This window comes from Notolepis coatsorum (genome assembly GCF_963971535.1).
Source record: "Notolepis coatsorum genome assembly, chromosome: 13".
Classification (NCBI taxonomy): Eukaryota; Metazoa; Chordata; class Actinopteri; order Aulopiformes; family Paralepididae; genus Notolepis; species Notolepis coatsorum.
In genome coordinates this window covers 59,808,779-60,097,136 of record NC_140177.1, presented here as the reverse complement: position 1 = coordinate 60,097,136, position 288,358 = coordinate 59,808,779, and the positions used below count along the sequence as shown (strand labels likewise).

The 288,358-nt window shown below is 42.6% G+C and overlaps 2 protein-coding genes across 3 annotated transcripts; both read left to right on the top strand.

Annotated features, from left to right (window-relative positions):
- Positions 1–45,931: 45,931 nt before the first annotated feature.
- kmt2cb (lysine (K)-specific methyltransferase 2Cb) lies at positions 45,932–236,800 on the top strand (the record flags this gene model as incomplete). Its single annotated transcript, XM_084326982.1, has 59 exons — positions 45,932–46,128; positions 72,900–72,988; positions 80,167–80,320; positions 81,481–81,696; positions 85,330–85,439; positions 89,523–89,632; positions 93,191–93,353; positions 93,995–94,166; positions 97,686–97,800; positions 102,596–102,771; positions 110,754–111,100; positions 138,579–139,306; positions 141,007–141,129; positions 144,990–145,106; positions 145,533–145,637; positions 149,097–149,201; positions 150,409–150,590; positions 150,801–150,965; positions 153,105–153,211; positions 153,386–153,454; positions 154,403–154,615; positions 155,502–155,621; positions 156,010–156,135; positions 157,559–157,692; positions 161,207–161,396; positions 162,232–162,324; positions 162,640–162,687; positions 164,433–164,567; positions 164,685–164,717; positions 165,372–165,515; positions 167,277–167,418; positions 170,988–171,223; positions 171,454–171,527; positions 174,850–175,050; positions 175,718–177,691; positions 185,429–185,727; positions 186,055–187,613; positions 187,878–187,989; positions 188,773–188,839; positions 188,953–189,019; positions 189,127–189,359; positions 189,819–191,603; positions 191,891–192,082; positions 213,622–213,786; positions 214,071–214,200; positions 215,456–215,603; positions 218,440–218,624; positions 219,565–219,701; positions 219,980–220,262; positions 220,991–221,133; positions 223,451–223,573; positions 223,698–224,817; positions 225,232–225,368; positions 225,640–225,782; positions 226,089–226,263; positions 227,664–227,780; positions 229,215–229,288; positions 229,857–229,965; positions 235,439–236,800. 59 exons carry the CDS (start codon positions 45,932–45,934, stop codon positions 235,529–235,531), a joined length of 15,009 nt encoding a protein of 5,002 aa, XP_084183108.1. The 3' UTR covers positions 235,532–236,800.
- Positions 236,801–239,323: 2,523 nt separating this feature from the next.
- Positions 239,324–280,838, top strand: LOC311238645 (5'-AMP-activated protein kinase subunit gamma-1-like). Of its 2 annotated transcripts, XM_084326777.1 has the most exons (16): positions 239,324–239,513; positions 241,232–241,306; positions 243,826–244,087; positions 262,279–262,517; positions 266,030–266,081; positions 267,026–267,132; positions 269,508–269,589; positions 273,679–273,737; positions 274,491–274,536; positions 274,642–274,696; positions 274,856–274,982; positions 275,680–275,845; positions 277,834–277,871; positions 277,994–278,140; positions 278,481–278,574; positions 280,660–280,838. In XM_084326777.1, exons 1-16 carry the CDS (start codon positions 239,430–239,432, stop codon positions 280,689–280,691), a joined length of 1,665 nt encoding a protein of 554 aa, XP_084182903.1. In that variant the 5' UTR covers positions 239,324–239,429; the 3' UTR covers positions 280,692–280,838. The 2 variants fall into 2 exon arrangements, with proteins under 2 accessions (XP_084182903.1, XP_084182904.1); XM_084326778.1 differs by lacking the exon at positions 241,232–241,306.
- Positions 280,839–288,358: the final 7,520 nt, after the last annotated feature.

The window sequence follows — 288,358 nt, the reverse complement described above, 5'->3', positions numbered from 1 at the left end:
AGGAGAGAGGAAGCAGTTTTGCTACCTTTGTGGCACCCGTTGAGCTTGACAATCAAGAGGAGAGAGACAAACCAATAAGAGAATCCTGCCTGCTATGTGAAGAGGGTCACAGTGTGGAAACATGTTCTAAAATGGAGAAGAAGCGGCATGGTGAAAAAATAGACTTTCTAAAAAGAAAGGGCGCTTGCTTTGGATGCTTACATGTCGGGCACATAAGTTCACAGTGCCATAGTAGGTTGTTTTGTAAAATATGTAACCTAAGACATCCTACCATTCTCCATATTCATGAAAGGGAATGGAAAGAACTAAGATCACGACAAGATGGCACACGAGATGAAAACAGAATGAGTCAAGTCACCACTCCCAAAACTTGTGGCCACATAGGGGCCGGAGCACAAAATTGCGTCTTGTCTATTGTACCTGTCAAGATCAAGGCAAAGAAAGGCAACACAGTCTTAGAAACCTATGCATTCTTAGACCCCTGCAGTTCATCCACTTTCTGCTCTGAGCAACTCATGAGGAAGCTCAACTTGACAGGAAGGAGCACTAGATTCCTGATGAAAACAATGAACCAAGAAAACTTCGTCAACAGTCAAGTCATTTCTGGACTAGAGGTTGCAGCACTAAACAGTGACACCTACATTGAATTGCCTGATGTGTACACCCTAGTTGTTGATAGGAACTAACACTCCAGACGCAATGGAGCCATGGGAAGTGATAAACAGCAGGGGTAAAGGACCTTACGCTGTTAAAACCCTGTTGGGATAGGTTGTTAACGGACCGTTGAGAGAAGGCGGTGACAGTGGGATCGGCTGCCCCACGGTCACAGCCAACCGCATTTCCATTGCTCAGATAGAGGAATTGTTGGTTGAACAATACAACCATGACTTCAATGAGAAATCAACAGCAGACAAGCCAGAAATGTCCATAGAAGACCTCAAGTTCATGCAGATTGTCAATACTTCAGCCAAACTAAAGAATGGACATTACTGCTTGCCATTGCCTTTTAGAGAGGACAACGTTGTCATGCCCAACAACCGCCACCTTGCTGAGCAAAGAATCCACGGCCCGGAGTTCCTTTCCAAAAGTGAGGAAGAGTGGCCTGTTAACATTATGGATACAAGTTTCATCAACAGTGATGACCCAGAGGTCAGAGGAGAGGCCTCAGTTAATGCTGTCATCATCAACGACGCACCACAAGCAACAAATCAGCTGATAACTTACTTCTCCTCATGGAACAGACTTAAGACCTCAGTTGCGTGGTTTCTTCAGCTAAGGAAGACGCTGCAGGTGCTGCTTCAAAGGAGGAAAGAACTACAAGCTGCTCTGTGCAGCACCGAGTTTGACATAACTCACAAGAACAAAGTGGAAGAGGACATGAAGAGTTTCAGAGCCACAATGGGTGGTCACACCTTATGTCCTGAAGACATCGACACTGCGGAAAGAGCCATCATTCAATACTGTCAAATGGACAAGTTTAGTGATGAAATCACTGCTTTAAAAGAAGGAACATCTGGAGTGAAGAAAGGCAGCCACATTTGCAGACTTGATCCAGTACTGGATCACAGACTTTTGAGAGTGGGAGGAAGACTTAGCAAAGGAGCAATGCCCGATGATATAAAACATCCAGTCATTCTTGCTAAAGGTCAACACATCACCACTCTCATCTTACGCCACATGCATGAACAGCTGGGACACTGTGGAAGGAACCACCTGCTTTCGGGACTTCGCAGACGGTACTGGATCACCAAAGCAAATGCGGCTGCCAGAAAAGTACTCAACTCCTGCGTTGTCTGTCGACGAAACAGAGGAAAGCTGGGCGAGCAAAAGATGGCAGATTTACCAAAGGAAAGGTTGCAAGCTGACTTTCCACCGTTCACAAATGTCGGCATAGACTATTTTGGACCATTTGAGGTGAAGAGAGGCCGTAGCCTCATCAAACGATACAGAGTTATTTTCACATGTATGGCCAGCCGGGCAGTCCATTTGGAAATGGCCTACTCATTGGACACCAGGTCTTGCATTAACGCCATACGCAGATTCGTTTCTAGAAGAGGCCAAGTGTCACACATTAAGTCCGACAACGGCACCAATTTTGTTGGGGCAGAACGTGAGCTGAGAGAAGCTTTAACTCACCTAAACCAAGAGAAAATATCAAACTCACTACTTCATCTTGGAGTAAAGTGGAGTTTCAACACTCCAGCTGCATCTCATCATGGAGGAGTGTGGGAAAGGGTCATTCGCATGGTCAGGAAGGTGCTGACTTCTGTTCTTCATCAACAACATCTAGACGACGAAGGATTACAAACATTCCTGTGTGAAGTAGAGGCCATATTGAACGGCCGTCCCATTACGGACTCTAATGCCCCTCGTGGATCCTGGCTGTTGGGCAAGGTACTGCAGACCTTTCCTGACAGACATGGACTTGTGCGATCCGTGAAAGTTCAAACCAAATATAACATTCTGGAGCGACCGATCACCAAGATCTGTCTTCTTTTGGAAGCTGATTAGATTAATAACCATTTTTTCCCTTTGGACATAGGAGAAGTTTCCATGATCATAAAGATCTACTTTCTATTGGACACTGAGTAGACTGAAGCCAATTTTCTATTACTGGGGTTACTAACCCTACTGGAGTACACGAACTTTATGAACTACATGACTTTTGAACTATCGCCAAGATCTGTCTTCTTTTGGAAGCTAATTATATTATTATCTGTTTTTTCCTTCGGACTGCATGAACTTTGAGCACTACGAGTTAAATATCAATGCGGACTACGCACTTGGCTACAACCACTTGCATGCATTGAATTGTTACATGTTTATAGTATCAATTGGGGCCCGGAGTGTTGTAGCCAATTTAATGATTTTCTGCCTTTATATTACTGTATGAAGGCACCGTGTCATCATGAAAGTGTTGACCAATTAGCAGGCAGTGGGCTCAGGAGGCGGGGCTCATGTGCACTTAGGTGCAGTCTATATGTATGGGTTCACAGGTGTGCAGCGGCAGGGAATTTGGGTAATTATCACAGGGAAGCCACACTATCTTTTTACCGTGCTCGTTTGTTTGTTTTCAGTTACATTGAGTCACTTTTTGAGTTTATTTTGTATGCTTATATTTGTCCACACCGCAAGTAGTAATAAAAAACTCTCAACAGTAACCAAGGAGAAGACATCATTTTATTATCAACAAGCATCACGCATAGGAAAGAGCTTCACCCAGTATTCCCTCACTGGCAACATTTCTTGTTAGGTTGCCCTTACACATATGAAACGTGTGTTTCATATGGTAACAAAATGTAGTTTTTATAAATTAGTGTATGGTTTTGACAAGTGTTTAATTTAGCAAAGGATCTGAGGTGTTCTGATAATTGTGTGTGGTTGTGCTAATTGTGTGTTTTGAAACACCGGGCCCCGTTTTCAAAATCATGCTTAAGCAATCGAAAAAAAACTGTATTGTGTGTTTCATTATATACATATGTAATGGCCTTTGGATTGAGGAACATACTACCAGCCAAAGGAGGAAGCAGAAAAGGATGGACGAGTATGTAGTTGAGTCATCTTGTGGCACAAGCTCAGACCTCAGCTCAGAAGATCAGCTGAGACAGAGACTGTTCTATCCAGTCGTCGACAGAATGCTGCAAGAGCTTGAGAGCAGGGCCCTATTCCCCGTACCTGGTTCAACTAAGTCGATCAAGAGTCCCATTATCCAGATTCAATTAACCCGATGTTTGAATCCGGGATTTTCCTGTTCCTCGAACGCTGATTCAGTCTCGTTCATTTGAACCAGACTTGAGACTCAGGATAATTGCGCGCGGCCGCTTCAGCTGGAAAGACAGCAGATGTCGATCGCAGAAATCCTGATTTTCTAACGGCATTGATTGTGTTGTAGCCAATTTAATGATTTTCTGCCTTTATGTTACTGTATGAAGGCACCGTGTCATCATGAAAGTGTTGACCAATTAGCAGGCAGTGGGCTCAGGAGGCGGGGCTCATGTGCGCTTAGGTGCAGTCTATATGTATGGGTTCACAGGTGTGCAGCGGCAGGGAATTTGGGTAATTATCACAGGGAAGCCACACTATCTTTTTACCGTGCTCGTTTGTTTGTTTTCAGTTACATTGAGTCACTTTTTGAGTTTATTTTGTATGCTTATATTTGTCCACACCGCAAGTAGTAATAAAACACTCTCAACAGTAACCAAGGAGAAGACATCATTTTATTATCAACAAGCATCACGCGTAGGAAAGAGCTTCACCCAGTATTCCCTCACTGGCAACATTTCTTGTTAGGTTGCCCTTACACAAGTAAAAAGATAAGCTTCTAAACAAGATTGTTTTCGAAGACGGACAGATACGGAAGGAGTCAAGGAACAGCGCCCCTTTTCATTGACGTTTCTGCCGATTCAACCACGATATCAACAACGTGGAACAGCACATCAAAGAAGTTACGGTGAGACGGATTCATGAATGAATGGAATAAAGTTGTGGAAGGAGTGGCCTCGCGCAAATGGACAAAGGCAAATCCTACCAAGAATTCTATATAAAACCTCCGCCTATTGCTTGACATTGTAGATATGAGTAGCGTGGGGAATCAGGAAATTAACGTTGAAATGGAGGCAGCTGTCAATCAAGATGAAACAGACAATGAACTTGGCAAAAGGCTTTCTAAGCCCACAATTAAAGCTTTGGAAACAAAGATCATGTTGTTGCATAAAGAAAGGAACTTTGGACTGAAACAATTGTGTAAAATAGCTAAAGAGTTGGATCAAATGATGTGCTCAAATGAAAATATTTCCGTCATGCAAATTAAGCACGACACACTGTGGAAGTTGGTTGGTGAAACTACACGGGTACATGAATCACTAAAACCTCTATTACCCGACGACGAAATGTCTAAACAAACAGAATGGTTTCAAGGTCACCTGCACAATGTTAATCAAATCATTGACAAAACGGAGAAATGGGTGTGTGCTAATAGGGAGCAGTGCATGCTCACACAAGTTGATGACAATGATTACGAATTCAATGATGTGCCCAATGCAACTGAGGGTGTGGTTGACACAAAGAACAATGCTGTTTCGAGTACAAATGAGGTTCTGAATAACAACGGTTCAAATAACAATGCTGTGTCCTATACAAACGAGGGTCTTGATAATGATGGTTCAAATTTCAACTTTGTGTCAAATGAAAACGAGGAGGTGAATAGTATTGGGCCAGATGACAGTGTTTCCAATACGGGTAAATCAAGGGTGTCACGTGGTAGTTCTACCCGACACTCAATGTCATGCATCCATCTTGGCACAGGCCGAGGTGGCGGCACTCGTGGTATTGGAAATGGCGTTAAAAGAAAGTCATGAAATGGAAGCTCAGGAGGTACAATTAAAAGCACAAATGGAAGCCCAGGAGGCACAAATAAGAAAAAAAAGACAATTGCTTCAAATACAAAGTCAAATTGCTGCTCAGACAGCTAAGGTAAATGTTCTCAGGAACAGAGGGTCTGACATTGAAAGCAGAGTTACAGATGGAATGAACTCTTATGCATCAAAAGAAAAGGCTGTTCTCAACCCCTCTGCTGTACAATTCATTCCATCAATGTCGGATTGTCATGTCAGCTATCCACCAACAGGAGGGAGTGGCCCTGCAATGGCAATTGATGCACAGCCAATGGATTCAACACAGCAATACAGATTTCCACCAACAGGAGGCAGCAAACCTGCAAGACCAACTCAATCACACCAAAAGCTATACAAGCAGCCCAGTACTGTAGCCACTCGGCACAAGGAAATCAGTTCTCACGGAACCAAAACAAAACCAAGTGCCTTCACTGCAAGCATGCCACAACGATCTCAACACCTACCTCCTGCTGTATGTTCACCGCAGCAACCCATTCAAAGCAGTGAGGATCAAGGCAATATCTTCACGATCATGCAGAAGCAAAATGACATTACAGCATTACTTGTGCAACATCAAGTTTCCTTATCACTACCCCCCAGGGATATACCAATCTTTGATGGAAAGTTGGAAACCCTTTTGAATACAACACATTCATTAGAGCCTTTGAACATGGAGTGGAAGGAAAGGCTGTTAATAGCGTGGACTGCTTGTATTACCTGGAGCAGTACACTAGAGGGCAACCTAAAGAGCTGGTAAAGAGCTGTCAACATATGCCATCCGACAGGGGGTATCACAAGGCAAGAACTCTTCTGCATGAACGTTTTGGAAATGAGCAGAAAATAGCCACTGCATATATGGAGAGAGCGTTTGGATGGGTACCTATAAAATCAGAGGATATCAAGGCTTTGCAAGCATTTTCGTTGTTTCTACGCATCTGCTGTAATGCCATGGAAGACATCAGCTATATGTCTGAGATGAACATGCCATCAAACCTACGGGCAATAATTATGAAGCTACCTTACAAACTCAGGGACAGATGGAGAAACATTGCTTTTGAATACCAGGAGAAACACCATCGTCAAGCAGGTTTCAGTGAAATTGTCACCTTCATTGAAAGACAAGTGTCTATCGCATCTGACCCACTGTACGGGGACATTCTAGACACTGTTGTCTCAATGTCAAAGTTAAAGATTGGAAACAAATCTTCACAAGGACGCCTGCAGGAGAGAGGAAGCAGTTTTGCTACCTTTGTGGCACCCGTTGAGCTTGACAATCAAGAGGAGAGAGACAAACCAATAAGAGAATCCTGCCTGCTATGTGAAGAGGGTCACAGTGTGGAAACATGTTCTAAAATGGAGAAGAAGCGGCATGGTGAAAAAATAGACTTTCTAAAAAGAAAGGGCGCTTGCTTTGGATGCTTACATGTCGGGCACATAAGTTCACAGTGCCATAGTAGGTTGTTTTGTAAAATATGTAACCTAAGACATCCTACTATTCTCCATATTCATGAAAGGGAATGGAAAGAACTAAGATCACGACAAGATGGCACACGAGATGAAAACAGAATGAGTCAAGTCACCACTCCCAAAACTTGTGGCCACATAGGGGCCGGAGCACAAAATTGCGTCTTGTCTATTGTACCTGTCAAGATCAAGGCAAAGAAAGGCAACACAGTCTTAGAAACCTATGCATTCTTAGACCCCGGCAGTTCATCCACTTTCTGCTCTGAGCAACTCATGAGGAAGCTCAACTTGACAGGAAGGAGCACTAGATTCCTGATGAAAACAATGAACCAAGAAAACTTCGTCAACAGTCAAGTCATTTCAGGACTAGAGGTTGCAGCACTAAACAGTGACACCTACATTGAATTGCCTGATGTGTACACCCAACACAAGATGCCTGTGACTCGATATAACATCCCGCGACAGAAGGACTTGTATGCTTGGCCATATTTAAACACTGTGGAAATTCCTGCTATTGACGCTGACGTGGAGTTGTTGATAGGAACTAACACTCCAGACGCAATGGAGCCATGGGAAGTGATAAACAGCAGGGGTAAAGGACCTTACGCTGTTAAAACCCTGTTGGGATGGGTTGTTAACGGACCGTTGAGAGAAGGCGGTGACAGTGGGATCGGCTGCCCCACGGTCACAGCCAACCGCATTTCCATTGCTCAGATAGAGGAATTGTTGGTTGAACAATACAACCATGACTTCAATGAGAAATCAACAGCAGACAAGCCAGAAATGTCCATAGAAGACCTCAAGTTCATGCAGATTGTCAATACTTCAGCCGAACTAAAGAATGGACATTACTGCTTGCCATTGCCTTTTAGAGAGGACAACGTTGTCATGCCCAACAACCGCCACCTTGCTGAGCAAAGAATCCACGGCCCGGAGTTCCTTTCCAAAAGTGAGGAAGAGTGGCCTGTTAACATTATGGATACAAGTTCCATCAACAGTGATGACCCAGAGGTCAGAGGAGAGGCCTCAGTTAATGCTGTCATCATCAACGACGCACCACAAGCAACAAATCAGCTGATAACTTATTTCTCCTCATGGAACAGACTTAAGACCTCAGTTGCGTGGTTTCTTCAGCTAAGGAAGACGCTGCAGGTGCTGCTTCAAAGGAGAAAAGAACTACAAGCTGCTCTGTGCAGCACCGAGTTTGACATAACTCACAAGAACAAAGTGGAAGAGGACATGAAGAGTTTCAGAGCCACAATGGGTGGTCACACCTTATGTCCTGAAGACATTGACACTGCGGAAAGAGCCATCATTCAATACTGTCAAATGGACAAGTTTAGTGATGAAATCACTGCTTTAAAAGAAGGAACATCTGGAGTAAAGAAAGGCAGCCACATTTGCAGACTTGATCCAGTACTGGATCACGGACTTTTGAGAGTGGGAGGAAGACTTAGCAAAGGAGCAATGTCCGATGATATAAAACATCCAGTCATTCTTGCTAAAGGTCAACACATCACCACTCTCATCTTACGCCACATGCATGAACAGCTGGGACACTGTGGAAGGAACCACCTGTTTTCGGGACTTCGCAGACGGTACTGGATCACCAAAGCAAATGCGGCTGCCAGAAAAGTACTCAACTCCTGCGTTGTCTGTCGACGAAACAGAGGAAAGCTGGGCGAGCAAAAGATGGCAGATTTACCAAAGGAAAGGTTGCAAGCCGACTTTCCACCGTTCACAAATGTCGGCATAGAATATTTTGGACCATTTGAGGTGAAGAGAGGCCGTAGCCTCATCAAACGATACGGAGTTATTTTCACATGTATGGCCAGCCGGGCAGTCCATTTGGAAATGGCCTACTCATTGGACACCAGTTCTTGCATTAACGCCATACGCAGATTCGTTTTTAGAAGAGGCCAAGTGTCACACATTAAGTCCGACAACGGCACCAATTTTGTTGGGGCAGAACGTGAGCTGAGAGAAGCTTTAACTCACCTAAACCAAGGGAAAATATCAAACTCACTACTTCATCTTGGAGTAAAGTGGAGTTTCAACACTCCAGCTGCATCTCATCATGGAGGAGTGTGGGAAAGGGTCATTTGCATGGTCAGGAAGGTGCTGACTTCTGTTCTTCATCACCAACATCTAGACGACGAAGGATTACAAACATTCCTGTGTGAAGTAGAGGCCATATTGAACGACCGTCCCATTACGAACGCCTCAGAGGATCCAAATGACCTTGAACCTTTGACCCCGAATCACATTCTTCTGTTAAAGGGCAAACCTTCCCTACCACCAGGGCTCTTCAGCAAAATTGACTCTTATTCTAAACGTCGATGGAGGCAAGTTCAATTCCTCTCCAACCTCTTTTGGCACAGGTGCGTTCGAGAATATGTACCACTGTTGCAGGAGAGACAACGATGGACAAAGGACAAGAGGAACTTTGCCACAGGGGACATCATCATGATTGCGGACTCTAATGCCCCTCGTGGATCCTGGCTGTTGGGGTCTGCTACTGCAGACCTTTCCTGACAGACATGGACTTGTGCGATCCGTGAAAGTTCAAACCAAATATAACATTCTGGAGTGACCGATCGCCAAGATCTGTCTTCTTTTGGAAGCTGATTAGATTAATAACCATTTTTTCCCTTTGGACAAGGAGAAGTTTCCATGATCATAAAGATCTACTTTCTATTAGACACTGAGTAGACTGAAGCCAATTTTCTATTACTGGGGTTACTAACCCTACTGGAGTACACAAACTTTATGAACTACATGACTTTTGAACTATCGCCAAGATCTGTCTTCTTTTGGAAGCTAATTATATTATTATCTGTTTTTTCCTTCGGACTGCATGAACTTTGAGCACTACGAGTTAAATATCAACGCGGACTACGCACTTGGCTACAACCACTTGCATGCATTGAATTGTTACATGTTTATATAGTATCAATTGGGGCCCGGAGTGTTGTAGCCAATTTAATGATTTTCTGCCTTTATGTTACTGTATGAAGGCACCGTGTCATCATGAAAGTGTTGACCAATTAGCAGGCAGTGGGCTCAGGAGGCGGGGCTCATGTGCGCTTAGGTGCAGTCTATATGTATGGGTTCACAGGTGTGCAGCGGCAGGGAATTTGGGTAATTATCACAGGGAAGCCACACTATCTTTTTACCGTGCTCGTTTGTTTGTTTTCAGTTACATTGAGTCACTTTTTGAGTTTATTTTGTATGCTTATATTTGTCCACACCGCAAGTAGTAATAAAACACTCTCAACAGTAACCAAGGAGAAGACATCATTTTATTATCAACAAGCATCACGCGTAGGAAAGAGCTTCACCCAGTATTCCCTCGCTGGCAACATTTCTTGTTAGGTTGCCCTTACAGATCGATTGATTGATTTAAAACTTTATTAACAGATTGCAGAATGGGTACAATACAGTACGGCTCAATAGCCTCGCCGACAAGTTAAATGCATAATCTATAGGCTAATTTTATTACCCCAATCAATCAGATTATATTTCTTTAAATGTGCCTGCTGGCAGTAGGTTTATGGATTGAATAATCAAATGAGATCTTGCTAGCGAAAATAATTAGTTCAACTATTTCAGAATAAGGATACGGCTCTCTTATCCATTTATGGATGTATGGTGGATGTTTTATTTGTCTGGCACCGTGGTCTGATGGTTTGTACTTATGTCTTTCACGCGGACGACCCGTGTTCGAATCCCCGTCTTTTCTAATTTATTTTCTTCTTTTTGCAATGTAAATACTCCAATTTGGTGCACTTTGAGAGCTATATAAAGAATGACATCCTCAATGCATGTAGATTTATAATATTTTAACTTAAAACTAGGCTACGTTTGCGTATATTCATTAATATTATAATCCAAAAAAAGTATATTGGAAACGCGGGGTCTCGAACTAGGGTCGTCCGCTTGACAGGAGTGAGCACTAGCCGTTGCACCACTGTGCCAGACGGGATATATCCATTGTGTATCCATCAATACAAGAGTCACGTGTTTCGAATACTTTTCTTTTTTTTTTTTTTTTTTTTTTTTAATTTTTTTTATTATTGCAAAACAAAACTTATTAAAAGTCAGTACTCAACACACAATGTATAATGAAACTTTCAGTAAAGGTGGTTAAAATATATGCAAGTACAGAAACAGGATAAAACAAAAATAGTCAATAATAACATTTTAACCGTATACCGTGTATATCCAGCGAAGTTACAATTATATAAATGTTAGTATATAATATACCCCTAATACCTATTTTCTAAAACCCTACACACATATGCTCCAGCTCAAATCCCCCCCTCCCGGACCCCCTCTTGGATAGTACCTCCATTATCCCTCACTCCTAACCAGACATCACCATTATAGGCTAGCTTTTATTCTCTCCACCACTTCTAACCACATTAACATTTTGGATTCATTGAGCCCCAGAATTCTTGCTGTTGATATTTCTTGATATATCACATCAAGATATGTAAGAAACCACACTTTCCGGCACATTTTTTCCGGTTGAAACCAACGTGATGCAATCAGTTTTTTAGCTACTGTGATACCCGATAAAACCAATCTTTTTAGTTGTGGGTTCACTGCAAACTCAAAAACATCATTCAATAGCAATACCGCGGGGTGTACAGGTATATTCCAAAATACGAGTATTGATAATTGTTGGGACACATCTTTCCAGAATGCCTTAACTGGTGGGCAGTCCCAATACATGTGCATAAATGTTCCTTCGTCCCCATTTGTACATTGGGAGCATTTGGAGTCTTGTATAAGCCCCATTTTGCACAGCCTTATAGGAGTCAAGTATGTCCTGTGAATATAGTTCAGATTGATTTGTTGATGATCCGGGTTCCTTGATGTAAGTCGGACATTTGCCCAGGCTCCTTGCCAATCAAAGTCATTTTCCAGGTCTGGTATATCCCTCCTCCAGACATTGTCTAGTTGAAGGGTTTCGTACGAGGACGTTAGTAATTGATAATAAAAACCTGATACAAAACCTCCCAATGTATCTCTTTCATAGAAAAATTTGTGGTATCTGTGGTGTTCAATTGGTATGTGTAATGGAACACCGTGAGATCTCATACAAAGTCGTAACTGTATGTAAAAAAGCCATGTGGACTCGGTGAGGTTAAACTTTATGCATATTTCGACATAACTACAGAGGCCCTTGTTATTAAAAATATCCCCTAATGAGTGTATGCCTCTTTCTTCCCATACAGGGAATCTTATAGGTCGTTTTCCCATTAAGAGAGCATTGTTATTGAATATGGGAGTGTGATTATGCCATACTTGATGGTTAGGAAATTTCCTTTGTGTTTCCCGCCATGTCCTGATTGCATGGGTTATTATTGGGCCAAATTCTCGCTCACAATGCTTGATTGAAAGTTTAGTGTATGCTATGTCTTTCAATCTCTGTGGGGCTACTATGTTTTCTTCTAATTTTCTCCAAGATACCAAAGCCTCGGGGTCAAACCATATCTTCTTCAATGGTCTTAATGTGAAGGCATTAAAATATTGTAAAAAATCTGGGACTGCCATGCCACCGTCTGCTTTACTTCTCTGTGCGGTGGATCTTTTTATGCGAGGTGGTTTGTTATTCCAAATAAATTTGTATGTGGAGGTTTGTAATCTTTTCCAGTAGCCCTCTGGAGGAGGTAACGGAAGCATTGAGCTGAAGAAATTGATTCTTGGTAATACATCCATCTTAACTATTGATACCCTTGCCTGTACTGAGTTTTTAAGTTTTGCCCACCTGTCCAGGTCGTCCTTGATTTTGTTCTGTATTTTTGTGTAATTGTGCTTCACCGTTTGTCTTATGGTGGGAAATATTTCCACACCCAAGCATCTGAAATGTTTGACCATGGGTATCGCTCCTGGGAGGGTTGTCTCTTTTTTTGCACTGGTGTTAAGAGGAAGAAAAGCCGACTTAGGCCAATTTATTTTAAATCCCGATAAATCACCAAAGTTCTCTATCAACTTGAGTATAAGCGGCAATGTGTTGTTGGGGTTTTGCATGAACAATATTACGTCGTCCGCATATAAACTAATTTTATGATGTGTGCCCTTGATTACTATTGGTTCTATGTGTTGGGATTGTCTTATAAATTGTGCTAAAGGTTCTAATGATAGATCGAATAGTCCGGGACTAAGAGGGCAACCTTGTCTGGCTGAGCGCGATACCGGAAAGATATCGGAGATGAATGTGCCTGTTGTAATCCTGGCCGATGGGTCCTTGTATAGTACTTTAATCATATCAATGAAACCTTTTCCTAACCCCATCCTTTCCAATACTGCCCATAGAAACGACCATTCCAACCTGTCAAATGCTTTCATAGCATCCAGGGATAGTATCGCCTTAGGTGTGATGTCCTCTTTGTCTGTATCTAGTACGTGCAGTATTCGCCTTATGTTATCATTGATCAGGCGCCCTTTTATGAAGCCTGTTTGGTCCGTATGAACTAAAGACGTCATATGTTTTTGCAATCTGATGGCTAATATCTTAGAGTACAGTTTGACATCGGTTCCGAGGAGGCTTAAAGGACGGTAACTACCGCATTCAGTGGGGTCTTTGTCTTTTTTGTGAAGAACTGAAATGAGTGCGGTATTTTGGTGTTCAATGAAGCTTCCCTCTTTGACTGAGTATAAGATCATATTTAGTAATAAGGGTCCAAATATGTCCCAGCAAGAAATGTACATTTCTGATGGGATACCGTCAATTCCCGGAGCTTTGCCGTTTTTCATTCCGGATATGGCCTTCTTGAGTTCTTCTAATGTGATCGGTACTTCTAACTGTTTAGCGTCTTCATCCGTAAGTTTAGGGAGAGTAATTTGATTAAGATATGTGTCTAATTTGTCTTGATCAAAGGTCGTTTCTGAGTTATATAAATCGGAGTAGAATTCTTTGAATGTATCGTTTATTATTTTGGGTTCTGTTACTAGAGCTTGTTGTTTCCTAATGCGAATACTTTTCTTTTGAATGAAGTTTTATCTCTTTATTCTCAAATGCATTAATGTGACGTCAACGGCTCATTCAATTGCTCAAATCCGTCAAACAGCGCATCTCATTCTCATCAGACATTTTAATCCCAGTTACAATATCACAATAACGTGTGAGTGATGATACAATTCAACAATCCTCAGATTCCTCGTAATTCATAATCCACAAAAACCACAATCCACGCATAGACACTTTATGCTTGAATGAAACACAATCCGGGCGCTCCGTTAAGCAAATCTACAGCGGAGAATATATGAAACTAATCAGAGCCAAACGGCCGATAGGTTTCATTCATTAAAAATATCCCTGCGGGATTCACATTTGCAATGCGCCGTTATTAAAATAACCACATGCAGCGTGTATCGCGACTCCGAGCGCCGTATATGACGTGCATTATTTTATTTAGGACAAAGTAAATCTATAGGCTGAATATGATTTATTATCAGCATTTAGTTCTATTATTATACATTTCAAAAGCCCCCTCTAGGAAAACGAAGCACAAAAACATAATTCAGAATGGTATAATGGGATCTAGACTGTGAGGAATATTTCAGGAAGCGAGCTGGCATTTCTTTGCGAGGGCGTGGCTATGGTTCATCCAGCTAACTGAACTTAACCCTGCTCCGGACCAGGTTCAAACTTTCTGATCTGTTACCATGGTGATTTAGAAAATCCGACTTCGGGGAACAGAAAGGTCCGGCTTAAGTCAAGCTATACTGGAAATTATCCGGCTAACTCAGTTAGCCAGGTACGGGGAACGGGGCCCAGGTTCTCATGAGTTGGATAACAACTTATGAGAGGCATACAGGCATGTTATCTAGCCTCATTCCATTTTCTCTCAGTGGAATTGCTGCAACCCCTCGCCACACATTACAATATCCAACTATTGCCAGAGGAGATCACAGTTGCAAAGTGTTTCCTGGTCAGGACGCCTATTGCTTATTAACAGCGGAGCAGTGCTGCCGTTGCTTCCGCGTTTTCCCTGATTGGCTGCGACACGCCCCGCGGCAGGCGCGGCAACCGCAGAGCGGAGCGGCAGAGCTTGCGGCATTATGTAGCCCTAATCCGCCATGATTTTCATTCGAAGCTCAGCTCACCTGGCAGCGCAGCGGTCCTGCGGTCCGTTGTTGACAAGTTCGAAACCCATCAAATTCTTTTTTTTTAACGTGTATTCTTTCGCCGGTTAAGGTTAGGCATGGTTAAGGTTAAGGTTAGGCATTGTTTCGGAGTTGGTTAAGGTTAGAACGGTTAAGTTTAGGCGCTGTTAAGGAGCTGGTTAAGGTTAGAGTTTGTCTTAGAGAATGGCAATATTCTTTCTATGGTTAAGGTTAAGGTTAGGCATGGTTAAGGTTAAGGTTAAGGTTAGGCATTGTTTCGGAGTTGGTTAAGGTTAGAACGGTTAAGTTTAGGCGCTGTTAAGGAGCTGGTTAAGGTTAGCATTTGTCTTAGAGAATGGCAATAGACAGCCTATTTCCGCACTGCCGCTCTCTCGCGCTGCCGCTGTCACATGGTCAAATTGTCACATTCTTGCACTCCTCCGCTGTTAGAAAGCAACACGCGGTCAGGACAGGCAGAGATGCAGTCCCTACTATCCTACTAAGTGTCTTTTCCCTCCTGGATGATAATAATAATAATAATAATAATAATAATAATAATAATAATAATAATAATAATAATAATAATAATAATAATAATAATAATAATAATAGTAATAATAATAATAATAATAATAATAATAATAATAATAATAATAATAATAATAATAATAATAATAATAATAATAATAATTAATAATAATAATAATAATAATAATAATAATAATAATAATAATAATAATAATAATAATAATAATAATAATAATAATAATGCATTTGATTTATAAGGCGCCTTTCAGGACACTAAAAAAAAAGTCCACAAATCGGTGAATGAAAAAATTATAGGATCAAATGAAAACTACTTACTAAAAATGGATGTTTAAAAGTACTAAAAACCAACAAAAAATACCAAACACTAACAAACATTCAACACAGACAATGGGGATGCTGACATCTTTAAAGAAAAAACAATTTAAACAATTTTTTTTAGGTCCGGGGCTAGGAGAAAAACATCCGGGGCTAACGACGCCACTGATGCGCACAACAACCAGGTAGGGGAGGGGGGGAATTGGCATAACTGTCATGGTTCCGGCCAGGGATCCTGTCCGAACAATATGAACAGTGGTTTTCTGCCGCCCTCTGGTGGCCAAACGCAGCAGCTCCAGATATTGGACCTTATCAGGCCTTTAGTCCTAGGTCTTCTGGATATCTTTAATGCTGTGTTTCCTCTGTTCATGTTGTGTGGTGCGTTTTAGCTTGTGTTTAAAAGGTTTTTATCTTTTCATATGTTTCCGTTTAAAGGTTCATCTCTTTTACATGTTTTCTGTAAGTGTTAATACTTTACATGTGTTTCCTTTAAGGCTCATCCCTTTACACATGTTTTTTTTTATTAGTGTTAACATCTTTACATATATTTCCTTTAACACATCCTGCGCCAAAAACGTCGTACAACGTGATTCAAGTTCATGCTAATTCTGCCATTCCACGGCGTACGACGTTATTGAGATCATATTTCATTTTTTCGCCATGGTATTCATTATTCCCTCACGGAGCCTGGTCTGATACATTGGGATCCTGCACAACTCTGCAATGCTTCAATACTGCCGCCTGGTGGATGATCGGCGAGTTGCAACCGGAAATGGATCTCTGGAGATCTCCGTGCATCTGGCAAATGCGTCCGCCACTCACATATTGTTGCAGGACTCTAGACAGACGTCCGTGTGTAGCGATCGCTGCCATAACGCAATAATCTATATGATTTAGGCGTTTATTATGATTATACAAACCGGAAAAGGATCTAGGAGATCACCGTCAAATAAGTGGGATCTTTTTCCTCCAGTCTCATCGGCGGTAAGAGGACGCTGACGTCATTTTCAGCAAGTTTGTTTATTATTATTCATGCAAACTGCTCTGATCAATATATCACCCATGCTACATAAAGCATTTACTGACGATCACAGAATTATAAACGACCCCCCCCCCCATTCATCCGCGCATGATAAGTCATAACGTTTAGGATCATGTATAGTTGAAATTTTTAATATAGCGTGTATCACCAACAAACGGCAGTTGATAATCTATATATGCGTTTATGCCTATAACTAGCGTTCTAGGAATTACTGCAGAAAACGATAAAAACATATTTATATTCTAGACGGTATTTTCGTATGAATCTATGAATGAAAAAGTAAAACGTTCCTACATCCTGAATGATAGATAATCGATGTTGAATGGGCCATAGTAATGTCAATTTAGCAATACAATTTAAAAAGTTATAGCCCTGCAAAGAAGGTAAACATCTCCATAGGCTTAGACTGGTGGCAGTGATCATACATTGATGGATATAAGCGTGGCAGTTCATGTGTTAAGGGTTGTTCTTTTACATATGTTTTCCTTTTAGATATTCCTTTACACATGCTTTTATTAATGATGTGAGTTTTGTTTTACTATGCCTTGTGTTCTCTAGCCTTGGCTATGCCTGACCTTATACCAGCTGGCACTTATTAGTAATCACGGGCAGTATATAGAGCTGCCCGTTCCTCACATTCATTGTCGTGCATTGTATTGTTTTTCATTAATTGTGTTCCTTACCCTTAGTCCATTTTTGCCAGCTCTGCTGTGTATTGTTTGTTTTCGGGTTTTGCAGTTCGCTTTTGTTTGTAACAGTTTTCAACGTTTATCCTTGTTTGCAACTGCTCAGTAAAAGCCTGTTCACTTCATCCCGTCGCCTCAGCCTTTTCTCTCTCTGCTTGTGTCCTGCACTTGGGGTCTCCTCTCCTATCCCACACCGGACCCTCACAGAATGGCAAGACCAGTTCTGATCCCAGCAGTCATGAAGACAGTAAGGGCGAGCGCGGAGCAGGCGCGTCAGCTGGAGGCGCACGGCCGTGTGATCCGTTGGCTGATTCGGGAGCTCTTGTCCCTTGCCCCCGAAGCTCCGGTTACCAGCACGCCTTCCTCCGCAGGTACTGCTAGCCCCCGCTCTGTTAACACTGCCCAGGCTGTTAGCCCAGCCGTTAGCCATGCTAGCCCCCGCTCTGATTACACTGCCCAGGGTGTTAGCCCGGCCGTTAGCCTAGCTTCCAGAGCTAGTCCTGCTAACCCCCGCTCTGTTAAAACAGTCCAGGCTACTAGCATAGCAGTTAGCCTAGCTTCCCCAGCTAGTACTGCTAACCCCCGCTCTGTTAAGACAGTCCAGGCTACTAGCATAGTCGCTAGCATAGCTACCGTAGCTAACGCAGCTAGCAGAACCTCTGCCCCCACAACCAAGTCAATGGTTTCTTCTGTTAGGAGATTCACTGTGGGCTCGGTCTGTATCTCTAGCTTAGCTCCTTCTGCTACAGCTAGTAAGTCTAGGGAGGCTAGCAAAGCACCTTCAGCTAGCCAGGCTTTCTCAACTAGTCCAGCCCTGTCTGCTAGTTTAGCTTCTTCAGCTAGCCAGGCTTTCTCAACTAGTCCAGCCCTGTCTGCTAGTTTAGCCTCTTCAGCTAGCCAGGCTTTTACAACTAGTCCAGCCCTGTCTGCTAGTTTAGCCTATTCAGCTAGCCAGGCTTTCTCAACTAGTCCAGCCCTGTCTGCAAGTTTAGCCTCTTCAGCTAGCCAGGCTTTCTCAACTAGTCCAGCCCTGTCTGCTAGTTTAGCTTATTCGGCTAGCCAGGCTTTTACAACTAGTCCAGCGCTGTCTGCTAGTTTAGCTTCTGCAGCTAGCACCTTAGCTCTTCCTGCTAACTCAGCTCTCCCTGCTAGCACAGGTCCTGTAGCCCCTGTAGCCAATATAGCTTTGTCAGCTACTTCCTTAGCATCCCCTGCTAGGACAGCCACTGCTAGTTATACAGGCCCTACAGCTAAACCTATGGCTTCCTCAGTTAGGAGACTCAGTGTGGTTCCGGCCCTTAGTACTGGCTTAGCTCCCCCTGCTACTGCTAGCAAGTCTAGAAAGGCTAGTAAAGCCCTTACAGCTAGCAGGGCTTCTTCAGCTAACCCAGCCTCTACTGCCAGCCTAGCCCCTGTTAGTTTAGCCCCAGGTGCTACGCCCGGTCCGGCCTCCACGCCCAGTCCGGCTCCCACGCCTGACCCAGCCGCTACGCCCAGCCCGGCCTCCTCGACTGGTCCCGGCTCCTCGTCTGGTCCCGACTCCTCGACTGGTTCCGGCTCCTCGTCTGGTCCCGGCTCCTCGTCTGGTCCCGGCTCCTTGTCTGGTCCCGGCTCCTCGTCTGGTCCCGGCTCCCCGACTGGTCCCGGCTCCTCGTCTGGTCCCGGCTCTTCGTCTGGTCCAGCCCTACGCCGTGGTCTTCGGCGTGGTCTTCGTCCGCAGAGACCCCCGTCCGGGGTTCTGCACCCGGTCCCGAGGTCTGCACATGGAGTGGTCCCCGTCCGGGGTCCTGCTCCGGGGTTGTCGTCTTCGCGCCTCTGCTCCGGCCCTTCTGGTCCGGCCCCGAGTCCTGCGCCTGGAGGATCCCTTATCCAGGGTCCTGCTCCAGGTCTGTCGCCCACGCCCCTTTGCTCCAGGCCCCCTGACCGGTCCTCCGTCCCCGTTTCCAGTCCCCCTCATCGGCCCTCCGTCCCTGTGTTGTCCAGTCCCCCTCACCGGGCCTCTGTCCACGTTTCCGGCCCTTGTCGTCGGGCCTTTGTCCCCGTCTCCGGCCGCCGTGGCCCTGTGCCCCGCCCGCCCTTCCCCGGGCTCCCCTCTGGTCCTGTTCCTCGGGTTCCCTGCTGCTTTGCCCCTCCTGGGTTCTTTTCGCGGCCTCCCGGCCCCGGTTCTCCGGGTCATCGCCCCCAGTTTTTTCCGGGGTCTCGGCCCCCCGCCTCGCCCGTTCCCGAACGGTCTTGCCGGTCGTCTAGAAGCCGACCTTTTGGGGGGGGGGGGGTACTGTCATGGTTCCGGCCAGGGATCCTGTCCGAACAATATGAACAGTGGTTTTCTGTCGCCCTCTGGTGGCCAAACGCAGCAGCTCCAGATATTGGACCTTATCAGGCCTTTAGTCCTAGGTCTTCTGGATATCTTTAATGCTGTGTTTCCTCTGTTCATGTTGTGTGGTGCGTTTTAGCTTGTGTTTAAAAGGTTTTTATCTTTTCATATGTTTCCGTTTAAAGGTTCATCTCTTTTACATATGTTTTCTGTAAGTGTTAATACTTTACATGTGTTTCCTTTAAGGCTCATCCCTTTACACATGTTTTTATTAGTGTTAACATCTTTACATCTTTTCATTGATATGATTAAAGTAGTATACAAAGACCCATCGGCCATGATTACAACAGGTATAATCACCTCCGGAATCTTTCCGGTATCACGCTCAGCTAGACAGGGTTGCCCTCTTAGTCCCGGACTATTCGATCTATCATTAGAGCCTTTAGCACAATATATAAGACAATCCCAATCCATAGAACCAATCGTAATCAAGGGCACACAACATAAAATTAGTTTATATGCGGACGACGTAATACTGTTCATGCAAAACCCCAACACCACATTGCCTCATCTGCTCGAGTTGATTGAGGACTTTGGAGATTTATCGGGATTTAAGATAAATTGGCCGAAGTCGGCTTTCCTTCCACTTAACGCCCCTGCAAAAAAAAATATAACCCTCCCAGTAGAGATACCTATGGTAAAACACTTTAGATGCTTGGGAGTGGAAATATTCCCCACCATAAGAGAAACGGTGAAGCACAATTACATACAAATCTAAAACAAAATCAAAGACGACCTTGATAGGTGGTCAAAACTTAAAAACTCAGTACAGGCACGGATATCAATAGTTAAGATGGACGTACTACCTAGAATCAACTTCTTCAGCTAAATGCTACTGTTACCCCCTCCAGAGGGTTACTGGAAAAAATTACACAAATTTATTTGGAATAACAAACCACCACGTATAAAAAGATCCACCGCACAGAGAAACAAAGCAGACGGTGGTATGGCATTTCCAGATTTTTTCCACTATTTTAAGGCGTACACTTTAAGACCATTGACAACATGGTTTGATCCACAAGCATTAGTATCCTGGAGAAAATTAGAAGAAAATATAGTAGCCCCACATAGACTGAAGGACATAGCATACACTAAATTATCAATTAAGCAATGCGAACGGAGATTTGGCCCCATAATTACTCATGCGATCCGGATATGGCGTGAAACACAAAAAAAACATTCTAATCCACATAAATGGCATAATCATACTCCCTTATTCAATAACAATGCACTCTTGATTGGAAAACGACCTATAAGATTCCCTATATGGGAAAAGCAAGGCATACACTCATTAGGTGATGTTTTTAACAAACAGGGTTTCTGTAGCTATGAAGAAATACGCAAAAAAATGTATCTCACCGAGTCCACACATTTTTTTTACACACAGTTATTGTTAAGTTTGAAGTCTCACGGTTTTCCATTAAAGATACCAATTAAACACCACAGATACCACAAATTCTTCTATGAAAGAGAGACATCGAGAGGTTTTGTTTCAGATTTTTATCATCAATTACTAACGTCCTCATATGAAACCCTCCACCTAGACTCCGTCTGGAGGAGGGATATACCAGACCTGGAAAGTGATTTTGATTGGCAAGAAGCCTGGGCAAATATTCGATTTACATTTACTTACATTAAAAAGGTGTTGCCGAATTTCTATCAGCATGTGACCTGTCCCACCAGAGGCGAGAACATATTAGACCATGTATACTCGCAATTTAAGAATGGGTATAAGTCACAGGCTCTTAGTCCATTCGGTAAGTCCGATCACGCCGCCATATTCCTTTTGCCAAAGTATAAACAAAGTCTCAAGCGAACACCGGTGGTCTCGCGAGAGGTTAAGCGTTGGGCCGTGACGTCAGAGGAGTCACTCCAAGCTGCACTTGAATGCACAGACTGGAGTGTATTCCGTGATAACACAGCCAATATTAACGAATACACTGAAACGGTGCTTGACTATGTCTGTACTCTGGTAGAAGAAACAATCCCCTCCACCACAATTAAAATCTACCCAAATCAAAAGCCCTGGGTAGACAAATCCGTCCGTGAGGCTCTGAAAGTGCGCACATCAGCATACAACACCGGGCTGGAGACAGGCAACATGGAAGAACACAAGATGGCAAGATACAACGTCAGGAGAGCAGTAAAAGAGGCAAAACGGCGTTACAGGGATAAAGTTGAACTTCAGTTCGAACAGGCTGACTCTAGAGGCATGTGGCAGGGCCTCAGAACAATGACAGATTACAAAGGCACCTCCCTCAAACTGAATAATGACATCTCCTTAGCAAATGATCTCAATTCCTTCTATGCGAGGTTTGAGGCTGTGAATAAAAACACCAGCCTACAAACCACGGCAATGGGGGGGGGGGGGGTCTGCTGATGGAGACTCAGTGTTCAGGGTAACAGAGCATGAGGTGAGACGGATCTTTAAAAAAGTGAATATCAGGAAGGCAGCAGGACTGGACGGCATCTCCGGCCGCGTCCTAAAAGTCTGTGCCGACCAACTCGCCCCGGTATTCACTGACATCTTCAACCTGTCCTTGGAACAGGCTGTCATCCCCACCTGTCTGAAGAAGTCCACCATCATCCCTGTACCCAAAAAATCTACGCCCGCTTGCCTCAACGACTACCGCCCTGTAGCCCTCACCTCCATAGCCATGAAGTGCTTTGAGAAGCTAGTGAAGGGCTACATCTGTTCCTCCCTCCCCATCAACCTGGACCCTCTGCAATTTGCATATCGCCCCAACAGGTCCACGGAGGACGCCATAGCCCATGTGCTGCACACAGCAGCATCACACCTGGACAAGAGGCAGGGGAACTATGTGAGAATGCTGTCATCGACTACAGCTCAGCATTCAATACCATAGTCCCCTCCAAACTCATAGCCAAGCTCAGGGACCTGGGCTTGAACTATGACCTCTGCCAGTGGGTCTTGTGCAGTGCTATTCCCAAACCAGGAGGTGATGTTGCCAGTCAGGATGCTCTCTATTGTACATGAGTAGAAGTTCCTAAGGATCTTCTGACTGACTGATTGATCCCAAGGGGATCAATAAAGGAATATCTTATCTTATCTTATCTTATCTTGGACTTCCTGACGGGCAGACCCCAGGTGGTAAGAGCAGGCAACTGCACCTCCTCATCCATCACGCTCAACATAGGGGCCCCCCAGGGCTGTGTTCTGAGCCCCCTCCTCTACTCCCTGTACACACATGACTGCGTAGCACAGCGGAACAACAACACCATCATCAAATTTGCTGATGACACAGTAGTGGTGGGCCTGATCTCTGCCAACGACGAAAGGGCCTACCTGGAAGAGGTAGAGAACCTGTCACAGTGGTGTCAGGAGAACTGCCTCTCCCTGAACGTCAGCAAAACAAAAGAGATGATTGTGGACTTCAGGAGGTCGGGGGTCAAGGACTACAGCCCCCTCAGCATCGACGGGGCACCGGTTGAGAGAGTGAACAGTTTCAAGTACCTCGGAGCCCACATATCCGAGGATTTGACATGGACCACACACATTGACAGTGTTGTGAAGAAGGCACGACAACGCCTCTACTTCCTCAGGCGCCTAAGGAAGTTCCAAGTCAGTCAGAAGATCCTTAGGAACTTCTACTCATGTACAATAGAGAGCATCCTGACTGGCAACATCACCTCCTGGTTTGGGAATAGCACTGCACAAGACCGTAGCAGACTACAAAGAGTGACACGTTCAGCCGAACGCACAATTGGAGGGGGGCTTCCCACCCTCCAGAACATTTACAACAAGCGGTGCAAGGGGAAGGCTAAGAGAATTATTAAGGACTCGAGCCACCCGAACAACTGCCTCTTTGAACTGCTGCGGTCAGGCAAGCGATACCGGAGTCTTAAGGCGAGCACAGAAAGACTCAGAAGAAGCTTCTATCCCCAGGCCATCAGGCTGCTAAACGAACAATAAACACTATGCAACAACCATCAAATGCACACAGCACACACACCCACACGCACACACTCACTTAAACAAACAACACACTGCAGCACCCACTCTCCACACTTTAGATCACACAAACACACTTTATATTTATTAATAAAGGATTTGCACTACAACTCGTACACCTACTGTAAATTGTACCTAAATTGCACCTCATCCTATTTCTGCCTTGCACTATATAGTATTGTATATTAGTACACTACACAGTATTGTATATTATATGGTAACTCAGTTACATCTACTCTGCATCGAACATTGTACATATGTCTATACTGAACACTGTGACCTCATTTTTTTACTTCTAATTTACATGCTATACTATGTTATTTTATTTCATACTTATCTTGTCTTGCACAGTCTCTGGAGCGTAACAGTAAGAAGCATTTTGTATAAAAGTATTCTGTACTTCTGTATGACAACTATTAAAGAAACTTGAAACTTGATACGTGGATAGACTGCACCTTGATACATGAATAGACTGTACCTGTTATGGAATTTATTAAAGGACAAAAGATGAGCCATTTGTATAATAATTCTGAGTCGTTATTAAAATAGAACATAGTTTATTTCACTGTGGCCACAATGAAGTTCAGTTTACAATCAGAGACAATGTGTTCACACACGAGCGTCTGACCAGAAAGTGACAAAGAGGTCTGGTCAGATGTAACATTAATACACAGTTTCAAGACGCAACATTAGACATTCAGATATGACTGAAAGTATAAACAAAATGGGTTCAGTTAGGGAATCAATAACAAGACCTTGTGATGGCCTGGCCAGGGAGAGAGAATATAACCTTGGCACTTTGGAGTCTTTTAAAGAGACACACACATTATACTAGTTGGTCATATTGAACCAGTCAAGCTGTACAGAGATAAAATGATATCTCAACACAGATCTATAATGACATGATAATATTTCTACGACAACCTTGATACATGGATAAGACTATACCTTGATACATGTATAGATTGTCCCTTGAGATAGACTGTCCCTTAATATGTAGATAGACTGTCCCTTTACACATATATAGACTATACCTTGATACATGGATAGACTGTCCCTTGATATGTAGATAGATCCCTTGATACATACAGTAGATAGACTATACCTTGATACATGGATAGACTTTCCCTTGATATTGTCATTATTGTGGAATAATGATCCCCTCCCCCCTCAAACAATCCAACCCCCCTCCCATTACCCTCCCCCATCCATTCACCTTTTGTCGCTCACCTAACACCCCCCCCTCCCTCCTTGACTCCTCCAATCCAATCGTCCCTATCACCTGGGAACAGCCCATCTTCTCTGACTATAGATCACATCCCTTGTTATGAGACCCCCCGGCCAGGGGTTTCGCAGGGCCTCTCAAGCCAATTCTCCTGGGTTGTAAGCTAAATAAACCTTGTTAACTACGTCTACATTTTGTCTGAGTACATCCGGTATATTCCAGTCTACAATAATGTAGAATAGACTGTCCCTTGATACATGGATAAGACTGTACCTTGATACATGGATAAGACTGTACCTTGATATGTGGATATGGCCATTTATTATGTATAGACTGTCCCTTGATACATATAGACTTCCCCTTGATACATGGATAATACTGTACCTTGATACATGGATAAGACTGTACCTTGATACATAGATAGACTGTACCTTAATACATAAATAAACTGTCCCTTGATAAATAGATAGACTGAAACTTTCTCCACAGTGCACACAAAGTAGATTTCAGTGAGCCTCAGTCAGCCTGTACAGACAGGAGTTTGACTCCATTGACTTTGTATTGGTTTGTTGCTAACTATAGCTGGAGCTAGAATGAGGAACAGCATGGATTGTTCTGAGAAAGGACGACAGTGGCTCAGGAGGTTGGCAGCTTGCATGGTTGCCTCCGCCATCGGTGTGTGAATGTGTGAGTGAATGGGTGAATGTGAGGCATAAGTTGTAAAGCGCTTTGGATAAAAGCGTTATATAAATGCCGCCCAAAGGACTCTACCGATCAACAAAATCGGTGTACACTGATTAGTAGCAAATAGGGCTAGGGTTACAAAAATCAGAGCTAGTCCTGTAAGATAGGCTGTGGAAACTGACATACTTTTACCCCCTCCATTTTCAAAAAGATCCCTGTCCACCATCCCTGACTTTTTACGACTTTATACATTAGGAGCATAATTCTTGGCAATTAGCTCATTCTTGAGTGGTGTGTTAATAATACACACAACAAATATATTTATACGCCTCTGCACGGCGGTCTAATGATGAAGAAAAGCTAGGTTGCCTTGTAAACATGTAATTAATGGTACTGTAAACAAACTAGTAGCCTGCCATTGCTCTTAGGTTCCTAGCGCATGTATATGTATGTGTAGCTCAATACATATCAAACAACAATTGACATGTGCAAGTTGAGGTCCTGATGTCAGGGTTTCTGAAAATCTCCAGCCTGTAAGGCGTTTTCCAAAAGCTCTATTTCCGGTGACTTAAAACATGTTTGTGTGTGGACGGGAGGCCAGAACACAGAATAAAATACTATGTTTTCAAAAATATCCATATACATGTGGACAGGCACTGCGTGTGCATGGTGATACGAACATGCCTGGTCCATTGGTGGCTGACTCCTCTCTATCACAGCAGAGGCAACCTATTTACATTTCCCTCCATTCCTCTCTCCTCTCTTTCTCTCCCTTTCCCTCCTTCCTCCCAGTCAGCCTAGAACAATAAGAAGCGGATGGGTCACACAGCCACAACCTTCTCATGGACGTTATTCAGTACTGGGCGACAACACTACTTACAATGCGATGGTAATGAAGGAAGCCATTTTTTTTATGTTGCTATGGTAACACTGACCCATCCTCTTCTTACAATTCTAGCTCCTCCCTCACCTAGAAGCAAAACAGAGAAGCAGCTACTGGATGGTTCCTAATTATCCAATTATTTTCATTTATTTACTTCTTTTCTTTCACACAAATGCACACATTGACATGACCCCTCAGCCCTTCACAAACTGATCAGTATTGAACCTTCAATTACCTCTCTCCAAAGACTCTTCTCTATGTAAATAGCCCCACACCCCCAGAACACAATGTTTTTCACTGTCTGTATGTTAATATTATGTTGTTTGTTTTTTTGTCTCTCTTCATACATGTATGAATGTCATAATGTCCATCTTTATAAAGAAAATACAGATGTTTCTTTATATATAAAAAAGAGATTATATATGCCAAATGAACATTTTATATTTTATTTATTTATTTTGCATTTGGATGTATTTTTTTTTTTACACTTGTGGAACTTAGATAGCACAGGGCCTATGAAACTCCTTATAACTTTGGATATGATGTACGGTTTGCAACCATTTACTCTGATTATACTGTACGCTTCCTGTTTTGGAGAACGCCATGAAGGCTAAAAGATTTCCCCCACTGGATTATATTGGAGCCTGGTGAGAGGCTGTAGCAGTGATTGGTGAAATGATGGCCTGTATTAGTAAACATCATGCCAGACAATGTTTAAATAGGGCCTGGGTTAAACAATTATAATCATAAAAAAAAAAAAAACTTTAAAGGAACAGGATTGATTAACCCTAGAATGCATTTAGGTCAAATATTTGTGGAATAAACATGCATGGACAGTATCACATGAAAAGTAGTCTTACCGAGTCTTGATGTGCAGACAGATGACAGTTGCTGAGTAATGATTTGACAACTTCTGTCCATAATAAATATAATCCTGACAGTGAAGGATGTGGGTCAATGGCTCAGCTTCAACTCCCATATGAAATGCATAGGAGGGTCACACACACACACACACACACACACACACACACACACACACACACACACACACACACACACACACACACACACACACACACACACACACACACACACACACACACACACGCACACACACACACACACACACACACACACACACACACACACACACACTCTAAAGTAAATCAAGGCAATTGTCTCTGGTGGACATAGCTACATTATATTGTACATATGCTCCAAGTTATTTTTGTGCCTTCCATGTTTCTTTTGGACTCAAAGCCTGTAAAGTTCCCTAATAAACCTTTTGTTTTTGGCATGCAGTGGCGGCTCACTTTCACCTTTCCTGTAGCTGTTTGCCCCTGAACGTCTCTGTCTGTATTTTCCACGCTGCTGTTTTGTACTACTCCAACGTTTCACACCATACTCTATACATACAGTAACTACTGTAAGGTGGATAGAGTAAATGCTGTAGCCTAGGTAGGGCCTATAGGTGGTGCTAGAGGCTCCAACAATGTTTTAAGAAATTGAAGGCAATCATACTCAAGTTTCAAGTTTCTTTATTAGTTGTCATACAGAAGTACAGAATACTTTTATACAAAATGCTTCTTTCTGTTACGCTCCAGAAACTGTGCTAGACAAAAATAGATAAGTATAAAATAAAATAAGTATAGCAAGTAAAAAATAGAAGTCACGTACGTGGACACAAGTGTTCAGTATGTATATGTACAATGTTCAATGCAGAGTAGGAGTAACTGAGTTACCATACAATATACTATACAATATACTAATATACTATATAGTGCAAAGCAGAAATGGGATGAGGTACAATTTAGGTACAATTTACAGTAAGGTGTAATGAGGTATGGGTTGTAGTACTGGATTATGTTCAGCACATAAAACCATGTAAATATTAGCTTTTTGGGGGTTCTACTCAAATTTGATCTATTGTTCATCTACTGTAATGATTCTGCTGAAAATCCCAGTGTAAATGAATGTGGGTCACTTTGCTCCTTGTTATGTATAAGTGAGTGTAGATGTATTAGTCACGTGTTCTAGGGTTAACATTATTGATTTAAATGTTGGTATGTTTTGTTTCAAAAGACCCAGATAAGCTGTGTACCCAAACAGACAAAAAACGATATTGACACATCTCTGGTGAAATTCAAGATGTAAATGTTTTATTATGTTATGTATTACAGTATATGCTCCGCATCGACTCTCTAGACACATGAATGAATGAATGAATGAATGAATGAATGAATGAATGAATGAATGAATGAATGAATGAATGAATGAATGAATGAATGAATGAAAACTTTATTTAACAGATTGCAGAATGGGTACAATACAGTACGGCTCAATACATACAATTGTTAAGGGGATGCAGACCTGAGAAAGACGTTAGTCTTGTTTCCATCAGGGTCCCCTCTGTTTGTCTGACTGTCTGTCTGTTACGGGTTTAGCTCTATGATTCCCATTCTTTTGCAGATCAGAGCTCAGTGGCATCTGGTTTCATGTTTATTCTCTCCTATAATATTATATTACTCACCATCATCCATCTGTTCATCTGGCAGAAGTCTGTCCACTTATTACACTGTCACAAGCAAATGCCTCTTGTCCCAGTGTTTAGCCATTGTTATATTGCATACTGTAATATTAGTGCACAAACTACTAAATGTAATATTATCAACATTGGATGGGGGGAAAAGATGCTTGTTGGTAACCAGGAACTTTCATATTACCAGTTTATGTATAAAAATCTGTCATCTGTTTAGTAGTTTTGGTTTGTTTATCTTACAGCCATTCTCGCTTATATTCTTTAATTGGCCTATCTCAAATCACAACGGTTTCTTCCCTCTGACATTGAGATAGGTAAATTGGTCATTTTGTGGGCATGCCTTAAAATGTATGTTAATGTATAACCATGGAAAAGGTATGCCAGTGGCAGATGTCACGTGTTGTGCCTCCCTGGTTATTATGAAGACTGCTTATCAAATGAAGGAGTGATGGATAAGAGGTTGCTGGTCTTGATAAGAAGGCACTCACCTTGAAGTCACTAGCCAAAGATGTCAAGGAACGTTTAGCAATTGGTTGCAGAGGAGGATGCATCAACTCCTCGGTTCTAGTGGTAAACAACATGTAATCAACCAAACACCACTCCTAGGGGCCCTATAACAGCTTTGATTAGTTGTAGAATCAATTGTCCTTCATTCCATACCCTAATAAGCTGCATGTGTTCTGGATGACATGTAATGAACAACAATAACCCCATGAAACACCTAACTGGTGATATTTAAATGGTAATATAGTCTTCTAGGAGCCCCTTCTAATGGAGCGAAGGAGGGACAGACAGACAACAGATAGGCAGGCAGGCAGGCAGACAGACACACAGTCAATTTGTATTGTGAGATAAAAATAGATAGATAGATAGATAGATAGATAGATAGATAGATAGATAGATAGATAGATAGATAGATAGATAGATAGATAGATAGATAGATAGATAGATAGATAGATAGATAGATAGATAGATAGATAGATAGATAGATAGATAGATAGATAGATAGATAGATAGATAGATAGATAGATAGATAGATAGATAATAAGTGAAAGATTGAGGAAGAAAGGCAAGAGGAAGACAGACAGAAAAGGGGGAGACAAACTCACAATTTAATTTTCCCCACACTGTGAATACAAATACAGTAAATAAGAGACTGATTTAACATGTATAGTGTTGTACATGAGACAGTGTTATACTGCCCCCTGTCTGGAACACTGCAAACCATGTTTCTCCTTTTTAAACACAAAGTAAACCAGTAGCCTACATTGACTGTGAATGACTGTGAGTCAGTATTTTTACTTGTATGAGTTAGAATGGTTTCTTAATATGGGTAGGAACCCAAAAATGTGTCTGGTGGGTCCCCAGATCACAACAGTAGTATAGCCTAATATTCAACCCTTGTTTTATAACACATGGCGGGTGGACTCTCATTTTCAATTATGCATTAATCAATGTAACATGATTAAAAAATTGCACATCTAGTGGCTGTCTGGCTGAATGTTATCTATAGCACCGTTAAAAGTAGATTTGTGATATGTTTAAATTAGCCTGGGTCCCACGGTGACACAAAAAAGTCTAATTTGGGTCCCTGATTTGAAAGGGTTTAATGTGTAATTTCACTTTAGTAGTACTTGTCAAGATTCAGCAGACTTACCTCTATCTAAGCCTAAGGTGATCTACAAGTAAGTTAGCAACCACTGCCGTCCCTGTTGTCTGCTGTCAACACCACTATTCCTACCAGGCTCTTCATTCACTTCCATTCATTTTGGGGACCAAGTCTAGTAAATACCATACTTCTGAAGCATAAACAAACAAACAATATAGCAATAATACAGTATTATGTGTAATATACACATATATACAGGAAAATAAAAAAATAATCAATTGAGGTGTATTTTGACCAACAGTCAACTTTTCACAGAAAATCTTTCTTCCAGCAAGGCAGCACACAACAATGGTAACCACTCACCCAACATCTGGTACAAGGCAAAGATGCACAGCACACTCAAACATATAACACATTTACCGAATCTGCTTTTATTGGCCATAGGTAATACATCTGTAAAGACACATCAAATGCCAAAACACACAGGTACCTTTGACTCAGACTTGTCTCTTCAGTTGAAATCTGCACAGAAGTATTTTGTTTATAGTTCAGAAGTTAGACTAGGTCCCCAAAATGAATGGAAGTGAATGAGGAGCATGACACCTGGGAGGAATGGTGGTGACGTTGACAGTGGACGACAGGGACAGCAGTGGTCACTACTCACTTACTTGTAGATTACTTACATAAAGGTAAGACTGCTGAAACTTGACCAGTTCTACTAAAGTGAAACACCCATTTAAGAAACTATGGGTTAAAATAAAAAAATATGGTATTGAATTGTATATTATTGTATATATATATACAATATATATATATACTATTATATTTCAACTGGTGGCAGGCTACCACAAAACACTAATGGACTGTATTAAGGTGCACTCCCAGTCTATAGTGAATACAAAGGCAGGGACTCAATGCCCCAAGGACGGTCCTTTGACCCTAATGTCGGTTTATTTCCACAAAGGTAAAGAAGCAAAGAGGTGTGCTTGGGTATTCTTCCATTGTTCAAGATTCATTGTAACATGAAACACAAAGCATTAGTTAATCCATTTCAATGGACATTCGTTTAGCATTCGGGTTTACGAGGATATTCCTCCTGGTACACAACAACAGCCCAATAGTATCATATGTTTGAAAGTAATTAGGGCAATGGTACTCGGCGGTGTAAGTGTACACCAAGTCAAAGGCTGCATTTGAGAAAGTGACACCTGGGCCACAGGTGTCTCACTTGACTAATGTCAGGCAACACTGTAGGCCAAGACATTTCTCTACAGGAGAGGAATTAAAAAACATTATCCTGACACAGACACTAAAAACGTGTTTACAGAATGGCCTGATGGCACAAGACAAAAATATCAACACGGGTTTGGGTGGAACTACTCATTAAAATCGAATTGTGTGTATGTGTTGGGGTCAGGTATTACTTCATAATCAGTGGAGCAGCTCTAGTAATGTCTCTGGTTTTTGGCTTTACGAAAGCATTGCTCATGTTCACAAATATTGATTGAGCTCCTTAATAAATATAGTAATAATAGTCTGACATCATGTGAATTCTGTTTTAGGGGTGAATTTTCCCTTTTGTCAACCATTTTGAGTAGGTCTCTATCAAATTGGTATAATCCATTTTAGGGAAAAACTAAAATTTGTATTGCTAAATTCAATTTACAATAAGAGAAAAAAAATGCTTTGCGTTAGAATGGAAAAGTACGTCTATGTATCCTCTGGTCCAGCAGAGGGTGCTCATAGTCTAGGAGAGAGGTACCTTGGTTTGACAGTCCTTAATGGCACGGGGCTCCGAATCCTCTGCCTGGTTGGTGGACCATTGAAGCCCGGTGAGTGGGGCGTGGGGAGCCTCTTTGGAGTCCAACTAAAAACGGCAAAGGCATAGATATTGATATTTCGGACTGTCCGGCTTTCACTAGCTCGCCTCCAGCAGCAACAGTCCTACTCCAGGGGGCTCAGCTCTCCCAAGTTTAACCCCTACATCATGCACAGTATGCCCGCTGCTCTGCTGGCTTCATGTCACGTGAGGTTGAAGGGTCTGTTAGTACAGGCCGGGGGGGGCATGGTGGGTGTATTGTGTGCTACTTATGGGCCAGGGTGACCAATGGAAATCATTTTCTGTAAGAAAGGAAAAACAACGGAAACGTAGAAGACAGCATATACTGCAGATTGAGATTCAGTACTTGTGCACACGGGAAGGCTGACAACACGCACGAGGATGGGCATGGACTGGAGAAGAAAACACAACCCCAATGACAATCCACTCCATTCCAGTGCTGACTCGAAACGCCACATTTTTGTGCTCTCCTTGGCCATTATTTTATTTACTAAATGCCCATATTCCTCCGCAGGGTCAGAGTATTTTTAAGAAATTGTTTATAAGGCTTGCATATTCTTTTCCCTATCTATACTTACACTGCGTTCTTCAAAAAACACGCGCGGAAGAGTCCAAACATTGACATCGTATAGACAATATAATTTCTAACATCCATGTTCAACACTTTGGGTTAAGAGAGTCGGATCTATATTCTTGGGAATCTGTGGAGAGGGTTGTGCTTCGGTGCCACTTAACGTTAGCTATGGCCACCGTTGTTGGAGAATACGCCGAAGCGTTATCTTCAACTTAATGTTTTATTTTTTCACAGGTATTTCCACCATTTAGCCATTGTGCGAACACTAAGCATTGTTTTTAAAGCATGCTCGTGTTTTCGTTGAGCAGTATTTTGGGTGGCGATCCTCGGTTGCGTGGCAGGCAGCAGTGTGAGAGAGTCTGGTAGAGCAGCTCGTCGCAGCAGCTGAAGAGAAAACAGAACCAGTTGGCATCAGAGCAGAGCTAGCAGCTCCCAGCATCTCTGTGATCTCTGTCTAGTCTTGCGGAAGATCACATAGCGACAGCGTTTCCCTGCAAGATCGTGGAGTTTTGTTGCTTTGGATTGTATTACTTCATCACTTACCGATGCTACCATCCCGGACCACGGACCGTGTGGCTAACAGCAGCTAAACTGGCTGAAACTATAACATTAGTGCGACGACAGCTGTCACTGGAGAAAGGAGAGTGATCCATCAAATGCGCGTTGTTGCCAATGAAGCTGTTTTCCGCTGGATGTACACGGTCCGTCTTTCCGTCAAATGGGCGAAGTTGGGAATAACGTTACAACAACATTGGATTACCGTGTTATGCGTGGTTCTGCATTTGTGAGAACTGCGGTGTTCCTTCACTGGAGAGAGAGGCTAGCTGTAGCTCCGTTAGCTCGCTAGCTAGCTAGGTGATAAAAAAAAAGTGTGACGTTTTTTTTTTGATCCCTCAGTGTTTTGGACATGAAGAAAATAAATCGCTATTCATAGGGTTGGAAGGTAAGAGACGCGTCGTTAATTCAATATACATATAATGTTATTGTAAGTTAGATATTTCCTTCTCCGGGTTTGGAGTGAGCCTGAGCTCAACACCATCGAGCTGTTAGTCTGATGTTGGGGTTTTGTGTCGCCGCCTTGTTTTTCATGACTCAGACTATTCCACGGAACGGAACACTACATACAAGAAGTGATCATGTGTAGAAAACTGTGCACCGTGTGAGTCTTAAAAGATCGCTTGAGAAAACTTGATCATATCTAAACAAATGCGTTCGCAAACCACAAGTGTGGAAAGAAAATCAAAACACCGACATTATTACAGTTGACCTCAATGTGCATCATTTCCACTCGGTGTTTACAGTTCCACGGAATAGTTCCTCGTCAGTAAATAGACCGAGCCGTCCTGTATGTGTTGTGGCCCGAGTGTTTCTCTTTTCGCTGCCCTGTCGCGTAATAACGTTAACCCTTCGGGTTGCCATCATGTTAATAAAGTTTCTCTCGTTAACACCGACTGTCTGGTATTAAGAAGAGTAGTGATCACAGTGACTGTTTGTTCCCCTCTCACTGTAGGCGTAACGTTAGCTAACAGACATAACAAACTAGGTTGTAACTAACTAACCTGTTTGCTATCTGATCCAGTTTCAAAGTTGCCTGGCACGCTAAAATGGCACACCCGAATTAATTTAACTAACTCAAGCCAGTCATACCATAATGTAATATCACCTTTATACATATTAGGCTAGGTGGATCTGCCCACACTGTCTGTTGGTTGAAGACGCCTCTCTTCTAAACAACAGGCTAGCTATAGCTAATGTTAGCTGCTTTATGCAATTGCTTTGTGCTCAAGCTGGAGTTAACAAAAGCGAACGTTAGCTATCTGTTCAGTCGCTGCCTAGTTAGTCATGTCTGGGTCAGTTTGCCCCCAAAGTAAACACAACGACTGTACTGTCGTTAGATTGTAATTGAGGTGTAATTACACAACTCAGAATTCACTAAGTATTCTTCTAACAACGTTACGTTAGCTATTGTTTCTTGATGGTGTGGTATTCGTGGGACAAGAATATTGCAACTCAAAGTTGAATTATTTCCGAATTCAAACACAATTGATGTACAAACAGCCTTATCTGTATGATCACTTGACCACTGCTTTCCCTGTGATATTATGTGCTTTCGTTTGAGTTCCACCTGTTAGGCCAAACACTAAGGCAGATGAAATATAGAAAAGAGGGGGATCCCACACAACGCATCAGGAAAAGGTGGTGTCAGCATCTACATCTGATGACAGGACAGGTTCAGGCGCAGCCAAGAATACTGATATAGAATGGTATTGATTAATGTAATTTTCATGTTCAGGGTGGAAATAGTCTTAGGCCACCGTAACTCTGCACCACTGCAGTAGAAAATATAAAACATTTCACAAAATCAATTAGGACAGCCAAGTAATGAAAAGTAGCATGTTGTCTGTCACTACTACACGCGAATATGGTGTAGAATAGATCGTACTCTTGTGATTTGTTATAGTTCCTAATAATATGGTGCAATTCCATCAACACAACTCACTTAATGATCACCTGTTATTTGATTACACTCGTGTCTGCAATGATGATGTAATCAAATAGTATGAATAGGGCCCAGGTACCAAATAAATTAAGAAGCAAGGGTTTTAATTGATATTATAGGCTATATGTTGAAATTGCTGTTCTTCTACTAGTAATGGCCAAATTGAATAAAAAGCTAAACAGCAGGCAAATAAATTGTTAATGCTAATTTGAATATGAGGTCCAAGTATTGTCACAGAGGTATGGGTGCCTCTGCCACTTAAAAATGTATGTCAGTGTGTGCTTGTCATTAGTCTAACTTTGTATCCACCAAATGTGGCTAAAATACCATCTAACTAGAAAGGAAGTGTGTGTGACGTGCATGTCTTGTCATTCGCATATCTCATCCGATCGGCTTCATGTTTTTGCAGGTGTATTGCTGAGGACCCAAGGGAGTCCAATCTGGTGCCATTTGGCCATATGGTAGCGCTATAACAACATACATTAAGTTTAGGCCTGTAACCGTTGAACCTTAACTCTCAGAAAAAAGTTACTTTTTCAGAATTTTTATATTCCAATTCATATAGTTTTGCTATAGCTGGCACCGGCCCAAACATTTGCTCAAATGCTGTGGGCACGGCTTATATTACAAAATAAATATCTCCTGAACTCTTATTACAATCACATTTGGTGGACACATGTAGAAAGGATGTCTTGAGTGACCATGATACATTTGGTGTCATTTGGACAATAGGTGGTGGGGATGAATTAATGAATGAAAACTTTATTTAACAGATTGTAGAATGGGTACAATACAGTACGGCTCAATACACACAATTGTTAAGGGGATGCAGACCAGAGAAAGACGTTTGTCTTGTTTACATCAGGGTCCCCCATTTTCAATTCATAGGGGTAGCAGCAGTATTATAAGTTTAAATAGCCATAATGCTCCTCCTTGGCATATCTTAAGAATTGTTGATCCAATCGACTTCACACTTTGTGGGTGTATTTCTAAGGGCCCAAGTAAGCACAGTGTTGACATCGATTGGATGCGCAGTTCTTGAGAGTGCTGCAAGCGGCAACACAGCGGTTCTCAGCCACACTGCAAGCAGCACTTCCGGGGGTCAAATTATCTGCACAAACACATTTAAATGGGCACTGTCAGGGCTGTACAGTGCGACATATATCTTGCACGTGCTATAAAATAATCAGTTGTGAGTTGTAGTCTATCATGCAATTAAAAACCATGTCCCTGTCTGTCTAGAGTCCCAGCACCAAATCCTACAATTCCTAGCGATCAATCCAATTGTTGAGCAGAGTGAGTGAGCTAGCTATCTATCTGGGACACCAGGATGTAGGGATGGGCAAAACTCACTAAATTCCTATTCGATAGTCACTAGGAACTATTCAACTACTTTCAAAGACCTGCCCCCCATGTTAACATATGATTTAGTTTTTACTTAATAGCGAAAGTCAGATAATCAAACAAACGAGATGGCTGGCTGCTGTCATTGCTAACAGCTAGCAGTAGATATTTGGAAGTCTGACTGTAAATCGGAGTTGGGCTGTAATGTTATTTTTGGAACAAAAGCATTAGTTTAGAAAGTTGCACCACAGATGCTTGAAATGTGTGAGCTTAGTTTAACACTTTAACTGCCGGAAGACGCTTTTAGGCGTTCTTCCCCGCCATGCTCAAGTTGCCGAAGACGCCGTAACTCGTCTTTGATATCAATATTTCAAAAATCTGTGATCGGAATCATATTTCCTTTCCGGGGCCCTGAGACACAAGTGTGATCTCCTCTCAATCCTCTAGCGGTTCAAGACCGCCATCTGGTGGCCGATCGGCAGATCGAAAAAACGGATGTTACCTTTAACCCGGTAGGACTCACTCCATATGGGGTCCGGGCACTCGCTAGTGTTAGAGAGACTCAGTCTTCACACAGTGAACATCGATCGCTGCAAATAACTCGAAAAAACAACATGATTTGGACGTATATATTATTATACAACCTGGAAATGGACCGGATATTTCTATATCCCATAATAGGAAAATGTCTGTTCCACGCTCATCGCCCAACGGCGCGAGGAAGATACAGTAAGATTCAGCGTTATTTTTCAATGTGTACGATACTAACTGCTATGATGAACATTTGACCCACATTAGATGAATGGTATAACGCTGCCCACGGAATTATAAACGCCCCCTCGGCCATCCGGTCAACATCAGATTACGTGTAGTAACTTCCAGAAGTCCGTCCAGTTGGATTTTTTTATATCGCGCCGATTGCTATCAACTGTATTTGATCATCAATATAATGCATTTGGGGCTATAAATCACGTTCTGGAGAAAGCTGCAGAAAGAGATGAAAACATACTTATACTTTAGATCATATTTTAGTATGAATATGTGAATGAAAAAGTTTAACGTTCATACACCCTGAACAATACATATAGGACATTGAATGGGCCCTAATAATGGCAATTTAGCAATAGAATTTAAAAAGTTATAGCCCTGCAAAGAAGGGGAACTTCTACATAGACAAATAGAGCTGGCAACCTATGGTATATCATGAATTTAGCCTTAGGCAATCAAAGTGTTAACAAAGTGTAACATCTACGGTCTCTTTCTTTTCTGTTCTTGAATGTACTGTAGCGATGGGGCCTCTTCCAGCTGTTATCCTACCTGGCTAGCTAGCGAGCTGTACCCAGCATGCCAATTCAGTGGTGTATGAGTTAGGGGGTCCCCTCTCAATAGACTACACTACACAGTGTAAGTGCTGGTAAAAACAAGGGACAAAAGAGACAAAACGATAGTCACCTAAACTATTTGATTTTTTATAATTGAAGGAATATATGAAAATCGATGCCCATCGCCCCTTCAAATTAAGCGCTATTTCAAGTCTTAAATCAAAGTAAAGAAACAAGCCAAATGAAGTGTAACATATTACATACTTGTATACAGTTATGTCTCTGCAATCGACCATTATGGGCAAATAAAGAAAACACGTTTCTTGTTAAGGTTTGGATCTTGTGTGCCCTGTATGTAACATTAATGTCCTTTGCCAGTCACATACCTGTTTAAGTGATGAACTGCATGACTTTTGGTTGTTTTTAGAGATTTTAGAGACGTTTTATACTTGTGCTACAAGTATAACAAGTATTTGGCCTGTGCTACAAAACTATCAACCTCTGTAGCACCAGTGCTATGCAATGCAGTGCAAAGTGAACGTACAGCCCTGACTGTACTAGTGATATAAATGGCTGGTTAACTTTCAGCAGGTTCTCTTAAGGATGTCCCAGTGGCTCAGTGGACCGTAGGCACTTGACATGTATTTGTACCATTGTGGGCCTAAATCTTTGTTCCATGCGATTCACTCTCTCTACCATCTTTCACTCCACTGTAATGACACTATTTTATAAAGATATAATACCAAACCACACGGCAGCTGAAGAGCTTTTTGGTTGCACATTTGGTTCCATGCTTCTACATGGAAAATGTAACCGATAACGTATCTTCAAATATCAGTAAAGAACCATTAAATGGTTCAAATGGTTCTCCAAATAACAATGGTTCCATTAGACCCATCATGCCTAGAAATAACCTTGAAGAACCATCTTTTTTCAGTATATAGCATTGGTATACGGACATTGATGCCGGACACATAAGCCTGCGAGGAAAGATGAACAGGATGCAGTTTCATGGACCTCTCACTAGATTTGAGTATCATTACCTCTAAGGTAATGCTACTCAAAACCAGGGCAAAGGTTATGTAATGGACCTATCTCAAACCATTACATAACCTATCTCAAACAAAGTTCATCAGAGGGAAGTAACAATTATGTTTGGAGGATCAAGAAAAGAGGGCAGGGTTTGAGTTTGTAAATGCGATATGTCAAAATGTAATGGGCGCATTCACGCATTGCCATTAGTGGTTGACCGATAGGGGATTTTCAATGGCCGATACCGATATTTAGAGAGTGGGGTGGCCTGTTTCTGTCATCTACCCAGTAAAATGATGCATGTGAAAGTAGGGCTGGGCGATATAACGATAACGATAAATATCGCGATATATTTTAATAATCGATATCGAATATCGAAATAAAAAAAAAATCGAAAAATCGTTTTTTTTTTTTTTTAATTTTTTTTTTTTTACCTGCAACAGGGCAGTTTTAAAACCAGAGACAGTGGACAGACTTGTCTTTCTTGCCTGCAACTTAAAGTAATGGCTTTGCTTGTCCAAATGACAATACTGACCAAATTCAGATTTCTTTTTCTCTTGTCCATTTATTTTGTTTGCTTTCTAATTTAAAATACATTTTGAAACCGTCTGTACACAGTAGGCTATGTGTGCTAGCAGAACTAGACTCCAGTCACGAGTCACAGTGCACATGTGCGGTGGTTTGTGCACCAAAAAAGCGCCAAAAGATCGAAAATAAACTAGCAGAGCCAGAACTGTTCAACTCCTCTGGAGCCACAGCCAGCAGAGAAGCCGGTTTACTTTAGCTTTTAAACCAGCTGCAGCCTGAGAACTGGAGTGTGAGGGGATGTAACACTAAAGATGGCGGCAATGACAAAGAATTGCTGCAAAATAAACATACATCTGTTGTTAAAAAAAAAAAAAATGTTTTTTTTTTTTTTTTTTTTTATACTTATAACAATTCGATAATTATCGATATCGAGAAATAAAATAAAATTATCATATCGTTATCGCGATATGATTTTTTTCCATATCGCCCAGCCCTATGTGAAAGTAAGTGCAAAGTGGGGAGATTGTTAGGCCTTGGCAGAGGTCTGCACTGTACTGACTGCATTCTTCTAGTTCAGAGAGACTTCCTTACAGAAGATGTGCCACTATAATTTTGCAAAATAGGGCTGATTTAATATATGGCAATGTGAAAGAACACTAGTATCCATATTGCAAAGTCTGCAATATGGGCATATTTTAAATAACTTCGAATACTCATGATAAATGAGAGAATGTATGATTCAGAAGATTCTGGATGACAGACCTCACAAAGAAAATACTAGGTCCATATTCTAAAAACAGATTGGTTATCACTGAAATCCAATAGGAGGTGGTGACATGTACTGCCGGTGTTTTCCCTGCCATTATAAGAGTTGGACGCAGCGCCTAAGAGTTTTGAATGGGACATTTTTGATATGCAGCGCTCAAGCAAAAAAATTATCTAGCTAAAAACCTTTTGCCTTTCAGTCTATGGATGTGCAGCCTCCTAGGTGGTAAATATGTCATTAATTAAGGATTACAGCAAGTTAGAATAAAGTACATAACAGCACCTAAGCCCTCCAAATAGCCAGGGAAAACTGAATGCCATATGATAGGGCTGGGCAATATCGAAGAAATCAATATTATGATAATCATCACAAGGACTTTTTCTCTATCAATATAGGCTAGAGTAGACTATATCATGATATCTGATCACATAAATCACAGGTTATGTAATTCAGTTGATCTTAATCTCATTGAACTACAAAACGACATAAAACCAAAACTGCAATTTTCAAACGACATTCCCTCAAATATTTCAGATACAATTTTGTGAGTCACTTAAGTTAATATGTGCTTGTTGTGTGATTTCATGATAGTACGATCCCATTGACTGAACTACATGAAAAGAAAATGTAGATTGTAAACTTGACCTTAACTGTTTGAGTGCCACCAACTTTCCCCATCTGTACTGGCTAGCGCCAGCGTTATTATTATCTTGCAGACCCATCTTGTTATTTTGCAGACTCATCGTGTGTTCTGTATTATAGCTATGGAGACAATAGTATGGCTCATTTTACAGGCATTGTTCATAGTCCATTACTGACTATTCAGTTCATTTCTACACACTGTAGTTTGTTACATGCTAAACATCGCCCCTTTCCAAAATAATCCAGTATTTTTCCATAGATCGCGAGATATGACGCGTTATATGCAATAAGCCCAAATCGTTCTGGTTGATCGCCTGAACCCCCAAATACTCCCAAATCAAAGGTATATACCATGTACATATGTGCCTTCACAAAATCATCAAGGGTGGGGGTAGTCTTACCCCGAAAATGCGATCGTTACAAAAAGCTTGGTTTAGGTCCGGTAAAATACGACACTGATTGTTACAGAAACATGTTTCAGGTTCGGTGAAATAGACATATAATATACCTTACCTTAAACGAAAGTTTGGTTTCTTACATATCTCGATGTGATTTATCAAGAAATATCTACAGCAAGAATTCTGGGTCTCAATGAATCCAAAATGTCAATGTGGTTAGAAGTGGTGGAGAGAATAAAAGCTAGCTTATAATGGTAGTGTCTGGTTAGGAGCGAGGGATAATGGAGGTACTATCCAAAGAGGGGTCCGGGAGGGGGGGGGTTCGAGCTGGAGCATATGTGTGTAGGTTTTTAGATAACAGGTATTAGGGGTATATCCTGTATAAGACATTGGTATAAATGGTAATTTCGTTGGATATACACTGTATATTAATGCTGTGTATCTTATCGTGTGTTGTCATGTTTGTTTATATGTGTTTAAAAAAAAAAGAAAAAAAAAATATATACCTTACCTTAGCCAGAAGGTACTCCAAAAAGAATAATTCCAATGATCCCATCGGCGATCGCGATTACTCATTCATATGTAATTACTCGTGTATACGGGAAACTATAGGTTTTGAGGCGAGAAGATCTCCTAGCGATTGCTCTGCAAGAGCTCCTCCACCTCGGAGTGAGTCAGGACAGAAAGGGATCAGGACAGACACTGTCTGAACTAGACTATCAGAGTTAAAAAGGTAGGCGATACTGCCACCAGGTGAGATTCCAACGTAGGCAGATGAATCAGGGACAACCAGAGGGCTCCGGCTGACCGTATAGAACGGGGATCAAAGGAAAATATCAAAGGATCAAAACCCCGAGAAATCTCGGGTTTTGGCACTCAACGCATGGCGAGATAACCCGACTTTTCTCGGGTATGGCACAGAAAGAGTTAAAGAAGCAGTTCACCCAAAATAAAAAATGTCCCCCTTACCCAGAGTGCTATCCATCTAACCAGATTGTTTCAGTGTGGTTTGCCTCATTTTGGAGATATCTGTCTGAGAGATATCTACCGTCACTCGGATACAATGGAGCTGAATGGCACTCGATTTGTTGCACTCAAAGCACCAAATAAATACATTTGAAGATCTCAAAAGCAACGTCTCTTTCCAGAAATCATGACGGTTACTCAAGCTAATCCACAGATAATTGTCCTGAGCAGTTTCACATAGGAACTATTTTCTACCAAAGTACACCATCATAATAGTACTCAGGCTCGTAACTAACTTGTTTCACCGCCATCCCAAAATATTTGAATCATCCCAAGATGTATTGACCATCCCAAAATATACATGTACTTAAATGATCAAGACACAAATAGACACAATCTGTGATCATATTCTGAAATTGAGATAAATCTGACTAAAGATCTATGCACAGGCAATTAATTAGGCATAATGAAGAAATATACTGATGCCTTCTGAAATAGCAAAGTTGAAATATGCAAATAGTTTGGGCCACTGGGCCAGTCCTAAGTTAACTTGACCATGTACTTGGTGACCAAATTTCCAATAGTACTGGAGCCAGCTGTGTTTGTTGACAGACTCTGTTACAAGCTAAATAGCCAATCTAAGCGATCAAACACAATAAACCGAATAACGTTGTTTGTGTAAGGCCATCTCTATCACTGGACACTCTCTCTCTCTCGCTCTCTCTCTCTCTCTCTCTCTCTCTCTCTCTCTCTCGCACTCTCTCTCTCCCCCCCCTCCCCCTCTCGCTTGTTCTCTTTCTCTCTAGTTCTTTCTCTCCCTCTCTCTTTCTCTCCCTCTCTCTCACTCGTCTCTCTCGCCTTCCAATCAGAGTGCGGATGAGCACTCCCCTGCCCGGTGCCCACACTGACTCACTCTCAAAAACTCTGCAACAAGGACTTTATGATTAAACATTTATAATACCGGTACTTAGTTTTCAATTGTTGTGAGTGAACGGACAACATAACAGCTCAATACACACAATTGTTAAGGGGATGCAGACCAGAGAAAGACTTTCGTCTTGTTTACATCAGGGTCCCCCATTTCAATTAATCAGGAAAGTGTACAGTAGGAAAGTGTACAGTATTTCAATAGGCAACCCTGAAAGGATTATTTTTCTAGAAGAGCAACACAGCCAAAACAGACAGTGGAGCTGTTTGCAGATAGCAAGCATTTTGACTTATTGCGTGGTGGCGATGTCTCGCAGATAATACAACTACAAGTATGATTATATAATATATATTTTATTTAAAAAAAAAATTGTATATATAAAATATATATTGGCAGGTAAGAAATATGCTTGGCGGGTAGACTCTTCCCATCTACCCGCCACTGGCCGGTGAGTCAAAAAGTTAATTTCGCTCCCTGAACATAAGTAAACTTCATGCTTACTGTGGGAGCTCATCTTACATGCTTTTCTCTTATGATCTATCAGTAAAGTGGCAAAATGTGTTAGTGGAGATTCAGACCCTCAAATCCACTATATCTAACATTATCTCTATCTTAGTTTGATGGATGGAAACATAGACATGCACACAAGTGCAGCAACTTATTGTTAGAAGAACCTTAAAGGTTCTTCCCTGTTTGTAGCCTTATTGCTAGCTTTTGGAATCCTGTTAACATAAACCAACTTAAAGGACCACACTAGTCTAATTTTGACTTCTCACCATTACCAGAGATTGTTGGTCCCCGTCTTTGACAAATTACATGTGCATAGGTGTATAAAGTGTATGTTTTGGTAGATCAGGCTTTCACACTGCCATTGATGTTGAAAATATGCTCCATGAAAATTGAAACTCATATCATGCCTATAGCTACTTTCATGGCTGCCGTGTGAATATGGTTGATTGTTTTTCAAATGTATTCTCTTGGTGCTTTGAACGCCACAAACCGAGTGCCATTCAGCTCCATTGTATTGGAGTGATGGCAGACATCTCCACAGCAGAATATTTCCAAAACAAGGCAAAGCATACTGAAACTAACTGTATAGATAGTAGATAGGAATCGGATGGATGGCATTGATAAATATATACATTTGTTTTATTTGGGATGAACTGCCCCTATAAAAAGGATATAGTTAACATATATCACAATCTCAATAGCTGCAAAAAGAATTGCCATGGCTATTTTTCCCATGTCATTCAGGGCAAAAAACCAGGCTGATTTATTTTGCACACAATCTCACACACATCCAAAAACATTCATTTAGTTTGACATTGAGAGTAAATAAATTTGAATATGGCCAGTGGCCACTAATGATATCATTGTGATAACATTGAATGCTTGTGTTAATTACAGCACCATTAAATAATAGCAATACCTTGTCTTATAGGGACTGCTACCTTATCATTTCATTGAGCTGTAATTAACACAACACAATGATTAAATGTCCCCGATCACATCACTGGTGGACATATTCAAACTAATTTACTCTCAATAACTAAATTAATGTCTGCAAAACTATTTTGAGTTTTTGGATGTGTGTGTGAGATTATGTGCAAAATAAATTGGCATTGTTTTTTGGGTGAAGTGCCCCTTTAATGCAGACATGCTTAAAAAAAATGAACAGCAGGAAAATGAACCATTATTCCCCCCAGAGCTCCCCTAAAGTGGATTATTCCCAGGTGAGATGTTGGTAAGACAAATGACGGGTTCTTCTTGTGGCGTGATTTTATTTAATTTAATTATTTGTTTATTTAGACGGGACAGAGCATATTGATGGACACTACAAATAAATGCAGTGTAAATACACAGGATTTAGCAAGGATGCTAGTTTCCATCCGCAGTCCCCACACAAAACATAAAAACGAAACAGGCAGGCAGTGAATAACAATAATAATAATAATAATGCAGGACCTCTTTAGGGGGTCTTTATTCGGCATGCAACAAACTGGACATGCAATTGGAGCGGCACACACACACCGGGATACACACACACACATGCATTGTCTTTTTCTCAGTCGCCGATGCGATTGAGTCTCTGCGCATATCATGCTACGAGACGAAGCATAAAAAGATGCATACAAAAAACAAAGTACAAGGTATAAAGTTGTAGGATGTTGTCAGGGTGCACTACTATACTATTTGACTATATGGTCTGTGTTTCCCCCCTCTCCCCTTGTCCCAGAATGTCATCAGAGGATAAGACTGTGGAGCCCTCTGACCAGGGTCCCTCGCCGCCCTCGGGCAGTGCAGGGGCCGCGTCCACAGGAAGCCCTGCCCACACGGACAGACGTCCTCGGGGCAGGCCACGCAAGGATGCTGCCACCATCCCGTCCCAGGCAGCTCCACCACCCTCCTCCACCACATCCAAGACCAGGAAGAAGTATGTTTACACCTCAATCCATTCATGCATCGAAACCAGCGTAGATTCTGTAAATAATCAAGCCGTCAGTGTTTGACATGTTGACACTCTTTCCTCTTTTCTAACTGGAGAAAGATTTATTGCTTGAATATACTGATGGATTTTCCATTCAGGTTTTCTTTTGCTCCCATCTTCTTGATGCTGGAAGTGTACTTGTGGGATGTTTTACTTTGTGGTGTTACTTACAGGGGTGGTTCACTGGTGTTCTCTTTCATGCTTTCATCATGTTGAGGCTCACAGGGAAGAATCTGTCTTTTATTTTTTTTTCATAATCTGTTCATCCAAGCCAGAGATATAGACCCCTTTACTGTGTAAACAATGATGACGTTTTGGGGTGTGTGCACGCAATTTGGCTTCAGAAGGCTCCAGGGACAGAGTTTTGCCAACAAGATGACATTGACGAAAAAAAGGGTATTGCACTTTTCGTTAACACAGAGCTCCCCATGAAAAAAAGAACAATAACTAACAACAATACCCAGAGTGCTTCACTCTATTCTCTCCTTCAATAAGATTGGCTGTCATTTGGAATGAGGATTGCATAGACTCTACCGTGAACAATTATGTCAAATAAGTAATTTAGTGGTTGAGTTGACGTCCTCATTTCATTGGAATTGCTACTACTAAATGATGTCCTTATTCAACGTATTTCTGCGTGGTCTTATCTATATGGTCCTTATTCCAAATGGTTGAAAACCTCCCTTGTAAATTTTCAAATATCACAAGGTCAACCTGACGCTACGACGCAGGTTTTTCTCCTTGTGAGCAGACTGTGCTGTCTTTGACCACAGCATGCGGTTTAAAGCCCAACTTGCAGGTTAAACCCTACTGATCAATTATGGGTAGTTTACATCATTGGTATATAATTTCATTATTTATTTTTTTCCATTTGACGCCGGAAATGCCACTCAGAAATGGTTAAAAAGGTCCATGCACGAATAACATGCACAAGCAAATTAAAAAGCTTATCAGAGCTATCAGGGCCATGACGTCACGTGGGGTATCTTTCCCCTACTTCTGATCCACTACAAGGAGTTTTGACGAGTGCAGAAAGCCATTTCCTTGATCCAAATGGACGCCTTACAAGACACAAATGGGTTTAATCGTCGGAGACTTTGATGGACCAGCTACAACTGGTTGAAACAAGGTAGTTATAATGTTTTTAATGTCGTAAAAAAATAACTACATTTACCACTAGGCAGCCTGTTGTTCAGTACAGCAGCGCTACTGGTCTGTGAGCTGTCGCCTTATCCCCGGGTCATAGTATCAAGCTGGCTATATGGCTCTGGCTAACGTTACCCCGCTAACGTTAGCATTGTCTACTGTCGTGCATGTAAAAGAGTTTTGGGAACGAGTAAAATGTGTAGGTCCTCTTCTGAGACCTGTGGGGCAAAGCACTGCTGCACACACCATTTTAAATCGGGTGATGTTAGGAGTTTCGAGAATGCTGGCTAGCAAGCTATGCGCCCCGGCATGTTGATACGATAGTAGCCCCTTTAGCTCCACTCGGTGCATCAGTGACGATAGCTATGAGCTAACTAACGCTACAAGCTCAAACACCTTATAACTACTACTATTGTCGTGTCCATAAGTTCCCTGGCATAATACTTGTGAGGACAAAGGTATACAAAGAGGAGAGAACCATTTTAAATCGGGTGATGTTAGGAGTTTCGAGAATGCTGGCTGCTAAGCTAAGCTACGTTAGCTAACTTAGCTAGCTTCTAACGGTGTATACACTGTACAACGACACAATTATTTTCATTATTACAAATATGGTAACGTGGTTGTGGCTTTTACAAATAGTGGTTAGCTTTAGAGATGGATGCTATGATCACGGAGCAATATTGTTGTTAGGTGACCGTGAAACAGATACATTTTCATTCATTACTCCTCGGCTAGTAGTAGCAAGGCTCTCTGCCTGCCACTAGCTGTGTGTGACTCTCAGAGCCCCCTGGTGCCCTGCACCTCACGTGACGTCAGCATTTCGATTACACGCGCACGTTATGAATCATTGATTAAAATATCCACGTGCGTGGCGATTGTGTTGGGCAGACAAAATGTTTGATAAAAACGCTAAAACTGGGTCAATTTCAATCTCCTTCTTCATGAAAGTTACCGTTGGCCTAGTCCACATTGTTTATTGAACAAAAATACAACCTGCAAGTTGGCCTTTAATGATTGTTTCTCATGCCCGTACTTTTCCTTGTGACAAAGATAATGATTTTTATGTGTAAAATGCTCAAATCTGAGAAACTTATTTTGATTTAGGCTGATTTGCTCTGAGAGCTGGTGCCAGCTCAGTTGTACCCCTCCTCTCGATTAACCTGATGTTTTTCATTTCACATACATAGCAGTAGCCACTAGCCAGTCAAATGACTAATGTAGCTGACCAGTGTTAAGGACGTGTTAATAGACCTTTTCAGTGGAAGTGTGTCGCTAGAGAAACAGCTTGGGTCACAGTTTATTAGCAAACACTGCAACAGGAAATAAACAATTTAGAATGTTTATGTTTTAAAAAGTCTATAGTAAGGGGTCCTCGAAATGTTTCTTTGAAATCTTTAATAATAATTAAAAACAAAAGAAAAATAAATGTACTACTGGGAGAGGAATATAGAAATCCTAAACCTAATCTAGTAAAGCCCAATTAGGCTACAGTATACATGGCATTGTTTTTTATCTGACAGAGATAAATGTTTGTCTCCTTAACCCCTTAAGCCCGACGGGCCCGGTACCGGGCCGATATTTATTTAACTTCACACAAATAGATCAATACAGTCCGTATTAACACTTTGGCTGCCGGAAAACGCCTAAACACGTCATTCCCGGCCATGCTCAAGTTGCCGAAGACGCCTTACAGCGCCTTTAATATCAATATTTCAAAAATCTGGGATCGGATTCATATTTCCCCTCCGCTGGCCTGAGATCCACCAGGAGGACCCACTGAGCTCTCTGGCGGTTCAGGAGCGCCATCTGGTGGCCGATCGGCGCAATCGCTTAACAGGAAGTGCTACGGAGATTGTGCTGGTCGGCCGTATTACTTCCGGGCACTAGCTATAGGTTCCGGGACTCGATCTCGACACACTATATAGCGATCGATTGCCAATAACTCGATAAACAACATGATTTGGACGTATATACCATTATACAAGCTGGAGATGGACCGGGTAAATCTACATCCCATAATGATACAATTTCTACTCTACGATGATCGCCCAACGGCGCGCGGAGACTGGGGTGAGTTTTAGCGTGTAAAGTTACCGTCTTCGATACTAACTGCTATTATCAACATTTGACCCACATTAGATGATTGGTATAACGCTGCCCACGGAATTATAAACGCCCCCTAGCCCATCCGGTCAACATCAGATGACGTGTAGTAACTTCTAGAAGTACGTCTAGTTGGAATTTTTTATATCGCGCTGATTGCCATAAAACTGTATTGCATCATCAATGTATTTGGGGCTATAGATTACGTTCTGGAGAAAGCTGCAGAAAGAGATGAAAACATACTTATACATTAGACCATACTTTACTATGAATATGTGAATGAAAAAGTTTAACGTTGCTACACAATGAACAATACATATAGGACTTTGAATGGGCCCTAATAATGGCAATGTAGCAATAGAATTTAAAAAGTTATAGCCCTGCAAAGAAGGGGACTTTCTCTATAGACAAATAGAGCTGGCAACCTACGGTTGATAATGAATTTAACCCATGGCAGCCAAAGTGTTAACCTGTTAGCCTCTTCCACCCGTCCGGTACCGGACCGCAAATGACATCACGTCATAAATCATTCTCTCTAGACTGTCTGACATAATTATCATTTTTTGTTTTCAAACGTATTCAAGAGTAAACATCCTAACCATGTCACAACAGCAGTCATAGTTATATTTTCAGCAATACAAGTTTCAAGTTTCTTTATTAGTTGTCATACAGAAGTACAGAATACTTTTATACAAAATGCTTCTTTCTGTTACGCTCCAGAGACTGTGCTAGACAAAAATAGATGAGTATAAAATAAAATAAGTATAGCAAGTAAAAAATAGAAGTCACGTACGTGGACACAAGTGTTCAGTATGTACATATGTACAATGTTCAATGCAGAGTAGAAGTAACTGAGTTACCATACAATATACTATACAATATACTTTATAGTGCAAAGCAGAAATGGGATGAGGTACGATTTAGGTACAATTTACACTAAGGTGTAATGAGGTATGGGTTGTAGTGCAAATTCTTTACCAATAAATATAAAGTGTGTTTAGGTGTTCTAAAGTGTGTAAAGTGGGTGCTGCAGTGAGTTGTTTGTTTAAAGTGAGTGTGTGGATGTGTGTGCTGTGAGTGCATTTGATGGTTGTTACATAGTAGTGTTGTCACGATACTGGAATTTCGACTTCGATACGATACCTTGAAAAGTATCGATACTTCGATACCATTTCGATACCAAAAAAAAATAAAATAAAAATAACAATAATAATTTTTCTTTTTCTTTTTCTTTTTTTTAATAAATTTTGCTTTTTTTGCTGGTTGATTCTCCTCAGCTTCTCTCTGGTACTATACGAGAAGATAAATACACTTTTAAAACCCTTTGTTTTAAAAAGTGAGAGAGAAGAAATGTGTGACTGCCACCTACTGAGCGCACCTTTCTAGATTTGTACTGGTGTAGTATGGATGGGCTCGGCTGACGTTACTCCGTTTCCATGAAGTAATTATAAAGGTGGCCAGCTAGCTAACATAAGCTAACGGAGCTAACGGACGGAGCTAACGGACTAGCTAACGTTAGCTAATAGCTTTGTTTACAAACTGAAGACAGTTCTGACGCGTCTGTGAGGGGGAGGAGGCTGCATGCGTGTAGTGTGGGTGGGCTCGGCTTGACGTTACTCCGTTTCCATGAAGTAATTATAAAGGTGGCCAGCTAGCTAGCATAAGCTAACGGAGCTAACGGACGGAGCTAACGGACTAGCTAACGTTAGCTAATAGCTTTGTTTACAAACTGAAGACAGGTCTGACGCGTCTGTGAGGGGGAGGAGGCTGCATGCTTGTACTGGTGTAGTGTGGGTGGGCTCGGCTTGACGTTACTCCGTTTCCATGAAGTAATTATAAAGGTGGCCAGCTAGCTAGCATAAGCTAACGGAGCTAACGGTCGGCGCTAACGGACTAGCTAACGTTAGCTAATAGCTTTGTTTACAAACTGAAGACAGGTCTGACGCGTCTGTGAGGGGGAGGAGGCTGCAGCAGCTTGTGTCTGTTGGTCTCTGAGGAGGAGGAGGACAGCAGCGTGTATGTCTGTCAACAACTTGCGGGAGCAAGCCAGCTGGTATCGATACTGCAGAAAGTATCGGTATTTCGGGAAATGAGTATCGAAACCGTTTTAAATATTCAGTATCGGTATGTATCGATACTTCGATATTTTTGACAACACTATTACATAGTGTTATTGTTCGTTGAGCATCCTGATGGCCTGGGGATAGAAGCTTCTTCTGAGTCTTTCTGTGCTTGCCATGAGACTCCGGTATCGCTTGCCTGACCGCAGCAGTTCAAAGAGGCAGTTGTTTGGGTGGCTGGAGTCTTTGATAATTCTCTTAGCCTTACCCATGCACCGCTTGTTGTAAATGTTCTGGAGAGTGGGAAGCCCCCCTCCAATTGTGCGTTCGGCTGAACGGGCCACTCTCTGTAGTCTGCTACGGTCTTGTGCGGTGCTATTCCCAAACCAGGAGGTGATATTGCCAGTCAGGATGCTCTCTATTGTGCATGAGTAGAAGTTCTTAAGGATCTTCTGACTGACTTGGAACTTCCTTAGGCGCCTGAGGAAGTAGAGGCGTGTGGTCCATGTCAAGTCCTCGGATATGTGGACTCCGAGGTACTTGAAACTGTTCACTCTCTCAACCGGTGCCCCGTCGATGCTGAGGGGGCTGTAGTCCCTGACCCCCGACCTCCTGAAGTCCACAATCATCTCTTTTGTTTTGCTGACGTTCAGGGAGAGGCAGTTCTCCTGACACCACTGCGACAGATTCTCTACCTCTTCCAGGTAGGCCCTCTCGTCATTGGCAGAGATCAGGCCCACCACTACTGTGTCATCAGCAAATCTGATGATTGTGTTGTTGTTCCGCTGTGCCACACAGTCATGTGTGTACAGGGAGTAGAGGAGGGGACTCAGAACACAGCCCTGGGGGGCCCCTATGTTGAGCGTGATGGATGAGGAGGTGCAGTTGCCTGCTCTTACCACCGTTTGTTTGCTCTTACAATACGTTTGTTTACCAATAGGTTTAAGTGTTATTAGTGATATTTTAGTTTTTGAAATGTGTTGTTTTGATCGCAGAGGTTGGCCATTTTGAATTAGTGGCCGTCGCTGAATGATGACGATTGTAGTCATTTTGAGAAGAGGATGTCCAGAGCTCTCAATGAGCGTTGGAATTTCTAAAAAAAGAAAAACGGATTCTAGCTGCCTTCAAGCAAATGACTTGTGTATGAATTTTTTTTATTACTCTGGATTATATACCACAAAACTGAATGTTATTGGCATATTGGAGCGCAGTTAGTTTGTCTCCCCTATTGTGAACATTTAGCAAGCATCCCATTTGAAATCATTTTCAAAATGGCGGAGCTGTCGCATGAATAAACAACCTACTGTACATACAGTAGATTTCATTCTGTTTCTCTGCATGCCTGGTGATACTAAATCCATCTATGGCTATAATAAGGTAATTTATAGGCCTCATATTCTATATTCTATAATAATATTTCAAATTGCATGGGTCCGGATGGCAGAATTCAGTACTGTATCTACAAAACCTTCTGTTTAACCATCTTCCCTTTATTAATTTCCTTAGATCTTTTGTACACGTGATCTCAAGAAGGTACTGAGTGAGCTCAGTGGCAGTTTTTTTTTCTTTTTTTTTATATGTCTGGTCATTTTTAGCATGGTGTTATTCACTGTCAAAGATGCAAAGAAAAATCATAATTCATATTCTCCTTTGTTTCATCACAATTTAAGCAAGCCTAGTAATAGACACAATATTTCTGACACTGGAAAATATGGGACACTGGGAATACATTCACTGAGGTCCATCGATGTCCCTAGATACTAAGAACATGTAAATGGACCTTGTAGAAGTGGAGCAATCTTCCATTTCAGGGAATGTATTCCCAGTGTCGGAAATATTGTGTCTATGCTTGAGTAAATTGTAATGAACCAAAGGAGAATATCAATTATTATTATTTATTTTATTTTATTTTCCATCTTTGACAGTGAATAACACCATGCTAACATTGACCAGATGTGAAAAATTTAGCTTAATCAGCACCTTGAGATCACGTGAGATCTAAGCAAATGAATAAAGGGCAGATGATTTACAGTTTTTTTTTTGTAGATTCAGTACTGAATTCTGCCATCCGGATACATGCAATTTGAAATATGAATATAGAATGTAGAACATCCGGTAACAAATGGCGGAGCTATGGACATTATACAAAAGTAACTGTACTTACAGTAGATTTCATTCACAGCCTTTGCTGCCCTTTACCGGGCGCCTCGTGGTACTAAATCCAGATTTATCTCTGCCATTGGAAAGAGGAGATGTGGGCCGATCCATAGATTTATGACTTGGCCATAATAAGGTCATTTATAGGCCTGATATTCTATATTCATATTTCATATGGCATGTGTCCGGATGGCAAAATACAGTACTGTATCTACAAAAAATCCTGTAAAACATCTGCCCTTTGTTCATTTGCTTAGATTCCTTGTACACTTGATCTCAAGAAGGTGCTGAATGAGCTCAGTGGCATCTCTTCACTTCTGGTCAATGTTAGCATGGTGTTATTCACTGTCAAAGATTAAAAGAAAAATATATATATTATATAATAATTTATATTGTCCTTTGGTTCATTACAATTTACTCAAGCATAGTAACAGACACTCTTAAAAATAATTTTTTTTTAGATTTTTCTTTTGCGTTTATCGCTTTTCATGGTCAGACATGACCGACAGATGAGGAGAGGATGAACGGGAGAAGAGGCGGGGAAGACATGCGACAAATGGAAGTCACCGGGAGTGGGAAGCGAACCCGGGACGGCTGCTTCACGACGCAGCGTGATACATGGTGTGCTACTAGGGCTGCACGATTTTGGGAAATACGGTAATCTAATTGTGATTTTTCTGACAGATATTGCAATTGCGATTAAATTTGCGATTATAATAAAAAAAATTAAGCAGCCCCACAGAGGTTTATTGTAAAATGCGGCTTGCATCTGGCCTACGCAGTGGCTCTGTTCGGGACACCGAGCCTGACATTTTTTCTTTTTACCTGGGAATCGAAACCGGTACCCAACGGTACCTTTTTTTCTATACTTTACTCTCCCTCTCTGAAGTCTAAACTTCACAACACACAATCTAAAACCCCTTACCTCCCTCTCCCAAACCGTTCCTACAACAATAACAACAACTTGCAAAGGAGATCTTGTATCTCAATGGGACTTCCTGGTTAAATAAATGTTAAAAAAAAAGAGATTTGCTATTTTTTTCTTTTTTGCGATTAGCTAATTGCATCATTTCAAATTTCGATTTAAAATCGATTAATTGTTCAGCCCTATGTGCTACTAGAGCGTCCAGTAACAGACACTATTTTTTACATTGGGAATACATTCCCTGAGGTCCATATATGTCTCTAGATACCAAGAACATGTAAATGCCCCTTGTAGAAGTGGAGCAATCTTCCATTTACTTGGGTATGTACTTTTAGGAGAATTTTTGGAAAATATGGCTAGGGGTTAAGAGGTTAACACACACTAACTTTGACAGCTCTAGATGGATTCTATTGGTTATTTTTGTAAACACTGAAGTAAAACAGACATATTTTCAGTAGGTTAAGAAAGTTCCATAAGCTTATTTTCCATGTGCAAATCAAACTCGTCAAAATGCATGTAAATATTCCCCACATTTTATTCAGTTAAAAATCTAGATCAGGGTTTTAAACATTGGAAATTGTGTCCCCCCTTGTCACCCTTTTGCATGAAGTACAAATATGTTATTTTCGCCTATTCTAAAAATATATTTAAATTAAATTATATATAAATTGGGTATGACTGGAAAGCTGAGACTCATCCAATGAGCCCAACTGTATTCATGTGTGATTATGTTAGACCATTTTTATGCCCTTTCCTTTTATAGATAAATGTTAAATATGTATATAGTGCTTTTTCTGCAGTTCAGCTGTGACAAGAACCCTCCCTCTTGAAACGAGCTATTCAATATTGCACCCACAATCGGCATAGTTAATAAAGTGTGTGTGAAGAGATCATGGAAAAATGTGCATATACAAAATGGTGACTCAGAATCTTCTCTTTCTACCTAAAGTTGAACCTAAAATATGTTTTCGACAATATTTTTAATGGTAAGTTTGATATGCTATTGCTGGATCTTGAGTCATATTTGATCTGCAACGTCTAGTTTGATCAAAATTTTGTTCGATGGTACAGGCTCATGCTCAATGGCTAGATGTACGATAATTATCGCATTTGTACGATAAAAGCAGCTCGCTACAGGCACAGAAACAGCCAATTGAGAACAGGACTGAAACAGAGGGGTATAGGGGCTGCAATAAGAAAGACTAAAAAGCTAAAAACTTCAAAAACATGTTTAGGGAACCTCAAAGACTTATATTAATTAAAATATGTCACCTTTTAAGATTTGGCCCAAACATCCCCATGGCCTCTCGGATGAACTAAAAAGACTTTGACTGTGACCTTATGTCTGTCTCATTCTCTCGTTAACACGATATCTCAGGAATGCCTGGAGAGAATTTCTTCTGAAATTTGGCACAAACGTCTTTCTGGCTAGTTCTAGTTCATAGAGTAACATATTTGGAATAATAAGGTGCAAGGTAAGGTTTCGCCAATGCTATCTTCCATTGAATATGTGTGACAGCTAGGGCTGACCTTCAAAGCTTTTTTTGGCAATCAAAGCTTCGGGGCCGAGCTTCGATTTTAATTGATTTTAATTTAATCTTTTATTTTTTTATCATGTTGTGGGACTTGTACAGCACTTTGGTAAACTTTGTTGTCTTTAAATGTGCTCTATAAATAAAGTGGATTGGATTAATTAATTAAGTAGCCCCTTTCGTGACTGTGACGCAGCCAATAAGGTTTCACTCGGCTGCCCTGCCTGGGTGCAGTGGGGCTGCTCTCACAGCCAACGACATGACATTACATAATTATGTTGCAACCTTCGTCTATCAAGCAAACAATTATATAAATATTTATATGTAGTTGATAGAGACAAAGGCAGAATTTGACTTAATTAAGCACGTTTTATTAAGACATATTTTTATATGGGTCGGGACACTTTAAAAAAAACAGCACAATGAACACAAATCTGTCCGACATAGTCTTAAATAACAAATGGCATTGCTTCGCTTCTTTGTCGACATGTCCACATGTCCTTGTTGTTTTCAACACAGATAATCTCCACATGCTTGTTGTAGAGAGGTGGAGTCGAGGCGCCGCTTACTTTCATTTAATTGGAATGGAGGCGGGAAGGCGCCGCTTACTTTCGTTTCATTGGAATGGAGGCGCAAGATCTTGGAGAGATTTTTTTTTTACGTTTTCTTTTTCTTCTTTTTTTTTTATTATACTTCGATTTTTTTTTAATGTTCGAAGCTTGTGCCATCGAACGAAGCTTCGAAGTATTTAAGACAGCCCTAGTGACAGCCATTGGTGATGTTTGAGCATGGTGAAACAATAATTTATATCAATTTAACATCTATAGCAAGCGGGGACACTGTTCCGGCTACGCCTGACCGTCGCTGAATAGTGTAGCGGGTGTCATTTAAACATTTAAAGACTAATTTCAGTTAAAATCTGTGCTCTCAAATTTATATGAGGCACTTATTTAACTGCAACACACCTCTGCCGGTTATTCACGTTGCTTAAGCTCTGGAGTTAATGTTACTTAAAGGAACATGCCAACATTTTGGGAAATTAGCTTACCGTCTTCTCCAGAGAGAGACAAGAAGATAGATACCAGTTTCCTCTCTGTGTGTTCAGTAGAAACGCACAGAGAGTTCACCTCTCCCGAAGGCTAACCGGTCCGCTTCCATTCATTGTGCTAAGCTAGGCTAACATGCAGCCAGATAGCTTTCTACTGAACGCACAGAGAGGAAACTGGTATCTATCCTCATATCTCTCTTTGGAGAAGACGGTAAGCAAATTTCCCAAAATGTTGGCGTGTTCCTTTATGGTTTATCTTTTTTTTATTGGAAGAATCTATGCAGATTTATACATTTCAGTTATATTTTCAAATTATACATCTTCCATTTCCTTCCCCATTCCTATCCCCTAACCCCACCCCATCCCACCCAGGGAGGGCGATGACAAACATACATATAATTCACATAAATAAAATATTTTTAATAATTAAACATAAATACAGAAAAAAATACGCAAAAAGAAATTAAGTAAAATTAAAAGAAATACAAAAAAATATAAATAAAAAACAGTAATAATAATATATAATATAAGTAATACTCTCCATTTTAGTAGCATAATTTCCAGATTTAATAAAATGTTCATTCAATCAATCACCGTGCAGATTGATTGATTGAATACAAGTTTTATTAACAGATTGCAGAATGGGTACAATACAGTACAGCTCAATACACACAATTGTTAAGGGGATGCAGACCAGAGAAAGACTTTCGTCTTGTTTACATCAGCGTCCCCCATTTTCAATTCATAATGAATAGTAAGTAAGGGTGCAACTTGCTCCGTGCAATCCATTCTTTGTGGATCTAGGCCTCAGTGGCGGAGTAAATTATATTCATAAGGCGCCGCAGGTAAAAAAAAAAAAGCCATTCTATCCTTCACAAAACCAGACTGATTTGAATGGATAATACTAGGTGTAACAGATTCCAGACGCAGAGCGTGTTCCTTTAAAACGTTTGTGCTGTTGTTGATTGAATTGCCAACGCTATGAAGCAAATTGCATTCTGTTGCAAAACTGTACTAATATTGGGACTAGAAGGCTGGTTTAGACACTCCAAATCAGCATTTGGCTAAGATCCATTGTAGGGCTGGGCGATATGGCCAAAAACGTTATCGCGATAAAATTATAAAATTATTTTCATATAACTCTATATCGATAATTATCATCGATATAATGTCTGTCAAGTTTAATTAACTTCTTATGCCCGGCGCCGATGGACGGGCTATTAATAGACTTGTTTTTCTGCTGCGAATGTCTCGAGTTGATGTCGTCATCAGTCCGCGCACGTTAGCAGTTAGCCAGAGCGAGCAGTGTATCCCATGACAATGTACTAAATATCCCTAAAATACTCTATTCCGCCCCAATACATTGCAACGACGTCCACCGTATACCACACACTACTATAACCGTGGCATCAGAATTCACGCCACACACATACTCGGCACGTAAATATATAAAATAGCGCCGTGCAAGCTAATTATCCTAGCCAGCCAAACTATAAAATTGCGCCGTGCAAGCTAATTATCCTAGCCAGCCATATTTGCAATGTACTAAATATCCCTAAAATACTCTGTTCCGCCCCAATACATTGCAACGACATCCACCGTATACCACACACTACTATAACCGTGGCATCAGAATTCACGCCACACACACACTCGGCACGTAAATATATAAAATAGCGCCGTGCAAGCTAATTATCCTAGCCAGCCAAACTATACAATTGCGCCGTGCAAGCTAATTATCCTAGCCAGCCATATTTCCAATGTACTAAATATCCCTAAAATACTCTGTTCCGCCCCAATACATTGCAACAACGTCCACCGTATACCACACACTACTATAACCGTGGCATCAGAATTCACGCCACACACATACTCGGCACGTAAATATATAAAATAGCGCCGTGCAAGCTAATTATCCTAGCCAGCCTTGAGTCCTACCTCTCTACCCAGAGGTGCAGCGCGGGTCTCCTTCGCTCTCGGCCATCTCCTTCACTGATTGGTTGTTAGTGCGTGTGCTCATATCCAAGCTTGGAAAATCGATATATCGAAACTTTGCGACCACGTTTCATGTTTATTTCGAGGAAATAATTTATCGCGATAGTTATCGTTATCGTTTTATCGCCAAGCCCTAATCCATTGTTCATCGCAGAGTTCAGATAGCATTATGTTATATCTGAATTAGGGATGCCCCGATCCATCAGCCAGCGATCGGTATCGGCCGATATTCACTAAAATAGCTGGATCGGGTATTGGTAAAAAAAATATATCTATATTTTTTTAATATAATAAGAAATAAAATAAGAAATAACAATTCAGTACATTTATATCTGTGTTAATTTGTTACATTTAGTTTCACTAAGTTAGGAAAGTAATTTTTTAAGTTAAGCCTGATGTTGCCTTGCACAAAATAATGATCTCTTCCACACAGTGAGGCATACAGTTTATTAATTGAACAATGGGTATATTTACATTACATTTAGTCATTTTGCTGACTCTTTTATCCAAAGCGACTTGCAAGTTCTGTACGACAAGTCATCAGGAAGGGCACAACTCTTATCAGCTGAGTAACAATGTTGGTTACAATGTTGGTGCTACAGTGTAGTAGGGCTGTCTTAAATACTTCAAAGCTTCGTTCGATGGGCATGGGATTAGAATATGAAAATAAAATTCGATTATTAAGAAATATATATATTTGTGTTCATTGTGCTGCTTTTATAAAGCCTCAAATGACGGCTTACAATATTTCATGAAAGCAAAGTGTCTGATTTAAAAAGGTATAAACTTTACAGAACTGACAAAGTTGAACAAATTGCTGTACAAGTCCCACAACATTAAAAAAAATAAAATATGTATTATAATTTTTAATTTCGAAGCTTCGAATTAAAATCGAATCTCGGCCCCGAAGCTTCGAATTCCAAAAAAAATATTCGAAGGTCAGCCTTAGTATATTAGGACAAGTGCATGACAGTAAGGTTAGTTAGGGATAGATTATTATTTTTTTTTTTTCTTCATTTCAGATAATGGTATCGGATCGGTACTCGGTATCGGCCGATACCCAAAGCCAGGTATCGGTATCGGGACTGAAAAAGTCGGAAGATTAGATTAGATAATTTAGTCCGGAGACTGGACTTTGAGAATGCCTGTGTTAGACCTACAGTATAATACTGCCAGCTGCTATAACGAAACCAAAAATTATCGGTATCGCCAGTGTATTGGCCGATATGGCTCATAGAAGATCGGTGATCAGTATTGGTGGCAAAAAACGTGAACGTGGCATCCCTAATCTGAATCCACTTTACCTGGAGAAGTTGGCCAGCTAGCACGAGAGGGTTTTATGTTAAAAATATAAATACTGAGGGGGGGTTAGGTGGCGTAGCGGAGATTGCGTTCGTCACCAACCCCGGAGCTGTGAGCTGGATTCGCCTGTTCGAATCCAGCTCACAGCTCCGGGGTTGTCACCAGCTTGGCTGGCCGCTCACACTAATACAATGGACCTGTCTCAAAACCCTGCCCTCTTTTCTTGATCCTCCAATCACAGCTGTCGCTTACCTCTGACTTCCTCGTACAAACTTTGTTTGTACGAGGAAGTCAGAGGTAAGCGACAGCTGTGATTGGAGGATCAAGAAAAGGGGCAGGGTTTGAGATAGGTCTATTGGCTGTATTAGAGGGTGGGAGAAGCTGGCGGGGTGGGTCCGGGTCGTTGTAAACAGCGACTCCTACAGTTCGGTCGGGGCGCCTGCTAAGCGCGGATAGGACCTGAGTGGGATAGTGTGATCCTTCCACACGCTACGCCCTCTCAGGGAGGATCCGCGCTGCCAGGTGAAAAGAAGTGGTTGATTGGCTGGACGTGTGTCGGAGGAAGCACGTGATAGCCTCCACTCTCCCAGATGATCTGACTGGGGGGGGTAAGTGCGCAGCGACCAGGAAGGGGACTGGGAATTGGCATACGACTAACATTGGGATGGGAGAAAAAAATCGGAGGAAAATGGAGGGGAAAAAATATCAATAAAAAAAAAATATATATATATATATATAAATACTGAGTGATTTTTAGCCAGCCTGTTAGTCAACTTTACCTGCCAATAATAATGAGATTATCTCTTATCACAGCCATACGCTCAGATATAGGTTGAATGCAAACTGTTGAGATGTCACAGAACTTTGAGTTTTGGTGTCAGTTGCTGCCCCCAGTAAGCTTTCTGCGTAGCGAGTGGGTATAATAGTGATATTTACGCGCACAATCCCTAGTGGTCGGAGTGCCACATTGCACCTCAAAAAGGGAACTGAAATTCTACTGAAAATCACTTCAAATAGGACTTTTTCACCTCCACCCGGCCACCCCCGATAATTGACGTGGTATCACTATCATCCATCACTGACCTTTGACATGTCCACATTGTCAGATGCACTGAGCAGACAATGACATTGCCTAACCCTAGCGCAAGGTCCTCCTTGCATGGAGTTGGATAATCATAATCCGAGATCACTTTTACTAATGTAGGTTTATACCACAATTTTACTTGTTATTTGAGCATAAAATGCTCACGAAATGCACAAAACGGAACATTCTAACCGGACAACACACTCCTCAATAAGAAAAAAAGATATAATTTAATCACAAACATTAATGACAAATTCTTCAATAAAATATAAAAGTATTGGCTGTTCTGCCATACTTTGTTCATAAGAAAGATAACTCTTGTTGATTGTATCTCACAAAGCCAACATCAATGTCTGACAATATGATAAAATAAAGGTACTGTCCAAACATCTCAAGAAGACCATCCTGAACTATCAAACTATTATCCCAAATTTACCATAAGATTAACAGATTACCATAAGAAGCAGTTGTGTAACCTTGTCAACCATGATATACTGTATACCTATGTCGGCTCAGAATGCGTAGTTGGCCCTTTACCCGGCAGCGGGCACATGTGGAGAACCTTGTGAGCCCTTTTGTTGTGGGAAGAGCTTGTCCTTAGGTTGTACTCTTGACTTAGCTTTTCTGCAATAATTGTTATGTGGCTGAACAACAGCATGAATTCAGGTAACACTATAGCACGAAAACCTTTCCAGCCTTTTTATTGTACAGTGCCTGGTGTCTTTGTTATTTCCATAGCAACACATAATGCAGCTTTGGGCTGCAAGATTCTTAACTCTCTCCTTACTCCTCAATCGATTTTAATATACCCTGTTTGCAATGGATCGCACAAACTTTAAGCATCCAGATGTGTGTTAATGCCACAGTCTTAAGACAACCTGGGACAGACTGGTCAGTGTTGTTATGATTAGGACTCGACAACAAACGACATATTTGTTTACATTATGTTTTCTAGGACACAGCTCTTTTCCGACATGCACTTGGGACAATGCACAGAGTATTTGGTGCGGGCATTACCCGGAGTTGTTTTTTTGGACATGTAGCACACAGCATGCAATTCTCCATGGGAGACGTATTTGGACATATCGAAATACTGCACTTGGTTTAGGTGAGGGGTGGTGCCTAGGTAGAGCGAGGGCATGACGAGCAAACATTTCTCATCCATCCATCTCTCCTCCATCCTCAGTCAGACAGCGGAGCAAAGTGGCCAGTATAAACCTTATATAAACCTTATTTGTATAGCACCTTTCATACAAAAATTGCAACTCAAAGTGCTTCACAGCAGTAAAAAAGACAAAATGAGCAATGCATGAAGTGCAGACATATAAAACTGTGATAAACTAGCATAAATAGATACCAGCAAAGTGGACAAGGTAAGGCAAATCACATTAGGATCTAACATCCATTTAACAAATTATAACCACTTAATATTTTTTCCATACAGGCTAAAACACTGAGAAGCGCACATTTAATATAAATGTCTGACTTTGCTGCAGTCTCCGAGGCACGCACCTCCACACCGTCACTTTTTGGAACATATTGGGCGCACCTCGCAAACTCACTCAAATCTTAATGAGACAAATGCCTTGTGTGTCTTGTCCTTGGTTAGGTATGAAGTTTAAGAGAATGAAGATACATTTTATCCTCAACCCATGCATTTTCATTTAACTATCAGCGGAAAATGGCCATCTGTATGCAAAATTGTTGTGTATGAAACATGGTTAGTCTATATTATTCAATAAGCTCTCTGCTCGTGTGAATACTGCGAACAATAATCTGCTTGTGTTTGGACATGGGGCCAGGTTGTAATTACGCAGATTTAGGACTAGGGGGATGAGAGGGTAAACTCGATGTGGAATTATTTGCATGTTTGAGTTCGGACACACAGCCCCTCCGATTAATGTGCAGTTAAGACCAGGAGTCCAGTGCATGTCTGAAAGGGGCTTTAGACACTGATCATGATTATCTCTTGGGACGAGTTGGAGGTTTGCATTTCTTGTTTTTAAAATTCCAGAGAGTTAATAAGAGCAAAGTTGCCTAGATGATTAATTAGCATTAGACTATACCAAAATTTGGTCATCCGAGAGATCGGACCGGATGTTGAGTCCGGACAACATTGCATACATTGAGAAATTGCAATTTTTGAATTGTAAATGGTCATAAAGCTTATTGAAAGGTACTGAGAAAGGTACTGAGATCAAAATGCTGCAGTAAATAATTGGTCATTCTTGTTTGACATTCAGAGTAGTTATGAAGAGAAATCTCAGCCTTAAATTGTATAATTATTTTCCATGAATTAATGTGTAACAAGTTTGCTGAATAATTTAATCAATTATTTAATTAGACTTAAATTTTCTTCAAATGAACATGAAACATTTTGGATTATATCAAAAGAAATCGCATTGGGACAAAGTGGTGACAAAGGCTGGCTATAGTTGGAATTCACTGGATTTGTCTAACCTCAGCCTGCCAGTCACTCCATTCCTCAGCAGCATAATCCATGACAGTTTTTCTAGTTTGCTCCCTCAGAGCTGGGACTGGCTGGGACTACTTACCACAGCATTATTTTCACCCTCTTTCTCCCCCCCCCCCCCTCTCTCCCTGTGGTGGGATTGTGGGGGATAAGTTCCGCAGGGTATTGGGGGTTGGACGTTGGACGTTAGTCTTGATGGTTTGTCACTGAAATAAAAGGCTCAATGCTGAAACTTAATGCTTTTGTTATATGTAATTACTTTGTGTGTTCTGTGTAGTAACCTATATGAACATGTCACCACAGAGTGTTTTGTGCGTTGTTCACACTGGATGGTGCTTGTAGGTGAAAACGTCTTGCTGGCCCATTGTCTGCATTTGTGTTTGGTCTGGAGAACCACCTTTTAGTTAAAGAAAGAAGCATACGTTCAGCACCAGGTCTGTTGATGGAACACCAGACAGCAGCTTTAATCTAATAAGGTCTACTTTAATCTAAGGACACTCAACAAAGGCTCTTTCCCAGAGTTCTATGAACTAAGATGCATTTATAATCCAAATGTCTCCAGTACCCTTTCGTTGTTTCGGGGTGTATTTTAGTTCTGGGAAGAGATTTCCTGTAGCTCAGCACAAGCTAGAATCCCTTGATTCATAGTTATTCATAGAAATTCTAGCTACATTGCTGCCATTATACACATTTCTAGTTGGCCCCAGGGGGTGTTACAGTAGATAGTATTTTTTTATGGTAGTTTTAGCTTACCGGTGATGTCATTGTCTCCAACCTGATGGGGTGATCCGTCTCAGACTCCTGCTTCCCACTCTAGTTGCAGATAGATATCGGTCCTCCTGATAATTTCAAACCACTCGCACAGGCTTCTTTCATATGAAGTGGTCAGTGACAAGTGAGTGTGACAGGTGACAGGTTCCAAGAATGAGATCTGCACTCGCCATTACAATACCCCAGTCAGTGGTTTCCAAAGTGGGGTTTGTTGGACCCTCAGGGATTCTTGAGGGGGATCCAGGGGATCTCAACTAAAATGAGGAATAATTTAATTTCACTATCTTTAATTTACTAGACATTAGCCCAATGATGGTGTAATAACAGCTATTGTGCTTATAGGTTTCACCCTCTCCCCTGGTGTCACCCCATCTGAAATATAGATGGATTTAAATCATATCTTAACAAAAAAAATCTGCAGTTCACCTTATACGCCCCACCCTCTTTTGCCATTGTATTTCCATTTCCTGTAGCTGAACTTTGTGACAAAGATGCTAGTTGGTGTGGATATTCACAAATTGTATATAATAATTAATCTATAAGCACACAACTGTGTAGCTCATTATCCTTATATTATACATGTAAAGCAACTAGGGCTGACCTGAAAGCTTCAATGGTATTTAATGCCAACATCATGATTTGGATGTTTTGTTTTTTTGCTTTGTTTCTTTGCTTTTTTACTGCAGAAAAATATTGCCGGGTGAAACTAGAATGCATGTGGTAGTCACTCACTACACAAATTTACGCAACATTTGTGACTGCTCTTGGTCATTTCTACACAAACTTACGCAACATTTGTGACTGCTCTTGGTCATTTCTACACAAACTTACGCAACATTTGTGACTGCTCTTGGTCATTTCTACACAAACTTACGCAACATTTGTGACTGCTCTTGGTAATCACTACACAAACTTAAGCAACATTTGTGACTGCTCTTAATAATTTCTACACAAAATTAAGCAACATTTGTGACTGCTCTTGGTCATTGGTCATTTCTACACAAACTTACGCAACATTTGTGACTGCTCTTGGTAATCACTACACAAACTTAAGCAACATTTGTGACTGCTCTTGGTAATCACTACACAAACTTAAGCAACATTTGTGACTGCTCTTGGTCATTTCTACACAAACTTAAGCAACATTTGTGACTGCTCTTGGTTATTTCTACACAAACTTATGCAACATTTGTGACTGCTCTTGGTCATTTCTACACAAACTTACGCAACATTTGTGACTGCTCTTGGTAATCACTACACAAACTTAAGCAACATTTGTGACTGCTCTTAATAATTTCTACACAAAATTAAGCAATATTTGTGACTGCTCTTGGTCATTTCTACACAAACTTACGCAACATTTGTGACTGCTCTTGGTAATCACTACACAAACTTAAGCAACATTTGTGACTGCTCTTGGTAATCACTACACAAACTTAAGCAACATTTGTGACCGCTCTTTTTAATCACTACACAAACTTAAGCAACATTTGTGACCGCTCTTTTTAATCACTACACAAACTTAAGCAACATTTGTGACTGCTCTTGGTAATCACTACACAAACTTAAGCAACATTTGTGACCGCTCTTGGTAATCACTACACAAACTTAAGCAACATTTGTGACCGCTCTTTGTAATCACTACACAAACTTAAGCAACATTTGTGACTGCTCTTAATAATTTCTACACAAAATTAAGCAACATTTGTGACCGCTCTTGGTAATCACTACACAAACATCAGCACCATTTTGCGACTGCTCTTGCTAACTGAATGGGAATCATAGTCGTTGGCATGGCATGTTGTATATCTCATCTATTTCTTAAAATCGAATTGAAGAAACTATTTTAAATGGCAATAGATGCCTCTGGCATCTATTGCATCCTCACAAAACAAAACTAAATGTTTTATTTGGGCATTCAATCAGCTTTGGAAAACATTGCTTTTGAGGTTTGTTAGCGGCGTTCTCACCTTCTAGCAATCTTCGGAAAACACAAGTGCGTGCCATCAAGTATGGGGCCTGGGGAAGATAACTGGGGAAAGTTCCTCTATTGTTAGGCTCCATGACTGGTTTGAAGACATATTGTATAGGAGAAGTACCGGTATGTTTTCCAGTTTATGTAGCTGTTGGGCTATATATTCATATTCATAGGTGTAGCTAATCTTAGCCAACTGACGCAATGTTACTACAACTGGCTGGAGAAGTTGTGATAACTGACTGCTGGTCACTTATTGCTCCGTCTTCTTTGATGCCTGGACAATGCAGTGATTTGTTGAGATGTTTTTGGTGAGTGAGATTAGGGCTGCACAATTTGGTGAAAGATTGTGATTATTGTGCGATTGTGATATATAATATATAAATTGTGTCTACTCTGATAAATTAGTCTACTTGCTTGGTTATCAAGTAAAATGCAGAGTTTACAGATAGTTTTGAAATGTTTATTTATCAACTCAAACATACAAACTTAACCACATTTTTTATATTTAAAAATAAATAAATAAAAATAGGGCTGTCAATATTAACAGGCTCATTTTTGTGTGTGGATGAGTCTACACAGTCATTTGGTTTGGTTCTCCGGTAATTCCCCACAAATGTAACGCTGTGCCAAATGTAACCACTAAAGCAGTGCTTATTCCACAAAGTCTACAAAGTCCTCACTTCAAATAGTAAAAATCTTAGTTTGTTCCATTATAGCACTAGAGACGGTTAAAGTTGGCCTAGCGTTACGTTTGTGGGAATTACCGGAGGACCCAACCAACCATGCATTCCAGTTCCACCAGGTTCTGTTTTCAGGCCAAAGAAACATCTGAATATTACATGAACAAAACACGAATTACCCATTTTTATTCATCCATTTTTAAGTATTTATGTTTGATTTCCTCTTTCAATCTATTGTTTTTCTTTTAACTTCAGTTTTCTTGTGCATATATCCCCTGTCATTCTAGGTTTGTGGGCTTGTCTGCTATCTAGAGGTGGAAGTCATTTAGAGGGAGGGGTTGATTTGGCATCCAGCCAATTGTGATTTTACTCTCCAGTGGCACTGAAAATTACCCCCCCTCCTCGTTACCCACCCCCTGCATCCTCCTTGCTACCCCTGAGACATGCTGCTCTCATTTGGGCTCTGTTTGCACTCCCCACTTAGCATGCCCACGATGGAGGTTGCCGTTTAATTTGTATCCATGACAATTATCCCCTCCACACGGCGCTTCCAAGATTGGGTTAACAGAGCTCCCATTGGAGGGTGTCGACAGTGACGGATCTTTCCATGTGTGGAGGAGCCGGTGTGCGCACGTGCGTGTGCATGTGTATGAGTGTGCACACCCGCGTCTGGGTGCATCGGGCCTTGATGTGCTTGTTTGCTCTGCTGACAGAGTGGTTTCCATAAGACAGGGGAGTGATATTTTCTTCTTTTTTGGGGGGATTTTCTTTTTGTAGATCGTTCCCAATGGAGATCCCTGCTCTCCTGCCCCATTTCCTGCTTTTTTTGTGTTGCCCCAACACATCCCCATAGAAATGAATGGGCTTCAGTAATGACTAGGACGTTTTCTTTTTTGGGCTTTAGTACCAGCTAGGGATGCCATCTTCAAAAGGATGCAGAAACTAGGGAAGGGTGAAGAAAAGGCCAAGATGGCGTTTGAGACCAAACTGCTCGGGGAAAATCTCGAGATGGAAATGTAGCAGGGGGGTGGGGGGGTTTGGAGCCACTCAACAGGAGGCAGAGATGTGAGCTGGGTCAAAGTCTCCTCCTGGCAGTGGGATCACAAATCAAAGAAAATAAAGTTGATCTTTGCTGAATCTCATCTCGGCATCAAACAGCTGGGTGTAGAGCTGACATTGGCTGCTCATGGTAATGAGAGATGAAAGCCGTAGTTGTTCTGTTATAGGCTAGCTTGTCCAAACGTGTTCAGCCCATTTGTCGTATGAAGTACAGAGAACCTTGCTAAATCAATCCCCTTGGGAGTCTAGTTTGTTTGAGCTATAGTAAAACCTCATTAGTTTGAACCCCAGACTTCATAACTCGTCAGTGTACAGATCAGGCATAACGAGCAAGAAATGCTGCAATGTGAACATACAGTTTGTTGCTATCAGCTTGGCTGGTCGTTCATACTAACACAATTGGCAGTGTTAGGGGTGGGAAAGCTGATGGGTGGGTCCTGGGCGTTGTGGACAGCGACCCCTACAGTTCGGTCGGGGCGCCTGTACAGCGGGGGTAGGATCTGGAGGGAGGTAGTGTGACCTTCCACACGTTACACTCTCCCGGTGAGAATCTGCGCTGCCAGGCTGGCTGCCGGCTGGCTGCACATGCGTCGGAGGAAAGCATGTGACAGTCTCCGGCCTCCCGGACCAACAGTAGGGGGGAGTGCGCAACAACCAGGAAGGGGTTTGGGAATTGGCATAACGACTAACAGTGGGATGGGAGAAAAATCAAGAAAAGGAGGGGGGGGGGATTAAAAAAAATAAAAATAAAAACAGTTTATCTCTTAATTTAACAAATTCATTCTAAAACTTTTACCTCAATCAGCAGCGCCAATCTTTGACCGACCTGAAGAGAATTCACGAGCGCAGGTCCTTGGCTGACTGCCTACCTATTCACCAAGTTTGAGCCAAATTGGACAAGAAATGTTGCCTGATATCAGACCGAATTGTCAACTCGTTACACTCCATTTTCCATCTTCAGTCTGACATTGCCTCCACTCAAACCGATGTCAGAGGGGGTGGGGGAGTCGACTTTCCCTAACCAATCACTAGAGACCAACGTATCCTCCCCAGTCCCCACACAGCACTCACCTGGCTCACTCAATTCAGATCAAACTCTCAAACTAGGCTCTGCAGATCAAATGAATTAAGATCCAGCAATTGTATTTCCTATTTCTTGCCTAAAATGTTGTCAGAAACATATTTTTGTGAACTGTTTAGGTGGGAACAAATTTAAGTTTAGGAGCTGCCATATTTTTCCTGCTCCCCATGCTTGACGACAGCTTGACGATGGCGATCGTCCTGCCCGTGGCACTGATTGGCTAGTCATTAGTACCACCCTGACATTCATTGGATAATCAAAATGTTCACAGAGAAACGAATGTTTCATGTTAAATTGGTGGTGAATGCAATACAAGTAAAACAAAGTTTTAGTGCGATAAATATTGAGTTTAGTGGTTTGCATGTATCCATGTATATGTGAGTGGTTCTAGCATTGAGAGAGTCACTGAGTATAAATATCTTGGCATCTAGCTCGATGAGAAATTTACATTTAAATACCATATAGACAACCTTGCCAGCAAGCCGTGACAGAAAATTGGCTTCTTGTACAGAAACGGAACCAGCTTTCCTTTTGATTAGTAGGAAGAAGTTGAAGCAGTTTTCTTATCAGTTTTAGACTAAGGTAATTTATAGACATGCTGCTGCTTCCGCTCTTAAACCACTTGATTTGGTCAATCAGTCTGCCCTCAAGATTCATTCATGATACCCACCATTGTCTCCTGTATGATACGGTTGGTTGGACTTCTCTTGCAGAGAGACGCAGTAATCATTTGTTACCACCTTACATCTCAAATGACTGACTTGTGCTTCAGGATCCTTGAGCTTCTTCTGAGCTTGGAAGGTCTACCTGACTCCTGGAACATCCATCCTAAAGATCAATACCCTTCCAACCTACATGTATGCACAGTTCAAAGCCATGGTCACTAACTACTGTGTTTTTATGTTGTATTTTTTGTGTGTGCAGATTTCCCCTGTTTTTATCTTTGTTACTACTTTTAATTTTGTCTTTATTTATTTTAACTGTTCCTCGTCATCATTGGAAATTAATGCAACCTCAATGATTTTACAAGTTTTAAATAAAGCTTTGATGATGATGATGATGATGTCATGATGCTAGATCAGAATCCGATGATGCAGATTTAAAGATCTGGACCCAGGCAACGAGAAATGCTAAATTTATCTCTGTTACAATCAGACGCACAGTTACAACAGACAGACGCACAGATACAAGTGATAACAATATAGCTTACACTTGCGTGTTATTATTCTGCAAAGATGCATACAATGCATCTTATTTTCGAAAATAATTTGGAACAGAAATGCAATGCAATTAATTTCTTTGTCACAAACATTACATTTTCGAAAACATTAATCATGGATCAACACGGTTCTCATGTAGTGAAATCTGTGGATGACCACAACAGGCAGATATTGAAATGCCTGGCCAAAACATATTCATAAGGCCTAACAAAATTAATAGTTGGTTTCAGGTTGCCGACCGACCCTGCCGATTTAGGTGCGACCCAATATATTTTATGAGTTTTTAGAAAAAATTATAAAAAAAAAAGAAAATCATTTTTTTTTTTTTTTTTTTTTTTTAAATAAAGTTTCATAGAAATCTTAGTCAAACATTTAGTATTATGGATATTAAACATGCTGGCAGAGTACATGCATCCATGTTGTTGTGAACATTTTAATTAAATAAAGAAATTCCCTATCCATAGTCGCCGTGGGAAAGAATAAAATAAAAAAATAAAATAAAATAAATTCCCTACCTACCCATGGCCAAACTGACAACCAACCTGAAACCAACTATTAATTTTGTTAGGCCTAATATGAAACGTGCATACTCTCATCCCGCACTGTAGCGATTAAATACATTTTTGGATTGTCCATACCAATAAGGGAGTGCCCAATCAATCGTTCTTAGTTTACTTGTGGGGATTTCAGGCCAGGACGGGTAGCATCCACGTAATAAAGATCTGAAAACTCAAAAGAAAACAACACAAGGTGCAGCTAATATTTTATTGTGTAAATTTGGAAAAAAATATATTTGTATACTGCATTTGTCTGGTATTGTAGTCGTGGGAAATCGGGAAACGTCTGAACGTTCAGAATAACAAACCACGAGAATCAATCTTCTGCACACTTGAATGGAACTCCTTTGAAGGGTGGGCACATCAGAGAAAAAAACACTTGGGACAAAGAGAGAAGAACAGAACACGAGCTGTGCAGACTTTTCTTTATTAGATAGTCAATGTTTCAATCCCAAAGGATCTTCCTCAGATCTATGAACCAAATGACTGATGTATCTTTATAAAGTATAGGGTTACAATTAAGTAGGACACCTGGTTAGCCTATTAGGGCATCAAAAATATTGCATACAATAGAAATGCAACAATACAGAATGATTTATCTCATGCAATAGATAAAATCCTGAACATTACATAGCATAATTAATGCACAGACGATCCTATGGTCTTTTTGGTCCACGTATTAGTCCATTCATGATTAGATGTTTGTTTATGGTAGCTTGGATTACTCACTTGTTCTCATTTAATAAGCTAGGCCTGTATTCCATCTTGAAATCGGGCTAGCACGTGCACTTCAATTAATCTGTTATGAGTCGTCATCCCACTGGCAACAGAAAATGATGAGCCTGACATTGGTTTCCATGTTGCACTGAGGACAAACACGCACATCTTCATTTTTATATACAAGCAAGGATAGATTTTTGAATTTAGATATCCATGTGACCGAAAGAATACAGTGTATTGGTCATATTAACCAAACATTCTACATATTTATGCAGTAATTTATTTATTTATTTTCAGTTCTGGTTACTTGAGTGTCATGATTTGTTTTATTTGTATTGTGATTCTCAAAAAAATAAAAGTAATCTAATCTGAGATATCCAGATGTATCAGGCTTCATCTCTGGAGTCTGAGACAACATGCCCACAGCTACCACCAGTCTGCATCATCCACCCCCACTACTAGCTACCCCCCTCCACCCTGCTACCTTGCCCAGTGGCCTGAGCCTACAAGCTACCCCCCTCCACCCTGCCACTGTTCCCAGTGGCCTGAGCCTACTAGCTAACCCCCTCCACCCTGCCACCGTTCCCAGTGACCTGAGCCTACTAGCTAACCCCCTCCACCCTGCCACCGTTCCCAGTGGCCTGAGCCTACCAGCTACCCCCCTCCACCTTGCCCAGCGGCCTGAGTGCCTCCATTAAAAATCAGCGACATCTGTGACTATATTTAACTAATTCATGAACCCCCCCCCCCCATCCCCTCCTCCTGAGGCGAACCAAGGCACTAACCCCCCATCTCTGTCGCCCCCCCCCCCCCCCCCCCCACCCAGGTGTCGCACCAGAGGCAGGGTTGTCGTGGACGAGGAGGACAGCATGGATGGGACTGATACGACAGACTCCGTAGGCCCTCAAGACACAGGTGAGCATCATCCTCTCTTCTAATTCTAAGATCCCTCGTACAGATGCTGACTCGTGGAGAGTGAGCGGTAGGAAAAGTTGAACTTCCCACATCCAGGCATGTGGAAGGGAGCGTTTCAGTGGATATTTCAGGAGGGATGCAGAGGACTCTCCTCTTCCAGGAGCGGGATGGATGAGAGCTTTTTCTTGGCACTCTGTGCTTCTACTTCTGGGCTATAATTGAAAGGGTTTAGCTTGAGCTGTGAAGCTGCAGCTGGGTGTTTCCCCCCCCCCCCCCCTTCACTCCCCTCTCTCAGCCTCCCTCTCTCCTCTCCGCTCCTCTCCTGCACCGAGATTGGCATTGAGGTGCAGCGGGAAAGAGCCCAAGGCTAATGCCCTCTAAAAGCTTTTTAAAACCCCATCCCTCTCCCCAGACCCATTTATGTGCTTTTTTTATGTGTGTACATCGCATCACATGACCGCGCCTCCCATTCCCATAGATCTCAGGGCTGTCATGGTGCTGTGGTGAGGATACTGAGGAAAGGGGATTCTGCTGGTAGCTAGCTTTTGTTTTTCTAAGCCCCACTTTACCTTACAGCAACACGAGGTGATTTTCTTTGAGGGTTAAAAAAAAATTCTAACAATATGGTATTTTGTTAGTTTGTTCATGGTTGTCAAGTTTCTATTTCTAAAGCACAGGTCACACAAATGGCCTTTTTTTGTACTCTCTTGTCAACCAAAGCCTCAATGGATGGATTCACACTGATTCTTTACAATCTTGCCCCTAAAGTGCTGTGTGTGCACTGCAGCTGAGGTCAAGAATAGAGGATTGGTCTATAGAAAGGTCAGCGCAGGGGTTTCAAAATGGCCATTGTATTTACTATTTAGCTAACTCATGTTTACTGACAATTGTCTCACCTGACGCACAACCACCCTAACAACCTTCACATTTCTTTTCCTATTCATCTGACATGAGCTACCTTAACATTTGAGCTTCGAAATCTAACTGAGCCTGAAACTGGTGGCATGGTGGCAATCATAATGGCATGGTGACATGTAGGGATGTTCGGTTTTGGCAAAAATCACAATGACGTTTATTTTGTTAAATATTGAGGTCACAATTATTTAACACCATTACTCATTGACTTTGGAAACATTATGTGTTTATTGCACTTGAAAAAGGTATCTTTTTAACATTGGATTTCCTAGACATTTTTATTTAATTCAACTGCAAAACATGACCTGGCTTAAAAACATGACCTGGCTCAAAAATACGACCTGGCTAAAAGTCGATTATCGTGTTTTCATAATCGTTGGAAGCCTAAATCGTAAGTGAAAATAAAATGTGATTAATTGCCTAGACCAGTGGCCACCAACCTTTTTAAGCCCAAGATCACTTTTTTTTGGTGAAGGCAAGATCTACCTATTGAAGCGTTGAGAGAAAAAGACAGCCAAGATTGTACTTTAAACTAAATGACTTTTATTTGCATGTATTATTATTATTATTATTTTTTTTAATCTTTTCCCCCCTCCTTTTTCCTCCGATTTTCTCCCATCCAAATGTTAGTCGTTATGCCAATTCCCAATCCCCTTCCTGGTCGCTGCGCACTTACCCCCCACAGTCGGTCTGGGAGAGTGGAGGCTATCACGTGCTTCCTCCGACACACGTCTAGCCAATCAACCGCTTCTTTTCACCTGGCAGCGCGGACTCTCACTGAGAGGGTGTAACGACAAACGTGTGGAAGGATCATACTACCCCCCTTAGATCCTATCCGCGCTGAGCAGGCGCCCCGACCGAACTGTAGGAGTCGCTGTTTACAACGACCCGGACCCACCCCGCCAGCTTTCCCACCCTCTAATACTGCCAATTGTATTAGTGTGAACGGCCAGCCAAGCTGGTGACAACGCCGAGAGCTGGATTCGAACAGGCGAACGCAATCTCCGCTACGCCACCTGACCGCCTTATTTGCCTGTATTCTAATTACATGCAATGCTTTGGTCCAACATTAAAACGTCAAAGTAGAACTGTATATATGTACTTTCTCAGTCAGTGCTAAGTGCAGTCATCTTATGCAGCATCACTTTTCACATCAAAACAAAAGTACCGGTAGAACTGTAATGTGGACTTTCTCATATTATTAACATTGACAAACATATTTACAATTAGCATTTTATAAAGTAGAACTGTAATGTGTACTTTCTCAGTCAGTGCGAAGTGCAGTCAGTGCTAAGTGCAGCATCACTTTTCACATCAAAACAAAAGTAGAACTGTAATGTGGACTTTCTCATATTAACATTGACAAACATATTTACAATTAACATTTTATAAAGTAGAACTGTAATGTGTACTTTCTCAGTCAGTGCAGTCAGTGCTAAGTGCAGTCAGTGCTAAGTGCAGCATCACTTTTCACATCAAAACAAAAGTAGAACTGTAATGTGGATTCTCAGGCCATGTTTAGACGGAGAGAGTGAACAGAAACCGCAAAAGTCGTCTTGCGGTCTCACTTTTAATGTTGCGTTAGACTAGTGTTTTGGGATGGAATTCTGCGTGCAGACGAGGCTGTGTCAACTCGAGACGACGGAGCCTCGCTGTCACACGATTGGCGCAGATGTCACATGACCAGAAACGTCGGTGGCCAATCAGATCGCGCAAACCGAACGCGGAAGTGCATCTCCGTTAGGGAAAATATTCACGCAACCCATACACTGCCTCAGGTGCGTGTATACCAAACCAAGCCGCATTTCTCGGAGACGCTCTCTGATTGGCACTGACTGACGCTCTCTGATTGGCCACTGACGCGTTTGCCCAATCCGTGACGAGCTGTGTCTTTGCCCATTTCCACGTCAAACAGCCTGCAAACTACCTGACGTTCTATCGCCATGCTCTAAGACAAACTCTAACCTTAACCAACTTCGAAGAGTGCCTAAGCTTAACCAGTGTAGAAACAGGCGTCGGCCAATCAGAGAGCGTCTCCGAGAAATGCGGCTTGGTTTGGTATTCACGCGCCTCAGGTCATTGAGACAACCAGGCATGTTGTGAAGACCCGCCCTACTCTGCCTCTGATTCGCAGACTGTGGGTGGGGGAATGTGATTGGACCAAAGCAGAGTCACAGACAGACAGTGGCTCCAGTCACTAGTTGTGATAGCCGCTGGACTGATTCTTGTGTATTTAAAAGTACTGCCAATGTAGCCTTCAGGTGATCTCCGTGGATATAATCAGACATGCTGGTTTGCTTCGTTTACGCTTCTAGGCTACTGGCGCATGCCTGTGACGTAAGCAGTACGCGACGAGAGCCTTGACAACCCTTTCGTCATAGTTTTATGCGGTCATCTGATCAGATGATAGCGCGAAGGTGTATCGTTTCTAGGATTTCCACCCAGGAAGGTGGTCTCACTTTTTTGCGGATTCTCTCCGCAAAAACGCTGTTGCCGTATAAACAAAAGGCTCATCCGAAAAGATATTTTTCCAGATTCACCTCCTAGCGTTTCCGTCTAAACATGGCCTCAGGGAAAGATCTAAAAAAAAATTTATAAAAATCAGGGAAAGATCTACAGGGAAAGTCTCAAAGATCGACGGGTTGGTGACCACTGGCCTAGACCTATGTTAAATGTTCATCAAACTAGCTAATGGCAGGTAGAGGGAATGCAGGCCAGCCACAGACATGTTATATAATATTATTATATTTGTTAACCCAAACCACACAGATGTTACTGAGAAAGGCCACTTCACAAAGAATAAAAACTATTCTGAATCAGACTTTAAATTGTCTTACACAGTTTAATTTGGTTTGAGAGATATTGAGAGCTCATTAGTTAGAATTTGTCCTCCAGTTATGCTATGCGATGACATTGAATCATTGTGTTTCAAATAAAAATAACAGCATGGCCCAAAGTGCCACTAAATCTTGGGAACAATTCTAAGTTAAGTTGTTTTATATATCTATCAGAATATATAAAAGTTATTTATTTATTTTGTATTATATATATTCTATTGTCATTATTAATTAATTAAACTCAACAGCAAAAAGACACAGCTCATGGTTGTGGCCCCCAAGGCACTGCTCGGGAAGGTTGGAGATCTCCTCCTCCACGTTGACAGCTGTTCCATCTCCCCGTCTCTCGAAGTCCGTAACCTGGGCGTCACCCTTGACTCCACACTTTCATTTCACTCCCACATCAAATCCGTCACCAAGTCTGCCTTCTACCACCTCAGGAACATCTCCCGTCTCCGACCCTCACTCTCAGACTCTGTGGCTGAGACCCTGATCCACTCATTTGTCACCTCCCGGTTGGACTACTGTAAAGGAGTCCTGTTCGGGGTACCCAGCAAAGCCCTGGACAGGCTCCAGTATGTTCAGAACTCAGCTGCCAGGGTTCTCACTCACACCAAGCCCTGGCAGCACATCACCCCCACCCTCATCCATCTCCACTGGCTTCCAGTCAAGTTCCGCATCACCTTCAAACTCCTGCTCCTCACCTACAAATCCATCCATGCCCTCGCCCCCCGGTACCTGTCTGATCTCCTCCACCAGTACACTCCATCCCGGAACCTACGATCCTCTGATCTAGGTCTCCTCCACCAGGTTACGGACTTTTGGGGACAGAGCCTTCAGCGTGGCGTCCCCTACCCTCTGGAACTAACTCCCCCCCGAAGTCCGCAACGCCCCAACCCTGGACACCTTCAAATCCGCTCTAAAAACACACCTCTTCACCAAGGCTTTTCCCCATCAGTTAGTTTAGATTAGGTCCATTATCCCTTACCTTCCCTCATCCCCTCTTCCCCCCCCCCCCCTATTTTCCTTTCCTTTCCTATTTTTTGTCCTGATTGTGAAGCGACCTTGGGTTCTATGAAAGGCGCTATATAAATTTGATCTATTATTATTATTATTATTATTATTATTATTATTATTATTATTATTATTAATTATTATTATTATTATTATTATTATTATTATTATTATTATTATTATTATTATTATTATTATTATTATTATTATTATTATTATTATTATTATTATTATTATTATTATTATTATTATTATTATTATTATCTAATTTTTATTAATATATAAAAAATTATGAATTAATAGAAATCAATTAAACATAGCCCCATAGATTGGATTGGAAGTGCCAATTTCACAACGTTTTGAGGTCTATGGTGGAGGCCTGTGTGTGAATATGAAACGAGTAATATTTTTGCGTATAGGGCTGGGCGATATGGCCAAAAATGATATTGCGATAACAATATCATATCACGCGATATCGATAATTATCGCTAATCGCTATTGTTATAAGTATTCATTTTTTATTTATTTTTTTAACAACAGATGTATGTTTATTTTGCAGCAATTCTTTGTCGTTGCCGCCATCTTTAGTGTTACATCGGCATCCCCTCACACACTCCAGTTCTCAGGCTGCAGCTGGTTTGAAAGTGAAAGTAAACAGGCTTCTCTGCTGGCTGTGGCTCCAGGGGAGTTGAACAGTTCTGGCTCTGCTAGTTTCTTTTCTATCTTTTGGCGCTTTTTTGGTGGACAAACCACCGCACATGTGCACCGTGACTCGTGACTGGAGACTAGCTCTGCTAGCACACATAGCCTACTGGGTACAGACGGTTTCAAACTGTATTTTAAATTAGAAAGCAAACAAAATAAATGGACAAGAGGAAAATAAATCTCAATTTGGTCAGTATTTTCATTTGGACAAGCAAAGCCATTACTTTAAGTTGCACTTGCAGGCAAGAAAGACAAGTCTGTCCACTGTCTCTGGGTTTAAAAAAATATATCGATTATTAAAATATATTGCGATAATTATCGTTATCGTTATATCGCCCAGCCCTAGTATGTCTCCATTGTTATTGCTGTTGTGTGTGTGAGAGAGAGCCTCCGGGTTCCCCGTGGGTTAACAGTAATCAGTGCATGAGCATATGGTACACCCCCCCCCCCCCCCCCCTATTTCTGTATCCATCTCACTAACGAAGGCTGTGTTTTTGACCTGGAGCAAACTGCCTGGAACACAATCAACCTGCCCCCTATGACAGCTTGTATCTGTCAGAAGCTCCACTCCGCCTTTACCGTCATAAGCTGACGTCAAGTCAACAAGCACCTAAGGGCATATGCTGTTATTCAAAGGGCAACCCAGCCTCAGAAATGCCCTGGTGGGATTTTTATGCTTAGTCATTTTTAGGGGATGTACCTACCGTTACTGGTATCGGGCTGATGGACACCAAGGCTAAAACGTGGCTATATCGGCATCATAGAATTTCCCCCAATACTCAAATCCTGTATTAAGACTCATGTAACATGCAGCATTGTGGAGACCCGCGGTATGGCTGCTTGCAGCGTTCTTGATAACCGCTAATCTGATCGACTTCATACTTGACACAGCACTCCCCTGGGTCCTCTGCAATACCCCCGCTAAACATGAAGCCAATGGGATGGACGGTTCTCGAGATGTGCGAAGGACAGACCGATAGACACGCATACGCACAGATTCCGTCCTTTTCTAGTTGGATACTAAAATAAATCCTATATCGACACTTGTATGTAAAATTACTTTGATTTCCTAAATATTTGACACCATAAAATCATGTTTGATCCTTCTAATGGAGAAAAATGGATTACATCTTAAATCTTTTTTGTACAATGACCCCAAATGAATGATCTTTGTCTATACTGTTAGAAGTAACGGATTGGGTCGGTGCTCTATATTGGATGATACTTAGAAGAGCACTACGGAGCCTTCATCCAGGGCAGCCCCCAAGCTCTGGAACTCACTGCCCAAGACATTAGGGACTCAAGAGTGTCTCCCTTTTTGAATGCCGGCTAAAGACCCGACTCTTCACCACTGCCTTCTCCCCCCCCCCCCCCCCTCCATCCTTGTGTGCCTGTGTTAGGTCTGTATGTTGTTTGTTGCACTACCAGTACCACTGCACCTTATTTTAGAAAAAGTGCTGTATTAACCCCATGTGTTATTTATTTATTGTATTATTATTATTATTATTATTATTATTATTATTATTATTATTATTATTATTATTATTATTATTATTATTATTATTATTATTATTATTATTATTATTATTATTATTATTATTCATAAGTACCAAGGATGGGCATCAGCAGTGGAAACATATGTAGCACTACACCCACCGTGTCATTTCTCATGGGCTAATAAACTGTAATGCTGTGTGTCTGTATCAGAGACAAAAAGCCAGCTGGTGGAGACTCAGAGTGTGGAAGTGGTGACCAGTGAAGAGCCAGAGGAGGAGAAGCCCACTTCCCCTCCAGTCCCCAGCCCTCCAACCAGGGAGCCAGCAGGACCATCTGCCCCGGCCAGCAGAGAAGTCAAAAGCAGGTGGGTCACACACGTGACGGACCCTGAGCCAGAAATGCTAGAGGAATCGTGATGCCTGTGTGGTGGAAATTGTGTGTGTGTGTACTTGTGCATGGACATGAGCATGTGTGGATGCGTGCCTTAGTGCATTACTTTGTCTGTGTGTGTGTGTCTGTCTGTGTCTGTGTGTGTGTGTCTGTGTGTGTGTCCCATGGTATAAGAGGTGCTGTCTGCTTGCCTGCCGGCTGCCTTTTTGCTCATGCATGGTGCAGCGTGTTTGTGTCAACAAAATGGAGTCATCAGCTGGTAGCGGCCGCACTCCCTTCCTAGGTGCCACTCTGTTAAAGGTTGTAATCAATCTCCCGGCCGGACTGACTGACTGCGCTATCGATGGTGGTGATGGAGGCCAGGCCGGCAGCATCTCCTGGGATCTTATTAACAGGCCCATCTCCTCCCTTAGAAACCTGATAAATATTTACTGCCTGCTTTATTTTCCTCTCTCCGCTTCTCACTCACTCATTCACACTCACTGCTCCACACTAAGCTGAGCTGGGGCTGTTGAATGGGTGCAGGCTGATTGATGAGGTAGGCGCTGATCAAAAGCAGCTACCTTGTGTATCATCATTAGTCCGGCAGGTGATTGCAGATAGCTGTACGGCAGCAAAAACAATAGTTTGTGTGCCTACTTTATGTGTATATGTGTGTGCCTACTTTATGTATATATGTGTGCCTAGTTTATGTATATATGTGTGTGCCTACTTTTATGTATACTGTATGTGTGTGCCTATTTTATGTATGTATATGTGTGCCTACTTTATATGTATATGTGTGTGCCTACTGCCTACTTTATGTATGTATATGTGTGCCTACTTTATATGTATATGTGTGTGCCTACTTTATGAATATGTGTGCCTACTTTATGTATATATATGTGTGCCTACTTTATGTATATATATGTGTGCCTACTTTATGTATATATATGTGTGCCTACTTTTATGTATATATATGTGTGCCTACTTTTATGTATATATGTGTGGTTGCACAGGCAGCCCCACTGCAATGGGAAGTAGGCCTTAATTCACAGTGACATGCATGGCACTGTAACAAGTCACAGTAGGTATGTATAATTAAACACCCCCTTTTCTCTCTCTCTTCCTCTCCCTCTCTCTCGTTTGTTTCAGCGAGTGTCTCTGTGCCTTCTGTTACTGCGGCGGCCGCAGTCTACTGGGTCAGGGGGACCTGCAAGTGTTCAACACCACACCTGAGCTCGACCCGCTACTCGGCCACAAGGGCAGAGGAGTCTCACCCGGCGAAGACGAGGACAGCGGCGACGGTGACAAAACCACTCATCCAAATGTGGCCGCAGAGGCCACCTCAGGACAGAGGAGCAAGCTGAAGTAAGTGGGCCTGGCTGATAGAATAGAATAGAAATATAAAAAATTAGAATAAAATATAATAAAGAATTAAATACGGTCCGGGATTCTGGTATGTATATACATTCTAAAATCTTAAATATACAACTATCAAGCTAAAAATATACAGTAAAATGTACAGAAATAAGTGTGAAAATGTATAGTGAAAAGTGTCCAGGAGGATTGTGAGAGGTGTAAAATGAATGCTGCTGCCGCTAAGTGTTTGGTCGTCACCGAGGCCCTGGGGCCAGTGAAGTCACCTGCGATGGCCTCTGTAGTTGGTTGATGCACTATATGGAGTCTGATGTCACTCAGGCCCCACTTTGATGTGACAGCCTGTTGTGCTGGTCTGCCTCCCTGCTTGGGCTGGATGCAGTTGAGAAGTGGAACAATGTGATGCTGAAGGATGGATGACAAAGTGGTAGCCTGGTCTTGGCAGAATTATTATTATTATTATTTGGGGTGGATGCGTGGGATATATGATATATGAATTTATTGCAAGACTTATTTTACATTGGAGAAGATGCTTGATTGTGAGTTTTGAGAGCACTGTCTGCAACACTTCCGGTATTCTGAAATCATGGGAGAGAGAGCGGGGGGAGAAAATGAATGAATGTGGATGAGAGCCTTGACATTAAGTGGTTGCAGATACGGCTGTGGAGGTTCTGGAGACATGATCCAATAGACTTTTATACGCCTGAGTCTCCTGAACACGGAGAGACCAATCCCAAGTCGATCGGCCCTTTCTCGGCCGAGCTATAGTCACTTTTCCACACCTACTCCCGAACTAACTAATAAAAGTCTATTGGATCATGTCTCCAGCACCCCCACAGCCGTAGCTACAAACACTTAGGGGCCTTTCTCACTCACGTTTGGGGATCGAATCACTGCTCCCGGGAACGGGGGGAGTGTTCTCACTCACCCCTTTTGGGATGCGAAACGGCGCTGATTCGTTTTACCCCCTGCTGAACGGGATCAGTTGGATTAGGTGGTCTCGGAATCGGGCCGTGCGGGTGCCACACACAACGTCGTTACTGTCATGCTTGCTTGAATTTTGGGCAGATAATGTCAAGGCTCTCATCCACATTCATTCATTTTCTCCCCCCGCTCTCTCTCCCATGAGCTCAATGTAACGCGGAAGTGCAGTGGTCTATAGGCCTACCTCAAACCCTTCCCTCTTTTCTTGATCCTCCAATCACAACTGTCTCTTCCCTTGTCTGAGGGAAGCAACCGTTGTGATTGGAGGATCAAGAAAAGAAGGTGGGACTTTAGCTTGGTCCAATAGAATTGCAGAGCATTCTATATTCAGACCTATGTGGAGTTTGATATTTGATATTTTATTTCTGTGAAGGGACAACATTCGCTTTTCTATGGCCAGTGTTGGGGGCATCTTATGTAACAAGGTTACAAAATAAAGTAATACTTAAATCCAGGATACCTAAACCAATATGTGATTATAGCTACTTGTTTTGGGATTACGGTTACATTTCAGATGATTTGATATGAGTTTTCAAAAATGAAAATTATGAAAGGTGAAAATCGCTATTGTTGTGTTGTTATAAGTAGTGGTTTGGCCGATATTGTTTTTTCAATGGCTGAATAGTGATATTTGGAGAGCAGAGTGGTCGGTGGCGAATATATAACGACAATATGTTTGGTTTTTTGCTGATAAAATACAGCAATAAGGACAAATGAGACTCAAAATCTCTGAACTTAAATGAACATTTATTTAATACTAACGTTACTGTCTGTTTGCATCGTCTCTGTTCACTTAAGTAGATCTGCACTCTGCAGTGCACTTGTTTTACATTATTCACTCTCATTACACAGCCTGCTCATATAATCTACCAAGTGACTAACGTAATAGAGGTGGCAGCAATGTGATAGTGTGGAGATCTGTCCTGTGAATCCACTACTATCTCTCATTAAACACTGTGCCCTAGTAAAGCTAGCAAGCTAAACTTTGACAAAACAACATTTCTCCTTGACCCTATTTTGCAAACTGCGTTTCCATCTTAGCACTGCCCTAGACGATTGTGATTTGATTTGAGAAATGCAAACAACCCAGAACGTATCCCTAGTGTGCAATAATGACTGAATGCATGGACGGGTTCTGCCAGATGTTTCTCCCGCGCTGGCACACTGTGATCTTCTGATTGTAATCTAAAAAGTAATAAACAATGGATTACTTTCAAGTTTCAGTAATCTGTAACTAATTACTTTACATAGACATATTTAATCAACCCAGATTACATTTACTGAGCAATCTGTCCAATCTGTCTACAAGTCCTCACATAACCTCCAGGATTGGTTTGTTGCACAAGCGTCATTCTGACGGCATCAATCCATTAATTCTCTGCTCTCTGGGGCTGAATTGGCACTATTTTTTTTTCTCACACAGGTTGATATAACACACACACACACACATGCGCAAGACTTAATTTACACTCTTCACAGGCTAAATGGCTGTCCTGAGTTAGCAGGTCACATTAGCACTTTGCACATTGAAGGCTAAATTAGCTTTCCGCCTTAGCAGCCTTTATGCCTGCTGTGGTCCCCAGGCCCAAGGATGCCACGTAGGGCAGAGGGTACACGTGAGCCCTGTGCATGTGTGCGGCTGTGCGTGTGTGTGCGTGTGCTTGCATGCGTGCGTGTGCCAACAAAAGACCCTCCCTGAACTCCTTTGGACAGCTGCCTAATTTGTTTCGGTTCTTTGGAGCCAATAGAGCGTCACCCTGGGGTCTCGGTGACGTAATGTGCTGTGAGAGAGCAGTACAGGCCTGGCAGCGAGCCAACCCCAACCAATCATTGTTGTGTTGGAGCTGCGTGATTGGTCGGCCGTCGGGACCAGCTCTAGATTGTGTGCCACGCCGAGAAAGAGAAAGGAGCACAGAGAGAGAGAGAGGAGGGTGCGGGAGAGGAGGAGCGAGATGATATCGATTTTGGGAAAAGAATGGAGAGGAGGAGGTAGAGGATGTGGAGAGGGAATTAGAAGAGTAAGGAAAGGTGGTCGTGGTGGTGGGGGGGGGGGGGGGGGATTACATAATAATGCCGCTGAAGATTAGGCTTTAAACCGCGACCATGACGAGGCTGTATGTCACCAGTATGCCGTCATGGCCCCAAACACCAGTCTCTTGGTTTTGGCTATTGGTTTGTTTACTGGATCTGGGCTCCTTTTTAAATGCTAATTCTCTCTTTCCACATTTTCTGCATGCTCTGCAGCGCAGTAGTGCAAGCCAGGGACTCAAAGAAACACTTCCTTTTCAGCAGATTTTATGAGAGCGAACAGCCAGCCTCTTGTGTGCATGCCAAATAAGATGGCCCTCTTCCTCCTCCTCCTCCTCCTCTTCCTCCTCCCCCTCCCCCTCCGAAACTCTTTCTTTGCCCTCTAACATTTTTCTTCTCCCTGCTCATTCTCTCTGTCCTCATCTCTCTGCTTTATAAAAACTGGATCATGTCCTTTAAAACAACTGGTCTTGATTTACACCCGACTCGTTGCACACTTTATTCACTATCTCGTGCTTTTCCAAATCTTCCTTGATATACTGTGTATCTTCTCCTCTTTGTTTTTCCACTGACCCCTCTCTTAATCGTCATTCCCCTCTTCCTTTGTTCTAGTGGGTCTCAAAGCCACGGGGAAGAGCCAGACCAAGCCAATCGATTCTGGGATGAGCTTTCCCATGTCGGCCTCCCTCAAGACCTTGACGTCCAGTCTCTCTTTGAGTCAGGTAAGACCATTGCTTTTTAAAATTTCAAATTGATTATTATCTTGTACTCTTGGAGAATATTCCCTATTGTTAATATTTTGTTATGAAATATTCTTTAAAAAAAAGTATATTCTTAAAATATTTCATTATTTTCAGAATTTGAGATGAACTCAATCAGCGTCAGAGGGCGCTGTGTACTGTGTGGTAAGAAGGCCACCGCTTTAAAGTATAGGAATACATGGCGGTGTTTGCAGGGCTCAAACTATATTATATATAATAATAATAATAATAATAATAATAATAATAATAATAATAATAATAATAATAATAATAATAATAATAATAATAATAATAATGCAGGACCTGTCGCAGATGTCTTTAATTGGCGAGCACGGGGAGATCATGCAAACTCCACACAGAAAGACCCGGGAGATACCCTACCTGGGTAACTGGCATCGCGGCAACCTGGTCCCCAAGCGGGAATCGAACCCTGGACCTTCTTGCTGTGAGGCGACAGTGTTAACCACTACACCACGTGCCACACTATATTATATATCATAGCTATGGATATAATACTATTGCCCATTTGACATCGAGTATCTATCGTTCAATTTGTGAAAAAGAAATAATTTTTTCATCCATACATTCCCGTTTTATACCGTGGTGAATATGAGTATAGTTTTAAGAGTAATCCTGTCTAATCCCAGAAAACTACGCTATGCAGCAATACGCGCATTTCACTAAAAACCGTGCCGTTTCTCGCCTGTATCAACAATCAATCTGAAATCAACGCTATATTATCGGTATTATGTTTCATCATGAATGCATGAAAGGGTGGGGGTCATTTTTCTATGCTTTGATCGTCACCAACGGAATACGTTACACACACACACATTACACACATACGCTCGGATTGCAGTGAAGGGATTCTTGGATCAACGCAAGATTGATACGATATAGCCCTTACCTTGACTAGGATGTACTCTAAAAAGAATATTCCAATTATCTGATCGCCATTCCAAGTATTGATGTCGATCGTGTTGCCAACATAATCCACCAAAGAACATGAACCGGGAGTGCTTGATTCTCCTCAATCCATGTGTTATAAACGCTTGTCCTGCCCGACAAGGAAAACCCCGCCCGGACACTTTAGATCGACGCACAGCTCAAGACAGAGAGTTTCAAAGGATGTGCAATACCGACCACAAGGCGGCAGCATAGCTGTCAACCCTCCCGTTTTTCCCGGGATTCTCCTGTTTTTTCAACCTTCTTCACGCCCTGTTCACGGTTCACGGAATTGGCACGTATTTTGTACTTATTAATTTTTACAAAATGGCTGCAATTCCCCTCCGTGACGACAGGTGGCAGCAGTGTAGATTAGAACGTTATCACAGGAAGTCAGACCGTTGCGACCCGAAGAAGAATAAGAACAGCGACCGGATAAAGCTCAGAGCTCAGGGGAGAGACTGATGCACCGAGGGTGTCAAATCAACTTAGCCAGTGTCTCTTGATTGCCCACTCTGTGGCTTTTGTCTCTGGAACAAACGGTTTGCAAATCTTCTGTGGATAAAACAATACAAAGTTACTGTATGTGATGCAGGAATGTGTAAATGTGTTGGTGAACAGCCGTTTGCTCTGCGCCTCCCCTGTCGTCCCCTAAGGTTCACGCGTCCCCTCCTCCCATTCCTCCACGGAGAGCATGCCTTCACTGACGCCCAATTTCCTGAATGCGATTTATAAATATAAATTGATCCGTTTTAAAAGTTGTCGTGAATTGTCATGGTATGACAAATACAGTTACTGGTAACTCGCAGGCATTGCAGAGATATTGAGGAAAAACACAAAATCACATTGGCTTTTTTTTCTATCTCACTTTTCTCTGTAGACACACACACTGTTCCAAAAATGATATTCCCACTGCTAAATTAATGACCATAGGTATTTTTTATAGCTTTAACAAGTTGTAGTATTAATATGTAGCCTACAGTGATGAAGGTATAAAGGCACTATGGTAATACATTGATTGATTGCTAAATTTAACAGATTGCAGAATGGGTACAATACAGTATTGCGCAATACACAATTGTTATGGGGATGCAGACCAGAGAAGGACTTCCCCCATTTTCAATTCATAACATTTACAGTCAAATCAAATACATTTACAGATTACAACCTTTATTTGGTTAATATTTTGATAAAATGTAATTTACTGTATTTTTATAGCATTTACACTTTATAATATTTTATTTTCAGCTTTTATAGTTTCACAAACACACATCAAGACAAATCACAAACTCAAAGAAAAAAGAAATAAAAAGAACACAAACAGTATGTTGCCAGACACTGTCACATCAATGAACAAACATACACCATGTCATATGCTATACACTAAGGACGCAAGGGGCTGATTCTCTGACATATATACACACATTACATATATACACATACACATATATATATATATATAATATATACACCAGCGCCGCCAATAGATAAAAAAAAATTAACTAATCAATCTCACAATTTTCTGTAATCAATCTAGATTAATCTAGATTAAAAACAGCATTTTTCTACATAAAACCGAAGCTTGTAACAGATATTTACTTGAGTAAAATCATGGAATTAATGTAAAATCAACACAAAGAAAGTATATTTAGATTCAAAGACTATTTTAATAGCTTTCTTTGAATACAGTTTCTCTCCTGTGAAATACAAATGTTCAACAAAACCATCATTTACATAGCATTTACACTTAAAGTAGGAAAAGTTTACCCTACAACGAATGGCTGGGTACATACAGGTTTTGACCAGCAGATGGCAGCGACGAGGCAGCTCCATTGGGAGGGGGCGGGGCCGGGTGGGAGGGGGTGGGGCCGAGGGGGCGGGGAAGGGGCGGGGCTAAAATTTACACGTTTTGTCTCCTGCCAATGTTGACAGCTATGGGCGGCAGGCGGCGGTATTGGACATTTGCGATCTCAGACTCATTCCCAATGATAACACAGGCTCCCTCGATGGATTATGATTGGGAATATCGAATAAAAGAAATAACGATAGAAAACCCGACTTTTCTCGGGTGTGGCGCTCAAGCGTCGGCAAGTTAACCCGACTTTATTCGTGAGTGGTGTCCAATGAGTTAACCATAAATGCACCACACGCTGATCGTGTATATTAAAGATCCAGTACAGTGTTTAAAAGAAATTCTGTCAGAAAAAGCTTATTGTGGAATGTTAATGTTTTTTCAGCCTCAGATGTACATTTGATGTGTTTTGGTGCACTCTCTCAGAGCACAGCCAACTCTCAGTAGGCTGAGGGGGTGTGGCCTTGTTAACACATTGACCGCCAGCAGCAGGGGGCGCTGATCCCCCTTCAGGCCATTCAATGGATATAGTTTTAGACTGCGACATTTGCGAGTGCTTAAAATATATCTTATATTATATCTATGGGTCTAATAACGCCGTCGACTGTCAGTGAGTTGCTTCCAGTCAACATGCTCAAAACAGATTGTTTTTTCATCTGTACATTTCCGTTTTATACCGTTTTGAATAGAGTATGGTTTGGGTGCTTTTGAGTAATTCCAGGAAAAAGATGAGAAAAAGGCATTTTAGTGTAATCCAGTCATCACGTTGTAATTTTTTGGCTGATTATCTAATCATCCTGAAATCAACGCTAGATTATCATTATTATATCTCGTCATGCATACATGAAATGACCGTCGTAGCGGGGCGCTCGTTAACTCGTTTTTGGCGCAGATTGTGTTAAGAGTGTTGTCCTTACACCAATCAACTAGATGTGACTGATGGGCCAATCAGAGTAACCAGAGTATATTATGCAATGTTTTAGTCATTTAGCAATATCTCCAAGGAAGCAGAGTGGATATCTGAAATGGGTTGATATTGTTTATATCCAGGGGGATAGAGATCAGAGCTTTAGTCATCATTTTCACAATAACAATAACAACAACTGTTCTAAGATTTTGGGTAATTTTACATCAGCACACCTTCTGTAAAATGCAACAAGATTGAAAAACACTTTTAATTGTACTGAATCTTAATATATATAATGCATCATCCTCACACTTGCCTCTCTCTTGTCTTGGACTTGCAGGGCAGTGCTGGGCACATCAGAGTTGTGCGTTGTGGTCGGAGGGCGTGTGCGGAGGCGAGGGACAATCTCTGCTTAACGTGGACAGAGCTATTGACTCAGGGAGCACAAAGGTGAGACCAGGGAGCACGCATGTGGGCTTTACCGATCAGGGCTGACCCGAATGCTTCAAAGCTTCAATCGCTGCCATGGTATTTGATGCCAAAATCAAGATTTGACTGCTTTGTTTGAATTTTTATTATTTATCCACCACAATCCTATGTCTATATCAGCATCAGAAATAGATTATAGAAATAATAATCCAACATCTATCTTGAAAATCTGTTCTTCTCAGCCAAGGAATTTAGTCATGAGAGCTCTCATTTACCCACTGTGTTGAAACTCTGCGCATGGGAAGAATGAAGCTTCGATTATCCGCTAATAATTACTACTGAAGCTTCAAAGCCCAGAAAATGGTAATCGGGACGGCCTTAGTACTGATACTGGTAAATGGACTGCATTTATATAGCACTTTTTATCCAAATCGCTTTACAGCTTATGCCTCACATTCACTCACACATTCATTCACACACCGATGGCGGAGGCAACCATGCAAGGTGCCAACCTGCTCATCGGGAGAAGTTAGGGGTTAAGTGTCTTGCTCAAGGACACTTCGACACACTGCCGGGAGGAGCCGGAATCGAACCTTCTGATTACCAAATTACTCCACCTCCTGAGCCACTGTCCTCCCCTGGTATTGGATATCGGGGCCCAAATCAGGGTGAAACTCTGTATTTGTGTCAGTGAATTTGTCCAATAAGATAATTCACCCTCAAGAGCCATGCGTAACATGTCAGGAATATTAGCAAAGATCATCACGATATCATGTTGATAGAAGTAATCGGCATGGAGACAATAGATGTAGAATATATAGATATTTCTTACCCAGTGACTTGAAACGAATAACCTAAGTCTATCCTATTTAATAAATGTAATGGATTGGATCTGTACTCTACCTTACGATACTTTACTGCTCAGAATAGGTATCGGCGTTCCCACAGTTACTGTGCCATTAGAGACTAATTCAGAAAACTCCCACCTGTCTTCTGCCCAGAAGACAACACTGCTTCTTCCTCATTTGAGATTCAGTGGTGGCTGGAACACAGAATTTTTCTACGTTAGTGCCACTTAGTGGAAAGAGTGATCCGTAACCTCATTTACAGAATAAATCGGAGCCTCTAGGTGGCGGTATACACACGAGAACAGTCAATCGTCACCCTACACATATTGTGGGAGAAGATCATCCGACTTGCATTGGAACAGGTTTACACTCTTCACAGGCTAAATGGCTGTCCTGAGTTAGCGGGTCACATTAGCACTTTGCACATTGAAGGCAAAATTTGCTTTCCGCCTTAGCAGCCTTTATGCCTGCTGTGGTCCCCAGCCCCAAGGTTGCCACTTAGGGCAGAGGGTACACGTGAGCCCTGTGCGTGTGTGCGGCTGTGTGTGTGTGTGCTTGCGTGCGTGCGTGCACGTGCCAACAAAAGACCCTCCCTGAACTCCTTTGGACAGCTGCCTAATTTGTTTCGGTTCTTTGGAGCCAATCGAGCCACTTAGGGGAAAGAGTGATCTGTATCCTCATTTACAGAATAAATCGGATCCTCTAGGTGGCGGTATACACATGAGAACAGTCAATCGCCACCCTACACATATTGTGGGAGAAGATCATCCGACTTGCATTGGAACAGGTTTTCTCAAAAGTGCTCACTCTGTGCATCTCTTATGGTATCGGCAGGCATTAGTGCATCCCTAGTCGGTGCTGTGGATAATGAGTCGGGCAGTAGGGAGGGTTCTACTCCAGCGAGGCAGAGGGAGAGAGGGGGCTGATGGATCAGGCTAGTTGGTAAAGGTCGTCCCTGGCAGCGTGGTTCTCCTTGGCTGTGAAATGGAAAAGGTCATGCCACTCAATGGGGCTGCGCTCTCATGGCGGCTTAGCCCCCAGCGCTAGCAGCGGCTCAACTCACAACTCCTTGATTGTGTTTTGCACCCCCTGGTCCGGTAAACCATCAGCAAGTCTTCCCACTTAATCTCCAGAGTGACTATTAGCGCACGCTTGTAGAACTGAGAGAATTTAAAGAGAAAGGTGCCTCACAAGGCCATGGGAAGAAGAGTGTTCTCTCCCAACAGGGCTAAAAAACATGTTGCGATGATGGGAGCTGAATTTTAAAGGGGCTTTTGATCATGAACTGTGTGAACATTGATGAATAGTTTCCAGAAGGATGCAGGAAATGACTGACCTTGCGTGAGTAGTGTTTGCCTTGGTACTGGACTTACTTTAGAGTTCATCCTTGCTTTAGCTTTTTTGCCTTGTAGGTATTAATTTCCATTTCCTCTATGGAAAAACACTGTTCTTTAGGGGTTTGCACAATTTATGATTAGATACTAATGTTATTTTAGCTATTTTATTTTAAGATTTTCAATGTGTTAAAGAGACTCATGATTGGAGCCCCCACCACCAGAGGAAGTAAATAAATAATAATAATCTTGCGACTCCCAACTTGTTGAGACTACTGGTTTAGACAGCAGATGAGGGGAAAATGAGAGACAGAGAGAATCAAGTAAAACATTTCTTTACACTATATCAAGATCGTTACACGTGTTTATGTCCGACGTAGGGCTGGGCGATATATCGAGTATACTCGATATATCGGGGCTTGTTCTACATGAGATGTAGTCGATTACTATATCGTGAACATCGAGTATAATGTTGTCAGGTCAGTTTCAACGAGCAACAGGCTAACGTTAGCCGCTAAGCTAACGTGACTCCGCGGCACCAGTTCCATTAGTGAGGGGGGGGGGGGGGTATATTGACGAGGCTTGACAACAGAGGTTCAAAGAAAACTTCACATTTATTGGCTATTCGTTTCTTTATATCGCTTTATCCATCGGGCTGTTCCAGGTTCCAACTCTGTGTGTTGACAATGACATCCTGGTGTGACATCATCAACTACGGCAACTTAGGACGCTCAAACTCAAACCTAATACATCACGCTCTCTCGCTCTCTCTCTCTACATTCAATTATTTAAAGTAGCCAACTATACACTATAAATATTAACTGGATAGTTGATGATAAACATTTAATTTTATTATCTGAAATATTCTAAAATCATTAAGTCTGCTATAAGCCATTATCCCTTTGTATGTGATTATTATTTTCTCACAGTAGTGTGTATATATAAAGTGTGTGTGTGTTTTTGGCTAAAGTAGATAGAAAACACAGTACTGTGCAAAAGTCTTAGGCACCCAAGAGTTTTTATATAAATTGTCTTACAGTATATCTTTTTATATTTTTGTTATTAATTTATTTTTATATATGTTTGTGTCAGTAGACTACTCTTAGTACATTTTTAGAAAATGTTCATTTAATTATTTTTGAAAGCATATTCATGGTTTAATGCAAACATATGTTACAGGGACTATTATAATCATCATTGGCATGATTATGCATTAAAGGGTTAAATCAAGCATTTTTAAGTGCTTTAGAGGAAATGTCAAAATATCGCGATATGTATCGTGATCTAGCAAAAAAAAATCACGATATCATTTAGGGGCCATATCGCCCAGCCCTAGTCCGATGTCCATTTTTCCTGTCTCATTGTCTCTTTCTTTCCTTCTGCCTGTCTTTCTTTAGCACTGTGCATACTGTAAGCGCCTTGGAGCATCCATTAAGTGCTGTGCTGAAGGATGTGCTCATCTCTACCATTACCCGTGTGCGGGGGCGGCTGGGACTTTTCAGGATATCAGGAGTCTCTCCCTCCTCTGTCCAGATCATATTGAATTGGCTATTCACAGATGTAAGTCCAGGAGTACCGGATACAACTCACTCCAACACCTTTTTGAATACTACAATTGAAAAGTTATTTAATTAAAATAATCAAGTGTCACAAAATCAGTATGAGTACGGTAGTATTAACTAGCTACTGTATATATAAATATAAAAAAATGAAGAAGGAAGCCACTGCATAATGCAAAAAACATTTAATTAATGCCTTCAAACATGCACTATTTACAGCATTGTATAGGCCTTTATAGGCAACACACGCATGCTGGACATACATGCAGAACACTTTGCAGCGCGTTTCGAGTATCAACTCTTCCTGTACCCCACTGTCTAGGATGTAATAATCATGATGTGAACCCTCCCCCTTCCTATATATTTGACAGGATTCCACACGCTTACCATTGCTGCCTGAGGAAGAGTTTGATACTTTAAACACGTTGCAAAGTGTTGTGCATGTTTGTCAAGCCTATAAAATGCCTAAAGTGTGAATATATTTTAGCATTTATACAGTGGCTTCCTTCTAAATAATTTTTTTTTAATATATTGGATTCTTGCCTTTTTTAGGAACCCTGTATTAGCTAGCTAAAATGTGCAATGAATTTGAATTGTTTTTCTGATCCGTGATCCTTCTCTCTCTCATCTCCCTCTTCATAGTTGCGGACGATGCTAATTGTACACTGTGTGACAGCCCGGGGGACCTCGCCGACCAGCTCTTCTGCACCAGCTGCGGCCAGCACTACCATGGGATGTGCCTGGACATGGCTGTGACCCCTCTAAGGAGGGCAGGTTGGCAATGCCCCGAGTGCAAGGTCTGCCAGACGTGCAAGTGAGTCACCTCGCTGCCCACTTACATGACCTGCCCCATGATCTGCCCCCCCCCCCACACACTGAAAGTTCCACTCCCACCCTTTCTTTTTGCCTTTCTTTTTTTACTACTTTTCTCCATGGCCGCCAGGCATGGTGCAAACTTATTGGTTTGTTTACCTCCTCTGTGGTTTGTGGGTCTGAGATGGATGTGATGCCCTGAAGCTTGGCTCACTGACCCCTGACCTCTCTTAAGAAGCACATGTTCACTGTTAGCAACCAGGCCTGTATCTGCCTTGAGGCATACATTAGCCTGGTTGCAACTCCAAGGCCAAATAGCACCAGTGAAGGCTTAGTTATTATTCACATTATGCATTTTCCCCCTAAAACTTTTATAATAATTACATATACATTTGTGTGTATATATATAGTGTTCCAGAATTCCGAGCCATTCGTGGTGGTAGATGACGGGGGGTGCTCAAGCTAATTAAGAGAAAATGCTTGTATAATCTTTTTAGTTTATTTATGTGTCCATTGATTTCTGCGCGGCGACCACTCGAGAGAAGTTAGGGCATCAGTGCAGACAGGACGTGGCTTGATAAATGTTGCACTTAACTCTCAATGTTTGTTGTCTGATAAAAAATTATAGGGACATATATTTTACAAATACATAGGCCTACAGATAAAAACACACGTATCAAATTTACTAATTTGCATTGACTGAGGTAGTATAATATCTGAGGTATTTGTAATAGAGCTGTGCAAATGACATTGTAAACATGTCAGTAAATAAATTAAGAGTCATTAAAGTGCAGGGTCGGGTGAGGACAGGGGAGAAATCAGAGTGTGAATGTTGGCACGGCTCAGGGGCTTGCATGGTGGAGGAGGGGGCAGCTTGGGGGCTGTTTCTGAGCCTGGTAGTGCGGGTACTGACGCTCCCCCAGAGGGCAGGGGGGAAGAACGGGCCAACACAAGCATAATAGTTTTTCCCAACATTAATTTATGAGGTGACAGCTCTTATATAGTTCTATGGGTGACAGCGTTCGCCTCAGGGGTAGTTCATGCAAACTCGATGCATTACTTTATACAGTAATTCGGTAAAGTACAGCTCGTTACTCGTTTCCTTCTGGAAATAAAATCACCGGCCTTATCCTTTAAATGTGATGTGATTTTATGTTGTAACATTATCATTTCCTGCATTTTGAGCAGGGCTCTAGACTAACTTTCCCACGGGTGGCACTGGTGCGTCCAACTTTCTCAGTAGGTGGCACCAACACCAGTGTTTGGTTGTTTTTTTATTTGCTGTGCAATAGCTTTTTCAGGGCTAGTAAAATGGTATCATATGCAACCTTTTTTGGGGGGGGGGTTTGTGTTAATATTTGACTTTGTGGCACTAGTGAGAGTGGGGGAGAAATTGCATGGCGACCCAACTGTAATTTGACGATGTTGGATCTAGAATTCTAATTGTCAACATAGCCTATGAAAAGATCCAAAACCTACAATGGATTTTCTTCTGCTCTTGATACTCTTCCATCTCTCTCCTACCCTTAGGAGCTCTCAACCATGCCATAAATTATGTTCCTATTGTATGCAGAAATCCTTAAATACAGCGCTTAAAGGTTAAATGGTTAATTCTTTTATTTTTAAAAGAGTAAATGATTTCCGTCTAAACAAGCATTTTTATCGACCGCCCCAGAAAATATTTTGTCTAGCTCCTGAAAACTCATATCTCTCAAGATCTTTCATTACACTGGGCATGCGCGTGCCTCTGTGTAGTACTTGAGTTGAGTTCGAACAGCACATGCCTGTGTATTAAACTGTCAATGGGGAATATTAATTGAGCGCACATGAAGTAACGTTAGCCTACTGTAAACTGCGTGAGATGATTATCAGACTGGTCATGGATGATCAAAGGACACACAATACTGCCCAAGCAAGACCCCGGAAAGAACGTTATGAAACAGAATGAAAGAGGCAGACGGCTCCATGGCTGTTTTGTAGGCTGTTTCGGACAAATTAACAGAAAAGTATGCAATGCTTTTTATTGCCATTCTATGAGTAGTGTGTTGATGATCAATAAGGGTGATTGACGACGAGCATCACTGTAAGGCATTTGTGCTGTGTGTGTGTGGTGAAATGAGTTTGGTCGATATAAGTCCCATCGTTGTGGGCATGTAGAGTTTACTTGGCTCTATTATCGGCGAGCTGCACATGGCGTTTGTTTTGGAAGCCAGAGTGTCGTCGTCATCATTTTCACAATCTCCGTCTCTGCCCTGGAGTCTGTACTGTACTGTGGACACGAGTTTCAGTCACTTTTACAAGTGTCGCTACTAATGATGAGTCATCATGCAGGCGCGCTGTATTGCTATAGTTAGCAAACATTATTAGCAAGCATTGTTGCTACGTTGTACAGATGTCGTCTGGTAACGTTAGATATATTTGTATTGTCGTGTTGAAAGAGAGAGAGCGAGAGATGATTAGAATGTGAAATGGGCAGATGGTGGTGCAGCAGACCACTTGGAGGGAGAAAAAAACATGGATATCCGGTTTTCATCTGGTTAATGATGGCAGATAGCCGGCTATCAAAATATCATTATGCACATCCCTATTCATTTTGATACAAATAGCAATGATTCTGCTCTGACACAGAAGCACAAAGGCAGCTCTGCGTCACATGGAGCTACACTGCACATTGTGCTTGTATAACACAGTAGGGCTGACCTTCGATTTTCTTTTGGAATTCGAAGCTTCGGGGCCGAGGTTCGATTTTAATTCGAAGCTTCGAGATAAAAAATAAAATACAAATGATAAATTATTTTTAATTTTTTTATGTTGTGGGACGTGTACAGCACTTTGTTCAACTTTGTCAGTGCTGTAAAGTTTAAACCTTTTAAAATTTTAGACAAACGAAACACTTTGCTTTCATGAAATATTGTAAGCCGTCATTTGAGGCTTTATAAAAGCAGCACAATGAACACAAATCTGTCAGTGCCGAGTCCAACCTCATCTTAAATAACAAACCGCATTGATTGTTGTAATTAACAAAGAGAGGCAGAGTTTATTTTGCAAAAAAAAATAAAGATTATGAATTTATTTTCATATTCGAATTCCATGCCCATCGAACGAAGCTTCGAAGTATTTAAGACAGCCCTATAACAGTTAATTATTTGTTACATTCCTGTATTTGAATGAATTCATTATTTATATGTAATACCCTGTACCGTCTGTGTTGTTAAAGGGGCACTTCACCAAAAAACAATGCTGATTTTATTTTGCACATAATCTCACACACACCTCCTAAAACGAATGATAAGGTAGCAGTCCCTATAAGACAAGATATTGCAATTATTTCATCTACATCATTCCATGTACTGTAACTGTACTGTACTCGACACAACACAAGGATCCAATGTCCCTGATGACATCACTGGTGGCCATATTCAAACTCATTGACTCTCAATAACCATCAAACTAAATGAATGTCTGCAAAACGGTTAGCTTTTGGATGTGTTTAACACTTTACTTTCTCCTCCTCTCGTAGGAACCCAGGGGAGGACACTAAGATGTTGGTGTGTGACATGTGTGACAAAGGCTGCCATACCTTCTGCATGCAACCTGCCATGGACTCCATCCCCACCAACGGCTGGAGATGCAAGGTAGGCAGCTTGGCTTCATATCGGCTTCCTGTGGTCTGTACGGCGCAATGTGGTCTCTGTGAACGTTGGGTTGTTTCATAGTTGTCGTGGTCAGAGAGCAGCTCGATGGAGTGCGTGAGGGATGGGGGTTGTACTACAACAGTTGCAAGTCCATGAACCCTCTACGGGGGAGGAGAACGCCTGCTGCTGTATCTGGTTGAACGGGAGACGGGAGTCGAGCAAGTCAGAGGACTGAGCGCTTGTATTTTCTTAGGGAGATGACCAGCTCTGTTTTTTAAATGTCAACAAATGACCTGGGTGGGTGAGAAACACTGTAGGCTGATCCAATCATTTCCGATGTCATCTGTAGTGGAATAGTTAAAACAACTGATCATTGCTTTCAGTGGTTGGTGTGATGTGAAATATTGTGTTTGAGGTAAATGTTTGGGGAATGGGTGATCTGTCGCTGGCTGAAGAAAACACTAATCCTTAGAAAACACTAATCCTTGAAACAGGGGTATTTTTTTCAGAACATTTGCATCTAGACCAGAAAATAAAAACGCTCTATCACCCATGCGAAATATGACCTTTTTCTGTGGTTTGTGTCTGCGTTTCCTGTGGTTAAGAAGTGACTCACATTGGCTGATCTTTTAAAGGCTACAGTTTAGACTGTGTGTGTGTGTGTGTGTGTGTGTGTGTGTGTGTGTGTGTGTGTGTGTGTGTGTGTGTGTGTGTGTGTGTGTGTGTGTGTGTGTGTGTGTGTGCGTGTGTGTGTGTGGGGGGGGGGGGGGGGGGCTTCTGGCTACAGCGCGGGTGGCAGCCAGGCCCATCACCCAGGCGTCTGGCTAGCAGCTCCCTATCAGCTGCAGCGGTCAGGCTGCGCCGCAGAGCAAACCACAGCAGCAGAGGCGCCAGGTGGTGGAACATCTTCACACTTAGCTTCTCTATCTGACTCAGCACGGCAGGAACACAGCCTACACGCAGCCCTGCCCCCTCCCCCCTCTCTCTCTCTCGCTCTCTCTCTCTGCCACTCACTCTCTCTCTCTGCCACTCGCTCTCTCCTCATCCCCACCCCCACCCCCCTGTGGTGCTTTCGTTCTGAGTTCAGCCATCTCAATGACTTGGAAATGAATGAAAAATGAATCACTGCTCCAGTTTCAATGCTCTCGCCGTGTGCCTCCAGCCGTCTGGATTTCCGGCTCTTCTCTCGCGCAGACTTTTCGGTGTTTGTTTACCGTGTCTGTGGGTGGAGTTAGAGAGAGGCTGTGTCTCCGAGTGCTCCTTGGTGGATTTTTAATAGCCGTGTTTTGTGGTAACGTCTGGAAAGGGGGAAAGGCCTGCACGCCCGTGACATTCTCTACCACACCTGAACGTCGACATATTACAGTCTATCATGAAAAACAACAAAACATAACTGTCTCGTTAGCTAGCTGACCTGCAAGGTCACCATACTGCTCGTTAGTGAGGAAGTGTTAACGGAACCCATTGACCTTTGCTATCATTGCTAACAAATGCTAACAATTTCTACTTCCCATATCTCAAAAACACCTGTGCTTTTTCTGTTGTTTGATGGATTGAAATGACTCCTAGTTTGTGACAAATCAGATAGGCTTCTTAAGCAGAAGTAAACCGTTCCTTTAACACTTGATATTTGTGGCAGAAAAACCCAGCGAGGACATTATTGAGGTTAAATCAGGATTGTGTTGCACAGCTTAGCTGTCTGCCTTGTTGAGCAGCTCTGCATCTTCCCCTGCTCGGCTACCAGCTAGACGGCTACCGCTGTCTGCACCACTGCTCTGGTAACTCACTGCACCAGTAGGCTGGCTGACGCCCCCTCACCAGCGCTGTCTCATAGAGGAATGAGAGAGAGAGCTTTCACAATGCATTAATCATAGAACATTCTGAAATTCCACTGGAGCAGTAGTTTAATTTCGCCATGGCACCTAAGCCTCTACTGGATGTACGACACGTTGTGACTCACTATTCCCCACAGGTTCCCAGTTTACTGGTGGTGGCCAACAATAGGTGGGGGTTGCGAGTTCTTGAAGCCTCAGAGGGTGAGAAGCAGAACTGCTGCTGTCTGTCTGTTTGTGAATGATGAGGGATGGTAGTCCAGCAGGTGGGAAGCAGGACTGCTGCTGCTGTCCGTCTGTCTGTCTGTCTGTCTGTCTGTCTGTCTGTCTGTCTGTCTGTCTGTCTGTCTGTCTGTCTGTCTGTCTGTCTGTCTGTCTGTCTGTCTGTCTGTCTGTCTGTCTGTGTGAATCATGAGGGATGGTAGTCAAGCAGGTGAGAAGCAGGACTGCTGCTGTCTGTCTGTGTGAATGATGAGGGATGGCAGGAGAGAGCGAGCTGCCTCTCAATCACCAATCAGGCTGGTGGTTCACACTCCACCTGCAACACAGGCCCGCTCTGGAACACACGGCACAGACAGATACACAGGAGAAAATACCAGGATGGTTGGGGATGTAGCCCTAGAATATTTGATATGCCATACATTGCATGCATTATTCCATATAGAACTCTCTATGCAGGGATTCACACCAGCAGCATTCTAATTCGTTGCTCTTTATATGTACTCGCTCAATAATTCATTGCTGCGACATGGGGTCAGCTCTTGGCATATACTCTCGAATCCCTCTGGAGGTTTTGCCCCAAAATGTACCTATATTTAATGAAATATCTAAACATTTCCACGAGATTCACGCAGAGAACGTTCCGCGAACGTGCCAGGGATGGCAACCACAGCAGGACACAAAACCTCCGTTGATGAGCCGGGTGCATTTACGTATTTGCCCAATTGCCCCGCACCATACGCACCATGATCCGTGTAGGACTGTCGCGAATACCATTTTCTTGGGGCTTTGAAGTGTCTGTAGTAATTATCATCGAATAGTTAAAGCTTCGTTCTTCCCGTGCGGCGGTCTCAGTCCGGTGGGTAAATGAGAGCAATGTGCTAGTAGAGGTTTTCTGAAAGTTCCTATTATGTCCTTGTCGGAGAAGAACTACTTTTCAGAATGAATGGTTGGATTATTATTTCTTATGCTGATGTAGGCACATTTTTGCAGTGGTTAATTTTTTTTTATAATATTAAATAAGCATTTATATAGTGATTTTGACCTGCTCAATGAATGTGCTCTGTGTGAATCTCGTGGACAAGTTGAGTTATCTGTGGCAGTCATTCATTGTACACAGTCTGTCAAATCAGAATAACTTTATTTGCCAGATACAGTAAATGTACAGTAGTGTTGCACTATATACCGATACTAGAAAGGTATCCCAATACCCTGCCATTAATAAGAACTGTACTATACCCCTTTTTCTATTTTTTATTTGACCACAAACGTACCAGATGAAAATGGTACAAACACATCACTCAACAACACATACTAAAGAAAAGCACTCGTACATATTCAAGCTGAAGATCAAGTCGGGGACTCTGTGCACAACAACAACAACCATACATACACAATATATATATATATATATGTCACCACATTGACCTATTAACTCATACATCTCTCCCCTTAGTTTAGTAGCTAGGTATATATCCACCAGTCCCTATACACACACACACACACACACACACACACACACACACACACACACACACACACACACACACACACACGTGGTTGGGCACCGAAAACCGGTTCTAATAGGAACCGGTTCCTAACTTCCGATTCTGGAACCGGAAGTAACATATTTGCATTTCTATTCTTAATTTCGATTCTCAAAAAAAAGGAAAAAAAAACATATTTTTTTTTACTTTGTTAATTAATACCCTAGTTACAGTACAGCAACCAAATTTAACTGTATCAAGTCAACTGACAATGTGAATAGTATGAAAAAAATATTAGATTTTTCACACACACAAAAAACTCCTGCGAAATAAGCTGTGACCTGTTTTGACCTGCACCTCAAAGAATCGAAATCGAGAATCGTTTAGAACAGGAATCGATCAAATCCAAACGATGCCCAACCCTACACACACACACACGCACACACACACACACACACCACATACACACAATCACCCTCCAACAACCTCCACACACACAACTCACCCACACTGTCCTACAGGCAAGTAGCATCATCCCCAATACTATACCCCATTTTATTACTTTTAAGAAAGACTTAATAAGAACCGTATTTCCTATGAGTTGTGTGTGTGTGTGCACAGCGCTCTGCTTCCACTCCCTGCAGGCATAGTGGGCGTGTCAACAGTACAACAAGTGCTGTCCATGACTTGTTGACAAAGCAGACACACGGAGGGAAATATGGCATTTATTGCACTTACACACATAGCTGACAGTCGGGGCAAGCCCATCACAAAGCCCGTCCATAAAACATGTTTTAAACCCACACAGACCAAGGGAGCCGACTTGGCAAAGCATTCCACTGACAAACATGCCGACCTGTTCGAGGAGTTCAAAAAGAGCGGCAGGTTAGCGAGTGTGATAGAAAACACATATAGATTCCTGCAAATATAAATGAGTGTGTGTCAAGCGAACCCTAACCCTACCAGCTGTATTTGAACAATGTATGATGCAAACTCAAGAAACTGAACAGGGCCCCATGCTATCCAGAATGGTATAGAATATCAGTATTTTTCAAGGTATTGTATCAAAGTGAGAGATTCCAGTATTGTAATAGTAGTGTACAGGAATCCGTCTCGGTGGTGTTAGTGCACACATGCCGACACATACGGCACTAGGACAATACCACTTTTTAATCACTATTACTCTCTTTGAGTTATAGCGGATTGCATGAGCAAGGCCTTTGCGTCTCTTACTAACACAACCCTCCTCCCCCCCAGAACTGCAGAGTGTGTGTCCAGTGTGGAACGCGAACCAGTGGGCAGTGGCACCACACCAGCCTGCTGTGTGAGAACTGTGTCCAACATCAGGACCCCGCTCTCTGCTGTCCGCTGTGTGCCTGCGTCCTGGACCCTGAGCACCAGAAAGACCTGCTCTCCTGCCATGGCTGTAAACGGTAAGAGATATATCTTTGCGTGGATGGCAAACGTTTGACGTAAACCCCTTGAATGCAGAACCCTAAAGGCTCCCACATAGTCGGGCGTACTGTGAGCGGACCGGACTCTGCGCAGCATGTCCGCAGTCGTTTGAGGTTTCATAGTCGAGCGTAGCCACCGCGTACCAATTTTTAGAGACTAAACTACCGAAAAAAGGTACCGTTGGGTACCGGTATCGATTCACAGGTACCGGTACCGGTCATGTCCACTTCTATTAATTATGCTAAGCTAGGCTAACATGCAGCCAGATAGCTTTCTACTGAACGCACAGAGAGGAAACTGAAACGGTTAAAAAAAAAAAAAACATTTGAATAGTGATTTAGGCATTAATTATCATGGCAGCGGTTGAAGCTTGAAATTTGTTCAGCCCTATAGGGAGGTGTAGTGGTTATGTCATTTTTGTTTTTTCCTGTTCCACCCTCTGTTCCACTTAATGTATTTCTCCATTGACCATTTCTAAATCGGCTCGTTTTAGATAAATAAAGCATTAACGTTGGCATGGTGTACCTTTCTGTGCGTATTTATCCACAATCTATAGCTCAACATGAAAATATTCGCAATTAATCGTAAAGGTAGCAAAATAATAACGTTTATGTTTTCGTTCGCTGCTACACTGCTATTTGGCGCTGCTGACTGACGTCACCACAGAGTAGATGCCTGGCTTTAGTCGCAGACCTAGGATCAGATTGCCCTTACATTCCATAAGCTTAACAATTCGTACAATCGGAAAATAACTGACCCTGAATCTATGGCTAGTATCTCTCTGGTGACCATATTTGTATTTATATTTTAAATCGTATAACGTTATTTCGCTGCATATTAAATCACTGTAAATACTAATGTAAATCATTGTTTCGTTGTACATATTGTGTATAGTTTATAACGTTATTGTTTTTTACATGACGTTAGTAGCTAGCTAGCTTGCTAGCCGGCATTCCCGTAACTCCTAACATGCCCCGATTTAAAATGGTTCTCTCCTCTTTGTATACTTTTGTCCTCACAAACAAAGTATTCTGCCAGGGAACTTATGGACACGACCAGGGGTGCAGTCGTGCACACACGCGGTTACACGCCGTGTTATTAGATCACTGAGGCAGAACTAAGTACGCGCGATCGCGCACGGATGTGTACTCGCGTGTACGCGCACACAAAAATGCGCTGTATCCATTCGTTGTGAATAAGTACCCGGCCGGCGGCCACCGTTTTACATAACAAAAAGCGCAAGTAGACTAGGTGTCGGCTATCTGAATGCATCTCCCCCTTCATTCTGTGTGACGGCAGTGGAGGTGAATACTAATGTGGCTCGGAATTCGTGATGGGGGTCTACCTGCTTATGATTGAATCAAGCGTCTGCCGTGCTGCGCGCCAGCTTTCCAATTGCTCTCGCGCGCGCACATTCACACAAATAGAGAGCAAGAAGAGCGTGTATGATAGAAAGATTGCACTTGCATATATCGTACGGATGTGTACTCGCGTGTACGCGCACACAAAAATGCGCTGTATCCATTCGTTGTGAATAAGTACCCGGCCGGCGGCCACCGTTTTACATAACAAAAAGCGCAAGTAGACTAGGTGTCGGCTATCTGAATGCATCTCCCCCTTCATTCTGTGTGACGGCAGTGGAGGTGAATACTAATGTGGCTCGGAATTCGTGATGGGGGTCTACCTGCTTATGATTGAATCAAGCGTCTGCCGTGCTGCGCGCCAGCTTTCCAATTGCTCTCGCGCGCGCACATTCACACAAATAGAGAGCAAGAAGAGCGTGTATGATAGAAAGATTGCACTTGCATATATGCGCTTGTGTGTGTGTGTGTGCGCTTGTGTGTGTGTGTATAACTGCGCGCGCGAGTGGGTGTGAGCGCACCACAAGGTTCATCACCAAACCTCCCTTGCTGTGCACTAGGAGTCATGCACACACAAACTTCAAGTAAACACAAAGTTGTCTGATTATTTTAAGTTTGCTTTTGTGTTTGTGTGTAAAACAATTTCTTAAAAGTAAATACAAACTAAATGAACAATGTAACTTACATTGTTAATTTAGTTTGTATTTACTTTTCTTTAAGTTGATTCAATTAAAGAAATTGTAACTATTACATTTAAAACATTGTTTGTTTTTCAACCATATCTGTTGACAATATAATTTCTTTATATATTGAAGGCTACATCCTGCTACCTTTTTCAGCTTCTCTATTTAAAATAAATAAATAAATATAATCTGTTCTGTGCGCATGCACGTACCCGCGTGCGCGTGGCGTGTTACCAGTTCTCATATTACGACTGCACCACTGGACACAACAGTAGTAGTAGTTATAAGGTTTTTGAGCTTGTAACGTTAACGTTAGCTATCGTGGTATCAACGAGCCGTGTAGCTAGCTAGCTTGCTAGCCGGCATGATGCGTGTGCAGTGCTTGCCCCACAGGTCTGAGAAGAGGACCTGCACATTTTACTCGTTCCCCAAACTCCTCTACATGCCCCGATTTTAAATTGTTCACGACAGTAGACATAATGCTAACGTCTAGTACGTTTAGCGGGTTAGCGTTAGCTAGCTAGCTAATATGTATCAGCTTGCCGTGACGTGAGGTAGGCGACGGCTGCCTACTTAACAGGCTGCCTACTAGTAAATGCAGTGTTTCCCCTATATGCAGCGCCGCTGCTGAATTAGGACCGCCGCTGCTACGAACTAGACTATTTAAAGAAATATATATATATATATTTTTTTATCATTTCATTTGGGCTGTGGGGGGTGCTTAATGTAAAAGACTGACCTGAGGAAAAGGCTGCAGGGAGAAAGCACTGCAGTCTAGTCGATTTTGTGTTTTGAGCACAAAGTTCATCATAGATCTAGCCTCTTTATTTTGCTCTCCCCGGACCCCCCTAGAGGCACAGCACCGCTGCTGAAATATTTTTCAGGGGAAACACTGAAATGTAGTTCTTTTTTTACGACAAATTAAAAACCTTATAAGTTGTAACTACCTTTATTTCGGGCGGCTACGTGGCGTAGTGGGCAAGGCGCTCGCCACGAATGCAGAGACGCTGGGATCGCCTGTTCGATCCCAGCGTTCCACATTGCTTTCAGTTTAGCTGGTCGTCCACAGTAATACACATTGGCCGTATTACGGGGAGGGAAACTGAAGGGTGGGGATCGAGCGTTGTGGACAGCGACTCCTACAGGTCGGTTGGTGTGCCTGCGCAGTAGAATCAGGAAGTGTCGGGGGCAGCGTGAGCCTCCCACGCGTTACTCCTCGCCACTGAGAGATCGAGCTGCGCAGGTGAAAAGATGCGACTGCTGTTACCTCAAGTACCGGAGGGGACTTGTGCTATGTATGACTTAGTCCACATTGCAGCCGGCTTGTGGGAGGCAAGAAACAGCGTTCGTGACAGGGGAGGGTTGAATTGGATGATACGAAATTGGGATGGGAGAAAATATAGAAAATGGGAGAAAAAGTTGATAAAAAAAAAACTACCTTTATTTCAACCAAAAATGCTTAAACAATAATGTTAGTGGTAGAAGGGAACTCATTTTGTGCACAAATGGAAAGCTTGCCAATGTTCATGCGGCAGAATTGTTACAATAGCCGATAATCCATTTTCCCAATGATAAATCCCTATACGGGTGGAACAACCCGCCTGGTCTCCAATCGACCAAAGTCAGCCACAGTTACCCCACTTCTTAGAGAGCTGCACTGGCTTCCCATTGCCGTGCAAATCTGCTTCAAGGTTCTTGACTTGGCATATCATGCAGCGAGCTGAACGGCTCCCTCCTACCTCTGGTCAAAAGTCTCTAACTACACACCCTCAAGACCCTTATGCTCTGATTCTTCTGTCCGCCTGAGACCCGCTCCTATTTGGGCTCCTGGGGGGTCATCACAGCGAAGCAGACTATTCTCTGTCCTCGTTCCACAATGGTGGAACAAACTTCCCACCACAGTCAGGACAGCCAAAACAACATATAATAATAATGCAGGACCTGTTGCATTATTATATACCAAGCTATAGCTATATTAGTATATGTGCTATAGCATCCTCCCGCTCATTGGTATATGTGTAGCACTCATGTTTGACCCTGTTTGAAAAACAATATCACTTACCCTTAGCTGCCAGAGTTGTACCCTTCCTCCTGACATGTTGTACAGAACCTGTAAGTCACTTTTGATAAAAGCATCAGCTAAATGACTAAAATGTAAATGTGTCCAAACTGCCCACGGCTTTGTTGAAATCATAGAATTTGCTCTCAAAACGTGAAATAGGCCCATTATTTAGTGTTGTCTCCACGGCTCTCGTTCTCTGCTGCAGTGAGCGTCAGAGCTGTGCTTATTGCAACCCGCTGTTCTGCAAGAAAAAACTCAAGGGACGTTCTAGTCTAGATGAACCAGGCGAAGGTAACGGATAGAAGGATGTTCCATAGTTTCATCCAGACTGTCGGTGGAGACTTTCGGACAGACCTTAGGAAAAATCACAAACATATTCGATGATCACAAACGTATTCCTTTGTATCTCTAGTGTGAGGTTTCCCCCGAGGTCAAGGACGCGAGAAGGGGGGGTGCGGCAGGGGCTGCAGCACCCCCTGCTGGATGGGAGTGTAACTGCAACTGCAAGGTTGTTTTGGATTTTATTCCAAATTTGTAACCGAGGCTACTCATGTCACAGAGCGGAACGGCACTGCAGATTTACCCTACTCTTGGAATTCATTCAGATCGTCATAGGGGCGCTGTCTCGATAATGCGGTGTTATTATCAGCGTGTAGCCGACGCATGAACCGGTTGGGATTCGAATAGACGCGGCCTGGAAGCGTCAACGCGGAACTGGAAATTCGTTGGTAAAAAAAATAGACACAGCCCTGCGCCCTGCCTGGGATAGTTAACTTTTGGGACGCTGAATTCGCAGTAAAGGAATATATGAACAAGCCAGCAGAACTATCCGAGCCCCCGGGAGGGTGATCGAAGACCGTTTGCATGCCGGCGATCATGTATGCGGGGAACGAATTGCAGAGGGAGGGCGCAACAGCCAGGTGGGGTAAGCTGGGCTGTGATGTGTGCATCAGAACACTCAGAGCGCGGAGTTGGGCAGTGGTTTTGATTGAAAAGTTTATTAACAGATTGCAGAATGGGTACAGTACAGCTCAATACATACAATTGTTAAGGGGATGCAGACCAGAGAAAGACTTTCGTCTTGTTTACATCAGGGTCCCCCATTTTCAATTCATAATAGTATCCTCTAGTGAACGAGAGTGTTGGTTATGACGTGACAGTGGAGCTGTTTGCAGATAGCGAGCATTTTGACGTGTTGCGTGGTGGCGATGTCTCGCAGACAATACAACTACAAGTATAATTATAATAATATATATATTTTATATAAAAATAAAATTATATAAAAAAAAAAAATTATCAAAAACGATCGATATCTCAGCCCCCCCCCCCCCCCCCCCCCCGCGGACTTCTCGCGTCCCTGCCCGAGGTTAGGGTTAGGTTTATAGACAACATTTTAGGTGAAGAGTATGATGAGATCTGGTGTTGTGGACTGAAAATACCCTTTAACTCTTTCAGTGCCAGCAGGGGGCGCATGATTTAGTGCTTGAATGCCCACCATCCACTTCAATGTTAGCGTTAATATCGCCTAATCCAGGGGTGGCCAACCCGCGACTCGCGAGCCACATGCGGCTCTTTGCCCGTCAATGTGCGGCTCTTCCACCCATAATTTTTTTTTTTTTTTTTTTTTTTTTATAACGTCACTCATTCCATAAGGACGTAGAATAAACATTGATTTTTTTTAAATGGTCCATTTGCATGTTCTTGGTATCTGAATCTAGGGACATATATGGATCAGTGTCAGAAATAGTGTGTCTGTTACTAGGCTTGAGTAAATTGTAATGAACCAAAGGAGAATATCAATTCTATTTAAAAAAAAAATTATCTTTGACTGTGAATAACACCATGCTAAAATTTACCAGACCTCAGTACTGTTTTGTAGATACAGTACTGAATTCTGCCATTTTTTTTATAATGTAAATTTCTCCACCATTTTTCATCATATTGCAATACCGTTTTTTGCAAGACGTTCACAGAAAGGTAGAGAAACTAACTGCGTTCTGTTTTATGGCAATAACGTTCAGGTTTGTGGGAGATAATCCCAAAAAATAAGAGAAATAAAAAAGTAAATCCAGAAGTCAGATGATTGACAGGGGCTGGTGTGCCCCGAGTCTCTTCCTTCAAAAGACTACACTCACTTTTGGATGTGCCACTTCCTCCTGTCAATATGCGCCGGTTTCCGACTCAATGCCCTGAGATTTCTATAATCTTATATTTCACTAATAACAGTTAAAATAATTGGTAAACAAAAGTAATGCTGAAAATATACACTTTTACTGTATATCTTGGGCTTAAGAGGTTAACCCTGTGAGGCCCAAATTAAAAATACATTAGCAACTTCAGAGGCCAGAGGGTGGGACATATAAACACATTTACTATCAAATAGCATTGTGAGGCTGAACAACAGGACCAATTGACTATACATGTGCTTAAAGGGGAACTATCTTATAAATGGCCTTTTTCAGTGTTTACCATTGTTTCTTAGCTATGTGGACTTATATTAATAGGATCTATGTCTCTAATTCTCATATTGGCGCATTCTTTCAATTCTCCTCTCACAATATTCACCCTCACTGAACTGAGTCATCTGAAAATGTGCATATGTGTGATGTCAGAGATTTCTCAGCTGCATAATAATGTGGCAGTTGATGTGGCAGTTGGCACCAGGCCACACAGTGGTTGGAGCCCAGCCTCAAAATGGCTTAAGATCTTGAGGTAGAAAAATGCGGTTTTTGAGTACTTGATTAGAAATACAAAACAATGCATTTTAATTTTTTTGAAAAAAACCTAGGTGTTCCATAGACTCACAGGAATTGTGTAAAAGTGCCCAAATAGTGAAAGAAATAGTAAAATAGTTCCCCTTTACATTTTTTTAAATAAACATTATTTTTTTAAATGGCTAGAAGTGATTTTGTAATTTTGCAACCGTGGGTCTCACAGGGTACTTTTAACCCTGTGAGGCCCAAATAAAAAAGACATTAGCAACTTCAGAGGCCAGAGGGTGAGACCTATAAACACATGAAGGGTGCCGTGACTGAAGAAAAAGGTTGAGAAACGCTGGTATATAGTGTGGCTCTTTGTGATACCACAGTATTTTTTGTGGCTCTTAGTCTCTGACTGGTTGGCCACCCCTGGCCTAATCTATGTTTTAAATTATGGCTATGTATAAAAAGATTCCATAATAAACAGAATATTCTAGAATACACAAACGTTCTAATTTTTCGGCCTATTTATGAATCGTTTTCAAATAAATAAAGATTATCGATAGTATATGTGTACGTATGCACGCTATATAGGCGATCTGATATCTGATCTGATATATTTCCTGATTGCTCGCACAGCCAAACAGCCACATCACACATAGGGGAAAAGCTTATATCTCCGTGAAAACAGGTCTGATTATCCTAAGACTGGTCAAATAGATTCCTTACCTGAGACCAGATGTTATCCAAAAAGATTATTCCAATTCCTGATCGCCATTCCAAAAATCGATCGCTTTTATTGATCTAATGCTACATACTGTAAACACATAGTACACGCTGTTCTGATGGTCCACAATGACTGGGATCATCTCTGGTTAAATGCGTGAGAAGTAAAATGTGGATTCCGGATTTCATTGAGTCCATTTCAAAAGGGTGCATTACCATCTGGGAGACGATAGGGGGCGCTTTTTCACATCTGAGCTCCTGATGGGGCTGGTTTCCCAACGGTAGACTCGGTTGATGAAATATGAATTCAGATCGCTAATAAAAAAAAATCGCGCTAATTGGCGTGGTGGGCATTCAGGGGGCGGGCTGATAACACGTGTTATGTCGTTTTGGGCATTCAAAGTGTTAATCTTTCCCCTCTCCCCTCAGATGGCTACACCTGGAGTGCGAGCGTCAGAACTCAGGCCAAGCAGACATCCAGCCCAGGGAGCACTATGTTTGTTCCAACTGCAGGCCAGCCGCTTCAGAGCAGGCCCTACAGCCAGAAGACATGGACACAGGCCCAGAGCTCAGCCCGCAGCCGGCCTCAACGCACACAGACTCTGAAGCAGGCCTACAGCTGGCTCAAACGCACACGGACCTAGAGCCTGGCACTCAGCTGCCTCCCGAAATGCACAATGACCCAGAACCGGAATTACTCCCACTTCCATTGCACACGGATTCTGAGCCCGTCCAGGAGGAGGAGGAGAGACTGGCCACGTCAGCTGAGAATCCTGGTGAGCCTTTGTTCCAAGAGGGCTAGATTACACTAAGGGAGATAACTTGCTTGCTCTGTGTGTGTGTGTGTGTGTGTGCGTTTCTTGAAATCTCCTGTTTCTCTGCATAGTGTCCCTACTGAATGTCTGGCAGGTGGACTCGTCAGAGCGTGAGTGATTTGTTTGTCGACTGGCTTATTATTTCTCAGTATTACAAGATTGTACACAAGCCAGGGAGTCCAGCTAAGCATCCAAGATCACACACACACACACACACACACACCCACACCCACACCCACACGCACGCAGGCACGCACGCACGCACGCACGCACACACCAGCCTTTGTGGTAGGTAATCAGAAACCGAGCAAATTAGGATGATTCTTTTGTATTTTATTTCTTTATTATTTTTTAAACAAACACATAAACAAACATGACAACACACAATAAGATATACAAGCATTAGTTGACAGTGCACATCCAATGAAATCACATTTTAATTAATTGTCTTATACAGGATATACCCTTAATACCTGTTATCTAAAAACCTACTGTCATGTACAAAGGTCTGATGACCACACAGAATAGTAACTGGAGCCGGCTGCACATGAACAAGAAACAGCCTCTCTCAGTAAATGCTCTTAAAACATTGTCCCAGGTAGGTAAGAAAGACACAACACCAGACGTTTTCCAAATAGTAAATCATATATTTAATGGAGGTAGGGCTTTAAACCTCCTCCATGGTGATCAGGGAAAAAGGTAGGGGAGAACAAACAAGGTATACATACAAACAAACACAAAATATCAACGTGTCCATCATAGGACACCACAACTAGGAGGATTAATCCACACCAAGTGGTAAATGGCACCAAGCCACACAGTATCGCTCCACAATACAGCTAGGCGAGAAGGCAACCTCCTCACTCCACTCTGGAACGTGGCAGTGATTCAAATGAGGCGCCCAGACGTGTGTGTGCTGTCAGGTATTTGTTCACCCGTCCCTCTCGAGGTGATTGCCATCAGCTGTCATTCATTAGGCAATCAGCACTCTTCAGTGTAGGGACGGGCGGCACCTGACGGGAAGAGAAAAAGAGACAGCATTAGCTATCATGCACACACACACACATCACATACAAAACATAACATATTTACATATACTAACCTGATGTTCAGATGGTGTCATAAATACAGTAATAATGGTAATGACCAACCCACGTACCCATGTACGTCACACCTACACACATATGCTCTAGCTCGTACCCCCCCCTCCCGGACCCCCCATTGGATAATCCATCCATTTTCCCTCGCTCCTAACCAGACATTACCATTATATGCTAGCTTTTATTTTCTCCACCACTTCTAACCACAATGTCATTTTGGATTCGTTGAGACCCAAAATTCTTGCTGTAGATATTTCTTGATAGATCACATCGAGATATGTAATAATCCTGACCTTTCGGCACATTTTTTCCGGTTGGAACCATTGTGATGCTATCAGCTTTTTAGCCACTGTGATACCCGATAAAACCAATCTCTTTAGCTGTGGATGTACTGCACACTCAAAAACATCATTCAGCAGTAATACAGAGGGGTGTACAGGTATATTCCAAGTTAAGAGATTTGATAATTGCTGGGTCACCTCTTTCCAGAATATCTTAACTGGTGGGCAGTCCCAGTACATGTTTTAGTACACAATTAGGATGATTCTGTATTTTAGTCTGCAGCCACGTAGATGCACGTATGAATTTTGGCCAGGCAGCTCAAGGTTGAGCAGTATCCCCGAAGAAGCTTTACATCCCCAGTTGTGGCAGATAAAGAGGGTGGGGTGAGGGCGGGGGGGGGCTGGTTATTGCCTGGACGAAGACCAGAGAGAACCACTCTCTCATTCTCTGCAGTACCACACATTAGAAATACAAGCATTCATTATGAGGCTTTCTGAGGCCCACACCAATAACCAGATGGTGTTCTAGTAGCAGTAGATTAAAGCAACTCCATTGTCTTTGTGATTCTTCACTTTGAAAATTAAAAGCACTTTGTTTTCCCCTCCTGTCGCCCGGGGACATAGATCGCATGTTGGCAGTCTGTGTGATGAGAATTGATCCTCTGTTTAACCTGCGAGGAGGGTCGAGCTCAACTTCAGATCCTTGTGGTTGATTGTTCTGAAGTTGTTATTACAGAGTAATCGATTATTCTGTCATTGTTGACCTCTTATTAGTTTGCGCGTTGCATTATAGCACTCTGAGGCATAAGCAAGAGAGTTGCTTACGGAAATTTCAATACTCAAAAAACAATATTCTGGCATGAAAATGGATTTGTAATTTGTTTTCTGAATGTTTTGATACTTTAACCTGAATTCCTCCTGGGCTTCACAGACATATGGCGTGCACGTGCAGTGAAATCTCCATTCCTACTGTTCAACAATTTCACATAAAATGCTGAGTCTGACTTTTTGCCAGTATAATGCCTTGCTATGCAGAGCGAAGTATAACCTCTGTTAAGTACAGTATGTTTGTACCACTCTGGATAATTCTATTTCTTTTTTTTCTTATATCAGCTATTCCATGTTGCTATGCTTCTTTGTGTTTTGTGTGGGCAGCCCCAGCCCGGGCACAATCAATACTGTTCATCTTACACATTCCGTGGTGCCGATTTCTTGTCTCGACCGGACAGGGATATGCTGAGGGTGCGTTAGGTAACACCAAAGTGATACTAAACCTGACATCGTATCGAATAAAAAAAAATCTGGTATCTCTTGAGAACACATATAAGCAGTGTTCATGATCAATGCTTAGATTGAATACTTTAGTTGATTTTGTCGGCTAATCAGTTTGCATTTATAATTGTGAAACGTGGGAATGATATTTCTTTCTTTCCATAAAAACACCATTGTAACGGTCCCGATTTAAACGTCTTTGATTATTCTGAGTGGGACACATTCCTACCTGAGGGAGCATTTGTCTGGTGGGTTTCTCTGTAGAAAAAAAACAATATACTGCAGTTCCAGACCATCTGGTAGCATCCCCATCCCCTAGTGTAACTTCAAACCTTCATCCAGACGTACCCCTCTCCTTGGTTTCCCTAGGCAACAGACCTTCCTTGCCTCACAGGCTGCGGGGCCCTGTTGTTGGCCTGTATGCGGCTTAGGCCTGTGCATCTCCATTCTGGCCCATGGCAGGACATGGAACTCCCTCATCCACTGGCCACCTGGGGTCAGTGGATACATGGACACTTTTAATTCCTCAACCAGCCATAATGTATTTTAGAATAGGAGCGAGCGAGTGTGGTTGTTGTTTACCTGCCATAGTGTCTAATACGATTTACTGTCAGCGTTTGGCTGGTGTTAATATGCCTGTGATGGTCTGGCTGCCAGCAGTGTAATGGTAGAGCTGGGAAATGACTGGAGACCTAGGGCAGATATCTGCCTGCCAACATGACCAGTTTAGCAGGCTCACTTTTAATGCTAAAGTGAGAATTATTAGTGATGCACCGATGTGAAAATTGTGTCCGATACCGATAACCGATATTAATATTGCTGTTCTGGCCGATACCGATATTTACTGATGTCGATATCTCTGTATAGAAAACACTTTTTTATGATAATCAAATAAAGAGCTATTTTCCAAAACGCTTATTTAAAAAAAAATTTAATAAAAATTATACTTATTTTCAGAAATTAGATATTTTGAAACTATTTACGGCCACTTTTCTTTTTTTATATCGGCCCTATCTTGATATCGGACCGATACCGATGTGTAAAAAAAAACTTGCCTCTAGCTTGCCTTAGAGGAAAATCATCATAACAGCCTGCTTTCTAATTATCTGCATCAGCCTTTGAAAAACCCATATTCAACATATTGGTTGAACGGCAAACTTCCGCACTCAGTTCCGTGCACTTGTTATTAATTCCCGGGTGTTCCCAATTGATGCACAAATTTGATTGGCTTGTAGTAGAGTAATACAGTAACACTAGCGAAAGTTGACGTTTTCACAAGGGTGAATTACCTGTTCCTAGCTACTTTCAAGTTTCAAGAGTATTTTTCCCACCCATCAGTGGCAGTATGAGAGGTAGGCTGAGATCTACCAAAACGTACATTACACGTTATACACCTATGCACATGGAAATGTGTTTAACACAGGGACAACCTCTGGTAATGACAAAGTCAAAATGACCCTCTTAACACTATCAGTGCCTTTGATTAACGTTGATTTACCCTGTTGAATGCCACCATCCACTTCAATGTTAGCGTTAAAAACGCCTAATCTATGTTTTAAATTATGGCTATGTGTCTAATCTGCCCGTCGCTTATCAATGACTCGTTTGCAGTCAACATTGTCGAAGCGGATTGTTTTTTTATCGGTTCATTTTCGTTTTATAGCATTTTGAAAAGCCCTCGTTTTCAAGGAAAATATAAAGATTCCATGATGAAAGACATTTACTGGAATATTCTAGAATACACAAAAACGTTGTCATTTTTCGGCCTATTTATGAATCGTTTTCAAATAAACGCTAGATTATCGATAGTATATGTGTACGTATGCACGCTATAGACGCGAGCTGAAAAATCGATTCTCTTATTTCCTCATCAGCGATCGATCACAGCCAAACAGCCACATCACACATAGGGGACACGTTGATATCTCAGCGAATACAACTCTGATTATCCCAAGACTGGTAAAATAGATTCCTTACCTCAGATCAGATGTTCTCCAAAAAGATTATTCCAATTCCTGATTGCCATTCCAAATATCGATCACGCTCATTGATTGATTATTGGCTGCTGTAAATATATATTCCAGGCTGATTCCCGTCCCGCGAGCAGATCGTTCTTGAGCAAACTGCTCGCCAGCACAAGGAGCGAGATCTACAGATCCCAGGTCAGTCTAAGCGACTGACCTGCAGTTACACAGGGATAGACGATAGGGGGCGCTTTTTTTCCAATCTGAGCTCCTGTAGGGGCTGGTGTACCAACGGGAGACTCGGTTGATGAAATATGAATTCAGATCGCTAATAAAACGATATTTGTCATCTTCGGCACTCAACGGGGGGGCTGATAAAACGAGTTATGTCGTCCGTGGCACTGAAAGTGTTAACACGCAACGCCCCGTATATACGGGCCCTCTTGAGGACCGGCGGGCAAATCGACTCGGGTGTGCATATTTTTTAATACAATATATATATCGAATTAAAGCCCTATTTGTTGCCTGTCGATTGCCGTTTTAGGCAACAAAATCCGTTCAGCGGTTCTCGAGTTACATGCCGATATGTGAGGCGTGCACCAAAGTCTTTAGCAGACTTTAGCTCAGTCACTCATTTGGCCAGGCTGTTTTTTCAGCCATACCAATTTTTTGGGAAATTGCTTTTGGATATTTCTTTTTTTTGTGAACACATATTTTTTATTATTATTTTTTGACATGACATACAAACATTTACAGTAGAACTTTTGGATATTTCAACTACTACAGAAAAACGTGAGTAACAAGTTTTTCTACAACTCAAGTTCAGACCTATGTTACTCTATTTCATTAGCACTAAATGTGAATTTTCTTTATTGTATCAGAAACTTAAGAATGTTATCTTTCAAAAGAGACCAGGCTCATGCATGTGCATAAGTATAAAGTATAGTATTTTGTTTTGCAAAAAATGTATGCAGTCCTCAAGTTCAAGTAAAAAAAAATGCCACTTTTGGCGTATTTTTTCAGTGCTAACTTCTAGTGAATGAAATACCGTAAGTCTAATTTTGCTGGGGCCTCTTGGAATCCCCTCAAGGACCCCCCATGCAAACAAACACACACGCGCATACACACACACACACACATACACATACACATACACATACACACAGGGGTGTAAAAAGTACCCAGAAATTATACTTAAGTGAAAGTATGGGTACCGTCTCAAAATCTGACTCAAGTAAAAGTCAAAGTATCTGGCTAAAAACACACTTGAGTAAAAGTCAAAAAGTCCTACTTTTAAATGTACTTAAGTACTAAAAAGTAAAAGTAAATTTTTTTTTGAAAGGGATAGACCAGGGGTCTCAAATTCATTCCATCGTGGGCCAAGTTTTCATTTTAACTATACATTGCACCAGGTGAGTTAGTTGAAGAGGTGAGCCAATTAGTGAAATCATCAGCTGGTGTTTAGGCAAGGCTGGAATGAAACCAAGCATACACTCTGCCCACAATGGAATGTGTTCTGCGATAGACAATGCTGAAGACAGACAGAAGACAAAATACTGGAGTACCCTGAATAATATCACAATATTAACCACAGCATAATGCGGATCTGACTGTCTATTCTTCTGATAGCAGGTGTTTAATCAAAGATCCCTGCTTTCTAGTGTTGCACAAGGACCAATCAGCATGGGTATGGGCGGGTTCATTTTCCATTGATGGGGATTTGATTGGCTGTTTACCTGCGGTCGCAGGATTAATAACGTTAACGTTAGTTCGGCCAGATAAACAATTAAAATATACTAATTAAATGGTTGGACCTGTGAGATTTGTACTTTGTACTTTGTAGGTCTGCATTTTAAATGTAAGGAGTAAAAAGTATGTATTTTTTCTCTGAAATGTAATGGAGTAAAAGTACAAAGTATACAAACCTAATAATACTCGAGTAAAGTACAAATCCCCCAAAACAGTACTTAAGTATTGTAACGAAGTACAATTACTCAAGTACTTTACACCCCGATACACATACACATACACATACACTCATACTCATACTCACCATACATTTTCACTCTTAGGCTAGCGTTGCACAGACAACTATTCATGTAATGCAGTTGCAGTTGCGGGTTAGACTGATGCTGTCATTTTCAAATTACACACGTTTCTTGTAAATAAGCGCCGGGCGGTGGGCTCTCTTTGATTTCTATTGATCTGAGGGAATCCATAGGAGGTTTAACTTTATACTGAGCACCGAAAAGCTTCAGCTGAACATTCTTTCTTATTCTGCCAAATGTGCCAGTGGATTATGAGTTATGAGTACTCTCCCTCCACTCTGCCCTTTAAAGAAAATTTGAATGTAATGTTCTTGAATCTTAACAGGGTTGACTTTTCGTATTCTACAATAAATGAAAGGTCCCCAAAACATGTCTTTGAAGACCTGAAAATACCACTCAGATTATGCATTCTAGCATGCCTATATAATACTCAGTCCTGTTTCAGTCCTGATTCCAGACGGGCTGTTTCTGTGCCTGTAGCTTTAAATGCAAATGAGCCGCGGCTTCCCACGCTTGAGCACGCACGCATCGGGCTCACGGAATTCAGATCAAACTCCAGCAACTGCATATCCTATTTCTCCCCTAAAATGTTGTCAGAAACACATTTTTATTGAACCGTTTTGGTGAACCGTTTGAAAAATGGAGACACAGAAGTCAAGGACCACCCATATGCAATGAAAATATTGTGATTGGTCTGTGATTGGTCAGTCATTATGTCAATGTTGGCTGCAATTCTGAATGGCTTGTTTATTTGTATTCTTGTATTCTTCTTATTTAACATTAGAGGACCTTTAAGTTATATAGAGAACAAAATTAGTTTTAGTTGGCCCTGATCTTTGATTTCTGTGTGGTTAATCTTCTTCTTCTTCTTCTTCTTCTTCTTCTTCTTCTTCTTCTTCTTCTTCTTCTTCTTCTTCTTCTTCTTCTTCTTCTTCTTCTTCTTCTTCTTCTTCTTCTTCTTCTTCTTCTTCTTCTTCTTCTTCTTCTTCTTCTTCTTCTTCTTCTTCTTCTTCTTCTTCTTCTTCTTCTTCTTCTTCTTCTTCTTCTTCTTCTTCTTCTTCTTCTTCTTCTTCTTCTTCTTCTTCTTCTTCTTCTTCTTCTTCTTCTTCTTCTTCTTCTTCTTCTTCTTCTTCTTCTTCTTCTTCTTCTTCTTCTTCTTCTTCTTCTCATCAGAGTACCCTATAGGTGTACACCAGGGTGTCAGCTATTCTGCCAGGGAACAGACATAAAAGCACAGAATACAGCAAAAATATGCAAAAGAGGTGCTTAAAAATTGAAATAGAAAATTGGACTGTAAAGAATATTTTTAATTAGGCCTGTGTGAATATTTGATCATTCGATCGACACATTCATAATCTATTTTCATATTTGGAATTTGATTTGACCTAAAAACCTCAAGCTGCACTGTTAAAAATGTATTTGTGCTGAAAGAAAAACTATTCCCATATATAACAATTAATAAATTATAGCATAAATGCAAATGGGTCAGCCTGCAAATAAATTCTCTATTTGTTTTAAACAATTATAAAGAATTAGGCCTGTGCCTAATTATACCTATAGTACACTGCAAACTAATAATAAAACAATCAAGAAGACACAATCTAACACGTGTCATTATAGCAATAGCAGAATAATCAACCACAGGCATCTGAAGTTGTGTGTATCGCTGCGTTGCCTCGGAGGCTTGGCTCTGTGATATCACAACACTGCTGCCACTCAGCCACTGACCGCCTGCCTGTGTAATGTAATTACATGTCATTAAACAGAGCTGTCGTCACCTGCTCGGATCCTCCTCTCCTCTGGGCTTAACAGCAAGCTTATCATGACTCCACTGACAGGACACTGTTAGATCCATCCTGAGAGCACAAATTAGAACCGACATTAGGCCTCAGCTGCATTAATTGGAGCCCTCTGTTTGTCTTTTACCCATTGCCTCTTCCAGCGAGGATGATTATAGGGAGCTGGGCTTTTATGTGAATGAGGACGTGTGTTTGTCTTGGTCAATAGTTGAAGGTTGGAAATGGTTTGAACCCCCATCTCCTAATTGACTTTCTGGCATCGGCGCCGGATGTGCACCTGCGAGCTACACAGTCATGAGCCCACAGCGCACAGACCCTGAGATATTGGTTGTCATGGTTACTCCCGTCCCTGGCAGAGATGCTTAGCAGGTGCATGCGTGTGTTGGGATCAGGGTGACATGGGAACTCGTGGATTGAAATGGTGGCTGCATCGTTAAGACTAGGCTATCTGTACTGTCAAGAGGCTGCCTGGCAGAATTCTGGCTCAATGTGAGGGTGCCTGGTAGCCAGGAATGAGTAGTTCTATTCATACCAGATCAATGTAATGTATAGATGGCTTTGATACAGCACCAAACGGGGAAGGTCGCAAAAAAGCATTAGATTAATTCCAAAATGTAACCCATGATGTAGGCTAGGCTGGACTTACTTGTCATGCAGTTGTGATTGCTTCCGTTGCCTGAGTGCCAGCTCCTTCCATTCCTGTCACCGTTCGACATCCATTTACTTTTTGTAGCCTAGGCTATGTAACCGCTCATCGAAGTGGACAGAGAAAATTGACTGCATCTATGACATTCCAGGCTAGGTTTGTTAACCTAAGCTAATATTGACCCATAAAATCCCCTTTTCCACTTTTGGCTTTAATAGATGGATGCTTAATGGATCTCTGACATAAGGAATTTAAGGATTTATATGATAGATTAATGAGTAAATAATGGATGACTGGCTATTTGGGCCATTTGGCTTGAAAAATCCCAAGCGGTTTTATGGGGGGGGGGGACAATCACAGGTCTGCCAATATTCTGTGTTTCATATCAAAGCTGTGTTTCTTTTGCCGTTAGGTTTGAGTTGGTTGTGGAATTAAGTCCAATTGTGGCAAATAGTCTTTCCTCTCTGCCAGTTGGGTCGCAAGTAATTTAAGTTTAAAATCTCCACCTAATTTGTTTCCCTTTTCTCGTAATATTCGTATAGTGTTTTTTATGGACTCAGTAAAAATGGCCTACACAAATATCCATTGTCTCTTAAAGGGGAACTATCTTATAAATGGCCTTTTTGAGTGTTTAGCATTGTTTCCTAGCTATGTGAACTTATATTAATATGATCTATGTCTCAAAATTCTCATATTGGCGCATTCTTCCAATTCTCCTCTCACAATATTCACCCTCACTGAACTGAGTCGTTTGAAAATGTGCATATATGTGATGTCATATAGTCACTGCTGCATGTTAATGTTCAAGAGGCGGCGCAGCCACACAGTGGTTTAGGAGCCCAGGCTCAAAACAGCTCGAGATCTTGAGGTAGAAAAATGCTGTTTTTGAGGACTTGATTAGAAATACAAAACAATGAATAAAAAAAATATATATATTACAGAGGTGTTCCATAGACTCACAGGAATTGTGTAAAAGTGCCCAAATAGTGAAAGAAATAGTAAAATAGTTCCCCTTTAATAAATATACAATTATCCTAATTATTTATTTGGATAGGGTAATGGTTTTAGATCAGATACGAGTGTTCTCTCTTAACACTTTCAGCGCCACGCTTAATCCCCATCTCTGCCGCTAGAAGGCCATTTTAAAATAGTCATTTCCGCAGTGTTTCACAATGTTTGCAGAACTGTGTGTGTGTGTTCTGTATTATAGCTGTGGAGACAATGGTGTGGCTCATTTGGCAGACACTACTTTTTGGTCCAACATGGAAAAAATAGTTTGTTTCTAGTTTCTACACACTGTAGTTTGTAGTTTTTCCATAGATATAATAATTCCAAGTGATTGCATCGCCATCGCGATTACCAGTGTATATGTCTATAAACGTTTCGATGGTAAAATATGCTTAGGCAACGGAATTTCGAGACGATCAATGTGAATCTCTGTTCAAGCAGGAGGAGGAGCCCCTACCAAAAAGGAAGACGTGTATCCACGCCAATGCAATTCCAGTTAAGACACAGACGATACTGCCACCTGGTGATATTCGATCGGCATTGCAATTCCAATGTATACAAACGAGCCAGGCAGGGATGGCTAGAATGATCCGGATGATGATTTAGAAGGGGGATCAGAGGAAAAAGATCAAAGGATCTAAAAACTAGTTCACTTGTTATTGGCGCTCAACGCTTGTCGGCCAGTATACTCGTGATTGGTGCTGAAAGTGTTAAAGGGGACATGCATTGCTATTCCTTTCACTATTCGGGCAACTTTACACAATTCCTGTGAGTCTATGGAACACATCTGTAAAGTTTTTGTCAAAGAAATTCATTGTTTTATATTTTTAATCAAGTACTCAAAAGCAAAGATTTTCGACTTCAAGATTCCAAGCTGTTTTGGCTGGGCTCCACCCATACTCGCTTTGAATGACAGTCACCCAGTCTGCGACTGGCAGACAGAGAGAGAGATAGAAAGATTGAGGGCGATACTAATTAATTTCGCCGCGGGGGGGCATAATCCCACGGGACAATGCATTGGTAACTTGTTTCAAATGACAATATATACCCCTGTGATTATTATTGCACGGATCGCAATATGGGCATGCGCGTGGGAGTCAAAGATATTTTGACAGTGATATCCCAGACCCACACTAGCCCTGCGCGCACACGCATGTACACACACTCCTGCGAGCGGTCTCTCTCTCTCTCTCTCTCTCTCTCTCTCTCTCTCTCTCTCTCTCTCTCTCTCTCTCCCTCTCTATCTCTATCTCTCTCTATCTCTATCTCTCTCTCTGTCCCTCTATCTCTCTCTCCCTCTCTCTCGCTGCTCGTTCTCTGCTGTCTCTCGGCACCCTCTGTTTGAGGAAGTAATTCCACTCGCTCTGTTGTTGAGCGAATTGTTGATTGTGGGCGGTGACTACAACCACAGGGCCAATCAGATCACAATCAGCTCAATCAGCTCCTTGCTACATCGCATTGCGAGTCAAATCAGAATGACCTAATTCACTCTGGGAGGAGATTGTCTCAACTGAATTAGAGCAATCCGCCAAAATGGTAAAAGGAGACACAGACCCATTGATACTAACCCCCATTGCTATAAAACAATTCTAAACACTGGAAAGGGCCATTTATAAGACCTATAAGATATATTTTTTATTTTTAGAAGTCTCAGTGGGAGCAGCTGACGTGGAGCAGCAGGTTACTGAACCGTCTGCCAACCAAAACCTGACCGGTTCAGAACCAGGTTGGTCCCCACAGCTTACTAATGACATGTTCACTGTGTTTAGTTTTCTAGTCGTTTTCAAATTCAAGTATGAACATGCATAACACTTCTTTAAGAATCCATTTCCAATAGTTGTATTAGGTTTTAAATTTGTTTTTACCAAAATAATGCCTCCTCGCAGTGTTAACAAGCAATGTCATTCTGTCATCATAAGTAAAGTTTATTTCTAGAGCACATCAAAACACAGCTTAAGCTAATCCGAGTGCCATACAAAGGAACAGCACCAAAGTACTAAAAGAAAAACACAAAGAGAAACATACTAACGACAACAGTAAACGACAAGGTACAAATACAGTATTGTAGACATGACAACCGATTGAGAGATTAGTAGGCCAAAAAGGCCAGTGAATAAAATGTAGTCTAGATTTAAAAACGGAGGTGGAGGGTGCACATCTAATACTAATACAACTGGTTCCACAATCATGGAGCAGAAACTGCAAAGGCGCTGTCAGATTTGGCTTTTAGTCTTAGTTGTGACCATTGGGACATACAAGAGAGATTTGTTGTCGGATCTAACAGACCTAGGAGCTGAGTGCCAATGAATAATGTCTGTGATAGAAGATGGGGCCTGACCATTGAAAATTATTAGCAAGGTCTTTAACCTCTTAACCTGCCCATTTTAGTTTTAGTTTGAGGACTGCATACTTTTTTTGCAAACCAAAACAACATACTTTATACTTATAGCACATGCTATAAAAGAAAAGTCACTTTTAGTGCTAATGTAATAGAGTAACATAGGTTTGAACTTGAGTTGTAGAAAAACTTGTTACTCAAGTTTTTCTGTAGTAGTTAGTAGTCCAGAGGTAGTATTTCCCCAGAAGGTGGTATGGCTTACAAATCCAGACGGAGCCATAGCCTGATGCGTTATGTAGTACATATCCAAATTTCATAAAGATCCATTTAGAAATGAGTGATTAGGAGTGATTTTGGTAAACTGTGTACAAAGAAAAACTCAGTTTTTTCATAGACTTCAATTCATTTGGCTGTTTTTATCTTCCTCTTAACACTTTGGTTGCCACTTGTTAAACATGGTAAAACGTGGTTGAATGCCACCACCCACTTCAATGATAACGCTCTAAACGCATAATCTCTGTCTTAAATTATGGCTATGTGTCTAATCTGCCAGTCGTTTATCAATGACTTGTTTGCAGTCAACATTGTCGAAACGGATTGTTTTTTAATCGGTTCATTTCCGTTTTACAGCATTTTGAAAAGCCCTCGTTTTTCTGAAAAATATATAGATTCCGTGATAAACGGCATTTACTGGAATATTCTGGCATACGCAAAAAACTGTCATTTTTCGGCCTATTTATGAATCGTTTTCAAATAAACGCTAGATTATCGATAGTATATGTGTACTTATGCACGCTATATAAGCGATCTGAAAAATATATTCTCATTTCCTGATCAGCGCGCACACACACACACATAGGGCACACGCTGATATATAGGTCAAAACAGATCCGATTACCCCAAGACTGGTAAAATAAATTGCTTACCTCAGATCAGATGTTCTCCAAAAAGATTATTCCAATTCCTGATCGCCATTCCAAATATCGATCGTGTTTATTGATTCAGCGTTGGGTACTGTAAATATGTATTCCACGTTGTTTTGCGGCTCGACGATCACTTGGATCCTTCAGTTGGCTTGACGGAAAAGTAAAATGAGGAAACTGCCCCCCCCCCCCCCCCTTCATCAGTCTAATCTAATGGGGTGCAGTTACACAGGGAGAGACGATAGGGAGCGGTATTTTCCCAATGGAGCTCAGAGAGTCTGCAACACTAGCGTGAGGCTCGATTGATGAAATATGAATTCAAATCGCTAATAAAAAAATACAACAAACGCTATATAGCGTTGCTGGCATTCAACTGGCGGCATGAACTAACGACAACGCGTCTGTGGCACTCAAGTGTTAAAGAATTTAGTTTGTCACCTAGATTCATACATCCCCACTGGGGGTATCATTGGAAGCCACACTCATTGGCTACAACGATCCACAATCATTTCAAGATCGGATCTAGATTGACGGAACTACTGCAGCCTGAGTCGGGAGTGGTATTTTGCGCAATACCGTGGTACTTTGCACAAGCCTCAAATGCCGGCATGTAACTCGAGAACCGCTGAACAGATTTTGTCGGATTTTATCGCTATCGACAGGCAACAAAAAAGCCTTCAATTCGATATATATATATTGTATTACAAAATATGCACACCTGAGCCACTAGGGGTCGCCAAAGTGCCGGTTGCAAAAAGTCAGAAAAACTTCCCATATCACAGAATGACGGAGGTGGCTTGAGTTTCTAAAAGGTTCTTAACTGAACTATTTTAACAACAGAACGGATTTGCTTGTCAAGACGAGGTTCAGGTTTTTTGCATGTGACTTCACATGTGGGGTGAGGGGGCCTAGCTTACTGGTGAGATGGTCTCTGGACTTAGAGCAACCAAAGATAATTACTTTTAGTGCGAGGTACAGCTGTGAATCGGCATGAAAGTGGCAGGAGATGTTATACTTTCTAATAATGTTTCCAAGAGGGAGCAGCATGTACAGGCAGAATAGAACTGGCATCAGAATGGATCCCAGAGGGACCCATAGGCAGGGCCGCCTGGGAGAAATGCGAGGCCCTGTGCGAGATTTAACGCGAGCCCCCCCCCCCCAAAAGGTTGAAAAAAATAAAATACAAAAATTATATATATCTTTTTTTTTTTTTTTTTTTTTTTTTTCTCAATACAGTCAACATATTCTTAAATAATAGCGCTGCCCGAGGCGGGGCATGATACAGTCAACATATAGCAAAAGAGAGAGCGAGAGAGAGCTCCTGTTCTACAGTCAATATACAGTGTAGAGAGAGAGAGAGAGAGAGAGAGAGAGAGAGAGAGAGAGAGAGAGAGAGAGAGAGAGAGAGAGAGAGAGAGAAGAGGGAGAGAGAGAGAGAGAGAGAGAGAGAGAGAGAGAGAGAGAGAGAGAGAGAGGAGAGAGAGAGGAGAGAGAGAGAGAGAGAGAGAGAGAGAGAGAGAGAGAGAGAGAGAGAGAGAGAGAGAGAGGAGAGAGAGAGAGAGAGAGAGAGAGAGAGAGAGAGAGAGAGAGAGAGAGAGAGAGAGATATATATGGCCCTAAACAGAGAGTACACAGTGGCAGAATACCTGAGCACTGTGACTGAAGATCCTTGACTATACAGACTCAGCGAGCACAGCCTAGCCATCGAGAAAGGCCGCCATAGGCAGACTGTGTGTGTTAGAAAGAGAGAGAGAGAGAGAGAACATGTGTGTGTTAGAGAGAGAGCATGTATGAGAGATCCAAAAGGACAAAGATCAACACTTAAATCCAAGAGAGAGAGAGAGAGAGAGAGAGAGAGACACATTGGAAAGAAATTGAAATGCTATTTGGCCCTAAACAGAGAGTAAACAGTGGCAGAATACCTGAGCACTGTGACTGAAGATCCTTGACGATACAGACTCAGCGAGCACAGCCTAGCCATCGAGAAAGGCCGCCATAGGCAGACTGTGTGTGTTAGAAAGAGAGAGAGAGAGAGAGCATGTGTGTTAGAGAGAGAGCATGTATGAGAGAGAGAGAGAGCATGTGTGTGTGTTAGAGAGAGAGCATGTATGAGAGATCCAAAAGGACAAAGATCAACACTTAAATCCAAAGAGAAGAGGGTCTATACCAGAGAAACCAAAGCAGCAAGGAGCCAATGGCCGACATCAGCTAAATAGGCTAGCCAGGTACTGTGACACCAGGCCACACACAGCTTTGGCCAACGGTCCAACGCTACCCAAGCTACACAAACGACCAAGACATTCACACACAGCACATGTCGTATCTCCAAATGTTGTGAAGTAGCATATGTTTTGCCTGGAAAAAAACATCGTTATTAACAAAACATTCGGGAGGGGAAGGAAGGAAGAGTGGGGTAATGTCATGACATTTTCATTAATCTTACCTGCACCAAGGAACGCAGGGCGAAAGGCCGTAACACAGGTCTCCACGTTGACGAAAGGCCTCTCGCTGTCGGGACAAAAATAAGCTGCCAGTGCCAGAGCCTTGTCATGGTGCAGGCCCGACTACATCTTCTGTCAAAGATGATGTCGTAGTCAGAGTGCCAGAACCCCCTGCTATTCTCACGGCTAATGTCAATGGTCGTAGCACAAGCTAACAGCTAACTCAAGGCTAACTGATAGCATCAAACGAACGTTCCCAGCCGAGCGCAGCCGGCAGTTAACGTCGAAGCTAAACAGCTAACTGGCTAACAGTTAGCTCAACCAGGCTATCGCTAACCATTAGCTAACGCAGAAGCAAGCTATGCGGCTACATACAGCCAGGTGCTGACACCAGGCACACACCGTTAGCTACTAGTAGTACTATTAGCTAGTCGGCCAGTTTGGCTCCAGAGAGAGAGAGAGAGAGATAGGTCCACGGCGGGAATATAATAATAGGTTGACTCACCATAACGCAGTATCAATGCCAATGGTAAAGTTGGAAGGAGACTTTCTTGGCCCAGCGCTGAATTAGATCATCCCTCTACCTCGTGTGTCTTCTTCTTCTTCTTCTATTTGGTGTATTACGGCGGACGGGAGAAGAGCCCGGAAACACTATCCTAAAATCTGTAGAGCAGCAAAGCCGCAGAAACCGGAAAACTGCAGTCTGCAGAGCCGCAGAGGCAGGAACAAGTCAGACACATTCTACAAATGTGTCTAATGTGAAATATATAAGCATATAAGCAAAACTAGATTTTAGGTCTGTGATGAAAAAGGGCCTCGCGGGAAGGGGGGCCTCGCAAAAAAAATAAATAAAAAATATATTTTTTTTTTATTTTTTTTTTTGCGAGGCCCCCCTTCCCGCGAGGCCCTGTGCGACCGCACTGCTCGCACACCCCCTGAGGCGGCCCTGCCCATAGGTGACATAGAAAAACTGATCTATGAATGTCCTATATTTTAGATAGGATTTAAACCAGTTTAGTGCTGTACCCTTAATATCAACCCACTGTTTGAGGCGTGTCAAAAGGATATCATGCTCCACACTGTTGAAGGCAGCACTAAGATCTAGTAAAACCAAGATGGCATTTTCTGCAGAATCAAGAGAGTAACAGATCATGTGTTACCTTTAACAGAGTTGCAGTGCTGTGGAGGGCTTGGAACCGTGATTGAAACGGATCAATGATTTTGTTGGTATTCAGGAATTGTTGTAATTGTGACAGGACAATTTTCTCTTATTTCTTAGAGGTTATGGTTATGTTTTTGAGGTTTGAGGTTGGACGACTGTGTTTAAAGCATGGCGGGGACAGTGCCAGAGGCTAAGCTAGAATTAAGAAGAACTTGACCTTATTATGGCCAAATCATAAATCTATGGATAGGAGTGGCAGTGTTAAATCTGGATTTAGTCATTTCCTCACGGTTTTACGATAAAAGAGATATAATTCGCATTTTTCCGATACATTTTTATTTTCGGTAAATCTTAAAAACATTGGTAAAAATGAAAATATACACTTTGATAGGGTTTTGATAGGGTTAAGGTTAGGGCTGGGCGATATGGCCAAAAACGTTATTGCGATAAAATTATAAAATTATTTTCATATAATTCGATATCGATAATTATCGTCGAAATAATTTCTGTCAAGTTTAATTAACTTCTTATGCCCGGCGCCGATGGACGGGCTATTAATAGACTTGTTTTGCTGCTGCGAATGTCTCGAGTTGATGTCGTCATCAGTCCGCGCACGTTAGCAGTTAGCCAGAGCAAGCGGTGTATCCCATGACAATGTACTAACTTTCACCATAAAATACTCCGTTCCGCCCCAATACATTGCAACGACGTCCACCGCATACCCCACATTACTCTAACCGCGGCCTCAGAATTCACGCCACACACCCACTCGGCACGTAAACTATAAAATAGCTGCGTGCAAGCTAATTATCCTAGCCAGCCTTGTTTACTACCCAGAGGTAGCGGGTCTCCTTCGCTGTCGGCCATCTCCTTCACCGATTGGTTGTTAGTGCGTGTGCTCATATCCAAGCTTGGAAAATCGATATATCGAAACTTTGCGACCACGTTTCATGTTTATTTCGAGGAAATAATTTATCGCGATAGTTATCGTTATCGTTTTATCGCCCAGCCCTAGTTAACACTTTGGGTGCCGGAGGTTAAATTCATTATATACCATGGGTTGCCAGCTCTATTTGTCTATGGAGAAGTTCCCCTTCTTTGCAGGGCTATAACTTTTTAAATCCTATTGCTAGATTGCCATTATTAGGGCCCATTCAAAGTCCTATATGTATTGTTCAGGGTGAAGCAACGTTAAACTTTTTCATTCACATATTCATACTAAAATATGGTCTACTCTAATGTATAAGTATGTTTTCATCTCTTTCTGCAGCTTTCTCCAGAACGTGATTTATAGCTCCAAATGCATTATATTGATGATGAAATACAGTTTGATAGCGATCTGTGCCAGATAATAAATTTCAACGGCACGTACTTCTGGAAGTTACTACACGTCATCTGATGTTGACCGGATGGCCGAGGGGGCGTTTATAATTCCGTGGGCAGCGTTATACCATTCATCTAATGTGGGTCAAATGTTCATCATAGCAGTTAGTATCGTACACATTGAAAAATAACGCTGAATCTTACCGTATCTTCCTCGCGCCGTTGGGCGATGAGTGTGGAACAGACATTTTCCTATTATGGGATGTAGAAATATCCGGTCCATTTCCAGGTTGTATAATAATATATACGTCCAAATCATGTTGTTTTTTCGAGTTATTTGCAGCGATCGATGTTCACTGTGTGAAGACTGAGTCTCTCTAACATTAGCGAGTGCCCGGACCACATATGGAGTGAGTCCTGCCGGGTTAAAGGTAACATCCGTTTTTTTCGATCTGCCGATTGGCTACCAGATGGCGGTCTTGAACCGCTAGAGGATTGAGAGGAGATCACACTTGTGTCTCAGGACCCCGGAAAGGAAATATGATTCCGATCACAGATTTTTGAAATATTGATATCAAAGACGAGTTACGCCGTCTTCGGCAACTTGAGCATGGTGGGGAAGGACGCCTAAACTCGTCCTTTGGCAACTAAAGTGTTAAGGTCTTTACTCTTGGCTATATTTGAAAAAGAAACACAACATTAACCAACCTCTTAACACTTTGGCTGCCATGGGTTAAATTCATTATCAACCGTAGGTTGCCGGCTCTATTTGTCTATAGAGAAAGTCCCCTTCTTTGCAGGGCTATACATTTTTAAATTCTATTGCTACATTGCCATTATTAGGGCCCATTCAAAGTCCTATATGTATTGTTCATTGTGTAGCAACGTTAAACTTTTTCATTCACATATTCATAGTAAAGTATGGTCTAATGCAGTGGTTCCCAACCTTTTTCCCCCCAGGGACCCCCAAACATCTCTGATGAAATTCGCGGACCCCCTCCTAATAAGATACCATAAAATACTTTTTTTTTTTTCATTTTAATAACAAACTGCTTATACACAGGCATATGCATCACAATTAGACCCACTATGCTTCTTTAACTTGTGCCTTCAATCAACAAATCTCATCTTGCACCATATGCATTTCAAAATGTTTGGCCAATATTCAAATCCTGTATTCATCCTCTAAAATCAGTCCCTAATGGTGAACGGTTTGCATTTATGGAACAAATCAATGCAACAAATTAAACTAAATATGAGACAGGAAATTCCAATCAGTAGCAGAGAGAATCTGTCCTAGCTGGGTTTAATACCTTTTTTTTGTCATTTTAATAACAAACTGCTTATACACAGGCATATGCATCACAATTAGACCCACTATGCTTCTTTAACTTGTGCCTTCAATCAACAAATCTCATCTTGCACCATATGCATTTCAAAATGTTTGGCCAATATTCAAATCCTGTATTCATCCTCTCAAATCAGTCCCTAATGGTGAACGGTTTGCATTTATGGAACAAATCAATGCAACAAATTAAACTAAATATGAGACAGGAAATTCCAATCAGTAGCAGAGAGAATCTGTCCTAGCTGGGTTTAATACCTTTTTTTTGTCATTTTAATAACAAACTGCTTATACACAGGCATATGCATCATAATTAGACCCACTATGCTTCTTTGACTTGTGCCTTCAATCAACAAATCTAATCTTGCACCATATGTATTTAAAAATGTTGGCCAATATTCAAATCCTGTATTCATCCTCTCAAATCAGGCCCTAATGGTGAACGGTTTGCATTTATGTTGAATGAAGTAAGAATCCACTGCAGTAAAAATATCCTCACCTCGAGTGGTGGTAGTAAGGTTGACTGACATGAGAATGTCCTGCTTCAGATCCTCATTTTCAATATATTGCACATAAACGATGAGCACAGCCTCGTCTGCGACAGTTGTAGTTTCATCAAGTTGTATGGCAAATGGACCCTTTCTAAGCTTTTCTGACAGCTGCTGCTCGCAATCACTTGACATCTTATCAATTCGGTCTTTCACTACATTGTTCATTGAGTGGTACTGATTTTAGTTTATCCGCCACCTGTGGGCCGCACAGTTTCTAAACCATTTTGATGCAGGCTGGTTTGATGAGCTGCTCGCCAATATTGTGCGGTTTCTTTGCTTTTGCAATTAAAAGCGAACACTCAAAGGAGGCTTCGGTAGCCTTCTGTAAAAGCGAACACTCAAAGGAGGCTTCGGTAGCCTTCTGTAAATCACTGCCACCCCTGCTCCACGCTACTCTAACATCAACAGGCTTGTTCGCCTTGAGAGACTGTTCTTTCCTCCGAAAAAAGTCTGGATCCTTCCCAACGGTTTCTGGGTGCTTAGACGCCTGATGTCTCTTCAGCTTGCTGGGCTTCAGGCTCGAGTTTGCCAACTTTTCTCCACAAATCACACACTCAGGTCGTTTGTCTGGTCCCTCAGTGAAGCCCATGGTGATGTAATTTTCGCGATTGCTGTAGGTCCTAACTTTTTTTGCAGATGAGCTGCCGTCATCTCCTTTTCGTTTGTCACACATTTTCGCCTCTGGCGGCTGACTGCAGACGAGCCGAGAAAGTTAACTAGCGTGCTAGGCTAGCTACAGAAAGTGATACAGTCAACTGATTCGCGTTTTAGCGGCTACCCGGTAGCCTACTGTTAACGTTCAAAAATCATGTCTAGATGTTTATTTATCTTTATTTTTTATTGTAGTGGAGAGACTATTCATGCTTCTGATGAAAAAAAATATATATAAAAAAAAAAAAATCAAAAAAAAATCAAAAAAAAAAGACCTCAAATCATCTGTGGTCTGGCGGACCCCCTGCGCCCCCTGGCGGACCCCAGGGGGTCCGCGGACCCCAGGTTGGGAATCACTGGTCTAATGTATAAGTATGTTTTCATCTCTTTCTGTAGCTTTCTCCAGAACGTGATCTATAGCCCCAAATACATTATATTGATGATGCAATACAGTTTTATGGCAATCAGCGCGATATAAAAAATTCCAACTAGACGTACTTCTAGAAGTTACTACACGTCATCTGATGTTGACCGGATGGGCTAGGGGGCGTTTATAATTCCGTGGGCAGCGTTATACCAATCATCTAATGTGGGTCAAATGTTGATAATAGCAGTTAGTATCGAAGACGGTAACTTTACACGCTAAAACTCACCCCAGTCTCCGCGCGCCGTTGGGCGATCATCGTAGAGTAGAAATGTTATCATTATGGGATGTAGATTTACCCGGTCCATCTCCAGCTTGTATAATGGTATATACGTCCAAATCATGTTGTTTATCGAGTTATTGGCAATCGATCGCTATGTAGTGTGACGAGCCAGAGTCCCGGGACATGTACCGAGTGCCCGGAAGTAATACGGCCGTCCAGCACAACCTCTACGGCACTTCCTGTTAAGCGATTGCGCCGATCGGCCACCAGATGGCGCTCCTGAACCGCCAGAGAGCTCAGTGGGTCCTCCTGGTGGATCTCAGGCCAGCGGAGGGGACATATAAATCCGATCCCAGATTTTTGAAATATTGATATTAAAGACGCTGTAAAGCGTCTTCGGCAACTTGAGCATGGCCGGGAATGACGTGTTTAAGCGTTTCCCGGCACCCAAAGTGTTAACGTGCAAGGGCCCACATGTGGGCCCTCTTGAGGACGATTTGCAACGTGCCACTTTGCTGACCTCTAGTGGCTCTGGTCTGCATTTCCTTTAATACAATATATATATAGAATTAAAGCCCTATTTGTTGCCTGTCGATTGCCATTTCAGGCGACAAAATCCGCTCAGTGGTTGTTCTCGAGTTACATGCCGATATTTGAGGAGTGTGACAAAGTGAATATTGTGTTTAGCGTTTCTCTGATTGGCCACTACGCCCATGTGACCGCGGCAGCGCGAGAGAGCTGCAGCGCGGAAATAGGCTGTCTATTGCCATTCTCTAAGACAAACTCTAACCTTAACCAGCTCCTTAACAGCGTCTAAACTTAACCCTTCTAACCTTAACCAACTCCGAAACAATGCCTAACCTTAAAGGATAACTCCACTATTTTGGGAAATTAGCTTATTTAACATCTTCCCTGGAGTTAGACAAGAAGATGCATACCTTTTTTGTCTCTGTGCGTGCATTTTAGCTTTGGGAATAGATGCTCCGTTAGCATAGCTTAGCTTCATCACTGGAAGTGAGGCAGGACAGTAGCCTTACAGTGCCTTACAGTGTATTGCAAGGTCTGACATTGACCAAACTTGATATGCATGACCTTGGTGGGCTCTAGGTCAACTCCTGAAAAGGGGGTCAATGTCAGACTTTGCAATCAAAAGTTAGGGGGCTAATAACCCTTGCCATAATTTCAGTGCGCCCCTAACTTTTGATTGCAAGGTCTGACATTGACCCCCTTTTCAGGAGTTGACCTAGAGCCCACCAAGGTCATGCATATCAAGTTTGGTCAATGTCAGACCTTGCAATACACTGTAAGGCACTGTAAGGCTACTGTCCTGCCTCACTTCCAGTGATGAAGCTAAGCTATGCTAACGGAGCATCTATTCCCAAAGCTAAAATGCACGCACAGAGACAAAAAAGGTATGCATCTTCTTGTCTAACTCCAGGGAAGATGTTAAATAAGCTAATTTCCCAAAATAGTGGAGTTATCCTTTAACCTTAACCTTAACCAACTCCGAAACAATGCCTAACCTTAACCTTAACCATAACCAACTCCGAAAGAATATTGCCATTCTCTAAGACAAACTCTAACCTTAACCAGCTCCTTAACAGCGCCTAAACTTAACCCTTCTAACCTTAACCAACTCCGAAACAATGCCTAACCTTAACCTTAACCAACTCCGAAACAATGCTTAAAGTTAACATGCCTAAACTTAACCGGCGAAAGAATGCACGTTAAAAAAAAAAAAAAATTGAAGGGAATCGAACGTGTCACCAACGGACGGCAGGATCCGCAGCAAGGCGGCGCTACCAGTTGAGCTAGTTGTCGATGTTAAAAGAGGGGGGATTACTGCTACATAATGCTGCCGCGACAGAGCTCCGCGGCAGAGCGGAGCTACCGCTCCGCTCTGCTGCTGCCGTGTCGCCGCGGGGGCGTGGCTAGACACAAGTTGGGCGTGGCTAGACACAAGTTGGTTGCCTTTAATATTTAGGCCCCCCGACTCCCGAGGCTCTAGCTCCGTCAATCATTTGGCGATCTTGAAAATAGCCAATGAGTGTGGCTTTCCAATGATACCCCAAGTGGGGATCTAATACGGTCTGTATTGATCGATTTATGATAAAAACAGCAGGCAAACAGGTTTTAAGGCCAGGGACACACCGCCTGCCTGATGAGCTTGTGTGTGCTGTGGAACCGCTTGCTTTTTATTTCAGCACAGTGTTAACAGGTTAGAGCAGCCTGCAGCAGCGTGTCATCTAGAGTTTGTGGAGCCAAATTTTTTCGCAATACGCACATGGTTCTCAGCAACGATAGACAGAGAAGTTATCTGTTGATAGTCATATTGACATCATACCACCAATATTACATAACTGACACCTTAGTGTCTATATCTGTAGAATATGTCATAGACGTGAAAAAAGGTTTTACCATTTTAGCAATTGTATGTTATTAAAGGAGAAAGTGGAGGCTACATGTGTACTATGTAGTCACAGTAGCAACCCTTGTAGGCTATAATTATATTATGTTAACAGAACATCAGGTGAAGGCCAGTAGTTCTCTCTCTCTCTCTCTCTCTCTCTCTCTCTCTCTCTCTCTCTGTCTTTCTCTCTCATTGTGTCTTTCTCTCTCTGTCTTTCTCCCTCTCTGCCTCGTATTCATTATCTCTCTCACACACAGTTTTACTGTCCTTCCCAACTCTTTACCTTCTCTCTTCTCTCATTTGTGCTGTCCTTTCATGTCTACCCCTTACCTTTTCCTCTCTCTCTCTCTCCTCTCTCTCTCTCTCTCTCTCTCTCTCTCTCTCTCTCTCTCTCTCTCTCTCTCTCTCTCTCTCTCTCTCTCTCTCTCTCTCTCTCTCTCTCTCTCTCTCTCTCTCTCTCTCTCTCTCTCTCTCTCTCTCTCTCTCTCTCTCTCTCTCTCTCTCTCTCTCTCTCACCCTCTCTCACCCTCTCTCACCCTCTCTCACCCACCAGAACTTTAGTTTGGCACCTATAATGTAAAAAGTCCCACCTAGTTCTCGATAAGCCCATGTTGAAGTTTAATTTGAGACCAGCCAGGGGTTTGTGCAACTGGCACCAACACTGTCAATGGTGAACCCCGAGTTGTGTTTCAGCACCTTGGACAGTGCCGTGCTGATATTTAATTAGGAGAGATTGTGCTCACTTGCTGTGCATGGCCTAGCAGACGAGGAAGCCTGCTTCAAGCGACTTCTTTGCCAGGAATTCTATTGTTCCACCTCCCCTTTCCCCTCAACATTAGAATTGTGAAATTAGAGAAAATAAACCGTTTTTAAATTGCTACATCTTGATTGGGGATGGGTACAGAATCCGGTACTTTTTTTTTTTTTTTTTTTTTTTGTCTTTTTTCCCCCTCCATTTTCCGCCGATTTTCTCCCATCCCAATGTTAGTCGTATGCCAATTCCCAGTCCCTTCCTGGTCGCTGCGCACTTACCCCCCACAGTCAGATCATCTGGGAGAGTGGAGGCTACTACGTGCTTCCTCCGACACACGTCCAGCCAATCACCGCTTCTTTTCACCTGGCAGCGCGGATTCTCATTGAGAGGGCGTAGCGTGTGGGAGGACCACACTATCCCCCTCACGTCCAATCCGCGCTTAGCAGGCGCCCCGACCGAACTGTAGGAGTCGCTGTTTACAACGACCCGGACCCACCCCGCCAGCTTCTCCCACCCTCTGATACAGCCAATTGTATCAGTGCAGACGGCCAGCCAAGCTGGTGACAACCCCGGAGCTGTGAGCTGGATTCGAACAGGCAAATCCAGCTCAGCTCCGGGGCTGGTGACGAACGCAATCTCCGCTCGGCCACCTAACCGCCAGAATCCGGTACTTTTAAGGGTATCGACGAATCACGGCCAATGAGCAACCTTTCGTTTAGCGCAAAACGAAACCTATGAAGTGTGCCGCACGTCAACGTTCACGCGCACAATACACGCTTACTGTACCTAGGATTTGACTTGACAAACAACAACAAAGCAGTCGGGGCAATGGCAAGCCGAAAACGCTTGCAAGTGTGGTTACACTTTACAAAGCTAGATGCAGACAACGCTCGCTGCAATATTATATATATATTAACAAATTGTTCTAAATAAATAATAATGCTAATAAATAAGTAGAAGTTTGGACAAATTTTTTACAGCTGAGGTAGGTATATACAATTTTGAGACTAACGTACCGAAAAAGGTACCGTTGGGTACCGGTATCGATTCACAGGTACCAGTATCAGTTCAAATGTGAACGGTACCCAACCCTAATCTTGATGTCCAACTACTGGTATTCACACCACAGCCCACTCCTGGGAACCTGTAGAACAGACACCCGAAACCCCCCATGGAAACAGTTTTTAAACTGAGTCAGGCCAAGTGAAGAGGGATGGCTGTATATATATATATATATATATATGTTTTTTTTTACAATTGAGCACACGCTTCTTAACCTTTTTCTGTCTACACAAAATATAAATAAAATGTATAATGAAATTAAATGAAACATCCTATTATTGATGGCCATTATCAAAGGCAAACTCACTTCAGACAGACGGGGCCGGCAGTAGCAGTGCAGCACGCTTGCGAGCCGCAGCGGTTCAGGGAGGCAGCTGTCATGCACAGGTAGAGGTGAGCGGTGGGGTCACAGCGTAGAGGTGTGAGCAGGAGGGGTGGGGCGTCGGAGAGAGAGGGGGACGACATGACGACATCTAATGGTTTTGATTTTCTCAGCGGAAAACCTCAAAAACCTCTCACAGACGTCCGTGGATGCTTCAACAGCGTGTGAGATAACAAGGACAGAATTTATAGTGCTGAACATAGTTTTAGGTCTGGGAGAATGTTTACTGATTATCTCAAAGAAATATTTAGCCCATTTAGCCAGACTCTTTTGGCTGCAGTTTGGAAATGAGCCGATGGATTTAAAAATATTTCAAATTAAACTGAGGGGTGATCTTTTTTCCATCTCAGCCTTCCACTGGATCGCTCAACCACTGATGGGATTTACGTTTGGGATGTCTATATTTGAGGGGGGGGGGGCTACAGTCCAAGATGGTTGAGCAAGAGGAATGGAATAGGGAAATAAATTTCTTTGGGCTGGAAAGAAGCTCTGCAGCAGAAGGAATAGAGGTTGCGATGGCGTTTCTTTGATGGGCTTCAGCAAACCGGGATTGCAGTGAGAGAATGTCTGTAATGGGAATAGTGACCAGGGCTTTTAGCAGTACAGAGAGGATTAGATAAATTGGCATTGAATACAAATAGGCAGACTAGAGGGTTAGTCGTAAACATTTACAATCTGTGATTCAAATGTAGAATAACTCCAAAAAACGTGTCGGTAATTGAAACCGAAAACTGCAGCCAGTCCACCTCCTCTGCCAACACACCCAGGGGTGCTAATGAAGAAGCAGTTCGCCGGACACAGTTCACCGAAACTCACCATCACCAGTATTTTTAGAAATAGAAAATCCAAATCATGGGAGGTGAAAAAGTGACCATGACTGTTGAGCGTATTCCAGTGGGAAACTGTACTGAGGATAATTATTTTTAACCTGCTTAGGGGTGTGAGGTGGACGAGTAATGAGTGAAGAATCAATAAATCGCAAAACTGAAAAGAATAAAACGAAAGTCTCATGTTTGACCTATACAGCCTCTGTCGGCATCATGACAATAATATGCACAATGCGCATTAAAATACGTATGTCTGTCACCTTGTTTGATTTAATTAATCTGCAACATCTGTTCCACAGTCCATTGCGCATAGTGGGATAGCCAGCTAGTTAGTAGCATTAAAGATGTTCTATTCAGTGAAAACATCTGCCACAAAATATCTGCCGAAATGAAAGTTGATCCAAAACAATAGCAATTGTGAACTTAGTTATACAATTATTTGCATTATATCTGCTCATGACCATGATGAATATGTGTTACTGACTCTTATGTCTGTCTGTCATAGAAATGAAACCAGCGGTGAGGACCCCTGTGACCAAGCTCCCATCTACAGAGAGCCCCGAGTCTTCAGGGATTACCAAGCAGGAGTCTGAGCAATCTCTCCCAGCCCAGCTGTCTATGGAGGTAGAACAGGCACAGGACACTACATCACCCACCAAGCCAGCAAAGCCAGAGTCCTGCCCCAAACAGGGCTCAGTCAAACCCAGCACAAAGGATGTCAAGGCCATCATCTCAGCCACCAAAGAACCAAGTCCTGTATCAATAACCATCAAGGACGAACCTATGGAAGTCTCAACCTCTGAGCCTCTGGGTAGGGATGAAGTGGGGGCCGGTGCTCTGGAAACTGCCCCGAAAGAACTTGGTAAGGAGACGAGGGAGGGGGCGGAGGCAAGTGAGTCTCCAGGATCTAGCGCTTTGGAGGACATGGACACCACCCCGGAGAGCAAGTCTAACCTGTCGTTCCTTAGTCCCTCTCCTGAGGAGAAGCCCCGAAAGGCCTCCTTGGACAGACTGGCTGAGATGGCTGCCTCCCCGACACACTCATCCCCTCTGGCTAGGGGGACCTCCCCCAAGGACCTTCCCCAGTCACACACCATCTCTCCCCTGGGTGATCACAGCAATGTGGTGCCCACCACCACCACCACCCTCATACCACTCACCCCTAAGATAGGCATGGGAAAGCCAGCCATCTCCAAGAGGAAGTTTTCTCCTGGGAGGCCCAGAGTGAAGCAGGTAGGGGCCTGAGCATCGCATAAAGTGTAACACGGAACACCAGTGTTGCATCCCTTGAGCGCAGGCTAATATTTGCTGATCACTTGTAGTGGTGTACTATTATTTGAAACGTGGATTATTGTTCTGTGGGTCCTGGTCTAGCTAGATGGATTAGGTTTTCTGGTGCCAGTGGGTTGTTTCAAGCGGCTTGAAGGGTTCAGGATCTGGTGCGTCCATAATTTAGTCGTGCTGCAACTTGCAGCAGACAATATGAGTGTAAGTGGAAGAAAGCTTGCTCTCCCACTCCCCTCCCCCTCAGTTCACGTTTGCCTTCGCTGTGACTAGTTTGTTTTAGTCATATAAGCCCAGTGGAAGAATGAGTTATATTTCTTTGCAGTGAATACCTTTTTTTACAAGGACCCCTAACCATACCTCACCTCAGCAGCATTCACCCATACCATCAATCACTGTTTGCTCATTCCACACTGTCCTCACTGCAGACACTCAACACCGTACAGCGCTGTATAAACATTCACTGATCAACCGACTCACTAATACCACGTCTCCGAGTTCTCGTCCTGCTGTCTGACGAGCCGTAGTGTCTTTTGACTGCCGTTACAGGTGTGAGCACTACTCCAAATCTCAAGCTCCAACCAGGTGCACAGTGTTGACTCGTATAGATGACGATACCAGCGCTCTCTGGATAATATCCTTCAAACGCACAATCTTTAATCCTGAAACGGCTGAGGTACAAGTGGTCCAATTGGATGCGTTTCAGCACGCAGCCTTCATCTCTGCTGCCCATGCAGTATATTATCCAAGAGTGCCGGCGTCTTATTGCGCCTCCCTTTGGACCACTAAGATGACCGTATATCTCCTCACTCGCGTGCCCCGTTCTCCTTAAAGCACCCTTCATTATTTACACTAGACATAGGCACAGCGTGTAGCCCATCACAGACAAATAAGGGAATTGAGTCACACCCATGGCTATAATTTATTATGAATGATGCTGAGAGAGTAGACTAATTTAGTTTGCAAAATGCCCCCCCCCCCCTCCCCAGATATATCCTATTGCTTAAATAAACATTACAAGGCTGAAACTAATTTGTTAGACTAAGCCTGGGGAAATCTATTAGCAGAAATTTGAATGTAGCTCCCTTCTAGTCAGGCGCGCGCTTTTGTCTGGGGAAGTCATGTGCTGTCATCTCGCCGACACGATCCACCTTGTTTTGTCAACACGCCAGAATGGCACACGGTTGCCATGACGAGAGGTTGCGGGGGCCTTCCTCCTGCTGCATGGTGCTGCTGTGATGCCTTGGCTAGTGCTAGTGTGAAGATTGCTGTGTGACTAACACGACTCTGCTCTCTCCACTCTTGCCCGTGCAAAGTGTCTAGTTATGAATATTCCTTTTCCAACTCACATGTGCATGGAGAGGCACAAAGAATTGGCTTTTAACATCAAACGTAACATTATTTATTTTTCTTCATATTTCAATGCATCAGAATTATTCTCTCTCTCTCTCTCTCTCTCTCAGCTCCCCCTTAGTTGGGTGTGTTGACTAGCTCCCGAACAGCTACGTTACCGCCTCACTGCATCTCTCTTTAACATCTGTCTTTATGTTTTGTTCCTTCGCTGGCTTTGTTTTTAAGTTGCTGCATTTTGTCGCCCTTCCTCCCTTCTCTTCTCTTTCACTCTTCCACCCGCCCCTCCTTACCCTCAGGGTGCATGGAGCCCCCATAGCAGTGTGAGCTCCCCCTCGTCCTGGTCGCCAGACCAGCCAGAGGGGTGGGACGTCCCAAAGACCCGGCAGCTTTCCGGCAGCCCCGGCTGGAGCATCCGAGTGGTAAATACCATGGCTTACCAGAGAGAGACGCCAGGGCGGCAGCTGCCCCTCCGTTAGGCCCCTGTATGTAGGGCCTGGTGATGTACAGCGTCGGAGTGTCACTGTGAGAAATGGAAGCCTTTGATCGCGCAATTACCGTCACTTTGCTATGAGAAGAAGAGCTTTTGGAAGCCCGGTGTTTTCACTGTAGAGGATTTACTGTAGGGGAGAAGGTACTGACGGCTTCTGACAGAGCCATGTTGTGGAGTTAGGGGTAAATATATAGCCGTTTGTGGAATACTGCATCCCACACAGTACACAGGTAATTGACTAATCATTATGACTAATAATTAACACTAATGAATGAATGCATCCTGATCTATGTGCTCATTTACAGACTGGCGGTTCGGCTTGTTGTTTGTTTTGCCTCTGTTTTATTTAACCTAAGTGTTTGTTTACTTGTCTGCTTGATTCGTTCCAACAACCCACCTCTCTCACTCACACACACACACACACACACGCACACGCACGCACACACACACACACACATTTCTTGAGTGGGAGGAGATTGAGACTGTCGCGGTAAAATATGGGCACTTGGAGAAGTGCATGCTGCAATCTGTTGCCATAGTGACGTCGTCGTCATGCTTGGCAGAGCTGGCTGAGGGTTAACTGGTGCATTATGGCAGGGGGTCCAGCCCAGGTTAAACAGCATCATACAGCATGTCAGTCATGAGGATCACAAGGGGGCAAGAACTGGGACTTGAGCCAAACTGTTGGGGAAACGGGAGTTTTTTTTTGGGGGAGGGTTTTTTGGGGAGGGGGTAGCGGGTTCTTGACGTAGACGTCAGTTTTGAGTCACGATTAGGCTGAGGCCTCTCGCCGGAAATGTGCCGACTCAAATTGCAAGAATAACAGCCACAAGGCCTTTTCATCCACGGCCTGAGGGCCCTAAAGCTGGCTGTGATGTCAGAAAGGCTGTGATGTCAGAAAGGCTGTGTGGCACAATTGGTAGGATACCTCCAATGTAGCACTGGGTGTTATAGTGAAAATATCATAGAATCATTTTTGTTCTTATTATTTTATTGTACAACATTTTATGGTTTACTTTTTCCAGTGCAAATTACAGTGATGTGACCTTGTCCTTTTTTGTCTTAACATTCAATCCCAAAATCTTTATAATACTATTGCAATGGACAATCTTTTATTTTAAATTTTACATCATGATATATTTATAATTTTAGCTGGTAATGATATCATTGTATATTTGTTTTCCTTATAATACCATCTAAAAATGTTTTAGGAGTACAGGAGTTCTGTGGGAATGCCCGCTCCTTGCCATGGTCTCAACAGCGCTATCTCAAACCCCACCCTCTTTTCTTGATCCTCCAATCACAACTGATGAGGGAAGCGACAGCTGTGATTGGATGATCAAGAAAAGAGGACATGGTTTGAGATGGGTTATTTTACAGAATGATATTCATATTGTGAAACATACAACTTTTTCACAACACTCTGACTGAAGTATTTACGGTTGGGGATTGCATAGAAACAATGTGGGTAATTTAATACCTTGGTGCACATTTCTACTGGTGTGTAATTTGTACTGGTGCATTGCCCCTAGATTAACCTAAATAGGCCTATATATATTGTTGACAGCATTATTGGGTGGGTAGTGTAGAGGTCTAAACACTGGAACAGGTGGGTTGTGTGGAGGTCTAAACACTGGAACAGGTGGGTTGTGTGGAGGTTTAAGCACTGGAGCAGCTGGGTTGTGTAGACGTCTAAACACTGGAGCAGCTGGGTTGTGTAGAGGTCTAAACACTGGAGCAGCTGGGTTGTGTAGAGGTCTAAACACTGGAGCAGCTGGGTTGTGTGGAGGTCTAAACACTGGAGCAGCTGGGTTGTGTAGAGGTCTAAACACTGGAGCAGGTGGGTTGTGTAGAGGTCTAAGCACTGGAGCAGCTGGGTTGTGTAGAGGTCTAAGCCCTGGAGCAGCTGGGTTGTGTAGAGGTCTAAACACTGGAGCAGGTGGGTTGTGTAGAGGTCTAAACACTGGAGCACCTGGGTTGTGTAGAGGTCTAAACACTGGAGCAGGTGGGTTGTGTAGAGGTCTAAGCACTGGAGCAGCTGGGTTGTGTAGAGGTCTAAGCACTGGAGCAGCTGGGTAGTGTAGAGGTCTAAGCACTGGAACAGGTGGGTTGTGTAGAGGTCTAAGCACTGGAGCAGCTGGGTTGTGTAGAGGTCTAAGCACTGGAACAGGTGGGTTGTGTAGAGGTCTAAGCACTGGAGCAGCTGAGTAGTGTAGCGGTCTAAGCACTGGAGCAGCTAGGTTGTGTAGAGGTCTAAACACTGGAGCAGCTGGGTTGTGTAGAGGTCTAAACACTGGAACAGGTGGGTTGTGTAGAGGTCTAAGTACTGGATCAGCTGGGTTGTGTGGAGGTCTAAACACTGGAACAGGTGGGTTGTGTAGAGGTCTAAGTACTGGAGCAGCTGGGTTGTGTGGAGGTCTGTACTGGAGCAGGTGGGTTGTGTGGAGGTCTAAGCACTGGAACAGGTGGGTTGTGTGGAGGTCTAAGCACTGGAACAGGTGGGTTGTGTGGAGGTCTGTACTGGAGCAGGTGGGTTGTGTGGAGGTCTAAGCACTGGAACAGGTGGGTTGTGTGGAGGTCTAAGTACTGGAGCAGGTGGGTTGTGTGGAGGTGTAGAGGTCTAAGCACTGGAGCAGCTGGGTTGTGTAGAGGTCTAAGAACTCTCCTACCGCAGGCAGAGCCCCGGGTTCAATTCCCGGCAGTGGTACCTCCAGCTTGGTCAGACGACCCTATGAACACAATATGTCAGTGTTCACAGTTTTACAGGAGTCCTGGTCGTTGCAATAGCAACTCCTACTGGTCGGTCGGGGTGCCTGGGGAAGATGGCGTGAACCTCCACGAGTGTTACGCTCTTCCAGTGAAACTCCTAGCTGTCGGGTGAAAAGAAGTGGCTGGCGACTCCACATGTATCGGAGGAGGCATGTGTGAGTCTACACCCTCCCCAGGCCGACAGTAGGGCAGTGCAGCAGTCGGGAGGAAATTGGCATAACGACTACATTGGGGTGATGGAAGAAAAGGCAAAAATAGACCCAGTATAGTAGTAAAGTATAGACCCACAGAATGTTCTTTTTTATTAATAATAAATCGTAGTTCTCCTTTAAAATGTAGTATACCTCCTGGCTCTACTCTCAAATTAGTCATTGACAAGGTGGATGAAAATGTCAGGTTGGGATTTTGCTCTGTCCCTGTTGGACGTCCACACACTGCTCAGTTAATGAGGATTAGTTTAGCATGGAGGAGAGCATCTTTGAAATCCTCCCTACTTGAAGTCGAGCTGGCTTGTTTTCCCTTATTTTTCAAAGCCAAAGAGATGGCGAACTTCACTATATTTCACTGAAACACTTGAATGTGTAACGCAAATAGCTCACTTATCATGCAGGTATCGCCAGCTTGCTTCCATGCAAACGCCACCACCGCCGCCACCACAGGGGAAGTGACATCACCTCTGGAGCGCTGCTGTTCCTGTTTTACAGTCTTATCTCACTCCGAGGAGACGCCGGCCTCGAAGCTCCTCAGTGGGCGGGTAGGAAGGTCCCCCATGGCAAACCTTTTAATGAAGCTGACTTCATCTGCCAGTTTGAGCGAGCATGGACTTGTGACTTGGCGCGTGTGTGTGCGCGTGTGTGTCGGGGGGGGGGGGGGGGGGGGGTGGTATGATGTACAGTAGATGGTAAGAAAAAGATGGTAAGCTTATGTTTGATTGTTTCTGAGCGTGAGAAGTGCGTGTGTCTCTTTAGTGTGTCTGTGCGCGGTTGAGGTGTGACATGTTTGTTTTGGTTCTGTCTGCAGGGTCGAGGGTCAGGCTTCCCGGGCAGGAGGAGACCCAGAGGGGCGGGGCTATCGGGCAGAGGGGGGCGTGGCAGAGCCAGGGGCAAGAACGGAGTCGGTCCTTCTATCAACCCTGGGGTACGTGTCACCAGTCGGATCACATCTCCACATGCCTTTTGACAAATACCTCACTAACTGATATGCAAAGCAGTGTTGGTTTTTGCCCCTAAGCTGAAGACTCTGATTGTAAGCAGTAATTATGGGGATTACAGATGGGGCTATTTGCTCGTCTTGTTTTTTTATGATGGAGATTGCACATTCTTGGGGGCTGGTTCCTCTAGTGCCCTAATGATGACTCAGCATTTGTGTATGCCATAAATGCTAATAAATAATCTAACAGTATGCCCTAACATGCTAAACACTTGAGCAGTGTTGTCAGTAGTGAGTAACCGTGGGCATTTATGTCAATACATTTCCAATACAGTGTTGTTCTGAAGGGTTATTCTGCAACCTCAAGTTCAAGTTTAGTTTTAACCTGTATCTGTTCTTCCTCCTGAAATGCAGATGACCACATTGGAAACACCATACCAGGTCAAGGAGGAAGAGGAGAATGCCATGCATAATACTGTGGTTATATTCTCCAGCCATGACAGTTTCACATTGAAACAGGTGGGTTCTTTGCTCGACGGTATTTCTGTGGATTTGTTAACTAAACCCTTGTGCTGCTTCAAGGCCTTTGCTTCTCACTGCTTGAGATTATTGTATTTCAACCGTTTCATCCCTCAAGATGATATTCCTGGATGAAATAAATCCCGGCTTAATTAAGTAAGTATGTATAATGTTAAACCCAGCAAATGTGGTCCAGCTGCTGTCAAACACTTGGACACAGGTGGAAATATTTATTTAATTTAGTTTACAAGGTGTTTATTCTTTTTATCTATTGTAGTTGAGGCTTGAGGGTGGATGCACGATTCTGTCCTGTTCCACCGCCATATGTGAGGAAGATGGAAATGGAAGCAAACTCTGAAGTGTTTTCAAACTGACTCAAGACTAACACTTATATTCATGCTTTTGCCTCAAAATTATTGGTCAGAAGAAAAGGGACACTGTTGGCTCTCTTCAGCTGTTCTCATACTATATTTTTCTTTGTGGGGTGAATTTGTGAGTACTAGTCTACAAGATGTGAACTGGGCAATTTACCTACCTACCTTTCAAGCCCCTCTTTTCTTGTTCCTACAATCACAACCGTTGCTTCCCCAAGGGGGGAAAAGAGGGGAGTATTTGAGATAGGTCAATTGTTAGTCAAATCATAGGAACATGGGTGCTGTTCACGAATAAAATTGCCCTTCCCTCATACCACCTGAATGGACGGGCTCAGATAGATGGTACTTGTGAAGAGGCAAATCAGTGAAAACATTGGCCTCTGTTTTAGACCGAGGTAAACAAGAAGCCAAAGCATTTGTGAGCAGCACATCCACACAAGCAAAATAATTTAACTGCAGAATAATTTGATTAGATTAGATGTTTTTCCTCAAACAATTCACAAGATAAGACCCAACTCACTCAGCTCACACTGAAGAGCGTAAACGCTGGGTGCTGAATCGCCAATACGGTCAATCATAGAGAAGAGACGAGGACGGGACTCTACTTTGACTTCATTATTGCCACATGGATGTTTCAGGCAGGATGCCCTTTTTCAGTATGTATTCTGGAAGTCTCACAATCGGTAGACACAGTGGGGTTAATTATAGGTGACCCAAACCAGCACATCCCAACAGGGGGCACCACAACAATGAATGGAAGCGGATACAGATCAGCCTAGTTTAGGGGCCTTTCTCACTCACGTATTGGGATCGAATCACTGCTCCCGAGAACGGGGGGGAGTGTTCTCACTCAGACGGACACACCCCTTTTTGGGATCGAACCGCACTGATTCGTTTTACCCCCCGCTGAACCTGGGACAGTTGGATTAGGTGGTCTCGGAATCGGAGCGGGGGGCGTGACGCACACAACGTCGTTACTGTCATGCTTGCTTGAATTTTGGGCAGATAACACCACACAGCAACAACTGGAGAATACCCACAAAAACGATATTTATGGGCAATTTGATAGTTCAGACCTCAACCAAAAACAAGCATGTGGAACCTCACAGCTCAGTGGATGAAAACATGAAGCCACATTACAAAGCACAGCACTTCTGGCTCGCATTAGGCCTGGCAATTTTTGTTTGCCATGCTATTTCTATACATTAGTTTCTTGTTTGAATGCATTTATTTCTTTTTTTTTTGATCCACTTTTTCTCCCATTTTCTATATTTTCTCCCATCCCAATTTCGTATCATCCAATTCAACCCTCCCCTGTCACGAACGCTGTTTCTTGCCTCCCACAAGCCGGCTGCAGTGAGGACTAAGTCATACATAGCACAAGTCCCCTCCGGTACTTGAGGTAACAGCAGTCGCATCTTTTCACCTGCGCAGCTCGATCTCTCAGTCTCGAGGAGTAACGCGTGGGAGGCTCACGCTGCCCCCGACACTTCCTGATTCTACTGCGCAGGCGCACCAACCGACTTGTAGGAGTCGCTTGTTCACAACGTTCGATCCCCACCCTTCAGTTTTTCCCTCCCCGTAATACGGCCAATGTGTATTACTGCGGACGACCAGCCAAACTGAAAAACAATGTGGAGAGCTGGATTCGAACACGCGAATCCTAGCGTCTCCACACTGGTGGCGAGTGCCTTAGACCACTACACCACCTAGCCGCCCGAATGCATTTATTTCTATTAGACCAGTGGTGCCCAACCAGTCGGCCGTGGTTGACCAGTAGATCAATGACATGTAATATAATTGCCACGAGCGATGGGATAATGTTAGCTGCTGGACAGGCTAAGCTAACTAGCGTTAGCCGTTAGCTTAGCGTTAGCCATTGCTGTATACTATACTTTCTTGTTCGAATGCATTTATTTCTATTAGACCAGTGGTGCCCAACCAGTCGGCCGTGGTCGACCAGTAGATCAATGACATTCAATATAATCGATGCAGCAATGTTACTAGTAAAAGGCTAAGCTAACTAGCGTTAGCCATTAGCTTAGCGCTATCGTTAACCCTGCAAAACGCTCAAAAGCGGACTCTACAACACCATCCATTCGTGATAAAATGGGGTGGGTTATATTGACAAGGCTTGACAACAGAGGTTCAAATATAACTTCATATTTATTGCTTATTTGTTCATTTTATATCAGCATCAGTCATGTTAAGACACTTCCTGTTTACATTTTCGAACGTGACATCATCGCCTATGGCAAGCGTAAACGCTCAAAAGGCAAACCGTAAACAGAACCCGAAGCGAACCAAGACTGCAGTGTGTACACAAACTAGAGGGGGGAGAGGGAGGGGGGAAGTTCGCATTAGATCTCGGAACGGGCTAGAACGGAACGGAATAGAAACGAATAGGTGAGTGAGAAAGGAGAGGTGTTTTTGGCCAACAGCTAGGCTAGCTTCCATTCATTTGTGCTAAACTAGGGTAGCTTTGATGCTGCTGCCCAGCATGTGGCTCCACCATCATCAGGTGTGACATTTGGGTTAGTGAATAAAGCCCACCTCAGAGATACCCATAGTACTAATGAGTCTAGACGCGTATCATTAAGCATGTCATATACAGTAGGGGTGTAACGGTACACAAAAACCACGGTACGGTACGTACCTCGGTTTTGAAGTCACGGTTCGGTACGGGTTTTCGGTACAGTGGGGGAAAGTTTGGCTTTCCATGTTCCACTCAGGGGTGATGTAGTGTGCAGTAACTAATTGTATTTGTAGGGCTGTCAACGAATATTCTATATTGAAAATAATCAACTTGTAAAAAAATAAAGAAATAATTATAATTATATGATATTGTGAAAAAAACAGCGCCCGGTGGGCTGTCGTTAGTGGTTAACATACCGTTGTATTCGTTCGGTACACTACACAGCCGTTCGGTACGTTACGGTACACACTGAAACGGTTTGGTTCGGTACGGATACGTGTACCTTTACACCCCTAATATACAGTACTATGACGAATACAATAGAGATATGGTTGGAAATCAGCGTGTTTTTTTTTGTGTGATCTGATGTTGTCCTACTTCATCTTTCAGGACATGTGCGTGGTGTGTGGGAGTTTCGGGCTCGGTGCAGAAGGCCGTCTGCTGGCTTGTGCTCAGTGCGGCCAGTGCTACCATCCTTTCTGTGTCGGCATAAAGGTAAGCTTCTGGGGTTTACACGCACATCGCTTCTCCAGGCGCAGGGCTGTGGCTGCCCACTGCTCCTAAATAGTTAGGGTGAGGTGTGACGATTCACAGATTCAAACTGATGTTTGAATCAGAAATTGTTGTAAAATAGATGTTTGTTTAATTAATCTCTTTGGATATATGACACGTGTATCTCTTTTTTCCCTTTGCTGATCATTTTCACTCTACTGTCTCTGCCTGCTTGCCTGTGTCCTGTGGTGGTTCTCCCCATATTAAGATGGGAATGTTTTATTGAATTGAATGGCATCCTATCCGATTCTTTACTGTCACTTCACTGTCACTTCTCTATATTTGTACAGTTCTTTTAGTTTTGGTTCCTTGACCATACAGCAGCAATTAGTTAGAATAAAAAAATAAGGCATCAAATAAAACAGAATGCAGTAAAAATTAGGCAGCAGAGGCACCACAATGTAGCAGCATAAGCATAGCGTTAAATGTAGCATTAAGGATATGACATAGTATATAATACTGTATGAATATACAAACATAGTGCAGTGATAATGGTGTGGATCCAGGGGTGCCGTGTGTGTGCAGTAGATATGTGCGTGTGTTTGATTGTTCTCGTGTCTTTGTGTGGTTGTGGGCAGACAGGTAGCAGGCCTTTGGGTTATTTGTTCATGAATCTGACTGCCTGGGAGAGAGAAAAATCCCCAAATCTGCTGGTCCGGGCCTCGAGGCTGTGGTACCGTTTGCCAGACGGCATCAGCTGAAACAAGCATTGTGGTTGGGGTCTATGATAATCCTGCAGGCTTTACTGGCACACTGTCTGTTGTACTGTATATATCCTGGATGGAGGGAAGCTCCACTGATGCTCTGGGCTGTCCGCACGGCCCTCTGTAGCGCATTGTGGTTGGGGGCAGAGCAGCACATCGTATTTCATTGAGACGGGCTGAATCGAATTGTGTTGATTAAAACGTACCTAGATGCATCGCATTGTGCGTCGCGTATCAAGAGGCGCATCCAAATCAGTCTCAGAGGGTGAGATGCACACCCCTTAGTTAAATTCATGTTACATGTCAAAATGTACTTGGCAGACATTATAGTATATTCAGCAAATACTTGAATACACAAGTGCACCGGAATTTATAGGAAATGTGTAGAAATATAGAGAATATCAATGTACACTTGCTACATTTAATTTTGGGGTTGTTATCCCCAGATCACCAAGGTGGTGTTGAGCAAAGGCTGGCGCTGTCTGGAGTGTACAGTGTGTGAGGCCTGCGGCCAGGCCACAGACCCCGGGCGCCTGCTCCTGTGTGATGACTGTGACATCAGCTACCACACCTACTGCCTTGACCCACCGCTGCAGAATGTCCCCAAGGACAGCTGGAAGTGCAAATGGTGGGTATAACTGCTGCTTAACCGTTTTCTCAAACTCTCAAACTCCCCTCAGCGTCAGACTTGTGTGACATCAACCGACTTAGGTATATTTATTTCATTTAAATTCAGCACCGTTTTCCCTGTTTCAGTGTTTGTCATGGAGCTGTATCCTATGAATAAGCCTGCTGGTTTCAGTAGAACATGACCTTCTGTCCTCTCCTTCCCCTGTAGGTGTGTGTCTTGTACTCAGTGTGGAGCCACCTCCCCTGGTCTGAGGTGTGAGTGGCAGAATAATTACACCCAGTGCGCCCCCTGTGCCAGCTTGGCAACATGCCCCATCTGCATGCTGGACTACAGCGAGGGCTCCATCATCGTGCAGTGCCGGCAATGTGACAGGTGTGAGCCGCTTCTAATGAGTCCCAACATTCCTGCATATTCACAGAACAGCTCGCGCTCTCCACTTTCTCTTAACATGGGCTTAGATTTCTTATTTTTTCCCCCATGTGTCTTTAGGTGCATTTCTATGCATTAATATTATGTTATTAGTCTGGATACGCGTATAAACGTCATATCCTGTTTACAACAGCCAGGTAAACTCATATCCCAACCAAAAGTAACCGAAATATTAGGGCTGGGTTAAACAAATTAAACATTTAATACCCTTTTTTTTCTCAATAAAAAGTACATTCATGTAACTGCTTGAGAGTAAATTCTTAATGTAAACATTGATATTTTTAACAAGGGATGCCACCGATACCGATCACCGATCGTCTATGAGCCATATCGGCCGATACCGAACGTTTTTGGTTTTATAAAAAAAAAAATTTAAATATGTAATTATTACTTATTATTATTATTTATTTTTTTATAAAATATATAAATTATATAATTATACTTGTAGTTGTATTATCTGCGAGACATCGCCACCACACAACAAGTCAAAATGCTCGCTATCTGGAAACCGCTCCACTGTCTGTGTGTATACTCTGCTTTGGTCAAATCACATTCAGCATGCCCTCAGCGTCCCCAGTCAGAGCGATAGTTCAACTTGACTAACAGGGTCTGAAACGTATAAGATGTTCGCAGTGTTCAGTTATGAAGCATGATGGCTAATTAGCCAACAGCTGCAAAAACGAATAATGTCAATTATGTTATAAGACCTTGATATCAGGAGCTATCTGTAGCTACTGCTAGCCGGCTAGATAACGTTAGACAACGCCTCATGTATTAAACTAAAGTGAACTATTTAGTTTACTGGGTCATTTCGTTTAAACAGTGAGCTAACGTGAGCTAACGTTAGCTACCTAGCTAACGGAGGTCTCATGCACTCGACTATTGCCGGAGCATTTGTTGATATCAGGAGCTATCAGTAGCTAGCCAGCTAGATAATGTTAGACAATGTCTCATGTATTAAACTAAAAGTGAATAGTTGACTGGGTCATTTTGTTTAAACAGTAACGTTAGCTAGGTAGCTAACGTTAGCTCACGGAGTTCTCATGCACTAGACTATTGCCGGAGCTTGTTGACATGACGGGTCTGGGAGGGGGAGGGGGAGGGGCAGTGCGCTGCAGCAGCAGCAGCTGTGTGCCTGAGAGAGAAGTCAGCGAGTGAGAACTCCCCTGAGAATTGGATCATGTTTTTCGCACGTGTCTTCGATTGTTTTCGCGATCTGCGAAAATAAAGCATTATCGGAATTCACCGATCTCATATTTATACTGAATATCGGCCGATACCGATCGCTGGCCGATCGATCGGGGCATCCCTATCACTTTAGTTTCCTGCGTGGTCCACCTGTATAGGGATTTATCATTGGGAAAATGTATTATCGGCTATTGTAATAATTCTGCCTCATGAACATTGGCAAGCTTTCCATTTTTGCACAAAATGAGTTCCCTTCTATCACTAACATTATTGTTTAAGCATTTTTGGTTAAAATAAAATGATACGTAATTATTTTACGATGAATTATTTCATGTTGAGCTATAGATTGTGGATGAATACACACAGAAATGTACACCATGCCAATGTTCATGCTTTATTTGTTTTAAACGAGATGATTTAGAAATGTGTCCATTGGAAATACATTGCAATTACAAGCGAGGTGGACCGGCCGGAAACAACAATGACGTAACCACTACACTTCCCTATGCAACATGTTAGAGGGTTCCTTGAACCATTTAAATTGTATAGCATTGAATCAAATTTAATCGGAAATCGATTCGATTCGGGACCTTGTGAATCGGAATCTAATCGTTTTGGGAAATCAGTGGTGATACCCAGCCCTACTAAATATGATCCCTGGGATATCCGCATATAAACTGTATAACTGTTAAGTTTCCATGGCAATGCTGGCAATATTCTTTTTACTCATGATTATGTATATGGGCATATCGGGGATATGAAAATGCAATGCATATAAACACACCTTATCCTGTGTAAGACTTTAACCAGGATAATATCTGGAATATTAATGTGAGAACGTCTCATGCATGTCTCATGTCTCAGTAGCTGAACCTTCTCCCTTCTCCTCCCCAGGTGGCTGCACGCCTCTTGCCAGGGCCTCCATTCGGAGGAGGACGTAGAGAAAGCTGCAGACACTAGCTTCGACTGCACAATGTGTCGAGCTTTTAAGACCACTAAGGGTGAGGCGCACATCATCGATTCGCAAAACTTGGCCATTATATTTGACTCACAATAGCTGCTTTTTACACAGGGACGTTTTGTGTGTACTGCAGAGTGGATAAAACCCTACTATCATATTTTACCTTACAGTTTTTTTTCCCGCCCCTGTTTTTGTGTTCCCTGTGCTGCTGCAGCGGCCAAGGCCAAAGACTCCATTGAATCTGCAGTCATGACTCAGATCGTCACAAAGTCTAAAGAAATCGGTAAGTCCACCGTCTCAAACCAGATGGATAAATACACGGATAAACCAAGATGGGTTTTTCTTTTTTTCTTTTTACCAGTGCAGACATTAGTTATTATTTTCTCCCCCCGAACCCTTTCATTCCCAGTACATTGCATATAAGCTAAACTCAAGATTTGGTTTATTGTCATTTGCTTGTGTACTTCCATACATACAAATTGTGTTCATCCCAGGCTAGTGCAGTGCAACAAGAAAGGTTAAAATTAGGGATGTCCAATATTATCGGCCTACCGATATTGGCATTAAAATGTGATATCGCAAAATATCGGTATCTGTTTTCAAATATATATATATATATATATATATTTTTTTTAACATTTCTATAACCTTTTTTTACCCAGGCAAGCAAGTAAGAACAAATTCTGATTTTATTTATTGTCAAAAGTATGCATAATGTTAGGTTAATTCCACAACAAGACATATGTAATGTTAATTACCTGAAATTATTCTGTTTTTTGGGGGGGGAAACCCTGCATATACCGGTATCTGTTGATATCGGTATCGGAAATTAAGACTTGGACAATATCGGTATATCGGTATCGGTAAAAAAGCCAATATCAAGCATCCCTAGTTAAAATAGAAATAAAAATGTATATGCATATCAAAAAATATCGAAACGTCCTCTAAGAAGCGCTACAAAACCTTTATTATAAACTGTAAACCATTAAAGGCAACTGAGGTTTCCCTCATTTACAGTCACGTCAAGTGTACGTACAGAGATAAGCAGTTTGTGAATTCCAAAAATATAAGTCGACATATAAGACACTCAATCGATGATAAAAAAAAAGATATATCTATTTTCTCACTTCAATGTTGTCATTATATTGGGGTCTATGATAGTGGGGTCTATTCACCCTGCAGCAGACACAAAGGTCCCCCACTAACCTGTTTGTGTTTGCTTGTTCTCCAGACCTGGCGAGGACCTACACCCAGGACGGCGTGTGTTTGACAGAGTCGGGGCTGTGTCAGCTCCAGAGCCTGTCTGCCACGGCGGCGCGGCGCAGGAAGCCCAAGCCCAAGCTCAAGTTAAAGATCATCAACCAGAACAGCGTGGCGGTGCTCCAGGCGCCCGTGGATCCCCTGTCGGAGCTCTCCCGCGACGAGGACACGGAGGACACCAGAGGTGCCTTGTCTTCTTCACATCAACTTACTTAGGAACTAGTTTAAAACCCTTTCACTACCACACTACAGAAGGTTAACCTTTCTCTACCACGTTTAACCGTCTGTAGTGTGGTAGTGAGTGGGTTAACCCTTTGTCGTGTGGCAGTGAAAGGGTTATCCTTCTGTACTGTCGCAGTGAAAGGGTTAACCATTTGGTAGTGTGGTAGTGAAAGGGTTAACCTTCTGTGTTGTCGCGGTGAAAGGGTTAACCATTTGGTAGTGTGGTAGTGAAAGGGTTAACCTTCTGTGTTGTCGCGGTGAAAGGGTTAACCATTTGGTATTGTGGTAGTGAAAGGGTTAAGGCTACTGCTTTCATCTGGGGCCGGGTTGATGGAGTCCCCTCCAGAATAATGCTGATAGGGGGGCATGAAGGCGCCAGAACTTTAGGGAGCCATATATATTGATGTTTGTGGAGGGGGGGTTATTCCCATTTTTGAGCCAAGAGCACAGCAGGCTGAGGTTGCATCGTCATTAAAAGTCTAAAAGTGGGGCTCTGCTGGAAATTCTAGTTTTTAAGCTCTTCGTTGATTTTTTTTTTAATATTGATCTCCTAAAACGTCAATAGTACTTCTCAGTCTGAAAGGACTCCACGTAAGGACTAGGAGACTAGTAGAAATGAGGTAACTGATATTTCGATATTTGAGAAGTAAATCTACAGAAAATTGGTTAAGAACCCACATTGGAAACTACAGCATTTTTTGGAATTCACAAACTGCATTTTAATCGGGCTAATGTCCTAGAGCTGGGGGGCGAGCTGAAATGGAATTGACCAAAACTCTGCAGTTCAGGGAGGGGGTTCTGTACCATGGGGCCGTCTCATCATCAATACTCTGCCTCTCCTCTCACAGAGGCGGAGCTCCTGGACTGCGAGGCCAAGTCTGACTCGAGCCTGGAGCGAGAGCCAGCGGAGGACGACTCCAAGGGAGCCGACGGCAGCAAGAAGAGGAAGAGGAAGCCGTACCGGCCGGGTAGGGCACCTGATTGGAGGAGACAGCTCCTCTGGAGCGTAAAATGGTGCAGTACGTGCCCAGCGCGCTAGCTGCAGCCAAACACAGCCTTCACAGTGCCTCTCTGACGAACAGAGGGCTCTATCTAGTGTCTCTGAGGGGTGCTTTCATCCTATGCAGGAAGCCTAGACTCACTATTCAATAATATCTTCAATAATTTCACCCGTATCTGAATCTAACTCTAAATGGTGTTGCTGTTTGAAAGGTTTAGTCATGTTAATTTTTTTAATGTATTTAAACTAATTGATTGCGAGTCTGTTCTGTGGTTCGATGTTAGTTGACCTTGAATTGAACTTTGAGCGGTATTGATTGGTCGATGGTTAAATAAACAGCCTGTCCCTTTTCTCAGGCATCGGAGGGTTCATGGTGCGCCAGAGGAGCCGGCCTGGACAAGGCCCAGGAAAGGCCAAGCGGTCGCTCTGCAGGAAGGATTCCTCCGGCTCAGTGTCAGAGAACCCTACAGGAAAGGAAGAGGGTTAGCACACTAATTCTGTTATTTTTTACCCACAGATACATAAGTTCCACAGGGATCTCTCTAATTGGTGTAACACCTAGAAAACCTCCAATGTGTGAAATCGTTCCATCAGACGACACAGTCGATTACTTCAGGAGGGTTATCATTACATATACATTTTAAGTGATTAGCAGATTCTTTTAGCCAGAGTGACTTAAATGTGCTATAGATAATATTTGTATGTGGAGTAATCATTTATAAAGATTATTCATAATTAAAAAAAATATTGCAGGTCCAAAATGAATGTTGTTTACATGTTGCAGGCATGTATTTCCCTACTTCCCATTTCCCCACATGGAATGCACCGGATATAGGATACATTACATACTGGTGTTCTAGTGTGACATCTACTGGCTGAATGCTATCTATAGCACCTTTAAAACAATTACAACTATAGTTGTAACCTTAAATTCTAAACCACCTTGTCAAAACATCCTGTAATGTAAGTTTATAATTCCCGAATTTTGTTCCGACGTGTTGCATTTGTCCAGTAACCCTTTCAATTTGCCTTAACCCTGTACTGCCGGGTTCAAGAATGCAATTACTGTAGTATTGCGCACATCCTGTGGATAAAAAAATTAAAAGATCTGAATAGAGATTCCAAAGTTTATTCTGATTTGAAATATGCTGTGGAAATGCACATGTTTACATCTTAATCTTTAGATGCAATACACCTCATAGACCGGCAACGTCACTCACTCACTCACTCACTCACTCACTCACTCACTCACTCACTCACTCACTCACTCACTCACTCACAGTCAGAGACCTACACTGACCTACACTGGGGCCGACTTTGGAAATCCTCCACCGCCCTGTTCCAAAACCATGCAATACTGTACCTGTACCAATCCGTTACTTCCCACGATCCACCCAGACCCATTGAGACCTGTGTCCTGACTCGTAAACTAAACACACATACCGGTACATAAGAATCTATTTATTTCAGACTATAGGTCCATCATTATACATTTTCTGTTGTATTCTGGTATCTCCCCCCCCCCCTCCTCCTCCTTTCCCAGTACTGTATAGACTGGAAATGGCAACACTGCAAATACTTCTGGTTTCCTGGATTTCAGGATTCACTGTCAAAATTACATCATCAATCATAGGCAACATTCTTGAAAACTGAAAAGAGTCGGGAGGTTTCTCTGTTGTTCTGCCTATTAATAGAAAAGAAATATAGGCCTACGATTGATGACGTTATTTTGGCGCAGCAAATCCTAAAATGTAAATATCCGTGCAGCGCTGCTAGGTTCTACTAAATACGATTTATATTTAGTTTCTTGGTGTTGCCTTGCTTTTAATTTGGCTATTTAGTTAGTAGTTTCCTAGAGGAATAGCTTGATGAGAAAAGTCTGATGAAACGTCGACCCACTTACAGCAGGCTGGACGGAGCCACATCCTGATACACCAGTAGACGAGACGCCCCCAGGACCAGAGGTCCCAGAGAAGATTAAGAAACGCTACAGGAAGAAGAAGACGAAGCTGGAGGAAGCCTTTCCTACCTACCTGCAGGTATGTCATCTGAACACCTACAGCCAGGGGTGTAATTATGGGGGGGGGAACATGTCCCCTGCATGTTTTCAGAAGGCATGTCCCCTGCACTTTTTTACTGTCCAAAACAATGTTACACGATAATAAACGGCGACGCGACGCGGCACTATAGGACCACACGGAAAACGGCTGCTTGTTCCATCTCTGAGCTCAGGTCTCTGACGACCTGAGCCATTGTCATGCAAAGAAAAGTAGCCAGGTGAGCACCCAGCGAGGGACGAGTCGCATTTTTGTGTACACGCGCTAAGTACCAACCACAGCTGTCTTTGCATAACAACAGCCATGTCGTCGGGTGTGCTCAAATACATAGCACCCCTCCCCTCAAAGTTTGGTGTGAAACTGTGAACGATGGTCTGTGTGATTGCCATGAAATGCAACAGCATTGCTCGGTGTCTGTGAAATATCTGTATATGACCTCGTTGTATTTAAAAGCCTCTAGGCTGTTGTTTTATACATTGTAGATAATAAATAGCGTGATATCTCTCCTCTCTCTCTCTCTCTCTCTCTCTCTCTCTCTCTCTCTCTCTCACGTTCCGAGACTCGCGCGGCGTTATGACTTGTCATAAGTGAATTGTATAGAAACAACTCACCAAAATTGACTTGCACAACTGACTATTATTATTATTTTTTTTATCTATCCCCCTCCCCTGCAACCTTACAACTACAACAGTCATCCTCCGCCACTGACCACGCCCCCAAATGTGTCCCCTCCACCATTGAAAACAAAATTATGCCCTTGCAGTTCATATTATGCCAAGAAAACATCTGCTTTTATTTATGACTGTTTTAACTTTTGTTATATTGTGTGAAACTATGTGTGCTGCGTTCTTGGCCAGGACCCACTTGAAAAAGAGATGTAGGTATTAACGTGACTACCCTGTTTAAATATATTTATGTATATAAAACATTGAGAAATATATATATATTAAACGTATAATACACAGAAATACATATTAAAGAAAATGCAGACAGTCTATAAAATACATACTGTACAATACAAGCATTTGTGATTGTTATAGAGAGGAGTCTGTTTTTCTAGATGTTGTATGACATGATCCATTATATACTTTGTGGTAGTAGTCAAAATGGGTAGCTCCACCACCAAAAACTAAAAATAGGAACTGTAGAGAATGTTTTCATTCTCGAGTCTAGTTAATGGACTGAGCTCTTGGTACAAGTATCAACTTTAGACAACTGGTAAATATGAGTTTTTTTTATTTAATTTGCTGTATTGTGTCTATAGAAGGGTTGTTTAATGTTTGGTAATGTTTGTAAACACTGGGGTAAAACCAAGACATATATTCTAGGGATGGTCAAAACTCACAAAATTACTAATCCATAGTCACTGGAAACTATTAAAATACTAATTGGACAACATATGATTTTGTTTTTACTTAATAGCGAACATGACATAATCAAACAAGCAAGCTACTGTAGCTGGCTGCTGTCATTGCTAACAGCTACATTTGCGAGTCACAGCATGCTAACGTTATTTCCATGAATAAAAGCATTCATTCTGAAAGTTACATCACTGATGCTTGAAATGTGTGAACTTAGTGAAACAACATGGCAAATGTGCAAAACGTTGCTACAATGTACCATCTCCAGTCTCTCTTTCTTCATCTTTCTTTTCTGTTCTCCCAGTTGTTATGCTGAGTAGCCTCCAGCTGCAATCGCGGAGCAAGCCCCTCACTAGACGCTGTGGCAGGCACGCGCTGATTGGCGGAGAGTACGGAAGTTAGCGCTAGCGTCACTCCACATTGGGCCTAGCCCCTCCCCCTTGACCAAGCTCGGTTGAGACGTGCGGTTGGAGAGAGGGTCGCGGCCAGGAATTGATTGATTGAAAACTTTATTAACAGATTGCAGAATGGGTACAATACAGTAAAATACTTCCCCAACCCTAACCCTAACCTCTATGGTTGAGGGCCTATGTTGCTTTGTTACAGGAAGGATTACCAGCCCTGACTGTCACTCTAACCTTAACCTCTCTTAGATGAGGGCCTAAACCTAACCAGTGTTGCGTTGCTGATATCAAAACTGGTTGCCCGCACGCTAATGACGCCACGTGCACGCGCGCTCCCGTTACCTAACCCTTAAGAGAAACTTACGCTCTCTGTGGCTGCCACACTGCCACAGCGTCTAGTGAGGGGCTTGCTCCGCGGTTGCAGCTGGAGGCTATTGGTTATGCTACCTGGTTAGCAAGCGAACTGTACCCAGCATGCCATTCAGTGGTGTAACAGTTAATAGGGTCCCCTCTCAATACACTACACAGTGTAGATGCTGGTAAAAAAAAATATATATTTGCATAAACTATTACATTTGTTAGAATTTAACGACTATTTGCATATTCAAAAACCGATGCCCATCCCTAATATATTCTAATATAAAAACTATTCAAGAAATAATGTATGCGAATATTCCCCACATTTTATGTGTCGAATACAATTCTGGATTGGCGATGTAAAGGGACCTGCAAGAAAACTGGACTAGTTTTAAGGACTAGTATTATTAAAAACACCTTATTATAGTTTGCTGCATACCAGTTAATCAATATTTTATATGAAAAGTCATTAACCTAAATGTCTATTTCTGTTTCATAATTATGCAAGGTACCCATTCATATGCACTGATAGACATGGTCATGTCATGTCCAATCTGCATAAAAAAGTGGCCCACCCTACCCATGGGGAGGAGGAGCATGCGGAGAACACTGCCCGCCCTACCCATGGGGAGATTGAGCATGCGGAGAACACTGCCTGGCAACCACTTAAAGATAGACCTCTGGAGCACGGAGCCCCTTCTGTGTGCTTTCTTAAAAGAGGGGATAGCCTCAAGGAACTCTCCGCACAGGGTACTCGGCTCTGATCATCTTATCCAAATGGTTCCTGTCCGGGTTGTGTATTGATGTACAAAAGCTAAACCAGAGACGACTTCCAAGGCTCCCAGACCGCAACCCGCATCTCAATGTCACCTTACGTTGGCCAGAACATAGAGATTTGTGAGGTGCATTAAGCCACACGGGCAGCTGTCAGCGCTGGTCTGTATCCCACAGCAGCAACAGCAGGAGGGGGAGGGGGTGGAGGAGGGGGGGTTGTTCAGTCTAACCTAAAGGGTCCAACACAGAGAAGCACATTTGATTAATTATTTAAACAGCAATGTGTTAGGCTTTTAATGCCTCAGCACAGCGGGGAGTTGCAGTCACGTGTCTGGCCTGGAGAGGGTAGACGTCTTGTAGATACACACGGGGGGCTACTGACACACACGCGTGTTCATCTCAATGCTCCTCCTTGTCACTTGGGTCAATTCTCACGGGCCCTTTCTGTGCGTCTGAATAACTTCCTGTGCCTGACAAGGCGCCCGTGCCTCCTAAGAGAGGTCTCCGGGGGGGTGTTGAGAAAGACATGGTTGACATTTCCTAAAGAACGGTGTCAATACAGAGAGATGACCCGTGTTGTGTGTGTCGTGTCGTGTCCAGGAGGCGTTCTTTGGGAAGGACCTGTTGGACAAGAGCAAGCAGAGCAGGCAGCAGGGCGTGGAGTCGGGCTTACTGGAGGAGGGGCAAGGCCAAGCCGACAGGAAGCACCCTTCCACGAACTTCCTGGACCCCACGTCAGACCCACTGCTCAGCGCGTCAGCCACTCCCCTCCCCATCAGACCTGTGGGAGGTATGTACACACACACACACACACACACACCTACACACACACATACACAGACACACCTACACACACATACACACACACACACACTTTTACTGCATCACCGCAATGCTGTGGTGGGATAGAGGTGTTCTGCTGCAGAGTTGGGCTTTTTCCCTTTTTTTCTCGTTTGCTTTCTAGTGTTTCTGACAGCAGGCGTACAGCTCAAGTTTTGTGAGTGGCAGTTTAATGGGTCTTAACAGCTGACAAGGAGGACACCTCATGGAATAGATTGACACATCCACTCCAAGCAGAAAGCCTGTCGATGGGTACAAAAAGGACATGAAATCATCAGTTTTTAATTTGTATTCATTTATTTTGGTTTAGGTCTTGACTGTGTGTTGGACAATGATACAATCAACAGGTGCCTTTTCCAGCAACAAGAGACTCTTGGAAATATGCTAAAGGCACTGCCTTTTTAAATGCGGAGGGAACAGCTAATGAAACCTCAACAATCAGGCCAACATGATTTTAGCATGCAGGAAAAATTAACAGTCTTTATGATTTGTGAGCTGCAGGGACAAAGATGACATTTTCAATGTGAACTAAACTGGTAACATAACAAAGGCAGATTATTTAACATTCCCGAAACTGGGTATTTTGGAAGTCGGATAAAACCCCCCTTCTTTACTCAGCTCTAAACTACACACGCAGACACAAACACACGTGAACATTTGCATGGCTTTTCCGAACAGGACGACATCAGATCCCAGTGTCATTGTGTCCCCATTTGTCATTACCATTGATTATGATTTTTCTCTTTTTTTTATGGCTTCATCTTTTTCTTTCCCCCCATCTACAGAGACCTCTGAGGAACCATTAGTTGATCTGTGTGATGTTTTGAACTCTGAGGCAGACATCTTGGGAATGCTGGGGAAGCCAAGCAGTGACTCTGGTGCGTCATATATCTTGCAGACGGTTCACAGTGGCAAGAGATTTATAGTCTTGACACCTCCTCTTGCTCTGTTTTTTTTTCTAAAATGGTTTCTCCGGGGGGCGGTAGGGGGGCGGGGTAAATTTTCTATGAAAATAGCTAATTTCTCTACCTTTCACCACCACACATTTTGTATTTTCGAATGTCACTTTCGCAATGTTTACTTTTGTTTTCATCTTTTGTTTTATTTTTATCTCTTTAGTTTTGCACTGTCTCAAGCCTGTTCTGTCTCCACTATTATTTCACTCATTTTTATCTGGTTTTGGGTTCTTGTAGGTCTTGATTTTTGCCCCTTCCAGGTTGACAGCTCCCCTCCTCCTTTTGGTAAGGGTGCCATGGCCTACTCATCCCTAGCTATTAGTGCATTTCCTTCTCCATGTACAGTTTGTGGTGTGTGTGTGTGCGTGCGTTGGAGTGTGCATGTGTATGCCGCTTCCTACTAATCTTTGCACACGTGCACTTTCACCCTCTCCTCCCCACTAATACATTTCAGCTTATTATTAATACGCATTTCAGAACGCTTGGTGCTTACCTACCCCCCCCCCCCCCCCCCCCCCCCACTGCACAATATGCACTCAGATTGCTATGCTGTGTCATTTTCCTTTCCCTAAACTGGGCTCTCCTGTGTCACACGTTCACAATGAGTCTGAAGACCCGCCTGCCGAGGAAGGCCTGGGAGATGGTACAGAATATAGACCGTCAAGGACAGACTCCCTTTCAAACTCAAATGAGTAATTTAGTAGCAAGCAATTTGAGGAACAAGAGGCCTTGGCGAGCGGCCTTCCAATTTCTGATGACAGCGAAGGCCTTCATCTCTCAGCGCTGCGATTGGATGGAGAAAAGCTCCATGTTTTCTCCGAGGGCAATATGTGTCCTTGGTTCTTTGTAACCACGAGTTTGTGCAAGTTTAAATGCACCGTAGGCTGGTGTGTTTTTGCCCCACTCCAAGCCTTGACGACTCACAATGGTTGCAACTATCTAGGTGTCGATAGGGCTTGAAACGACCTCCCCTTAATTTGTTTTTGTGGGCATTTTCGGGGGCAGCGTGAGCCTCCCACGCGTTACTCCTCGCCACTGAGAGATCGAGCTGCGCAGGTGAAAAGATGCGACTGCTGTTACCTCAAGTACCGGAGGGGACTTGTGCATTGAAATGTTGTAATTTCAGGAATCGTTCTTTTCCCCCTGTTACATTGAGAAACAGCTCCATCTTGCACGTTATTTATCGGCCTTCCTCAATATTATGTAGGTGATGTTCAGATGGTTGGAGGGACTTGTCAGCGTTTGGTCACACAGGATATAAACCACATATTTTCAATCAATTAAATTAATTGTAGTATTTACATTTTTTTCTATGTTTGATAATTAAATGTTATTTTTGCAGCGTGAATAATTTTTTTTCTTTAAGAAGAATCTAAAGTATCTATCATGGGCATTTTTGGCCCCAAGCCCTTGCTAATTTGGAACCCTGATGTGTCGGTAGATAGATGTTTTGTTTAAGTGGAGAAGATAATGGGAAGATGATTAGAATTTGAAGGGAACTGAAGTACCGTAGGTTCCATCGATGGCCATCGTGTAGGATTTTGCTAAGCTTGCTTCATTGCAATCATCTTCATTTAATCTGCTTGCAGAGCAGTTACCCAGGCTATTCAAATGGGTTTCGCTTCTTATTAGCTGAATTAATGATTATAAAATTGCTGAAGGTTGCATGTTTTGAGTCCTCATTATACAGAGAGTAACAGTGTGTTGGTAAGAAACGCAGATTTGATTTGGGTGGCAAAGCGGTTTTTTTCCTCTACATTTGTGCGATTTGTGTCTTAGCTGAGAATTAATATGCTCTGTCTGCCTCTTCATTGTTCCCAGAGCACTCGTATTACACGGCACAGGAAGCCCATAGGAGCTGTGATTTAGACTCTGCGGTTATAATTACATTCCACAGGATGTTTGGATAATGAACATGTTCTCACTTTATGTCTGTTTTTGCGCCTGTGCTCTTGTGTCGTCGATGTTTCATCACCTTTGTGTTGTGATTTTATTTAGATTTTTTTCCTCTTGTGTGCGTGTTTATACAGCTGGCCTGGACATCGGGCCCCTGACAGACTGCTCCCCAGCCGTGTCCCTGTCTGGCCGACGGACGCCTCGCTCCCTGCAAGAGGAACCCCTTGACGGGATCCTCAGCCCGGAACTGGACAAGATGGTCACTGATGGTCAGTGCAAGACTAGAGATTCATATCCATCTTGAAGTGTCTTTTTGATCACATACTAGTTGATTTACTAGTTGGATAATGACATTCTCTCGCTTTGTCTTTCTTTCTGTGTTATAGAATCCATTCTCAGCAAACTCTACAAAATTCCAGGTATGGTATTTAAGCTTTTCTCTCACCATTGTGAGTTCTGATCCAACACTGGCCCACATGAAGATGGAATGCTCTTGATATGATAATATTGCAGTTATTAATGTTTCACAATACATTTTGTATTACAATTAAATACTGCGATATGAAAAACTTTATACACGATTAAAAATTACAATGATACATTTAATTGATGACTGTATTGTAAAACAGCTTACTGTTCTGTGGATTCGTACAATATCAGTATACCTTGAAAGACTGTATGTAGGGCTGTCATACAGTCCTCATAATTGATTAACTTTGTTAGTTGATTTCTATGGTTTTCTTTCAGGCTGAATTTAGTTAGTTCCAGTATACAGTATAAGCTCATTCTCCGGCAAGCACTAGATTTAAAGAGATCCTATTACATGATTGCATGTGGAAAACTTAGATTGTCTTTGAAATCAACCAACTGAGTTAATGAAGACTTTCTTTAGTAGAGGACAGCCCTACCTCCCAGCCCTACTTCATTGTCTCTCTCTCTCTTTAGTCGAGGACAGCCCTCCTTCTCAGCCTTACTTCATTGTCTCTCTTAGCTTTACTTCATTGTCTCTCTCTCTCTCTCTCTCTCTTTCTCTCTCTCTCTCTCAGCCTTACTTCATTGTCTCTCTCTTCCAGAGCTGGAAGGTAAGGACGTGGAGGATCTCTTTTCTGCCGTACTGAGCCCCAGCACCAGCCAGCCACCACCACAGTTGCCTCACTCCCAGGGCCATGGGCCCCTCTCCTCCACACCAGGCACCAGTATGCCCCACCCCAATGCAGGTACAGTGCCCTCTGTTTAGATTTTTGTATGTGTCTTTTTTATTTGTTTATTTTTTACTGTTCTTGCCTCTTGTTTTTTTGTTTATGTGAAGCCCTTTTTAACGTTCTGTTTAAGAAAAGTGTTATACAAAGTTTACTTACTATCAGTATCAATGACTATGCCTATTAGCATCTGATCTAGAAGTGTACTGATGCGAGTGCCAAGCACTTTATTAAGTGGATCGACTGATATATCCGAGGACTTCTTGATTTTCTTTGACTCCTGCTGACTAGTAGTGGCCTGTTGTAAAACTACTATACTATGAGGTGTTTGCAGTTTTAGTATTACCCTCATTGACATGAAAGTATTGCCACAGTGCCATTTTTCGTCCTCTCTATAAAAGTTTTGTATTTTGCAAAAGTGCATCTCATTAACCCTCTAAAACCGAGTGGAATGCCCACACGCCGCTAGACATGTTTTGCAAAACATCAAATATCTTTGGAAGCGTTTATTGGCTATGTCCTGGTCCTGTGGCATGAAAAGGTTGTATTATCTAACCCAGCGGTTCTCAAACTATGGGTCGCGACCCAAAGTGGGGTCATGGGTAGGTGACAGTGGGGTAAAAAAATTTAAATCAATACTTTTTCTTTTTTTTATGTTCTGGCAACATATTTTCGCTAAATATGCCTTGTTTTATAAATGTGTATTGATAACATAGTGCTGTAATACAATTTTCTAATAAATATGCATGATCAAGTCCAACAACGTGTGCTTTACTGCTTTTATTTTGATATTCCTTAATTCCATGTTGAAATTATGCGATACACGTGTGGGGTCACGAAAATAATAAATAAAATGGGGTCATGGTATAAAAAAGTTTGAGAACCCCTGATCTAACCTATTGCCAAGTAATTGAGAAGGAATGTTCCATCATCATCGAGTAAACGGCTTAAATTATTGTTAACATTTTCAGTTGATTGAATTGAAAGTGCATTGAGCTCAACCCCCGATAGCGACAGCTTCATTTGCCAACCCAAATACAAATACTTGGGGGGCCAGATCGGCACCAATTTAATTATTTCAAACCCGTCTTTTTATTTTTGCTAAGCAACAGTTGGGATTGGAGGATCAAGAAAAGAGGGTAACAAGTCAACAGTGATACTGCGGATATCTGATCCTGTGATTTATAGGCATGCTGCGGCTTCAACTCTTAAACCGCTGGACTTGGTCCATCATTCTGCCCTCGGATGTATTACTGGTGACAGATATGATACCCAACACTTGAGTCGGTTGAAAGGTGTAACTATCATAGGTATTTGTTCATTTTGAAAGCCCTTATTGGTAAACTTCCCTCTTACATCACAACACTGTTCTTGGAACCTATTCTACACGTTCAAATTACTGGTTGGTTCTAAGGGTTCCTGAGTTTGCTCTGAACTAGGAAAAACTGCTGCTTTTTCCTTTTTGATGCTTCCAACACCTGGAATGCCCTCCAACTGACTCTGAAGCGGAAGGTCCTTCCTTCTTTTGCCGTGTCGACTTGTAACTGTCCTGTACATTTTTCATTGTTTATTCTTATTTATTGTGCCTATATGCATGATATTGCTGATAAACTATGTCTTGTTTTGTAAGCTTGTCGTCGCTGTAAATGAGGGTAACCTCTGTCTTCCGAGTTGAAATAAAGGTTTGAAATGAAATTAAATTAAATGTTGTTGTCTGTTTTCAAGTGTTTATGATCACACTTCAATCAATTCTACATTATCCGTTTGTTTTTTCGGCAGGAAATCCCATGTTTCCAAGGATGCCCATGATCAATGGTATGCTGGGGCCAAACCAACGCTTCCCAACGAACCCAGGAGCAGGACCCTGCATCCCAGAAAACTTCTCCCCCCTCCACCGTATGCCTTTCACTGACAATCCAAGGTAAGTCACCAGCTCATATTCTCATATTTATACACATCTTCTATCGGCCTAGGGTTATGAGACATGGTCTATCTAGACATGGTCTATCATTCCGCTCTAAATCAACATTGGTATCTGTTCATCTTTAAGGCCAGTGCTGTTAAATTACCACCTTATATTACAATGTTTCTAGATTGTAAAATCTGCCTTTTGAACCTTTGTCTATGTAAGCTAAGTTTTTAAGAAGGTTAAATGTTTGTACAAATTGTTGGCGGCTACGTGGCGTAGTGGGCAAGGCGCTCGCCACGAATGCGGAGACGCTGGGCTCGCCTGTTCGAGCCCAGCGCTCCACATTGCTTTCAGTTTAGCTGGTCGTTCATACTAATACACATTGGCCGTATTAGGGGGTGGGAAACTGATGGGTGGGGATCGGGCGTTGTGGACAGTGACTCCTACAGGTCGGTTGGTGCGCCTGCGCAGTAGAATCAGGAAGTGTCGGGGGCAGCGTGAGCCTCCCACGCGTTACTCCTCGCCACTGAGAGATCGAGCTGCGCAGGTGAAAAGATGCGACTGCTGTTACCTCAAGTACCGGAGGGGACTTGTGCTATGTATGACTTAGTCCACATTGCAGCCGGCTTGTGGGAGGCAAGAAACAGCGTTCGTGACAGGGGAGGGTTGAATTGGATGATACGAAATTGGGATGGGAGAAAATATAGAAATGGGAGAAAAAAGTGGATCAAAAAAAAAATGTTGTACAAATTGTTTCGGTTGAATTGCGTTGCTATGGAACAGCTTGGACCCACATTTATTTCCTCTTGCAGTGCAAGGAAACTATAACAGAAGGAAGGGTCATCACGTCAGAATACCAGGGTTCTGGGCGGTCAGGTGGCGTAACGGAGATTGCGTTCGTCACCAACCCCGGAGCGGCTGGATTCGCCTGTTTGAATCCAGCTCACAGCTCCGGGGTTGTCATCAGCTTGGCTCGCCGTTCACACTAATACAATTGGCAGTATTAGAGGGTGGGAGAAGCTGGCGGGGTGGGTCCGGGTCGTTGTAAACAGCGACTCCTACAGTTCGGTCGGGGCACCTACTAAGCGCGGATAGGATCTAAGTGGGATAGTGTGATCCTTCCACACGCTACGCCCTCTCAGTGAGAATCCGCGCTGCCAGGTGAAAAGAAGCGGTTGATTGGCTGGACGTGTGTCGGAGGAAGCACGTGGTAGCCTCCACTCTCCCAGACCGACTGTGGGGGGTAAGTGCGCAGCGACCAGGAAGGGGATTGGGAATTGGCATAACGACTAACATTGGGATGGGAGAAAATCGGAGGAAAAAGGAGGGGGAAAAATATCAATAAAAAAATAAAAAATACCAGGGTTCTCTGCTTGGTGCCAGTTCTATTGAAGCCTGTATTAAAATTCTAAATGTACAAGCTGACTGAGGAAATGTACATGAACCAATAATATTATATATTACAAAGATATATCAAATGTTAGCTAGTTAACAATGCAACAAATGACCAAGGATTCTAACATCCAAGGCAATAACTTGTTTAAATGACATCATCATAATAAAGGAGGAGATGGCGATCCCATTGAACTTGATCACCAATGTGCGTTCACACGTTACACAGTGACGTGATGACTTTAGTTAATGTTCCAGCTTCTTGGAATGATCTTCAACTCACACTAATAATCCATACCCCACTATCCTATGGACAGTTTTAAAACATGATTACCGTAATTCCTCTAATAGTAACCCCGGCTTGTATTTGTTTCAACTGTAGCGGGTACCAGGCTTGTATTAGGAGGAGGCCTGTATAAGAGGGAGGCCTATATTTCAAATTTTCAAACGGATCATAATGAATAAATCAACATTTTGTGTAAGTTTGAACCCAGTAAAATGTACTGGGTTCATTTATTGAAACCAAGTACTGTATGAAATAGTAAACAGTGCAATTACAGGTGGTCACTGGTCATTTCAACGTTTTCAAAGTGAAATCAAGTAACTAGCTCAGTATGCAGCTCAGTATATTAGTAACCCGGCTTGTATTAGGAGGCCGGCTTATAATTGCTTAGCTCAAGAGCGCACCCGGCCATTAATAGAGACCCGGCTTGTATTTGAGACCCGGTTACTATTAGAGGAATTACGGTACAAATCTTCCTGCTTCAGTTTGTAACTACTTTAAATCTTCTTATTTTAAATTTTTTTATCATCATCTCTGTTTTTGTCCTATTTGTTCAATGTTTAATTATCTAGACTGATTTTCTTTTCCTTTATTTTGTTTTTACTTTTACCCATTTTAACACTATGGTCGCCGAAAACGAGTTTTCACGTCATTCCGAGCCATGCTCATTCTGCCGAAGACGCCGTAACTCGTCTTTGATGTCAATATTTCAAAAATCTGTCATCGAAATCATATTTCCTTTCCGGAGCCCTGAGACACAGTGCTGATCTCCTCTCAACTCTCTAGCGGTTCAAGAGCGCCATCTGGTGGCCGATCGGCATATCGCCAACCGGATATTAACCTTTGAACCGGTAGTACTCATCCAAATGTGGTCCGGCCACTCGCTATAGCTCCCGCGACTCCATCTTGAAACACTGGATAATAGATCGCTCGCCCTAACTCAATAAACAACGTTATTTGGACGTACCGGTATATACTATTATACAACCTGGAAATGGATCGGGCATTTCTACATCCCATAATAGAACAAATCTGTTCCACACTCATCTGCCAGCGGCGCGAGGAAGCCACGGTAAGATTCAGCGTTATTTTCTAACGTATTCTATACTAACTGATCTGATGAACATATGACCCACTCTGGATGAATCATCTAACGCTGCCCACGGAATTATAAACGATCCCCCGCTCATCCGGTCAACATCAGATGATGCGTAGAAACTTCTAGAAGTACGTCCAGTTGAAACTTTTTATCTCGCACAGATTCCTACCAAACTGTATTTGATCATCAATATAATGCATTTAGGGCTATAAATCACGTTCTGAAGAAAGCTGCAGAAAACGATAAAAACATACTTATACTTTAGACCATATTTTAGTATGAATATGTGAATGAAAAAGTTTAACGTTGCTACACCCTGAACAATACATATAGGACATTGAATGGGCCATAATAATGGCAATGTAGCAATAGAATTAAAAAAGTTATAGCCCTGCAAAGAAGGGGAACTTCTCCATAGACAAATAGAGCTGGCGGAGGATGGTATATTAAGAATTTAACCCATGGCGATTAAAGTGTTAATATGACTAATCTTAATGGCATTGCAAATGAGTGTAACCTTAATTTATTTAAAATATGTTTATTATAATAAAGGTTTGAATGAATCCATTAATATATTGCAATTTACACTTGTCAGTACTCATCCATAGTGTTCCATTACATTGTTGTCGGAGACATCAGGTGAACAGCAGGTGCTTGTAAATCAAATAACAGATGATCAGTTAAATCAAATAACAGTCATTAAATAAAAACTGACCATTGAGCTGTGCTTATGGCATTGTTCTGCATTGTTAGGGCAGGCATTACGCATCATGAGAACACTACAAACTGTCTTTGATATTTTTGCAGGGATAGGAAGTTCAATCAGATGTCTAGAGAGTCGATGAGTCCGTGGTCCTCCCCTGCCCACGGCTCCGGGCCCACGCCTCCTGGATCACTGCCTGAAGGGGAGACTGAAGCCATGTCCAACGCCCAGAGGAGTACTCTCAAGTGGGAGAAGGAGGAGACTCTGGGAGAACTGGCCACAGTGGCGCCTGTCCTCTATACCAATGTCAACTTTCCCAACCTCAAGGAGGAGTTCCCAGGTAGATTCATGGTTCTAAAATGGATTTCCATGGGAGCAAGACAATCTGATGTTTCATTTAATTTAATTGAATGTTTACAGTACTGTATGTGTTGTTCATGTGTGAATATGTCCTAAGTACTGCATTTCACTGTACTATTCCAAGTAAATCCTCGACTCTGCCCCTCTAGAAACCAGGAAAGGCTGCTTTATTCGCATGACAATTCCTCTTTCCTCTTTTCCTTTCAACAGACTGGTCGACAAGAGTCAAGCAAATTGCGAAACTGTGGAGGAAAGCGAGTTCACAAGACAGGGCCCCATATGTGGTAAGATCATTAATCTTACTTGAGTGAACTGCTTGATAATTTCTCCCGTTGCCTCCCAGCCTTAAATACTCTGAAATGTGACAAACATCAAAGATCACACTGTGTTTTCACCGTTGCTCCATTATTATGCAGAAGCCAGACTCCTGTATGGAGTCCCAGGCCTCTTGCCTCTTGCCAATGCAATTTGAAATCCGGCCATTTACAGATGAACTAATTAACAGAGGAAGCACTGTTCTGGGCTGGAAGCTCACTGTGGTCTCTGTAATTAAGTTCACAAGAAGTAATTTTATCTGTCTGGGGCCATGTTTTAAAGTCTTATTCTTGATTAAAATATGCGGGGAAAATACTATCCTGAATTAGCAGTCCTTTTAACGCTACATTGTAATGTTAACTTCATATTTACATTATGTTCTTAACTCATTCAGCGCCAGAGGGCGCTGTTTACTGTTACTGTTGAAAGGCCAGCGCTTTAAAGTATAGGAATACGTGGCGGTGTTTGCAGGGCTAAAACTATATTATATATTACAGCTATGGATATAATAATATTGCCCATTTGACATCGAGTATCTATCGTTCAATTTGTGAAAAAGAAAGATTTTTTTCATCCATACATTCTGTTTTATACCGTGGTGAATATGAGTATAGTTCTAGAGTAAACCTGTCTAATCCCAGAAAACTACGCTATATTTCCGTATATAGCCGTTTCTCGCCTGTATACGCTACTATTTCGAAATCAACTCTATATTATCGGTATTATGTTTCATCATGAATGCATGAAAGGGTGGGGGGGGTCGTTTTTTTATGCTTTGATCGTCACCAACGGAATACGTTACACAGTACATTACACACATACCCTCTGATCGCAATGAAGGAATTATTGGATCAACGCAAGATTGATACCATATAGCCCTTACCTTGACTAGGATGTACCCCAAAAAGAATATTCCAATTATCTGATCGCCATTCAAGTATTGATGTCGATCGTGTCCATAACATAATCCACCAAAGAACATGAATCGGGAGTGTTTGATTCTTATAAATCCATGCGTTATAAGCGCTCGCCATGCCCGGATAATGAAGGGAAATATCGAATAAAAGAAATAACGACCAAAACCCGAGAAATCTCGGGTCTGGTGCCCAACCGCTGGCGAGTAAGCTGTAGGAATATTTCGCCTAAAGGTACATGCCTAAGTATATGGACGATTGCTTTACTTCTGCAAGGTCAATTAGCATATTCTTGGTATCTAGGAACATCTAGGGACCTGGGGGTATGTATTTCCAGTGTCAGAAATATTGTGTCTGTTACTAGGCTGAGTAAATTGTAATGAAGAAAAGGAGAATATAAATTATGATTTATGATTTTTGCATCTTTGACGAGAAATTTTTATCGGGTATGAGAAAATGCTCACTGAGCTCATTCACCACCTTATTGAGATCATGTGTAAAAAAAAATCTAAGCAAATGAATAAAGGGAAGATGATTAAACAGAAGGATTTGTAGATACAGTAAGTAAGGGATAATGTATAGCTACGAGGTCATTGTCGCAAAATAATTGACCGACACGGAGTTTAGAACACAGAGGCGCCGCGCAGAGGTTTTCTAAACGCAGTGAAGGTAAATTATTTTGCGACAATGACCGAGTATAGCTATACATTATCCCGCTTATTACATGGCTAACTTACTAACAATATACCTAATTCATTTTACACCATCGACAAGACGAGATCAAATGCAAACGCAGTTGTTCTGTGGCTCCTCTGTCATCGCCGGCAGCCGGCAGGTGTGTGGTCTGATTACCTGATGAGTGCAGCTGTGCATATGCTGAGCTTAGCTTTCGTGACTGTCTGCGACCAAAATGCTTGATTGTGATTGGTCAATAGCGCTGTGTTACCCGTATCAGTGGTCATTATTGCGCGTTGCCCATAGCAGCGGTCCGTTATCGAGAAATAACTGACCGCTGTCAGGGGCAACCGAGCGCTATTGACCAATCACAATCAAGCATTTTGGCGAATGTTAAAACGCCATGTAATAATGAATGATGATCGATTTTAATTATAAATTCATATTTGACCTTGAACTTGACCTTGACCTTATTATGGCCAAATCATACATCTATGGATAGGGAAAATGCTCTTCTTTCCAATGGCAGGGTTGAATCTGGATTTAGTAATTTCCTTGCGTTTTCTACAATAATTAGCATTTTCCGATAAATTCGTATTTCCGATAAATCGTATAAAACATCGGTAAAAATGAAAATATACACTTTGACTACTGTTTTTGATAGGGTTATGGTCTTTACTCTTGGCTACAAAAAAGAAAATTCAAAAACATTAACCTCTTAACATCCAAGGGCCCACATGTGGACGATTCTTTGCCGACCTCTAGTGGCTTGGGTGTGCATTTCTTATAATACAATATATATGTAGAATTAAAGCCCTATTTGTTGCCTGTCGATTGCCCTTTCAGGTGACAAAATCCGTTCAGCGGTTCTCGAGTTACATGCCGATATGTGAGGCGTGCCCCAAAGTACGCAAAAGTACACATTACCACCCCCGACTCCCGGGGCTCTAGCTCCGTCAATCATTTGGCGATCTCGAAAATCTTTACACAGGGTTGTAGCCAATGAGTGTGGCTTTCCAATGATACCCCATGATATGATAATTGGGGATCTAATACGGTCTCTATTGATCGATTTATGATAAAGAAAAGCAGGGTCCCCCTATAGGGGGACCTTAAAGCTTAACAGGTTAACCCGACTTATCTCGGGTTTGGCCTCCATTGTGTTAACAGGTTTGACTTGAAGATGGAAAATAGGCTTTTTAGAACTTTCATAATCCATCATAACTAAAAGTTAATTATAAAACAAAAAAAGGCTCAGACAATATATTTCACAGAAACTAATGACTGTCAACAAAGCCAGTAGCTGGGGTGCAGTGGTATGGTGCTGATACACAACCTTCTGGGCAATGTTGGACAAGCAAATGTCTCGACGCGTTTGTACCGATTGTACCACAACCTCTTGTTTCCCAGATTAATTCTGTTATATTTATGTTATATTTTCACCCCCGTCTCCCTTGATGCAAGTACATTGCCCTATCATGTTGCCCAGAAGGTCAACCGGTGTATTGCCACCCCAACAGACGGCACCTTACCATAGCCTTCATCCTTCAAGGTTACTTTGACACCAACTACATTATTTTGTCTTCCTCTTTATTTGTCTACATGGTGTGTGTGTATGTGTGTGTGTTTGCTTATGATTTACTTCCTATATGTGTCTACGTCTGTATTGTCTTTGTGTCTATGATTGATTTTTGTTCTGTAGCAAAAGGCGAGGGACAACCGGGCGGCCCTGCGCATCAACAAAGTCCAGATGTCCAACGAGACGGTCAAGAGGCACCCGCCCCAGCTGCAGCTGCCCCCTGAGGTGTTTGACCCCAACATACCGATAGACACTGAAATTCTCTTTAAGGATCCTTTGAAACCCAAAGAGTCAGAGCATGAACAAGAGTGGAAGTTTAGACAGGTAAGGGTGTATATGCAGTAGTGCCCAACCTTTTTTTGGCGGGTGACTCCATTTTGAATTTCCGTGAGCCCAGCATTAAAAGAATAAATAATAATAATAATAATAATAATAATAATAATAATAATAATAATAATAATAATAATAATAATAATAATAATAATAATAATAATAATAATAATAATTAATAATAATAACTCGCTTGGAAGATTGTGTGTTCACATTGCACTGAATACACATTGTACTGGGGACGTAAATAATATTTCACTCCTGACAATAGGTTAGTATGGCTGCATGGCTTTCACCATGGCTTCTTTGCAGTTGGAAAAGCAGTAGTTATTTAATTTTCTTCTTCCAATATGACATTACAGTCATTTTAATTTGATTAGGCATTTTTCCCGGGACCCCATTTTCATATTAGGCGACCCCATTTGGGGTTCCAACATCAAGGTTGGGAAATCCTGGTGTAAACAGTTAAGTCAGGGCATTCAGAGCCAGGTCAGCTTATGTTAAGACAAGGGAGAGGTAGTTTAGAAAGGCCCCCTAAGAAAAGACCCCGCACCATCCTCCACATTCTCTGTCCAGTTTTCCTGCTTATGATATGAGACAGACCACTTGTCGTGGATCCCCATGAAGTCTAATCCTTATTTTCATTATGCTCCTACGACAGCAAATGAGACAGAAAAGCAAACAGCAAGCCAAGATTGAAGCCACCCAGAAACTGGAGCAAGTGAAGAACGAGCAACTTCAGCAACAGCAGCAACAGCAGCAGACGGGCAGCCAGTCTGACGGAGAAGGCGAAGAAAACAGTGGCAACCAGAGTCCTGCCTCTCAGCCCAGCAATGGCAGCATGTCCCCCATGCAGCAGGTCACCCCCAAAGAAGGCTTTGCCAGGAAACAGCTCCCAGGGACGCCCACTTCTGGGCCCCCTGAGGATGTGTTCTTGCGACCCCCTCCTCCCCCTCCGTCGGGCCAGTCATCCCAGCCTCAGTCCCCTCAGGTCTTCTCACCGGGCTCCTCTGGCTCCAGACCCTCATCTCCGTGGGACCCCTATGCCAAGATGGTGGGGACACCACGACCTCCAACCCTAGGGCCTAATGCATGTCGCAGAATAGAGTCTGGGAAATCCCCCACCTCCATGATGGAGCAGCAGGAAAGAGGGAGGCCCTCTCCTGCTCATGAGTCTTTTGGCTCTCCAACATCTATGAGCAACGACCCTTATGCCAAGCCCCCTGACACCCCAAGGCCAGCTGGAGAGATGGACCCATTCCTGAAACCCATGGGTCCCCCTAGGGCCAGCCAAGCTGCCCAGGGGAGGCCCCCAATGGGTTCCCCAGGCAGAGACCCTTATTCTAGACCGATGAATAGAAATGAGGTTTATCAACGGATGGCCCAGAACAGGATGATCCTTTCCGACCCTTACTCGAGGCCTTTACTAGCACCGATCCCTGGTAGCAACGAGTCTGGCTCAGTCTCGCTGTTCAAAACGCCCATGCCTCCTCCCCAGGCTCAGGACCCTTTCAATCGACCAGGGCCACATCCTGCAGACAGGTTCTCTCAGAATGACCCCTACGCACAGCAGCCCCACACCCCAAGACCTGACAACTTCACCAGTCCTCCTAGAATGGGCCAGCACCACCCTCAGGGCCACCCATTCGCTCAGCCAGGACCAATGCCACAAATGTCCAGGAATCCTTATGCTCATGCACCTTCCACCCCAAGGCCTGATCACTTCACTTATGACCCCTTTGCCCAACCCTCTGGCCCCACCAAACCTGCAGCTGACCCCTATGCCCAGCAACCAGGTACCCCTCGACCCATGAATGAACCCAATGCCCAACCTCGCCCATTTTTTGAACCCTATGCTCGACCTCCTGGCACCCCACGCCCACATGACAATTACGGCCAGTCGTCAAACACCCAGAGCCCATCCTCAGACCCTTACTCCCAGGCTCCCCTTACTCCACGCCCTGGTGGCATGACTCAATTTGGTCACCAGTCTCACCCTGGTCAAAGGATGTCTCCTTCCCACTCAGTGGACCCCTATGCTCAAGCACCTAATACACCAAGGCCCTCTATGGGGGAGAGGTTCTCCAAGTCTCCAGGTAGCCAGAGGATTCCCGTGGACCCATATGCTAACCCCCCTGGGACACCAAGGCCAGCAAGTGGTGACATGTTCTCCCAGCCAGGGGCCCCCAGACCAATGCTTAACGACATCTACGCCCAACCTCCAGGAACCCCACGGCCTGGTATGGGCCCCGATGGGCTCAACAGGCAGGGGCCAAGGCCTGGACCAATAGGGGGCCAGGATCCCTTCTCCTCACCTCCAAGCAGGCTTCAGGAGCCCTTCCCTCATCCTGGCTCGCAGACACCAAAACACCACGGGATGCCAGAGGATAGTTTTACTCAATCACCATCCAGGCGACCCAATCAGACGCCTATTCACGACCCTTTTGAGCAAGCCCCCATGACCCCACGTCCACAGCCTGCAGAGAAGATGGAGATGAAGGATCAGTCAAGCATGGGCAACAGTGGCAATGGCCCTCCAGACCCTGGGCAGATGGCAAACAACCCCCAGATGCCTGGCCCTTCCTCTGAAGCTCAGAGTGTTCCTCTTGCTGACAACGAGGAGAGACTCAGACAGGTACATCCGCACTTGATATCTCTTTTCCACTCTTGATTTTGTTTAACAGTCGCAGCTGAAATGTCTTTTTTTTTCCCCTCTCTGATCTTGCAGCTTCATTTATTTATTAAACATTAACATTGTCATTGTCATCCCTTACATTAGTAATTTATAATACCCGGTAGTGTAGCATCACCAACAATTCTGTACATTTTGTGACAACGATTAATTGTGCAGCTTTTTGTCATCATTTTAAAGCTTGGGTGATTGCTTATCGAATGCAAATCCTTTGAAATCTCTCTTGAAAATCTATTTTTTTTTTTACTACCGGTAAATTCTTTTTGGGGGGGAAATACCTTTTGCATTGCTTTTATTACACACAGTGCAGTAACACAAATATAATTTCAGCAATGTTGTAAGTGACTCTACAAAATCATGAATAACTTAATGTTGAATTAATATATATTGAAAGAGTTGAAGCCATGAAATACTTGAAGACTTGACGAGGGGCGACAGTGGCTCAGGAGGTAGAGCGGTTGTCTGTTAATTGGAAGGTATCATGTTTGATTCCGGCTCCTCCCGGCAGCATGTTGGGAAGTGTCCTTGAGCAAGACACTTAACTGCTCCCGATGAGCAGGTTCTCACCTTGCATGGTTGCCTCTGCTTTGGATAAATGCACTATATAAATGTAGTCCATTTACCAAGACTGAGACTGTGGTTGAGGTTGAGGGGAGTTGTAGTAGATAGGAAGGGGGTTGATAGGAAGATTTGTTAGGCCCAGAGCTTAACAAGTCATGGTATTTTACTAACTTGGAACCCGTTCCAAAACTGAACCAGCTAATCGAATCCAACCCTAGCAGATGTAACGTTATGAGGGAAATCATTTTTATGAGGTCACCATCCTGGTTAATAATTCTAGCTGTCTCAACAATTAATTCAAAATCAGTTCAACAAGCTGTGATTATAGCCTGTATTTCTTTTGTGTTATCTGGCCACAAATATATAGGGAATATAACATACAGGCTTAATAAAAATGTACGACGTGGAGTTATTCATGATTGTCATTGGCTTACTGGCCCTATTATTTACAGATTTGAAGCCATATTTGAATTACGGTTAAATGAATTGCACACTCATAGTTGTATAGTCTTGCGATCATGGGCTCGACTAATCCTGGGCAGTGAATGGAAGAGCAAGAATACACGTGTGTGTGTGCACACACACACACACACACGTCTGCATCCTCTTAGCTCTTGTTGTACCAAACTAATAATTTCCACGGTTTTGAATTCGCAGTAGGATTGTAATGACAGAAATAACACACTGAACATCCACTTCTCAACTTGTCTATAGCCTCAGGACACACCTTTTTCCTTTGACATTAAGTTGTGACCCACATTTCTGAGATTTTTGAACCACTCTAATGTATTTCACAAAACATTGTGCAGTAACACACAATGCCTTCAAACATTAAATGATTATTCAACTTTTTTAACTAACTTTAAGTAACTAGGGCTAAAACCCAATTAAATAGAAAATGCAGACGTTTCTAAATGGCGTTGCATTGTTGATGGCTTCATGCTTTCATGTGGCAGCACTTTAGACAACACACTGAGGTTTTGGTGCCTCTTTTTTGTCCTCAATGGGTCTCATTCCCGACAATTTTTCAAATAGTTATTCTGGAAGACTTATCTTGGAACCACTAAGACAGAATCAATGACAAGTTCACTCTGAGTCCTGACCGTGCTGGTAATATGTCTTAAGTGGCTGAAACTGTCACACAAATGATATTATCTGATATCTGCTTGGAGAATGGCATTCTGTCTTAAACTCGAAACGCGCGTTCCCGTTCAGGTCATTTGCATACAAAACAACGCCTCCAGAGCTCCTTATAAGGCAACTAGTGACGCAGCTGTGTGAAAATGGAATGGCGGAAGTGCTTTGCGAGTCTTGCGAGCCATCAAAACTAGATTAGATTAATGTATTGGCATCATATACAGCTCGTGGTACACCTGCCGCAGCGCGCGCACACACATGCGCGCGCAGTACTGTATATGAATGAATGAATGAAATATAATATATATAGCCTACGGCGGGCGTAATGAATGAACGCAGTATGGCTTATTATTCCATAATTAAGCCTATACTGTTCATTCGTAGGCGCACACAAGACTTGTTATGGAATATTAATGCAGTCTATTTCCACCGATTAGCTTTAGTTCTTATTTATTTATCCACTGTCATTTCAGTGTTGGTGTATAGGCTATATAGTGTATTTCAATATAAGTTTAATTGATTAATGATATATTCGAAGGAATGCAGGTTTGTGGCTATATCAACCCCATCCAATGTACAGTAAATTACCAAGTATGGTTTTGTCAATATTCCAATGTACAGTTTTGCTTGTACAGTGTAAGTCTATCCCCCACCCACCCCTCCTACCCAACCTCCTCCAACAGTTTCTACGTCAAATGTACTCTCTTTTCTGGACTCTTTTTGTATCACAAACTACTGTATTTGCAAATCTGGTATGTCATAAATGTATAGATGTAGCAGTACTGGCTATCTTTGTCGTGTGTGTCATATATGTGATGATGAATTGAAAATGGGGGACCCTGATGTAAACAAGACGAAAGTCTTTCTCTGGTCTGCATCCCCTTAACAATTGTATGTAATTGAGCTGTACTGTACTGTACCCATTCTGCAATCTGTTAATAAAGTTTTCAATCAATCAATCAATCAAACAAAGGTCTGTCCCATTGTATACCAATCAATGGGATACATTGCATGTTGACCTGCATTCTTTCAAATGTATATAATTAATCATTAAAACAGATGTGTAACAAATAAGAAATACAAATTCCACAGAAGGCATTAAATAATAATTATTTTCAATCATTTCACAATAATTGCATAATTGTGTTTGAATATCTGAGTAATTAAAGTAATTATACATTTGTCCAAAATAGCTGGTTCAGATATGGTTAAGCAGCTGCCCTGTGATCAGATGAATCCATATAATTTATTTTTCCGACAACAAATGCGTAATTTCTTATCGTACAAATATTGTTATATTTATTTTAATTATGATTAAGTAATTAATTCCAAGGAGGCCTGTAGCGTTGACATGAAGGAATCACTATGAGAACACAGTCTGTCAAGTTAATACAATTTTAAATTAGTCAATCAATCATAAGACTGTCTTAGATATGTCTTAAATGGGCCGAAATCTGGCTAAGACGAAATTTTTTGTCGTAAATTCGTTCGAGAATGAGACCCAATGTTAGAAAACCCATATTTAACTCATTCAGCGCCAGGGGTCACTGTCTACCTTCTGGCTAGAACGCCATCGCTTTAATCAATGGGGAGACTGCAAAATTTGCGAGTGCTTAAAATATATCTTATATATAGCTATGGGTCTAATAACACCGTCGATTGTCAGTGAGTTGCTTCTGGTCAACATGCAAAAAACTGATTGTTTTTTCATGCGTACATTTCCGTTTTATACCGTTTTGAATATGAGTATAGTTTTGGTGATTCTTAGTAATCCCAGGAAAAGATGCGATAATAGCGTTTTAGTGGAATCCACTTATCACTTTCTTTCGTGTAACGTCAGAGGTCCAACTCCGTATCTTGTAGCCATGCCCTTAACTCTGGTCCCACATCAAAGAGGCTGGCTTCCGAGGGTGGTTTGTATAGGGGGAAGATGGTCAGGATGTGGTCAACAGTCTGCTCAGGGTTTCCACACTCACATGCAGCGCTGTCTGCCAGGCCCCACTTCTTTAATGATGTTTTAAAGCGACCGACCCCAGATCTTAAACGGTTCAGCAGAACCCATTGCCGGCGTGGAAGATCGTCTCCTGTGGCACCATCTCCTGGATCCCAGATGTAGCGGTGGATACGGGTTGGCCCAGCACTCTCCCACTCTCTCTTCCAGGCTGCCGCCAGCCATCCATATCTGGATAGGTCCTCAGTGGTGGAACGGAGCATCTCTTGTGCCACCTTGTTGTAGGGGTGGCGGGACTTGAGTCTGCTCATATGTGCTGTTGTTGTGGTGTTGTGTAGGATGTGCCAGTCATGCATCACTGCTTTCCTTGCTAGGGCGAGAGTGGCAGCCTCTCGTCGTAGGCCAGCTGGTGCGATTCCTGCAAGGACTGGCAGCAGGAAGACGGGTGTAGCCTTCAGGCATCCAGTGATGATCCGGAGGGCGGTGTTAGTAGCCGCATCAACTTTTTTAACGTGTGGGCTTCTGCTCCAGACTGGGGCACAGTACTCCGCTGCCGAGAAGACCAGGGCTTGGGTGGATATCCGAAGGGTCTTGGCAGTGGCTCCCCAGGTTGTACCAGCGAGGCGTCGGATCAGCGCAACCCTTGATGTTGTCTTTGCCCTGACATCTTCGAGGTGTTGTTTGAAGGACAGTGTCCGATCCAGACGCACGCCAAGTGTTGCAAAGGGTCAGATTAAACTGAATATATATATGTATCGTTTGATATACCTTGTATATTATTTGTATATATACACGGAATATCCCTTTACCTGCGTACAAACCAGAGTAATATTCGCTCTCCTATTGGACAGCGACCCCAGGCGCCAACGACCAAGCCCCCAACGGCAAGTTCAAAGGCAACTCCGGGCATGTCGGTACATGCCCAGAGTCTGCGTAGTAATACGAGACAAGAACTGAGGTTGGCACTAGATATTCACCTTACGTATAAATACGGCGCAGGTGTAAACAGCAGTAGTCTTACCAAAACCTTAATGCCTTCACCACGAGTCAACGTGCAGTGAAGTGAGCAACCTTGCATCTAAATAGAGCATTGAGAACCGCGTGCGAATAGAATGTTAAAGTGTCAGAGTTTAACGCAGTAACGTTGAGTTCGACTTAATCTAATGTGAAGTAATAGTCGATCATTTATAGTGTACCGTGCGGCTACAGTTCTTCAGTGACCAGCATTACCACCGGTTCGTCGTGTATTTAGCTAGTACACTTATCCAGGCTGTGCGGCCTAAATCCGTGCCCACACCCGAGGAGTCCTAGGCGAGAACCGTTGGATATGTACACAGGAGAATCTACACCGGCGATTGCAGAACCATTTCTGGTTGGATTATATTGCTTTGGGACCGTGACCACCGGAGAAGAGCACCGTTGATTCCACTGTCGTTTGGGATTTAACCCCGTGAGGATCACCACTCGGGCCCGCCTCTTGGAAGGGGCTGGCTAGCTGTCGTCAATGCTATCTAGCATATTGGATTACAACTATTGCTTTGTCTGCTGATCAAGGGAGTACATGCACCGGCTCCTGTATCTGGAGCCTCGTTATTCCTCGTTGACCCAGACTTTGTACCCGACCATTCCTCTACCCCTCCCGGCTTTACACCCCGGAGGGAACCCCCCAGTGTCTCCAGATGGTACCGGTGTGGCCCATATAATTGCTATACCACAGGTGGCGTCAGCTTAGACCCATCCTAGTATTCCTACTATTCTCATTGACTTATGCTCTTGACTGACTTTACGTATGTTCTTCGCCATACAAGCGCGAGCCTAATTCTCAATCTGTAACCTAACGTTGCTTAATAATAATAAATAACCCTCCAATAGAACTTTATGTGTCAATGCCGTATTCTTGTGTGGGTGTTCACCATATATATTCATGTACTGTATGGCCAGTAATTAAAGTACATAACTAGTAGTGGTTTAATATATCACAATCTTTAATACAGTCAGGGTATTGTAACCCCTCAGTTACACCAAGGTATTTAGGGGCTTGCTGGGTCTCCAGACGCTTGTGGTCAGCATATATTTGCCCTTTTGCGAGCTCAGACCCATTCCCAATGATAACATCAGGCTGGATGGATGAAAAATTAATGGATATAGCTAATAAAAGAAATAACGATTTAAAACCAGACTTTCTCGTGATTGGCGCTGAATGAGTTAATGTAATCAGTGTCTTATTTGCGTTTTGCCATGTTTACATTGATTGATTGATATTTAAAATGTTTGTGTCTTACATACAGATGTATGCCCATCCCATATGGGTTTACAAGATGCATAAACAATAAGTATATAGTATACTTAACAATAAGTATATAGACCAAGATGGTCACAAAAAAGAAAACAAAAGAAAAGGTAAAAACCTGTAAATAATGTACTTCAAAGAAACAAGAGGAATTCATATATAATTATATAGGATATAATGTTTTGTCTCAAGTGCCATGCTTTCTCCAAAAATCCTACAAAACGTTCTCTTACAAGTGCTCGAATGAGCACGTCGGCGTCGCTGTTAACACATTGAGTGCCACGCCCCTTTGACCATATAATATGGGCTAGAGTGCCAGCACTGAAGTCAATGGGAGGTCGGGGAAATTTGCGAAGGCTTAAACTATATCTTAAATTATGGCTATGGGTCTAAAACACCCCTCGCTTATCAATGACTTGCTTGCAGTCAACATGTACGCAACGGATTGTTTTTTCATTGGTACATTTCCGTTTTATACCGTTTTGAATACGAGTATAGTTTTGGAGAGTTCTAGTAATTCCAGAGAAATTCCGCGATAATAGCTCTTTAGTGGAATACACAAAACACGTTGTCATTTTTCGGCTGATTTATGAATAGTTTTCAAATAAACGCTAGATTATCGATAGTATATGTGTACTTATGCACGCTAGAGAAGCGGGCTAAAAAATCTATTATCCATTACCTGGTCAGCGCTAACGTCATACACACACACAGACACGCTGTGATGGCTGAGAAAAAAACATCTGATTAACCCAATACTGGTAAAATAGAGTCCTTACCTCACATCAGATGTTCTGCAAAAAGATGAATCCAATGATCGCCATTCCAAATATTGATCGCGTTTATTGATCCAACGTTATAGCACCAAAACACACAATCGACGCTGCTCCGAGCCTCGCCAGTGAATGTGATAACACGATACTGCTTGCCAGAGAAGGGAAAACCCTGGACCGGACTTTTTTTCTGATGCACATGCCCACCCAATCCAATCCAATGATGTGCATTACCATCCGGGAGACGATAGGCGGCGGTATTTGCCCTTTTCGAGCTCAGACACATTCTCAATGATAACGTCAGGCTGGATGGATGAAAAATGAATGGATATTGCTGGCAGCGAACGCTACTGTCCAAAATAAAAGCACAGTATCAGAAATTCTGTTGACTTTGTTTTTTTCCCCACGCACGTCACAACCCACCACTTGAGAACCACCCACGTTTTAATTAGTAAAGTATGACCCAACACAGACGTGTGAAGGAAAGGTCTGTGTGCTTAAATCAGTAAACAAAAGGTAAAGATATAAACCTACAACTGGAGGCTTTTGACTGTTTCATATTCCAATGGCTTATTTTTAGAGGCAAATCACTTCATAGATGTCACTAACACTCACATTCATTCTGGCACTCACATTTAGCCACTCTGCCCCTAGTGGCAGCTAACAGGCACGCACCTTACTGTAAGACCAGTTCAATCCATGCGACAGTGCTTCACATCTATAATACTGTGCGTTCTTCTTTTATTGCTAAACATGCTACCCAGCAGTGCAACACTGTGACGCAAAGAGAGAAACGTCTGCAAATGTTTTGGGCCAATTTAGATTTTTAGAAAATGTATAGAAAACCAAAATGACGTTGTGGGCCAGCTGAAAATTAATACCAGGCTCTATCCTCCCAGCAAGGCTTAAAAAAAAGAAAAAAGTTTAAATGTGACTTAAAATCTGTCTTTTCTTCTGTTTTCTCGTAGCGGCAAAGAATCCGCGAGCTGATTCTGAAGCAGCAGCAACAGAGGAGTGCCATCCGTCAGGAGAGGGGCCCCCAGGAGCCTGCTGGTAACATGGCCCCAGGAACACCTCGACCCTGGCTTCAGGAGGGTCAGCAGAGTGAGATGTTCAGCAGGCCCCCTCCACCCTATCCTGGACAAGGTCCCATAAGAGGGCCCATGAGGTTCCCTGGACCCTTCCCAGGGGACCAGCGTGGCCCTTTCCCTAATGAGGGTCAGATTCCTAGAGGCCAACATCCTGGAGATCCGAATCTAAGACCCAGGTTTGTGTTCAGTTATCCTATTTGTTTTTTCATTGTCATTTTGTGTTTTTTTTCTCGTTACTTTCTTGATTTTCTGTCCGCTAGTGCAGGGGTTATTCAACTTTTCATCAACGCTAGTCCCACATTGAGGAATGTGGTTCCTTTGAGAACCAGAGCCACTAAAACATATGTGGAGACTCAGCATAAACCGACTCGTGCCCCATTCTGAGTCATGGCCTACAGTTCTAAGAAACATCATTGTTTTTAAAAAATATGGGAATTGTTTTAAAAAAACAAATAAAAACACAAGGCATTTCTGCATTCTAAAACAAATCCCTTCTCTCTTAGGTTTGCCTTTCCACCTGGTGGTCCAGGACCCCACGGAGGCCAGGAGTTTTTCCCCCGAGGTCCACACCCCATGCAGGACATCCCCCCTCAGATGAGACGCTCCATGTCTGTAGACATGGTGAAACCTATGGGAGGCAACCCCATGGGGCTGCCCCAGCACTTCCCACCCCGTGGTTTGCCAGTACAGCAGCACAACATAATGGGCCAGCCTTTCATCGAGCTGCGACACAGAGCTGCCGAGAACAGACTCCGGATGCCCTTTGCTCCCGGCACCATGCAAGGGAACAACAGTATGGACCCAAACATGCAGCTTCAGAGGCCACCCGGCTTCATGGGAGGCCCGGAGTTCAGGTTCCCCCCCAACCAGGGACCCCGGATGATGGACCACATGGGCAACCAGTCGGGCCAGTTGTCTGCCAGCATGGAGAACCTCCATCAGCAGGCTCTGATGCCAGGGAACAACATGCCCAGACAATCCCCATTGATGAGATCCATGAGCCAGCCGGCTTCAAATGAGACACAAAATATGGTGGCGTCCATGATGCTGCCCTCTGCGGGGCAGATGGAGAACATGGAGGAGAAGCTGGACACAGAGGAGTCTGCCGTCAAAGACCTTGAGGACGTGGAGGTGAAAGACCTGGTGGACGCCGACTTGGATAACCTGAATTTGGATGCGGAAGAGTCGGAAGACGATAAAGACCTGGACCTGGAGACAAACGATCTGCACCTTGATGATTTCCTGACGTCAGGAAAGTTTGACATCATCGCCTACACTGACCCAGACCTGGATGACATCAAGAAAGACATGTTCAACGAGGAACTGGACCTCAGCGACCCTATGGATGACGGCAGCGACACCACCACAGACATCCAGAAAGCTTTGTCTGAGAAACGGAGCACGAACTCCAGCTACACCGCCACTTTGTCTAGTTCGATGTCGGCGGGGAAGTCGGAGGACTCGGGTGACGAGTCCTTGTCTGACATCAAACAGGAAGCAAGGGGGAGTCAGAACTCTGCCTCTCTGGCACTTGGGCTGGAGATCAAAACGGAAGTGAAAGACATTCAGAAGCCCAGCGAGGGGACGGAGCAGCAAGCGGACGGAAACAATGACGGAAACCAGCAGGGACCGCTGCCCGACTCCACCCCGGTGCTCTCTAGTCTACTCATTAAACAGCAGCCCGAGGAACAGTCATTAAACCCAATGGTTGAATCTGTCAGTCAAGGCAGCAATCATCTGCCTCAGCCAACCCAAGTCACTGACACTCAGCTCAGCGCCGCTCTCGCTCTGAGTCAGATGGTCGACCCCACAGGAGAGGCTTCCATGGCTGGTTTCGGGGCAGACCACCTGACCCTCGGAGGGGACCAGAGCGGTCTGAGCCAAGCCCAACAGGCCCTATTGAACCAGGCCCTGAGTCAGCAGCACCGGCCCCTGCTGCTGGAGGAGCAGCCGCTCCTGCTGCAGGACCTGCTGGACCAGGAGAGGCAGGAGCAGCAGCAGCAGAGGCAGATGCAGGCCATGATACGACAGCGCTCCAGCGACTCCTTCTTCCCCAACATCGGTAAATCATCAGGGTGCACTTTTACTGACGACTGACATGATTGTCCTGGATGTCCTTGATATATGAGGGATATTTTATTTAAAAAAAATTAGCACTACAAATCATGCGGATTGGGTTGTGTGTGCTTTTTGTTTGTTTGCTATTTTGTAAAATTGGCATGCAACTGTAGATAAAACAGAAAATATACCACTGAAAGCCAACCAATTCTCTATTGCAAAGCCTGTTAGTTTCTGAGTAGTTTTTATTTTATTTAATTTTTTTCAGATTTTGATGCCATCACTGACCCCATTATGAAGGCAAAGATGGTGGCCCTGAAAGGCATCAACAAAGTCATGGTTCAGAACAACATGGGAATGACACCAATGGTCATGAACAGGTAAAACGGATGCTCTGTGCTTTTGATACGATAATGTGATTAGGCCACTTTTGTCAAAAACATTAAATATCCCCTCCAGATGTATTTTAAACCCTTCACAATATTTTATATTTAATACAATTTGTATAAATGTTTTTTCCTCTAAATTGTTCAATAAAATACGGAAAATGGTTTAGCAGCATCTCTACACATGTACCCTAATTGTGAATGCAAGGATCTAATGCTAATTACTGTATATTTACCAGGAATTCCAAGTCTGCAACTTGTATTGTCAATGTCAATACCTACTCCGCTTTCTGTGTATGCTGAAGTTAAAGGTGTCAAGTTACCCTATTGGACAGAGAGTGTAAAGTACAGAAGTACAGAGAAGCTTTCCCTCCCCAGGGAACACTCTGGTGACAAGTTCTGCACAAATGACAATCTATAGTCAAAGGCATGCGTCCAAGAGGAGTTAGCCATAAAAAAAAACGATAGTAGTAACTTTTGTCTTCCTACAAATACAAGAATAATTAGATTATTCTGCTAGTGCTATTATATGCAGTGCAAAATAATGATCCAAATGGATTCCTGTTTACATGCAATCTCACTCACACCTACAGGCCTATCTATTTGTTAGCTATTGCACCGTACGCCTGGGTTAAAGCATATACACGTAGAGTGATCCGCTGTGTAATGTATAGATTCCAGAGCCATTTGAAACCATTTTGAAACGGCTCGAGGGAGGTGTTTGGAGGGTTATTTAGGTAAATTAAGCTGACGTTGTGTCGTGTTGGTCTCTCCAAGGTTTCCCCCTGGTCCTGTGACACCCTGTCCTGAAAGCACCCCTCTCCCTCCACAAGCGGTTGGACAGGTAATTGAAACATTAGTTTGCCTACGTACACAATTGTATTGGGCTACCGTGCACAAACATCTAGGGGAACACAGAGCACTTGACAATGACATCTTTTGTATTTATAAAATCAGGACGGAAAATTGACACCACAAGTGGCGAGGCCCAACGTTCCCAACTTCGGACCTGGATTTGTCAGCAGTAAGTTATCCATTTTCCAGGCTCGGTTTGGAAAAGTACTCCTAAACTGTTTGTTTTTATGCTGCCAAGATCAATAATAAACAAGCCATTGTCTCTCTCTCTCACAGACAACGCTCAGAAGGCTCAGTATGAGGAATGGCTCCAGGAGACGCAGCAACTGCTTCAGATGCAGCAGAAGTTTCTTGAAGAGAAGATCGGAGCTCACAGGAAGTCCAAGAAGGCCCTGTCGGCCAAGCAGAGGACGGCTAAGAAGGCAGGTCGGGATTTCCCAGAGGAGGACTCAGAGCAGCTCAAACATGTCACAGAGCAGCAGGGGGTCGTCCAGAAACAACTGGAGCAGGTAAACACTCGGCTATTGAGCGGTTTCTTCTTCTGTCCTTCTCTTCTCCTCCCGTTTCTTCTTCTGTTGCTCTATTTTCTTCCTCTGTCATTCTATTCTCCTCCCGTTTCTTCTTCTGTCCTACTATTCTCCTATTTCCTTTTCTGTCCTTTTGTACAGATCTGGAACAGTCGTCTCAATTTGGTTTGAACAAAGGGGCCGTCAGTTAGTTTCATACTTGATCCTGAAATTATCTATCTGTCAGATAGATGTCTTTTCATATTTCGTTATGTCTGGCAAACTTAATAGATACAGAATATAAAATACTACTATGAAAAAAGTATTTGATAGCATTAAGCAAAACCTTATTTCCTTTGTAGTTGATGATGGTGATGATGATGATAATAATAATAAAAAGGATGATGAACATTTTATAAAGCATTCCTCAAAACAAATTGTGTCGTCTGTCTTCTCTCTCAGATCCGTAAGCAGCAGAAGGAGCATGCAGAGCTGATCGAGGAGTACAGAGTGAAACAGCAGCAGAACAATATGCCGCCCTCTCTGATGCCAGGAATGCCACCGATGCAGGGTCCTGCTGGCATGGTGCCGGGTGGACCTCCGATGGTCCAGCCTCTCATGAACCCCATGATGCAAATGCAGCTCCATCCAGGCCAGCCAAACGCACCTCCGCGCATGCCCAGCGCCCCACCGGGCTGGCATCCCGGAGCTCCCATGCCCATGGGCGGCCCCGGAGCTCCCATGCCCATGGGCGGCCCCGGAGCTCCCATGCCCATGGGCGGCCCCGGAGCTCCCATACCCATGGGCGGCCCCGGCATGCCGCCTATCATGCCCCCTCAGCTGCCGATGGGCAATCCGGTCCAGGCTCATCCGATGCCGATGGGCAACCTACCTCCGCACCCACAGATGCCCGCGGAGCCCCAACCGCCGCAGGCTCAGCCGGGCGGGGGGGGGAAACCCGCGCAGTCGGGCGGATTGAAGTTCGACGACAACAACCCGTTCAGCGAGGGCTTCCAGGAGCGGGAGCGGAGGGAGCGGCTGAGGGAGCAGCAGGAGAGGCAGCGGGTGCAGCTCATGCAGGAGGTGGAGCGACAGAGGGCCCTGAAACAACGCATGGAGATGGAACAGCAAGGCATGCTGGGGCCAGACGGCGGCATGGCGCCCCTCTCTCAGATGCCCTTCTTCAACGCAGAGCTGCCTCAGGACTTCATGCAGCCTCAGAGGCCTCCACCACAGCAGCAGCAGCTTGGACCGATGTTCCCCCAGCAGCAAGGCATGCAGTCGAGGATGGGTTCTCCGCCCGGGGCTTTCATGCAGGGCGACAGGAGGACCATGATGGGTAATGGGATGATGCCCCAGGACATGGGGCCCGGTTTTGGGCCCGATAATCTTGCCATGCAGGCAGCTAACTTCCCCCAGGGTCAGCCCAGACCCCGTCGGTTCAGTGGACCGGGAATGATGCCTCAGATGCCAGGTGAATGTCCCCCTTTTGGGGCAGACTCGGCCACACCGCTGCCCTCCAACTTCCCTGGCTCAGGCCAGTCTCTGATCCAGCTCTACTCAAACATCATTCCAGACGAGAAAGGGAAAAAGAAGAGAAACCGCAAGAAGAAGAAGGACGATGACGCAGAATCAGTCAAAACCCCCTCCACCCCACACTCTGACCTCACAGCCCCTCTCACGCCCTGCGTGTCGGACACCTCCTCCACGCCAACCAGGAATGCCCATATCTTTGGTGACCAAGATCTCTCAAGGTCCCCCTTGCTAGGCCCTTTCACCCCCAGTCACTCTGAGTTGGAGAGGCAGCTGTCAGGGGGGCTAGGGGGACAGCCAGGCCTCTCCTCAGACACGGCCAGGACCCAGGCTCTAGGTGGACAGCCAAGCCTCGCCTCAGACACAGCCAGAACCCAGGCTCAGGAGCAGGACAGGATCCTCAGCAACATCAAGCTGGAGCAGACCGAGGCCAGCGAGTGCCACGGGCCCAGGGACGGCCCTGTACGCTCGGAAATGGGTTCTGTGAAACAGGAGGGAGGTAAAGGGGGCATGTCCCCCTTCCCTGCAGGGCAGAGCCCTTCCAACAAGGGCGAGGCCGGCAACGAGCTCCTTAAACACCTGCTGAAGAACAAGAGCACCCCTCCACCGGCACTCCCCCACCAGAGATCGGAGGAGGGTCTGCGTTCGGAGGAGGAGGAGTCTGCAGACTGCAAGGCCCTGCTGCTCAGGCAGAACTCTATGGACAGCAATGGGGTGAGTCTGTCGTCTCATGACTCGCATAGTAATAATACATTAGCTTCAGAGGTGATCACCACAGTGAGTCATAGAGATGCGAAGTTATTCAAATGCATGCCGTGTTCCATAGACAAATTGCAGTGACTCATAGTTGTCAGTGTTTGGATGACTCATCTGTCTCTCAAAGTGCTTTCTCCATTCTTATGCAACCCCTTCCCCCCCAAAGTGCTTTTTGCTTATTTTCTCTTCTATCTTTATTTTTCTGAAAATAACGCCACAATACTGCATGTTTCCATCACCCACAGGCTTACTCAGACGGTGCCCCAGACTTCCCCGGCCCTCTTATCCCTGAACAGGAGAAGAAGAAAGGGAGGAACAAGAGGGCTCCCAAGGGTGGCGAGAAACCTGCCTCGCGCTACAAGAAGAGAAAGAAGGAAGGCGAGGAGAAACATCTGATGCATTCCGGCCCCGACACCATAATGACGCAAATCAAACAGGTAGGATGTGGATGTTAATCACATTATGACTTTGTCCTCGTGAAGCAGGAAGGAAACTCCCCAGCCTCAGTTCTTTGGGAACTAGAGAGAGGACCTTGGTAACGTCCAGCATTGCGGTATAAAATCTTTCAGAATGCTAGAATGTATGATGTTGTTTATTTGTCAACTTTTATGTCACGTACACAGATTGTGTACATGTACTATGGCAGTGAAATGCTTGCATCAGTCTAATAATGCTTAATATAGTCTATAGTATGAATTTCAATCATGAAGATGTATATGAGCTTAGAAAGGTGGGTAAACTATTTCACAAAGAAAAAAGTGGGTAAACTGTACAGCTGTCCTCTTAGTCGATGAATCGGTTTATTCAACTAAAACTGTCAGTCAATTATTTGTTCCATTCATTCCATCTTGAATTCAAAGAATACACTCAGCAGACCTTGGCCAAGACTCTCCCCACTTTGCCATTACTATCACACAACATTTTACTGTGTAAAAGATCTGATTGGTACTATCAAAATAGTACATATTGATATGATCAGTGGGATATCACAAAGGGACAACACATTTCAAATGTCATAAAGGTCATTGGTCAGACAATCTGTTGAGTTTGTTTGTGGCTTTAGTTTTGAGAGAATAGTGTCACCATAAGGCAAAAGAAATTTAAAATAAAAGGTGTCAGACTTCATACAAGGTACGTCGTTCTATGGTACGTTGTCCATGAGAGGCCCCATCTCTGGGTATCATTTTTGTGACTGTACAACTAACTGATCAGGAGCTACACTCATTTTAAAATAGATATTTTGGTCTGATGGTGGCGCTAGAGTAGAGGTGGGAAACCATGGCTTTTCGATTGACCAGTCGATCGCAAGGGGCCTCTTGAGTTGATCTCTGGATGATTTGGAAATCCCAGACAAAGATATCCAATAGGCTTGCCGCGGTAGTCGTTTTACCAGTGTTACTCAGTGTTCAGGCATCCACCAAGTACATTATGATAACTGAGGAATTCGTCTTCATTCTTTCTTAACACATTGAGTGCCAACGACGAGATTAGTCGTGTTAACTCGCCATGCGTTGAGTGCCAATGACGAGTTTTCTAGTTTTTTTATCGTTATTTCTTTTTTTTTGTATTTTATTTTTTTATTATTTTTTAAACAAACACATAAACAAACATGACAACACACGATAAGATATACAAGCATTAGTTGACAGTGCACATCCAATGAAATCACATTTTTGTTAATTGTCATATATAGGATATACCCTTAATACCTGTTATCTAAAAACCTACACACATATGCTCCAGCTCGTACCCCCCCCTCCCGGACCCCCCATTGGATAATCCATCCATTTTCCCTCGCTCCCAACCAGACATTACCATTATATGCTAGCTTTTATTTTCTCCACCACTTCTAACCACAATGTCATTTTGGATTCATTGAGACACAAAATTCTTGCTGTAGATATTTCTTGATAGATCACATCGAGATATGTAATAATCCAGACCTTTCGGCAATTTTTTTCCGGTTGGAACCATCGTGATGCTATCAGCTTTTTAGCCACTGTGATACCCGATAAAACCAATCTCTTTAGCTGTGGATGTACTGCACACTCAAAAACATCATTCAGCAGTAATACAGAGGGGTGTACAGGTATATTCCAAGTTAAGAGATTTGATAATTGCTGGGTCACCTCTTTCCAGAATATCTTAACTGGTGGGCAGTCCCAGTACATGTGCATAAATGTCCCCTTGTCCCCATTTGTACATAAAGAGCATTTGGAGTCTTGTATAAGACCGATTTTTTCAGTCTTATAGGAGTCAAGTATGTCCTGTGAATATAGTTAAGATTGATTTGTTGATGGTCCGGGTTCCTTGATGTGAGTCAAACATTTGCCCAGGCTTCTTGCCAATCAAAATCACTTTCCAGGTCTGGTATATCCCTCCTCCAGACGGAGTCTAGGTGGAGGGTTTCATATGAGGACGTTAGTAATTGATGATAAAAATCTGAAACAAAACCTCTTGATGTCTCTCTTTCATAGAAGAATTTGTGGTATCTGTGGTGTTCAATTGGTTTCGTTAATGGAACACCTTGAGTCTTCAAACATAACAATAACTGTAAGTAAAAAAGATGTGTGGACTTGGTGAGATTACATTTCTGTATTTCTTCATAACTACAGAAACCCTGTTTGTTAAAAACATCCCCTAATGAGTGTATGCCTTGCTTTTCCCATATAGGGAATCTTATAGGTCGTTTTCCAATCAAGAGTGCATTGTTATTGAATAAGGGAGTATGATTGTGCCATTTAAGTGGGTTAGGATATTTCTTTTGTGTTTCACGCCATATCCGGATCGCATGAGTAATTATGGGGCCAAATTTCCGTTCGCAATGCTTGATTGGTAGTTTAGTGTATGCTATGTCCTTCAGTCTATGTGGGGCTACTATGTTTTCTTCTCATTTTCTCCAGGATACTAATGCTTGGGGATCAAACCATGTTGTCAATGGTCTTAATGTGTACGCCTTAAAATAGTGGAAAAAATCTGGAAATGCCATGGCACAGTCTGCTTTATTTCTCTGTGCGGTGGATCTTTTTATACGTGGTGGTTTGTTATTCCAAATAAATTTGTATGTGGAGGAGTGTAATCTTTTCCAGTAACCCTCTGGAGGGGGTAACGGTAGCATTGAGCTGAAGAAGTTGATTCTAGGTAGTACGTCCATCTTAACTATTGATATCCGTGCCTGTACTGAGTTTTTAAGTTTTGCCCACCTATCAAGGTCGTCTTTGATTTTGTTTTGGATTTTTGTGTAATTGTGCTTCACCGTTTGTCTTATGGTGGGGAATATTTCCACTCCCAAACATCTAAAATGTTTTACCATAGGTATCTCTCCTGGGAGGGTTATATCTTTTTTTGCAGGGGCGTTATGTGGAAGGAAAGCCGACTTCGGCCAATTTATCTTGAATCCCGATAAATCTCCAAAGTTCTCAATCAACTTGAGCAGATGAGGCAGTGTGGTGTTGGGGTTTTGCATGAACAGTATTACGTCGTCAGCATATAAACTAATTTTATGTTGTGTGCCCTTGATTACGATTGGTTCTATGGATTGGGATTGTCATATATTGTGCTAAAGGTTCTAATGATAGATCGAATAGTCCGGGACTAAGAGGGCAACCCTGTCTAGCTGAGCGTGATACCGGAAAGATTCCGGAGGTGATTATACCTGTTGTAATCATGGCCGATGGGTCTTTGTATACTACTTTAATCATATCAATGAAACCTTTACCTAACCCCATCTTCTCTAATACTGCCCATAGATACGACCATTCCAGCCTGTCAAAAGCTTTCATTGCATCCAGGGACAGCATCGCCTTAGGTATGGTGTCGTCCTTGTCGGCATCTAGTACGTGCAGTATTCGTCTTATGTTATCAGTGATCAGGCGGCCTCTTATGAAGCCAGTTTGGTCCGGATGAACTAAAGACGTCATATGCTTTTGTAATCTGATGGCTAATACCTTAGAGTACAGTTTGATATCGGTTCCGAGGAGGCTTAAGGGTCTGTAACTACCGCACTCGGTGGGGTCTTTGTCTTTTTTGAGAAGGACTGTTATGAGTGCAATATTGTCGTTCTTATGGAAGTTCCCCTCCTTGACTGAGTATAAGATCATATTTAGTAATAAGGGTCCAATTATGTCCCAACAAGAGAGGTACATTTCTGGTGGGATACCGTCTCTTCCAGGAGCCTTACCACTTTGCATTTCGGATATGGCCTTCTTGAGTTCCTCTAGTGTGATCGGTGTTTCTAACTGTTTAGCGTCATCCTCTGAAAGTTTAGGGAGAATAATTTGATTAAGATATGTGTCCATTTTGTTTTGATCGAAGGTCGTTTCTGATTTATATAAGTTGGAGTAGAATTCTTTGAATGTCACGTTTATTTTTTCCGGGTCTGTTTCAAGTACTTGTTGTGCTCTAATGGTAGTTATATCTGCAAATTTTGCATTAATTCTTAATCGCATGGCTAATAGGTGACTAGGTTTAGAACCTTGGGAGTACTGCTGTTGTCTTGTGCTACGTATTTGTATTTCCGATTGTTGTCTGTATATGGCATTGATCTCTTTTTTTTAGTACCTTAACTTGATTTTCTAGTCGAGTTGAGTTGTTGTATTGTAAAGAATTAAATAACGTTGAGTAAAGCGTTTCCAGTTCAGCCAGTTTTGTGCTTCGATTCTTGCGCATTTTGGAGGAAAAGCTATCAGTGAAATCCTTGATCATTCCCTTTACCGACATCCATATTATTCTGGGGTCTTGCACCGAGTTTGCATTCTCCCGTAGGAATACTATAAGAGCTTCTTTGAGTTGTGTAATGAATTCCTTGTTATTAAGCAGCATCGAGTTAAATCGCCATCTTGGGGCTTGGGAAGATAGTATACCAAATGTTCCTTTTAGGAGTAAATAACAGTGATCTGATAGTGCATTGGGTATCATTTCCACTTCATAGTTATCAAATAGTCTCGGGGATGCAAAGACATAATCTATTCTGGATAATGTGTTATGTCTCGCAGATCGACAAGAGTACTTTCGGGTCGTGGGATTAAGTGATCGCCATAATTCATTTACACCTGTAATCTTCGACCAATCCTTTAATGCATTAGATGAATTATTTTGTTCGCTGGAAAAGGCGAGGTAAGATTTGTCCATCCTTGGATTCCAAATGGCATTAAAATCCGCACCTATTATAAATGAGTAATCGGGAAGGTCTAACATTGCTTTGGTTAGTGTAGTGAAGAAACCCTCTTCGTACAAATTTGGGGCGTATACCGCTGCCAACGCTATTTTCCTGTTGTGTACAATCTTAGCTATAGTTATCCGACCATCTACATCAGACCATACTCCCTTTAATTCAATATTCAACGACTATGGCTACACCTCGAGTTCTCGTACCAAAAGAAGAGTGACTAATATTATGATATGTGTTGTCCGCTAACGTATCTATGTCTTTCTCTAGAATGTGCGTTTCGCTTAGCAGAGCAACGCTTTTGCGTTTGTGTTGGTTATTTATTCCCCCAGTGTTCCAGATCATTATATTCAAACTAGCCATAATCTATACATGTTGTTGTGTAGTTATTGGTAATGCTTCTTGAGTGCGAGGCAACAATAGATATACATCCAACTAGTGATGTCCCGTTGAGAGCCGAGCTTAAAAACATACATATATACAAATAAAAATCCCCTTTCCCCCCTCCCATCGAGAGTCGTACAGGATTGTGTCCCATAGACACATCCTACACTTATGACTCCCTCCCTTAGGCCACCGGATTACCCAAATTGAGCTTTGTAATCCTATTCTTCCTTTGCTAATTGCCATAGGATCTAAAACGTTCATTCTAATTCGATAGAATGTCGCTTTTGGTCTTGCGCCTTCCCATTAATGTACTAACAATAGTTTGAAAAATGAAAAATATACCTTCATTAATATATTCATTTGAACCTTCTACTAACTTATGTAGGAAACATCAGAAAAAAGGAAAAGAGTGGAGATAAACACTGACACCTTAAAATGAAAAAAGATAACAATGAAAGATAAAAAATAAAAAAGGAGTGGGAACTAAAATAAAACTCATCAGAGAAAAACAGAGAAAATAAAATTGAGTAAAGAGAAAAAAGAGAAAAACAGAGACTTTTAGAGCTACATTGTGCAAATCTCTAAATCAGTGGAGTAATTATTTAAAATATTAGAATAACCTTGTTGTGCTTATACATTTATTTTCTTTAAAGCCTAATTAAACTTCAGTCCTTGAATCCTATGCTTATTCACACCGGATGTTAGTGTTAAATTTACAGGCCTTCGTTGAAGGGGTGCATTATATTCTAGAAGGTTGTAGAATACTAGTAAATATGTAAACACTGCTGTTATGATCCAGAATGATCTTCCTACCCAGGGGTCATGACCTTCTTGTATTTTCCGGGATATTCCTTTGTGTCCCTGAGGCCTGAGCAGTCGAGAGAGGAGCCCAGAATGTTCCAGAATATTCATAATGTCAATGTTGGATTATTGTCTCCACAGAGACCAGAAGACTGTAAATATAATGCCTTACGAGCCATATTAAACATCTTGTGCCTTATTGTTGCCAGCGTGCATATCATCTGTTACTTTTGTTGAGCCGTGGTAAAGTCATTCTAATAAAATTACTAAAATACAAAGAAATAGAGATGAGTAAGCTTATCTGATTCGAGCCAGTGTTGCGTCCTGCCCGGGGGGACCTGATCCATGTAGCTTCATGTAATCTTCGGCGGCTTTAGGCGTGCGTATTCCCTGTCTAATACCGTCTTTTCCCATGATCGATAATAGTGCCGGGTAGTTAAGAATTGGCCTGAGACCACTCTTGAACATTCTCTGCATCACATCCTTGTAGGGGAAACGCTGAGCGATGGCCTCCTTACATAGATCTTCGTAGATAGCTATTGAATTTTCACCATATTTCAGTTTCCCCCTTTGATTGCGCGCTGCTCTAATGATGGCGTCTCTTATTACCGTCTTACGCAGGGTAACAATGATAACTCTCGGACTGTTACCTCTTTGGCCTCGTGTACCGACTCTGTAACATTGGTCCACTGTCGGCGCTGTGGGAAGGTTGTTATTACCTAAAATATCTACTAACACTGTTGGAAAGCTGTCGTCTGTGCATTTGACTGATTCATCCAGTCCCACGATGCGGATATTATTTCGCCTGTAGTAACGTTGGGTCTCGAGCTGCCTCTCCATTGCTTTCTCTTCGACTTCTTGTATTTTCTTCCGACATTCTTCCTCCACCTGTTTTATCTCCGTCGATAATTCTGTTAATCCATCGTTGAGGTTCTTCTCGTTCACTTGGACCCTCTGTGTAATTTCTATCACCGTATTCTCCACTGCCGTGATTCGCCCGGCCTGTACAGCGGCTGCTTCCATAACCAGTTCGAATTTAGCATCGATGTGTGCTTTGACACGTCGGTATTTTTACACGTCGTTACCGTTGTGTCGTCAACTGCTGTCTCCCTCTCGGGGCCAGTCGTCGTTGGTCCCGGTATATTCTCTACTATAGTCCCCCCATCGGGGCTAGTCTCCAACGGTACTGCTGCTGCGTCAGCTGTGCCCTTCGAACGTGTCAAAATCGGCGCCGTTGGAGGGTTTTTCTTTCCACTCTTTTTCTTATCATTAGTATCCATGTTGAGTCTTTCTGTCTTTTGATATAGTTAGTAGAAGGTCTTATCAATACATACGATGTGGTTTAATCTCTTTTGGTATTGTTCAAATAAGGTTTTTAAACGAAATTAACGTTGACGGGAGCGGAGCTATAACCAAACGCATATCGCTTCACATTGCGTTCAAACCGGAAGCCATCGTTATTTCTTTTATTAGCAATATCCATAAATTTTTCCATCCAGCCTGACGTTATCATTGGGAATGGGTCTGAGCTCGAAAATGGCAAATACCGCTGCCTATTGTCTCCCGGATGGTATTGCACATCATTGGATTGGATTGGGTGGGCATGTGCATCAGAAAAAAATTCCGGTCCAGGGTTTTCCCTTCTTTGGCAAGCAGTATCTGTTAGCACATTCACTGGGAGGCTGGGAGCAGCTTTCGATTATGTGTTTTGGACTATAACGTTGGATCAATAAACACGATCAATATTTGGAATGGCGATCAGGAATTGGATTAATCTTTTTGCAGAACATCTGATGTGAGGTAAGGACTCTATTTTACCAGTATTGGGTTAATCAGATGTTTTTTTCTCAGCCATCGCTGTGTGTGTGTGTGTGTGTGTGTGTGTGTGTGTGTGTGTGTGTGTGTGTGTGTGTGTGTGTGTGTGTGTGTGTGTGTGTGTGTGTGTGTGTGTGTGTGTGTGTGTGTGTGTGTGTGTGTGTGTGTGTGTGTGTGTGTGTGTGTGTGTGTGTGTGTGTGTGTGTGTGTGTGTGTGTGTGTGTGTGTGTGTGTGTGTGTGTGTGTGTGTGTGTGTGTGTGTGAGAGAGAGAGAGAGAGAGTGAGAGTGATACTTTTCTCCCCAGATAGTCAGAATGTATTTACATTGTATTATTGATATTAAATTATTGACAACATTATATGTTTGCATTATTCTGTTTAACAGCTTATAATAACACCTAAAAGCAGTGGTTATTGTCACTCTGGCGATGGTAGATCTCTCCAGCCTGTGAAAAGGGAAAAGTATATCTTGTACCCAAAAAGGTTGCCGACCCCGGCGCTACAGAAAAGGACATGGGGTCACCAAAATCCATAGGTTTTTTCCTCATGGGATCATGAATGTGCAAAGCAAATTCCATGGCAATATGGTCATTACCTTTTGAGATATCTTGTTCACAGACAGATGAAACAGACAAACGGGGGTAAAAGCATAACCTCCTTGATGTAGATAATGAGTCATTTCCAGAAAGATAAATAACCACAGTAAGCATAATTGCATGCAGGAAAGACAATTTTATAGATTTGTCGATTAGTTAACAAAGTCACATGAGTTATTAGTTGACTAAGAATATCTTTAGTAGAGGACAGCCCTTGTAAACTGACATCAAGGTGGGTTCAGCTTCCACTGCATTTCTGGTAGCATCCTTATGAATCGGAGGCCCAGCTTGGAATCAGTGTGCCTGCTATATTGCGATGATAGCCTGAGACAGCAGTACTAATTACCGCTGAATGGAATAGCATCCCCACCAGTTTGCAGGCACCATTTCATGTATCATAAGCATATTACTGTAATTATGGACTTGAAAATGATACTGCTGGGTGACAGTTATACACCCAGGCATTAGTAGCGGTTATTGTACAGAAAAATGGAGGGAGAATTATGATGATGTTGTAACCCTCTCTGTGCTGCTTATTAATTTTAAACAAACTGTGAGGAGAATCACTAGAGAGCTGTACTATAATGTATTTCAATATAATCTGTCACATTAAAGTACAGTACACCATAGTTTGAGAAAAATTTAAAAGCATTTAGAAATAAATATATTAATTGAAACATTTATTATAGCCTAGTTCTCACAGGAAGGATATGGATACAGTTTCTGTGTTCTGTTGGGGGGAATCTTTGAGGAATAATTGCTGTCACATTTTCATTCCTCTCTGGAAAGAATAAATAGACAGAATGCAACATTTTGGCTGTTGGATCCTAAAACTATTGTACAAGCAGTGTTTCCCCCAGGATTCTTTTCAGGGGGGGGGGGGGGGGGTAGGCCCCCCGAAACGGTTGAGTGTGCCAGTAACCATGATGAGCACCCCCCCCCCCCCCCCCCCCCCCCAGTAAACTAGCCCAGTTCAAAACTTAGTAGTAGTAGTAAACCAAATCATAAAATTTCATAATATGAGACTCTATAAGCAATGGATTTGTGTGTTCATAGTAACCAGCCTTGAACAGGTTTCGAATGGCCCGCTTTTGCAGTAAGACTATTGGATTTACTGTATTTTTAAATGTCGACCCCCATACTTCCACACAGTAAGATATGTAAGGAAGTATAAGTGAGCAGTAAATGATGTGCAAGGCTTTGTAGTTTAATATATCCTTTATACAATATTGCTACTGACTTAGATATTTTCCTTGAATATAATTAACATGTTGTTTCCATGTAAATTTCTGGTCAATAACTACCCCTAGAAATTTTATCTCAAACTCTTTCTATTTTTAACTCGATATCCCCCTCTATTTCTTTTCGATTACCAAAAACTAGAGCTGGGCATAGATAAATTTTTTTAATCTAGATTAATCTACCTGCAATCCTGGAATTAATCTAGATTAATCTAGATTAAAATGGCTCAACAAAAAAAAAGTCTGCCGAAGGCATTCAAAATATGTGTTCTACCCAAATAATGACCAGAAGTAAGTCCTTATTTTTTCTTTCCTCCTTACGTTTCTCAGGCCAGGTGGCCCATTACACCATGAGCCAATCTCCCGTTTCCAAAATGCATTACAGACTGTTTGAAAAAGCTGTTTTGCTATGATTGGTAATGAAATATCAAAATAATGTTCAATAAGATGTACTTGTGTTTAATAAATTGTTTTATTCAGAAGTTAACACAAATAAATAATATTACCAGTACAGAACAGTACAGTATCTAGCACACTCTCAGGAGCAAAACAGAAAGAAGCATTTCAAACTTGAACTTGAACTAAGTGACATGGCTAGCCCCTTCCGTGACTGCGATGTGCAAGCCAGGGGCTGGCTTTTTAACATCGCAGTCACGGAAGGGGCTATGACATGGCTTGACTCAATCAGTCCAATCTCTATTTCTCCTTCTTCCACCAGTCACTCAGGCAGACCAGCTTGTTCACATTGGCTGGTGACAAACTAGCTCTCCTCTTCTGCACAATATGGCCTGATAAAGAGAACAGTCTCTCGCAGACTGGCTACTCACACACACTGCTGCAGAAGCAGGTTTCTCAACAAATTAAATGTCCCGGGCCCCATTACAGTCAGAAATATGGGAACTACTTTGTCCTCTTCAATTCCATTAGCTATAATGAAGTAATCAAAACGCTCAGTGTAACAGTTCCATAACTCCACATTGTCATCAAACGGTCCAATATTTCCAATAACCCAAGCCATTTCTGTTGTAAACACTCACGATAGTCCAGTCGATCCTTCCTTTAGTGTGTAAAGTGGATTTCCTCTTCTTGTAGATGTTTCGAAGCTGCCGGGCCACGACGTGAGCTAACATGCTAACTCGCTAAGCTAACATGGTAAACAAAGGTCCAGAGTCGGCGACGGACTTCTCTTGCATTGCGCAGATTCAGACGTCTTCATCGCCGAATTGTGTTATATTTCATTTCAACCTTTATTTAAAATCGTAAGCATCTGAGGTTTCCCTCATTTACAGAAACGACGATTGTACAGTACATAATAAAAACAATATTCACAGAAATTTAAACACCAGAGTAAAACAAATTAAAAACGTTTAAAAATTATTTTTAAATATCAACTAAAACAGTTACAGGTAGTCACACAATGGTCTGAAATCATACATTTAAACATTCCAAGGGAAGGGAGAACCTCCAATTTTAGCGTGAGTTGAAGGACATTCCATGAGTTAGAGGCATCAAAGGAAAAGGCTGACTTCCCTAACTCAGAACAAACTTGAGGAACCCTAAGAACCATCCAGTCATTCGATCGAGTTGAATAGGTTCCAATATTCCAATTTAACAGTGAGGAGATATAAACAGGTTGTTTACCAATAAGGGCTTTAAAAATAAATAAATACCAGTGTTTGTTGCGCCTTTCTGCAAGAGAAGGCCAACCCACCCTATCATACAGGACACAATGGTGAGTATCATATCTGTCACCAGTTATAAATCTGAGAGCTGAGTGATATGCAGAATCCAGAGGTTTAAGAATTGATGCCGCAGCATGCCTATAAATTACATCACCATAGTCCAAAACTGATAAGAAGACTGATTCCACAATTCTTTTTCTACTAAATAGAGGAAAATTGGATCTGTTTCTGTACAGGAAACCAATTTTCTGTCGCAGTTTAGTGGCAAGATTTTCCACATGGAACTTAAATGTTAATTTCTCGTCGAGCCACAGGCCAAGATATTTATACTCAGTGACTCTCTCTATACAAGAGCCACTGACAGTAGATATCCTCACATCATCAAGGTTAATATTCCTTGCTCTTGAAAATAACATAAACTTTGTCTTACTAGCATTAAGAACCAATTTAAGACTAGTAAGGGCGTCCTGTAGAGCATAAAAGGAAAGTTGCAATTTCTCAAAGGTCAGCTGTACAGAGTCTGCAATACAGTACACAATGGACCTGTCTCAAAACCCTGCCCTCTTTTCTTGATCCTCCAATCACAGCTGTCGCTTACCTCTGACTTCCTCGTACAAACAAAGTTTGTACGAGGAAGTCCGAGGTAAGCGACAGCTGTGATTGGAGGATCAAGAAAAGGGGCAGGGTTTGAGATAGGTCTATTGCATGACATCCATACGAAGAAGAAACAATATCATTAATATAAATTGTAAAAAGGACAGGACCCAAAACTGAACCTTGTGGCACACCTTTAGTCATGGCCAAGAATTCAGATTGTGCTTGACCTAACTTCACACACTGCCGCCTAGAAGATAGATAATCCTGAAACCAGACACAGGCATTATCATCCAACCCAATGTTAGATAGTTTCTTTAGAAGTAAGTAGTGATCAACTGTATCAAATGCTTTTGATAAGTCAACAAAGAGGGCAGCACAATGTTTCTTCTTATCTAATGCTGAAATAATGTCATTTGTAACCAAAGTGATGGCTGATGTTGTACTATGTTTGGCTCTAAAACCAGATTGTTGAGAGCTAAGTATGGAGTTAGTTGAAAGGTAAAATTTGAGTTGTTTACTTACTAGTGTTTCCAGGACTTTAGCTAAGCAAGGTAGCCTGGAGATAGGACGATAATTATCTAAGTTATCCCTATCACCTCCTGAGGACTTCTTAACCTCACCTGTATAACAATGATTACCGGACCACTACTTTAGTTATTATTATTCAGACTACAGCTCATGTACATACGTGCAATCACTTCCGGGTAACACCGCACTACGGCAAGTATTTAAGGACAATACATCACACTCCCAGACACAACTTTGAGAATTAGATTAACGGCGTCAATTATATTATCACGCGATATTAGTCTTGCGTTAACGCAGCACGTTAATGCCGTTAACGGCCCAGCTCTACCAAAAACCATAAATTTAGTTTTCTTAATATTGAGAGACAATTTATTAACATCAAACCAAGTTTTGAGAATTTCAAGCTCTCTTTCAATATCAAACAAAAGTTCCTTTAAATTACTTCCTGAGCAATATAAATTTGTATCATCTGCAAAAATAACAAACTTTAACAGTTCAGCAACATTGCACATATCATTAATATAAAGTATAAAACGTTTTGGACCTATCACAGATCCCTGGGGTACTCCACAGGTGACCTTCCTAAATCCTGACACAGTGTCATTAATTTGCACACATTGCTGTCTGTTTTCCAAGTAGCTCTTCAGCCAAGAGTTAGCTATACCTCGTATCCCATACTTCTCCAGTTTTCTCACGAATATGCTGTGATCTATTGTATCAAAAGCCTTCTGTAGCTCAATATAAATACCAATAGAACACTCGTCATTGTCAACTGCTTTAGTTATTTCTTCTACCATCTCCATCACTGCATATGTAGTAGTTCTATTTTCCCTAAACCCATACTGATGTTCACTCAGTATTTTGTATTTGCCAATGAAAAGATCCAGTTGTTTCACAAATAATTTCTCTAATATTTTTGAAAATTGAGGAAGTAGAGACACTGGTCTATAATTGTCCATTTGATGCTTATCTCCATTTTTTAATATTGGTATTACCTTTGCTGATTTCATATTATTAGGAAAAACACCTCTTTGAAAAGACAGATTGCATATATAGGTCAAAGGTTTTACAATAGACTCAATTACTTCTTTAATAATTACCATGTCAATGGAGTTTATAGGTAGGTGATACTGCCATCTATCGAGATTCGATCATCATTTCAATTCCAATTCACACAGCGCTCACACAAGAAGGGTCCAGCTGACTGTTTACAATCATAATAAAAGAAAAACGTTTTTGGCGGCGAACAGTTGGCGTTGAAAAACGAGTACTAGTTTTTGGCGTTCAATGAGTTAAAAGAAATCAGAAAAAAGGTTCATGCTTCTCCCCATCTCTGGCTGACTATTGTGATACATGATGGTTAGGCCTTTGTGTTTTCCTCAGTGATGGATTCTCTTTCGTCGGTCAGCAGCGTTTTGTACTTGCTGAAGCTTCTCTCTGTATAATAATTTTTTAAGTTTAAATATCAACATTATCTGGCCATCCTCAGTAAATATTATCAAACTCCTCTGACCTCATCTGGTCTTTCCGGGTTAACTCGCCAACCGTTCAGCGCCAGACCCGAGTATAGTCGGGTTTTCATCGTTATTTCTTTTATCCGATATTTTTATTAATTTCTCTCACGCGGACCTCGGGGTTACCATAGGGAACCACTCTGAGATCGCTAGAGTGCAATACCGGCCGCATCCTTGTAGGTGGCAGTATCGCCCACCCTTCGAAACCTTTTTTTCACACCCGGTGTTACGTTTAATTCACTCCGGGCACAGGTCAGGCGAGTCTAGCGGTTCACTCGATGATATTGAAACGCGTCCAATGCCCCTGATGCATGTGTTGTGGTGGATTATGTTGGCGACACGATGGACACCAATACTGGAAATCGCGATCAGACAATTGGAATATTCTTTTTGGGGTACCTCCTAGTGAAGGTAAGGACTATATGGCATCAATCCTGCTTTGATCCAACCATGATTTCACATAGATTGCAACAACCATGTGTAACGTACTCCAGAACGTATGCCGTTGGTGACGATCAAAGCATCAAAAAACTACCCCCCCCCCCCCCCCCCCCCCCTTTTATGCATTTGCTCCATAGCGCCATTTTCTGGAATTAGCCAGGATCACTCTGAAACTATACTTATATTCACCACGGTATAACACGCAAACGTATACATGAAGAAGAAAAATCTTTTTCACATATTGAACGATGGATAGTTGATGTCAAATGAGCCATAGTATTCTATCCATAGCTATAATATAGAATATAGATATAGCCCTGCAAACACTGCCATGCATTCCTATCTCTTAGAGTGGTGGCGCAGTAGGAACAAAGATGGACTAGGCCTGTGGCGCTGAATGAGTTAAGCAGACTTAATGATTTTAGAATATCATTAAGTCAACTATCCCATTTGTTTTTATAGTGTAACGTTTGGCTACTTGAAGGAGAGAGAGAAACTGAGATGCATTACGCATGATGCTAGTCCGTGTCTTGCGGAGTGCACACTGTGCTCTGTTGTCTCGGAATGGATTTGGTAGCTTTTTTCTGCATCTCCGTAGACCGTGCTGTTTTAAAGTCGTAGTGAAGATTGATTTATATGAAAACCGATTTATGTATAATTTAGCTAGCTCGCTAACTTTACTGGGATTAAAGCAAGCTTAAAAATAAAAATCTTTCAGGAGGGCGGGGGGTCGCGTTGGCGGGGCGGGCCGCCCCTTCAAGGCAATGGTAGGGGAAACACTGACAAGTATTCCACTGATTCCAAACAGTTCAAATAACATTCCAGAGAGTGAGCAGCTAGAAACCAAATAACTAACACTCTTGATTTAATGAGGAAATCTTATTTGGATAATGAGAGGGACATGTTCTTTGTGGTCTCATAATTGCTTGATCTATTCCATCCAAATTAGCTTTATTTCCTAGAGGTGTTAAAGGTTTTGAATAAAGAAAGAGTGCCTGTATCCCAACAAAATAACTAGGTATGGTCACAGTATTCATACAGTCTTTCTCCAGTGCATTGTCAATGAAACAACTCTAATTGGAAATAAGTTCATATGGTCTTAACACATTGAGTGCCAAGCCCCTTCCGGGAAGTGACCCCTTCCTTGCCGTCCATTAACCCCATGTAAACGTAGTTGTAGTTTGTAGAGCTAAACCTATATTTTATAGTATAGCTATGGGTCTATACCGTTTTGAATATGAATATAGTTTGGGTGCTTCTGAGTCATTCCAGGGAAAAGACGCGAAAACTGCGTTTTTGTGTAATTCAATAAACATGTTGTAATTTTTCGCCTGATTATCGGATCTTCCTGAAATCAACGCTAGATCATAATTATTATCCTTCCTCGTGCAAGCATGCAATGTGGTTTAGACCGGCACTAACCCGTTTCTAACGGGGTGCAATAATCAAATCAAATCAAATCAAATTTATTTATAAGGCCCGACAACACACGTTAATGTCCCCATGGGCCGTACAAGTCTTCTTTAAACAAGTCAAGAAGAAAACATAACAATAAGTCAAGAACAGAACAAGAACACCATGAGGTCCAACAAATTTTAAATAAATGCAAATAAATGAAAGAATAATGGCAGAAGCCGTTAGAGGGCGGTATAAGACCGTCTGCCAGCTCAGACACATTCAGTACAGCATGCACAAGGTGCCCCGCTGAATTATGAATGGCAATAGCGAATAAAAGAAATACCGTGAGAAAAACGTAGATCTACATTTCCGGCACTCAACGATCGGGCGACAGAAACGTAGTTCTACGTTTTCGACAACCAAAATGTTAAAGATCCCCTCCAGATGTATTTGAAACCCTTAAACATGGTCTATATTGAATAACAATTTGTATAAATATGTTTTTTCCACGAAATTGTTCATTAAACTACTGAAAATTGCTTAGAATCATCTCTACACCTTTACCTCCTTTGAGAATACAAGGATCTATGATTATGTAAATTGGCAACAGGCACCCATTGATATTTACCAGGAATTCCATGTCAACAGCTTATTATTCTTTCAAGACATCTTTCAAGACCTACTTAGCTTTCAGTGTATGCTGAAGATTATGGTGTCAAGTTACCACATATTGGCTCATGAGCAGTCTGACCTACTAGTGACATCACACATGCAACTCCGATTTCAGGGAAGTACAGACGAGCTCTCCCTCTCCCGGCGGAGAATGTGGAAAAAGTCGCTCTGGTGACAAGTTCTTCTTTTTTTTTTAAGATATTTTTATTGTTTTTTTCCCTTTTTACCCAAACAACAAACGACAAAAAGACATTGAAATTAAAAGATTGACATTGAAATACGAATGAGAAAAAATATATAATAGAAATTACAAAAATATAAAGCAACACTAACAAGCACAAAGTGTTCTGTATAGAGGCCAGAGGCTTATTACAAAAATGCAAAAGGAAAAGAAATTAAATAAAAATGTATGAACAGGCATGACTTTGAATAAATGTAACTCACATCTTGGGTATGTAATACAGATACACTAATTAAGTAAATGATGAATGAAATTACAATAAACAAACTGAGCCCCACACACACATTCACACACACAAGCTGCATCTACGTATTTAACTACTGGGAGTAGCTGGGGTGGGATCTAGCATCTAGTCAGTGTCCGCTCGACAGGTAAAGGAGAGCTCCGATAGATCCAGCATGTCAGTTCACACAGGAAGGAGAGACCCCTTGGACACCAGGTCAGCTCACCCAAAAAGGAGAGGCCTGACAGACATAACAGTACAGTTCGGCCTGGGAAGGAGAAGCCCAGCAACCCAGACTATATTATTTGAGAGAGCAGGTTAATATCGGGATCAGCCAGGAGGCCGACGCTGTAGTTCGTTAACATGGCTTATAAAGGGCTGCCATATGTTGTAAAATGTTGTACTTGAACCTCTGATAGTGTATTTTATTTTCTCAAGTTTGAGAAAGAACATGACACTATTGAGCCATTGTGCTATAGAAGGACTGTTGGCGGATTTCCAGTCTAACAATATAATGCGTCTCGCTAAGAGATGTGAATGCGATAATTGTTTTTTTGTTTAGAGTTAAGAGCTAGTGTCTCAGTAGGGGTTCCAAAGATTGCTATCAGTGAACATGGCAACAGATCTAAATGAAGTACTGTGGACAAAGTGTCGAAAATACCACTCCAGTAGGTGTGGAGTTCTGGACATGTAAAGAACATGTGACTAAGATTGCAGGGTGTGTTATGACACCTGCTGCATTTATCCTCCACCTCCGGGTATATCTCGGAGAGCCTGGATTTGGAGAAATGAACTCTATGTAGTACTTTGAGTTGTATGAGGCTGAGACGAGCACAGGACGTAGTGGTGTGTATTCTCTCTATGGCCTCATCCCACCAGTCATTATTAAACTCCATCCCCAGCTCCCGTTCCCATTTGGTTTTAGCTTTGGTTGAACCACTGTCGTTGAATGACATAAGGTTATCATAGATCCTTGAGATAGATGCTCTTTGGTGTGTATTTGATGTGAGTAGGTCAGTCCAAGGCTGTTTTGGGGGGAGTAAAGGAAAGGAGGGGAAAATGGTAGCTGTACAGTGTCTCAGCTGAAAGTATCTAAAAAGATGGGATGGGGGGAGTCCAAAGGAGGATGACAAGTGAGAAAAGCTGCAGAACACCCCATCCACATATAGGTCCTTAAATGTCTTAATACCTTTATTGTGCCACTGAGAAAAGTTCAGTCTGTAGAATGGGGGGGGGGGGGGGGGGGGGGGGGGGGGGGGGCAGATGGTTTTTACATATTGGGGCCATTGTGGATGCAGAACAGAACTTAAAATGGCATCTAAGTTGCTGCCAGATCCTTAAAGTATTAAGAACCACTGCCCTATCTGTAAACTGGCTAGGTTTAAAAGGCAGAGAAGAATAGATAAGGGCAGGTAGGGAAGATGAAGAGCAGTAGCAAGACTCTAACCTACACCAGGGAGTGTTAGGAGACTCAAGCCAGTAGTTGACCTTGTGAATGTGTGCAGACCAGTAGTACAGGTGAAAAATGGGCAGTGACAAGTTCTGCACAAATAACTATCTGTATAGTTAAAGTCTGCCTCCAAGAGGAGTTAAACGTAAAAAACACATGTTTGAGTGGATTACAACTTAAATTACATTAAGATATGTGTAGACTTAAGGCGTTTCTTTACGCTATCGTTTCGACTGGGAAATCTACAAGACGGTAGATTTCACAGTCTAAAGTAAAGACGTTTAACCCTTTCACTACCACACTACCAAAGGGTTAACCCTCTCACTGTGACAATACAGAAGGTTAACCCTTTCACAACCACACTACAGAAGGTTAACCGTCAAGCGGCTTTATAGAGACAAAGAAAAGAAAAGTCCAGTAAGTGTCTTGTTAATGACATCACAGATCAGGAGTCTTGTTTTCTTACTCATTATGTTTCTCTTTTCATTATGTTCACAAATCTAGACTAAACTTCTCAAGAATATACAGTAGCAATAACACAATGCAGTTTTGCACTTGAATTTAGCTTAAACGAAACCAAAGCCTACACACTAAGCTTTAAAAGTCCAGGCGTAGTGTAACAAACCAGCTTTAATTAGAAATTCACTGTAATAGCTGTAAAATTAGAAACAAAGCACTCACTTTAAACACAAGAGCTGCCAGTACGCCCGAGGAGAACACATACAAGTAATCCCCAGAGTATCTTTAATTGTCGTGGTGTGATTTGTGTTCACATATTTGGTAATCATCCAGCTTGGCAGGAAGGTTCTGCTAGGACAGGGGTTCCCAACCTTTTTTTAGCTGGCGACCCCATATTGAGGTTGGAAAATTCTGTCTGGAAAGTATGATGTTATTGATGTTTACTGCATGATGGATGATGCATAAACAACTTTTCTTTCCTTAGTGGGATATAAATCAATCTCCTCTTCAGTTACAAATAGTAATCCGATATTATAAGTAGTATTGTTGTTGTTGTTGTTGTTGCCTCTTATTTACATTATTCGTATGGGTGCATGGTGGGCACATTAACCCATTCTCTGCCACGCTTATATCCATCGCTGTTTGATCTCTGCCAGCACTGTAAGTCTATGGAGATGTTCACCTTCTTTGCAGGGCTATAACTTTTTAAATTGTATTGCTAAATTGACATTACTATGGCCCATTCAACATCGATTAACTATCGTTCAGGATGTAGGAACGTTTTACCTTTTCATTCACACATTCATACGAAAATACAGTCTAGAGTATAAATATGTTTTTATCGTTTTCTGCAGTATTTCCCAGAACATGAGATATAGGGGGGGGGGGGGTCGTTTATAATTCCGTGATAGTCGTTAGATGCTTCATGTATTATGGGTGATATATTGATCAGAGCAGTTTGTATCGAAAATGATAAACAAAAATGCTGAAACTCACGTCAGTCTCCTCGTACCGTTGGGCGATGAGAGTGGAGCAAACGGATCCCAGTTATGTGGTGGGGATCTAGGCGATCCATTTCCGGTTTGTATATTACTAATACACGCCCAAATCATGTAGATTATTGAGGCAAAGATCCATATCCACGGTGTGTGTATTGAGTCCTGCGACGATAAACGAGTGGCCGGACGGAATAGGGAGACGCACCGGGATCACAAGAGATCCACTTCCGGTTGCAACTCGCCGATCAGCCACCAGGTGGCAGTATTGAAGCGTTGCAGAGTTGTGCTGGCTCACACAGCATCCGACAAGGCTCCGTGAGTGAAATATGAATACCATGGCGAAAATATGAAATTATGATCAGAATCACGTCGTACGCCGTTATTGGCAGAATTCGCATGAACTTGAAACCCGTTGTACGACGTTATTGGCGGGGAAAGGGTTAAGGGCTAGATCCACAAAGAATGGATTGCACGGAGCAAGTTGCACCCTTACTTAGAATTCTTGAGCCGTACTGTATTGTACCCATTGTGCAATCTGTTAATAAAATGTTCATTCAATCAATCAATCAATCTGCACAGTGATTGATTGAATGAAAATGTTATTAACAGATTGCAGAATGGGTACAATACAGTACAGCTCAATACACACAATTGTTAAGGGGATGCAGACCAGAGAAAGACTTTTGTCTTGTTTACATCAGGGTCCCCCATTTTCAATTCATAATGAATTGTAAGTAAGGGTACAACTTGCTCTGTGCAATCCATTCTTTGTGGATCTAGCACTCAGTCGCTAGAGGTTGGGAAAAGCCTGTTCTAGAACAATCCTCATCCTTGCTTCAGGGTTTTCATATAAGGAGGGTTTGGTCAATGGTCACCGGTTTGAAGTAAACAACCACTGCATTGCTGACTGGGACCATCATTCTAAATGCGTCATTCACTTCAATAGAATCCTGGGCCCTCATTCATCAACGTGTCTTACGCACAGATATGTGCTTAACCTGTGCGTACAACCATTTCTAAGCAAAGAGTGGGATTCATCAATTTCAACTTGAACTTGACACACTGGTCAGGTGTCATTGCAATGCGTTTTTTATTCTTTCTTATACAGTAAAAAGGGGGAAGAACACTATATCGTGGGTGTTCATATGACTTGTATTCTGCTTACAGCTTCGAAATTCCACTTGTTTAGTTTAACGTAAAGCCTTTTAAATATAATCAAAACGTTCCCGTGTTTCTGAGGTCTGTGCGCAAAATAATAACGAGTTGAGCTACGCGGAGCGCAGTCAGTCAGTACACCCCGTATATTCCGATAACGCTATATAAACCATGCTGCATTCATTCTGAGAGAAAGATCTATTATTCCAAATGCTATTTATAGGGTTTTGACCATAATTACACTACTGTTGCTATTTTACAATGAACTATAATGAATTACGGTTCATACAGAACATGCCAGTGTTGAAACTAATGCACAGAAGCTCATTTCCTTGTTGTAATAATATATTCTACCACTGGGCGTCAGCTAAGTGTGCTCCGAGCTGTGCGTACACATAAGCACGAAGTCAAGTTCAAGTTGAAATTGATGAATCCCACTCTTTGCTTAGAAATGGTCGTACGCACAGGTTAAGCACATATCTGTGCGTAAGACACGTTGATGAATGAGGGCCCTGGTCCCAGCACTGCCATGGCACTGTCCTGTTGGTACTGAATTTCTGTATTGTTGTCAAGGAAATGTCGTCAACGTCTTGCTCTCTGTCCTGACACAGCAATTGTCGCTCCTGCCCCTGATGGAGCCTCTGATTGGGGTCAACTTCGCCCATTTCGCCCCCTACGGCAGTGGCCAGCTCAACGGGGAGAACCTCCTGTCTGGGACCTTCGGCAGTGCTTCTCTGGACGGGGTCTCAGACTATTATTCCCAGCTGGCCTACAAGGTATGTAAATAGGATTTTATCTTGTGTTCCTACCTCTTTTATCTCTTTGTTTCATTATTTATATTCTTTTCATCATCTATTTTTTATTTGCTTTTGTATATTATCTTCTGAACAATTTACGTGTAGTGCTGTTTGACGTTTCTCTTATCCAATCCATATCTTAATCCTATCCCAATTACATTGCTAAATGAGTATCTCTCAAGGTAATAGAGTGTTGTTGTATGTTGTTGATGATACTGCAATGTGGTGTGATGACATTTGTATTGGCATCTTGCTTCTCAAAGCAGAGCAACCTGAGCAACCCACCAACACCGCCAGCTTCTCTTCCACCCACACCACCACCTGTTAACCGGCAGAAGATGATCAATGGCTTTGCCACAACAGAAGAGCTGGCCAGCAAAGCTGCTGCCATGGGTAAGCATTCAGGGATGCAGGGTTATACCTTATATGGAGGTTATACATTAGAATCCTCTAACATGCATCTATCTGTCAAAATTTCTATTCAGAAAAGCCACCCTTAAGTAGAATTCTCATGTTATTTCTATAATACTGTACAGCTCAGTTTTGATTTAGGAATATGAATACGTCTCTCCTTAAGCTAAATACCAGAGAGAAAAGATTATTGATGATTTCCATTTCCAAGTCCTGGAGCTGCTGTATAGATAGTGAATAGTGGAACAATTCCTAGGACACTTTGATAATACCCCATGGTGATTTTACTGGGATATGGGTCCATTTTCTGATTCAGTGCTGTAAGAACTATGTTTGAATAAAGCTTATTTGTATTTAACACTGTAGCTCAAATACTAATTCTATGAGCCCACAAAGTCGGTCACTAATTTATTGTCAGTGGACCACCTCCAGAAAGTGTCACTTTATGAGATGATATATTAAAATATTGATGCTCTGATTTCCAGCTTAGGGATAACTTTGCCTGTGTTAATAGATATAGACTTAACTGTCTTAAGATAATTGGAATAGTACAATGTCAATTCAGATTTTTGGGTCGATTTTCTTTTTAATAACTGGCTCTTGGTATCAGGTTTTTGCATTGGGGAAATTCATCAAACCGACACCCTGTTTTAGACTGTTATCTGCCTGATACCCTGTTTTAGACTGGTATCTGCCTGATACCCTGTTTTAGACTGTTATCTGCCTGATACCCTGTTTTAGACTGGTATCTGCCTGATACCCTGTTTTAGACTGTTATCTGCCTGATACCCTGTTTTAGACTGGTATCTGCCTGATACCCTGTTTTAGACTGTTATCTGCCTGATACCCTGTTTTAGACTTATCTGCCTGATACCCTGTGTTTAGACTGTTATCTGCCTGATACCCTGTGTTTAGACTGTTATCTGCCTGATACCCTGTGTTTTAGACTGTTATCTGCCTGATACCCTGTGTTTTAGACTGTTATCTGCCTGATACCCTGTGTTTAGACTGTTATCTGCCTGATACCCTGTGTCTCAGACTGTTATCTGCCTGATACCCTGTTTTAGACTGTTATCTGCCTGATACCCTGTGTTTTAGACTGTTATCTGCCTGATACCCTGTGTTTTAGACTGTTATCTGCCTGATACCCTGTGTTTAGACTGTTATCAGCCTGATATCGGAATCATGCATCCCTAACCTCTTCTCTTTTTTTTGTACATGCCCGTCCTCCATACAGTGTCCAAGGGCCTGGTTCCAAAGCCGCTCCATGTCCCCTTCAGGACGGAGGAGGACCTGCTGGCTCGGGCCATCACTCAGGGACCCAAGACTGTGGATGTTCCTGCCTCCCTCCCCACCCCGCCTCACAACAACCAGGAAGAGATCAGGTAACAGACGGTTAACAGATGGCACCGGGCCGCAGCGCCTTCCAACTGTCTTATTACATACGGCTGTCACAACATGTCGCAGCAGTTGTAGTTGGTAACAGTGTTCTCCCTCCTGTCATCCTACACCGAGACTCTGAGGCAATAAAAACCTAGCACTTGGAGAACGGTGGGAAAGAAAACCTTTAACCTGTTAAGCTGTAGCCCTATCTTCAGAAAATCCACCTAAAAGTACATGCCCAAGTAAATGGAAGATTGCTCCACTTCTACAAGGTCAATTTGAAACAAAGGAGAATATAAATTATCTTTTTTCTTTGACAGTGAATAACACCATGCCGACATTGCGGGTGATCAGATTTCGCTCACTGAGCTCATTCAGCACCTTCTTGAGATCAAGTGTACAAAGAATCTAAGCAAATTAATAAAGGGAAGATGATTAAACAGAACGATTTGTATATACAGTACTGAATTCTGACATCCGGACACATGCAATTTGAGTTATAATGCATTTTAATATATAATATATAATATCAGGCCTATAAATGACCTTATTATGGCCAAGTCATACATTTATGGATAGGGCCAAATCTCCTCTTTCCAATGGCAATCTAGTTATTAGTTATTTATTTCCTCGCGTGACTACTCACATTTTTCCCGATGCAATGCACAGAGAATTCACATTATTCAGAGAAACTCTTATTTTTAAAAGAAAAAGATTCAAACATCTAAACAAACGTAGTGCTGAAAATATACACTTTGACTGCTGTTTTGATAGGGTTAGGGTCTTTACTCTTGTCTACATTTGAAAAAGAAACACAACATTCATTAATACGGTCTGTATTGATCGATTTATGATGAGAACATCTTAACAGGTTAATGTTAGGAACTATTACAAAATTAAACGACATGTGTTTCGGCTGGAATGGCCCTCCTCAGCTTTATCAAACACATACAAATCACACTATATATATATATATATATATATATATATATATATAAACACATTCGGGGCCATTCGATTTCCCCATATAGCTATAGCACGGCCAGGTTTTCATTACATAGTTTCACTGTGCGTCACGTTGTTTGTAGAGCTAAATCTATATTTTATATTATAGCTATGGATACAATACCATGGTCCTTTGACCGTAACTATTTTCTGTTCAAGATGCAAAAAAGAATAAATGTTTTCATGAATACGTTCCACGCGTTATTCCGTGGTGAATATGAGTATAATTTCGGAATGATCCGGGCTAATTCCTGGGAGGCTGGCTATAGGGCGCAACGTGAATTATACTAAAACCATTGGCGTTTCGTCCCTGGACACGCTATTTTAAAATCAAATGCATATGATAGGTATTATGTTTCATCATGAATGCATGAAAGGGGGGGGGGGGGGTTTCTGATTAATTGATTGCCAATAACAGCATTCATTATTACCACAACACATGCCGATCAGGGGGATGGGTATGAAAACCAGGGACGATCAAGCTGAAATTGACATCAGATTGTCCTTACCTGTGATCAGTGGTATTCCAAAAATAATATTCCAATTATTTGATCGCCATCTGGTCCATCCTATGCCCATCTGGTCCACGACATAACCCACCACAACATTTGGATCGGGGATCCCGAAAACGATTCAATGCGATCGAGTGAAGCCCTAGGTTTCCCATTACTAGAAAAGATCATCCGGAGGCATTTGAGTGTAGCACCCGGTCTGGAACAGGGTTTACTGCACTCTCGATACTGCCTACTAGCAGGATCTGGCCGGTACTGCACCTTCGAAGTCCCAGTATGCCTTTTAACGCCAACATACAGTTTTTATTTTTTTTATATCAGATGGGTATACCAATGTACTAACTGTAACATTACATAGTAATGATTACTAACATAGTAGTGTGTTGAACTTTACACTTGAACTATTCATCCCCATTTTTTTGTTTAAGCAGCCATTTAACACAAAAGGATGACCCTCATGCATTGCAAATTTGCATAAAATTCTAAACAAACAAAATAACTTAAAAGAAAATAATAATGTAAAACAATGAATAAAGTGTGCATGAAATAATTTAGGAACTTGTTACATTCACCCACACAAGGGCTGAGGACTCGCACCCCCGCCCCCACTCTCTCTCTCACACACACACTATCCCAGCTCTTTCTCTCTTGCCCCTTCCTCATCTCTCTCTCTCTCTCTCTCTCTCTCTCTCTCTCTCTCTCTCTCTCTCTCTCTCTCTCTCTCTCTCTCTCTCACACACACACACTTTGAGTTAGAAACTCAGAAACAAACATAGTATCAATGAGAGTATCAATAATAATACACCTGAGTGAAGTCTAGTTTAAAAATAAAATAAAAATAGTGGCGTTAAAATAATTTTGCATTAACTTTGACAGCCTTAATATATAAATATAATATATATATATATATATATATATATATATATATATATATATACACAGTACGTTACACCCAAGAAATAATCCAAACACAAGCCAATATCTTTACTATTGATGGGGTCACCTGGTTCAGTGGCAGGTACTCAGTGGCAGGAATTTAACCCTGTCCTCACATGATAGACATAGAATAGCCTATACAGTAGTATCCATAGGCTGCACATGGAATATTCTAGAGGACGTCTCTAATATTAAATTTATTTCATTTGTATAAAGACTTTTACAATAAAAGCTCCAAAAACTCTGTCTACATGTTCTAAAAAGATTAAAATCACCTCCACCTCCTGGTCCAAGAAAAAATAAATATATATATATATATCAAACACCAAGACTTAACAGGACTCTGTTTCCTCCTCTTCCTCCTTCTTCCTCTCCTTCTTCTTAGTAACAGGGGACAGGAGCCTTGCAAGGACAGGGACACACCGGACAGTTTTGTTCCATCGTCGTCTCCTGAGAGTGTGGTTGGCATGGAGATCAGTCGCTACCCGGACCTGTCCCTGGTGAAGGAGGAGCCCCCCTCCCCCTGCCTGTCTCCCATCCTCCCCATGCTTCCTGCGCCCGGTGGGAAAGGTGAGGACACCCCAGTAATGTAGTCGAGGGTCAATGCTGGGGTACATATAATACCCACCTGTTTTTCTGTGGGTGTTAAGGGTATAATTACATATCAGCCTGATTGATATGTAATGGTCACAGTAGAGCCACCTCCACTACTACCATTAAAATACATAGGATGGCATGGCCACAGTAGAGCCACCTCCACTACTACCATTAAAATACATAGGATGGCATGGCCACAGTAGAGCCACCTCCACTACTACCATTAAAATACATAGGATGGCATGGCCACAGTAGAGCCACCTCCACTACTACCATTAAAATACATAGGATGGCATGGTCACAGAGTAGAGCCACCTCCACTACTACCATTCAAATACATAGGATGGCATGGTCACAGAGTAGAGCCACCTCCACTACCACCATTAAAATACATAGGATGGCATGGTCACAGAGTAGAGCCACCTCCACTACCACCATTAAAATACATAGGATGGCATGGTCACAGAGTAGAGCCACCTCCACTACCACCATTAAAATACATAGGATGGCATGGTCACAGAGTAGAGCCACCTCCACTACCACCATTAAAATACATAGGATGGCATGGTCACAGAGTAGAGCCACCTCCACTACTACCATTAAAATACATAGGATGGCATGGTCACAGTAGAGCCACCTCCACTACATTTCAAACATTACCAACGCACTTGTGATAATAAATAAGATCTGCAGACTTTCTTCTCAATTTCTGCATCGCTTCTTTAAAGAAAATATGGACAACTGTAGTAATTTGCTTCTACAACAAGGTTATTTGTAGTTGTTTTTTTATCTTAAACTGTGTATTTCCCATCAGAATACTTCGTACACAGATTCCGTGCGGTGTGTCGGATAACACTGAATGCCAATTCAATGTTTTAAATGTTTGACCACACACCATCTTATTATCATTTAGGGTCAGAGGTCAAGCTGCAGGATATCAAGACAGAGCCTTCCGGAATGTTCTTTGGCTCCCACTTTGGACCTATGTCTCATGATGCTAAACCTGGGCTGGTGTCTGTGGCCATCACACTGAGGCCGTCGGCAGCGGAGGTGAGCTTCACTAAATGAAATACTGCCTGCTACTACTTTCTTTATTTCGATTTCATGTAACCCTTTCACTACCACACTACAGAAGGTTAACCTTTCACTACCTCTGTAGTGTGGTAGTGAAAGGTTAACCTTCTGTAGTGTGGTAGTGAAAGGGTTAACCTTCTGTAGTGTGGTAGTGAAAGCGTTAACCCTTTGGTAGTGAGAGGGTTAAAAGCTGTGGTATAACTTTGAATTCAAACCTCGCTGACTAGACTACTGTTGCTATGGCTTTGTCTCAGAACATCACAGGGGTAGTGGCAGCCATCTCAGACCTGCTGTGTGTGAAGATCCCCAGCAGCTATGAAGTTAGCAGCACGCCAGACAGGGGCCCCCTGGCCATGCTCAGCGGCCTGAGGGTGGGCCCCCACGGTCTAGAGCCTCGGCCCCCTATGCTCTTCCAGGGACGCAGGGACATCGGAGGCCCCCAGGGGGGCCCAGGCCAGATGGTACGGCCCAACGGTCCACAGGGCATGGTTCAACAGCAGCAGAATCAGCACCTCCGCTTTCAGCCGGACCACTTGGGTGAGAATATAACCCTCGCTTTCTCACGTCTTTTCATTGATACGAATCATAATGTGACTTCAGTAACACTTAATGACACCGTCTTCTAAAACACAACGCAGCAGGGCGATCTTTATACACAATTGTTTCCTCCTGAACATTCTCAGGTGTAATTAACGGCCTCTTAACAATGTTTACAAATGGCTGTTTTGTCTCGCGCATCATTATCCGTCTGGGGCTAAAGGCAGCGAGCGTCTGGCCCAGGTGTTGATGGGCATCCTTATTGATTTCAGACAATGATCCTCTCAGCTAATGAAACGGAGTAACGATCCTTGGCCAGACCACTGTGGCACACAAACTCCTGCTTAGTGCTGTCAGACAGTCCCTAATGAATGTGGTCAGTAAGCTCAGTCAGAACCCCCCCCCCGCCTTGACTGAGAAAGTGGACACTTCATCAAGAGTTCCAGAATAATGGGCATTCATCTCAATTATTTTGTGTAATTGCCTTTTGGGTCTATAATTTGGTGTTTATCTTCCAAACAAGCGTGCTTAATCTAGTTGCATCATTTTCACCTGAATATGGTCATTATCATTGTAGGACGCATTGTGAAATGTATTGATAACACACTATTTAAATTTCTTGTTGATCCGAAATGCACTTGTTTGATTGAAAACCTCTGGTTAACCAGAAATGGGGCTACTGCTAAGCCATGCATTAGCATCTGTGACTAAAGGATCTGATGCTTTAGGCCCAGCTGCTGTCAGAGGACCCGATCAGAAGACTCCCCGCAGTCCTGGATCCAAGCCCCAGTGGTGCTGCCACTGCAAGGTGGTGGTTCTGGGAAACGGAGTGCAGAAATCCATCAAAGACCTCCCCGGCGCCCACAAACAGGTACCAGATGAGTCATTTCAGCCTAGCCGGTTGTTTTTAGATGAGGGAGCACCTCATAGACTGTCTCTCACTTCCGTCAGTCAGTCATGCATGCATTCATTAATTCAGTTACCCACTCTGCCCCTAGTGGCAGCTCACATCTATGACACTACTTACACTTACACTTAAGCCCGAGCGGACCGGTACCGGTACGAAATTAATATCACGTCATAAATAGATCATTACAGTCCGTATTAATTAATGTTGCGTCAATTCAAATGTAGCCAAGAGTAAAGACCCTAACCCTATCAAAACAGCAGTCAACGTGTATATTTTCAGCACTACGTTTGTTTACAAATGATTTTAAGTGTTATTAGCGAGATATGAGTTTATAAATATCTCTGCGCATCCCGGCGGAAACCGGATGAATTAGACACGAGGAAGTAACGTGTCATGAAAACGTTGTAGTCCTATGAGAGAGGAAACCCAGGGCTTTTCATGGACATCGACATTTCATAAAACTACACTACCCAGCTCACACCAGCCTCTGTCAAAGCTGTTGAAAATATTATTAGCAAAACATTCTGGCATTTTTGTGATTATATCTCACGGGTCGAACAAACCTGAACGTTATTGCCATAAAATAGAATGTAGTTTGTTTCTTTACCTTTCTGTGAACATCTAGATTAGAAGAAGAGAAACGCGTCTCAATCTGATGAACAATGGAAGAACTATTTACATTATAAAAAAGTAACTGTACTACTTACAGTAGATTTCATTCACAGTCTTTGCTGCCCTGTTATGGGTGCTTGGTGGTACTAAATCCATATTTAACTCTGCCATTGGAAAGAGGAGATTTTGCACAATCCATGGATGTATGACTTGGACATAATAAGGTTATTTATAGGCCTGATATTCTATATTCATATTTCAAATTGCATGTGTCCCGATGGCAAAATTCAGTACTGTATCTACAAAACCCTCATTTGCTTAAAAAACACATGATCTCAATAAGGTGCTGAATGAGCTCAGATGTTCACGTCTGGTCAATGTTAGCATGGTGTTATTCACTGTCAAAGATGGAAAAGAAGAAAGAAAGAAATTAAGAATTATATTCTCCTTTGGTTCATTACAATTTACTCAAGCATAGTAACAGACACAATATCTCTGACACTGGGAATACATTCCCTGAGGTCCATCGATGTCCCTAGATACCAAGAACATGCAAATGGACCTTGTAGAAGTGGAGCAATCTTCTATTTACATAGGTATGTACTTTTAGGCGAATTTTGTGAAAATATGGCTAGGGCATAACAGGTTAAGAGTAACACTTAACTTTAGGGGGCACAAGTAATGATTATGTACCAAGGAATTGATGAGGAACTACATGTTCTCCTTTTTCCCCCCAAGAGGTTGCTTAGTTTTACCAGCAACCTCGGCACTTGGCACTACCAAACCCGGTACAGTGACCACGCCCACAAGAACCTTGGAACTACCAAACCAGATTGTGATGGTCATCCCCCCTTGGGGGAGATATACCATTGACAAAACCAATTTTCCTCCCTTACTAGTTGTTTCCAGTTCATAACTTTTAGAATAATTAGAGTTAAGCAGCTAAGAAATTGGGATTTGATAGTGAAACGGACAGGCAAAATAGAAGCCACAGGTCTGTGACTTGAGTAAATGATGGTTAATCGACGGTTTGTTAACATAGTTTCTTATTAGTTCCTAATTATTGTGCCCCCCCTAAAGTAACGTGTTACCAAGTGATCTTCAGCCAAACATTGACATTTCTATCTAGTACCCCTATTATTTCTCCTAACCAGCTAGCTAATAGTCCACATAATCTATACAGTTAAATCTATATTACTACTATCACGCCCACAGCCCATTAAGACCCCTTTTTGTTAGACAACCATGACTTATTCTTAGTTTCCCTCAGGGGGCACTGACCAGAGGCCCAGGCCTCACTTCAAAGGGTATATTAATCCACATTCAGCCTGAAGGCCCACACACACACACACACACACACACACACACACACACACACACACACACACACACACACACAGTCGCACACACAGTCGCACTACACACATCCCCTGATTATGTAAATCCTCCCAGTTGGAGTGAACTCCATCTCAGAGCAATTAGTGGGTTAAGCAGCATGCCCCCCGACCGCAGTCTCGTGGATGCCTTTGCTATTTTAATATTGTATGTTTTTGATGTTTATTTAATAACTCCTTTTAATCAATTAAGCTTTAATAATGTACATTGACCGGTCTTTCATGTATTACTGTATTCCTGGCTCATGCTCTTAATACTGTGTCTTTATTAGGAGTCTGAAGGGCAGCTGAAGTCTGAGGCGAACTTTGTCTTCTGCAGCCACAGCTGCTTCCTCCTCTATTCCTCCTCTTCATCCTCCTCATCCTCACAGCCCAGATTGACAACTGAAACAAAGGTTTGTCCAAAGTGGAAGCCATGTATAAAACACCATCAATCTAAATTGTAGGCAATCGATATGTTTTTTGGTTGTCGTTTTCTTTACCACTGCTGGGCATCACATTGTGGTTTTGTGCTTCCAGGAATCCGTGGCCCTCCTCCCAGAGTCTGAGCAGAAGGAGAATCTGTCTAAAGCCCAGCACCAGTACAGTAACAACATGTCCTCCATGGATGTGCACTGCCTGGTCCAGCTCCAGCCCAAGCAGTCTCCCCCCTCCACCCCTCCCATCCCCTTCCCCACGGTCGGGGAGCCGCCCAAGCCTGAGCCCAAGGCCGACACCATCAAAGTGACGGTGAAGCTGAAGGCCCGGCAGAGAGCGCACCACGACGGGTGGCACCAGGGGAAGAGACAGAAGGGCCTCCGCTGGAGGAAGTGGACGGTCCAGGTCGTGGTGCAAAGAGGGAACTCTCAGCTCCCGGACGAGGATAAGATCGACGAGCTCCTGAAGAAGCTGGGCGCGTCCCTGCGCCCCCCCGCCTCACTCCGGGACCAGCGACGCTGCTGCTTCTGCCACCAGCTGGGCGACGGGATCACTGACGGCCCCGCCAGGCTGCTTAACCTCGACATGGACGTGTGGGTCCACCTCAACTGTGCCCTGTGGTCCACCGAGGTGTACGAGACGCAGGCCGGCGCCCTCATCAACGTGGAGCTGGCGCTGCGCCGCGGCCAGTCTGTCCGCTGTGCCTTCTGCCAGCAGACCGGCGCCACCAGCGGCTGCCATCGCCTGCGCTGCACCAACGTCTACCATTTCACCTGCGCCCTGCAGGCTCACTGCACCTTCTTCAAGGACAAGACCATGCTGTGTCACGCCCACCGGCCCCGCGGCACCGCCGGCCAGGCACTGGACCACGAGCTGCGCTGCTTCGCCGTGTTCCGCCGCGTCTACGTCCAAAGGGACGAGGTGCGTCAGATGGCCTCTGCCGTGCAGCAGCCCGAGCTGGGGTACACTTTGCGCGTGGGCAGCCTGGTGCTGCACGCCATAGGCCAGCTCACCCCCCAGCAGATGGCGGCCTTCCACTCGTCCACCACCATCTTCCCGGTCGGCTACGAGGCCTGTCGCATCTACTGGAGCATGCGTCATGGCAACCGGCGCTGCCGCTACGTGTGTTCCGTGGAGGAGAGGGAGGACCTGCCCGAGTTCACCATCCGGGTCATCGAACAAGGCTACCAGGAGCTGGTCCTGTCGGACTCCACTGCCAAAGGTGTGTCTCATCTCCTAGAAGATGTATGATGGACGGTTTATTTTTATTTGTGTGTTTGTCTGTATGTGTGTTTACGTATATATGTATATGTGTGTGTAGATATATGTATGTATATTGTTTTTGCTTTTATCAATTTGTTGGTGATTTATTATGTGTGTTGGTTCGAGATAAATAAAACTCAAATCAAATCAAATGGTTAGGGCTGTCCTCTCCACTAAAGAAATACCTGGTTGACTAATTGTCATGGATTTTTTTTCGATCAATCAGAAGGACTACTTTAAATCTCATGTTTACCAGGACATTACTAAGAGGGGGCAGCCCTACAATAGATTGTTCCATGTTCCCAGTTCCCAGTTTTGTGTAAAATGTGACTCTGTTGATAACCATCTGGGATGTTTCACTTTGCTCCATTAGGGGTGTGGGATAAGGTTCTGGGTCCTGTTGCAGAGCGGAGAACTGAATCCGGCACTTTGAAACTCTTTCCCGTCTACCTGAAAGGAGAGGACCTGTTTGGGCTCACAGTCTCGGCGGTCACCAAAATCACTGAATCGGTTTGTGTCTGCTTCCACATTGCCTTGGCTCAAGCTACAGAATGTTGAATTGACCTATCTCAAGCCCCGCCTCTCTTTTCTTGATCCTCCAACCACAACTGTTGCTAGGGAATCAACTTTTGTGATTGGAGGATCAAGAAAAGAGGCCGGTGTGAGGTCAATTGAAACTAAGTAGTAATGTTAATATACCGGTATATAGGATACTAATGTTGAAGCAATGAGTTAATATAACAAGTTGCAGAATCTCAACCTGTTTCTTATTCCCATCCAGCTCCCAGGAGTGGAGGCTTGTGGGAAGTACTCCTTACGCTACGGACGCAACCCTCTGATGGAGCTGCCCCTGATCTTCAACCCCGCCGGCAGCGCCCGGGCCCAGCCCAGAGCCGTCTCCTCCTGCATCTCGCTGGTCATCAGGTAACAGGATGTTGGACCCACTGTTCTATCTCCTCTGATCCCCTAGAAAAAAAATCCTAATCCAGTTTAAGTGGCGGTCACGTCTTCGCAGCTATTATTTGGAAATAAAAAATGAATGCAACCACTAACAAGCTCCCAAGAAGAGCTTTATTTTTATCCTACAAAATGTTGCATTCTTCTTTCATATAGTAAACAATGATATGACGCACAGTTTCCATGTCTTTCAAAAGTTAAAATGTATTTGTTGTAAAATGTGACAAATTTTATTATTTGACTAAGGCCTGCTCCCCTCCTCTGAACACACAGGCCACAGCCGCAGGCTGTATCTACCAACAGTACCAGGTCCAACCAGAATGTGGCCCAGGGAGAAGGTGCCGCCCCCCACAGCAAGCCTCCGGTAGTGCACCCCAGGTCCTCACAATACCGCTGGATGAAGAGCGAGTGGAGAGCCAATGTCTTCCTGGGCCGCTCCCGCATCCAGGTAGGTTCTGAGCCAGATAAATCAAATACTGTATTGGCCCCTGACATGGAAATTTACCAACACACTTCTCTCTTTCATACACGTTACCCCTCTCACTCTCTCTCTCTTAACACCCTCAACTTGTACACACATGCACACACAGCATTCTCAAGTATATTCTTTTATCCAGATCTCTGTACGTCATATCTATAATTCCAGATATATCTGCATGTACATCATATCCACTTGTTTTGTCTACTCTCCTGTATAAATATTTTGTCAGCTCGCCATTCTACAGAGATCTAGGCTATAGGGCCGATTGCTTTAACCTAGGTCTCTCCATATTGCAACGTGTCAGTCTGTCAGTAAACTCTATCCTTAATCAAAGACTCTATTGTCCGCCTCCGTGAATCATCTAGTCAAATTATTATCAGCCTGAATAAAAGACGACCCTGCTTATAAGATGGGGCAGCCCTACTCCCCCCATGAAATTTACCTAAATTATTTATTTTTAAATTCATCGGACGTTGTGGACAGCGACTCCTACAGGTCGGTTGGTGCGCCTGTACAGCAGAATCAGGAAGCAACGGGGGCAGCGTGAGCCTCCCACGCGTTACTCCTCGCCGCTGAGAGATTGCGCTGTGCAGGTGAAACGATGCGACGGCTGCCTCCTCGTGAACCGGAGGGGATACGTGATGCAAGGCTTCGTCCACATTGCAGCCGACCAGTGGGAGGCATGGTCTAACAACGTTCGAGACAGGGGAGGGTAGAATTGGATAATACGAAATTGGGATGGGAGAAAAATGTAAAATGGGGAGAAAAAGTAGATAATAAAAAAAAATCATTTGACTTGAATAAAGATGTATTTAATTAAGACTGCCTGGCCATGATCTTAAAAGTTTGATTTATTTTGTATAATTAGTATTTCAGTACAACCTGGACATCTATCTCCAGTGAAACACAGATACACAACAAAAAAACAAGATAAGAAATGTAATGAATTCATTAAATTTAGATGAAATCTTCTTGGTTAACTTGGCCTACAGCTAGTTCAAAATGAAAACCCCACCTGCATGTTGGATCATCCAACATTAACATTACCGTCTTCTAGAGACAACGGGCTCAGTTTAAGCTACCGGGAAGCCAGTGGTATCCTATGAGACTAAACATTGCAAGGAATCCATAGATATGTCATTGCTATCTTACCAGGAAAGGGGCAAAATATTGCTCCAATGTTAAACATCCCTTACCCCGACACCTCTCAGTCTCTAGTCCTTGAATATAAGACAACTTTTCCATGGGTGATTCGGGCCAATACAGTAATTGATTATGATGGCGGGAAAGGCTGCTGCTTTCTCTGGTCTCTCCGGTGACATTTCCTGTGGACAGAATAGATATCTGAATTCTTGATGTGTTCACAGGGCCTGGGGCTGTTTGCCGCCAGGGACATTGAGAAACAAACCATGGTGATCGAGTACAACGGAACCATCCTCCGCAACGAGGTTGCCATCAGGAAAGAGAAGACCTATAGATTGCAGGTATGTAATGGAGGATACTTGGACATGTTGAATTTTAGTTGGTTATTGTTCTTCACCAGACACTTGTCACATTGTGGAAAAACATTTCTTCAGTTGTGCTTCAGTTTCCCTTTGATTGTGTATCCATGTCGTATCCTCAAGGCATTTTGTGTGCCTTCCGTGTTTCTCTTACCGCCGGGGACAGACTGGACATCAAGGCACAGAAGTGCAGCCAGGGTCCTTTCAGCACCCATGTTAACTGATTGCATCATTCAGGCCGAGGTCCACGATGCGGAGCTCTGTGGCCGGCTCCCAATCGTGAGCGATAGTTCCGCGGTCTTGTCTGGTTTCAGTTGTGGAAGTTCCTTTCAAGGCCTTTTGTTAACACCTCCCCACCCCCCTGTACCCTCCTTCCCTCTCCCCTCACCTGGTCATCCCTCCCCCCTGTACCCTCCTTCCCTCTCCCCTCACCTGGTCATCTCTCCCCCCTGCACCCTCCTTCCCTCTCCCCTCACCTGGTCATCTCTCCCCCCTGCACCCTCCTTCCCTCTCCCCTCACCTGGTCATCCCTCCCCCTGTACCCTCCTTCCCTCTCCCCTCACCTGGTCATCTCTCCCCCCTGCACCCTCCTTCCCTCTCCCCTCACCTGGTCATCCCTCCCCCCTGTACCCTCCTTCCCTCTCCCCTCACCTGGTCATCCCTCCCCCCTGCACCCTCCTTTCCTCTCCCCTCACCTGGTAATTTTTTTCCCCTGTACCCTCCTTTCCTCACCTGGTCATCCCTCCCCCTGTACCCTCCTTCCCTCCCCTGGTCATCCCTCCCCCTGTACCCTCCTTCCCTCCCCTGGTCATCCCTCCCCCCTGTACCCTCCTTCCCACACCCCTCACCTGTTTTACCAATACATTTGTATCAACCATGAAGATTTGACCAGGTGCATGATTAACCTCGCCGGTTCCACCAAACGGCGTAGAGGCTGATTGATTGGAGCAGAGGAGTGGAGTCTCTTGTTGACCGGAAGAGAAATGGTTTCTGGTGTGAACAGCCAGGCTCCTTTTCAATATGGAATGCTAACCATTTTAGGTTAAGGACAAAGATTAAATGTTTTCTCCACAATATGACAATATAACCAAATCAAATGTAAAATGTCAGGGTCTCTTTAATGAAGGATTATAATGGTATCTGTTGATGTTTTTGAACATAATTCCCTTTAGTCTTTGCCTTGAAACAGACAGGAAACAGAACGGACGTGGAATGTGCTTTAAATGGCACCCGCTTCTTATTTCATGAAGGTTGGGATTCCTTTCCACCCTCCAGGATCCCAATCTGAGCATGACATAAGAGCAAAATGGTCACTGTGGGAATATGGTAAATTTTGCCCCTGCTTCCTGTCTGTCTCAGGGGTTAAGCTGCTCCAGTTAAAACTTCCACACAGTAATTTAGATTCCTTCCTCACAGAACCACGGAGTGTTCATGTTCCGCATCGACAGCGAGCATGTTGTTGATGCTTCTCTGACCGGGGGTCTGGCAAGGTACTGTAACATTCTATTGATTATTCCCACGTGGTGACAATGTGAACTTTGTGAGATGGCGTCTTTCGTCACAGTGGAGGAAGTGATTGACTATCAGAGCTTGATTGACTATAGGGAGGTGTAGTCTGACGGCGAGGTCCACCCGTATAGGGATTTATCATTGGGAAAATGGATTATCGGCTATTGTAACAACTCTGCCTCATGAACATTGGAAAGCTTTCCATTTTTGCACACTAACATTATTGTTTAAGCATTTTTGGTTGAAATAAAATTAGGTGATATTTTATTTTACGATTAATTGCGAATATTTTCATGTTGAGCTATAGATTGTGGATGAATACGTACAGAAAGGTACTCCATGCAAATGTTCATGCTTTATTTGTTTTAAACGAGAAGATTTAGAAATGGGCAATGGGGAAATACGTTGCAATTTTGCGAGGTGGACCGGCCGGAAACAGAAATGACGTAACCACTACGCCTCCCTATTCTAGTCAACGTTAGTAATGTCTACCGTGGCTGTGAGGGTTGTGACCAATGCTTTTCTCTATTTCTTTCTTCCATTATAAAGGTATGTTAACCACTCTTGTGCCCCAAACTGTGTTGCTGAGGTGGTAACATTTGAAAGAGGCTACAAAATCATCATCAGCTGCAATCGCAGGATTGAGAAAGGAGAGGAGGTAGGTTTATTTTCCTTGAATAGAGACTGTATCTATCTCTCTCTTTCTCTCCCTCTCAGGGTTGTACTTTATCCCACGGGCCAGGACACCCCTGATCTATATATATATATTATTAAAGGAGCTCCCGTCTTATACGGAGCTACTGAGAAATCTTGATCCCCAGTTAGACTGGCTGACGAGCCGTTATATTCCTGGTCTCATACCAAACAGTCCTTGTCCCAATGACACAATGCAGGCAGCTTTCTTGGAAAATGATATTTATTTGCTTCACCGTGCAAACAGAATATCCTTGTTTTTTGTTCCTTAAACTGATTAAATGATAATGAATATGATACCTAATTGGATACAAACATTTCGACCTGATACCTGCGTCGTACGTGCGGTCAAAAACCATTGCCTTTTCCGGGTCAAAACTCCTCCTCCTACAGGTGTACGTGACGCTTAAATAAAAGAAGCGCCACCCCCTGGTCACATAAATCCATTGCACTTTAAGTCCATTTTGGCCGTTACACACCGGCCCCTAATTGTTAAGGCATGCAGACATAACAATTCAAAAAATAAATAAACAAAACAAATAAGAGCCAAAACATGTTATGGATTAAGTGCATCTACGCTTCATGAACCAAACACAGTTGTCACTGGCCTTACAATGGTGCCACCTTTAGTCTGCAATTTTACAGAACGCACCAGACCTTGTTCGTCTGGAAAGAACCCTGCCAAGTGGCCAGGACCCACGAGGAGCTGAAGAATCCATGACGACTACAATATCTCCAGCTGCCAAACTCCTTTTCCTCTTGTCCCAGAGAAAGCACAGAAAATCACTGTCTTCCTCAGCGACCTTCACCTGGTGGAACATGGCTTGAATGTCACCCATGAATGCCACCGGTTCCTCTCTGAAGCGAGTTAGCACTCCTGGCTCCTCCTCCTTTCCTGGTTCCTCGACTTCCTGTTCCTCCTCCTTTCCTGTTTCCTCTTCCTTTATCCACCCCTGTGTTGGTAAAAGGTGGTAGGTCAGGAAGGATTCAAGATTCAAGATTCAAGATTCAAGATTCAAGAGTTTTAATTGTCACGGCATACAGGTATACAATGAAATGCGGCTGGTCTTGCCCGCGACGATGTGCAATACAGTGGTACAACATATAATAGAATCCAATAAAATACAGTGGTACAACATATTAATAGAATCCAATAAAACAGTGCAATAAACAGGTACATGGTGTGCCATCTCGGTATCTGTACATTAGTATTTACAGAGCATATAGGACATGCTAGTTAGGATTCTGTCTGCTGGAAGATCCGCCATCTTTTGCTCCACTGCACTGTCACTGTAGTGTTTGCAAAAGCTGCATTCAGCGATGATCTTCTCAGCTGCATGGGCGTTGGTGATCCAACATTTCTTCCTCACTTTGGACATTGTGTGAGTCCTTCCACCATGTCTCCGATTCTGGTGTACATGCTTGAGAATGAGCATTGAAACTTGCTGGTCCTTGGAGAGAATGAGTGGAGGTTTAGCTTCCTCTGGTGTTGATCCTCTGCTCAATGTTCCTACAACTCTCAAGAGTCCATCTTCAAACGCTGTATCCAGCCTAGTCACTCCCACATTGTTGGGCAGACAGACCTCCTTGTTAAAAGGTAATTTCAAGCAGTACCTCTCCTGCTGAAGCACTGCTGAACTTTCAAATTTTTCCAGGTGGCTTAGGTCTTCTCTGGACACTTCCTTCTCTTTCACAGCTACTTCTTTGAAGTTGTGTTTGTCCTGATCGGCCAGCATTTCTTCCTGTCTGCACACAGAGATCCTGTTCACTGTAGCAGAGGGAAACTCTGACTCCACAACACCACTGTTTCCATTCAGTGGACCATTAACGACCCATCCCAGCACTGTCCTTATAGCATACGGGCCATTCCTGTGACTGTTGATGACCTCCCAAGGTTCCAATATCTTGGGAGTGTTGGTTCCAATCAACAGGTCGACATTTGCTTTTAGGCGTGGGATGTGTACGTTGGACAAATATGACCATTTAGACAGTTCTTCAGGTGTCACCATGTTCTCAGCCGTGACTGGCATTTTCTTCTGTGTGAGAACTTCCGGAAGAACATAAAAGTCATCGCTGTCCAAACCAGCTACCTCCAACCCAGTCAAGGAGTAAGCTGGAACACCCGTCTCTTGCCCCATGGTGCTCAGTAGGAAGGTGGTTCCTCTGCCTGTGATATTCAGCCTCTGCATTAGGCGTTCAGAGCAGAATGTGGCTGAGCTACCAGGGTCTAAGAAGGCGTATGTTTGTACTATGTTTCCGTTTGCTGCTTTCACATTCACAGGGAGAATGGCTAATACACACCGGTCCTTACCGGCCCCTGTATGTCCACATGTTTGCAGTGAAGTTGGTTGCTGTAACTGTTCTGGAGAAAATGGTTGCCTTTTGATGTGAAGCAGGGTGGGGTGAGTTTGACCACAGACTTTGCATACCAAGCGCCTTTCGCAGTCTCTGCTCATGTGACCAACACATAAGCATGCAAAGCAAACTCCCTTTTCCCTCAGAAAGTACATTTTCTCCTTGTGCCTTTTCTCCTGCAGTTGTTTGCACTCCTCCAACGAGTGACTGCGAGCACAGCAAAGGCATCCAGCTCTCCTAGCATTCACTGTACCTGGTGTTGGTGATGTCAGCTCCTTGGCTCTCTCAGATATTACTGTGGTGGCGACAATGTTTCTTTTCACTCTGTTGGGATATGATTCAAACCTGGTGAGAGATGTTGTGCCAACCACACCAGAATTTGGATCCTGTATGTCACCAAACAGAGGGTCAGAAAGAAGGCTAACATGTCGCTCCACAAACCTGATCATATCACCGAAGTGAGCTCTTTCCTGTGTATTTTCCATTATGCCATGAGCCGTACTCCTCCATTGCTCCCTCATCTTGAATGGCAGTTTTGATATAATGGCCCTCATGTTGACAGGCATGTCCAACTCCTGCATGTACTGAAGCTCCTCCATTGCATTGCAGCAGCCACGCAAGAATAAGGAGTAGGCTTGAAGTGCCTTGACATCCTCAGATTTTATTGTTTGCCATGCCAAGGCCTTTTGCATGTAGGCACTTCCTATTTTGTACTGGTTTCCAAAGTGTTCTTTAAGAAGACCCTTTGCCACTGCGTAACCACGCTCAGGAGCCATATGCTGGCAGCTACGCACCAATTCCTGTGGCTGTCCTCTTGTGAACTGCTCCAGATAATACAAAGCATCAGCGTCTGTAGCCTTTTCCTCCACTCCTTGTTCAAATGCTTTGATGAATGTTCTGTATTGGAGAGGGTCACCTTCAAATGTTGGGATATTTCGTGGTGGCAGAGACCTGGAATGCTGTTGCTGCACCAGAGCAGCAGTTATCTCATTTTGCCTCTCCATGATGGTAAGCATGTTTGCAGGTTGGTTTGAATTGATTTGAACATTGTCAGTTGTTCCCATTCTGCTTTCCTGTTCCTTGTGGTTGTGATTATATTGGCGGTTAGCAGCAGTGCTATGCCATTGACCACGTTCCTTTGGTCTCACATCCACAGGCTTGTTTGGTGGTATTGACAATTGTGTCAATTTACTTCGTTGTGTTAATGTCCCAGGTTGGTATTCCCTTGCAACAGGATTTAGCTTGTGGTGTTCCCTTTCAAAATAGGAATTCATTGCATTTGAAGGTGCACGAGATGAACGCTTACTTTCAGAGGAGTGCAACACGGCCAACCTTGCAGTGCTTGCAGCCAATTCAGTGTCCACCTCTAGTTGTTCCTTTTTTCTTTTCAACTTTAGTTCCTGCTCCTTCAACTGATGCTCCTGCTCCTTCAACTTTAGTTCCTGCTCCTTCAACTGATGCTCCTGCTCCTCCAAAGCATGTTTTTCTTTTAGAGAATCAGCACGAGCGAGAAGTGCAGCTCTATCGGCTTCAGCTAAGATCCTGGCAGATGACCTGCTACTTGTTTTTGAATATTTGCTCACAATGTTTGACACACTGTCATTTGGAGCAATACCATCATCCATTAAATGCAAATCACCTTCAGTTGTTTTACCATCATATTCATCATGTACATTCGTTATACCTTCAATATTTGAAACCCACAGTTTTGCATTTGAAATACACTCATTGATTGACAACATTTTTGCTTTAAACCAGGTGTCTTGTTCTTCTTTTTCATCATGTAACGTATAACCCAACAGAAGATTGTCATGTATGCATTTCGCCTCATAACACACCTGATTCAAATCTGTAAGAGCATTCTCTACTTTTTTCTTCTCATTATTTAACATGAAACCAAGAATTGAATCTTTTATCTTGGCTGCCATGTTAAATTTACGTTTTCTGCTGGCATCCAATTTGCCACAATGTTCTGCAACAGCCTTGGCAGTCATTTTAACGACACGTTTCCCAGTGACGTCACCGCTAACAGCGGAGCGCGCTGTGGTCTCCATGGAAACGTTTGATGCCGTTTTGCGCGTCGCCATGTTATTAGATTGTCTGAATTAAAACGAGACGGCTGGTGACGAGTCGCGCAACATAGTCACTACAAAAAAGGTCCGCGTAGTCAAGTGTTATTCCTCTTCAGCAACCATGGATTTACGCTCAACCCCAAGTTATGTGTGCACACAATTTTACATGGCCATGTATTTATATAGCGCTATTCACATACCTCCTTGCGTTGGGTACCATGATGTCGCCTCACGGATCAGTACTCGCGGTCCAGTACTGATCCTCAGCCACTTCGGGTCAGCACCGGTGTCTTCCTCCTCCACGAACGGCTGCAGGCGGATCCGCGATGCAGCAGCAACAGTAGAATCCTCTTCCTCCACACAACAACAGCAGCAGCTCCTCGCCTTCCTCCGGTGGAGATTCTCCGACGTCCCCTAACGCATCGAATCTTCCCCAGTCTCCAAGCAAGAGTCCAACTGGTGCGCGGTTTTTGACTAATATTAAAGGAGCTCCCGTCTTATACGGAGCTACTGAGAAATCTTGATCCCCAGTTAGACTGGCTGACGCGCCGTTATATTCCTGGTCTCATACCAAACAGTCCTTGTCCCAATGACACAATGCAGGCAGCTTTCTTGGAAAATGATATTTATTTGCTTCACCGTGCAAACAGAATATCCTTGTTTTTTGTTCCTTAAACTGATTAAATGATAATGAATATGATACCTAATTGGATACAAACATTTCGACCTGATACCTGCGTCGTACGTGCGGTCAAAAACCATTGCCTTTTCCGGGTCAAAACTCCTCCTCCTACAGGTGTACGTGACGCTTAAATAAAAGAAGCGCCACCCCCTGGTCACATAAATCCATTGCACTTTAAGTCCATTTTGGCCGTTACATATATATATATATATATATATATATATATATATATATATGTATTTACTACTTATCTATCTCTCTCTCTGCCTGCCATTGTGTGGCTTTCATGCTCACTGTCCTTTTTGTTTGTTTGTTTGTCTGTTTTCCAGCTGTACTTTGACTACCAGTTCGACACAGCGGACGGTCAGCACAAGATCGCCTGCCACTGTGGTGCTCCTGAATGCAGGAAGTGGATTAACTGAGTCAAAACTAAAATGGACAATAAAACACAAAATGCATTCCTTGCCATACTGTGCGGATGCCTTGCTCTTGTGTGCAGAGAAAGGTGCTTCACACTAAAGTCATGTTATGAATGAGCAGAAGGCCTGAACCCTTAGAGAGGTGAATGAAGTCCCGTGATCGCAAGGAAGGATGATTGTTGTCGGAGGGGATGAGGATGATGACGATGAGGCTGTAGCAGGATGTGACTTGTGCCATATGTGTGAGGCTCTGGTTCTATTGGATGTCCTCTGTCTGTGTGTGTGTGTGCGTGTGCGTGCGTGTGCGTGTGTGTATCTGTGTGTTTGTTTTCGGTGTACCTAAGGCGCAATATCCACCAGCGAATGAGGAGAGAGCACTCTCCGGGGTGCGGCCTTATTGGTTAATAAGGGCAGGCCCTTTCGTTTCATACTGTCAAATGTATACAGTACCGTATGACTAAATGTAGACATCACTGAATGGGGAATGTACAGCAATGAATACCGCGAAGGGAATATTAACTTGCACTAAAAAGAAAATTTAAAAAAAGACAGAGAAAAAAAGAAACAAATACACACGAAAAAAAAACTTTAAGATACTTGATTCCATGAGTCAGTTTTATCCTAGGTTTCTGTCTTGTGATTTGTGTGGAATTCGAGAGGACGTTTTGTATTTATTACTGAGTGAATGAATTTTATTCTCAAAATGATGAGACAGTTCAAGAAGGCTAGACTGCTATTGTTTTTTTTTTGAAGATTGAAGACATGCTGTTACTTTTGTATAAATGTACATAAAGAAAACTATAGGAATAACCGACCAAATACTACCTTAACCTTCTTGATGTTTGGGTGTTTTTAAAAAAGAAAAAAATTAAAAAATATGTTTTTGTTCAGTTTGTCGTTGAAATTTATTTAAGATGGACATTATGATTTCATTTTGAGAGTATATATTATGATTATTCTGTACAGAATTTGTAAAATAACCACAATAATTCACAAAGTATTTTTGTTGTATTAAAAGTAAGGTATTGTAGCGTAGTGTTTTGTGATTTACACGTACTTTGACCACTCGAAAATAAATATTTTTGTTGACTAATGTGGTAACGAGTTATCGGTTACAGATTCAAAGGAAATCTTCGGATAGTAAGAGATCATTCTGATCTGTTTGCTATTAATCAGGTTTGATTGTAAACAACTGTGAATTAGGTTTTAAACCCAAAAGCAACTTTTAACTTTTTAACACAAATAGGCGTAGAAACACCACCGTGTTTTCATCTGTTTCAGTTTTTAATTGTTTTTACTTTTTTTGCGGGGGGGGGGGGGGGGGGCAGTAGGTGCAAACATCTAATTATTTTGCAAGTTAGATGAAACTAATGTGTAACTGAAAGAGAGAATCATGATTAGTATGAAAACAATTATTTGGAACAGTAGGTGGTGCTACCTTTTTAAGTAGAGAAGGCGTTCTACTTGATCAGTGTATGTTTCTTATACTGACACTTCACATAACTCACATGCTTAGAAATGGAGGAGGTTTGCGTGCACAATTTCAAGTCGACTGTAAACATTTTTGGAGACAGTCTTAGAACTTGTAATGTATATGGCATGTATTTTTTTAACTTTCCGAAGACTCAATTGTATATATTTTTCTCAATGAATGGTTGTAACAAAATTGTTTCTTGGATATTTTTCTTCTCTTGTATGATATTACATCATCCTGCCAGTGTGTTTGTGCTATACATTTTTCTTGGTCCTGTAAAGTAGTCTGAAATGTTTTTGTTTTTTTGTTTGTTTTTTGAAAAATGCCTTTTTGAAGTGTACAGAGTAATATGAGGTTTGGAGTTTGTGGAATTGAATTTAGAAACATTTACAAAAATAAACTATTTTACATCTTAATATGTTTCATGTGTGATTGTATCGTCCATGTACACGATGGGGGGGTAAATAGTTTAATATGGACTATGAAGGAACATTTCCTTAGAGTATAACATGCACAGGTGTCAGCACTCGTTTGGCTGAGTTAGCGGGAGCGAAGTTGATGGGTGGTAATCTGGCGTTGTGGACAGCAACTCCTACAGGTCAGGCCTGGGCGCCTGCACAGCAAAAGACAGGAAGTGGTGAAGGCAGCGTGACCTCCCACGCGTTACACTTCACCAATGAGAGTCCGCGCTGTCGGGTGAAAAGAGAGCCGCTGGCTGTCTCCGCATGTGTCAGAGGAAGCATGTGGTAGACCGACCAGTAGGTGGCACATGCGCACAACGACCAGGTAGGGGAGGGGGGGAATTGGCATAACGACAAAAATTGGGATGGGAGGAAAAAGCACAGAAAATCAGGCGGAGAAAAAGAGGATTAAAAAATTAACATTAAAATTAACAAGTATAATATGCATACAATACTATGTCTTGAGTAACATGAAGAGGTGAGTTGGGAAGTTTGTTTTCATGGGGCAAATGCAACAAATTAGTAAACGGGTCAACTCAAGGCTGATTCCCTAGACTCATTTGAATCCATGTCCAAGAAATTTGTTCTGATTGGAGCCTGCATGCAGTGTGTGCCAGTGTGCCACACACACTGAAGGTCTGGGGGTGTGGTGGTCCATCCAGCAGATATAGATCATCTCCCTGGAGTGAGGCTCTCCAGTGTACATTGTATATTGTATACTACTATTGCACTTTACTGTTACATTTGCACTCTGGTTGGATGCCAAACTATTTTTCATTGTACTGTACTAATGACAATACATTTGAATCTAATCTAATCTAAAAAAAAATATATATATATATATATATATAACTGCTCACTGGAGACATCTATGGACCAAACATAGTTGCTGCAGTTCAATTCAGTTTATTGTGATGGAATACATAACGGTGTTTTGGATGGTTTCACTTTAAATTAAATAACTTACATTTTAGTGGTCAGCATTGATGAAATGTGACACATGAACCGCGGTCACATGACATTTACACCTCACTATGACACTTCAGATGCTTGATGAATACAGACCCAGCTCTACCCAGAGGACTATATTGTGTGACTGTCATTTACTGTATGGTGGGGGATGTCACTAATTCACCGTCAATTAAAAACTAGATTACAGTTGACCAAAGTATTCTTATGAAATGGGCTGACTCAATTCCATTTCTCCAAATTCAGCTTTGGTTTGGTACTGTATATGTGTGAGATTGTGGGTTTTGGGTGGACTGTTCCTTTAAAATGTCAAACAATTCGCAATGGGGCCGTGGGGGGTCTCATCGTCAATAAAAAATATATACCCTAGCAATGGAACTAATCCGGACTAGTTTGCAGTTGTCCAATGTATTATTATGAAACGGGCTGGCTCTGTTCCATTTCCTAACTTGACAACACATACGCATTGTAAATAGGCCCCTTTGTATTTCCTGTTGCAATGTTTGTTAATAATACGGTTGCTGACAGCCAGGAAATAAAACAGTGGCCAAAACGGTTCCCTTAGCAACGGAATAGCAACAGAATAGTTCTGAAAGGGTCTATTGGGTGATATTGTTTTATATCTACCTAGTAAGTGGGAATAACATAATGTTTTCGTTCATTTGCTCTCATCCTCTGTCACCCATGTCCAATTATTTGTCCTACAAACACAAGGAAGACTGGAATAAGATAAAGGCGTGTCGCACTGCCATCTGCTGGCGAAGCAGTGCGTGTGAGTGAATTAAACTGGTAGGTAATGCTGCGTAGTGTGGTGCGGTGGGTGTTCGCTTCAGCCTGAGCCAAACCCACTTCCTGGTGGATGAAGCAGCTTCTCAGAGGCGCAGAGGCAGCAGAACTGGAGAGAAATAATTTAACACTCATGATGGCACACAGACACAGTAGCTGCACTTCGTGAAAGCACGTCTTTGCTGCTTTGATGAGACTATAAAGGAAGAACATGGGAAGTACCGTGATGGAGTCCAATAAGGACAGCTCAAAGAAAACGCCGAAGAAAAGGAGAAGTCTGCGGATAAACATGCCAGTGAGTTGATGAAGTATTTGACATTCAGCTATAGGCGCGTGCCTTCTGTTTTGGTTGACACATATTGTTAGATGTTGGCACAGCATCGTCCCTCACATCATGCACGCGTCAGCATGCATCCATGGGCACGATTGACCGCTTTCATTCTAATTAGGAACTTAATTGGTAATTTCATTTATTTATGTAATTTCCATGACATTGCATTGATTCGCATATTCCTAATGATTATGAGGTTATTGTTTTTATCTTATTGAAAATGTTTTCTGTCAGAAATACAAAAGCAATGCATTTGCTAAGTATAGTATTGTAGTTGCACATACAACACAATGTCACAACAGTGATCAATATGTGATCAAATACAGCTACCCAACTTGAGAAAATAATTGGACTCCGAAATGTCTTGGACTCAGCAAGACATGGCTGATGTGTTTAGTAATAGGGTACTTCAAGTAATTGTTCACTGGAAATAATTTGTAGGACTGTTCTGTTTCATTCCCGAATGTGGAATATGTGAAACATAAGAGTAAAGTCTCAATGGAAACGGGGTTTGGCTAATGGCACACTGTAGAAATGTAATCCTGTACAGGCGTTTGAAAAAATAGGATACTTATTAAGGAGACATCTGGGAGAAACTACAACTCCAAACCAGTGAGTCATGATCATTATGGGCACTGTTACTAATGGCAACCAGAACAGAGGGCCTTCATTTACTTGATTTCATTTAATTTAATTAGTCTGGCCTCCCTCAACAAGGCTCTCTCCCTGCTCAAATAATCATTTTACATGTGCATATTCATCCTTCAGAGAATATATGACACAAAATATGAACTCGCTGAACTATCTTGTGGCTTTCAAGGTCAAAAGCTATTTCAATGACAATTCATTGATTTTGTCTAGTGAGTGCAGATTACAGTCATGTTGCTTCAGCTCATAGACATAGGTCTAATCTGTTTTTGGATGACATCCAGATCCTGCTATTGCATGCATTCCCACTTGGAGTAGCGCATGGATGGCTGGAAATGATCCACACAAGGCCTACATATTTGCATGTGCATGCAATTATATCTGTGTATAATTGAATACCAGACACAAACAACTCACGTTTTTATGTTTTCAAACTTTTATTATTTGAAGATTATACGTTTGAGTGTTTTACATTCAGAGTAAAAGGTTGTCATTTCTGGTGATGGCCTATATATCGCATTCATACTCCAAGTGATTTGGATTGACTTCACCACTTTGTCTGAAGGGTTTGGTTATATTGCCTTGCCTCATTATACCACCAGATTGCTAAATGCCACCTCATCTCATCTGTCTGAGTGAAATGCCTAACAACAGAATACTCGGGCATGAGAAAGGAAGGTGGAGCAGGTCAAGTGTCTGTCATCAGTCTGTTCAGGCTTCAGTAGCAGCTAAACATGTTTCTCTTCTTTTGGTGCAAAACCAACAACAAGTTTTGAACAGATTTCCACTCTTCCCCGCCCCAAGGGCTACATTACTGGTGGCATCGTTTCGTATAGGTTTAGAATAGGCTGCTTTTTTTTCTTTCTTTCTCTCTTCTGTCATGCAATTGGCTGAGAGCAAGGCTTTCGTCACACTGCCCTGAAGAGAAAGCTACCTGTCATAACATGCAGTGCTTTGCGTTTCCTGGATGTTGGCTCATTATTACCATTAGCACCAGGCTGCCTGTCACTGACAACAGGGTCTGTTATGTGCAGGACTTCGTCGCATTTGCTTCCCCACAACAAGTGGATGCTGGGACCAGTAGCTCAACCAAAGATGGCATTCAGAAGGTAAAGCATCTCATTTAAATTATGTATGCAATAGAATGTTTTTAGTAATTTTATTTTGTGCATGTCATCGGTTCATTTTCTCACTTGAGAATCTTGAGTTATGGTATTTTTACTGATATAAAAAAAATCTTTATTTTGTTAGACCATTTTGACTTTATCTGTTAGTTTTTGGCAGATTTTGTATCGTGTTGTTGGATTTCAGACAGTGAGATACTAGTCATGAGATGTCATCTATCTGGCCTTTGAGACTGACCCGACTTGATGGCTTACAGTAACACTCGCCCCTCTCGGTCCAGACATGTTGGGATCATATTGATCCATATAAAAGGGTCTCTTAGTCTTTCTTGTCTCTATACACTGTCAGAGATGATCTAATAGATAGATAGATAGATAGATAGATATAGATACATTATTAATCCCCTCAGGGAAATTAGGAAATTGCAAGATGACTGGTATAGACAACATATTATATATATATATATAGAGAGAGAGATTTGTCACATACATACACAAGACATGTAGTGAAATGAAGGTGGCCATGCACGCCTTGATTGTGCAAAAATACAAATAATAAAATAGACATGATAAAGTAATAAGAATAAAATACAATGCTAAGCTTAAGAATTAAAGGTAAAGAGTACTATATACAATAATATACAGTTATATAAATAAGAATAAGTGTGAACTGAACATACAGTATGATGATACAGATGTGACAATATACACAGGGTGTGCAGCAGCAATGTCCTCTGGTCTGAACTGTGCAAATGGGCTGATTATGTACATGATGCACAGGTAACTATAGACACAATAACTACAATACAAACTAGTGCAGTATGTACTGGGTATGAACAGATATACGGTTCATTAGAATGTACAGATAATTAGTGCAGGTGTCAGTATGTAGGCTATCATATGGTATGTACAATTGCAATTTTGCTAGAATAAAAAATAAATTTAGTTCATTATCAATTGCTGAGCACAGCTAAGTGACAAGCATACAAATCATTTGCAATTTTTCTAAATTGTCATCATCAAACATCAATTTCACCATTGTCATATATTTTTTTTTTATTGTGAAAGGTGTATAGAGACACATGTATTGCCATGTGATGTGAAGGAGCTGATAGATATCAGATAATACTTTTCAAGAGAGCTGGTTTGCTTGCCATAACATGCTCTTGCACAATGAGAGACAGAGAGAGAAGGAGGGAGGGAGGAGAGAGAGAGTTTGTTGGCAAACAGTGTAGATGGGTGTGTTCTGTCTCTCCCACAGTTTTGTCACTGGATTGGCTCAAAAGAAACTGTGTACTGTATGTGGTGGTAGGCCAGCCTTAAGCAAATACTGTCCTGAACCGTTTTGCCGAGGATACTAGACAAAAACACATGTTTCTATTTTGTCTTGGGGTGTTTAGAGATATAGGTTAGACTATTTACCCCCTCAGCTACTCATTATCTATAAAACTGTAATAGTTCTCTTTGCACGCCATGTCATCGCACAGCTTATCATCAGGATTGCTCAGACAGTGTGGCTATTATACAGTCTATTATATCTACAAATTATGTTATCAAAACACTCCTGTTACATTTGACTGTTTTGTGTAAACACCGCTTTTGTATGCAGTGTATCAACAACTGGATAATATAATCCTGGACTCGACCAGTGCCTTCACATAGATAAAAGATTTACTGTGGGCACATCCCCAGCAGGCACCAGGCAGTGGTGGGTGGCTACTCTGTCTCTAGCTAGATTGGCTGCCGTCACCCTGGCTTTGTTTTGGTAGCTGCATGCAGGAAAGAGGGGGATTTCACAGTGTGTTTACATCATATTGACCATGTGAACATGAACCTGTAAACACTGTGCCCCAGTCGGAATGAATGAAAGATATTGTATATGCTTTACTGAAGAGAGGCGCTGAATGATTCATTCTCTGACCAGCCAGCCTGCCTCTTTCTCTCTTGTGTGTAGGCTGCTCATCACTTCCCGTGTAGGAAGTGAGTGCTGGTGGTAGTCTCCATACCATGTTCAGTGTTGTTAGTCCATTCTACAGGGTCACACTGGATGACATGCTGCTGCTACTGTACGTGTCGGAGAGGCCTCAGCAATAAAGAAATCTTGCCTATGTCCTATATACCAACCACCCTGTCCATTCAGGCTGTATCTTCGCGTACCCTTAAAGCAGTAGTTCAGTTATTTGTGTGGTTCTTCTTATGCACCATAAAGTAATATGATAAGGCTTGGTTGACTAAACATGGTTTCATACCTGGATGGAAGAAGGGAAAAGGGAGAGGCGACTTGGAACAGCGAGGCACCAAGAGAAAGTGCAATCAAGTCGTTTTACTTTTAAATCTCTTCTCTATATTTATTGGCTGAATCAACGTGGTCATCGGTTGTTTTGGGGGTATTGTATTGGATATTCGACCCCTGTATCCACCCTATTAGGAACACTTTGTACATAAACAATGTGTTTACTGGATTGGCTGCATGGAACTGAAACTGCTTCTTTCTTCCCGGCCAGGGAGAGTGCAGTGTCCGTTCAGCCAGCCCCGCCACAGGACTGTGTGTGAGAGGCCCTGCCAGCACCAGCCTGCCCTCTTGTCCCATGTCAGCACCCGTGCAGTCCAAGACCAGCCCGGGCTCACCCAAAACGATCTTCCCCTACCCCTCCCACCAGAACTCTCCACCCAAGTCCCCCCGTCGCCTAAGCTTCAGTGGTATCTTCCGCTCATCATCCGGCTCTGCGCCTGCTAGCATCAAGCTCTTCTCCAGAGCCAGGAAAGGTAAGCCCTGATTACACATGCTAAAAGGCTAGCAGGATACCCGTCCACAACGGATGCCAGCCTTTGATAGGATGTGAATTCTGAACAATGTGAATGGTCTGGTGTTACCAAAAACGAAACCCAATTTTAATGGAGGTCGATCACAATAGATGAGTGATATAGAGTGTTTCTTAGAGTTCACTTTGGTTTCCTGTAGTGTATACATGCTCAAGCTATACAGGAACTCATGTGAAGTCAGCCTGGTTGGTTGATTGATTGAAAACTTTATTAACAGATTGCAGAATGGGTACAGTATGGCTCAATACACACAATTGTTAACACAATGGGGACCAGCCACGTATATATACGGCTCTCGGTGCCATGCGTTGTGGACCAGAGGCACGTACATAGCCGTGGCAAGTTGTTATTGTTTTATTCCATATTAATAACCAGATCAAGATCCCCGATCGACTCTGCAGATCTACCCTCTTCTGTGGAATCGGCAACATGCAATACCGGCCAGATCCTCTTAGGGGCGCCATCGCTCCACTGTAGTATCATTGTGGGCGAATGGAATTTTTTCTTTACCTTTCAGTGGAGGATCATATTACCCTGATCCCAAACCAACAGCATGCACCGTGTATCACGTTTCGAAGCGGAGATTTCACCATGGAATAAGGGGATTTATCATCAACCAATGGACATATCGATCTACCAGATGCCGATCGATAACGGGGAAATGCTGCCGGGTATCACACAGGCTGACGGTAAGACCTTTATCACCTAATTTACAGCCGGATTGGAGTTTGCTGTGCAACGCAAGCAGTCGATCTGTGAATGTGGCTACTTACACAGACACTGTATTGGTAATCAACAGGGGAGGAAACTAACTTTTTGGCTTACCAGCCAACTGGCGAGTATCTGATTTTTTTTACCAGACAAACTGATTTTTTACCAGCCAAAAAAAATCGCTAATTGTGATAATTACTTCTTTGTATGTCTTCGTCTAAATTGATTTTCAATCATAGTAATAATCACACCGTGTCTCTACTCTTTAAAATATTTATTAGCATAAAACATTAATAACAGTCTCTACTCTTCACAATATTAGCATAACACATATTAACATGAAAGAGTGATCTATTCTGGACTGGGTTGGGCTGAACTGGGCAGTGAAAGATGCTGGGTTGGACTGGGTTGGGCAGTGAAAGAAAAAAACCGAAGTATGTTGTGAAGTGTATAGATAGATAGATGTGAAATGTATAGATGTAGCAGTACTGTCTATCTGTATGTCGTGTATGTCATATGTTATGATGAATTGAAAATGGGGGACCCTGATGTAAACAAGACGAAAGTCTTTCTCTGGTCTGCATCCCCTTAACAATTGTGTGTATTGAGCCGTACTGTATTGTACCCATTCTGCAATCTGTTAATAAAGTTTTCAATCAGTCAATCAAGTTAACTTTGAACCTCGGTTGTCAAGCCACGTCAATGTTGTGTATGCATCCGAGTGTTCACTGTGCCTTTAAGACGGCACGGTGGCCTTACGACAGTGCTGTGAAGTACCGTCGAGTGTTGCGGTAACGTCAGTTGGGTTGGTCTGCTGTTGTGCACTGGTTGATCTAGCCCCTTTCGTGACTGCGATGTGCAAGCCAGGGGCTTTTGAGCATGAAATAAAATGTCTAACCTTACGTCGTAGTCCGGTGCGCAATAGACTAACATACACCTCTGTAATTTAAATGTGTCCTTGCCTTGGACTCGAGAGTTGTACTAGGGTTGGATGCAGTTCCCCGTTGCTCAGTCTGTCTGTTTTCCATCTTCTGTGTTTAACGTTATCTGTTTGCGAGTGCTTCCTTGACTGATGGCCAGTACCACGGGACTTTTATTCAACATTCTATATTTCCGCGGGTTGGCCAGTACTGCAGGAACTTTTATTAAACATTATATATGTCCGCGGGTTGGCCAGTACTGCGGGAACTTTTATTAAACATTATATATGTCCGCGGGTTGGCCAGTACTGCAGGAACTTTTATTAAACATTATATATGTCCGCGGGTTGGCCAGTACTGCGGGAACTTTTATTAAACATTATATATGTCCGCGGGTTAGCCAGTACTGCGGGAACTTTTATTAAACATTATATATGTCCGCGGGTTGGCCAGTACTGCGGGAACTTTTATTAAACATTATATATGTCCGCGGGTCTTGTGCAGTGCTCTCGTGGCACTGTCAACTCGCCAGACTGGCGAGTGGTCTTCATGAATCACTCGCCAAACGTAAAAAATACTCGCATTTGGCGAGTAAAGTGGCCTAATTTCCTCCCCTGGTAATCAATAATACTAATTGACGTCCCCCGCCGCCCCCCTTTCATCCATAGATGCTCTGGGATAGTCCGGATCATAAGCAGTTTGTGTTATTTCATTAGCATATATAAAACGGAAATGCCGTCGAATATAACGTTAGTAGCCTTTAGCTCCATAACTAGCTTCCCAGAAAATATATGAGACGAAATCTGCGATAAAGCTTATATTCACGGCGCTATAAAATGAGAACCTACCGATGGATTTTTTTTTCTTTAAGCCATTTTGAAGGGACGGTTTATGCACTCAATTGACAATGAGAATGGACAGATAGCAACACTATAAAGTATAGATATAGCTGTTACAAAACCCACATGTTTGTTTACATTCCCTGGTCCTCTAGCCACTAATTAGACTAAGCCCATCGGTCGTCAAAGTGTTAAGGGGATGCAGACCAGAGAAAGACTTTCGTCTTGTTTACATCAGGGTCCCCCATTTTTATTTCATAACATACAGTATACTGTATAACATACATGACATACAGATAGACAGTACTGTTACATCCAGACATTTATGACATACCAGATCTACAGATTATACTGTTTAAGAGTACAACGCCTGTCACATAGACCCTGATTAAGAGACAGAGTTTCTAAAAAGAGAGTATATGCATTTGAGGGGGAAGAAACTGTACATTGGGGGGGGGGGGGGGGGGGGGGGGCTGTACATTGGAGCGGGTTGGGTTTGGACATTTACAGGGGCCAGTTTTGAATTGCAGCCTCCCATAGGTGCTCTTTGAGAGCGGTTTTGAAGGTGGGTAGTGATTCACATTCCTTTTATAGCTGTGGGTAGGGTGTTCCACATTGATGTGGATTATATCCCAGATACAGAGTCGGTGTGCCAGAATTGTGTTTTATGAGGTGGAGTAGTATTTTTTTTTTGGTCCACTTTTTCTCCTTATATTCTATTTTTCTCTCATCCCAATTTCGTATCGCCAATTATTTTTCCCTTCAATTCTCCCCTCCCCTATCTTGAACGTTGCTAGACTATGCCTCCCACTGGTCGGCTGTAGTGGAGGTGGAGTAGTATTATACCGTCCTGACGGGGAAGTAGAGTTATCTGAGGTGGAGTAGTGTTGTACTGTCCTGACAGGGAAGTAGAGACCTGGTAGGCTATGCACTGCTTCATACTGTTATATCCTAAATTGCTCCTAGCCAACAATCATGAGACTTATTATGATGAGACATGGGTTATTATTACTGGACTGCGGACGGATATTCCTTCTTACTCATTTGCCTTCTTATTAGTGTTAACAACTTCCTCTAGGAAAAGGAAAAAGTGACATTGGCGTAAACAAAGAGTAGTTTGTTTAGCGCGTGGTCTCTGGCTTTGAGCAGTGCACTGGAGAGCCAGTTTGTCAGATTGAGTTACTGAGTTTGGCTCTCAAAGGCAGGAGTCTTGGAGTAGTACATTCTCCATAATGTCACAGGAAAAGCCTTTCTTACCAACAAAAAGCAATAATGATAATATGCACGATGGCGAGAGGAAATAGGAGACACTGGAGGCCCGGCTATCAAGAAGGTGTTTCGTGGGAATACAGGGTTTATGCGCTGAATTGCAAAAGGAATTAATAGGATTTGATTTCATCTCTCAACGTTTCTACATACTTGGGATGATTATTACATAATGAAAACCAGGCTGTTTGGAAACACTGCTCAGGGAAACAGGTTCAAACACCAAATAGGTGAGTCATACTCCCTGGCTCATACATCTCCATTCTTCTCTGCTTCCAACAGAGGGGTGGAATAGCCATGCTGGGGCCGTTTCCTCTGGACATTCATATTGGTAGTAATCATGCTGAAACATAACCAAAACACATGTACCCTTACGCTCTACTTCACCAGACTGCTCAGGATTGCATAACCTTTTAGACATAACTGGATTCCTCACCTCTGGCTCACTGAATTAATTCAATAGTAGGCTATCCAAATCCATGGGTAATGGAACTTGAGAATTCCTGAAAGAATATATTATGGTATGGTCTCCACCAGTTTTTCATTGGCAGTATCAGAACCCAGAGAAGTTGTTTTTGTATGTGTCCTACTGTTGCCACAAGGGTGTGCTAATAGCCTGGTCATCTTTTGCTTTAGCTGAAATCTCCCACCAAACTAGTGTTGATTATATTCTAATAACAAAGAGCAGCAAACATCACATGAAAACAAGATGATATTTTATTTAAACTGTCATTCATTTATGTCATTCAAATGACCTCTAAATCATTTAACTCTTGCACTGAAGAACCATATAACGTATATAAAAGAAAGATAAAGATGTGTATGGCTCATGTATTTGTACAGATAAAGTGAATCACTTGGGATTGTGTGTATATGATCTATGCTATCAAAAAAAATACTCAACCTCTGCTGTCTTTAACTATAAATGAACACAACACTCTAACGTACCATCTTCAGATAATAAAGTCTGGGAAATGTTTTCCTCTGGAAACTTAAAACGGAGTTATATGGCCAGGGCATATGCGGCGGATAATGAAGGCTAGGGTAGGCTAAGCCTACCCAAATGTTATGCTGGGAATTTTGAAAATGATATATAATATATGTGCGCAGCATTATATAGGCTACTATTTTGTGTGTGTGTGTGTGTGTGCGTGTGTGTGTGTGTGTGTGTGTTTTTGCTGCAGCCCCCTGGTGATAATCTGGTGATTATGGGTAGGCTCAGGTTAAATAATGTAGCCAATCACATCCTGATCCCACAGCAAAGCATAATCAATCTGCATTCCGAATCTCTGCCTGCCAAGCGCTTTGTAGCGAACACCAGCACTCTATTTTGAGTACAATTTCAAAAAGCGAAATGGATATACGTCTTTTTCCAAGGCAACATATAAACAAAGTAATTTAGATGCTGACAGCACCAGCTACCGCACGGCACACCTGCAGACAGCCACAGCGAGCCCATGCCCGGGCTGCCCCTGGGCATGGATCACCTGAGGCTATTGTATGTTGCTTTATCTTGGCAACAAGGGCTTGCTCTACGAGGGCATGATGAGAGTCAAGAGTTCATCAAATCGTGGAAACTTTTTAGAGCTACTGTAACGAAAAACGTTACCTTCATTGCTGTCGGCACCGCAACTTGTGAACGGTCTTTCTCAGCAAAGAGGCGCATCCGAAACTGGCTAAGAACAACAATGTGCCAGGAGAGACGGTCAACTCTTGCTAGTATGGTCGTGAAATTGGTATTAAATCTAGCTCTAAGTGGTATTAAATAGGTCTTAAAAACTCTTGCATTTAACTGGTTGAAGCCTGCAGATATCCTCATGGTTCTTCGTCTGAGGTGCTCAATTCAATTACCTTTGTTATTAAATTTGTTTTTAATTGAAAATGTATATTTAGTATGAAGTGTCTGTGAATCAGTTTGTTCTGATGCCTATACAAATATATGATCCTTTTACTGCTATTCTAAACATGCATCTTCCCCCTCGTCTGGACATCGTCAGTCTCTCACTGCTGCAGACATCATGTAGACGTCCAACGCTCTTTCATGGCCTTATCTGGAAATTACCAGACTCTTACTAGGCTCCTCGCACAGCCATGCAGTGTCTCTTTCTTTCCCTCCTATCTCTCTTTCTCAGTCTCTCCCTCTCTCTCTCTCTCTCTCTCTCTCTCTCTCTCTCCACTGTTGCTATTGTATGTTGTCAGTAAATAAAGGAACTGGGCAGTCTTGACATCCCTAATTTGTAGAGCATGGTCCTTATAAGGGAATCATTTGTGAGGAGGAGAGAGGGAGACTGGATATAGAACATGTAGGCTATACCTGTTTTTCTTACTAAACAACTCCAGATCCACTGTTGGTGAACCCAGACTGCTTAGTCATTTTCTAGAGAAACCTTTTGACTTTGTGCCAATAACACTAGATATCTATGTGAAATGATCACATCATTTGTATGTATTGTATATCCGAGGTGATTAACCTCAAGTCAGTTATCATGTTCATCATAATTGTTACGAAGGATCAGATTAAACCGAATATATATATTTATTGATTGATATATATTGCATAATATTTGTATATCGTCTGATATCCCTTGTGTATTCTTTGTACATATACACAGAATATCCCTTTAACCTAGTACAGACCATAATATTTCGTTCTCCTATTGGACAGCGGTCCCTTAGGCGCCACGGCCATACCCCCAAGGTCTAGTTCAAAGTCACCACCAAGGCTTGCCTGGACATGCCCGGTTCTGCGCAAGAATACGAGACAGGAATAAGGCTGGTACTAGATTATTCGCCGTACGTATAAATACGTCGCAGGTGGATACAGCAGCACTTAGCCTAAAGTCAAGTTAACCTAGAAACGCGTTACCCTCAAACGTTAAAGCCTTCATCACGAGTCAACGACCAAGTGAAGTGAGCAACCTTGCATCTAGATAGAGCACTTATAACTGCGTGCGAATAGGACAGTAAAAGTGTCAGAGCTTAGTGGAATAACGTCAAGTTCGACCTAGTTAATGTGAAGTACCGCGCACCGGAGAATCTACACCGGTGAATGCAGAGCCCTTTCCAGCTGGATTATTGCTTTGGTCTTGTGGCTGTTGGAGCGGAGGAGAATCGTCTACACCCACTACTGTGTGGGATTTACCCGTGAGGAACATCACTCGAGCCCGTCTCTAGGAGAGGCTGGCCGGCTTTCACCTATGCTGCACGCATACTTGGATTACAGCTGCTGCTTTCGTCTGCCGATCAAGGGAGTAATGTACCGTCTCCCGTAGCTGGAGTTTATTGATTCCCCGTTAATCCAGACTTTGCATTCGAACATTTCCTCCCCCTGCTGGCCTACAACCGGTGGGAACCCTACTTGTATCTCCCGCTGCCCTACTAGTGTACCATAGATATAATTCCTATTGATACAGGTGGTATTTATTATCTCCTGCGTACTATTCTAATGGACTTACGCTCTTGACTTACTCACGCACATTCTTCGCCTTACAAGCGCAATTCATAGTTATCATTCTGTAACCTACCGTTGCTATAATAATAAATATTACTCTAACCAAGATTTGTTGTGGAACCGTGTCATTGTGGAGGTGTTCATATCATATACCTGTGTACTGTATGGCCAGTAGTAATGTACATAAGACAGTAGTGGTTTAATGATACCATACTTATTTAATACAGTCAGGGAATTGTACCCCTCAGTTACAATAATCATAAAGTGACACATTGGGTTGTTTTGGCAGTAGCCTATAGACTGGTTGTGTAGTGTGTGTGTATCTGGGTTGGTGGGGCAGTCAATGGTGTGAACTGGAAATACTGACTGGCCTGGGCCATCTGCTAAGGCAAGGGGTGGAAATGGAAGATATCTGATCAGCTGACGGCTCCCCTCCCCGCTGTGTGCTGAAGTGGTCTGCTCTCAGCAGTCTCTAAAAGGTCAGGCTCCCTAAGTTACAGACCACCCACTGTAGAAACCCAATGTGTATACATACACTGTGTTAAAGGCCTCATAGCACCACAACCCTGTTTACATTTGTAATCCCTCACCCCCCGCGTTCCATCGTCCGTACAGAGGGATTCGCGGTTTAGGAGATTTGATCTCGGGAAACATTTAGTTTGTGTGACCCTGAATATGTGTGACTGGGTGTGAAGACTGAGTGAGACAGATGTTCCCGTGCTGATCTTACTGTCAGAGGAGGGGAAGGGTGCTGCCGGCGGGGGGGGGGGGGGCATCGCACGGGCGGGCGGGCGGGTGTGGAGGCTGAGCCAATCGGTGGTGTATCCTTCCTTCATGGCCTCCTTTTACAGGCTGCTGACACGCGTGCTATATTAAAGAGACGCCGCCCACAACGGCACCTGACAATTTACAGCACTGACGCCACCGCTGCGAGAGCAATGCTCTGACCGGGGACGAGAAGCCGGGGTCCTGTGTGTTATTTGCATCTCTGGTGAGAGGGACCTTTTCACAGAGAGGACGTGTGGAATTTCCAGCTTCCATGCTCCCCCTATGTAATGTATGAGCTGCCATAGACATCCTACACTGCCCTGCTGGCTGTGTTTTCCCTGGACTCTGGAGCACCCTGGATAAGCAAACTTAGCCTACATCAGTGACACACTTGTGTCGAAGGAATACTGTAATCTGAACGAGGGAGCAACTTTGTGGAATAGACGCCCCCCAAAGGTTTACATGAAGTCAGAAGAATACTGTAAGCTATCTTCATCGCTCATCGACTGAAGAGGACCAACTTCTTCATCCGCACGGGAGAGAGAGAGAGAGAGAGAGGACCATATCAAGCCTAAAACCTAAACCGGTGACTCTGCTAAAGTCCAATCACAGTCTGGTCGTCTACTAACCCTGTGAGGATATATACCTTTCCACTTAATCGCTGCTCTCAACTCCGGTGTCTTTTTGGCTCATTATTTAAACATGACTCGGATGGAGTGACTCTCACTCGGGACTTGTTCTCGGGCCACCAGCCGTGCTCCTCTTGTGACCCGGACGGTCATGGTCAGATTTGCCTCTGAACCCACCACCACCAGCTGCGCTCCATGAAGAGGTTCGGCAGCCTGAGGAGGAGTAAGAAACGGAAGGAGCAAGAAGGAGTCGGAGGGAGGCGTCAGTCCGAGCCACCATGTCCGCCTGGTAGTGTTCCCTGTGCTTCTCACATTATTATTATTATTATTATTATTATTATTATTATTATTATTATTATTATTATTATTATTATTATTATTATTATGCATAGTTCTGAACTAAACCCATGTGACTTTCTATATGTAGTGCAGTCTTCCTATATTATGGTATGAACCTCTCTAGTTCCATGCTACTGTGCTTTTCGAGGACATCCCCTGCAGATGAAATAGATGATCAATTGGCTGGAGTAATCGGACTGGGCTACTACCATAGATATTCATTCAGATATGTTTAAAGGGATAGTTTTCTTGGACCCCTAGCCTATTTCTTACTTAAAGGAGTACTTCACCAAAAAACTGCAGATTTTTTTTTATTATTTTGCACACATTCATTTAGTTTGACAGTTATTGAGAGTCAATTAGTTTGCATATATCGCCACCAGTGATCCTTGTGTTAATTACAGTACCATGAAATGATGGAGATGGAGAAAATAGCAATGCCTTATATAGGGAGGGACTTCTACTTTTCATTGAGCTGTAATTAACACAAAGATGCAATGTCCCCGATGACATCAACGGTGGCCATATTCAAACTCATTTACTCTCAATAACTCAAACTAAATGTATGTGTCCAAAAAAGAAATTGGATGTGTGTGTATGTGAGATTATGTGCAAAATAAATCTGCATTGTTTTTGGTGAAATACCAGTTTTTTTCTCAGCACAATCCCTCTTGTTTCTCACACTAGTGCCGGACAGTTAGCCGCCACAAACTAATGCAAAGTCAATGGGGTCACGCTCCTGTGAGTACAAGCCAACCAAGGCTCACTGATATCTACTCTACAGTGAGATTACATTCAAATTGATTGTCATCGTATAGCACAAGTACAGTACAACAAAAATAAGTTTGCCATCCAACCAGAATGCAAATGTGACCGTAAAGTGCAATAGTAATATACAAGGTGATTAAACTGGTTTAATGTAGTTCAGGTGCTCGCCTCTTGGTTAGGCTTAGGGCTGCCCAATTAATTAATGAATTATTGAAATCACAATATGGCTTATGTGGAATATCCAAATCGTACGAGTGGAATATTAGATGAAGGCAAAATATGTGTCAAAATACCATTCTGAGTACTGTGCCCTAGAGAAGCCATGTCCTTACTCCACAGACTTCAGGAAACATTTTAGTCTGGTACAGACCCCGACAATAATCGTATCATGATAATTTAAATACTTTCTTCGATGAAACCGAATACAAGTCATTACATATTTTTTTATTATTATAAATAAATATTATTCCCTCTAATATCATATCGCAAATGCGATATCCGTCAAAAGAATCGCAACATGATTTCAATCCCCCCCACAAATCGTAAAAAAATATATATATATATTGTGACGAGCCTGGTGGTGTTCAGACTCGTCACGGTTCACAAAAAACAAATTCAACTGTCTACACAAGTGCAATTTCAATCAATAAAGAATATTTATTGAATGGGGCAGAATATAGTCCGATGGGCAATTAGAATGGTCGTTATATACAGTCCAAGGTCAAAAACAGGCTCTCGTACAAAAAAAGGATTGTTCAATACTCGGAGTTGTCTTCCGGTCCAGGGTCGGTACACAAGGGGGTTTCTCAGCCAGTCTAGGGTCCAGTACACAATGAACACCTTCTCGCCTTCACCTCTCCTCTCACTACCTCTCACCTCACAAAACTCTGTCAACAACAATCTCTCTCTCTCAGTACTTCGTTCCTACCTCACCTCCTCTCAACTAAACTCTATCTGTCCTAGTGTTTTATGGTATGTGTGCATGTGGGAATGGATGTGGGTGATCTAATGGTGCACAGGTGTGTTCTATCAGTCCTAATCAGCTGCCTATCCTCTCCTCTTGTGGCAGTAGTATCTCCCATCCTTCACGTAGCCATGGGATGGGGGATGATATCTGCCACAATATATATATATATCAATTATATATATATAATATCTTAGAGAGAACTTGCAGTTTTGTATCATAATGTACATCAGTATGAAAGACACCAGCAAATAACATTGCTTTCAGTTTAGTTTTGATTTCAGGAGTAGTTTAGCTATAGACTAAATACATAGTAATTTATTGCCATGTTGCCTGAGCTCTGCATTAATAGCCTGTTAATCCAATAGCGTTATTCCTGGCCCACATCAGTTCATGTGGAATACAGTAGATGCTCAGTAGCTGCTCTATCTTGAAACATTCAACTTTACAAAATAGACATCGTGACTCTCGCTGCCAGTCGGAGCACATGAAATGAAAAGTTATTTTTGTGGCTTGTATTCATTTATTAATTACGTATAAAGTGCGTCAAGGAGCCGTCGACACTCCCTCAGCATTCCTAGCTTGTCCCTGATAGAGTGATGGAACAGAGAGGGAAAGACTCAACAGAGGAACACTAGCCAGGATTCAGACCCACGGCATGCAATCACTGTATGTGGTGTTGTGCAATCACTGTATGTGGTGTTGCCCGCACAGCACAGCACAGTCAGCGGGAGACTGAACCGCACACACATTCGCGTGACCTTCAACTTACGCCTTACCGTGAACGTGAACATCACAGCTGCTGATTTAAGGCCCAGTCTGACCTCAGCTGTACGGATGGGGGGGAGGAGGGGGGGGGGGGGGGGGTTCTGTCGCCCTGATGATGTAAACCCATATGTGGTGGTAGCAGCAGTAAAGTGTCCATCATAAACGGATGGTTGGTACAGTATATAATATGGTGACACCCTGGCTCAGCCATTAGTCCTGTCATGTTGAGCCGCACCTTCGTGGCCAATTAATACATCATACATACGTCTCTCTGAGAGGCTCACAAGCTCTACCTGAGCTGTACTGCAAACATTGTAACGTATTGGATTTATGTGCTGATGATTCGAATTATATTTATATTTATAAATATAGAATTATATAAATATAAGTAGATCAAAGTAAGGCCTTGAAATGTCATTTTATATATATATACACACACACAAATATATAAGGCCTCACTTTGATTCATAGCATCACATAAATCCTGTACATTACCATGTTTACTATAGCCTTGACCGACTGATACCTAGAAGAGAATTTGCAGTACGGGACTATAAGAGGAAGCTCTCTATTCACCGCTTCTATCTGGTGCAATTTGCACATCAGTGTCAAGTCGGGAATTGTCTCTTGAGTGACTCCTTAAAAAGCTACAATTTAAATTAGCATCTAAATTTGAGTACAACCACATACACTCTAGAAGAATTTTACTTCTAAATCATATAGAAAGATTATCTCTATGGAACTTCCTTACCCATGTTTATAAACACAGACCTGTATTACACCATTATTTACAGACATTACACATGTAAAGAATCCTTTCACTGCCTCAAAGGTCGTGTAAAACCCATGTTAAGCTGTCACCTTGTAGCACAGGCTCGGACAATAAATTCCTGAGTAAAATAAATCTTCAAACCAATAAATCAACACGTAAACAAACCAGTGACGGGTGCTTCAACAGGGGGCTGCCCCACTAAAACTGACTGAGCCTTTAAAAGGAGGTCCATGTCTAGAAAATAGTTTTGATACTCGTGACTGGGGTCACAGTATATGGGGTCACAGTATATATATCATAACGCTGATCGCTTCATATGTACAAGACACACACGCATACCTGCACACAACACACGCAAACGCAGCCGTTCACACGTGATTCATCATATGACATGGCTGGCCAGAGCTGGCTGTAGCAGAGGGGCCTGTGGTGGTCCCACTATCGCTGTGACGTCAACCAGCTGGGATCACATTGCCCTTCCAGTCATCGCAGCCTTTGCGTGGCTATCGGCATCACCAGTTCAGTCGCCCTGACAGAAACCCTATTCAACAGATCAGCCTTTGTGGGTTGGCGATAAACAGGAGAAGAAGATGTGCATATTTGGGTGCTGGGTCAGAAATGCAGAAGAGAGAAAGATCACAACTATTTGAAACGTTGTCCAATAGAGCCAGTATTGGAGCAGGAGAGTGTAGTAGAACGGGTTCTTGGAGATAAACATAGCGGTGCGTTACTTCCTGATGGAGAGACACAACATAGTGACTCAAGGCTGCCTTTTAGCCTTGGATGTGATTCTGCACAGTGTTGCTTTCCCTGCTGTTGACCATTGATGTGGCCATCTGCTGAACTTTCTCAGATAAGCCAGTATGCGCTTACTCAGCCTCTCTGGGTTACATCCAGCAACATGAAGTGTTTATGTTGTTGTTGTTGTTGTTGGGTGAAAATCTCAAATACTAAACTTTTCAGGAATAAAAAAAAAACACACATTTAAAGATTTAGTGTGTTTTTGAAATTCTGCATGTTTTATTTTTTTGGAATGGCCATATTCCACAGTGGGAACAGGGTGGAAAGTAACCCAACCTGATCATGACATAAGAGCAAAATGGCCTCCGTGTGAATATGGTTAAAACATCTGTGGCTCACAACACAGAGACTCGTGTAAACGTCCGATACAAGTAGAAACGGGGGGGGGGGGGGGGGGGGGCAGAATTGGAGATACAAGGTTTTAGTGTGACGGCGGCATCACAGCACGGTTGTGCTAATGGAGATGCCCAATAATAAATCATGCTGATTAGATATAGGAACCGGGCAATCCGTCTCCCGTTTCCCCCGGTAGTGTCTCGCATTTCCACTGCCCACCAGGCCGCGCAGAGGCGCTCCCAGCCCCTCTTGTTATCTCCTCCTGTGGAATGTGCCACAACAGCGTGGCTAAAATAAGACAGCGGCGTGGCGACGGAAGCGAAGCGGGCCAAAGAGGACTGGTATTAGCCAGCTAAATGTCAGGAGATAGTGGAGAGTGCTGGGCAGGCTTGTGTGAGAGATGAAGCCAACCACTCTCTGTGTAATCTGGGCCTCATATTGTGAAAAGACTGTCCTGATGACGTTATTCTAGATTCCACTGAAGAATCATGAAGAGGAAAAACACAAAATAATTATTAAAATACAATGAACATGATATCTATAGGTTTTGTCACCGCTGGGAATTGGGGAATATCGCTGTCGACGCAACATCTAGATCAATTACACTCATTACATGAACAGACCACTTGCATGTCTGTCTAGTATTTTACAAATCCATGGTCATCCCAATGGAGCTTCCTGTAAGTCCTTCGTTGGTTATCGGTTTAATTCACGTCTGAATCGAGCTTCTCTAGCCTTTATTTCACGGACTCCCAGCGGGTCTTGTTTTCCTATGAAATGCTCAACAATTATGTCGACTTTGTTAAACTGTTATTGATGAAAATAGGATTGTGCCCCCTCCAGAGAAGTTGAAAGGAAGTTATTGAAAGCAACCTATTCATTGAATGTGGTTTGGATTTAGTGTTTTGGATTTAGTATCTGACACATTGTCCCTGGGTGTGCTCAACATGCCTCGCTCCTGTGTTGTGAAATAACAGTCACGCTTAAGTCACCAGGGTTTGGGATATGAGGAGAACATAAAAAGCGGACTATAGCGAGTCTTATGGTGGAGCCCATGAAATGTGAACCATGTTCTATGCATCACCCCTGTCACTCACAGTTTGGCTTTAGAAATATGCCAGTGGGGCGGTGGGAGAGTGTCGCGTGTCACTGTGCGTAGGGCTGTGACGCCCGGCGCTCTGTGGCATGTGAGGCCCGTCATGTGACTTGACGGCCTCGACCTGACACTGCCAGAGCAGCCTTGTGTCATAGCTGCCCTAGGTTGGTTTTATAGAACGCTGTTGGTTTTAATAAAGAGGTTATTCTCAACCAACATGGTCCTCAAAGTGAAGCTAACGATTAAAGCACCTTGGCTGGATAGCGATGCAGCTGCAGGATTGTTCTTTTCTTTGGTTTTATACTTATAGCGTTGACATTGCAGTATAGCAACTGTTCATGGAAATAATTATGACCTAGTTACAGATGTAGGTTTGAAAAAAGATGAAAATAAATCAATAAAAATAGCCAGTGTACTACTTTACATAATTATATTTTCTAATAAGTCAGTATTGATCAAACACAGCACACCCATATTGGGGTTCAATTACCGTCATCATCAATATTTCAGTCAACAGATTATATCAACCGATTCAATGTTTCCCACAAGTTATTTGTGCTGGTTCAGCAGCAGAAAGGACTGTGTTGTTGTTTGTGCCGGTGGCAGGCTGTGGTCGGTCAATTACACATATTCAGCAGCAGAACTCAGAGCATTCATTATTATGGGGGTGTGGTTCGGTAGGAAACAGATCCTACATGAAACTGCTCACAACAAAGTCTGTGGATTGTCTTGAGTAACCGGGTCATGATTTTGAGTTTTTCAAAAGTATCTTTTGGTGCTTTTGAGTGCCATTCAGCTCCATTATATTGGAGAAACGGCAGACATCTCTACGGCAGATATCTCCACGGCAGATATCTCCAAAACTAGGCGAATCGCAACAAAACTATCTGGATGGATAGATAGCACTTCGGGTAAAGGGGAAAACATGTTTTATTTTAATTTTGGGTGAACTGCCCCATTTATCAGTTTGGGAAATCTATTTGTGGTGGCCCTCTCTGATATTATGGTGGGCCGGCCCACCACAAATAAATCTATCTTGGGAAACGCTGAGATGTTAGTTGTTAGCAGAATCAGAGAAAGTGATGCAGGAGTCAGAAGCTCATGCTGGACCGTAGGGTCACCATGTGATGTCTGGTAGGGGTGTAACGGTACGCGGATACGTACTGTACCGCCTCAATGTGGTCCTCCGGTACAATATGGAACCTTTTTTTGCGGAACTTAAATCATCATCATCATCATCAAACCTTTATTTGAATAGGCAGGTTAATTAAGAACAAGTTCTTATTTTCAATAACGGCCTATTTGGGGGTAAAAAGCCCCCTAGGGGAAAGGGGATGGGGGATAAAATCAAATAAATAAAATTATACAACGGCATGCAAATTTCTCGATTCTGATTGGCCATTCACACGTCTTTATTGGTAACAATCCACGGTCCTGGGCTCAGGACCCGCCCACAACCAAATCACATAACCCTCCCCGGCTCACTCCGGGAGAAAACAGGATCGCGGAGATCAAATGGTTATGTTGAAAGCACCATAACGACTAAATATGAAGCGATTCTGTCAAGGGGAATGTGTTAGTATTTTAAACAATGTTGGATGATGTAATTGATGGGTCTTGACTCAATCTAGAACAAAAGAAAAATCGCGGATTGATTGATAGATTAATTGATTGATTTAAATTTCTTCCTTCCTACTTTCTTGCAGCGTTCTCTCTCACACTGTCCGACGCTGGCGTACCCACAAACACACACACACACATACACACACACACACACACACACACACACATACACACACGCACACACACACTGTGACACACACACACCCACACACACACACACACACACACACGCACACACACACACACACACTCCTGTCTGCAACAGCGGGGGAGTCAGACTGAGAGAGAAGCAGCGCTGTTTTAAGTGAGCATGGTCTATTGAATTGATTGATTGGTTGATTGCTAATTTTATTACTGTACCCCTGGTTTCCAACTGGTTAAGTTTAGGCTAAAAGAAATAAATAAAAAAATAGGGCGAAGAAAACGTTTTTTTCCTATAGGGCAAAGAAAACGTTTTAATAAATTTTCAATCAATCATTCCAATAATACACAGTTGGATGTGTTAGTTGGTTGGATGCACTTCAAGCTGCTTCCACATGAGGCAACTTCTCTCAATCATTCCAATAATACACAGTTGGATGTGTTAGTTTGGTTGGATGCACTTCAAGCTGCTTCCACATGGAGTTGTGGGAACTACTTTTTCTGGCGGATGGTTTTTTCAATAAATCTTCGATTAATGTGTGTTTATTGTATAGAAATAAGGTTGGATGAATCTGGCAGTTGTATAAAAGCTTTACACCACGTGCAGTCGTGATTTGTGACCAATAAACCATGCCTAGGGGGGTCTAACGACCCTCGGCTGCGCCTCGGGCCTAACAACCACCCCTAGGCATGGTTTATTGGTCACAAACCACTCCTGCGTGTGATGTAATGCTTAAATAAAACACAAAGGAACATTAAATCCCCCCGGCCCTAATATAACGTGCACAACTAACCGGATGTTGTTTGTTCATTCCACGCAGCGCGCAGCTACACTGAACGAGAGCTGTAATTCAGCATAGCATAATAGCTTTAGTATGGCGAGTCAATACTAACTGACAAGCCAGAGCCATGTCATTGTTCAACTTTATTGCAAACTTTATCACGCATTTGAAACGGCATCACCCGAATGTGAATATCACTGGTACATGGAAGAAACATATGCTAGTGCAAACCCAGCTCCCCGTTTCATTCAAGAAGCATCTCGCTATTAATTCAGACCGGGCCAACGCAATAACAAACGCCATATGTGTTTTTATAGCAGCAGATCTGCGACCATACTCCGTTGTCGAGAACACTGGGTTTAAGCACATGTTAAAAGTAATATAGCCCCGCTACCTAGCACTATGAATTGAAAATGGGGGACCCTGATGTAAACAAGACAAACGTCTTTCTCTGGTCTGCATCCCCTTAACAATTGTGTGTATTGAGCCGTACTGTATTGTACCCATTCTGCAATCTGTTAATAAAGTTTTCATTCATTCATTCATTCCCTCGTCCGTATTTCAGCCAGCAAGTCATACCACCAGCTCTATAAACTAGCCCCTTTTATGACTGTGATGCAAGCCCTGCCCCTGTATTCAAGCATCACAGTCATGAAAGGGGTTATGTATAAACAAGCACACGCTACTGTTGTCCACGACTTATCCTCCAAGGCATCTGTCTGCTATATAATAATCTTTTGTGTACCGTTACACCCCTAATGTCTGGTGATCTACTACCTACCCTGGCTTAGACTATTGACGGCGAGGCAAGCAGATTATGACAGAGGACTCTGTCCATTTCAATCACCTGTTGTGAAGCTCAAGAGTTCCCTCTTTAGCTCAGTTCTATCCTCGTCTGTCAACAACTCTGTGTTGTGGACATATCTACAGTATCTCTGTTTCTCGGTACCCAGGATTCAACCAGGCCCAGTTGGATCAGATATGCATTCTTGGTCTGTTCTAGTGACATGTGACGGGCATGATAGGATCTTCAGGACGGCAGGGAGTCATGATGGTAGCGCTTGATGCCAGGCTTATCAGAACTATGTACAGACCACGTTGTCGTTACCTTTTAGGAGTAATTCACTTATTTTTGATCCTCTACTGTTATCTCTCCACAGCCTCCGGAGTCTCCTCTCCGCCCACCACCCCCACCCAGGTCCCCAGCCAGCCTCTGTTTCCTCAGGAGGCCCAGCAGCAGAGTGTCGCCGGCCCAGAGCGCCCAGACCCTCACGCTCGATCCCGGTCCGTCTCCGCCCCGCTGGACACGGGACAGCAGCGCCTCAGCCTCCCCAACTCCAAACCCCCAATCCCTTCTACCAGCCCCGCCCCGCCCCACAACACTACCTCACCACCACACGTAAGTCACATCATGGTGCGTCTTTCAGCCTACTGACAAAGTGGTTCTCCTCCAACATGATGACTTGTCATACAGAACTTGTAAGTCGCTTTGGATAAAAGCGTCAGCTAAATGACTAAATGTAAACATGGCAAACCTGTAAGGATAAGTACAGGCGATGTGGGGAAAATGGGACACTGGCTGAATGAACAAACTGCTTTTCTTTTGTTCCTATGTAATTTAGGGGAATAAGGATTGAGAATTGAAATCGCAAGTTGGGAATGATGAGTGTTAAAAAAGAATAATAATAGTAAATACAAATGTTTAAATTTGTGTCCTTAAAATCAAAAGTTGCACGACAAATTGTGGATTTGGGGAATCGCCACACCTCTAGTGGTCAACATAAGGTTGTATTGCTTTATATGTATTTTGAAGTTAACGATTTTCAATCGTTTGTACATCGTTGAGTCTACACGGTCCTCACTCCAATTACATGGAATGTAATGGTTGAGTCTACATCAGGGGTCTCAAACTCGCGGGCCAATTGCGGCCCGCTGGATGATATTTTGCGGCCCCCTACATAATTTATTTTATGAGTAAAAAAAGTTTCATAAAAATCTTAGTCAAACCTTTAGTATTATGGATATTAAACATGCTGGCAGAGTACATGCATCCATGTTGTTGTGAACATTTTAATTAAATAAAGAAATTCCCTATCCATAGTTGCCGTGGGAAAGAATTAAATTTAAATTTAAATTAAATAAATGCCCTACCTACCCATGGCCTTAACTGACAACCAACAGGAAACGAACAATATTTTCTTTTATGCCTAATAAAATAATGTATGACTGAAGTGATGGAGACCAATAACTGAAATACTGGCTGGTGATTTGATTAAACATCTTTGTGATAGAATAAAAAAAAATGCACAGTGCATTTCCATAGCTGTGGATGAGTCCACTGACACCACTGAGAAGCCTATGTTCTGAAGAACCATTCATGTTCTGAAGAACTGTTCATGTTCTGAAGAACTGTTCATGTTCTGAAGAACTGTTCATGTTCTGAAATGTTATTGCTAAAGATTGAGAAGATTGGATCAGTTGTACTTTTTTTTGGAATACTTGAAACCCTTTTTTGTGGAATATTTGATGCGGCCCAGCCTCACCCAGACTCTACCTCCAGCGGCCCCCAGGTAAATTGAGTTTGAGACCCCTGGTCTACATGGTCCTCACTGTCTACCTGACAGAGTGAGGACCATTTAGACCCAGCTATTGAATTATGTACTTATTCCACATTGTACTGTATGCGGGTGAATTAACACAATCCTAAATCCAAACAATCGGGTTGTGCCGGACCCATATCGGTTTTGGGCAGAGAATCAAAGCTCTAGTGTGGAGCAGGTCCAAGCCAGCCCAGGCTCATTATGTCTGAGCCCAAACCACGGCAGCAGAACAGCAGTAATGGTTATGTGTGGAGTGGTGCTGAAATCTAATAATTTTCCATAGGGTTATTTTTCATGAAATACAATGTTACATGGTAATAACCAACCATAAATGTTCGTTTGCATCCCTGATAAAAAAAGCTTTTTTGATGTTGGCAATACATCTGATACAAGTTCTGATTTGACACTGTGTGTGCGTGTGTGTGCGTGCGTGCGCGTCAACAGACTGTGTTTATACTGTCTGATTTAAAGGAACATGCCAACATTATGGGAAAAGTGCTTACCGTCTTCTCCAGAGTCAGACAGGAAGATGGATACCAATTTCCTCTCTGTGCGTTCAGTAGAAAGCTATCTGGCTGCATGCTAGTCTAGCTTAGCACAAATTAATTGAAGTGGATACGGACCATTAGCCTAGCTTAAAGCTGTTTAACCAAAAGTGTTTTTGGCCAACAGCTAGGTTAGCTGGTCCGTATCCGCTCTTCCACAAGGATTGTGTTAAACCTCGAGCTGAGTTCTCCACAGTTCAACAACAAAGTGTAGAAATTAGGAACAGTGTTACCACCATTTCCTACGGGGGAGCGAGGAATTGCTTTATTGTGTACAATGCAATGCTGTTGTAATGAATGAGTGCCTTGATCTGTCTGCGCTTGTCCGCTTTGAGTGATGGTGGACACTAGTCTAGAAGGGTAAATCAATATTTCATCACCAAACCCTGTCTTTGCTGTTGATACTAACACCACAACACCTCATGATTGCAGTCGGCTATGAGTCACAAGCCTCTCCTCATCGGTCTCTTTCTCGCTCTCGCTCCCTCTATGCTCATCTCGACTCATACCCCCTCCCCCTCTCCCTCCTCCACTCGCCATCTTTGGACAAAAGGGCTTTCACTATAATCAGGAGAATGTGGAGGAGGTTATCCTTTTTGCCAAGTCCAATCTGAAAACAGATTGATTAAATGGCCCTCAATCTCGGATTTATGTGCGTCGTCTTGGTTGGTGTGCACTGTGTTTGGAGGCATGCCCACTGCGGTGCAGCAGGTTAGATTTATAGACGTCGTAGAAGTTGTTTTGGCTGTGAAAAGTGCTGTGTCACCACTATAGGGTGACTCTGGGGACTGCTGGGCATCCCGGAGGAAACATACCAGGGCGTTTTTGCACTGCCGCAGTGGGTTGTTGTCGTGCGTATACTTACAAATGAGAGGCAAAAGAAAATAACTTGGACTCAACCTCTCGGGATGACTCAGCGTGTTGACTGATTTTGCTATTCGGTATAGGTAAATAATATAATTTGAATATGAGGTGCAGGTGGTGCTATTGCTGAGGTCCAAAACATGCATTCTTTTATCATCAAATACATACAAATAGTATGTTCTCTGTCGTCCCATATGAATGATGTGGACAAGGTATCCCTGGCGTGTTTTGCTGCTAGGCAACACAACAAGGGATTTCCTAATATGGTGAAGCGTCGTGGTGGTTCTGCATCGAGGGGTGTGTCCGCTCAGCGAGCGTGATGATGGTGCCTTTTGCATTCCCCACTTGGACAGTGTGAGCGACTTCCCCTGTCATTAAATATCCCCTGGGTGCAGTTCAATTGTGGGAGACGAGTCGACTACACTCATAACACACAATAAGAGTATCTGCTGTTCTCGACATTAGTGAATAGCATCTACTACTAGTAGGGTCTACTAGCAGCACACCTCTGGAGCAGTGGTTAGTATGACCAGCCTGTAGGAATCGGTGCCTCTTTACTGCAGCAAATGGATTAGGACTGTTCCACTTTCTGTGTTTAAGGGGTGTGGTGGCGACTCGAGTCTCATAATAATTCCACTAAAGTTGCAGCCTGAACGCGCACGGTTGTATTTATCTCGCATACAGTCAGTAGAGTAGACCACCGAATGAGGCGACCGGGGCTAGTCGCTAGCCTGTAGCCCGCAGCTCGGATGTAGATGCGTCTCTCTCTGGCCACATTGAGGAAAGTCGTGCATCGTGCTGCTTATTTACAGCCAACTTCGCCGTGCGCTGAACCGCGTGCGTCTGTAGTGTCGGGGATCTGCTGCGTTCTTCACTCTGCAACTTGTGCCTCTTTCTTCCAGGTCTACGGTTTATTCGAAGGCATGCTGGAGAAACTTGAACTAGATGATGATGGTAAGTGTCCCGTTCGCGTGTGTTTATTATTAAAAAAAATGTTTGAGCTGTTCTATTTGTATTCCAGTGCCGTATGAGTGGGTTTCACTTAACACACCCCATACCGTTGCGATACTGTACTTTAGTGCGGTATAAGTTACCAATGTATGTAAATGTTAATATGTATGGATTGCAGCAGCATATTGGAGTGGGTTTAAAGAGCTGTATGCAGCGCACGTCTGCAAACCCCCACTCGGTGATATCAGGGGCTACCGGGTATATCCTCCTGTGCACCGATTATGTCAGAATCGAGGAATCCCCCCGACAAGGTGGTGACTTCATTGATCTAGTGTCATCATCAATCATCATCACCACCACCACACACGTTTGAATGTCAGTTGTGCACGATTTTTTTTTATTTTTATGAATGACTTTTACGCATTGCTCGTCGCGAGTCGTGACACGTTATTATGCACCAACAGTCAAACGCCTTTCGTGCAGATTTTCAACAACAAGCCACCAGTCCGATCTTCAATGTGGTTATTCAAACTTATGGACTGTTTAATTCCCCAAAAAGGATTTGGCGAAAGGATCGTAACATTACTTTAAAATGTTTTAAGTTTTTGACCACGCTGAATCTTCTCTCTGCTGTAGGTTGTGTATGATCAAACTGGGAAATATTCACCTTTTTATGTTTGTGTGTGTCAGCACATCTAATTCACATCCATAGTAGGCCTAGTTGTTGTTCAAACGCACTATTCTCTGTGCTCATCCATTCTGGTCGTTGAGGATGTTTCCAGTGCTTGATTGTCAGTAAGTGCCCCCAAGTGTACCAGAGCAGTGATGGTTCTAGAGGCTGTTGGGAATAGAGTACACCTGCCCAGCTCTCATCGTTAGTGGTGCTGCTTGTTTCCCCCCAGACCTCCCTTCTCACCATGCTTATCTCTGTCCCACTGTGTTTACAGCTGCTGAACCAGAGAGTGATATTTACTTACGCTTTATGAAGTCCCACAAGTGCTACGACATCGTTCCCACCAGCTCCAAGCTGGTTGTCTTTGACACAGCACTCCAAGTAAGACCTGACTCTCCTGTTTCATGTATCTCCGATATATACTAATACTATACTCACAGACTCCGGATGAACATGTCAACATAGACACAACCATTACCCACAGTCACCAATTGCTATAGCATTTGTTTGTGATAAAGTCGAGGACGTTTTGTCTCTAGGAGAACATTCCCATGATATTGAAGTGTCCCCCTTGGCGAGAGAGCCATAACAGGGAGAACTGCTATAGAGCTAAAGTTAATGTTCCTGAGGTGAAGCTATGGCTTTGGGCTTGGAAGCGGCTCTACTGAAGTGGTTGTGAAATTGTCATTAAGCTGTTAAACAGTAATCTTGGGGAAGTTGAAGCTCTTTGATGTGTAGAAGTTTGACCACCAAAGCGTGAACTGAAGAGGTTTTTAAGCAGCCTTATCTGAATAAAATAGCAATTCTAAAACCAGAGGAATTCCGTTGGGAATTCGGATCTTAAAGTGGTAGTTTGCTTTCTTTTTGTGTTGCTGCTATTGTTAGTATTTTTACTTTGAAGGTATATGCCCGACTGACCTACGTTGTATTCTTTAAATACAGTATATCATCAGAGTCTTGAACACTGAATTCTCCACACATGAGCACACGCACAACACACACACTGTATACGCTCACACACTAGCAGTCACTTTAGCATGAACACACACACACACACATGCTGCACACGCTCACACTCATGGTCACTTTACACAATGAAAGGTCACTTTAAAAACAAGAACGGGAGTGGTTCTTGTATAGTAAACAGATGGATAGCAAGCTAGCATAAGGACACATAGTATAACTGTAGATTGTATAGTATAGCATACATAAGACCCAGTGCCTCATCCGTAGCTAACAGTGTATTGCACTATCGCAGGACCTTAGCATGTCTTACCATGCTTTTTGTAAACTTCATGTACATAAACCTGTTATGTCTTATTACTTGTATTATTGCACAAATGTCTTATTCTCATCCTATTGGATTCTTATTATTGTATTATTGTACAATCGTTGCGGGCAAGACACCCCGCATTTCACTGTATGCTTGTATGCCGTGACAAATAAAACTCTTGACTTGACTTGACTTGACTTGACTTGACTTGACTTGACTTGTGTATAGGCCTGACCATCTTTTAGATACTTGCACATCTTTTTTCCCAGCATTGTGTCATTGCAATGCAACGTCGGTAAATGGTTACAAAGCGCAAAATGCATAAATCTGTGCTCCGAATAATCCCAAAGCAGCTTGTCCATTCATGTTATAATAATAATAATAACTGGACTTTGAAGAAGTCTTTATTCGTCATGCAGTGACGCACACATGTGTTGGGCGGCACACGCACAGGAACACACACATGCAATTTGTTTTGGGTCGCCAATGAGATTGAGTCTCTGCGCTTGACCCATCCCGTCGCCCCTCCCCATCCCGTCGCCCCCCCCCCCCCCCCCCCCCCAGGGCAGCCGGGAGCAGATAGGGGCCGCGGCGTGGGGCCGCGCCCCGGGGACCAATCCAAGTGCTCATGTCCGTCTTTGTCAGGGACGTGACAGCATTAGCGATCTGTTGGAGCTGGAGCCTGGTAGGTCCTGAATACCGCTAAAATGCACATATAGAATTATGAAAACGGCACCTATAATGTATTCACACACAAACAATCTCTTAAGAACATGGGGCAAATGGACAAGCTGCTTTTGGGGTTATTTTTGAGTGCAGATCTGCATTTTCTGTGTTTTTGTTTCGTTTGTCCAATGCTTCCTCGGCTGCCCTGCAGTGCTAGAAATAAAGCTATAATGCAAGTATCTAAAAAGTAGTGATGCACGATATATCGGCCGCCAATATAATATCGGTCGATATGGCAGTTTTTTTACACATCGGTATCGGCCGATATCAAGATAGGGCCGATATATATATAATTTTTTTTACATGTTTTGGCCTTAAATAGTTTCAAAATATCAGTAATTTCGGAAAATAAGTTACAAAAGTTACAGAAAAAATGCGTTTTGGAAAATAGCTCTTTATTTGATTATCATATAAAAGTGTTTTCTATACAGAGATATCGACATCTGTAAATATTGGTATCGGCCAGAACAGCAATATTAATATCGGTTATCGGTATCGGCCACAATTTTCACATCGGTGCATCACTACTAAAAAGTGTCGATTTGCACTTGAAAACCACTTGGGTTGATCAGAAACATACCTTGAAAATAAAAAGTGAACTAGTGCTTTAAATGCTTGACATTTTCCATCTTTGCTTTGCAAGGTCATAGGAATGTTCAACGCATTTGTGGTTCACTCTCATAAATGTATTTATTTATTAAGAAAACTATTTTATTGTGTAAGGAAGGGTTAATTATTTCTGATGGGTCTTTGACAGGTAAAGAAGGCATTTTTTGCCTTGGTGGCCAATGGGGTGCGTGCAGCTCCGCTGTGGGACACGGAGAAACAGAGTTTTGTGGGTAAGCGTTCGTGCCATTCCCCTGGCTTGCTGGCCTTTTGAATGACTGGATGCCTTGATGAATGTGAAAAGTGAATCCACCAAGTACCTAAATCTCAAATGATGTTATATTATACTGTTAAAGAGGTCTGGCTGTGTTGACATACGGATAGGTTCAGTAGCCGTATCAGACCATCTGGTCTTGACTGGTGGAGCATCATGCTGTATTGAGCAGAGCCATCATAGACTTTTAGGCACAGGCCCCTCTGTACTACTATTGACTACCAGGGCTTGACATCAACACCCACCACCTGCCACATCAACACATCAACACCCACCACCTGCCACATCAACACCCACCACCTGCCACATCAACACATCAACACCCACCACCTGCCAAATGACATCAACACCCACCACCTGCCACATCAACACATCAACACCCACCACCTGCCACATAACACCCACCACCTGCCAAATGACATCAACACCCACCACCTGCCACATCAACACATCAACACCCACCACCTGCCACATCAACACCCACCACCTGCCAAATGACATCAACACCCACCACCTGCCACATCAACACATCAACACCCACCACCTGCCAAATGACATCAACACCCACCACCTGCCAAATGACATCAACACCCACCACCTGCCACATCAACAATTTACTACAAGCGTTGCAAGGGCAAGGCTAAGAGAATCATTAAAGACTCCAGTCACCCGAACAACTGCCTCTTCGAACTGCTGCGGTCAGGCAAGCGATACAGGAGTCTCAAGGCGAGCACAGAAAGACTCAGAAGTAGCTTCTATCCCCAGGCCATCAGGCTGCTAAACGAACAATGAATGAACACTACACAACAACAACCACCAAACGCACATAGCACACACATCCACACGCACACACCCACTTTAAACAAACACACTGTAGCACCCACTCCACACACTTTATAGCACACACCCACTTTAAACAAACACACTGTAGCACCCACTCCCCACACTTTATATTTATGGATGAAGGATTGCACTACAACTCGTACACCTTACTGTAAATTGTACCTAAAATTGTACCTCATCCCATTTCTGCTTTGCACTAGATAGTACTGTACATTAGTACACTGCATAGTATTGTGTATTGTATATTATATGGTAACTCAGAACATTGTACATATGTCTATACCGAACACTGTGACCTCATTTTCTTCTTCTAAATTCATGCTATATTATGTTATTATGTTATTTGATACTATCTTGTCTAGCACAGTCTCTGGAGCGTAACAGTAAGAAGCATTTTGTATGAAAGTATTCTGTACTTCTGTATGACAACTATTAAAGAACTTGAACACCCACCACCTGCCAAATGCAGTTAGAATATGGCAGTGGTGTGTAACGCCGGCACTCTTACTAGCCACTAGGTCACTCTTACTAGCCAGTAGCCACTAGGTCACTCTTACTAGCCACAAGGTCACTCTTACTAGCCAGTAGCCACTAGGTCACTCTTACTAGCCACTAGGTCACTCTTACCAGCCACTAGGTCACTCTTACCAGCCACTAGGTCGCTCTTACTAGCCACTAGGTCACTCTTACTAGCCACTAGGTCACTCTTACCAGCCACTAGGTCACTCTTACTAGCCACTAGGTCACTCTTACTAGCCACTAGGTCACTCTTACTAGCCACTAGGTCACTTTTACCAGCCACTAGGTCACTCTTACTAGCCAGTAGCCACTAGGTCACTCTTACTAGCCAGTAGCCACTAGGTCACTCTTACTAGCCAGTAGCCACTAGGTCACTCTTACTAGCCAGTAGGTCACTCTTACTAGCCACTAGGTCACTCTTACTAGCCACTAGGTCACTCGTACTAGCCACTAGGTAACTCTTACTAGCCACTAGGTCACCTCTTACTAGCCACTAGATCACTCTTACTAATCACTAGGTCGCTCTTACTAGCCAGTAGCCACTAGGTCACTCTTACACTCTTACTAGCCACTAGGTCACTCGTACTAGCCACTAGGTAACTCTTACTAGACACTAGGTAACTCTTACTAGACACTAGGTCACCTCTTACTAGCCACTAGATCACTCTTACTAACCACTAGGTCACTCTTACTAGCCAGTAGCCACTAGGTCACTCTTACACTCTTACTAGCCAAAAAAAAAAAAAACAGTGTACAGGGACAAATCAAAGCATGTATAAAAAACATGTATAAGCACCGTATAGGCAGGCACACATAGCCTCTAGGTCACTCTTACTGGCCTCTAGGTCACTCTTACCAGCCACTAGGTCACTCTTACTAGCCTCTAGGTCACCCACCAAAAGTGGCCTTTCAGTGCCAGAAAAAAGGCACTTCTTTGTGGAAAAGAAATGGACGCTGCCATCGTGTTTGTTGTTGAAAACGACCTATCTGACTTCCCTATCTTTCTTTTTAAACCCCCGGAAATATTTGTAAAAGTTGTGCGCAGAGAGAAAAGGGAAGTAAGAAAAAAAAGACGTGTGATTCAGCATTTTCTCTCCATATCTCAGCGACATGTGCAAGTCTCGAAGCTTCCCGGGTCACCCCTACATTTTGACACCGGGACTGGCTTTCTATGACCCTGGGCCGTGGAGAAAGTTTCACTTTTGCGTGTCACACAGTTTAAATTTCTATTCCGATTTTGGCTTCCCACGATCATGAAAACAAGATGGATCGATAAAACGTTTTTAGTAATGCGATGGACATGTGGCAGGAATAATTCAGTCTGCAATAATTGAATACTGTATATGCAATTAAACCTCACACCAAGTTATTAGTTCACAATGTTATGTCTAATAATAAATCTAATAGGTGAACACACATTAATCACATTAATTTAGATGAATATAGATGATACATTTTACATATCATTCCAGCTGGAGTTTTACATTCATATCGATGAATACTGCAGTTTTTTGTACTATTGGATCAGCTGAGTCATAATGCTTGGATAAAGAGACATGTTACACATAGCATTACACATTCATTTAGAATCCAAGAAATGATACCCCCTCATGTAAATGAAAAGTATGCAATAGAGCCTAATTTATCTGAACTTCTGAGTTCCGAAATTGTTCAATGAACCGGTCGGATGTTCCGTTTGTTTGTTCGTTTTTTTTCCCACAAGCATGCTACTTCACCTGGCTGTTTCATATCTAAACACATTATATCATATACCATATAAAGACATGCTCTGCCAAATGTTGCACTTGGCAACGACTTTATAATGTACATTTATTAAACCAAAAAAGAAAAATTTCAGAAGAGGTCCTAATGTGTTTTCCACGCAATAATTTCCAATAATCCGAACATTTACAGTCTCGTTAACGACCCCCAAACACTAGGGGTCCAGATAGACGAGGTTCTGCTGTTCCTGTGTAGAATACCGCAGTGTCCTGGTTTTCTACACTCTTTACTGTAGACAGACTGAGTCATGGTGCTTTGCTTTTCAGTTTTCACCCCACAGTCAGCCTGCGTTGAATGATGGAAGCTCCATTAGCGTTAGGGTGAGGCCATATTGATGCCCTGAGGGATTCTTTTTATTGAACCAGTCTCTGTATGAATATGCAATTGACTGCGCCTGATGTACACAACAAATGCCAAGTCAGGGAGCAAAGCACTTGGATGTTCACAAATGCAGCGCTAACATTTTTATTAAAGTCTGTGAAAAGCAATAATAGATATGTGTTCCGAGTTTGTAACGCCACAGAGAAATTGTGTTATTAACCACCCAGCCAAATTTGAAGGAAAAAATTTTTTGGTTTGAAAATTCTGAAAATAAAAGCAGTGTGTTCCCTCTCTTCAACCCTCTCTCTCTCCCTGCCTCTTCTCTCTCTCCATGTCTCAATTTACATAAGCAATTTACCTCAGTGAAACAACGCTAAGTATGGCTTCAGTGTGTCATTGAGCCATGATTTCAAGCCTGAACACAAAAATGGCCACAATTCAGTACTACATAGTTCAGTCTTTTCACATGTTTTCAGTAACCATTTTCTAACATGTATAATGTGTTTTTATAAACGAATCCAGAATTCACTTTACACAGACTTTAAGCACCGCGGTGCTCACAGGACTGTGCTTCTCATTCCAGGAATGCTGACAATCACAGACTTCATCATCATACTCCACAGATACTACAAGTCACCACTGGTACGTCCGCCTGATGGTTCTCCCCTCCAGGTGTACGCTCTGTGGAATGTTTTCTCTGGAATCTAATCGTGGAATTCTAAGAACTCCAAAGCTTTCAATGAGCATGTTCTTTTGTCAATATTCTGATCTCTCATGCAAGACCATACGCCTGAAATTGTTAATATTTGCATAAGATGTAATTATGCTATAGAGTATTCTGTTTGTTGGTTGTTGTTTTTTTTGTTTTGTTTACCTATCCAACAACATCCTTGAAGGTCCAGCGTACTACAGGGAATGTTGTTCACTGACTGGCCATTCAGGTATGAGTGTAGTTTCCTGCTTGCGCAAGAAAATGCAAGCTGCAAAATAGGCACCTCCTCACAACACCCTGTTCCTCCAGAGATCTGATTGGTTAGCAGCTGGGCAACAGAGGTGAGAAGCATGGAAAAAATGCGACCACTTGCTTTTTCTACATTCTAACGCTCTAGCCTACAGTGGAGGATGTTAGTGCTAGTGCTGCGCTCAATAACCGTCACTTTTTACAAAGAAGCGTTGTGCTAGTCAATGGAAAATATTGATGGCCTGTGCACAAGTAGGTGTGTTTAGACGCAAATGTGTAAATGCCCAACGAGTCACATACAGTGTGCTCCAACGTGGTGATGTGAAAGTTCTCTGTAAATGCCTCTAGGTGGCAGCGTGGGGCTAAGAGTTGCTTGAACCAGGATCCCTGCTCTCCCAAAACAGATTTGGATATCTTGTTTTATTGTTTTTCAGGTGCAAATCTATGAATTAGAGGAACATAAGCTTGAGACGTGGAGAGGTTTGTATTCTGTTTCCTTGTTGTGCCACACGTTATAAATCCATCATAGTTTCACTGCCAAGGTTTAGAATCCATGATGCTGCTGACTGTTCTTTTCCTACACAGAGCTTTACCTGCAAGCGACATTTAAGCCTTTAGTGAACATATCACCTGACGCAAGGTACATTGTTTGACCCTGAATAATTGATTAACCTTGATGTTCAATGGTTAGAATGCATTAGTGTGTGTTTCCGTGTGTAGACTTGTGTGCGTGTTCATATTACATTCTTACCTTTGTTGTTTGGTAATCATTGTATCTACTTTGTTGTTGTGTTTGTAGCCTGTTTGACGCGGTGTACACCCTCATCAAAAACAAAATCCACCGGCTGCCTGTCATTGACCCTGTCACAGGGAATGCACTTTACATTCTCACACACAAGAGGATCCTCAAGTTCCTCCAGCTCTTTGTGAGTTAACTGACTATTCCCTTGGCGAATGAGTGCCTATGACACATTTAATTTGATGCAATACAGATGCAATTCATTTAATGTGATGATGGATAATTGAACCTTATGTTCTAAAAATAACCTGCACTCAAAAATTTACCTCTGCTGTGTTTCTATTTGTCGTTGACTTTTCGGTATGAGACATTTCTCATGGCCATTAATAAATGACATGAGAAAGGCCTTGTAACAACAACAATGAGATTAATTTTGAGTGCAGGAATCATCATTTGTTCTTTTGGAGCAAATTTATTGGGATTTTAATTGATTCTCGGGACCATTTTAGACGTTTTGTTGTATGTTGTCAATTGTTTTGTACCTTGTTTTTCCCATGACGTCTAAACAGAGAAAGTATTCAGTAGTCATCTTTTGCCCTGCCACTGCCCTCTAGTGGTCACTTATAAGTAGGGCTGGGGAATATACCCTGTGAGATTGTATCATGGGATTCTTTTTTATTGTTATTCACGATACAATTTTTTTTGTCAAAGTAACGAAGAAAAAAAAGAGGAAATATTAAGGCAGATTTATCACAAATTGACTTCTGAAGTATTTGAGAATGTTAATTGAAGATGAATGTTTGATTTTGAAAAAGTATCACACCTCTCATTTACCATGCAGGATTGGTTGAAAAGTGCTGGATTTGAAGGTGTTTGTTTCCCAGGTGTGTGAAATGCCCAAGCCAGCCTTCATGAAGCAGACGCTTGGGGAGCTGGGCATCGGCACCTACAACGACATCGCTTTCATCCGCCCCCACACACCCATCATCAAGGCCCTCAACATCTTCGTGGAGAGAAGGGTGTCTGCCCTGCCTGTGGTGGACGACTCGGGTGAGCATGTTTTAGTTCTAGTCCACCCTTTTCTTTACTGTTTGTAAACAATGATGACGTATGTCTGGATGCATGTGTATTTTGGAAACTGAAAGACCAGTGGAGTACAATAGTCTAGCCAGGTATTTGAGGGCATGGAACACAGAAGATTGGAAATATGACCTAAATAGATTTGTGTAAAATGGAACCAAATGCCAGAACCATATGCAATTAACAAGTGGATGGAATACATTAGCAAGTGGTTGTATCATAATGTAGGATTTTGCCAACAGACCATGCAACAACTGGACATTTAAGTGGTTTGAGTCTGTGGCGTGTCACCTCAAATCTCTCTGATGTGTGCGCATCTTTGTAATGACGTTGATGGAAAAAGGGTATACTATGAGATGAAGTCAGCCTAGCAAGGTCAGTCAGGACACTCTTGCTGCCAGGTGACCATTGGTCAGTCTCTACAATGTGCTGACATACACCACCAACCAATCACAGCCACTCTTTACTAACAGGGCAGTCTATTTAAACAGAGTGCCCTGTGTTGTCCAATTGATTGATTGATTGAAAACTTTATTAACAGATTGCAGAATGGGTACAGTACAGTACAGCTCAATACATACAATTGTTAAGGGGATGCAGACCAGAGAAAGACTTTTGTCTTGTTTACATCAGGGTTCCCCATTTTCAATTCATCGTAACATATATGACATACAGATAGACAGTACTGCTACATCTATACATTTATGACATATCAGATTTGCAAATACAGTACTGTTTGTGATACAAAAAGAGTCCAGAAAAAAAAAGTATATACATTTGACGTAGAAACTGTACATTGGATTGGGTAGGTGGGGGTGGGGGGGGACTGTACATTGGAGGTGGTTGGGGGGGGGGGGGGGGTTGGGTAGGAGGGGTGGGTGGGCGACACTGTACAACTGTACAAACAACTGTACATTGGATTATTGACAAGACCATACTTGGTAATTTACTGTACATTGGAGGGGGTTGTGTTCGGACATTTACAGGGGCCAGTTTCGAGTTGCAGTCTCCCTTAGGTGTTTTTTGATAGTGTTTTTGAAAGTGGGTAGTGATTCACATTCCTTTACAGCTTTGGGTAGGGCGTTCCACATTGATGTGGCATAATTGCGAAACGTGTTTAGTCCCTTGTTTGAGCCGAATCTGGGTTTAACATGATTTGTGGAGCTCCCTCTGGTGTTGTGATCGTGGTATTCACTGACCTTTATGGTAGAGCAGTAACTGTGGTAGAGCAGTAACTGTGTTGTATGGTAGAGCAGTAACTGTGGTAGAGCAGTAACTGTGTTGTATGGTAGAGCAGTAACTGTGTTGTATGGTAGAGCAGTAACTGTTGTATGGTAGAGCAGTAACTGTGTTGTATGGTAGAGCAGTAACTGTGTTGTATGGTAGAGCAGTAACTGTGTTGTATGGTAGAGCAGTAACTGTGTTGTATGGTAGAGCAGTAACTGTGTTGTATGGTAGAGCAGTAACTGTGTTGTATGGTAGAGCAGTAACTGTGTTGTATGGTAGAGCAGTAACTGTGTTGTATGGTAGAGCAGTAACTGTTGTATGGTAGAGCAGTAACTGTGTTGTATGGTAGAGCAGTAACTGTGTTGTATGGTAGAGCAGTAACTGTGTTGTATGGTAGAGCAGTAACTGTGGTAGAGCAGTAACTGTGTTGTATGGTAGAGCAGTAACTGTTGTATGGTAGAGCAGTAACTGTGTTGTATGGTAGAGCAGTAACTGTGTTGTATGGTAGAGCAGTAACTGTGTTGTATGGTAGAGCAGTAACTGTGTTGTATGGTAGAGCAGTAACTGTTGTATGGTAGAGCAGTAACTGTGTTGTATGGTAGAGCGGTAACTGTGTTGTATGGTAGAGCGGTAACTGTGTTGTATGGTAGAGCGGTAACTGTGTTGTATGGTAGAGCGGTAACTGTGTTGTATGGTAATCTTCTAGGCTCATCATTATTCTCTCATTGCAGGCAAAGTCGTGGATATTTACTCCAAGTTTGATGTCATAGTAAGTTATGATTATCTATATCTTCTATTATAAAGACGCTTGCCAAGGAGATGTTGTGTTGTATTGTTTTGTGAAAGTGCTGGATTGCTAACAGGATAATGTCCATCGTGTCCCGTGTGTAGAACCTGGCGGCGGAGAAGACGTACAACAACCTGGACGTCACCGTGACCCAGGCGCTGAAGCACCGCTGCCAGTACTTTGAGGGAGTCATGAAGTGCCACAAACTGGAGACACTGGAGACCATAGTGGACAGGATAGTCAAAGCTGAAGTGAGTCCACACACACACACACACAAGACCCACACATACATGTAGACACACACGGATGCATGTTTTTTCAAGCAAGTACTGCATGTTATTATGGTATCTGTATTGTGTTATGTGCACCCACACCGCTTATGTTTCTCAACTGACTGTATTTGCAATGTTTATGTCCCTCGCTCCTTTTGTAACTCATAAATGAATAAATAATGTGTGTGTGTATCTGCCTCTGTGTGCATTATGTACCTTATCTGTTGCTATTCCGTTGCTAGTGAAACAGCTTGGGCCCCAGTTTATTTCCCGTCGGCTGTCCCCAAATAAACATGGGATGTTTTTGTCGAGTTTTCAGGTCCATCGGTTGGTGGTGGTGGACGAGCGTTCCAGCATCGAGGGCATCATCTCTCTGTCGGACATCCTCCAGGCCCTGGTGCTCAGCCCGGCAGGTATAGACGCTCAGCAGCACTAACCCCAACCTCCCCCCTTCTCTCCTGGACCCTGAGCTCCCTCCCTCCTCTCCCTGCCCTGTACCTCTGCCCCAGGTAGGGAATATGTGTGCACACAGTGTGCCCCTGGCTGACTGGCACCCATCGGCGGGTGTCTGGGGGGGGGCATGATGCCAGGCTGCAGCTGTGTGGTGTGGTTTTTCTTAATCAGTCACTTTGATCTAAGTCGATGAAGTTGGTACATTTCTAGTTATTTATTAAAGCATTATAAACACATCTCTGGTAAGTACACAATTGTAAAGAGGTCCTTCTGCATGATTGCATGTGGGAAACACAATTTGTCAGGTCTTTCGATTAAATCAACTGATCGATTCGTCAACAAAGTCCTATGACTATTGGTCGACTAAGAATTTCTTTAATCAAGGACAGCCCTACTTGTTTCACACTGGGTGTGGCGCCTTGATGCATCTTGAAGATTAAGAGTTGTTGTCTTGTTCCTGTACCCCAGGACCGGACAGTCTGTCTTTGTGAGCATGCAGCCCACTCTCTCCTGAAGCTAGATATGGCATATTACCCTCCAGGTGATGTAACCAGGGGCTGCTTCTCAGACGATGAATGGGTCTCTGTCTTTATGAGTTTGTGTGAGATCTTACGCCAAAATTAGGTTTATATTGTAGAATTCCTAGTAGCGCTGACCCCTATTAGTCGATTAGTCGACTAATCGGTCGAAAGGAGCCGTAGTCGACTGCCAACCTCTTAGTCGGGAACATTTTTATTTTATCAATCTTTCCAAAATAAAAGAGACTAGAAGCGTGGCTAACGCTAATGGCACGCATACCAGAGGCTAACTGCCTACGAAAACAGGCACAGAGGCACTGAAAGAGGATTTCACCCATCTAATGAACATACTAGACTAGACAAATATCAAGATGTATCCATCAGTGGACCAATTGCATGCTTTTGCAGAGGACAAGAAGCCTTCAGTCGACTCCTTCAGACATTAAGCACCCCCCACAGCCCAAATGGAATGATAAAAAAATTTAAAATGAAAAGAACATTATACTTTTTTTTTGTCGACCAATAGTCGACTAACGGCACATTTTGGCCAATCATAGTCGACCATCCAAATCCTTAGTCGGGGACAGCCCTAATTCCTAGAAGGTCTGAGCCAGAATTAAAACCTAATTTTGGTGTAGGAGCTCACACAAACATTGTATGGCCTCATAAAGACAGAGACCCATTCAGTTCACAAATATTGACTGAACTGTCCTGGGCCACAGGAAGAACATAATGTGAATTCTTAAAATGGGTGGCATTCCCCTTTTTGTGTACAGCTATAGTACAAAACAAAGTATCTTACTACTTGAACATCATCAGTGTGAGATGCTGATGATGACCTAGTGTTGAAATCCTTTACGGTCTGATTTAACGGCTGTGTTAAATTATGCATCAAAGTATATATTTAGCTAATTCTGGAACTAATTAGTACCTCACACGAAGAACCATATAACACAGTTTTCAAACTTTATTACCTTATCTAAAGATGGTAAGTTAAGTGTTCATTCATAGACAGTTAAAGACAGAGGTTGAGTACTTTGACTTAACAACTGCAAATACATGGACTGTCCAAAAACATTAAAAATGGAGTTATATTGTTGTTCACTGCAAGGGTTCAAATAGATATCTTGCATCATAAAAATACATGATCTATTCTAACCCATGTGCTTTGTAGTATACCTGATGTGTTGTGCATCTTTGTTTGTGTGCATCATAGTATTAAACAAATCTGTATTGTAGTTTGTGATTATGGTAGCATTTTGTCAGTAGAGACTGAAACATGACTCATCATTTCCTCTCCAGATGAACCATGTGACTGAAACATGACTCATCATTACCTCTCCAGATGAACCATGCGACTGAAACATGACTCATCATTACCTCTCCAGATGAACCATGCGACTGAAACATGACTCATCTCTTGCAAACCTGCACTTGTGTTCCGATATATTTCTTATTCTCTCTAATGTCCTAATTTGCACTCATTCCTCTCCCCCGCCCCCCCCCCCCCCCCCCCCCCATCCCCAGATGCCTGTAGAGAGGAGGGCATGCTGGAGTGAGAAAGGAAGGATGTCTCACCTGACCTGGCTGAGGTTGAAGACTGAGGTACAGAGTTCGGCGGGTCCCAGAGAGGCCCACAACGGATGCACTCTTAAGGGCTTGGAAACCGAAGTGCTGGGTGGAACGTGGAGCTCCTATACTTTTTTGCGAGGGGGGGGGGGGGGGGGGGGGGTCAGCTGTCTGAATAGGACTGGCTTTTGTTTGACACTCTGATCACGCACACACAGACGAGCACACACACACACACCACATCTGCCCTGTATAGCTGGGCTGGTGAGGAACCTGCTATGATGAATTAAGGCTTCAGTGTATTGGGTTGTGTGGTTCCTTTTATCATGCTGCTCTGCCGTTCTGTCAGCAGTGCCAAGTCGCCCTACATGGTGACCAGCCTATCCAGGTGGTTACCTAACATTCTACACTGAATCACCCACCCACCCCTTTAGGGAAATAGACATTTTCTCAATTTGAAAGAAAATGTTTGATGTTGAAAAGAGTACCTTCACAGATGCTGTTTTATTTTGGTAGAAAAACTACCACCATCACAGATCAGTGGCCATTCTATTACTGTTGCTTTTATATATACAGTATGTTGGCCAGATAAACACAGCAGCCATCAGGCCACTTGTGGGGTACAGTTAACTGGCTGCTGATGCTACCAGTCTGTCGGAACATCATCTGGATTACCAATTCAAATATGTTATTTCCATGGCCCAGGAAATGTCAATCAATATTTGTGAACATAAGCTACTCTCCAAAAGCCAGAAACCACAGAGGTGAGGATCAAACTTGTGATGTCATCAGGTATAAAGTCTGGAACTGCTCCATAGATGATGAATGGGAGACTGATTTTGTGGACCCAGAAAAGGTATCCGTACACACGGAACAGCCTCCTGGGTGCTCTGTGTCACATTACCATCTTCCCCAATTCATTACAAACACTCACTAATATTTCTGGACTGTCTTAAACCACAGGAATAACATATATGAATTCTTAAATTGGTTGTAGTTCTCCCTTTTTTTAATATATATATATAATTCCCATTTACAGTCGGAAGAAGACAGCCAAATGGATACAAGTAGACTTTTGCTACCATCATGACTAACATGGCTAACAAAAGTACAAAATGGATGCTTCGATTTCACTGATTTAACAAAAAATATCCAGTTTGAAACACCCCTCCGTGTGTACCTTTTTTGTATGACTTCACCCCAATCCTGATTAGTTGTGCCATTGGCATGCCCCGCCCACACCACTTACAATGTATTGATCAAAGGCCCCGCCCACACCAAAATAAATATATCAATATGTAAAATTAAAAACTATAAATAAATTGAAGAAAAGTACACCCTGTTCATTTTAATTGGGTTAAATTGCTTCAGGGTTTTACAATTGTACCCAACACTTCATATTGTGTTGGTCAGAATACATCTTTAGAGGATAGTACGTTTTTTCTTTTCTTTTATTGATCATAATTCTATCTCATCATTACTTTGAAGATGGAGTTGAGAACCAGACTGATGAAACCCTCTGAAAGTGGACCATCTTCATGTTGTCATGTGATAGTAAGAGGCTGGTGACCATCTTCATGTTGTCATGTGATGGTAAGAGGCTGGTGACCATCTTCATGTTGTCATGTGATGGTAAGAGGCTGGTGACCATCTTCATGTTGTCATGTGATGGTAAGAGGCTGGTGACCATCTTCATGTTGTCATATGATAGTAAGAGGCTGGTGACCATCTTCATGTTGTCATGTGATAGTAAGAGGCTGGTGACCATCTTCATCTTGTCATGTGATAGTAAGAGGCTGGTTGTTGGATGTCATCCATAAGAGAACCACACATTGTACGCAGTGGGCTGACGCCTTGTATCCTAAAAATCCCATTGAGATGGATGAGATTTAGCTACTGATTTAAATATTGTCCAAAACCCCTTTACTACAACCTATGTATAACGTCTGATCAGAATATGAAATGTTGAAAGAATCTCTGCCCCAGAGGCAATTGAATCCAATTGAAATAAAGATATTGAATCATTTAAAACCATCATGAAAATGTATGGCATTTCTGCTCTGCTTTGATGGATTTAAAGAAGGAAAGAAATCGCTTACTAAATACATTTACATTTGTTACAAAAATGTCAACATGGAGTTGGGTTAATACTTGTGTGATTTTATTCACTAATGTCTCTTCAGTCAAGAACTATATTGAGTTAATATTTGTACTCATTCAACATTGTATGTAATGTAATGTAAGGGTAAAAAAAATGTTTTTTTTTTTTATTTTATTTATAATACTGTTTCTACAGCTGAGTACTTTTATTTTTTCCCCTGTGTTTATATATTGGAGTAATAACACATGCGATGTCTGATAACTCACCAGTTAACAAAGACGCATCTCAGCTGGACTCCAGTGCTGTAGCTTGACATATTTCATCTCCTTCTTCACTATATATAAATAGGAGCGTTTTCAGGAAACGTGCCAGAGAAAGCTTTATTTTTATGAATGTTTCAGAAGATTGTTAAGAGACTGCAGTTTTAATATTATTTTTTGTAAATATATTGTGGCAATATGTTGAATTCAAAGAAACTTTGTATCAGATCAAATTGTACTGTACATGTGCGAGCATGAGAAATTACACTTCAACAGTTATGAATGTCATTTTGTTTTCCTTCTTTTCTCCTATTTTTCTGGCTGCAGAAAAATAAATGGACACTGAATGTACTTTTAAGTACAGGTCTTGGTCATTTTTACTTAAATATAAAAAAGAAAAAACAGGAAGATGATTGGTTTTTAGCACTATAGGCTTGAACCACTAATTGTTTATTTCCACAACATGAATAGATAATACTTGATGCCCTGGAGTGTTTGGTAGTTATACAACAGTGTTTGGTTTGTCTGTTCTCCAGCAGATGGCCATTAACTGATAAATGCATGTTTAATTATATTAAACATGCATTTTATTATATAAACTTTAATCATTTAATTTACATAGTATTTGATTACATAAAAAAACAACATCCAAAGATGTATGGTAGCACTCAGAAACGTTTAAGAAAAGGGACAAAGTCGGAGAGTTGGAGCAAAGTTGGATGTTGTTTTTTGAAGTGTTTTTTGGTTTAGCACCACAGTAAGAGCTTCTTTCTGAGAAAGCATGTCCAACTCTACTGCAATATAATAATAATATGTGATCACATAATTGCAGACATCTTGGTAGGCAAGAGACTGGTGATTGTAATCAAATAGCAGGCCATGACAATCGTGGCCAATAAGCTGAGTTGATGGCGTGTTGCGCCATATTGGTAGGAGGAAATGCTGGATGAGTCTCACGCCTTGAGAATACTATTAACTACTCTGTGGCAGGGAATATCTTATTGACCATATTCACATGGCGACCATTCGGTGGGAACGGGGGAAAGGAATCCCAACCTGAGCATGAGATAAGAGCAAAATGGCCACCGTGTGAATATGGTCAATGAGGTGTCGAGAATGGTTAGTTTAATATGTGCATTTCCTTCTCTACCTCATCGGAGTTCAGGCTGTGACCAGTTTAAATAGTTTTCACTGCCAGGGAACTCATGAGGAAGAGATGCCTCCTCAGGCCACAGTCACAAACAGCCATCATCACAGTCTCCCTGATTGATTGGTTGATTGATTGATTGATTGATTGAAAACTTTATTAACAGATTGCAGAATGGGTATATTACAGCACAGCTCAATACATACAATTGTTAAGGGGATGCAGACCAGAGAAAGACTTTCGTCTTGTTTACATCAGGGTCCCCCATTTTCAATTCATCGTAACATATGACACACACGACATACAGATAGACAGTACTGTTATATCTAGACATTTATGACATATCAGATTTGCAAATACAGTACTGTTTGTGATACAAAAAGAGTCCAGAAAAGAGAGTATATACATTTGACGTAGAAACTGTACATTGGGGGGGGGGGGGGGGGGGGAACTGTACAACTGTACATTGGAATATTGACAAAACCATACTTGGTAATTTACTGTACATTGGGTTGGGTTAGGACATTTACAGGGGCCAGTTTCGAATTGCAGTCTCGCGTAGGTGTTCTTTGAGAGTGTTTTTGAAAGTGGGTAGTGATTCACATTCCTTTACAGCTTTGGGTAGGGCGTTCCACATTGATGTGGCATAATTGCGAAACGTGTTTAGTCCCTTGTTTGAGCCGAATCTGGGTTTAACATGATTTGTGGAGCTCCCTCTGGTGTTGTGATCGTGGTATTTACTGACCTTTGGGAAGTATTTTGACATGTACATGGGTACCTTGGTCGTGTAGTGTATCTTGTAGACCAGGCCCATTGCAAGTTGCTGTACTCTGTCGTCTACTCTAAGCCATCCTAGTTTGTCAAAGTGGGCAGGGGTGAGGTGGGTTCTAGGAGTAAGGTCAAGCAGTAGTCTGACCAGTTAGTTTTGAGATGTTTGTAATTTTGTTTTTAGCGCCTTTGAGGTGCTTTGGTACCATGAGGTGCAAGCATAGTCGTAGTACCCTCTGAGCGGTTTATACTATTGAGTACATCTGTATGTCGTGTATGTATGTATGTATGAAAATGGGGGACCCTGATGTAAACAAGACGAAAGTCTTTCTCTGGTCTGCATCCCCTTAACAATTGTGTGTATTGAGCTGTACTGTATTGTACCCATTCTGCAATCTGTTAATAAAGTTTTCAATCAATCAGTAGGAGTATTATTACTCCGTGACATGCTCCTCTGACCATATTTATGTGCCCATTATCTGGTTGTGAAGCAACCACAAGGTGACAGTATAGTACAATAATGCAATAGGCTGTACCTAAAAGTAGACATACAGATGGATCCTATGGTAGTTATTCAAATATAATAAATATATGGACCTCTGACTCATTTAATATTTAGCTTCCAATTTCAATGAATATTTTTCCTATGGAGGCTATTTTTCTTTTTCTTAAGAAGTGGTTACACACAGTAGGTTGGTTTTATTTGGGGGGGGGTGCCTTTAAATGAGGTGGATCTGATGGATCACAGATGAAGGGTAAAGCCGGACTAGGCTCGCGCCAGACAACCTGCTTTGATCTCGCCAATCTCCCCTGTGATAACTACCACTGGGAAAGTCTCCTGTACACCTTGTAGCCCCGAAGCACGAGGTTTTACCGGCTTTCTGACCCCCTCCTGTTCTGACTGCCCATCTCTTTTCTCTCTCACACACCTAGGCTACACTACACACACATCACGTTGTACACACTGGACTTTATTTTGAACGAAGAGAGGGTGATTTAAAATTCCCCTTCAGACCGTGTCATGCATTTTATATGCATGGCGAGAGAACGAGAGGGGCTTGCGAGGGTCTCCAGTCCAAATCAACTTCTTTCCTCCATTGCTTTCCTTGGGGATATACATGCAACCCCCCCCCCTCTCTCTCTCTCTCCACCTCCTCACGTTCTAGACTCTTTCACTCACTCTCTCTTTCAACATTAGTTTTACTGCATCATGCTCTTTACAAATTCTGTGTGGCAGCGGACGTTCTTTGCCTTTGAAGACGAGTGTGATCAGAATAGAGGCAGAGAGAGTGTAAGAAGAAGAAAAAACGCCCTCTGGGCATGTGGGGTTTTTCTTCTCTTTTTTCTCTCCAGCCGTGGCATTTAGCAGCGTGCAGATCCAGAAGAGGGAGGCTGACAAGTTGTGTGTTTGGGGACAAGCTTTGAAGTCGTATGGGGTGTGCGGTTGCTCCGTTTCTCTGCACACCCCCTTCATAACTGGAGGGCTGTGTGTACTACAGACGTCCATGTTGACGGGGCCGGCGCCGGCCATACATATAGTACTGGCTGGATGACTGTGAATGGATGAATGAAAACTTTATTTAACAGATTGCAGAATGGGTACAATACAGTACGGCTCAATACACACAATTGAACACAATGGCGCCCGACCACAGAGATCTCCGTGTTTTAATTCCACCCGTTGTGGACAGAAGGACGGATATATCCGTGGCAAGTTGTTTTGGCTTTTATTCCATTTTAATAACCTATTCAAGGTCGCCAAGCTGCACTGCAGATGTACCCTACTCTTTGAATTCGCCAAAGTGCAATACCGGCCAGATCCTCTTAGGGGCGTTATCGCGATAATAGAGTGTTCCCTGCAATAGTATGCAGCTGCAGAACGTCAGACCGCAGCGCTTACAAGCCCCGCGCTTACAAGCCCCGCGCTTACAAGCCCCGCGCTTACAAGCCCCGCGCTTACAAGCCCCGCGCTTACAAGCCCCGCGCTTACAAGCCCCGCACATAGCAACCCCTCGCTTCCATTGGCTGATTTTGGTCACGTGATTTGGGTCCCACCCAATGGCTGAGGTCCCCCGCGCTTAGATACCCCTCGCTTCCATTGGCTGATTTGGGTCACGTTGCACTGCGGGATTGATTGATTGATTGATTGAAAACTTTATTAACAGATTGCCGTATGATTTGGGTCACGTTGCACTGCGGGATTGATTGATTGATTGATTGATTGATTGAAAACTTTATTAACAGATTGCCGAATGGGTACACGTGACCACCACAGGCCCTGATTGATTGATTGAAAACTTTATTAACAGATTGTAGAATGGGTACAGTGACCTGACTGATTGATTGATTGATTGATTGATTGAAAACTTTATTAACAGATTGCAGAATGGGTACAGTGACCGATTGATTGATTGATTGATTGAAAACTTTATTAACAGATTGTATAATGGGTACAGTGACCGATTGATTGATTGATTTATTGATTGATTGAAAACTTTATTAACAGATTGCAGAATGTAGTACAGCTCAATACACACAATTGTTAAGGGGATGCAGACCATGCAGTACTGTTACATTTGTGACATACAGTAAATATATACAAGGGGGAGGGAACTGTACATTTATGATGAATTGAAAATGGGGGACCCTGATGTAAACAAGACGGAAGTCTTTCTCTGGTCTGCATCCCCTTAACAATTGTGTGTATTGAGCTGTACTGCAGATATATTTCAATTGCCTTACTTATTTACATAAGTATTATAGGCCTACAGCAGTATTGTACAGACAGTCTGTGTGAAGTCTGTGTGGTTATCCAGCTGCACAAAGGCAGAGCAAGAGGCTCTACAGAGGGTGGTGAAGGCGGCAGGCAGGATTGTCGGGACTCCTCTATCAAACATCACCTCCGTCTTCACCTCCCGCTGCCTCCACCGCTCCAAGTGTATCATCAAGGACCAGTCTCACCCAGCACATCACCTCTTTCAGCTCCTTCCCCCAGGGAGGAGATACCGGTCCATACATGCCAAGAGTTCAAGATTTAAGAACAGCTTTTTCCCCCAAGCAGTCAGACTGTTAAACGCTCATTGACTGTCCCCTCACGTGCACCATGCACTTACCTGGACTTGATAATCACTGTTACCACTCATCATGCACTTTATTTAAAATATTCTGTTATGTACAGTGTTATATGTGTTTCATGTATGTATATATTGTACTACGGTCTGTGGGAGCTCCCCTGAAATTTCACTCACGGTCATATAAGAGTTTTAATGTAGAAGGTTTTATTAATGAAATGTTGGGTATAAACTGGGAGGAGGTATGTTGTGAGGATGACCCAGAGGTTGCACTGGACTTATTTATGTCAGAAATGAATCAGCCCCATGG

What these genes read in the sequence shown, in the direction of transcription:
- LOC311238645 (XM_084326777.1), top strand. Translation starts at nt 239,430, where the DNA reads ATGGGAAGTACCGTGATGGAGTCCAATAAGGACAGCTCAAAGAAAACG. An exon ending in ACACTACCTCACCACCACAC is followed by an intron (nt 262,518 to 266,029) that starts GTAAGTCACATC and finishes TCTTTCTTCCAG; the next exon opens with GTCTACGGTTTATTCGAAGG. An exon ending in ACAGGATAGTCAAAGCTGAA is followed by an intron (nt 278,141 to 278,480) that starts GTGAGTCCACAC and finishes TCGAGTTTTCAG; the next exon opens with GTCCATCGGTTGGTGGTGGT.